Below are 245,872 nucleotides of genomic sequence, written 5' to 3'. Positions count from 1 at the left end.
TTCTAATGAATCTCTAAATGTATCCAAATGCTTCTGAAGCCTCAGGCAACACAGCAGATAGCACCTTCCTTGCTGTCAAGTGAAAGTGATTAGTTTACTTCCAAACACCAAGCTTCCGAGAAATAAAGCAGTGTGCAAAAATGCAAATGCAGCCCCCTTCCTTCTTTAACTTGGCTTTAATAACCTGCTGCACGAATGGCCAGAACTGTAATTGGCTGGGAGAACTTTGAGCTGCTCACCTGGTGGAATATTAATAAAATTGGGAACATTTTCCCAGCCACAAAGGCAGATGTGTCTCAAGAGCGGGATTCATTCAGGAGGGGCCAAGGTCACCATGCCTCTCGGCTTGCCAGCTGCCAGGTAGGGCAGGCACAGCCCATCCTGTGCCTCTCAGTGCCCTGCCCAGCCTTTGCCCTGCCCTGCTGCAGGCTGCTGTGCCTGCCCAGCTCTGGGTTTCCCCTGCTGCTCAGCGGGCACGGCGTGGCAGCGTGGGCAGAGGCTGGGGCTGCCTCCAGCCAGAGCTGCCTGTGGAGGGGAGCCCTGCAGTGGGAGGCCATTTCAGCAGATCCTGCAAACACCTAAAATTGGATATTTGGGGAATTTCTGTGGTGGCTAATAGAATTCTAACTGCAAGCCTCTCCAAGATGGACACATGATGTGACCTGTGACAACCAGCCCCTTCTGGCACATACTGCCTGCTGGCCAACAGCCACAGCACTGGGCAAGCTTATGGGAGGATATGATGAGAAAGGAGAGTTAAGTGAATTATGGAGTAACGTGTCTCATCTCTTCTAATTAATTCATGAGAAAATTGTGTGTGTACCAATAAAAATCCTGCTCCTCATGCTGATTATAGCAATCAAAACAAGACAAGAAATCTCAGTACAAAAACCTTCCTTGGATTTCAGTGAATGTCCTCACTGGTCGGTTATAAGTAATTATGGGACGAGTGAGTCTGACAGGAAGTCTAAAATGAGACAGAGGAAATCCAAGGAAGAGTTTTATTTACTTAGTTAAGGAGAAAGATGTTAATTGCTGCTTACAATTGCAATATAAGTTGGAATAGACTGGTCTGAACTCACCCACCAAATTGCATTTTGCAGAAGGTACCAAACCAGGGCAATAAAAGCATGAGGAGACTTGAAGAAGTTTAAAAATATTTCCAAAGCTGGATATTTATTAAGAATAAAGGCAAGATAACTAAAAAGGTAGACAATTTTTAATGTATTTTTAAAATCACTGCAAGGGATTAAAAAGAAAAGAGTATTTTAAATGGAAATTAAAAGGAAAGAGTGTTTGGTTCCCCATTTGGGGTTAAAGTCAGTGAGGAGTTTTTCCTCCCTTCCTGTGTTCTCTTTCAGACATGGCACCATCCCCTCACCAAGACCCTGTGCAGGTTCACTGTGTTCCCTGGGCTCTGGTCGACTGCAGTGGGGGTTGGCTGCTCAGGCAGAAAGCAGAAAAATTTCCTTATTGTCATTTGTGTAAAAATCTCAGTCTCTACAAAGAGCAGCCGCATCTAATGTCAAATAGAAATTGATAAGTGAAAACTGGCTAGCCATGGGTGGCCACAGTGATTTCTTACTTTGAAGCTCAAAGACCACATGGTTTGCTTTGGTTTTTTCCACCCTCGCACAGGGTTTCTTATCTGTAGCATTGGTTATTGACTGATGTTTTATAGACAGTGTAAGAAAATTCATTAAGGTCTGGAGGTGTTTTCAGAGATTTCAAATAGAGTAAGATTGTAATGTACTTTCAGAAATAGCCATGAAAATTAATAGCAGTTTGGTATTCTCAGGTGGGCTGCGCTAAATGATACATTTCATTGTCCTGTCTGCACCCTCCTCTTCTCTGCATATCAAAGTCCTTTCCAGCAAAATCCCTTTTAGTCATTCATTCTATAAGAAACTTTCAAAAAGTATTAGAAATGAACAAAAATCTATATTTTTTTACCAGGTGGTGAGCATCACAGTTGACTGAAGTGCACCCATGGCCATGCAGTGGATTCTCTTTTCCTTTGGGGAAATGTGTGTCCAGGGAAGGGGAGAGGTAAAAGCACACTGAGCCTCTTGCTCTTATTGCAGCACTTCCATCACAGGCTCCATCAGTGCCCAAATAGCAAAACATGACTCACTGCTGGAAACAGAATATTTTTGTCACACATGAAATGCTTTGCTAGTGAAATCTGGTACAGGCTTCATGTTAAAATAATCGATGTGAAGTTCAGCCTGGTGCATTATGATACTTCAACACTCAAGCACTATGGTTAAGGAGCAGAAAGGAGGAGCACACAGATCTCTCCTCCACTGAGCCTTGAGCACCTGCAGCAGAGGGGGAAGGATCCTGGAGATGGTGGCAAGCTAGGAAGAACAGAGATCTCTTTCACTGCCCAGCTGCAAGGATGGCTTACAGTCTTGGCCAAGTTTTGGAAATAGTACAGGGGTTCACGTGATTTTACATTTTTGTCTCTTGTTGACCATGTTAGGTGTGAGTGCCCTGGGCTGGCACTCAAGGAGAGACTGGCTGCCCCTGCAAACATCCCTGGGAGCTGTGCCCTGCTGGCAGGGCTGTGGCAGCTCCCACAGGAGCTGCAGGCAGCAGGGAACCATGAGGCTCTTCCAGCCCCTTGTAGAAGAAATCATGAGTGGCTGTGCACAAAGCTCAGAGCAATAGGGAGAAAATTCTCAGGTCCTAGAGTTTGATCTCCTTCCATACTGCCTCACTGTGCTGGTAGCTTGTAATCCTCTTGTGAGCTAAAGTTCTCCCATTCTGAAGTCAAACCAAGTCCCCATGTGAAAGCTGCAGTTCCACTTGGGAGTCTCCAGTTGTGTGATGAACAGTCGGTGTAGTCAAGTTTAATCTGTTTCTAATATTCAAACCCCCAAAATTATCTAGGTCTCATGCATGGTATTCTAATCACCCTTATTAAACCAATTAACTTCTGTCAGATCCACAGATTTCGTTAGGATTTTTCTACCTCGTTAATAAAAGGTAACAAATAAAATAACTTGAAATGCTGATCCTTCAAACATGGTGGTACCTTGTTTTTCCTGATGGCTCCTCTCTCAGCACAGCCCAAGGTTGTCTTGCTCTTGCCTGTTTCCACCCATGACAGAAGTGCCTGGTTCAGTGCCTGGTTCCTGTATGGCACCTCTTCACTGAGGTGCAGGTTATTCACACCCAGTGCACCCCACTCACAACAGATCACTCGTCCTACTGAGGAACGGTGGGGGGTGAGGTTGAGGGTTGACAACTTTGGGGTGTATATACCAACCTTCATGTCTTTCTTTTACTTTTGATGTCAAAAATGCTTCCAAATCATAGTTCAGTATTGAGAATGGACTAAACCAGCTATAGTCATTGAGATTGCTTGGGTTTCCCTCTGTATGATGCAGTTCTGGCTCACATATCAGTGTTCTTCATTTGATAGATGTTTGGCAGCAGAAACAAGTGGGTCATTCCCAGTTTCTGTGCATCAAAATCTTTTTCAGGTGGTTTTTCAGGCACTTTCAGTTTTGCATCCTGTTTCTCAGTTTTCTTTTGTGAAACCCCCCCAGCTGGGTTTGTTCACATTCCTACACTTTCTTTCCTGTATGAGTGAACTTTGCATTTTCCATCAGTTTTGTTTTCAGAAACTCCTTCAGTGTTTAACCTGCTGAGGTGACAGAACGAGGCATTTTCCTTAGAAGCTTCTTCTCCTTGTTTGGGGTGCTGTTTTTTAAATATCATTTTTATATTTATGGAGAGATATATTATTGCTTGTCCCACATTCAAGTTCTTCAGTTCAGCTGATACCATTAAACTGTTCCATCAATATCTTAAAGCCTGGCATTAGAAATTGAAAATCTGATTCAAATACCTCAATTGTTTTTTTCCCCTGTCTAATTTAAAATAAATCATATTGTAAGGAAGTGGTTTCAATGTCTTATCAAGACAGGCATCAGTTAAGACAATTTAGCTCCATTCCACAGCAGTTGTTGGCAGATGGAGCAAAACTCTTCCAGGCTCAGTATCAGGTGGGTGCAGACATCCCCACTGTGGGTAGAGAAACCACAGAGCAGAAGGAAAACATTAAATGTTTTGAAACAGTTGTGAGAGACCCTGCAGAATTTATGGCCTTCGGGGGCCTGTGAGAGGTTTATGAGGCTGGAAGGTTTCTGGGGAGCACTTTTGTGTGGGCTTTTGCAGGTGGCTCCCCGAGATCCCACAGCTCTGTTGGCTGGAATTAATGTGCTGCTGGAACTGGTGCTGCTTTGACTCTCTGAATGGCAACTCAGGTTCTCAGGTTTTCTGGGGAATTGGGCAATTCTGCTGCAGAGCAGCAATCCCATTCCCTGGTCCTCTGCATCACCGGAGGACGGGCAGGTCCTTGGCATGCAGGATCAGTATCGCTGAGATCAATACACTGGTTTGGAAAACAACTGTTTGTCAAATGTCTGTGCAAGGCCAGAAGGAAAAAAACCCTTTTATTCTGGTCAGCCTTAACTGAACAAATTTATTTCTCCAGGTGGTTTTATTTTTCAGTGGAGCTACTTGCAGCAGTGCAGAAGGCAGTGAGTGATGTGCTGCAAAAATCTGGTTTCATGTGTGATCTCTTTGACTCTTCATCAGAGGCCTACCGGATGTTTTCTGATGATTAATTGTTACCAGTGTTTAAATACCAACAACATAATTTTAAGTGGTTTATTTAGCATAAGGCACAAAGATTGTAATGAGCCAGAAACCTCTGCAGGAATGGTGGCCATGCAGAGCCTCCTTTCCTGAGATGATCTTTGCAGTCCTTAGGAGCTGGCTAAAGCTCTTGAGCACAGCTGGAAACTGTGTCCATGCCAATATCTTGTGTGCTTTTCATCCATTGCCCACAAAGGCTACATTTGCCCATCTGCCCTGACTCTTCCTGTGGTTCCAGTGGGAAGCCAGCACATGAGCCTGCAGCTCCACATTTGCTGTCCACAGGTCACTGCAGAGTTTCCCCCTGTGTGTGACCTGTGCCAAACAGGAGAAAATGCAGCCACACAGGAACCTGGCTGCTGTCACAAATTAATGACCAGTCAGTTCTTCCCACAGACTGCTAGGTCTCCCCCTCACAGGATTGGAGGCAACACTTCCAGGGAGAGTGAAGCTCCTGGCATCTCCCCCAGCCTATCCTGGCAGGGCCAGGTCCCAGGGCTTTGTCCCAGCCCATGCTGGAGAAGTTGGGATATTCTCACTCTGGTCCTAGAGGATGGAGTTTGCTCTGGTATCCTCAGGCTTGCCTCACTGGCCACCTCTGCCTCTCAGACACATTGGTCTTCTGTCTGTCTTGTCTATATTTAATATGTGTTAGCTTAAACCCCATTTTTAGAGCTTTGGCTGCAAAGGAAAATGATGGAGAGGGAAGCCTCAGCTGATAAATGACAATCCATGGAGGGTTCCCCAAGGCTTCTCAGACAAGAGCATCTCCTAATGCATGTCCCACCTGCAAGATGCATGCTGGTGAGGTGAGCAAACATTTTCTCTGCTTCCAAAAAATCCCTGCTGAGGCAGAGAGTCATGAGGAACTATAGCATTTCACACAATTGGTATAAGGGAAAGGTTATTGCAGAGGGGTGGATGAGGATTTTCTGAAGTGTATTTCAGAAAGAATATTTCTGAATCACAAAAACCTGGCAGCTAAAACTTAAACAAGGAGTTATTTGGTCACTTGTAGCATAATCTGCCCTCCCTATAAAGGTATCCATCCTTGGAGAGGTTGTGCTACCTGTGTTTTAAGCGATATACCCAAATGTGGTTAGTTCTTGGGTTTTGTTCCCCATATAGTGTTAGCAGCTGGAGAGCATGATTTATGATCGTATTTTGGTCTTATTTTTAATTCATTTCCCCTACCTTAAAGTATTTATCAGCTGCTGTAACCTGTTGTTTCAGACAGCTGCTAGACCCTAGCTGATGGAGTTTATTGATTTCTGACTCTGATCTTGCAAATCTTATTTCAAATTCATCACCTGCCAGAGCCGTGCTGGGAGCCTGAGCTGAGGAGCAGCACGTTGTGGACCAGGGACTTCCCCATGGGCTTCCCAGCCCTCCCTAATGCTCGAAGAGGTCCCAGAGCAATCCGAGAGCAAAGCCTGGCTCTGCCCCTGCTGTGGCCGTGGCTGCCCCTGGCACCTCGGGGTGCTGGCACTGGCCCTGCTGTGCCTCACTGCCTGGGGAAGGGCAGCCACGAGGGGCTGTGCACAGCAGATGTCAGGCAGTGTGTTGGTGGCCCAGCTTGATAGGTGGCAAGTCCCCCTTGTCCCAGCCCACCTCCAGCCCTGCTCTCCTCACACACAAATTATGATCCCTTCCTCCCCACTGCAGTGGAAAGCCTGAAAACCTGAACCAGATGCAGGGCTTCACCTGAGTTTACGGACAGCTGGAAGCAATAACTCTGGGAGGTATAAACTGCTCCTTTCATCGTAATAAGATGTTAATGGTGGGAAAGCCCTGCTGCTGCAGGCAGTCCTCTATTAACGCTCCTGCAGCAGCTGGGATAAAGGGAGCTTCTGGATTGGTTTCAGCAATGCCCACACTTGTGCATCCCCCGTGCCCATTGCTCGGGGCCTTTCAAATGTCTCCACAATGTGGTCCCCATCCCAGAGACAGAGGGTGCCTGCTCGTGTCCTCCCACCAGCTCAGGGTCCCAAGGTGTTTGGTGAGGGCTGTGGGCAGCAGCACGCAGGGCTCCTCAGAGGGCACAGCTAAACATGAGTTTGCCATTGCTTTGGGTTGTTTATAACATTTTGATGCTCTTTTCTGCAACATTTTATTTTAAAGGGCTTTGTGATACTCCCATGCAGAGTGCATTGGAAGTGCAGCTTGCTCCAGGTTTATGCATTTCAGTTTAGGTCATTTATAATTTGGGATATTCCCTGGGCATGTGTCCCTCTGATGGAAGACCACATACAAGAGCATCCCTCACAGCCCATCACAGACTGGGATGCTCTGCTCTTCCCCTTGTTTTCCATGCGAAGGAATATTTGGGCCAAACCAAACTTCCCCTTCTTTGATTTAAAGTAACAAATGACCTTAGAAGTCAGGCTGCCATTTCTCAACATGCAGCATGGGATTAAAGGAGCAAATCCAGCCAGTGCCACCCTCTGCAGTGCTCTGTACCTGTTTTTCCATCATGGCAAGTCCACACACACACGACAGGGCTCAGGTAGTGTTGAGGTGAGGAGGAACAGAGTGGTGATGTGTTTTCTGCTGGGCAAGCTCTCCTGCTTTGATGGTGCTGGATTTTCAGCTGAGGGGAACTGTGAAGGATAATTACCATCATGGGTTACCTGAGATTACAGGGTTGCTTTCTAACTAATGACGCTGGGAGAACCAAGCAGTTGTTAATATTTAATCAGACTCCTGGCTTAACAATTGGATAAATGAGCTGTGTAATTACACAATTATAGAAGACATTTCAGGTAGGAACTGCGCTGTTATTAATAGTGAAGGTGAAAGCTGGTGAACATACACTGTTCAATCCCATCAAGCATGTCATTAAAAAAGATCTTCAGCACAAGACTGTAACAACATGTCCTATGAGATAGTAAACAAAGGTTTCAGCTGCTTTTGAGATCAAAATTCCAACTTGCCAAGAGGTTTCAATGTAAGAAAAATATCAGACCAGCTGTTTTGTTGATGTGGCAAGCTGTAATCGGGGGTAACTAGGGAACATCTAAATACGTACACACAGTATATAATGCGTTTATGACTTTGCTTTATGTATCATTTCTCAGCAGTCAGACACTTATTTTCCCTTATTTTAGGTTATTAATTTTAAATCTTATAGGAAACAGAGAGGTACCTTTTAATTCAATGTAGTGCTTACCTGCCCAGTGGAACTGTTCTCTACAATTAAGGGTTGTCATATACCACACACAAGGTGTTGTGTTTAACTGCAAAGTGCTGGTCAGAATGAAAATGCAGATACTGTCTATAATAATTTTATTAGTCTGTTCCTTTAATCCTGTGCTTTATCTCAGTTCCTTAAAACATTTTTTTTTAAGTGATCTGTATTTGAAAAGATTGAAATAGTTGGGGTTATTCAGTGTTCCACTACACTGACTAGTAACTGTAATTCTTTCTGTTAAGTCAATTAGTGGGACACTGGAAAGTTAACATCAGAGCCAAAGAACTCATTGACCAGCACGATTGCAGTAGTGATATGAATCAGAATAATGCAGGAAATTGAATCTTAGAAATGCTTTCCACAATGAGATATTGTGAGGTGTTAATGTGTTTTCCCAAATGTGAGGTGGTAAAAATAAGAAGCAGGTTTGTTGGCAGATGCTAGGGGCAACAGTCTTTTGATTCCCTCCTCTTCCCATCTGAAAAAGATTGCAGTGATTCAGATCTGGATGGGCAGACATTGCTGAATTTCTGTGCCCAGTTCTAACTGTGACTAGATAACACAACCTTTGGAGAGCGTTTAGACCAGGGGAAGAAATGGCCTGTCAAAGGCAGGTTGATGTTTTTCTTCCAGAGACACTGCCATTAAGAAGTGCTGTAATTAGCAGTGGTGTGCGTGCTCCCTGCTCACTGGGAGCTGGTCCCGTGCCAGGGGCTGAGCCACACCACGCGTTGTCAGGTCCTCCCGGCCTGTGCTCACACATCAGTTCCTCTGTAAGAGCAATTTGTTCTCACTGAGCTCATGCTGAGAGAAGAGCAGAACCCTTCAATTATAGTGATGCAGAGCCAACAGAGATAATTGGGAAAATCAGATTTACCTATATGATATGCTGGCATTGAATTATAAAGGAGACATAAAGAAATGCATAAGCAGAATAATTTCTTGAAGAATGTTACCTTGTGATCCAGTTTAGTACAACCTGTTTCTCCATCTTCTTTCTTCTCTGCCTCACCCTGAGTCTGCCAATCCTCGTACTAAAACTGGTCCAACTGAAATAGCTTTTCTCTGTTCTGGCTTTGTCATGCACCTTCTTGTGGATGCACATCTGCAGCTCCCAGCCTCACTTTTGAGTTTTGTACAGCCAAGGACTCTGCCCTCCCTCATCCTTGGCAGACTTGCTTGTATGTGATACCCATGTCCTTGTGCTCCCCACGTCATGCAGTGGGTGAGCAACTGGCTCGTGGGTTGGGCACAAGGGATTGCAGTAATGGGGTGACATCAGACCAGTGATCTGTCCCTAGTGGAGCTCCACGGGGCTCCATCCTTGTACTCTTCAACATCTTCGTGAGTGACTTGGGCACTGGACTGGAAGTTTGCAGATGACACAAAACTGGGAGGAGCTGTTGACTCCCTTTAAGGCAGGGAGGCCCTGCAGAGAGATCTCCACAAATCAGAGGTCTGGGCAGTCACCAGCCACGTGAAGTTCAACAAGGCAAAGTGCTGGACTCTGTTCCTGAGATTGGACAACCCTGGATGGACAGACTGGGCAATGAGAGGCTGGAGAGCCGTGCCACAGAAAGGGACCTGGGGCTCCTGTCCATGGCAAGCTGAACCTGAGCCAGCAGTGCCCTGGCAGCCAGGAGGGCCAACCCTGTCCTGGGGGCATCAGGCACAGCCAGGCAAGGGAAGGGATTGTTCTGCTCTGCTCTGAGCTGGGGCAGCCTCACCTCGAGTGCTGGGGGCAGTTTTGGGTGCCACAGTGTAAGAAGGATATAAAGCTGTGACAAAGCATCCAGAGGAGGGCAAATAAGATGGTGCAGGGCCTTGAGGGGAAGCCATGTGAGCAGCAGCTGAGATCACTTGGTCTGTTCAGCCTGGAAAAGAGAAGACTGAGGTCACAGCAGTTACAACTTCCTCATGAGGGGAAGAGAAGGAACAGACACTGTTCTCTCCTCTCTGGTGACCAGTGACAGGATCCAAGGTAATGGCCTGAAATTGTCACGGGAGGTTTAGGTTGGATATTAAAAAGAAGTCCTTCACCCAGAGGTGGTTGGGCATTGAAGCAGCTCCCCAGGGAAGTGGTCACACACCAGCCTGATAGAGCTCAAGAAGCTTCTGGACAATGCTCTCAGGCACAGGGTGTCATTCTTGGGGCTGTTCTGTGCAAGGCCAGGAGTTGGACTTTGATGATCCTTCTGGGTCTCTTCCAACTCACCTTACTCTGTGATTTTGATTCCTTCTAGTCTTTCATGACGTTGTCATCAAGAATATCTTTGATAAATAGATTTGAAGCTCTTGTTCCTTTTCAAGACATGATTCCTGTGCTTTGCTGTCCCCATAGGATACCTCAGAATTACTGATGAAACACAGCTTAGAAACTGAGGAACTGGGAGCTGTTACATTAGAATATTGCACAGACAAGCTAAAATACATTGAACCTGTTTGTTTGAGAACCTACCTTCCAAGCAGCTCCATCCCATGAATTTTCCAGGCTAGATATTCCCGAAGGAAAGACCACCCATAGGTGAAGTGCTTCACTTGGCTGTGAAGCACTTGAAGCCTTTATCTCCCTGTGTAAGCAGATTCAGGGTATGGAAATAAGCAGCATGCAAGGCTTTCCACTCCCACCCTGCAGCCCATGCTGGGGGTTCTCTGAGGGGCAGGTGCCCATGGGGAAAATCCCTTTGGGATTTTTCAGTGAGGAGCATGGAAACTGCTTGGCTTTGTGCTGGGGAGGGCAGAGAGCTGCCTGCAAGGTCCTGGCTGCTGGAAGCATGGGCTGGGTAATGCATAACTTCCTGTAACAGTGTCCAGTCTCCTCTCAATGGACTACTTAGGGAGATGGTTGCATTATCTATAAAGCTTTTTATTGCATCATATCCTGTTAGTCAAGACATGATCCGTGCCCAGTGCTGCTGCAGCAGTTATGGTAAAGACCTTTGCTGTTGGCTTTGGGGGAAAGTCCAAGACTGACAGGGACATTTCTAGCTAAGGCAAGCAAAAGTAATTTATTAATTAACATTTGTGGCACCTTGAAAGCAAAAAACCTCACTGCATATGTGCCTAAGTATTTTTCTAATGCCACAGTGATTTACATTTAAATTTTTGAAGCCATAATGACCTGGTCTGTCAATTCCTGATCAATTCTATCTATAAAATTAAAAATAAACTAGAAAGACATTGAGTCCTGTCATCTGAAGAAGACTCTTCTCCTGTATGTGAGGTGTTCCCTTTTCTACCTCTTTGAGGTTTGAAGTCCAGAAGACTGCAGAGTCAGTGATCATAAAGTACTTACAGCATGAATACATAAAACATTTACTTAATTAAAATGTTAAAATATGAGCAACGTTTCAAGGATGCTCTTTGAAGGTTTCTGCAGATTTGGCTCATCAGTATTTGTAATTTATACACTGTCTGGCTTTGCATATGGCACTGAGCTACCTCCCCTTGTCCTCAGCTGAAACACTGACCGTGGCAGCCTCTCCATCCTGTGCCTACCCTGGCCAGACAGGGTGCTCTGCAAAGGGGACACACAGGGGCAAGTGCTGCACACAGGGACAAGTGATTCTCAAAGAAAGATGAGTTGCTGTTATTGTGCACCTTGGGAGTAACTTTAGCTTTGTGCCAAACTGGTACCTCCGTTTCTGCGTTCATCATCTGCAAAGGCAGCTTCCATGGAATTTGTAAAATCAGTTTGTTTCTGTCTTTTCCTTTGAAGAAAGTCAATGTCACCCAGACCTCACAGAGCTCGCAGCTGTATGCACATGTTGGCTGCCCTGTTGCATCCCCACTGAGCTAAATGTGTTTGTTTGCATTTAACCCACTTTGAAGGGAGAGAGAGTCTCACAATGTACAATCTCAGTGTGGAGCCAGGGGAATCCTTCCATGGGTTCATCCCACAGCCCCCAGAAGTGGTATTCAGGGCACTTAATAAAAAGTTAGAGACACCAGCTATTCCTCTGTGTGACAACTCCCAAAAGAAAGAAAAAGAGGCTACACAGAATATCGATAAAATTCAGGGCACATCCTAGCTTTTAGTGAAAGCTAAATATCAAAAGTAAATCTGCTAATGTGGGTGATGTAGTCAGTGGAGAGTAACCAAAAGGCTTACTTGAACTTGCTTTGAAGGTTTGAATAAAGAAGGATTTCTTTCCATGCTTCTGGTCAATGGGCATGTGAAGTCAAATGCAGTCACTAGAGTGCAGAGAAGCAGGAGGGCTGGGGAAGCCCAGGCACAGGGAAGATCAGCAACGAGCTTGTATTTTGGCAGGGAGGTGACTGCAAGCCTGAACTCATTTCAGCATAAAGAGACAAGTGAAATAAGGCAGTGTTGGGTTCTGCATGATCCACTAAGCTTTTATCTGTAGATTTTAATTTCTATTTGTAAAAGAATAGATGGATGTTTGTGGTTATGCAACATTTTTCTAATACTCCAACTGTGGAAAACAAACCACATCTGGCACATAAAATAACAATGAAGTTATCTGAAAGCTGTACTGTTTTTAAAAACAGCTACAAGTATGTATTCAAATAACTTGCTGGAAATGAACAGATCCAATTTGTCAGATGATAATTCATAAGCTTAGAAGGAGAGAAAAATTAAGCCAAGAGAAATATTGCACTTCAGAGAGTTTAAATAAAGGAGTTCCTTCCACCAAACTTCTGTGGGCTTGCAAGGCATAAATTACACAAACAGCATTTAAAAACAGGAATGCAAAAATCAAAGAGCAAAATTAAAAGCTCTGTTCATGTTCCAGCCGTGTAACAAGTGTGCAGCAGATGTCGGAGGCCTATGGTTAAGGAATCCTCTGGTCTGGATGCACCATTTCCAGTATGTCCTGCTGGCACGCAGCTGAAGGTAGGCTGTAACAAATGCACTGTCAGCTGTGTAAAGTACACAGCCTGTGAGAGGGGGAAATAGTGCAAATCTGGCAGTGATGCTTTCCCTTGTGTTTCTCTAACAAAGCTGTTATTTCACAGAATGAGGAGGCACCAGTGGCCTGAGGGTGTCACAGTCCCTCTCAGTGGTGCTCTTTCCAGTGAAGCACAAGGTAACTCGCTGCACCTTAGAACGAAGCAGTTCACCTTAACTGCTGCTGACATTTGGGTTCTGAGGATGTATCCTGCTTTCATGGTCCATTATACCCTATCTGGTTGAAAAGACCTGTTCTGCCAAAGGCAGAAAGAAATAATAAAAGTAAAAATAGCATATTGGAATACTTTAGCTGAGGGAAATTGTCAAAAGACTGTGGATTTATTTCTTTGGGTTTTTTTATGTTTAAAGTGATTTGTAACGCTGCAGTCTGATCATGTTCTTAAAATATGTCAGACTTTACTTGTTAAACGGTAGAAAACTACCCTGCCTCCTACACTCACAGCAGCAGGAGAAGCATGTTGTGACGACTATATAAAGCCCTTCCTGCAATTGAGTTGTTCTTAAGTGAAATATTTCTATCTACCAAACAATAATAAAACATCAGTCAATACCATACACAGATCCCAGATGAATGCAAGACTGAATGCACATTAAAGGCTTTGCTGACAGCCCAGACCAGGGGTTTTTCATGCAGGTTTGCAGGCTTAATGTTGTTTAAACAAACTCTCCTTTACATCACCTCCACAGCTGCAATGGACCTCACTGTGGGAGTAAATTACACGCCTACTTAATCTGAGAGGGGTTGGATTAAAGTGAAGTGTCATCCCGGGGGTGGAGGGAGGGGCTGGCTGGGGAGAGGGAGGTGGCATGGGGAGATGCTGCATACAAGCCCCACATGGAATCAAATTAACTAACTGTGCTCTGTGTACATTTTATTCCTCAGAAGAGCTGTGAGTCTGAGCTGAATCCTGCGATGACAAATGCTGTTTGTCAGCACCTTCCTCTTCCTGCTACTGGAAAGATTAGGACAAAGTATGTTCACATTCAAGTTTCCAATATGTTTATTAGAAGAAAAGTATGCATGTTTTGGAGTTGTGCACCGCAAGAGCAAAGCTTAGGAAGGCAGGTGTAAAATGCACTGTTTCATGTTGGCAGCCACAGCTTAATTTCTGTGGCAGAGTGATAAATGACAGAAATTCACAACGTTCTCCCGACTCCCTTGGAAGATGTATTCTATAGAATGAAAATAGAAGCACTGAATTATTAATAATCATCCCATTTACATATGAAAATGGTATGGTGTCACATTAAATACACCATATTAAGAGGTCAATTAGAGACCTATTTTCAGTTAATAGAATTAGTTCTTTTTTTTTTAATTTTACATTTTAAATGCAATATTTCAAGGTGTAGTGGGATAGAAAGTACAGTAATCCAGTAAAAGGCTGTTAATGCCTGGGGAATGGCTGAGAGCAATGCCAGCAGCTGAAATAGTGCAGTGGGCAAGGCCTGAGCAGGCAGTGCCCTTTTCTTCCCACCTACACTGGCTCCCCTGTGCATGGAAGTGAGAAATTCTATTTTTAAAGTGTGTTCTCTATATCTGAATAGACCATAAAATAAGGGAAAATGCTTGAGCCCTGGCTCCCAAACACAACCCTCATTTCACTAAATCTTATGGCACTTCTTTAAATCCTATTTGGTTCAGTGGAAACAGAATATAAAAAAATTCTGAGTGCAATATTGCAACTGGTCAAGGTACAATTCTTGCATTAGTCACTGAACAGTTGTTCAGATGCAGATTTGTGTTGGAATTGGCTCCAAGGGGAAATAGCTCAAAAGAGTTTCTCTACCCTTCACAGGATTTGCTGCTCCTGTGATGCCCCTGGAATGTTAATGCATATGGAAATTGGCCCCCTCTATGTTAGAAGAGAGAAGGTGGCTGCAAAAGGGGAAGCCTCTGGACTGAAAAACAAGTCCATAAATGAGGTACTAGGAGCCTTTTGACATCCAAGGACAGTTCTTGCCCACAGCACCCCAGGACCCTTCCTAACCTCTCCTTCCACAATGCCAAAGCATACAGCTATTGGCAGTTCCACTGGTGACCTGGATTCAGCTGGAGGGGAAAGTGGAAAAAACTAATAGGATGGCTTTCCTACAACTGTCATATTCTTGCCCAGGTGGCATAAATTGCTGCCAAAATATACTATGTTCTTCTTATTGCCTGTTCTCTAGATAAGGTGCAGATTTAAATATTCTGAATGCTGTTTACAGTACATGCAGGCAGGAAGGCAGTTTTGTTCTAGAGTTGCTACCTAGCTAAAGAAATGACACATCCAGTGCACACAAGAGGACACATCACGCTGGCAGAAAAGTCTGGTGATAGTTCAGCTCACACTCATCCCTGTGCACAGACACTGCCACTGCAGGGGCCAGACCCCTCTCCCAACAGCACTGCTGTACCAGTGACGTGTCATGGCTTCAGTTCTGTAGCAGACCAGGCACAAATTCCTCTTGATTCATCTTTGGTTACAGTTCCAGAAAGTTTTCAAAAGTTTCCAAAATAGTTTGGGTCAAGAGTTTCTTTTATTTTGGTGATTTGCTCCCTGCAGAGGTGATTATTGGTGCCAAACAAGGAAAGCCACCATATCCTAAGGACTCCAATGCTTGTGTAATTATAATTTGAAAACTATATTGGCTGTAAGATTAAGAAGGTTGCATTTCCAGTTGGTTGAACTGTGTAACTGGGAAGAACTCTTCTCTCTGCACCTATGGGACTAAAGGGTGGATGTCAGTTTTAATATTAGGAGGAAACTTTTCAGCCAGTACTTTGCCACCACATCACTACCTCCTTCTACTGCAGCAGCCAGATCCTGCACTAGAAAGATGTCAGCAACCAAGCCAGCTATCCCAGCTTGGGAGGATGAGCCACTCACTTTCCTGTAAGCTGGGCCACAAGACCACTCATTTCCTGGCACTTTCTGACTCTTGATCTTGTTCCACAGATTTTGCCTTTACAAACAACAGGGGGAAAGCTGTGGAAAACAGAAAGGAGAAAAAGGTCACACTAGAAATTCTGACACCTCAGCAAATCTCTTGTTTAAAGTGATTAATTCAGCGACCTCTGACCACAAGGCAGACCTTCAATTTGCCAGCAGAGTATAAAAGAGTCAAGATCTGAATGAGTAAAGAGGGAATGAAGGGTGAGTTAATCCAGTAACTGTGAAGGAACACTGGAAATAAAAATACTCAACGTGTATGCTTCTTCACTTTAGTCCTATTGCATGCAGTTTATATCTGGATATGATGGAATATCAAGTACATTTATACTCTTTTTGATCTCTGCTGTTTGATCCAGATCCAGCCAGTGAAGCAGACTGATGCTCTTAATGCTATTAAGTAGCACAGTCTGCATTTTTTTCTGGAATAGAAACTAGGGAAGTGCTTGCAAAACAGTACAGGGTTAAAAGAAAATTAGATACTCCAGTAGATGTTAAAATTTCCATATTTCTTTGCTGAGGTTTTGTGTCCTAAAATATAATATTTTTTTTGTAATGAAAAGAGACAAACTGGTTAGTGACACTGAACACTTTTGCCTGAGTTCCCTGCAAAACTCCCACACAGAATATAATCTTTCATCTATAGTTATAAGTCTGTAAGCTGCTTATACTATTTTTAGTCTAAATTCACCTTTCATTTGGTTAGTATCCAGAAATTCAGACCAAATTTGCACTTGGAAATTTCCTAGTCATTTCCAGTTAACACTATTAAAAAGTGAGAAAGGAGTCTTGAAGTAAATTGTCTCAGCAGTGCACATATTTTTGCAGCTGGATAGTAAGCAGACACCTCAGCATCTCCTTTGTATGATAGCTTCAATTGCACTGTCTTCTCCCAAGTAGAAAGGAAGACTTGTGGGAAACTCATTTTGAAAATGCTACTGTCCAGCACTGCCAATGGCATGAAGATTTTTAATAATTGGTTATGCCAGTAGCATTTTAAAATGAGAGAAAGAGTCCTTGGAGTAAGATAAAGTGCCCAAGCAGCACCTCCTGTAGTCCATTACTTAGCTAAGGTTCAATCACTAAAGGTTCACATATTGCTTGAATGACTTTCCATTTTCATGTGTGGTTTAGGTTCCATTTGACACCAAAATATCAGCCTATTACTGATTATTTGATTTTATTGTAAGAATAAATGAAGAAGTGAAGATGAAATGTGTAATAAAACCCTGTCTTCCCACCATCATAAATGTTTTAAGATTCAGCCAATAACGTATTAGACTTCAATCTTTTCCTCAAATAGAAAAAACACTTCTTAAAGTGTGTATTAACTCTTATTTCTTAAGTGCTGGGATTTTATAGTTCTGAAAAAGGAGTCCTGAGAGAACCATTAACTCTGTTTATGTCTACACAGCAAAACTGCCATTTGAGTTGTCTTTGATTAAATCATTATCTTCTTTTTTTTATGTTTTGTTCTTTCTGGAGACATAAGAAACCATTAGTAGCAGAGATAAAGCTGTTGAGAATCCAAGAGACAATAATGGGAGATTATTTATATTCAGCTGTCCAGTATAAGATTAGAAATATGAATCATTATTTTATAATATTATAATAAAGAATGAGGTAAATTTTTGGCTTTTGACAGCTATGGTGTGATAAAACCAGAATTGTCTACAATTAATATTTATTATTATTTACTGACCATGCTAAAGTGCATACAGTTACAGGAAAATACACAGATAAAACCCTCCAAACAGGAAATTTATGTAACAAAATTAGTTGTGACAAAGCTGATGATGACAAGGAGGATCCCTCCCTTCCCAAGCAAGAGCCTTGCAACTTCATGGAGGGCAAATTTTTTTCACCTTGTGCTAATTAAGCCAATTGGTGATTTAGTGTTTGCTCTGCTACATTATAATGCTACTTCATTAGAGCTGCAAAAACTAATCTGCTTAAACTCAGAAAAAGATGCCAGTATTTGGTATAATATACAACATTCTCCAGATGCAGTAGCAGGAATTACACTGACAACAGCTGCAAATTTGAGTAACAGAAAAATATTGACTTTATCAATCACAACATAGCCTCAGTGGCAGTTAAAATTTATGATGTCAACCTTTTAATATAGACCTGTTAATGAAAATCAAAGATCGAAACAATACTGATTTATTGGGGATGGCTCATGAAGTTTTAATGAGGACATCTTTCTCATTGAATGGCTACTTGGAACAATACTGTTCCAGTATTGCAGGACCTTCAGTAGTTACAGCCCTTGCACATTGCCACTGCTAGAATTTTAAAAGGAAAATTGAAAAACTTAGGTTTTCCTCCAGAAAGGATATGAGACTGCTGATCTTCTAGTATTAGCTTTGTGGTCTTAAAATTATTAGTAAAAATTACAAATAAGAGGCACAGAAAGTCCATTAATGTCTAAAATGTGTGGTGTTTAGAACCAAATTTAACATGGAAAAATGGGGGGAAAATTAATCTAATTAATCTAATGCAGGAGCCTTTACTTGTTTTTTCTGCAATGGTATCACTAATGTCTGTGATTGCATGGGGCTCTGTCCCCCTTCATACTCTTAATGAGGGAACAACAGTCACTGGAGGCCAAAGTATGCAAATGTCCTTTTTCCTTTGAAAACTGTCCACCTCCATGAGCAATGACGACCACTGCCTGCCATGCACTTTTCCCTGGCCATCTCCCAGAGTGGCTCTTTGAGCCCACAGGTGGCTTCTGGCCAGTTCCCACCCCGGCACCTCAGGTACCCTCGGCCACTGCCAAGGACCAAGGACAGCCTACAGGAAGGGTGGGTGACAGCAGGAGGGTATCACACACCCCCAAGCCTTGTGCTTGAAAGATTGTATTTAAGGGAAACTCTGGGCCAAGGACTGAAATCTTTCACCGTCCCTCCCATTCATTATGGGCACAGCAATCATGTGCCAGCAGACCCCGTTATGCTTGGCACACAAAAAGAGATGCATTGTCACAGTCCCTGGTCCCCATCTCAGATCTGAAGTATTTCTTCATGATTCTTCTCCTACCTTTGAAAGGGTTGTGGCCAATCCCACAGCATTTTCTGGGTGTTGGCTGTAACTCTTGGTGAAATGTGACCTTTGTAAGTGGATGTGCCACAGTTAATGGCTCCTTGCAAAACTGGTGCAGCATGCAGGTGTCGGTGCTGTTATCTGCATTTAACAGCTGCAGGGCTCAAAGCTGCAAGGGAAGCTGGAAGGACACGTGGGAACAACATGGAGAAACATGTAGCTGGGATTAAACTTCAGGAATTCCTCCTTTACCAGCCTTATTATTAATTGTTGGATCAAGCACTACTCTCCAACATGGCTTTCACATTCTTCATAAATACAAAAATTTTCCAACTGATCAGCCAGTAATTTGTCCTCTAAGATTTGTGCCCAAGTTAAGACAGCATGACTTGGGGATTGAGGTAGATTGATTCTTCCTTGTCAGCAGTATTTATAAAACTGACTTTGGTTTCAAGGCACACACCTAGTAACAGCAAAGTCAAAGGGTGGTCATAGCTAGGAAAAAAGTGTTTAACATTTCAGTGCTGTAAGTTCTTCTATTTTAGTTATATTATACCTTAGTTTGTTTTTTCAAATTCTTTTTAAGTTAATATAAAAAGGAATTCAAGCTGAAATAGTTACCATCTGTCTGAAACAGGACAGGAAAACATGGTTACTAAGGAATGTTTAAAGTGTGGAGCAAAATACAGTCCTGCTAATGGTAAAATTTCTGTCATTAGCATTAAAGATTAAAGGCTATAATTTACAGGAAAATATATTGCATGGCTTATCACATTTTTAATGAAGGGTTCAGTGTTACAGCAGGCAAGTGCTGAGAAGAAAAATGTACCTCTTGGATTTTATTTGCTCTCTTGGGACACTATCCTATCATGATTGTAGCCCGTAGGATCAGCCAAATGAACACTAGGCAGTAAGTCAGCAGCCCCCAAAAGGTTACCAGAGCTTCTTCCTAATGTTACAGCAATGATTTGAAAAATTATTAACGCATTAACGTTTCACCTTTCAGTGGAGGGTTCAAATCTAGTATGGGTTGGTGGTGATTGAGAATGGTTCCTGTAAGTTTAATGTGTTTTTGGTGGTTTATGCAATGCGAGCGGGTGGTCTCATGCTGTGCCCCAGGGGAGGTGTGTCTGCACAAAGAGAACCCCCAATAACTTGCCTCACTTGGTGTTAATTGGAAACCTCCCTGGCAATTTCAGAGGGACTGCCCTCCCTGTGGGCATAGGCTCTGAACAGGCTGCCTCAGACCATGGCTGCAGCAGAGGCTGCTCTTGGACACTCTTGCTTCATCAGCACGACTCTGAATTTTTAATTAAAGCAGATTTGCCCATCTTTTGCTGACTCTTCCCAGGACCTGCTCTAGCTTTAGCCCCTTCACCCCTTTCCTTCCCCACATTCCCCAGGTCCTCCCAAGGGTGCTTCCTAACTCCTCATTCCCTGGCCATAGGACAGACTAGACTTACATGTGTGTGTCTTACTGGACAGTCTGGGGACTCTGGGGGCAAGGCCTGGCCCTGAGAAATTAGGGTCTGCTCTCTTCACCAAATGTAATTTAGGGTATAGGTGACTTTTGCCCTATAGTAAGTGGCAATGAACCCATTCACCCACTGCCTTTGTGTACTTGATTTCACCTCCAGACCTTTCCCCTTGCACACTCCCCCAAACCGAGATCCACGGTGGGTGTACATGAGGTGAGAAACTGCAAACGAGTGTTTACTATAGGGTAGTAGGCACAGTGTCATGGTTTAGGAATGGTATTCCCTGATTTAGTCCTCTCACTAGAAAGAGCCACTTCCCTTGGCCCCTCCCATGGGAAGCCTAAAAGGCAGAGATCACAGGCTGAGATAAGGAGAATTTACTGGAAACAGTAATAAGATAAGAAAACCAACAATAGTGGACAATGCTGCCATGTTTCTATGACCAGAACCCACCCCCTTATTTTTGAAAGCCAGAGTTCCTTTCCTCTGGCCGTGGCAAGGATGTGAGGTGGTATTGAATAACATTAAGGTTATGGTCCAAATTAGGACAAACCGAATGGCTCAAGAGCATGGAGGTCTGGCCAAGTGATGTGGGCTCAAAAACACAGGGTCCAGTGCACTCCCTAAGGCTCACCATGATGACTAAGACAACCTTAGCACAACCCCAGGTTCCCTGTGTGCCTTCAATCTTGTACCAATGGTAAACATTTGTCACATGCACAAACAGTGCTCTCTGCAAATCCTGCTTTGTTTTCTGTGAAAAATCCTTTACCTGGTCTAAAAATCTGCTTCCTTTCCCCCTCGGTAGTATTTTGCAGCTAGAAAAATTATCAGACTCTGGCTGTGTGTATTTCTTGGGTGAGAGAGAAAGCAATCAGCACTCATGATTTTTTTCTTTCTTGGCTAAATAGTTCTTGTTAAACCAACCTAAGTAAGGTGATTTGCAGTATGGATTTTTCCCATCTAAGTTATTAGAATAAGTTCAGTCAGCACATTCAACTCTAGTCTCTGGTGGTCCATAAATTTAATGCAACACTCAACTCTCCTTTAGTGTTTTTGGTGTATACTTGAGTTTTTCTTGGCACAGAAAGAAGTGGCAGGTGGAGTGATCAGAGACTTTTTTCCCTTCAAAGTGAGATTAGGGGTTTTTTTAGGTTCCTTTGTTCTGTAAAAGCCCTGGTCTAATTCACTACAAGCTATCTACAACTGAGAATGCCATTTCTTTAGTAATTTATAGGTTTGGTTTAAAGCTGTGCACCAATCTCAGTGGAGTTTCTCTATTTATAATATCCAGCAAAGCATTTTTTACCAAAGGGTTTTATGCACAAGAAGGGAAGGGTTTACTGGGATTTCTTTATTTTTGCATTACACTATCAAAGGCAAACAGTTTCTTCTTTCTTTGCCCTAATAACTTATCTCAGCAAGGGAAAGTGGGACGCCCAGGCGAGCTTGAGGCAATGGAAACCCACCGGCATCTGCTCAGGACAACACTGATTGACTTGAGCCAGGGCTAAGCTGGGTAAAAAGTTAAAATCCCCAGAGTGTGTGAGCAAGAGTGCTTGGGAAGGAGAAACAGGAGAAAGAGCATTTGCAATGAGCTGTCTTCTCCAGGAATATACTAAATAGAATTCACCTGGCAAAGGAAATCGGAGAATGCATGCAGCTTTCTTGGCAGGTGCAGAGGCAGCCTGTGACATGATTTAATGGCATTTTAAAAGGCAAGCACTAGAAACAAATGGGAGTGCACTGGGATGAATTAGATGGATTAGGATTCAGTGCGATAACCTAATGACCTCAGGAATAACTAATGACCTACCCTAACAGAAATGTCTGCTGGGTAGGGAACAAGGCAAACCTGCTCACTTTAATGATTTTGCTGGCATGGAAGCCTCTCATTTGGGACATTCAGCAGGAGTGGCTTATAAAAAGTATTGGCTGAAATCCTCAATTTGTGCAAATTGTCTTGGTGACTTTGGCATTGGATATGTGACCCTCTGCCCTGCTGAAGCATCTGCCTCATTCTGGTAACAAGACAGAAATCAATGCAAGCCTAAATGTGAATGATATATTGATGGCTGCTGAGATACTCTGGTTTATAGAAATGCTTTCATAGTACCAGGAACAAGACAGTTCTAATTTATACCCTGAGGTGCTAGGGACTACCCCAAATGTTTTATGTGTGAAGAAGTGACAGCAATGGTTAAAACATCTAAAAGGGTGACTGTGGTGTACAGGCATCAGTCTGGCACCCAGCAAGACTCCCTTCCCCACTAAAAGCAAAGCTTTGATCCTATGACATTTGAAATAAGAAATGAATGACAGTATACCCAAAACTCTCGTTAAAATTAGTACTTTGCCTCAACTTCCTTTCAGTCTGATAATTATTTTCACTGTATCAGTTCAACAGGAAAATTATCATGATCTTAGCTGAAAAAACTAAAAAATCTCCAGGTGAATCAATTCAGAGATTGTGTAAAACATTGCAATTAATTTGTTTAATTGAAGTCCCTATTTCTTAGCAGTGGCAGGCTGATTTAGTGCCTTGAAGTACAGAGACACTCTTCAGAAATGAAGAGAATGTGCTGGTCACTGGAATGGAAATCCCCTTTCTGCAGTCATTTATGAGATGAGAACACTGAGACAAGTGTCCATAAATCTCAGCTGGGCCGCTTGACTTGTCAGCAAGTGAGAGGTACAGAGACAGAGAGGCACCTGAAGGCATCAGTGTGTTAACTGTGCAGTGTGTTCACCCAGCTCTGAGGGGCTGGGGGTGCCCTGTCTGGGGACAACACGCACGCCTGCTCATTCACACTGCGTGGTGCAGGTCTCAATGGATGACATGGCCTAGCTCTCAGCTTTCCATTAGATTAGAGCCACTCTGAGAAGGCTCTGAGAAGCAGTGGACAGCACCACTCCCAAAGGACCATGCACAAATTCCAAATTCAGGTTGGATGGGTTGAGATCAGGTCCTCTCTTACGTTCTTGCCATGTGTATGGTCTGTACCAGCACTGGCTCATACTCCCTTGCACAACTTGTCCTTTCTCATTGCAGAAAGTGATACTGAGCAATGTAGAGCTGTACAGACATGAAGGCCTTGCTGGTGAAACATCACGTGCATGTGTGGGTGTGGGTGTGTGGCCAGCTGACTGCAGAGTGTTACTGTGTGTGGCACATGCAGTTCAACACAGGTGGAAGTTCAGTGTCTGACATTCACAATGGCTACATAAAAATGCTTCCTTTGATCAAACTCAGCTCATGATTTCATCTGTGGCACCTCTGGGGCACTGGCCTGGGTGTGGAAGATGTCTCTGTCCCACCACAAGGCCTTGGATGTTGTGCTCCAACAGCTGTTATCAGCTCCTTTAATTACTAACAGGTATGTTAGAAAGCATCCAAATTGTAATCAGACTGAAATAGAGTTACAACGATATCTGATCTGGGAATTTAGTCCAAAGCTTTCCTTTTCCGTGATGGTTTTCATTTCCTGTAATTTAGAGCTGGAAGCATTTATGGAATATCACATGGTTTTAGTTTACACAGGAAATCAGCTGCAGTTGTGGGAAGATACTGACTTAGAGGTTTTAGGGTTTGTTTTGTTGGTTTTTTAAGAAATGAAGATTGCTTCAGAAGAAAACATTGCAGACTTCTACCTCTGCTGTTTGAAGCCTGTGTTCTGCAAAGCAACTTATGATTATATAGGAACAAGCAGTTTATTTCTGTTACACGATAATCACTTAATGTGAATGGAGCAATAAATGCCTTTCCTTTTTAGAGTGAAGAGATAAACCAAATGCAGGACAAGATGTGGAGGAGGGTGAGGGAAAGGGATGTTAAGCAGCTGAAGCAAGAAAAATCTCTGAAGCAGGAAGTATCAAATAGAATGTGCTTGAAAAGCCCAAGTTGACCAAAACAGATTAAAATGGGAAAAGGTGGTTATGTTTTGTGAGTCACAGCCTGCCCGTTTAATTACTGTCTGTGTGACTCCTGAGGAGGGGATGTGGAATAACACTGCATGATGCTGCACCACCCAGACCATGCCACAAAAGCCTTCTCCACTCCTGGGTGTGAAAAAGTCATTCTCCCAAAGATGCTAGACATGCTTCTCTTTTGGACTGAGGTGCAAGTGCTGAATTTTCAGTGTAGGAAGGGAAAAATCCCTTTTGAACTGCATTCCCACTAGGAACATCACTTCTCAACAAACTACTCCTCTGGAAGTGCCAGCAGAGCAGCTTGGTGTGCTCTGGCTAGAAGGCCAGGACAGGGCAGGCTGACATCCCTCAGGAGGCAGGCTGCAAAATGCCAGTTGGGACGTATCAAAGAGTAAGAAAAGCACCAGGAAGGGGGGTGGAAGCCAGCAAACTGCAATAAAAAAATTCATCTCTTCCCAAAGGCAGCCCTGTCCGCTCCATGGGTCCCTTTGGTGCCAGAGCAGAGGGAGATGGCAGACTGTGAGAAGAAAGAGATGGACTGTGTAAATCAACAGTGACTAATGAACCGTGTTAGAAACACTGTCACAAGCAAAGGGCTGGATTTGCAGGACAGCGAGAGCAGAGCAGTGCTGGCTGCTTGCTTTTAGCACACAGAGGTACATTATGATTTTAAATGGATCCAGAACAGCTGAGGCATTTGTGGACTAAAAGCCAACATAACCATGACCATCTTAATCATCCCCTTGTAAAACGAGCAGCCATATGCATGAAATCAGCCCATACATTTTATGGAATATCTGTTGTATGCTGGACAAGTACTTGGACTGAGGTTTATTTTCTCAGGACTTCAACTCCTGAAATATACACTACGTAACCTTTCTCTTCATAAAACCAGAATTTAGAGAGGGGAGGGGGAATTCCCCTAAGCTGTGCACTGCACGGCTCTGCCTCTCACAAGTCGCCGCACTTGACAAAGTCTAGTGCTATTGTGGATGCTATAAACAAGGATTCCTTTACCATCCTGCATGAACAGTCCTTGTCATGACAAAGAAAGGCATTTAAACAAAGGTGACACGGCTTACAGTATTTGTTAGTGAGACATCAAAACATTTATGTGGACAGTATTTCTTTGCTACGCTTCTCAAAAGGCTGAGGTTAATCAAAAGGAACCTGTTCCTTGTCATCTTATCCCAAGATGTCTGCTCCTTAATCCCCAGAAAGGAATATTGTATTTCCTTACTCGTTGCTTCTTAGCCAAATCAACTTCAGAGCCATTGTTACGCTGTGTTAGGACTGCTCAGGGCAGGAAAGCTCCTCCTTGACCATACCTCTCCTGGGCTCTGGCTTTGCAAGGTTTTGTGCATGTGTTCAGCCATCTGTGCCAGAGTAAATCCTCAGGCCCCAGCAGGACCATCCACGTGCATAGTTTTGCATATACATTGGTCTTTGCAGGACTGTGGTCTGATTGTATTTTATGTTGTGCCATATCCTGTAATGTATTACATTGTCACTGGCTTACATGTCACACCTTTCTTCAGCTCCTGGAGCAAACAGGATTGTTCATGATGGCCAGAGAGCATTGCTTGTGCTCATGGCCTCATTTTGGACTTTTCCACTCATTCCTCTTCAATCTTGTTCTATTCTTATTCATCAGTATTTCTGAAGGCTTCAGGCTCATTTTACTCTTCTCTCTGAGATCTGTATATAAGCACTGGGGAGAATTCCACAGCCCATCATACATTGTCCCAGTTGCTGTGTTTATAGCTGCCATCATCAAGACAGCTCTAGGGGTCTGGACAAGAGGCAGGCCAGGGTGGTGTGTGGGAGGTCACAGCGTGGTGGGCTCTGTCTCTTCTCCCAGGTAAGGAATGACAGGAAGAGAAGAAATGGCCTCAAGTTGTCCCACAGAAGGTTTGCTTTAGATATTAGGACTTTTTTTTTTTCACAGAAAGTGTTGTCACACATTGGAACAGACTGCTTAGAGAAGTAATGCAGCATATGCATGGCAGTGTTCAAATAACATGCAGATATGGCACTTCAGGATGTGGTTCAGTGGTGAGCCTGATGGTGGTGCCAGGTTGATGGTTGGAGGTGATGATCTTACAGGTCTTTTCCAACCTTAATGATTCTATGATTCAGTGCTTCAGATGTCGGCAGAAGAGAAGAGAAGAGAAGAGAAGAGAAGAGAAGAGAAGAGAAGAGAAGAAGAGAAGAGAAGAGAAGAGAAGAGAAGAGAGAGAAGAGAAGAGAAGAGAAGAGAAGAGAAGAGAAGAGAAGAGAAGAGAAGAGAAGAGAAGAGGAAGAGAAGAGAAGAGAAGAGAAGAGAAGAGAAGAGAAGAGAAGAGAAGAGAAGAGAAGAGAAGAGAAGGAGAGAGAGAGAGAGAGAGAGAGAGAAGAAAGAAAGAAAGAAAGAAAGAAAGAAAGAAAGAAAGAAAGAAAGAAAGAAAGAAAGAAAGAAAGAAAGAAAGAAAGAAAGAAAGAAAGAAAGAAAGAAAGAAAGAAAGAAAGAAAAGAAAGAAAGAAAGAAAGAAAGAAGAAAGAAAGAAAGAAAGAAAGAAAGAAAGAAAGAAAGAAAGAAAGAAGAAAGAAAGAAAGAAAGAAAGAAAGAAAGAAAGAAAGAGAAAAAGAATATTTAGGCAGGAAAGTCAGTCAGTCTTCTTTATGGTTTTTGGCTGAAAACCCAGAGAACTCCCCCATACTTCAGTTTTTCTAGTTGTCTTCTGGAGCACATAAAAATCTCTGCTTCTGGCTGTATGGAACCATAGGCTATTTTCCCATGACTGCAAAGGATGAAGTGAAGTAGGTTGGAGTTTTCTGACCACTTTGCTGACCTGCCTGTGAAGTGATATAAAAGCATGCACAGCCCAGAGCTGGGACAAGCAGGATTCTCTCACTGTGTGAAGGAAGGTCAGCCCAGCAAGCATGGTCCTGAGAGAGGAATGAGGCAAAATGCAGTCTACACCATCCCATGAATTGTACTAGAGGGGAATTGAAGTCAGAGGGGAGCTCACACTGCCTGTGTTGGAGAAGATGGGATTCAGAATCAGTTATCTGGAGATTGTTGTTGTCAGAGAAGCTATGAGCAGCTGTCTACATGGGAACAGGATTTGGGGAGCAGGCTGATTTAGGAGAACAGGTGCTGACTTTGGTAAGCAGGAGAGGAATGATTTTGAACTTGTGGATGGTGAAGGCAGGCAGCCAGGAGGGCAAGTAAGCCACTGACAGACCCACCTGTCCCTTCCAGAGAAGAGATCTTTCCTCTTAGGGAGGCCAGCAAGAAAAATCCTGCTGAAATAAAGATTTGCTTTTGGGCAATAAGCAGAAAATCATTTGATCAAGACAGAGAAGAGCCGACCAGAAAATACCATGTAACTTAAATGTTGGGGGATTTCTGAGATGTTGGGGCCTCCAGAACATCCCTCCATGAACTTTTGTGCTGGATATGTGCTTGCAGCAGCAGCTGCCTGCAGCACTGGGTATTCCTTCCCTGCAACAGCCCAGTGAAGGGCCTGGGGACAGAGGCTCCTGCACAAACTGTGTGTGCTGGGGAACAGGATGTGGACCTAGGACAAAGATCAATACTGTGGCTGATCTCAATTTCAGTTTTTCTTCATCTAAGGGAGATTTCCTGGATGTTGCAAATAAAGATAGACTAGTGGGAAGTTTAATCACTACTTCTAAAACGTGAATTAGCTCCAACTTTGGTCCTCTCTTCCCCTCCTCTGGCGATCCTGAAAGCTGGAGCCAGGAGTACAGGCAGGACCTCTGTGCTCTTGCCTCTTCAAATCCTGTCAGAGTGCCTTAACTTAAAATAGTCTGCACGCACACAGTGTCTGTTGGAACATGGGGAATTTGTGCAGATGTATTTACCATCCTGAACTAGATTTTAAACAAATTGACATTTTAATATGCATTTATTCCTGTCGCATTAGAAGAACCTGCTGGTATTATGCCAGAATGTGATATATAATGATGCTGTTTAGCAGCAATTCTGTCATTTGCTGTTGTTGACAGTAAAATAAATTAACATAATAAACATAATTTGTTCAAAAACAGCTAAGTAAAAACAGATGGTTAAAATATTTTGGCAGGACCCGTTAGCCCAGGTTTGCATGTGTGTTTAGACATTAGTTCTGTTTGCAACATATGTTACATATTTTCTTGATCCTATTTAATATGCAAATACACACCCTCTTCCACAGTTGTGTAAACAGGTCCTTTACAGCTTGAGTGATGGGGAGGGTGGGGGGGAATTCGCTTTTTTTCTTTCTTTTCTGTGTCAGGACCAATTCTTAGCTGCGTCAATGGGAGAGGAAAGTAGCCATAGTACTGTAAGAAACAAACAGGACAGAAGGTGGAGCATAACAACATATTTGTGTACTGACACAATGGATCTATTACTGGCTCCTGAGACCTCCTTGTGTAAGATGCTGGGTTGCTGCTCGTGCTCCTGACCCTGCCAGAACGTGCTGTCCCCACTGGGCTCCACAGACTCCTGCTTACCTAATTCTCACTGCACTGACCTGAACCCCAGCAGGATTAATGTCACATCCAGTCCCATCCTTCCCTCCCTCCTGTTTGTGAGGGCAAATGTGAACAAAAAAAAGGGAAAAAAGGGAAAAAAAGGAAAAAAGGAAAAAAGAGAAAAAGAAAAAGAAAAAGAAAAAGAAAAAGAAAAAGAAAAAGAAAAAGAAAAAGAAAAAGAAAAAGAAAAAGAAAAAGAAAAAGAAAAAGAAAAAGAAAAAGAAAAAGAAAAAGGAAAAAAGGAAAAAAGAGAAAAAGAAAAAGAAAAAGAAAAAGAAAAAGAAAAAGAAAAAGAAAAAGAAAAAGAAAAAGAAAAAGAAAAAGAAAAAGAAAAAGAAAGAAAAAGAAAAAGAAAAAGAAAAAAAGAGGAGAAAGCAAGCTGCTCTTTTAAGGAGAACTTGGCATTGGAAGGAAACAAGCTGGGATGAAGTTCATCTTTTTAACTATTTCTAAGCTGTGGCTGGACCGATTTAGGAATGTGAATACTAAGAAATTCTTGTTAAGAATTGCTGTTGTTATTGTTTCTATTTTAACATTTATATTAATGTTAATGTTTACTCCCAAAGGTTACATTTCTGCGACCCATTTTCAAGGTATAAGGACATGGTTTAGTGGTGGTCTTGGCAGTATTGAATTAACAGTTGCACTAAGTGTTCACAGAGGATTTTTGAACCTAAATTATTCTATGATTCTATAGAAATTAAAGTAATCATTGTGTTGCAAGAGAAACCAAGGGCATTATACCTGTAACAAGCTGTATATTTTACATAAATTTTATTTACATGTGCATGTGCACTTAATATGCCTGTAAGATGCACCTTTTAAACCACAGCTCCAGAACAGAATTAGCACGGACACACAGGAAAAGTATGGACCATCAGTGCCTCTCAGCACACAGCTGCTGCTGGAGAGCCTCCAGCCAGAAGGCAAAGGAGAGCTTCAATGCCCTCCTGAGAGAGCCCAGCACGTGCTCATTCCAGACTGAGTTTTGTTAATATGTGGACTAGAGGACAAAAAGGCAGGGCAGGAAGTGCCAGTGGTGTGAGCTCTGTCCTTGAAGCCAGTGGAAATCTGTGCACACTTCAGGGTTTATTGCATATTCACGCCTCAATACTAAGTTGTCTAACTTGTCTCAATACTAAGTTGTAATATTAAGGCCTCAAGTTGTCCATCTCCCCAGTTTCCCTCACCTCACATTTCTAGAGGGAGAATGGCTGTTCATATCCCCTTCTCTGCTCATCGTCTCCAAAGTCTTCTGCACCTCTCTGGAGATCTTCCTCTACCCATCCTCTCCAAACTCCAGCAAATACCAGTGTCTGTTTCTCTCTCCCCACACTGGCATCTATCCCCTCCAGTCCTACATCCCTGCCTGCTGCAGCACTACCCAGTACCCTGGAGGGCAATACTGGGAAGATCTGGGACAGCTTTCTGCCCCTAGAGCACAAGGGCATGAGGGAGAGTGGGAATGATGCCATTACCTCACACACTGTTCATGCTGCACCTTAAAGCAGTGAATTACAGCATCCACATCATAAGTACCCACGGCCTCATCATGCAGGGCAGTCCAGGAAGCATGGGATGCTCTCCAGGGAGGTATGCAGTCCATCATTGCAGAAATATGTGGCACAAGGGAGCATTTCCAGAAGGTCCTCAAAATGTCACCGTCCCTTCCTTGTCTGGCTCTACAGCATATCTAATATAAAATATTATTTGTGAAACTTCCTTTTAATTGCTGTTTAATGGCTCCTAATATATTTTGAATAGGCATCTTCCAGTTCATTTTGACATTTATTAGAAGCCATTAGATATCCATTTAATGGTGATTTTATGACAAATGTCTGACATAGTTAAAAATGTGATGGTTGATAAATTATAATGTCATGTGCTTTTGAGCATCAGGGAATTAGACTGTTTCCAAATGTGGCTGTTTTTGATGTTGTAAATTAAATTTTATTTCTAATTGAATTATGTTTGTGGGCTCTGAAAGTGAAGAGAATCAGAAGCTGAAGAGGTAGTGGGGAAGCAGATTCTGATGACAGAAAACATGGTCAGTCAAACCAGTGCTAGTCCTGGTTCCTTGATTTGGGAGAAGGAAGATGATATTTGGAATAACTCGCTTTTTAGAGGAATGACTTGATCTTTCTTACTAGTGTTCTAGCAAGGACATCCCCCTGCATTAGTGTGCTAATTTGTTTATCACTTTTATTATTGTCTCATAGACCACCACTTATTCTGGACCATCATCCCCTTGTGCCACAGAAAGAACAAGTATTTGTCTTGCCCAGGCAGTTTACAGCAGAGGCAGGCCTAGGTCTGAGGGAACTGACAGAGAATTACCATTAAAAACAGCAAACACTGGTTTTTAGCAGGCTATTCCTTGGCATCATGGCAGAAGAGATTTTCAGACACAACTGACAAGTGTTTACGGGAGGACAAGATGGTAAGTGGTAAAGATCTGTGCAAACTAATGATGGGTGATACAGGCAGCCAGGAGATCACTAAGCCACAAGGTTAAGGCAGATCATGGATGTGGTTACCAAATGAAATCTCTGTCTCAAGTTGCATGGAATTCCCATGTTCATATTAATATGTGCACAAAGCAGTGGAGAAGAACCATAGGTATATCTCAGATTTCAAAGTGAGTACAAAACATGCAGATGTGGGAAGAGATGCTTCCTCACAGACAGCCTCTGGCTTTAAGGAGAGAAAAAATTGCTAAGACCACTGTGCATGCCCTGATGGAAAGGAAGACTTCTTGGAGATGAAGGTACAAGTCAGAGGACATGCCCATTGCCAAGTTCATTACACCCTCCTGCAGTGGCACAGGTACAATGAAGAGCTGTCTAGAAAAAGTTCCTGGGGGCTGACAGATTACATTTCACAGTCTGTGTTTGGGAGGAATGAAGAATGCCCTGAAAAGACACTCATTTGTGGGCCAAACTCCTTGGAGAGCTTAATTTTTGTCCAGCATGATCCTACCAGCTTGAGAGCCTAGTAGGACTGCCAGGCATATCTGAGTGAGCAGAAGTGTTGATAGTATGAAGCATCTGGTTTGGCACCTATGTTTGCCACCTGGGGATGCTGGGTATGGTCCTGGGGAGCTTTGCCCTGTTGAAGGCTGTGGCACATCTTCAGTGGTGCCTCTCTCTGTGTCTGCCAGATGAAGGCAGCTTTTCACAATGCCACCACCACATCATGGTCTGTCTGACAGTTCTGCACAGAGCTTGCCATGGCTTCCATTAGGATGTCAGGCACAGCTTCATTTAATTCCTCATGTGTGGCTGGAGGTGGTGGTCACAACACTTTGCAAGGCAGGCAGGAAGAAGAGCAGGGTGTGACATCCACTGTTCCTAAATCAGGTATGCTGCCTGCTGCTGCACAGGCTCACTGCTCCGAGAGGATGCAGCCCTGCTGCCAGTTGGGCTGAGGGGGCCCATCAAGTCCTTCCCTGCACTGTAAAGGCTCTCATTTTCCAACCCTGGGATGTGAATTCTGCTCAGCTATCTCACAGCACAGTGCACGGTGTACTTGCATTTTAGTGCTTCTTACACTGTCCTGGAGTCAAAAACCAATGTCCTCAGTAAAACTGTGCATCTTCCCAGCTCTAATGTCTGGCCACTAATTGCAAGCATGAACTAGAAGAGCTCTGTGAAGTAATTACACAGGGTCAAAAGCTCTCCTCAATTTTTTCAAATCTTCCCAGGTAGTTTTTCCCTAACACACTGAATAGGATCTAGTTTTCAAATCTTTGAAGTTTTTTAATCCTTTCTGTGAGTAAATGTCATTTAACCATTGCCGTAAGGGCCAGGGTACAAAATACAGGTCATTCTGGAATTACGAAGCCTTGAAAAAAGAGTACTTTGCATTTCTACCACCACGGTGCATGTGAGGGTCTTCAGGTTTGATAAAGCTGAGCTTTGCTCTTCTTGCCTAAGGGCTTATGTCTGCCAGGACCATTGTATGCAGTACTCAGGTGGGACTTCACAGCATATTCATCATGACACATATGAATTTAAAGCTGGACATGAGACAACAATGTGCACTTCCAGGCCAGAAAGCCAAACCTAAGCTGCATTAAAAGAACTGTGGCCAGCAGGTCAGGGGAGGTGATTCTTCCCCTCTGTTCTGCCCTTGTGTACCTGGATATACTGAAGCACATGAAGTGAGGACCTGGATGGATCCAGGTCATCAGCACAAGAAAGATATGGACATCCTCCATGGAGAAGGGCCATAAAGATGGCCAGAGGGCTGGAGTTCTGTCCTGGTTACAGGTAGAGTACAATTAATTTCTCCTCAGTAGCTGTTACAGTCCTATGTTCTGGATTCAGAATGAGAAAGGTGTTGATCACACACTGATGTTTTGGGTTTTGCTAAGTCTTGTTTATCCTAAGGCAAGGACTTTTTTTTGTCCTTGTCTCATGCTCTGCCAGTGAGGAGGTATGCAAAAGAAACTGGGAGGGAGCATAGCTGGGACAGGTGACCCGCTTAATTTCCATCTGGGTTTAAACTATGACAAAGCATCTCTCCTACAAGGAGGAGGAGAAAAAGTTGGAACTTTTCAGCCCGAAGAAGAGAAAGCTTCAGGAAGACCTTATACCAGTTTCTAGTACCTAAAGAGGGTTTCTAAAAAGGAAGGAGAGGGACTTTTTATATGGGCAGATAGTGCCAGGACAAAGGACAAACAAAATTCAGTTTTAAACTGAAAGAGAGCACATTTAGATTAGATGTAAGGAAGAAATTCTTTACTCAGAGGGTGGTGAAGCATTGGAACAGGTTCCCAAAGAGGTCGTGGATGCCCCATCTCTCAGTCCCTGAAAGTGTTCCAGGCCAGGTTGGTGATGCTCTGAGCAACCTGATTTAGTGAGTGGCATCCCTGCCCATGGAAGGGAGTTTGGAACTAGATGATTTTTAAGGTCCCCTGCAACCCAAACAATTCTATGATCCTATATACCCACGATGCTGTCACAAACTATCTGTAAACAAGAGATCTAAGAGCACCTTTGGAATTGCCACTCACAAGTGCTCTGCCTTGCATTTGGACTGACCTGGAGAGTTAGCTCAAGGCAGCTGGCACATGCTAAACTTGCATTTTAAAACATCCTTCCAAGGTTCCCCCCAGCCTGGTAGACAAGCCCTTAAGTGTTAAATGGCTTACTGCAGAACAGAGAGAATGTAGAAGCAGACCCAAGCTGATTCCAAATTCCATCACCAAGCCCTCCTATCCTGTGGCTGGGTGAAACCCAGCCCCGTGCTGCCAGCCCGCTGGTCTGCCCACTGCTCCACAAGGCACAGAGCACCTCACAGTCCTCTACAGGCTCCTGTCCCTCTTCCTTGCCTTGTATGGAGATCCTCTGCACAGGGAACTTGTCTTGATTGTACTTCTCTGGTCTTTTTCTCCTTCTCTCTATCTGACTTCTCAGAGAGAGAGGTGCTGGCCAAAGTTGAACACACCATTCCAGGAGAGGAAATACCATTATACTGGCATCATGAGTGAGAGGGTTCCTAGTGCTGTATTAAAATGAAGCATGAGCCTGGACACATCTGGGTTCTGTTCTCAGTCATGCTCCAGGTTTTCTCTGAAAATTGGCCTACTTACTCAGAGGCTCTATGCCACAGCCTCTCTCCCTGTGAAAATGGCTGCAATATTTTCCCTGCATCTTAAAAATGTTGGGGTTGTGAAAGACTTGGATACTTAAGTGCAGACATAATTAAAAATGCAAGATAGGGTGGATTAACTATACCCCAAACTTCTGGTAAGAAAAGCCAAATATCTTGTTTTATGTTTTTATAAGGAAGAAATATGCATTTGAAGCAGGCTGTATATCAGGCTCTGCTCCCCAGTGCTGATGTGTGGGGGCTGAGGCAGGGCTGGAGCTGGGAAAGCCATGGTGGGGACAGCAGGGACAGGAGCTCCCCCCAGACCTGCACTGGGGTTGCTGCTGTGATTTAGTTAAACATCAGGGTCTGATTTGACAAGCTGCTGAATGCTGGAGCTGCTGAGAGAGCAAGGTGCTGATTCCAGCCCGGCTTTATAACCAGCTCAGCACCAAACACCCTGCTTTGGCGTATGGGGCAGGTTTGTATTTTTGTTATATAGCCATGCACAGCAATCATGCTCTCTCCATGCACAGATAAGTCTGCATGACTGCAACATGCATGCCCTCCTTGGCCTGGGGATGAAGGATGAACCCAGCTGCAGATTTGACATGTTGGGGTTAACCTCTGACTCACTGGCAGCCAATGCAGCTCCAGCCCTGTTTCTTGTTTTGAGTAAAGAGAACAAAAACCCCCAACCCTGTTTGATTTGTTTCTGTAATAGCAGCTGATTTGGACTGAATTTTATGCAAGTTGTCATGATATTATACAGCCCAATCCCCACAAAGCCATTAAAAAAAAAAAAAAAAAAAAGATGAGACCCTTTAAAATATTGTAAAAACACTGTATAAAGCTTAAAAATATAAGAAATACTGTACTGAGCTTCTGCCAGGGATTTTGGTATTTGAGCAAAAATTCAAATCCCATTACAAGATTTGTTACATTATTGAGCAATTAAAAGTATCCTTAGTTAAATAACCAAAAACCTCCCAGTTCTACTGTTTGATAGTGAGTTGTAAAACAAAAATAAAACAAAATATGCCAGTGTAGGAGCAGTGGAGCAGAGTTCCTGCAGAAGAGAAAAGCCTACAAGCAGACTGATGGCAGTGGTGTATTCCTCCCTCATAGAAACATGACTATCCTGTTCTTACACACACCACAAGTGAGTTTCCCTGTCCTCTCTTTTTCTCTACATAGAGAAAAAGAGAAGACAGGGAAAGTCACTTGTGGTGTGTGTAAGAATTGGCTAAGCAGCAAAGCCCTTCTTTTCTCTGGATAATTTTTTCCTAAGTGAGCAAATGCCTGCTATAGAAATGTCAAATATTTTCCAAACAAGGTTCCAGGTTGAGAGCGTTCACTTGCATATCTGAGAAATCACTTAAACTTCAAACTTCACAAACAGATGTCAGTGTTTTGAAGCTGCTTGACATTATTAAAGATGCAGGTGGCCCATTGGCACTGCTGACTTAACTTTGGGCAGCGATGGGCATTGCCTAGAGGTGAAGTATCTCATCATTCTTCCCAAAACTTTGGTCACGCTCAATGAGAAAAACCAGGCTAAGATGAACTACAAATCTCAAAATACATATTTTTAGTAAAAATTACGTGTGAAGTCCGATTAAAAAAATTATAATAATATTGATGTTACTGGTGTGAATGTCATTTTTCATGTGTAACAGGAAACACAGCAGATCTTTCATGTCAATTTACGCCAAACCCAGCCGACTGTGAAACTGTAGAGAAGAAAGGGATTTAAAAATCGCAGTTTGTCTCCAGCCTCCTCTTTTCTTGCTGCTCTCAGATTTCCCCAGGTGTCTTCTCATTTTCATCAGCTTCCAGCAGCCAGGACCTTGATATCTAATACATTTTTAGAGTACATTGCATCCAAATGGCCAGCACTCAATGACCAAAACATGCCTGATCAAGACCGCTTTGCAGGGTCTTGTCTCTAAGCCTGGCCCAATCCTGCAATATGCCCAGCACCCTCAGCTCCCCTCTCACTGGCACTCTGCTGCAGTGGCTCTGAGAATCACAGCACAGTTTGGGTTGGAAGGACCTCTGGAGATCAGCTAGTCCAACCCTCCTGCCATGGGCAGGGACATCTTTCACTAGATCAGGTTGCTCAAAGCCTCAGCCAGCCTGACCTTGTACGCTCCTGGGGACAGGGCATCTACAACTTCCCTGGACAACCTGTTCCACCCTCATCATAAAAATTTCCATCCTGATGTCCAGCCTAAACCTTCCCTCTTACTGTTGCCCCTTGTGCAGTTACTACAGGTCCCACTTCTCCAGTGGCAGCAGCAGCTTTGTTTTTGGCTGCCACTCCACAATACTGGGAAATACAGCATGGCAGAACATAATGTCCAAAGGAGCACTAACTCCCTGCCCCTGGGTCTCTGGAGCACCTACCCATGAGGCTGCACTCCTGCTCCCCCAATCAGTGATGCTCTGACAGAGAGCTGGGGGAGAAGTCTTTACAATTCCTACACCCATAGTTACATTTAAAAACAACTTCTGGTGTCTCTAACACCAGACTTGGTGGGGTGATGGGATTGTTTGGATTTTTTTTGGTTTCCTTGTGTTTTTGGTTTTTTTTAGGGTGAGTCCTTTATGTCCCAGCTACAAATGTCTGTAGGGCAGGAGAAGCTGCAGTGGCAGCATGCCTGTGTCTAGGCAGTATCAGGTGAGGTAGATACCTGCTTGCCCTCTGCTGCCTGCACAGGACATTGCTGCTTGGCCTGCGAGTGAAGGTGGCCCCAGAGAGAGAAATGAGTGGGTGTGTGCTGGGCCAGCTTCACACCAGGTGACAGCTAAAGGGCTGGAACTTTTCTAACTAGGGAGGCACTTTTCTAAGAATTTATTTTGTCAGGCTTTTGGGCCAATGGAACAGGAAGGGATTGTTACAGGAATAATGCCAGGAGAAGCTCTGGAAAGCACAGTCAGATCCCATAGATTTAATGTGAATCTTCTCAAGCTGTGTGAATTTGGCAAGTTGAGTTTCCAAGATCATCTGGCTGAGATGCTGATGAATCAAAGAGAGAAATCTCCATTTCACTTGGGTCCAGGTGGAGCAAGGTAACTTGTTCTGGCAGCCTTTCAGTGTCCCAGAAATCTGCAATGATGTATGCCGAATTGTGTGCCCCTACCCTACGGGTAGCGTTCAGCATCTGCAATAAACTTGTATAGCCTAAACCATGCCCAGAACAAAACAGTGCTTTTCAAAAAAAGCTGGCAAGTTCTTACGATAGCCTTCAGCAGTTGCAGTTCAGCCAGCTGATTTAATAAAGGACTTCAATGTATCTTCTGCTTCCAAAAAACCAGATTTCCCTTTACTGTCCAAAAAACAACAGTCAACTTCAGGAAAAAAAAAAAAAAAGTTTGCAAATATGATTGTTTCTTTTAAGCTGTGTTAGGCTGCTTTTCTGCTCAGCTGGCACTGCTTTGAAATGCACATGTGAGTATTTAACATGCTAATTGAATGTGATGTGTCACACATGCACTGCCCCCTTTTAGCACTTATTTGAGAGCTCTCTAACGAGCCTTTGTCCATGCCTGCACTGGAGCAGCATCACTGCCCACACCAGCCCCAACCTCACATCTGTCTGATGCAGCACAAAAAGAGAAATGAAGTAGAAAAGTTACCACTTTGCTTTTCTTCTGGGAAAACACAGCTCCTTGATAGTATCCTGGAAAAGTAGTTCATGTTTGGGATACACAGAAATGCTGAGCAGCTCTTTTACACATAGTAAAATATTATAATGATTTATTACACGAAAAACCTTTTGATTGTATTTCATGAGCTTCTATCATACTGGTTTATTAGAAGAGAGACAGTCCTCATTAAAGTAATTTCCAGAATTAAACTAGAAATATTATTAGACATATTTGGGGCTATAAAAGTCTCATCTATGGGCAAAGCATGTATTGTTCCAAATGTGAAAGTACAAAAATCCTTTTAAATGTGAGGAAGGTGACAGACCACAATAGTACAGTTTTCCAAACTGTAATTTAGCTCTTACCAAATCTTATTTTCAAGCTGTGCATTATTTCTGTGAGCAGCCTTACATATAAGAAATACCTTTGATAAGGTTTGGAAGCAACCAGGTAAAAGACAACTGAGCTTGTAGTAGCTGCTTACTCAATTCTGCAGTCTGAAAACAAGGGGAGGAAGGGTTTTATCCCAGAGAAGCTGAGTGACAGCTTTCTTGTGCTTGGCTTTCAGATCACCTCAGGCTTCTCTCAGGGGATTTATTTTCCACTTTACTGTGTATTTATTAAATGGTTTGTGTGATACATTATAAAACCTGGAAACACACCAGCAAAATCCATTTTCCTCATGTTTTACCAATCTCCAGCAACACAAAAGCTTTGGCACAGCTCATCAGCAGAGCACAGGTGAGTATCAGACGTTTTCTTCCCAAGTCACAGAAGAAAACTTACTGAAATGTTGTGTGCTTGTGTTAGGCTGGACAGCCTGACAACTCTGCTGAGTGACACTGGAGGAGTTTAACATAATTTAAAGCTACTTTTATCACCAATCTCATCATAAAGAAAATTGTGGGCTTTTTCTATTTCCCTAACTCCCACCAATTTCATTGTCCATTGATGTCAATAGGAATGAGTGTTCTGGGTGTGCAGTCTGACATTTTAATGAGCCAAAATACAGAGTCTGAACAGCACTGAATACCCTGGCCTCTACAGATTACACAGATTTAGAGGAGTGGGAGAGGAAGAGAGAGACAGTGGGAAAAAAAGGCCCTTTTCTGCCTAGCTTTCTACTGACTGGAATGGAGAGAGCAATTGGCAGGTGATAGGATTGCATCCAAGCCCTGATTTTTTTCCTTTAAAATGCCTGTACAAGAGAGAGCCTCCAAAGGGTCTCAATAAACATGAGGTGAAAAATTGTGCCTCACTTCTACTGTGAAGAAAAACTAGCTGTAGAACAGGAGTGACCCTTTCCTGGTCTGATTTTCACTGTAATCACAGGAATTAATTACAGCTTGGTCACCAGATACCTGACCAACAAAGACTTCTAGTAAGGTGTATGTTAATTTCCATGAAGAATGCAGTGCAGGATGAAGTCACCTCTGCACTGCCAGCATGCTGCCAGTGACATAGGTGATAGCTGACTGCAGTTAACGATCCCTTTTTATGTCCTCTGGGCCATCCTCCACAAAACCCACACAAAGCAGGATGTCACACCTCCTTCACTGTACAAGCAAGGAAAGTTCCAGATTATGATGAGCAATGTTCTTCACCACTGCGGAATAAGAGTCTTGTTACCTATTTTTGTACTCAGCTTGGTTCTGGTAGGGATTTTAAGCAACGTGATGAATGTAAGTTTTTCTTTTCTACAGAACAAGTGTCACAACAAAAGACCTGAACATAAAGGCCACTTCTCCTTCGCCAAATTGTCCCAACAGCACATGGCCTTGCTTTCTTTTTCTGTCTGGGGCAGTTTTGTGTACACCAATCAGACTTCTACTCTTCCTTTAGGAAATCACCTTCTATTACTTTGTACCTCTGTCCTTGAATAAAACACATTTTACATTTATCCCATATCATCTAATCTAATCCCACATGAGCCACACATGGTGTTTATAACATTCAAATACTTGCAGAGGGTTATCATATCCTCCTCCTTTAGTCACTATTTGGAAAAGTTGTTTGTGCGAATTCTTTCAGGCTTTCCTCATCCAGCGGTTCCCTCCCACCTTTCATCTGATGCTCTCTGAAAGCCTTCAGCCTGTCTGCATCACCCTGAGCCTGGGGTGTACTGTAATGATGGCAGCAGTCCTGCTGCAGCCCCAGCACACCCCACTCTGCACTAAGATACCTCAGTGGGCAGCCCCAAATCACACGGACCTGTCCTGGCCCACAGTGAAGTAGTATCTGCTAACTGATGTTCCTGCTTTCCAGATTTCTGTGTCCTATTGAGCAGTAGTGTTTCAGACTGTTTTCCCAAATACATCAACTTTGGTTTTCCTAGGCACATCTAATTCAATTATTTCCTGCACATATTTCCAGCCTCTCCAGCTTTCCCCATATTATTGCTACATCCTCCCTCATTTGCTTTTGACTGCTTGGGCCAAATTACAGTAAAAGCAGATATGAGCCAGGATGTGTATCCAGGCTCCCTGCTAGCTATTTTGCAAAGAAATCACCCAGGCCATAAGATCCCACCTCTCACAAGTCACAGTGACAAAACATGAGGTGGCAAATAGCTTTGCTTTTTCTAGCTCACCTGGTCACACGGGCAGGATCAGCAGCAGTCGCCAGCTGACCCATGCAGTCACAGGGGCTTGAAGGTTTCCATTTCCTACAGTGACTTGCAGGGTGCCCTTAGGTCCTCAGGGGAGATCATTGAGTATTATTTCCAAGCAATTATTTGAAGATTGAGACAAAAATGGACGTCTTGATTTTCAGATGCCAAGTGCTTATAGTCTCAATCAGAGGTTTTGGTCACTGTGCTACCTCAGAAATGAAGTACTGGGCATGATCTGACGAAGACTGGAAAGGTTCGCCACCTTTGAATTTCACGTTTGAAATTGCTTTTGTGTAGGTGAATGAATCTTAGCAATTTGGGAATTGTTTGCATGTGCGTGTGCATGTGTGTGTGTGCATTTTAGCTTTGGAAGCAGAGACCAGGCAGAGGAGCATTAGTATTCCCTGAGAGCACAGGGCCTGAAGGAGCGATGACAAGGGTCACTGAAAGTCTGTGGCCTTATTTGGGACTGGGGTGGCCTGTGCTTTAGCCAGGAAGCTGTTGCATATTTTCCCTCTTCAGAGATAGCCTGAATCATCTCACACGTACATAAGCTGCTTTCCAGGAGGTGACCTGCTTTCCTGAATCCAACCATTTAATCAAACCGGGTCTTATTGCTGTTTTAGTTCTTCATGTAAAGATACTCCTGGTTCATGAACACTTTCAGCAGCTGTTCATAGCTTTTATCATTGCACTGCTCAAATTGCTTGGGGCTTTTTCCCACTTAATGACTGAATGTCTGCTGGGGCAAAGTGAGTGCTCCTAACTTCACTATCCTAGCTTTTAGAAAAGAGGCTCCTTAGCAGGAAACTGCTTACATTTCACTAGATCACACATGACTCTGCAAACTAATATTTACTAAGTCAGGCTCAATCCATGCAGCATTCCCAGTACCCAGCTGCCTGATACTGGGCAGGCAGGGTCAGCTCCATGGAGTGGCTGGTGGGATGCGGCCCACAGACCCTTAATACCCTGAAGTGCCTGGTAAGTGATACAGGAGTCACCTGCCCAAGTTCCCCTGCAGGAGCCTGGTTCCCTCCACTCTCCTCCTGCGCCAGCAGACTGACATCAGATGGTCGGGAAGATGACCTGGAAGGTGACAACTCTGTAGCCTGTCAGTTCAGATGCCACCCTCAAATCTCTCCTTAGCTGCAATAATGGTGTCAAGGGGCAAAGGCAAGATAGTGCTGCCTCCACCAGCCCAATCACAGCCAGGTCTGAAGTTACTTGTGCAGAGGACATTAGCAGAGAACCCTGTGCCTTGGGATCCCTCAGGGAGGGTAGGAGGACATCCTGCACAGCTCTAGGCAGGAATCTGAGGGGTCCTGCTGCAATGGCAAGGGCTTAGGGCAGACATCCAGTGCAGAGCCCTGGGTTACTGAGAAAACAAACACCTGTGGATTCCAATGGTGGGATTCCTCTCTCCTCACTCTCTAGTGGAACCATGGGCTCCTTTACAATTAGTGGTGTTAGGGAAAAACCTTTTGGATTAATTCACCTGACAACATGCCTGCTGCCTTTTGGATGAGGTGACTCCAATACTGGAATCCAGCAGCTGAAACAAACAGAATTAGTTCTGCTGACTGTAGATCTGAGCAGAGGTGATTGATTTCCCAGACCTTCCCTTAGCTGCTATGCAGAGCCATGAGATGGATTCAGGTGCAAGATGCTTGCAAGTCCAATGACTGAAAATGGATAAAAGGAAGAGTGGGCAGGCAGGGCACTGCAGTGGGCACAGTGACAGAGCCATTTATAGCCACTCCCATGCCCTCTCTTTGCTTGCCCATTCCTGTCCGTCTCCTCTTGAGAGGGAGGCAGGAGCAAAAGCTGAAGAACTACTGGGACTTCAGCTTAATAAGCATCACAAAAAGTAAGGAAAGGGGACTTTGAATGACGTAACTTTCTTGGCCGTCAAATTGTCTGTGCTTACCCAGCACCAGAATTAGGAAAAACAGCCCAGAGGCATCCCAGTTGGTGGGCTGGGAACCAATGCAGGTCCCCTGATGTCAGTGCAGTACTGTGCCCAAGCTAACAAACCCAAGGCTTATTAGCTCAGGTGCAATGCCAGGTGAATGTGTCAGTACTGCCATCAGACCCACTGCTACGCCTGTGTGACACCAGGCTACTCCTTGTGTTGCTACCAGCTCTGTGCACATGGGCAGCCCTGGGATGCTGCCTGGTTTGGGCTTATAACCACTACCTTGCTTCAGGCCAAACGTGTTGGACCCATCTCCCTCCCCATGAAAAAGTCATAGAAATGATAGTGAGGAAAGTCCCAGCTTGTTTTGGTCACTCATTTGGATCTATGCTTTGGAAGTGAGAAAGGAAACTGCCAACAACCATCTGTCACAAGTAGTTCACCTTCACTCCATTAGTTCCCATGCCTTGGAAAAATGTCCTTTCCTTCCCACTTGATGTTAGAGACTGCCTGACTCCTCCTAGGTATCCAAATGTGTCTCACAGGTTGAAATCTTGTGGTCCCAAAAGCTTTCAAGAGCATGATGCAGGCAGGTAACACATGCTGTCACTGTACAGTGGGGCAAGAAGTCTGCTGTTGGTTAGTCCACTTAGCCCATCCTAACAGTGTTCCCATTGTATGGTAGAAACCCTTGAGCATTCAGCATGTAAAGTGCTTAAAAATAATAGGGTTTTTTGGGAGACAGTGGTGGTGTGAGGATGGGAGAGGCGGTCTCTTTGCGAACTGCTGCAATGTGATCTGGCTGAATATTTCAGCAGCTTAATAAAAGCCCCCCTCCAACTCTTCTGCATCTGAGCACCCAAGTAAGGGTGTATGTATTCAACACAAGCACAGCTTTAAACCCAAGCCCCAAACATGAGCAGGTGCTTCTCTCTCTTTTCATCATCTGAGCATAGCTGATGTCTCCTGCCAGTTTCAAAGGCAAGTGAATACAATGGTGATGGGGATGAAGCAGCTGGGGAGTGGCAGGAAGGGGGCATGGAGGGGGCCTGCTTGGCAAGGTGAATGGTGCCCGCTGGGGTGGCAGGCAGCACTGCCAGCTCTCTGTGTGCGGCTCTGTGAGAAAAGGGGGGAGGGCAGAGGCGACAACAAGTGAACAAGTTCAAAGTGAAGCTACTGAGGCCAGCAAGTCACAGCTGATCTGTGCCAGCTGCAAGCTGCTCCTTCTCTAGTCAGTGTGCCAACTATTTTGCTGGAGTAGGGAAGAACCACTCGAAGTGTGTGGGTTTGTGGTTGGTGGAGCTGGAGGAAGAGCAATGTGGATCTTCCTTACTGACATATAGCCATCACAAATTCCCCAGCACCTGGCATTTGGGCTGTGCCTCTGTGTACAGCCAGCCTGGCTGCCCCAAACAACTGGGTCCTAAGGGAGAAGGAAAGAGCAGCTATGCTCTCCACAATTACTCCAGAGCAAGGAATGCCACAAAACCCTGGGTGTGCCGGGAAGTCACTCCCAGAGCTGCCACATGAAACTGGACTGGCTTGCTTAGACCAGCTACCAGATAATCATCTGTCAGGGAAAATGCTCATCCCCGAAACTTCCCCCACTGAAGTGCTGGTGACAGCCTGAATTCAGTCCTCTTTCCTCTCCTTTGTGCCCTGTGCCATGGTCCCTAAAGGGCCACTACAGTTCTTATGGCCAAAATACAGTTTTGCCTTTTTCATGTGCTTCTGGATGGAGGAATGTGGTTCATGCCAACCACAGCTCTCCTCCCCAGGCTGAGATATGCCTGCATGGGGAGAAGGTTGGGTCAGGGTAGGTCTGACAACCCGGTGGGATGTCAGAGGGGCAAATGCGGCTGCTAAAGGCTTTTAGTGAGGGGCTCGTGCAGCCCTTTCGTTGTGCAGTGCCAGGGCCACACGGCGGCCAAGGTCGGGCTGCGGCACTGCTCTGCCACCCCGCCGGCCTGGGGTCGAGCCAGCCATGACCTGCGGCGGGAGAAGGGCCCACCGGGAAGGCAGCGGCAGCCGGCAGCCCCTGCTTGCGCCGCTGCCGCGAGCCCCTCCACAGGGCAGAGCTGTGACCGAGGCTGGTCACGCCGAGCTGGCCCGGGGCCGTGTGGCGATGGCCGGGGCTGCGGAGGCTGGGCATCCCGAGCTGGCCCGGGGCCGTGTGGCGATGGCCGGGGCTGGTGAGGCTGGTCACCCCGAGCTGGCCCGGGGCCGTGTGGTGATGGCCGGGGCTGGTGAGGCTGGTCACCCCGAGCTAGCCCGGGGCCGTGTGGCGATGGCCGGGGCTGCCGAGCCTGGTCACCCCGAGCTGGCCCGGGGCCGTGTGGCGATGGCCGCGGCTGCCGGGCCCGCCGGGCCCCGCGCGCACAGCGAGGGCAGCCCGGGCCCACGGGCGGCGGCGCGGCGCCCCCTGCCGGCTGCGGGGCCGCATGGCGGCGGCGCCCGGGAGGGAAGGCGGGAAAAGGGAGAAGGGAGAGCTGGGCTGAGGCGACCCGCGGGGCTTAACGACGGCGCAGAAATCGCTTCAAGGGCCTGTAGGGAGGCATGAGGGGAAAGGGCGGCCGGCAGCGCACAGCCCGAGCGATCGGCTTCTCAGCCCTGCAACACGGCCCCGCGCTGCGGCGAGAGGCGCTCGGTCCGCCCCGGGGGCGGCTGCGTTTTCCCGTCCCAGCCCTGCATCGGCGCTTGTAAACACTTGGCCAGCTCCGGGACACCCGGTGAAGTGCCCCGCGTCCAGCTCAGGTTGGGCCGGAGGAGGCGGTGAGCCTGACGGGTGTGCTGTGACGGCAGTCAGGCACAGGCAGCCCAGGCTGAGCAGAGGTGCGAAGCCGTGTGCGCTGCAGCAGCCGCTCGTCCGCCCAGCCAGGCACCTACCTGACTCGTGTGATGCAGAGTGAACACGGGACAAGGACAAGCTCCCGTTAAATTCAAACAAGGCTGGCAGCCTTCAGCCACCTCGTAATATAAAATGAAAGTACTTTTAGTTACTCTGTTCTGGCACTTTTCCAATGGTTTTTCCTCGTGTCTTCCCTCCTAAGAAGGCGCAATCATTATTCCATCCACCAGGACAGTTTCCTATTAGCATAAAATCTCTACCAGCCTTTCCTGGGCTCTGGCTGCTTTCTGATACACGGCTCAGTCCCCTCTTTGGAAGCTGATGCTTTAAAGGTTTTCTAACTTTTCTGAAAGAGTTTGGCTAAAAAAGGGGAGGGATTCAAAAAGAACCAACCTGTAGAGATCCCTCCCATGACAGAGTGGGGAGGCCGCATGCGCATGTACTTCCAGAAGCTCCACTTCCACACTTGGTTGTGTTTGATAAGGATCATCTTGTTCTAGAGATAAAACATGGAAACAAATCTGCTGCTACCAGCCTCTCAGAGACTACTGCCTCTTCTGTGTCATCAGAAATGAGGCAGATGTGGTAAGATCCTCAAAATACAAACCCACATATTCCCCTAGCACTTGGTCTTGTGGTATATGAACATCAACAAGTGAAGTGTGTTGGGGCAGGTGGTATCTTGTTTGTCCAACCAATATGGGTTCTTCATAAACCTCACCTTAGGAAGTCTTTGCATATATTTTAAAGACAAACTGCAGATATTCTACAGTGGCATCTGTCCAAACTGGTACCAAGATCAGTGGTGGTTCCAGAGGATCTCATCTTCACAGGTCATTCATGAAGGGCTCCATCTTATCCCTCTATTGCTCAGACACAGGATTTTCAAAGTTCACTCCTGTTGCTGCCCTGTGTAATTTTGGTTGGACCTTCTATGCTTCATGTCACTTCCAGCCTTCAGTCCTGCATCTGTTACTGCAGAGACTGTCTTGGAAGTCTTTGCTCATCCAGCAGCCATGTCTTGGCAGAATGCATAGCTCTATCAAAAACAAATAGCACTTCAAAAATCAAGTCTGTTTTGCTGGAAATTTTAGCGGTAAAGTAAACCAGAGGCTTGTGGATGAAGTCAAAACCTCAAATTCTTTCTGGTAGTTTTCCTTCTGTGAAATATTCAACCTTCCTTAGGATTTATTGCACTGGTGTGGTGCAGTATGGTTCTGCCTCTGGTTTGCAGCCAAATTTTGAAAATCTTTTCTGAAACACAGAATCACATTTCCCAGATCATTAATAAACCACTTGGAAAGAACTGGGGTGGTGGTGGGGGGGGTGAGGGGAGGTGTAGGGGGAAATACACCCCCTACAACTGTACAGCAAGGTACCAGCAATCATATTCCTCAAATATTAAAGTCAGAATTGTTTAAAAACACCCAGATATTTAAATTGTAGAATTTCAGTGAAATTAGGGTAGCAGTTAGAGTTGGAAAAAGAAAGAGCATTAGAACTAGCAGAGATTTTACTTGGAAATGACTTACATAAATGACTTGAGTTCAAAAACAGCTTTCAAATTGAAATGATAAAATATTGCCTGGGCCCCTGTAGATAAAGCAAGCCAAATCAATTACTTTTCTGTCTATAAGTCATGGCCACTTTATAAAGTACAGAGTGAGCAAACAGAGGCACTAATAATAAAGTGTTACCACTTCAACAACATTATTATATACAGCATCCAATTTTGGGAGTAGGAAGCAGGTGCCTTTCCTCACAGGCAGTTGCCATGACCAAGGGTAGTGATTGTATTGAGGTTATGTGTTTACTGACTGCTTAAAGACAATTAATAGCCACATGTGCAAACAGTTAACAGTTTATACAGCACATTTCTAAATTAAAAGAATTAAACATCAGTGTTCTGCTACGAAGCACAAGTGGCTCAGCAATTGCCACTGTAAAATGAATGTGCACAAGTGGCTCAGCAATTGGCACTGTAGAATGAATGTGCTGGTTAGCATAGCCTGGAACACACAGGCTGCTGAGGGAGATAGGGGAGTGTAAAATTGAAGCTGAGCATGTAGCAGTTAGTAAAATAGCAAATGGGGTCACTACAGATTGCTTTCTCCTGACTTCCCTTGCTCTTTCAGCAGTGCATGCACTCTAAGACTTTTCTCTGGTTCAGTAACTTTGCAATTCCATGGCAGGTCCCTGCAGAGGAGAAAGCAGAACTTTGGGGTGGTTTAGGTAACATTTGCAGCTGTGGTGCAGGCGGCTCCTCAAGGCCCCTTCCAGCTTGCTGGCTTGGTAGAGCCAGAAGTGTAGAAATGCATGACTGCAAGGGTTTGCCAGCATGTGTGTGCAGCACGTGTAGCAGAGCCAAGGACCTCAGGTGCACAGTCAGTACCTTTTACCATGAATCTCTACAACTGACTCTGTCTTCTGTTTGAATAAAGGAGAGTTTTCTTCACGTACCCCAGTTCCTTACTGCAATGAGAGAGCAGAAAATGAACAGGTTTTTTTACATAAATATTGTCTCTTTTAGCAACAGAATGTAAGAAATTTGCCCCTAGTCTGGTTCTTGCTGTAAAAATATATTCTGTGCTAGTCCAAGAGGCTACACTGAGCAGGAGTGATTTACAAAGCTTTGTAAAAGTGGCACTCTGTTGCCAAGAGGGCAACTGTCAATGGATCAGGACTGCATGCAAATGTGTCATGGGGCTGCCCTTATGACTGTGGCTGTAAAAACAGGATGGGGACGTCTTTGCCCTGTAGGTTGTACATCCTTGTGAAGAGAACAGGATTTGACATGAAAATGCAGCCCCTGCTGCTGATCTCATGTGCCTGCTTCCTGGGCACTTAGCCACACGGCACCAATTCTCAAGGAATAAAGGACAGGGAGCACCCAAAGGCAAAGTACCAGCTGCAGAAAACATGATGGTGTGCAGAGGGTATGGTACACCCTCTTTTTCACAATTCCTCTGAAATATGCTGTACTTTAGGAGGAACACAAATAGAGATGATGAGTCACTTAGCTTCAGCTCTAGAGCATGCAGCATTATGGGCTGCTTGGGTTTGCTTCCTCAGTGGCTTTCCAGCTCTTGGAATAGTCCCCACATAACTGGCTCCCAGCCCACACTGCTCTTGGTGACCCCAGAGCAGAGACACATGGAAGGGGATGGCCCTACCCATAAGAAAGGGCTCCCAGGTGAATGGCTGGTGAAATGCTGCCATACAGCTGTGCATTTCCCACATCTACCCCTGAGTCTCACAAACTGGAAAATCCCACATGAAACAATACAGAGCAGATCCTGGGGCTGCTAAACTGAGGTTAAGATGACGTGTGTCACAAAACAAGTGTCTGCATCCCTTTTCTGCTGGGACTGGTTATACTTACTCAGTTATTTGGGCTGTGCCTTTGTCCATGGACAGGTTTTGCACTTGTTCCCCTCCAAGATCAGAAGTCAGCGCCCAGAAAAATATTGATAGCAAGAAGCCAGTACAACACAGCTTAATACGAAGGGGGAAAAAAATTATTAAAATATTTTATTATTATTATAGGACCAGGATTGTTGAATTAAGGTAGGGGAAAACTAACACTGTGACAGCACCATCCCACAGTCACAGCTTTCAACAAAACCATCCACAGAGCCAGTATGAATGAGGAAACTGCACTGGCTCTCTAGGCTGTTCTTTGGGCAGTTTTAGTTACTACCTCACCTCAATAACAGCAGGAGTTACAATTAGTTGTTACTCTCAGATTAGCTGTTCTTCCAGGTGCTCCTCTTACTCCACCTATCAAGGTGCATGAAAACAACACAAATCACCATTAATCTTACCAGGTATATACATATGAGAGCAGAGACCTCTGATTTCAAGCACTGCACCCCAAATCCCTTCATCCCCATCAATTCACCAGTCCAATCTCAGGAGGAAAGTTAAAAGTGTTCATCTACCAGGGGCAGCATCTCAGGCTTGTATGGTTAACCCCATGCTGCTGCTCTGTGAGAAGGAAAGTGTCCTCAGAGCCAGCACTGACTGGCTGAGCACACTCCTTCCCCTGTGCCCAAAAGGGAATTCCCTGCTGTTGGTGACCAGCATCATACTGGGAGCATGTATCAGGTGAACTGGAGCCTCAGTGGAAAGCAGGCACTTTGCGTAATATTATTGAGCTATTTCTTCTCATCTACTACTTGATCCAAGAGGAAAACATTGACTGGGAGCTAGAAGCAGACACTGGTCAAACTGTTCTTCTCCACAGTGCAGCCAAGCAGGGTTGATGATGTGGTGAGCCTGTCCCACCAGCCAAAACCTCTATCCCAGCAGGGCTGTGCAAACACTGGGACTCACCACAGCAACCTGCCACTGCCCCTTTCCACAAAAGCACCACAGGCTTTCAGAGAAGCTCAGAACCAGCTTTCACCAGTTCTGCACATGGGTCCACAACTCCTCCTCAGCTAAGTACCAGTTTGGGAGACTGGTGGGACAGTGGTAGACAGAAGAAAGTTCTCCCAAACAATTAAAGATTAGTTTTGTTTTTTTCTCCTTTTACGGATCTCTCATTTTCTCTCCTCTTCTGGCTGCTGCATACAGGTAGTAGATTTTTCAGACATAATGTTTTATTTGCTGTTTTGGCATACTAATCTATTCATGTTTCCAGCCCATTTCACTGCTAACAAATCCTTATGTGGGCAGGAATAATTGCGTAATCAAAGCACAATATTTTCAAGAGTCAGGATGGGGCAGTTTAAAACCATAAGAAATATAATCATGACTCAATGCCTGAAAGCTATGGGATTGACAGAAAACACAGAATGCCATGTTCAATGTACTACCTTTTTCCTGTGCAGACTCCCTACACCAGAAACTTTGCCTAAACGAAGAGTTCTTGGGTGTCTATTTGAAACAAGCAGAGAACATCAGGTAACCCTGGTAACCAAACTAACCCTGTCCCCCTATCCAGACAAGACATGTTTCAGCTCTATTTCCCATGCAGGACTCTAAAACCAGTTCAAGAATATTTTAGTGGCCCTTTGTAATTTCCAGCCATAAACAGCGTTCCTACGGTGGAGAGGGAAGGTAACAGAAAGTTAAAGCATAATCTACAGGCCTCTCTAAGACCTTACACTGATTTGCTTTCTGTTATTTGGGCTGTGCCTTTGTTCACACGAATTTTGCACTTGTTCACCTCCAAGATCAGAAGTCAGTTCCCAGAAAAATATTGCTAGCAAGAAGCCATGTTGTCAGCTTCACATTTCAGGAAAGCATTTTGATAAGTAACAAGTATATAATGGATAATAAAGTATTTTCTGCAAGACCTTAAAGCTTTCCTAGGCAATGTTATGAGCAAAGCAGGTAGAAAGTTGGGTTCTGTGTCCTGGTTCATGGAACTGGGCTATTAGATACAAAATTATGTAAAATTTACAGGAACTCTGAGATCTGGCAACAGTGAATTGTTTCAGTGCCTGTGGCCCCCTTACTGGTTCTTGTCTTTCAGCTGAGATTCTAAAGGCTTCAGAGGTGGGCGAATGTTGCCCTTCAGCAGCACTTGAAGGACTGACAATGTTTTCAAGAAACAAAAGCAAATGATACTACTCTGCCAGAGGAAAAAACAAGGTCAATCATGCTATGCAAATCAGCTCTCTGTTGCAGAGAAAAATCAAAACAGAGGAACCTGCTACCCTCATGGTACAGACTGAACATGAATAATCAAAACCTAATTCCTGCTTGATTTTATCGCCAGAGAGGGTGAAAGAGGAAAATATATGGGTGCAAAAATACGTAGATGAATACAGCAGTGACTTTGGAAACTTCTCAGTGCTTGAAAAATAAACTTGTGGCTATAAAGTCCTGCATTTTCAAATGAATAGTGTATCCCATGCACAAGGCACCTGAAGACCTCTGAGGAACTGGCATCTAAACAGCTTTTTGCTGGAATCTGTGTAAGAAACATTCTGGCTCTGAATACTGTTTCTAACATTTTCAGGGGTTATTTCATTTCAGTTCCTGACAGAAATGAGTACATGAAAGGAAATACTCCAGTGCTGAAAATTCACCTGTAATATCTCATGTCAAGTGAATAGTACTTGTGTATTTCTAAGTTTTAAATTATCTACTTAAAGGCTTGGTTACAACTTACCAACCCATCTGTTAAAACAAGATTCACTTTAACTGTGGAGCAATACTTACTGCAGATCTTGCAGAAATCCACACCTTGCAATTCAGAAATCCCACTTCAAGTCCCTTGGCCTAGGAGAATGACAATAGCAGCAAAAGGCACCACCCCGAGCCAGGAGCAGCTCTAAATGGCTGCAGGGCAGAAGGAAAGCTATGCAGCCAGGAATGAAAATGTGAAACCCACTAGGATACCAGAGGAGAACCACACAGCTTATTATAGAAATGCCAAATGCTTGAAAAACATTTCAAACCATAAGCAAATACTTACTCAGAGATTTTATTCAATGTCCTAATTAACTGAGTAAAAACAATTTTGTCTTCAGTGCTTACTGAAAGAATGGACACAATGCTCATTTTCAATTCAAATTTTACTCCCAATTGCACAAAGATTGAAAAGATTTTTTCAAATTTTGAAAACCAACATAATAATTTTGGTTTCATATATAAAACATGGAAACCCAAAGAATACAGAGTTGTGTGACTGACATGTTCCAACATTCAGCATTAAAGTTTTGCCCAACTTTATCTCATACATCGATTATTTTCTACATTATCTGCTTCTCAAATTATAACTCTGTACAACACAGACCTCTAAGATTAAAATACTTTGAGAAAATACTATGTTATGGAAGGTTCCAATGCTACAGATTACAGATTAGTACAGATTACAGTACAAATTAATGACAAGGCAGAGCATCGCTAGGAGTTGATTCAGAAGCTTTTCCTTTCGGTTCTTATATCACAAAAGACATGTTTAATGTTTACAACAAGTATTAGAAACTGAGATGTTTTTATTTCTACTGTTATAAAAGTAACATAGGAGACTGTTGTAAGCCATCTTCAAAATGCAGACCAATCTGGTTTTTTTGTATATAAACTGTACACAAAAAACAAGGCACTATACATTTTTGGATAATAAAGTATAAAGGTTGATTCGCATAGTTTCTCAAGAAATCCATGCTATAAATACAAACGCTTTGTTCGGTTTAGCACCTGAAGCAGCACTGAGAACAATTCATTAACTATTGCAAAGAGAAACTCTTCAGAATGCAAAGGAGATACATATTGGTGGTATAGCTAATTCAGTACAAGCAACTGCCATCCAGCTACTTTTCTGTTGTTTTGACATGGAAGTCTTGAAAGTGACTATATATTGCATTGTTAAATACATACTTGTTCTATGTGTTTATATAAATATAAATTCTTTGTAATCCACAAACTAACAAAATAACACTTTACAAAGAGAACTTCTTTAAAAACAAAAATGGCAAGTATTTGATATAGCCAAAGGACACCTGCAGTAGTAGCTCAAGAAACTACTTTAAGTGCATAGGAGAACGGAGCTTAAACACATTACCTTGAGGAGTCAAAATCGAATTCCATTTTCAAAGAGTTCTCTTGGCCTTTTTATTACAATATTACACACCTCCAGATAGGTAGTCACTAATAGCTTCAGATTATTTTAATTTGTTTTGTAAATGTAGGGTATAATTCTTCTAAAGGACACAGAAAGTGAGAGTGGATATCCTTCTAGTGCTCACTTCCATAAACATGGCTTAGAAAAGTCCTTTTGCCTTCTTCAGGTTAACCTGCTTCCAAGATGGCAGTGCATTGTACTCCTGTCTTGTCATCTCTAATGCAACCTGCATTTAAAATGAGAGGATGTCCTATTAGCAAAAACAACCAATAAGTGGCACAACCACCAAACAGACTTTCTTGCATGGTTAGGCACAGATGCACAGAGTAACTGCACCTATTCTCTCCTTACCTCAAAGTCCTCATCTGAAAGGTAAATTTCAAGCTTCAGTGGATCAACTCCCTCAGGCAGAGGCCTAGCTAAGAGATCTGCTAAGGGATACACTGTTTTACACAGCTTGGCCAGCACGTCCTCTACAAGTATTATCTGATTAGAAACGTCAGCATCCTGGAAGGAGGAAACAGAGAACAGAATCACAATGCTGAAACCATCAGCTGTGCCCATGGCCATCTGCAGATGGCATGGGACAACCTGCCCTGCCTGAGCACAGAGCTGTGCGTCCAGGTGTGCACACAGGCCAACAGACCTACAACAATTTCACAGCTAAAACCAGGTCTGCACTTAGCAGAAGGACATCCTGTACTCCCAGAACCTCAGTTTAAGGCTGAAATCTGTGTTTAGTCATGAAGCCAGCATTTTCTACTAAGGATGGCTGCAGACTTATAAAACAGAAAATGTCATTAGTGTTGAGATGCCCCTTGATTGAAAGCTTTTAATGCAGCCACATGTTATTTGGCTGTGACTCTGAATCCCAGGTGAGGAAGTCAGTAACAGAGCCCTAGGAGCCAGCTGATCCTTTGAGAGGTGTTTTGCTCCCCTGCACTTTGAATCTGAGGAGCAGACCAGAACTGCACATTGCTGCATGACTGAAACAGCTGTTCTGTTAAGCTCAAACTCTAGCACATCTCTGAAGAGATGATTCAGGTAACACTCTTCTTCTGTTTTTAACAACAACAAAAAATGAATATGAGCATGAACATGAAAAATAAAACAGCAATGCCTCTGATATTCCCAGTCAGAATTTAGCTGTGGTGTTGGGTTTTTTCCCTGTGCAGACTCCTGAACTGTGCTCTCTGGATCTTCGGGCTTGACAGTGGAAACAGCTAATGTTACTGAAAACACAAGACACAATTACTAGCAATAAGAAACAGATTATGCAATGAAAAGATTTACCATTTCTGTGATCTCTGCGATGTCTTCCCTGTGCTCCCAGCTTGGGAACATATTAGTAAATGTCAGAGGCTCTAAGCCAGCATGAATTAGATAGGATTTTGGGGGCTTCTTTACATTTTTTCCTAAAAACAGTCAAAATACAAAAAAAAAAAAAAAAAAAAAAGGGAGTAATTACAAAAGGTACAATATTTTGCAATCTCACCCACTGTTCAAAGTTACCTCCTAAGAGTATTTAATTTTTTCTTGAAAAGCTGAAGCAGTTTAAGGCAGAAAGAAGAAACTGTCCAGGATTTCTTTTTAATTAAAATATAGGATCTTTTAACATGATTTTCAGTACTCTTACACCTGCCTTTTACTTATCTGACTGCAAAGATTAAAACATACATGCTGAAAATCCCCAACGGCTACTTCTAACCCAATGTCTTTCTTATCTTGCAAACACAGACTTAGAATAGAGTAAGCAGAGTGCGATGGTCTGAAATTAGCCAAATTCAGGTAAACGAACCCTCTTGGTATGCTTAGAAGAACAGTCCTGCCAACAACCAACTAAGCTTAAGCTTGGAGGCTTAAGTGAGAATGTCTAAACTGTTAAGTTGTCATTCTGAGGTGTAACACAATAAGTAAAGCCTTTCCACTGAGAGCGGAGTCAGTAGAGTATCTTGGCAATAGGGAACAACACTGTTACTACATAAATGGTTTGCTAAGAAAGAGTGGAGGATGTATCTTCAAATAATCTGATGTTTATTGATAGCACTGGGGGAGCACCTTTCAGCTCAGGATAGAAGGCATGGACAGGTGTGACACCCTCAGGGCAGCCGGGCACAGCAGTCTGTTACCTTTGCAGTATCGGAGCACTGTCTCCATGGCACATTTCCTGTCTGTAGCCCACCTGATCCGAGCTGATCCTGTGATTTTGTTCTCCACAGGCCACCAGCCTTGCCACAGGTACACTTCATGGTGATTGTCAACAAGGAAGAGTGCTACACAGTCAGAAAATAACAAATCCATCAATAGCCACTTACTAGTTTTTGTAATCCCCTAAACAACCCCAGTCTTATATGTTTGTCAGCATCACAAAAGGATCATTTCATATGTTACTGATCCCTTTTGTTAATCATCTGGCTAAACTTCAGCTGGACTTTGATTCTCTGATATAAACAATGTATTTTTACAGCAAGCTTCTGGGATACATACGTACTTGATTATTTCTCAGCATCTTCATAATGGAAAAATTACTGTTATTGCTTAGTACTGTATAAGCATCACATGCACATTTTCCTGTGATAGATCAAGTTTAAAGTGCGTACAATTACTGAGACACTGCCCAATGCAAGATACAGTTATCTGTCTTCTTGTTACTTAAGTATTTTAAAGCACATACCTGGCTGTGGGGCAGTGTAAAGATCCTCTTGCAAGAATGGCATGGAATTGATGACAGCAGGGTCTCTTGAAGGGTAAACATACTCAGTGGCTGAGAATTCTCCTGATGAACTACTGAGGCTGAACAGGCGGGGTGTGAAATTAAACTTTCCAGGATCTTTAAAGAACAAAAGTTAAAGAAGACTCACAATGAAAAATCTTAGACTTAATTAGACTTAAACTAACAATACACTTTAAAAGTGATTGTACATTTTCTGGGTTTTGAAAAATCAAGAAAGACAACCAGATGTCTTGAGGGACTAGCAACAGCTGTAAAGAAGTCGAGCTGAGTGGCTGGCTGCCATCAGTCTGAATCTGATCCTGGTTAGTTACTATCAGCCATTTCATAAACAGCTGTTTTGCAGCTTAAGTGAGGCAAGCCCATCTCAGAGTTAGCTGACAAATTTTCCACTTGGTAAATCAATTCCCCTGCTACCTTTGTTGGCAGTTTCAAAGCAAAGGCTGGATGGGAATGTGTGCAGAACTGCCTCTTAAATCCCTTCAGAAGAGAAGCAAAATATATTGGTAACGGTGTTAACTATTGCTCTGTGCTGCCTGAAAACATAGGGGCAGCAGAAGTGGGGGAGAACAAAATGAAACACTTGGTTTTCCAGTACTTTCCTCCTAAAACAGTATTACTTAACTCAGTAAGATTTTTGGAAGCATTTCTCTGAAGAAGTCAACTACCAAAAAGTTCTTCAGGAACTTTACATTAAATCTGACAACACCACAGACCAGTAAAGTAAAATGCAAGTGCCAAAGCCAGGAAGGCAGGTCTACCTTGCAACATGCAGTCGTAGGCCTTCCGATCTCTCCTTCCCAGTGCGTCCCAGAATCCCAAGGGCTCTGACCCTTCATCACATTCATGAATCGTCACCTTGCTGCTGCTGTGCAGCCCTGCCTCCAGCGGACACCTACAAAACACAGAGAAAGAGAACTCGGTGTTCCTGCCCCAAACACAGCTAACACAAACCTGCTGGTCACTCGCATTAGTGGACCCCAAAAGTACCCTATAGGCTTGTTGCACGCTTCCTGCCAACACAGGCACTTTGAAAAATTATCAAAAAACAAGACAGGGAATTTCAACAGCTGTTCTTGTAGCATTTGGATCCCATTCCCAGAGTGAAGGCAATGCTCACATGAGGTCTCAGTAGGGATTCTCACTGACTGCGTTTGTAATGGCTGCTGTCCTCCTTGCATGCTTTCCCAAGTTAACTTCCTTATTCACAAAGCTGGATTCTAATCCTCCTATCAAATGTACTTTAATTTGGTATTCAGATGTTTAGCATCTCACTCCAAATGGACAATGACTTTAACTGTAATTAGTACTGTAGGAAGAATGTGGATGCCCCATCCCTGGAAGTGTTCAAGGACAGGTTGGATGGGGCTTTGATCAACCTGGTCTAGTGGAAGGTATCACTGCCCATGGCAGGGAGATTGGAGTTAGATGATCTTTAAGATCTTCCAATTCAAATCATTCTATGAATCTATTAATAAATGTATTTGACCTCCAGTGAAAGCAATTACAGGATATGAGTTTTATCCACTCTACCAAACCACCCAACCTTCACTCCTCTTCCTGACTAAGCATGCACATGCTGCATTTGTACTAGGAGGACAGCTTTATTTATTTCAAATTTTCTTTGAGTAAGACTACTTCAAGTAAATTGGTAGTCTATATAATCATCTCCAAAATATAGCTCAGACACTCACTGCTCTTTTATTTTGTTGGCTGCTGTTCTCCCTACATCCTTGGTGTGAGACTGTGCTTTGCAGCCATGCCACAGGTAGATGAGAGCTTTGTTGATATTGAGGACAATCATGGATGTCCTGGAGCGCAGGCTGCTGCAGTGACACGCTACTTCCAGTAAGTTTCCTTCATTGGGAACTTCTCCTCGCACACAATAAAGCCTCCAATCACCTGGAGCAGACAGGAACAGTGCAGCACTATTATAAAATCACATGAGACTGAAAATTCAAAACCTCTGCTCTGGAACAGCTGTTCTCATACTGGATGAATTTCACCTACTGCATGCCTACTCTGTGACAGAATGAACTAGCTAAGCACCAGGTTTGGCTAACATTACTTCAGAAACCCTGTGCAGAAAAGATGCCTTCTAAAACCTTGCTACAAGAGTGCAAGTACTGAGAGCTGAAGAGCTTAGAGCAGAAGAGTTAAATTCTGTTGTTTCATGTGGTGAAGAAGGGAAACACAGTATTCCTCATATTCAGCTCCTCTTCCCCTCTGCACCTTAGGAACATAAGGTCACAGTCAGGTGAAAACTGGAACATCACTAAGCTACACTTCCATTGAAATTCTTCTACCTCAACTACTGCATTCAAAGAATATATTACAAAAAGCAACGATTGGGTGATAAAAGCTTAGACCTTTCTTTGGAGCAGAACTGCTAATAAAACCACTTTTCTTCACCAGACTGTGTAGGAAAGAACATACTTTAAAACAAATGGGCACTTGGCGTAAGTAAAACCAAACTAAAAAATTATATGTGCATCAATACAATCAAGTCAGCATGCTCTAGGGTGATAAAATCCATTCTCTGCTCAAAGAAGAAAAAGTCTACCTTGAAACAAGCATTGCAAAGCTGTCTCAAGAGTTTCATGGCATTCACTTTTCTACACAGTATGGTAGTTGAGACTGAATACAAAGCCCTCCACAACAGGATTTTGGGGCAGTAACTCTTAACTAACAATAATTTACTTTGTGCATTTTCTTCTTCCTCTTCCCTTCTTCCAGCATGCACAATCATCCCTCCTTGGAAACACTGCAAGAAGCATGGTGGTTCTTTCCCTTGAAGCACTTGTACCTGGAAATTGAAAGTACCACTCTTCATTAAAAAAATAAAGCAAATATACAGACTCAGGAAAATTGGTCTCTATGGATTATTAAAAATCATATAGTTATGGCCACCCACAAAGATGGCTTTTCTTCTACTTTACAACTGCTGAATATTGTTTAAATTACCATATATCATCATGCAATGGGTTCCATATGTGGCCTGCATATTAAAAGAAACCTCTAGCTGGAATCCAACAACTGAGTTGCAGAGGATAATGGAATAGCAAATGAACTTTAATTTAAATTGGTTTTAACTAACCATTTTTTGAATTTTATGAATTTTTACAGAACCTGTCCACCTTTATCGATGTTCATGGAAACCATTATGGAGACAACATAGGAACTGAAGTAGCTTCAAAATATTCTACAAAACTGGTTTCTGTGATAACATGCATGCTCTTTGCTCACTAAACATTGTATTTGGAGTATGAAACTGATATAGCCAACTCCTAAATCAGCTATGTTGCAGAGACTCTCACACTCTTGATCAAGGGCCCTTATATTTCTCCTCTATGAACTCCTGTATTGTTGGTCATTTCTATGTTGCTGTTAAAAAACTAATTAAAGCAGGATCAAGGTACAGAAACTAACTTTAAACCACCCACCTTGTATGCTGGCAACAGTGAAGCCAGCAAAGCCCAAGTCTGCCTAAACACAGAGCAAACTAGCCTGTCCTCTCAGCTTCAAACTGCACTTGCTAGAATTCTGCAAACAATGCAATAAGTATGTAATTACAGAGTAAACAAATTGAAAACTTCCAATGTATTTTTTTGCCTTGGCCTGCAGAAAGTGCTTCTCCTTAGCACTACCAAGAGAGTCCTGCTATGTGAACATGTACTTGAAAGGACAGCATGAATCTGGGTAACTTGTGCTTCACCTTTTCCTGCAGGGAAAGGAGAAAAGACATTCTCCTTCAGTCTTTTTCAGCAATATCCTTAGAAGCAGCATTGGGAATGACAATCCGTAAAGGAGCTTATGTGTCTTTGGCAGTTGGAATAATGTCAAAAGTAATTTTGAGGTCTGACTATTTGTAATGGCAAGAATATGTTAACAGAAAGGGAGGAGGCAAAAAAGATAATTCCTGTTTACTGTTCGTGGCCACCCAGACAGGCAAATCTTACCAGGTCTGCCATCTAGGAAGCTCACCTGTGCTCCTCTCTCTTCATCAAGTTCCACTGTCATGAGTGCTGATGTTCCTTTCTCACTCACTGTGGAGTGCCTTCCTTGCCAAAAGAAATACACACATTTCTCTTTTCCAACAGCCCGTACTTGTTGCTCTCCTTTTTGTCTGCTTCCAACTGTGAAACAGAGAGCACATGCTGAAGAAAGTACTCTGGCTATAGGTTTAAAAAGCACATAGTTTAATCTCATCTGCCAGCTCAGCACTATCCCATCCAGAGCAGGAAAGAAAAAATGTGCAGTTGGAGGAACATTAGGTCTCCAAGCCAGAGCATCCCTGTGCAGAGCTGGCATTGTCTGCTCAGATGGATGTAAGCCCACAGGCAGAGATGCCTGTGTTGACTGGAGAAAGAGATGTAGAAAGACCTGGTACTATCTGGAGAAAAGTAACTGACAGCATTTGAGCCAATTTGCATGTGAAATGGCATGTCCAGTAATGTTACCAGAAGAGTGCATTATGGCTCATTTTCCACATTACACACTGTTCTTTGGCAGCAGGAGAGCAGCTGCTTTTTTTTTTTCCCTTAAGAATTGGTATTTAGTTGTTATGATTAGCAAATAATGTTTACAGCAAGTGAAATTCACAACACACTTATAGAATATTGAACTCTTTCCAGTGAATAGGGAATAAACAGGTAGAATTAAATTGAAGATTTTAAAAAACTCAAGAGTTTAAAAACGGATTTTAAAAAAAAATGTTAACATGTCTGCCTTGATTCCAGCAGTGCTGAGCAGCATCCAACTGAAACACTTAGGAGAACACATCCTGGTTTTTTTAAAGTTAAGAATACTGAAACCGCTACTCACTTCTCAAATTTATGGGTTGCACTCTTATCTGTACATTCAAGCCCATAAAAGTATTGCCTTCTACATAAAAATTGATTCTGTTTTAGACTGATGGAATATGTTTTCATCCATTTGGATTAGAAGTCTGTTTACAGTTCAGTACTAGTGTTACCCACTTCTCCCAAGACTTACAAGTTCTTGTATTTTTCTTGGATTTGCCAGTATCTGATCTCAACAATCCTGACTAAGACCTACCTACATTTTTTGGCTAAAAGCTTGAAGCTGTATAACTTCTGGTGCTTTCAACTGACTTGAATATACTGCCATTTGGAACAATCAGCTTTACACTATTTGTCTTTAACTTACCACAAACCCCCCCATTCTTAGCTTAGTGCTAGAAGCTAGAGTTCCAATTGGCTTATGGAGCTGACTAGTTCTCAGGTTTTACCTGCTGCTCTCAGGCTCTCTGTCAGAACACTGCTGAGCCTCAAATCCAGATCAAAGGGTTTCCAGCAACAGCAGAAGGCACAGCAAGGGCAATGAGCTGGCAAGGGTTCTTCCTGTCATTGTTACTGATTTCCATAACCAGCAAAGGTTTTTCTTGTTGCTAAGCCTACCTCTCTTGAAAGATATTCAGACCACTGCTATTAGTCCAGTCCCCTAGTTATTTTGGTGTTAAGCTGTGGGCCTAATTCTGGCTTTATGAACTGTCCTGTGAACAAGTACACCACCCACATGTGTAGGTAAAAGCAGAGATGGACAGCATTACATTTGGTGTATCAAAAGTAACTACAACTTCTTTATTTTCTACTGCTTTCTTTTAAACTAAATAGGAAACTTTACATTTTAATGATGCAGGAAGGCTAAATTAGCATCCCTAACCTTTCAAACTGTCTCATATCCATGGAAATCTAGGTCTGGATCTCACCACTAACAGCAGGAGTTTCAGCTGCACTTCTGCATGTTTCAGCAGGATAAAATGGAATTGTTCACTAACCTGTAGTGCTCACCATGTACTTCCACTTCACCACGTATGTGTCTCCCTCATGGAACTGCCCTATGCTTTGCTTAGGCAGTCTACTATAATCGAATTCCAGGATGTGCCAGACATCCACAGAGGCTGTGATAATTTCAAACTGCCTCCCATCTTCTCCTTCTACCAGTCCATAACCCCGGCCAATATTCATTCCATCCAACACCGTGCCCACGGTTGTTTGAGGCACTGCTACCATTAGCATGACATCGTATGGTTTAGAGTCAGATCTGGATTCTTCCTGTCAGAAAACACAGAGGAGAGACTTCTTTGAGCACGGCATTTTTTTCTTCTTGCCCCACTGTTCAGTCAAACATTCTGACTCGTGCATATTTCAGTACTTTAGTATCTTGTCCAAGTATGCCCTGTCAAAGCTACCTCAGCAGTACTCATTGACCTGTCTGGTTAATATAAAAAAAATTTGTATAATATATTATTATATTTATATATAATGTATATAAACAACACCTAAAATATAATTATTATAATCTGTATTATAATCTGTAAATAATAATAACACAAAACAACTCTGTGGGTCTGCTGTAGGAGGTGATATAGTGACCCCTAGGTCAAAGCCCACAAGATAAAAAATGTGCTCTTGATCCTTGAGCACAAGCTTCCCTGGCTGCCATCCCAGCTAGGTCATCTAGTTTCAAATACCTAGCATGCTTATTATATGCACCTTCTGGTGAAGGGATTCACTAGAATTCTTCTCATTGAGTTTCTTCAGTTCTGTCCAATCAAGAAATTTTTCTTTGAACAATATCGTCTCATTATGTTCTGTAAGTCTGCCAAATACAGCCCAGTCTGGGCGTCCTTGTCCCTTTCTGTGCAAGGGAACAAAAGATATAGAATCAAATTAAACACCATGAAAAGAGGGCAAGAAAGCTAAATATCTGAGAGACTAAATTTGAGTTACAATACCTGGGTATGAGGGGATTGCATTCTCCTGGGTCCAGAGGATTTATATCACAATTGGAGTAGTCAAAGGTGCCGTTCCACAAGTGTTTTGCCAGCTGGAATGCCACTTTTCTTTGTGCTAAAGTAACTTCTTTTCCATGCCATACATATACCTCACTGCCAAAATCAAACACCAGCACCTAAAATCAAAACCAAACAACAAAAAAAATCAACCTATCATTAGGTTAGGTGATACCCTGATCCTCCAGTTTCCTTGTGCTGAACAGAAACTCCTCAAAATACAAGTTTCTTCAGCGACACTAACAAGTGGCACTGCAGTGCAAGGAAGGACAGGCTAGTGGTCTGCATTGTGATGTCCAGTTTTTGAGGATGACTGGAAGCAAGCCAGAGGAATGCTACTGTGAGGTGAGCGAGGTGTATCTTTAGGTGGCTAAAGTCACTAGCAGATTAGAGAGCTCTTACTACTAAAAGCATGGTTCTGTTGCATGACTGATAACTGTCCAGTTTCAGCAGCTTTCTCTGACATTTAGACCTATGCCTTGTCCTACAGGGAAGGCTGACAGAACACACAATATAGACAAAAAGGCAGTGACTTCAATACTTTCAATAAATGCATCAAGTCTTCATTTTAGAAACCTGCTCTCATTCTGACTTAGATGGGTAAAATGGTTGTTGGAAGAGGAAAAGTTGGCTATGATAGGATTTGCAGTTACTGCAAGTCATTATCAGCTGCCTGTTCCTGCACTTACCACAGGAGCAGTAAGTGGCACGATACCTCTTTTGGTTGTAGCAGGGTACATTTTGGCACCTTTCCCCAGTAGTCATCCTCAGGAATGAGTTTATCCTCGACGAGGCGGTAAATGCAATTGGTTTCTATTATTGCGGCTTCGTACATTTCGTCTTCTTCAGGACTTCCAGCAGCTTAAGGAAGACATTGTCAAAACAGCAAAAAAAATTAACTTCCAACTTTCTTTACTAAAGAGAACTGACTCTACTGTTTTGTTGTGGTAGAGCATCAGATACTGTAACTATAACAGTGCTTACACTGGTAATTTGTCTGTCCACCAAGGAGTTTCCAGAAGTCTTTGGCAGCGTGGGTATGGGTATTTATTCCTTCTTCTATAGTCTGTATATAAGAAGCTCTACAGCCAAGTTCCCTCTTTGTCTGAATTAAAGTTGCAAGTTCTGAAGCCTAAGAGATTAAGAGTTATCTGAACAGCATTGCTTAAATCTTTGGAATACTTGTGCAATATTCTTGCTTAGTGAGAAGGCAAATGAGATATAATATCGCAAATAGCAGAAGAAATGGTTATTATTTATTGCACTAAATAAACAGACGCTAGAAAAAATGTTACAGAAACGCATTCATTCTTTCATTTGCCTTAAAGCAAGACTGATCTCAGTGGACATGGGGATTAAAAGGACATCCTGCAATTCAGACTGGGTTTTTTTTCAGTTTAGTCTGTATCCTGAGGATATCCTTTTTTCTCTTGCAGCTTCACAAACTACGCACTCCTTCACAAACGTCAGCTTTCATTCAGTGCATGACCTAAAATATATTTTCAGGAACCCTGCATATCTCCCTGTCACAGACTATCAGTTACATGCCACTTTTTGAGAGAATTGGCACTAAGGCTCAATTTCATCAGAGACGTACACTGCAACGGTTCTAAAAATAAATAATAGATAAAACCTCATAACAGTACTCACCTTTGCTTTTTCTATGACATTTGCAAACTCTCCTACCCACAAGAAACATAAATGTGGAGTTAACAACAGGAAACAGTCTCCACTGTTCAGTGATGAGGCTCGTGGTTCAACTAATCTTGTTTGAACATGTCTTCTTCCTAAAGAGAAAACAAAGCTAATTATATTTCTTCAACTACTACTATCAAATGCCACGATCTGATTTGTTTTGAATCAAATACAAACAATCCCAGCACATGTAGCAAAATATGTGGAAACAGACTGTTTAAGAATAATTAAAAAACTACTACTGTGGAAAAAGAGTTTACTCACAGGAAACAAAATAAATGTTGTCTCCTATCAACTAATATTTCTATTGTTTCCTGTTCTTGCTTTAACAACTCTGTGTCCTTCTGGAAAGAAACGAATTAAGTAAATGGCAGACAGCAAAATTCCAGAACCTTTTACATTTGCTTAAGTGAAGCAATAGCACAATTTTTGTAGACAGTAAAAAGTTTTAAGAATTTGAGAATTGTAAGAGTTTTGCTTTCCAAAACCTAGCTATTTGCAGAATCAGATATGCTACTATGCATTGTAAAGGGAAGCAAAGCAAGAACACTGTCACGTCATTTCCAAGTTATATTGAGCACTGGAGGAATGGGACAGTTAAAAAATTTCCACAGGGGATGGCCTGAATTTGTGAAATATTCTGTTTTCTCCTTGAGAAACACACACCAGTGGACCAATGCAAACCTATTTGTAAGGTTTATCACTTATTTTTTCAGGTTTTAGACATAAATCCTGATGGTCTAGAACAAGCTAAGCACCTAAATGTGGTAGCAAATCCTATAAGTTCCATTCAGGCTATTACTTCTGGAAAATAAAAGCAGTTCCAGCATACCTTTAATTTGCAGGAGCATTAGCTTCTTGTATGGCACAGCACTGTTGTTAGAGTTTTGCTCTGTTAGATTAACACTCCGCAGGCTAATATTGCTGAAGTTCTCTTTGCTTGCCAGGCCAGCAAGTGCTACTTCTGAGAAATTTGAATTTGTAGACACTTGTACATAAAAAGAAATTCGAGAAAAGACAGACAGACAGACATAAAAATAACAAAATTATAATAAAAAATGGTTGTTGCATTAAGAAAATAATTTCTGCTAATTATTTCCAGTTTTTCTTCTTCTCCATAGCAACAGCAAAGGCAGGTTGAACTCAGATTAACCACTAGCCCAAAAGATTTGTGGGTTTAAGATTACCTAAATTTCTAGATATCATCCAAGAGTACACTGTCAATGTCAGAATTATGCTATTTGGCAGAAATACCAACTTTGCTAGGAACCATCCTACCCAATGTTTTGTGAAGTACTGTGTAGATCTTCAATGCCTTCTAAGCAATTAATAATAAAAGACAGCACAGAGACAAGGCTAATTAACAGTAATTCCCTTAAAATTTGGCTGAGACAGTGTGATGGAACACCCATTTACATTTCAAAGTCTTAGTCATGTTTTACTGTAAACTTACAGCCCAGATTCTTGGCTACTTTTGTTCAACCAAAGACAAGACGCTTTATAAATTTATAACCCAGGGAAATCCTTCTCATGAGATGTCAACAAAGTATTACATATATAGTTAGTGTTTTCATCAATACAATCAATAGTTAAAGATGATCTTTTCTCAAGTGTAATAAGGAAAACTTGTACCCCAAAATGCAAGAGTGGCTTGACAAATCTTTGAATAAATTTTACAATGATGTCTTTGCTGTCTGTCTGGTTGTCAGGAGAAAGCAACTTTACAAGTAAAACACCTTGGATAAGCCCTGCCACAAAGCACTGATCCTTTATGGAAATTAAGCATAAGGAGTCAAGAAGGCTAATTCCACTTTCTGACAGAAAATTAGGACCCAAAATTGAGGCCAGTGTACCTGAACAAAAATTCATCTATTCTTGCCAGCTCTCACCCCAGCATGACAAAGCTGGATCTGCTTTCCTCGATCTCCTGTCCTCACCCTGCACAGCCTGCAGGCATTGTGGCTCTCTCTCTCTGCACAAGGTCACTGTGCTAAAAAGAAATAATTAAATCTATGTACAGGAGGTGACTATAGGTAGCTTTCCCTGAGGAAGTCACACATGACCTTCCCTCCTAGACAGTCTACATTTCACCTTATAGCTAAATTTACTGCCACTCAGAAAATATGTTCCATTCCTTCAGTTCCCTTTATTGCATTGGGATTTTTTTTTATTAAAAAGGCAAGATGCTGTCCTGTACAAATCATCCTGCTAACTTACTTTTTTCTACTTTCATTCGCTTTGACTCCATGAAGGCAACATTCAGTCTTTGTTCAGTATATTCATGAAGGATATCTTGTCTTGCTGCAAGCATTTTCAGGGGGTTTCTTGAGGACTGGACTCTGCGGGTAGGCCTAACTGCACGTTTGTGCTCTGCTACAGAAGATGTCAACCTGAAAAACAAGTAGTGCATATAGTCATCACTGAATTTTTCTAGCCAGAATCATCTAATGACAAGAAATCAGGCTCCTGCCTGCTCAGTTCAGGCAGGAGCAAGATTTCAGAAGAAATGGACATGCCCAATACTAAGATAACTACAAGATGACCTAGCGCTGAGCATTTTGAACACTGCCCTTTGTGCCTGCATTCAAAACAATGGGGAAAAAGTAATTCTTACTTTGGTGCATAAGGATCAAAGATGGCATCAAAGTCCTCATCAAGGTCCAAAGGCACTGAGGAGGAAGGGAATTCCACATGGCGATAAAATTTGGAAAATGTTTCATCATCATCCAGCTTCATCACCTCTTTCACAGATCTTCCTGTAACTGTCAGCACTGTCTCTTGCATCCCAGCAACTGCAGGAAAAAAGCACCTCACCCAGTAAATAATCATACTAGAGTTTCTAATTCTAGAAAAAGTAAACATGGCTTCTTTAGTAGTTGTCTGGGTAATTTTTTTTTCAGTGTGGTGGTGGTGTTTTGGTTTTCGTTGGGGTTGTGTTAGTTTTTTTTATTTGATGGTAGAAAACTGTGTTGATAAAGAATATTAAAACAATATAACTGCTACTCATATGCCATAATCATTATACAAAATGGTAGGGAAATATGGCTAAATGAAAACTTAGACACTATAATGAGTTGCTATAGTATGATGATGTAAGCACTTTAGGGTCTTGTATATTCCATCTTGCTCCAACTGTGTAATTCCTGCCTTTGAAAATATCTAGAATAACAAGGGGAAAAGTCACTACTTCAGACTAGTGAGTGTGGCACAGTCATTATCCTACACTAGTGCCTCCTGTACTGAAATGTGAATACATTTGTTTATGGTATCTGTTACACTACAAATTACATAAAGATTTTTGTCTTACAAATGGAGGACAGACATATGAGATGGAAATACCAGGCAACTCTAGAGAGCTTCATAAACACCCAAGAGGCTGTACAAAGGAGCTGATGAGCTGCTACAGAGAGTCAATTTTCCAAAAAGCAGGAAAGTGAATCAATTGTGCTTGGGAGCAGCTTGGTATTCTATTTTGATTTTAATACGACCAAACTAGATTTAAAGATGTTTCACTGTAAATGGCAATATAGTTCAGACTGGCTATGTGCTCTAAGGAAATTCTGCCCTAAAGAAGGATGTGTACATTGTTTTTAGAGAATTAAGAAAGTTATTTAGGCATATGTGATTTATTCTACTATACATTTGTAATACAATTGAGAAAGACTTTTTTTCTTGAAATTTAGCAAAGATTGAATCACAAAAAATAAAATTATTAATAACTGCAGTCTAAGCAAAGAAATATTCAGTTTCTGCTGCCACATATTTTAACTAAGGGGCACTTTATAATCAATTTATAAAGTCAGAGAGTGGATGAACTGCCACCCTTTGTAACTCTACCAACCTTTGTTATTCAGCCTTCCCAAGAATGACTCCAACTTGTCAAGCTTCATATCTGATTCCAACTGCATATCAGGCCTGGCTTCAATTTCTAAGCAAACCAGAAAGTAAAACCTGTTAACTGGCAGGAAGTAAATAAGCCTGAGCATATTTCAGCCATTTTTATCCCTTACCTTCCAAGGGCTTTGTCACTGGAGTGGTAGACTTCTGCCGGAAAGGGGATGCTACTGGTGTTAGTGCACTTGGAGAAGCCAGGCCTGCACAGGGACACAGAACATAGGAAATGCAGCCATGAGTCAGCCTGTGTTCCCAACTGTGACAACAGAGAAGCTATTTGGAGAAAGCAGACAAACCTGGCTACTTCCTCCAGGCCAGCACACTTCCCCAGCCTCCCCAGCCATGGTATTAGAGTTGGCAGAGGGCCCTGCCTCATTTTAATCAACAGTAGCCTCAGAAACCACCCCATTCACAAGAACAAAGTTTTATTTCCAAGTGTCTCTAAGCAAGCTAACACAAGATATAGGCTTTCTCTGGACTATAGTAATTTTGCTCCTTTTCAAGGTAGCAGCAGCTCATTTGGTCTACATTTTGGGCTCCAGCTGTACCACCAGCTACATTTTAAAAACATGGAAGTGTTTTGAATGAAAAGATATGTTTAGCAGGGAAGTCACCATGACTTTGCTAGGCACTTTCACCTCCACCACCCTCTTACCCCCTTTTTTAAATTTAAGCAGATCTCTATTAATACACATAACAGGATGCATCTGACTTGTAAATGCTGTCCCTGGATTTCACAGTAATTCTTGAGCCCTGCTGGGTTTTTAAGAACACATGGAAATGGAAGTCGAAATGGAAGTTAAGAGTCTCTATTGTATCAAGCACCACCCTCCCCTTTTGTTGTACTCTCCTCCATCCTTTTCAGTAACTATCATAAGGCAATTCATTCTGCACCTAGTGGATAAAATAAGGATAGATTTTTTAGTTTTAGTTTTCATGTGAATCTACACTGCTTTAGTAAGAGAATTGCACTCTGTAGGTGTCGTGGGTTTTATCAGGGAAAAAACATACTGAGGCAAAGAATTGCACCCATTAACTTTTGTTGCCTAGACTTTCAATAAATAGGGAAACAGACCTTTACACTTTTCTCCATTATCTATTTTCCATTTAGCCATAGTTGACTAATTACTGAGCCGTGTAAGTTTAAGCCTTTAGTGATTTTGATCAGACTGAACCAATATTGTGCTGGGAGAACATATACTGAACATGCTTCCACTATCTTTACTCCAAGTCATAGCAATATAATTGTCTTAATTGTTAAACTTGGAAGTTAAACAATTTAAATTTGCAGTTTAACTAGGTAGCTTTTCCACAATTAATTTTTTCCCCCTGTTACCTAAGAGACTCAAAACCAGCAGGTTTTAAGTCAATGGGTAAAGCCTTCCTCAAGACACACTCAAGAGGACACAGCTCTTAAGCAGCTCTACCAGCACATAATCCTCAAGACTACACTAAGAACTGCTTAGGAAAGGATGACCTCCCAATCAGGACTGAATAATTTTCAGCCATAAGAAGCAATTAAAATACAGCATATGTGCCCTTGCATATAACAAAGATGTTATTTCACATTTCTTTCTCATAATCTCTTAAATTAAAAACTCCTAATGATAATTTATTCTTTCAGGATATAAACCAGTACACATCTAACTAAAATCCCACTTGGGCTACTTTATGGATTTCAATGTCATTGCATTACCTTGCTTCTTCAAAAGAATGATCACAGCACTTAAAGAGATCCTATCAAGATAATTTTTTTTCTTATTTCCAAATACCTACTTGCAAAAAAAAAAACCAAAAAAAACCCAAAACCTCAAAGAGCAGGTCTGTGGACAACTAAGCATTTTTTCTTGGTGACCCTACAAAGAGGTTTACTCTTTAAATAATGACCAACAGTCATTTCTAGCAGCAAAACCCCATAAAATGTAAGCAGCAGCTAAAATATGTTACTAACACAGGTAATTCCTAATACCCTTTACCTGTTTGTCTGCTGACAGATTGTGGCTTGGATTAACAAGCAGTTACTCCTGTTGCAGTATTGCCCTTGCCCTACAACAATATTTTTTAATGATTGTAATTTCATTCAAGGCTCCTTGTTGTTGTGTTTAATAACCAAGTCCTTGTAACAACCCAAACCCTAGTTTATTAATTAATATTAATATTAATTAATATTAATATTAATTAATATTAAGCACAAGAAATCAGTTTAGGTGCTTTCTTCTCAAAGCTATCATCTTCCAGGCATGCTGCTTGAACAGCTGCATTCCTACCATGTACAGCCTTCAGAGATTCTTGTTCACTTTAGAAGAGTGATTAGATCTGGAAACAGTGACTGAATTCAAGAGATCGCAAAAAAGTCAACATTGCTCCCTTGTCAATTCTACTCTGTGGTTTTATGCAGAAACAGGGAATCTTCAGCCAAACATAACACTTCACGTTGCTGTCCAAGACAGCACCCATAAAAACAAAACTTGCTTGCTAAATATTCCCAGTGATCCCCAGAGGGAGGGAAATGCCCACAACAGAAACAACTCGATTTCACAACTGTTCTCTAGAGAGTGCAGCTGGGTTTTCAAAAGAATGCCCTGTGGGTTGTATTAGAAGGAAAACCAAAACATATATCCCTGTTGAAGTGATAGAGTTCCACCAGCCAGCCAGAGCCCAGTAATAAGTAGATGGCAGTGCAACAGTGCAAAACAAAATGGATCAATACCACACCCACAAGAAACTAAAGCTAACAGCCTCATGCCATGATATTCAGTTGAAGTTAGACAGTCTTCCTCTTGCTAAATACAGATGCTGTTTCTGCATAGCTTTAGTTTGACTTTATTTAGACTAGACAGATAAGAAGTGTTATTTATATTGGGACCATTTTATCACTGACCTTTTTTTACCATTCGGCCAGCTACAGTGAACTGAGTGGAGTCATTGGCTGCTCCTTTACCCTTGGACTTCCAGGCTTCTTCTCGAGCTGTAATCAGGTGTTTCCTCTCCTCAATGGTCATTTGACTCTCCTGGTTATCTGCCATTCTTTGCTTTTTGGGGGAAAGAAAGGAAGAGATGTTTAAAAAAACACATGCTAAAGACATAGCTAAAGACTGGATGAACATTTCAGCTGCCAGATGCAGAGGGAAGGGAGCTGGGAACAAGCTACTGAAGTCACAGCTTAGTAACCCTGCGATGCTTCGTTGTCTTGCTGCCCCACTACACTGTGAGTACAAGGTTTTGGTCTGTGCTCTTTGACCTTTCTTGAGACTACCAGCCAGGGCAGATGGCACTCCTCTGCACAAAGCAAACTACTCACTCTGTGTATGAAGTCATTTTCCAGGCCTTGTTCTTTTGAATTGTTACACAAGTGAGATCACTACTGACCACGAGCAGATGTTTTCAAGTGTGCAAATCTGCAGGTGGCACAGGGAAAGCAAAGTGTGGTGTAACTTCAGTGGATGATTCCTAATCAGTCTCTTACAGTAACTCAGTTCTCCCAGCAGGATTAACAGCTTCTCCAGAGGCTGCTCACTTTAGTTCTTAGGTCAGCTTGCTCTACTAAATATTTTTCCAAGGACTGTGATCGTCTCTAACACTCCCTCTTTTTTTCCCCCCCTAGGTCACTCTTAGCTTTCATTTCTTGCTTTAGAGGTTGGCAGCCAACAAGGTGGAGTGATTAGAAGGAGAAGGTGCCCTATCTCAGTGCCCTTCTCACGCAGAAGGATTGATGATGGTACTTTCAGTGGGAAAGAAATTGAATTTACATACACTGCTGTAGCTAGGTTCAGACCAAAGGATAATTACTTTCATATACTTATCTTTAAAAACTATCAACATTTCAGATACTTTTAGTGCATGGGACTGTCAACTCTGGAATTACTTCCAAGTTGATGCTATTCATCACTTTTCTTCACAATCTAGCTGCTAGAATTGAAAAAAGAAAAAGAAAATCTCAAGCTTTAATACCGCTCTAGCTCAGAGAAACACGGAAGGGAAATGGGAAAGTATGTACAAGCTTGTGAACATAAACATTTTTCTCATTTCAGACAGAAAGAAGATCTTTTTTATTTTCTTAAAAATCAATCAGACTAAATAAATAAGTCATTTTATATAAAAACTACTGTAACTGTAGGGGATACTCTAATAGAGAGACTTTGTAGCTTTCAGCATTTACCAGGATCAGTAGACATCAGCCAGAAGAATGAAGACAAGCCAAGACATGGTTTGTACAAGGACTAGGACCATGAGAGCCCTCCACTGCTTCCCTCTAGTTCCATTTATTTCTGCAGCCTTCTGCAGTAACAGATGTCCTTCCTCTCAATTTATCAGGAAAGAGAGCTGGACAGCCAGACAATATGACTGCAAGCCATGATAATCAAGATTAAAACCTCTCATTTTTCCCTAGAATTCTGAAATGTTCAATAGAAATAACAACACACAAGTCTACTCAGTATAATTTCCTCATCTGTCAAAGCCTCTGAACGCTTTAAAGAAAAACACTGAAGAAGTCTCTTTCATTTCTTCTACCCATTCCAGTGTCAGCACAGCCATCTCTGGGATGAAAAGTTGGTAGAAAAAAACCACAACAATGTATTAAAGGAGATCTGGGCAGGAAATTAATAAATACCCAAATTATGAAGCCACAAGTAAAATTTAATACACAAAACAATTACTTTTAATTTAGTAAGGATGCTAATGTCCATTACAATATGAGGGAAGTGAGGGAGAAGCAGAAAGAAGTAAAATCATATGGATTTCATTTTGGGTTTTTAAACTTACAAGAGTCTTAATTTTGGATTTTGTCTCCAGCAAATACCTGAAGCTTCAGAGTCTACAGAGCTACTGAAAATTCTGAAGATGCAGACCTAGAAACTATGTGTGTTAATCTCTACACACAAGAATTGCCAGAAAGATTGTCAGTAATTCTTAAGCTGTGTCAAAGGATAAAAGAAAACAGCTGTCGGACAAGAGAAACAAACTTTTTCTTTAATGGAAGATTTCAAGCTGTTCCATTGGGCAAAACATCTTTGGAGTTCCTGACTGGAAAAAAAAAAAAAAAAAGAAAAGAAAAAAAAAGAAGAAGAAAAAAAAAAAAAAAAAAAAAAAAGACTGGGTCCATACTTTACACAATTTAGAGTAATTCCATACCAGATCTCTTCCTAATGCATGAAGACTCCTACCTTAATCTATTTAGGAACAAATGAACTAAAAAATTATAAACGAGGTAGACACCAAATAATTTCCCTTAACATTCCTGCTGAAAAACAGAAGTATATGCCATGATTAAATAAATAATAATTTTCTAGAGCTAGAAAGTTAATGAGCCAATGCAACCGTCAAAAGAAATGTCAGAAAAAATCCACCTGCTAGTTGGAAACAGTTTAGAAAGCTTCCAGAATTGCCACATGGAGCATTTTTGGAGGAATTAACTGGTCAAAGCACATTCTAGTTGGGAGAAAATATGTTACGAAAGCTGAAACTCAAGAAGCTTCTAAATCTAAATTTTATTTCTAAGCTAAAACCCCCAAATTATGATATGAATGAAGAACCTCAAATTTGCAAGTGTAAAAAAGTCAAACCAAAAATTAGTATATCAAGAATAAATAAAAATAACATATAAAAACTTAGGAATAAAACAGCTCCAATGCAATTTTTTTTCATTAAAAAAGTGACTGCTTTCAATAAAATATTCTAATTTATTGTGTACAATAGATGGATGTGTTAATTGATACCTTAGACAAAATAGCTGGAAAAGGAGATGCCCCAAAACACAAGAATGAATTAAAAAAAAAAAGCCTTTGAAAATAGGAAAATAAATAGGATAAAAGCTCAGATGTGGACAATATTTAGAAGTAAAACTAAAGCATGTAGGAACAGGGCACACAAGCTGTGGGTTGTTCTAGACACCCATGGAAAGACTGCTGCAAAGACAATCAATGAAGAATCAAATTACCGGCATGTAATTAATGCCATTCCACATGGCATTATGGAAAACAGGTTTAATCAGAATGGTAGGTTTGATGAGCTCAAGTATGATTAAATATATTAACACAGTTACCTCTGATTTCTTTAATATATTTGAGTTAATCACAGATGACATTCTGAGGCAGGTTTTTTTTGAGCAATGTAAAAATATCAGAGCAGCTTACAGGCTGTAAACTGGTTAACTGACTGAATAATTATTTCTAAACAGGAAAGAGCCATGCAGGGATCTGATTCATCCCAAATTTGATCAAAATGTTTTCATGAACATGGATGTAGTCTCATTCCCTGAAAAGATCCTCAGGATGACACCAACATACAGAAGAATGATGAAGACAAAGATAGATGGCTGGGAAAAAAAAAAGGGTATCAGAAAAGTCTGGTAAACCACGCTTTTAAGAGAAATGTGATTTGAAAAGGAAAAAAAAACCCCAACATAGCCCATTAGGAAGACAGAAAAAGAAGAGAGACAAAAACTCCCATGGAAAGTTCTGAACAATCTGGACGGGAATAACTCATCCATTTCCAGATTCCATGATTCTACCCATGATGCTGACAATTTTCAAAGGCTTCAGGAAGGGGCTGAAATATTAAAAAAAAAATCTACCTCAGATTGTATCAGATAAGTATGTATTTTCACCGAAGAAAGGGTTAAGAGTTTCATTTACACAGCAAGAATAATACCATATGAAAGATTACTTAATATTGCCAAGAATTCTGTAGTCTGACAGTTTAGAATTAAGACTGTGTTTTTCTAAAAGATCCTGGTTTTAGTCTGGGAAGGATTTATAGACTCAACGCAAGAACAGTCAGAAACAGGGATTACTTTTGCCCACTGCCTGGCTAGGTTGGATGATGATATTGGTCTTTTCTAGCACTACAACACATTTCTTGAGGATATGGCAGGTACCCCCTGTTCATGCTAAGGAAGGGGCCACATCTAGGCAATGCTCCATCTTGTACCCTACAGTTTTGCAGTCCAAGCAGCCTCTCCTTTAGGTGACTGAGAAAAAGTCTGTTCACATGCTGGTGTGCTGTTTGGTTTTGCTGGATTTTTGTGTTCATGGTTTTCTGTGTAGAAGATCAAGACTGCCCCTACCTGGAGGAGTCACAACCAAGAATGAACACAAAAAACCATCTGTTTTTCAAAAGAGGGTCCTATTTAAAACCCATGCCATAAATTACATAAAAGAAGGATTCAAGAAGTATCTATTTGTTTTTTATTACAAGTAACTTCTCTAGTTTAAGCTCTTAAGACAAAAAAGCATAAGGAGAATCCAGCAGTTGAACATTCAAGTATGGTAAAAAGTCTCGGCATTGTTTTCCTCTGCAACTTTATATGGGCCTTGTTATAAGAGAACATGGAACGAAATCTCCAATGCAACCATTTGCCTTTCTGTTCAGAACTGGTCTGAGGAACACAGAACACACTCAACTTATGTTTGGTGCAAATAACAAAGTGATTAACTGTGCTAGAAGAAGAAACCCAAACAAGTCTGCATGTACCTTGACACTGTGCTAGAAGGAAGCAGCTTGCTAAGAGAGCAGGGTGTAGCTCACCAGTCAATGGAAAGATGAACACCTTTTCTGCTGTTTTCCTTTTAAGACAGATGGAATGAACAGCTCATGAAAGGACCTCCTGTTATTACTGGAGTGTTATTATTAAGTCAGACTACATTGTTATCTTCCAGACACATAAAGCTGGAGAACTGTATTGCAACAAAATTAATAGGTGATCCAAAGTAAATAAGCTACATTAAATCCAGAGCTTATAGGAAAGAGGCAACATTAACACATTTCAGTTACTAAAAAATTTCAGTCCAAAATTTAATGTTTAATTAAAAAAACTCATAGTAAAAGATCATTTTCAAAAACAGCTATGGAAGTGAATGTGGAAATGGTAAATATCTGTCAGCTAAATGTTTATGATATATCCAGGATGCAATCATCATTCTCAGTCCAGCAGTGAGTATCTACTTGAATTCATTGCCATTACCCATGCTGGTCAGAAAGCTCCCTGCATGCAACACAGACTGTGGGAGTGAAGAACCCAATGGATTCCTTGTAGTACAGGAACCACAAGTGCAAGCTGGGAGGCAAGGAACAAGGAAGTGTAAAACAGCAAAATTTGATTTGCATAGATCTATTGAGACCTTCCAGACAGCTCTTCTTGTTTTCCTGTGGACTTCTGCAGCTTGTTTCTTTGCCTACTTCTGCCTTTGCATTTTTTACCTCTGATCATGTACAGTCTGCTCAGATCAAGGTATCTAGTATTCCACTGCTCAAAGACAACTTTGTTATGTTGCTCTGGCTGTAGAAAGTTTCTGTTTCTCATTATCTATTAATTCTTCAAATTGCCTATGATGGAATTGCAGGGGTACAGACATGGTGTTGAGGAACCCTTCACATGAAGCTTCTCTAACATTTACTGGAAAAGCAGCAGAACTCTATTCCCAAGCAAACACAGTGAACTCTACAGCCACAAGTTGTTTTAGGAACTGAGTGTAATTCATTGATCTAAGTGTAATATTCTGTCTCACTCCTCCCTCCAAAAATTAAATAGAAAGTTTATACAGCATTTCACCTTCCATCTCCAAGGATGACGGTCATCAGAAATCAGAGAGCTTGATTCTTTCAAACTAGTACTACAGACCTTAAAGGAAGAGAGAGAGAAGCAGGAAGATGGGATAGTCAGAGAACAGAAGCAGGATGTGCCAAGGCAAAAATCCTTTACACACGGACTAGGGAAAAGCACTATGGGAAAGTCACCTCTCAAAAAGAGCAGTTTTTTTACAGTCAGTAAATTAGATGATGTTATGTCTTACATTGTATATGCACATTACTTACAGGAAGGTCAAGGTACACAGCATTTTTTTCTAAAATAAATGCTGTGTAGTTACATACTACTCCTTTTATACACCCTTTTTAGCAACTTGCAAGCTTTCAGTATTATAATGAATGCAATAATGTTTCCTTCCTTTACTTTCTCACCTATACAGTCTAAAACAGATACAGAATTTTTAGAAAAGCAACAATAAGAGAAATAGTAGCAGAATGTGTATAAGAAGAGTACACAGGATAGTGGCATAATATTGTTTCTTTACAGCTACATTTACTGAGCTGGATAATCAAGTTAAGAGGATTACTAATTTCATACATTAAAAAATACTGTTAAAATGTGCTTACTTGAAATTGTTGAGCATTTAAATTATGCAGACTTTTGCTCACCTGATTAATAGGTAGAAAAGGATGAAATTTATGGAGAGCAGGTATAACAGGAGAGTAAGTAGAAGCATAAACAGGTTCCTATGACAAGGACAGAAGCAGAGCAAAGAAATTAGAAAAGAACTGGACTATTAGAAATGCAAATGGGGGAGAAATAACTCCTCTTTCCCTTATTTCTTACTAAATCTTTTGATCTTCTAGAAATGTTTTCCATGTTGAAAGCAGAGATAAAAAATGTTGTCATAATACAACAGCATGTTTACCAAAGACATTCCATGCAGGAACTATCCAAGTTAGTAACAATATCACTACACCCCAACACAGAACTCAGCAGCACAGCTGGAAGTTACACTTTTCATATGCTGATAGTTTTTATGTCTCTGTTTTCATGCACCATTAAATTGATGGACCATGTCAACTGCAATATGAGTAATTCTGCTGCAGGTTTAATCAGACCCTGCTAAACAGCAAGTCATCTATTTTCTGGATGAAAGGAAAGAATGCTTGCTGAAATTGGGAGACTTAAAAGCCATCTGGAAGGATTTGCTAAGCCCAGAGTAGTCCGTGAAGGTGAGTTCACCTTTCTAAACACAGCCTACAAATAAACCCTGCCCCAGAGCTGGGCTTACCCAAAGCTGATTAGACATGGCTTTATCATCTTTAATTCTTCTCCCTTTCTGTAGGTTAAAGCAAATATGGAACATGGCACAGAGGATGGACAAATGCAGCTTATTTGAGTGGCTCAAAATGAAGCCTAATAATTAGTTTCAGCTTTGATGAGAATGTGATACAAGCACTTGGTGGATGCCATATATGAAATGGATAAAACTATTATCACAGCAAAAGACTAATATTTTGCCTAAAAGTCACTTTTCAAGGGCTTAGCCTCTCTAAGATTTTTACACACATCATCTCTGAGTAATTCTGAAATGTCTGTTCAGCCCTAGCCTTTAACACCAGTGCTGAGCTGCAATTTAAAAGTAATGTAAGAATTAAGTGTTTCAAATGTCAGTCACTGCTTTAATGCAACACAATGCAGCTGGTAATCACATTAATCAGAGACTCTGTTAAAAAAGGTTCACAATAAAATAGAAATTTTCACTCCAGTAAATCTTTCTATTTTGATATTATGGAAAGATTTTGAAGGTCATAATTTTTCTAGTCATGAAGAAATCCAACAAACTCCAAGTGTTCCATTCAGCCTAAGATGATGAAAACAAAGATACTAAATCCAAAATATTTTTCCCAAAGAAAAGAGATTTTTTTTCCAGTAAGACATTCATCAGTGTACAGTTGTTCCCCTGACGTTAGAGCTATTCTTTGAATTGTCCAAATATGTTTTAACAATATACATAAACATTTTGAGAAGTCTCACAGCTTCCAAAAAATGTTCCTCCTGTGTGCAGCAATCATCGAAACAGATGCTAGACCTCCAAGTAAATCTGAACTTTCCCCTGCATCTGTATCTGCTTGAGCTAATTCCTTAGTCTCTTTTTTGTTTTCCTGTTTGAGGTTGCTCTGTCAGCTTTTCCATGAATTTTATGGAGTTTTTCTACAGTTTAGTCTACATACAAATGAGTATAACACATTTGGATAAGTATCCCACCATGTAGACACCATGCAGAAGCATTTTGACTAGAAGTGATCAAACAGCACTATTTAATGTAGGTATTTTGTTAAGAGTATGAATCTTTCCACTTTTGCAGTTTATATGAAACTCAAAGTACTCTAATAACTTCTAATTTCTGCAGCTATGCTTCAATAATCAAATCTCCAGAACAATTTAGGTAACCTTTTAATAGAGACACACAGGCACACAAAAAAGCCCTAAAAGGTGTGACTAATAGGAGCACCATACTGCAACTAAAAACATCAGGCATTGTTTTAAACCAGCAGGGCATGACAGAAGTTTACACACCCTTGCTGTTGATGCATGACTGCCATGAGTAGAAATTGTCTAACTAGCTCAAAATTCAGCCATCAATACAATTCCTGCATTTTTACAGTAATCCAGCAACAGAAAACACTTAAGATTCTCAAGTACACCAGAGTCTCAAAGTTCTACAAACAGATTTCAATAGCACAGTGCTGCACGGTTCTCAAAGGATAACAGCCACCACACAGATTACTCATGAAAACCAGGATTTCTAGATTTAAGGGCAGCTGACATGGCATCTTGTAAGTAGTGTGGTCACCTTCGTAGAGGTTTACACAATTCTCATGTATCACATCCCAAATCAGTATAGTTCATGGAATTGTGTACCTTACACAGCCAAGTTTTCATCCATGGGCAGACATGAAAATCCTTTGATTTAGGCTCTAAATAGCCAAGAGCTAATATGAACTATCAGAGTGGGTGACCCAGTGTCACAGAAACTTCCCCTGCTAGCACTGTCACTTCAAAGCTTGTATCCCTCAGGCACTTCACGCTCCCTTAGTTGCTTTAAAAGCCTGACTCCTGCTTGCTGAGTGAAGTTGCTGCACATGGCAATGCAGCGGGGAGGAGATGGGTGCTGAGGGGTGAGAAGAGAGAACAAAGGGTTTGACTCTGCCTAAATCTTGGCAGCTGTTCAAAGCTTTTTCTCAACCCCATTGTCTTTAGCTGAAGTACATTTGTTATCTGATCTCAACGGTTGTAATTTTGGAGACTAGCATGTTAAAAATGTGACCACAATTTTGCTTTCCTCCCTGGAACTATTTTGCTTTAGGACATCTTTCAAAACTAGCAGCTGGATTTTTTAACAAATCCACAGGGCAAAACCGAAACAAACCCCATAAACCAAACTGCAAAAATCAGCTTTATTTTTTCTGTCCAGTTAACACGATTGATGACTCACATGTTCAGATTTATGCTCAATAATGACAAACAGTGTCCTTACTTGTAATTCACTGATGGAACAGGGGATTTTACTGTTTGCCTATACTATTTAGTAGAAGCAGCATTTTCACAACTAAATAATTGCATCCAAAGATTAACGTCCCTCACTAGTAAATTTTGTAACACACCTGTCCCCTGTGAAGTACTCCTTCAGAAATTAAAGGCTTTTGAGACAGCCTATTTCATCTGACTAAGAAGGGAAACAAGTCTACAATGGTCCTGCATTTTGAGTCAGGAGACAGTCTATTTCGAAGCAAATCTCCCAGTCATCCTCCTTTCTGCACTTTGGTTCACACTGCAGAATGCACAGACTTTTGCATGAAACCAAGCCCAGAAGTGCACTCAAAGATCCCCATGCAACACAACTGCTGCTAAAGGCAGTCAGGCCACAGGACCAGGCTAAATTTAGTCTGAAACAAATTTTCACTTAACAAAAAAAAGCATGTATAGTACAGTTAGCAGGTCCTCAGTGGTAATTATTCCGACTTACAGATCCACTCTTGCTGGGCAACCTAACCTACTCATGTGTAGACATAATCAAAGTGTGCTAACAATGTGTATCTCCCTTTCCATCCATCTCCCTCTCTCCCTCTCTATTCACTACCTGTTGTAAGACAGATAAAATCTTGGTCGTGCCAGTTCCAGCTATTCACAAACAGCAAAGATCATGCAAGATAACCAAAAACAAATGGCTCAGGAATGTTCCAGTGCCTGCATTACCTCAGTGGCTCTAGGATTCAAATGTACTGATCAAAACCCCAGTGTATGCACAAATATAACACAGTGTTAGGAATGTGACACTTCTACAAACTTACCCATACATAAAACACCTGAAGTAAGTATTGAGGCAATTTTCATGTGGGGGCATGGAAGGGGGAGAGGGAAAAGGGGCAAGAGAAAGGGCTTAAATCATTATATCTGTACATGCTGCAAGAGCCTTACAGGCCCACTTTCTAGTTCATTTTCTCCTGATGTGAAGACACTGTAATCAGTATTACATATCCCAAAACAGTGAAGACATTAAATAATCTGTTACGTGGGGAGAATTGTTTTTTAAACAAGCCTGACAACAAGAGGAGTAGCAGAAGCTAGCAGCTAATATTAGGCATGCCTGCCTAGTTGGATGCAACTTCAAAAAGCAAAAGTATCCCAAGCAAGATGTTTTTCCCAAACAGGGACAGTTACCTTCTTCAACAGCTGCTCAACTTCTTGCATCTGCACACTACGATCAGCAACAGACACTTTTGCATACTCCTGCTTTTTGCTGAGCCTGCTCTTCCAATCTTCTTCACCACTCTTCTTCAGCAATGCCAACCTACAAGGAAAAGCATGCCAACAGGTAGCTTTAAACACTGTACTTCCCATTATCCTCAAAAGATAACCTTATTGTTTCACTAATGCTGCATTCAAGATAATCCAAAATTAGGTTTTCTAGCATTAACTAAGTTATTTACATTTCATACACATATAGAAAGCTCACAAACACCAAGCTTTATACTGTACATGTTGAACGGCAATCATCTGTCAAAACACAGACATCTAGACCTGAGACAGACACTCCAGTTAATTTGTATCATCAGTGGAAATTGCCAATACAGCCAAGAGAGACCAAGGTACAACACAGATTGTCCTAAAGAAGATGTATAAAAAGGTCAGATTAATAACTGCTTTCCCTGCCTCCATTCTGTCACTAAGGCACAGCAAATGAGTAGCTTGGCTATGGATACTTATCCTGTAGATGTCCAAAGTTAAGAACATGTATCCTACCTTTGGTTTTCATTGGACTCATTAAAAAATACTTTAAAAATTATTTTCCTTAAAACCTAAGAAAAAAGAGGTCTGTTCAGCAGGCACACACCATTTAGGTCTCATCAGGCACATCAAAGGACAACTCTGCAGTTACTGCTTTCATTACAACTCCAGGGGCTGAGGTTACTTACCAGGCTCCCTGGGATGACTTTGTATCTCCTTGCTTAGCCCAGGCATTGCTGTGACACAAACCAGCAGCACCACTGCACGAATAACTTGGTGCTAACTACCCTACAGCTGTGAAATCTATCAGCAAGATTCAACTTGTTTAAAGGAGGTCTTATATTTAAAATGTGGATTACGATTGATCTCAGTAAGTGGGATCTTTTCAAAGCACTGTTTCCTAATCTTGAGCAAAATTGTGAATATAGTACAAAGGGCTGACTTGCTGCAGGGGGGACAACATGTAGATTCGCTTTTGTAGAATTATATTTGTCCATACAAACCCTGAGGTGGCTAGTTTTGGGGATAGGGGAAGTCAGTCAGGAATATGAGGTCTATACAGGTATGATGATCTTCAGTTTACCTTCCTCAAAAATAAACATTTATGAGTTTTCTACCCTTCAGAAGTCATTCTTAGTAATCTATAAAATGTGTTTCTGCAGCATTTGTGCAAATAGTTGCATTGATCTAAAAATTGATAATTTTAGTTGAATTAAGTCTCACGACATACCTTTCCCAAAACTATGGCATTTCAGTAAGAATTATACAAAACCCCTAACTCTATTAATAATTGAAAAGGTTCAGTAGTTAAACCTGTTCTGACCACAAGATGTGGAAATTCTTTTTCAGAGATATGATTACTGTTACCCTCACACCAAATCTTGTCTGGAAACTCTGAGGAGAAGGAAAGCGTAGAACCAAAGAGGTCTAGGCAGAAGCCAAGTTTCAGGCAGCTGCTTCCTGCAAAAATCCAGGGGGTACAACCATGCTACTGACCTATTTGGGGATGATCAATTGGGCCTAAGGCAGTGACTTGAGAAAAATTAAGAATGCAGAAAACAGTAAATCTACAGAATACAATGGCAGTAAGAATGTTAGTATTCAAGAAAGCAGTTATTTCCTCTCTTCCTGCCCAGGCAGGCAGTGCTTCACATTGCCTGGTTGCTTCATACCTCACAGCACGGGATGAGTAGGGGTGAGAAGGACTCACAATAAGGAGCTGAGGTCATGGCCACTGTTTGCAGAAAGGACACAAGATTTCACTGCCCAGAACTAATCTTCTGGAGTGCATCCATGCATGTGTGAAACTGTGGAGGAGACCAAGATGGGACTGAATTGCCATCATGCAATGAATTATCTTCAGTAGCTATGCTCTCTCAAGTCAGTTTTGCTTAGAAATGATCTGTGATAATTGAAAGCTGGAAGGCATATTGGTCAGCTTTGATCTAAGCTGGGCTTGTTTTTAAAAATGTTTACAGCTACTCAGCGTAGAAGACAGGGGAAAGAAGCGTGTGGTGTTTTTTGGGGTTTTTTTAAGCTAACATTACTGCAGGGTATTTGCTCTAGACCTTTGACCCAAATAGCCTGCTTGATCAGGGAGAGAAAAATCTATAATTCTAAGAATACTTCCGTGTCTTTGGAGATTTTGTTTTCTTCTGTGCCATAAGGATGGTTTCATACCAGCCCTCCACTCTTCACTGGTATGTGTAATGAAGCAACTGACTCCTACAGAACACACATTTGTCTGTTTTGAGCAATGAAATCTCCACTTAAAAGAAACATGAATGCTCTGTATGCCAATAAAAACTTCACAGCTGTGTAAAACCTAAAGCCATGCATTTCTTTTGAACAATGGAAGTGGCAATAAAGTCAGACTGCCCTGACTCAGCAACAACTGAATGCAGGACACCCTTTTGTATGAATAGAGATGGAAGAACTACTGCACTGGTTCCTAAAAGCAAGCCCACTGGCTCAGCAGTACAGACCAGCTGATTCTTTGGAAAGTCTTAAAAAATAAGGCAAATACTAGGTCTAACCCTCAGATTTGTTTAAGGCTTCCTGCTTACTAGTTTCATTGCATACCTCTATTTTTTCACTTTTTATAAATAATGAATAATCATTCATTAGTCCCTTTCACAGTTTAGACACACTGCTTTTGCCTCCAAAAGTTCCTTTTCCAATATGAAGAAAATAAGCTCTACTCTTTTCTTGAAAGGAAAAAGCTTTCAGTGTGCCTGCCCATCTTTGACAGTTTGTTCTGCATCCTTCTTTCACCTGCTAATGACAGACTATGTGACATCAAGATAGAATGATCCTCATCCCAGAGATGTCAGGGTGGCCTCAAGGCAAAAGCTTTCAGAGCTGAAGGCAAAGTGCTGCATAGTGAATACTGAAGGGAAACAGAAACAAGATCTGAATAGTGGTTTTGCCTAAACAAAGAGAGTTGTATGAGAGGCCTTGGCAAAAATCCTGGCAAAAAATGTCCAAAATGACACATCTGTCTTCTGTGGCAATATTTTAATATCTTAGTTGCTAGTTGTCTCCTTGAGCTGGAATAAACTTGACATAGGCTTGGTTTTCACATGTTCTCCCTTGGCTGCGCTTGACCAGTTCTTATTGGGTAAGTTATAAATACTGGAGGGCAATATGAGATATCTAAGTACAGAAAGGAAGTTGACTGTTAAAAAAGTGCATAAATTCAATATAGGGGGAACCAGACTGCATAAGAAAGTATTGCTCAGGCATCCATACATCAAAAAAGGTTGAAAACTAAGTTTAGGCTAGATTCTTCCTGAGAAGGTGAGAATGATGGTAAGAGGTTCAGCAGAAATTAATCAGATGTAGCTTTTTAAAATAGTGATCATGGCCTACAGTTGACTTCTACAGTGGAGCTGACAGGATGGCCTTTGGTCTCCATAAATGCACAAAGACAGGAGAAGAGAGTATAGGTGTCTTTCCTCCTTAAAATAATAATGTCTTCTATATAATATAAGTAATTCTGAAAATGCCAGCCATACACTTTCTCTGTAAGCATAGTATTAGTTCAGTGAAGCAAGTCTTTGTGGAAAATTACTTTCATCCAGACCAGCATTCATGCATCCTGCCCAAATACTATTGCATGTGTGGAAAAGTTGTTCTTCCATAAGGTGAAAGAATGTCTGACACAGCCAGAAAAATCCACTGGAGGGGAAGATGAAGCTAGTGAACGTAAAAGGAAAAAAAAAATCAAAGTGCAATAGTTAATCTTTAGCAGAAATATTCTTTGATGTTTATGAATACTTGGCATCAACTACAGCCAAGCAAAAGAAACTTACTGGTTGTAGTTTTTTAATTCTGGAACAAGAAGTAGACTACTGTGGTACTTCGGAACACTAAAATATTTTGATACCAGCTCAGTCATTTACAGATGTTTGTGGAATCAGGGTATACAAATTCCTGACAAGACAGCAGGTATTTTGTTTTGTCAGCTCTGGGTCTGAGTAGACAGTCTCGGAGTGCTAAGAGAAGTGGTTCCTGATTGTGTGACTGACAGGCTTCAGTTGCTCAAGAGATCAGCTCAGCTGAGGCATTCAAGTTAGGAGTGAAACAGTTGCTAAAACTTGGATCTTCCCTTCCCTCCGACCTCTTTCTCCCCACCAGGATCAGGGATGATAGATAATTTACCACCTATAAACTAGAAATTATTGGTCTTAAACATCATCTGCCAAGACAATTGACATATTTACAGGAGGGGGATGGGGAGGGGGAGAAAAGCTGCTTTAAACAAAACCACAGTAAACTGAAAGGTAACTATAACCTTCAGAAGGAGCACTAAGACTGCACAGCTGCTGTAGCTGCCCCTGCACTCCCTTATGTAAAGGGGTTGACAGGGAGTGGGGATGCTCTGTAAATGAGAATGACTCACATACCTCCTAGAAACACATGAATTTAAGAAGCAAACTTTGGAATCACGTTTAAAAGAAAAAAAAAAGGTTCAGAATATCTAATATCTCACTCCCCTCAGTAAGTGAGGGAATCCTTTTACATGGTGAAAGTTTAATCAGGCAGCTATTTTCATTTATCGGTTCTGCTTTCACTGCAGAAAACCTGAGGTAAAGATAGGCTAAATAATCGTCATTCCACTCACTGGACTGCTACCAGTTTGGGACTGAGTTTATACTGTCAAAAGATTTAACAAAGTTAGAAAAACTTTTACAAGTACTACAGCAGCTATTGGCACTTCAATCCTGAACTCCCACTCTCTGCACAAGTGCAGGACTTCACATTTTGTTTCAGATCAGAATGATCTTGGGTTGGAAAAAGTATTTCTAGTACTCCTATAAACCTGTCCAACTTTCTATCCTTTTAAACTCCCCACAGTAAGTTCTGAGAAGTCAAAATGGCAACCATGTACTTCTGAAGTAGTGGGGCAGTATCAGAGAGTCTGTGACTCTCTCTACTCAGTTTATTTAAGGGACTCCTGTAGACCAACAAGAAATAGTTATTAAAATAAACCAGAATTGCCTTATACCTGTTGTAACTGAAAGCAGAACGTAAAGAAGTATATTGAGTATATAAGTATAAATATAATTAGAACACGTATATTTTACAACTTTAATTTTCTGAAATATTCATTGATTATTCAGGTGGCTCTTTTAAAATCAGGTTATAATGTTCTCTTGAATCGTAATTCTCATTCACCATCACCTGCTTTATAAGCATGTCAGGCAGATTAGCTGCATGTTTCTGCTGTTAGTAATAATAAAGCCTAAAAATCACTACTTAGCTATTTTAGAAACAGTTTTAAAGCTTCTTTTTATACCATCATAAATATAATGACTGTACTTATAGGGATCATTAAAAAAAGAAAGAGAAATTTAGGTACCTTTCTTTAATTGACATAGTTTTGCTGGAATTATCAAGGACATCCTCAGCTGTTTGTGCTTTGCTCTCTCCCATGGAAAACATCTCACAGGAATTCTTATAAAATTTGCCTTCCAATTGTTCAGAGAGCTCCTGCAGTCTACAGCATGCTGCAGCTGCTGTTTGTGAAACTGTCCTCATGGCTGATGTGCTGGTGAGTTCAGAAGAAGGCTCAGCGTGGTCTGCCCATTCAAGAGACAAGTGCTGAATTAGTTCTGTTCTCAAAGACACGTTACATTACTAACACTGAAGAAGCAAATCTATATTTTAAACATTCACATCACATACTACTCTAACAGGGAGAAACTTCTGGCTGAGCTAGAGCACAAAGATAACTGTGCAGTATTACTTGCAGCAGGGACTAGCCCTTTGTGACTGATGTTCACATCAAGCCACAGAATATCATGTTCAAGACACAGTTCTGAACTTTATATGGATGAGGCACAAACTGCTGCTCCCATCATCACACCAACAGGAAAACTAACAGATAAAAGTGACAGGAAACAAAGAGCAGGGGAAGAGAACCATACAAAATTTAAACAAGAAAATTAATTACTTGGTCAAGGAGTTTAATACTGGAGTAGCACACTAGGACATATAATAGCTTAACAGAGGTATTATTTTCTAGACAGGTGTTGGAGGCTCTTTTGGGTTTGTTTTTTAAAGCAGCAATTAAACCACAGGAAAAAACTGCCTTCATAAAAGATAAATGCACCATTACAGTTATCGTTGAAGAAATATAAGTGACTTTCATTTTTCTTTTTGAAATGTTATAAGCACAACACCCCTGTGATATATGACTGCTCCTATTATATCCCAGTCTCCATCTCCCCTGTAGTCATCAAAGGCTAATTGGATAGAATGGATACTGCTTTAGAGGAATACAGGCAGAACTGTACCTTCCTCTCTATGCCTGTGTGAAGACCATTACATTCAAAATAAATTAACTTCACAAGAGGAACACAAAAATGCTTTTAGTGCTACAGGGTACTGTGATCCTGTCACCCATCACAATAAAGCAGAAAAGTAATACAACATCCTTCTAAATTCAACAGAATAGAAGGACTTACACAATCGCCAAATTCACTGTTTATTTCCAAAGTACTTTATTTTAAGATGGGTAAGTTTATTTTTTAAGTTGAAATTATGGTGTTTATTTAAAGTTGAAATTATGGTGTGCATATAAAAATCTAATTGCTCTGAGAATTTTCTGGTTTGTTGTTCATCACCACATAAAAGAGAAAATAATATTAGTTTTGCAAAATTAATTATCTGAAAATTATCCACTACCAGTTATGTATGCACATATGTAGGTAATTCCTAACTACACATGCACAGTGAGGCAAAAATTACGGGCAGATAATTGACCCAGAGCAGCAAGTTTAGTTTGTTCAGCATTTTGGAGGGCAAGGGCAAGAGCAAAAAAAGAAAGAATAAATCTTAGCTTCAGCATATAATACCAATTCTTTCGAGGTAAATAAATCTGAATAAAACTGAGCCATCTCTACTGAAAATTTGAAAGAATAAAAAAGAAAAAAACTCAATTTGTAAAACTTAATACTTCACAGATATTTCTCTACTTCGAAGCAGTGCTAGAAAAAAGGAAACATAACCAGCCTGGATAAACCTTGAAACACCATTTGCTGGATGAGACCACACCAACAGCAAGTCATTACCACACCTCTTTGCCAAGTCTTGCTTTTCATAACACTTTCCAAATCCATCTTTTCTTCAAAGGACTGGCCCTTTTTGTCTTCCCATTTACCTTGCATGCCAGTATCGATTTCCTTCTGTTCCAGAGGCTGATAAAGTGCTTGTGAACTGAACAGTTCCAAGCTACCCTTCCTCAGGAAGCCGTATGTTGTCTCTTTATGGTGGTCTCCTGTTTTTTCAGGAACAGGATGTGTGGTTTCTTCCTCAAAGGAGCTGTACTTCTTAATTTCATTAGCTTCATGTGCTAGAAACCTCTTTCTTTCTTCCTCTTGTTTCTTTGATGCTCTTCTGCTTTCTAGTGCTTCCATTGAGGGCTGCCCCTGCTCTGGCTTGTGTGTGCGTTTCCCTGACGAGTCCAGGATTTCTGCTGCAGGGTGGAACCTCGTGGCAGCACTCACACTTCCATCAGTGCCTGTCTTCCCGGGCAGGTCCCCGTACAACGGGGCAAGGGCAGAGGCCATTGCTGAAATCGATGTTGCAACTGCAGATGACAGGGGAGCGATCTTTCCACTTTCATTTTGTACCTGCGAAGGGAAAAAACAAAAAACCCAAACCTAAAAAACCCAAACAGGGCTTACAAGCTCTGCTATTATCAATTCCAAAAACCAGCCTAATCACATCAGTTCAACAAAGGTATGTTTTCATGTAAGTATTGTACTCTATCAGCACAGACTAGAACAGGTAAGGAAAGCAACAATGCCCCCGTAATTTGTCTGCAGAGGGTCATTCCCAAGGTAAAAACAACCACATGTGAACAGCAACATCTTTAGTAACAGGGGGTGTGTGGAACATGCAACACGACATCGTGTCAGGGCTCAGGACCTGCAGCAGGGGGGAAGGAATCAGTTCAGGTTCCAGCTGCCAGATGACATGCCATGTGCCCAGGCTGATCAACTCTGCATCTCAGCAGCACCCATTGGCTTTGGCACAGCTCTGCTCTTACACAGCTCTGCAGCTCCCAGCTCTGGTGACCACTCAGGGCCAGGGAGAGACTGTCCCGTGCTATCCTAACCCAGAGCAGACATTCCTGATGCTCCTGACAAACTAAGAAGCATATTAAAAATACTTCCAAATTTATTCTGCCAGCCCCCACAGTGGAACAATTATCTTTTCTAGTCTTCTAACATAATACTTTTGTAAAATTTTCCTAGATGCAGTTAAGATGCATTTTTTTTTCTGAAATGCAGAGTTCTCATTTATTTTCTCCAAAGGAGACAAAAGCTATGAAAGAGAGTGACAAACACGTCTCATACACATCTGGAGAGCATTTTTTTTCATTGTTTTTTTTAAACTGCAGAGCTAGTGAACAGTGTACAAAAGGACAGACAAGATCACACCAGTAGGAGGAAATCAGCTTAGAACCTTAAATGTGCATGCAGATTCTATAAAACATGGACAACAGTCATTCATTAAGCAAACTGGGAAGCAGAGCAAAGACTATGTTAGCTCAAAGATTCCAAGGCAAGATGAAGAAAATAGTTACCAGTTTATTTTTTTTCCATTGCATCTATCAGAATTAGAAATTTAGAGGAGATCAGAAAAGTGAAATCAGTTTTAATTACAAGATATTTATATTTTCAAATATGCATTCTGGGAACCTAACCTCTAGTTATCTATTTTGATATTTCTTCTTTTGCATCTTCCTAGAAAAACCATACCTGCATCTCAAAATCCCTCAACACTCCAATGAACAGTTCACTATGGAAAGTCTTTTTGAAAATACACTCCCATTGAGCTTGCTTCAGAGTCAACTCTGATTTCCTTTGCTAGGTTCAGAAAGATGACACAACATGCTTCCTCTGATTTTCCTTGCTTGAAAAGCGTGTTTGCTCTGTAAGTCTGACAAAGTAACGTGTCTGTCCCTTCTTCCCCATCTGCTTCAGCCCTTTTCCATTCACCATTACTGGCCCCCAAACAAGTTAGTGACACAATCACTAAAGAGGCCATGCTGTGACAGTGATTGGCACATGGAAAGTGAATGGAAAAAGGACTATGTAGGGTTTGGAAATCTTGCTTAAATAAATCTGTCAAGCATTTATTACTACTTCATGTGCAAGCAAACTAGTCATAAAGTACAATTATAATGTATATTTGCACCAATATGTTTAGAGAAATCCGGCTTTCTCACTATCTGTTATTATAAAATATGGAAAATATATAATCATGAATGAAGCATACAGAAAGAAAAGGGTAAGAACTTTCTAACACTCACATTTCTCCAAATACCTAGAAATATGACATGCACAGGAGTTGTGCTTCACTGTTAAAGTCATTTCTTTTAAAGCCGTAATGCAAAGGGACTGCTGTTTCTGCTATTGTGAAGAGATCTAAAAGACCACTTCTGGGCCACTTTATGCTGAGGCTTTACTAAAAAGGCATTCCTTTGCAGTTCCAATTAGATGAAGTATTCCAGAACAGGAAGCCAAATTTCACTGCGCACTCTTTGACTTCCTGAATTTCAAAAGTATTCTGCTTTTAGAGAAAAAAAATACAGATAAAAATCAATGCCTCCTCCCAGAGGAAAATGACAGACTATGTCTTTACTAATAATGGAAATATATTGTGCTTTCAGGAAAGAGCCTGAAAATTGCACATGACAAGGCTCCAAAATACCCTGAAAATACACCTAAAGCAAAATTATGTGTGTCTCAGTTTTTTACCCCTTTGGTTAGGAATTTACTTTTAGACAACATGTAATACTCTAGTGGAAGTGACACACACTGAAAGGTACAACCTGCACTACACAGGAAATCAATATAATCTCGAATTACTTAAAAAAGAAGAAAATCATACCAAAAAATTTGAACACTATAGAGAATGTTGTTCTTCAATGTCAGAAGGCTGCTTCCTGATAAACCTTTTCCTCTGTGTATAGCCCAGAGCAAAGGAAAGACCAGCCTTTATGGTATCTTACACTGAAGCTGTTTTCTCCAATAAAAAGAAATGCAGAAGAGCTATGATGGCACTTACCTGCTCAACTTCTCCAAGAGTGACTGGCTGAGTCTGGTAACGAGCATTCATCCTCCTGTGCCTCATATCTCCCCGATTCCTTGTGGAGATGGCCCTGGATACTGGTTGAGACAGTTTGTTAAACAAAGCCATCTTTTCTGCCAAGCTTAAGGTGGAAGAATCTGGTTCCTCAGACTGATCTTGCCCCATCGCCTCTTTGGCTGCTCTTATCTCCTCTTTAGCTAAAATTTTTTGGTGTGCTGATGCCTGCAAGCTGAAGAAGCAGAACTGGAAATTAGTTTTGAAGAAGCCATTGTGCAGTTTTAAAATCTCAACCTGATAGAAGCAGAAGATCTGCACGTGAAGCACAATAGGCAATGTAATACAGCAGCCTAAGTGGGTATGCAGTGGTTCAACATTGGCACGATGAATTCTAATTCAACAGCTGAAGACTTAAAAAAAGTTACATTTTCATTCATGAATTCATTTGATTTGGACACAACATTTTTCAGAGGGAACTCAAGATTGAAGAGAGATTTTTACAGACAAATCTCTTTATACAGAGTACAGAGTTATGGAGAGAAATTTAAGATGCCTTTAAGGTCCTACAGTGCAATTTATATAAAGTCCAATTTTATTGAAAGTAATTTGTGGACCATAATGATAAAAACATTTAAAAGACAGGCTTAAACTCCAAGTTAGTGCTGCTTTTAAGTAAGAATAAATTACAATGACTTTTCTAATCAGAAGTGGAACAGAATTCAGACTGTCTTTTGTTTTGAATTATCTGGGATAAATCAACAACAAAAATTAGGTTTGAAACATAGTCTAATGATATGAAGATTGACCAATGCTGAAGGCAGACATATTCATTCATAAAAGCTGTAACTGCATTTGTCTCTACAACAATGTATTTTATTCACCTTTTACTATAAAAGATTTATTGTTCAACTTCTTCCACATTTACAGAATTAGTAATGCTCTCTAATTTTTTTTTTTTTTCTGTCATGGTATCCGCTAAAATTCTTTCATTCAGAACAGGCAAACAGTATTCTGCAACTTTACCTATAGGTGGTGCAATTTCTTATATTTCCTTTAATTTTGCAAGCTGAAAAATATATGTAGAGACAGACAAAGGACATGTACTCCTCGTGAAATCAAGCACTCAGCTGTGCTATTTTCATCTCAGGATGACATTACCATACAAAAAAAAATTACAAGAGCAAAGAGGGTTGTGCTATGTTTGCTCACATGCAAATTAATTTCTGTCTTTCAGAAGAATATACTGCTACAACAGGTTAAGTGTGGTTAGAAGGGTCTTGAAAACAGACACTTGACAAAAAAAAAAGCTGCATTGCTTTATCATGCAAACATAAATGAAGTTGACGAATGTTTTAAATATTCTCGAAACAAGTATTGACTTGACACATTGAAATGGCATTCAAGACTTTAAAGATGCATCTGCTATTGAGGAATCTTGTGCTCCATGTAACATGCATGTTTACCCCCCCAGTACCTGGTAGGTTGTACAGTGCTCTTAACTACAGTGGGACTAGGTACTCTTGTCACTACTGTGTGGGTATTCACAGAACGTGAAGCAGGGGTAGTTTCACTTTAAAGAATTGCCAAGGAGGGAAAATTCACAGGGAGAGAGAAGAAAAAAGCATTAAGAAAAGCAATACATTAAGTGTTAACTACAGAAAAGACCAAAACAAAACAAAACAGAAAAAAAACCAAACAGCAATAATTTTTAATTAACTGAGTTGTCTGCTGTGACATTTGCAAAATAATTCAAATACTTTTGAAAGAACTAAAAACCTAGAGGAGCACACAGGCTGTCTCTTATTCTTAACCCATAAAGTAAGCTACCTTTCAGATGACCATTAGGTGAACATCCATTCAATTCTCCGTTGTTTAATTTCCCCCCCAAAATGATTTTCCCTTTTTCAGGAAAATGTCATGATATATGACCAGAGTGCAAGGAAAGCATTTCCAAAAAGTACCTTTGAGATTTCAGAGTGCAAAAAGTTTTCCCCAATACATATACATTCCATGAGAAACTGTGCAGATTTCCCTCAGCACAAACTATCTTTTTCATTTGGGTTACGAAACAATGCTATGATTAATCTCGTTTACCTAATCCACAGGTTCCTAAACTTTCTGCCAAATTACAGTTCATACAAGTTATGCTTTACTAGTCCCTCTACACTTAAAAAGGAATTTCAATAGAGTTTCCCCTGTGGCTCTCAAGGCCCTTAGCAATAAATGTTTTCCTCGCTACAAAGTTATAAGCACCACAGATATGGAGCTTATTCCCAGATTTGAAAGCAGAGCCAGCACATGCACAAGACTTACGTGGCTGCAATGACCACCTCCTCACTGGTAATGGGTTGTGTGTGTGACCTGTCCTGCAAACGCCGCAGCCTTCTCTCCACTGCCGAACTTCTTGTAGGTGGTTTGGGAATATTTTTCATTTCAAATGATTTTTCCATTTCCTAACAGGACATATGTCATGATTAAAACCATGGAAGAAAATTCTGAAACAATACTTTCCTCAGCTTTCTTGCACGCACAGCAGTGAAGTTCCCAAATGCCTATCTCTGAATTAAAAGCAAGATGCAACTGCACAGTATGCACCATGGAGTTTAACTACATACTTCTCTCTGAATGACATTCTTAAAGCAGGCTTTAGAGCAACAGGCCCACTGTGCAGGTAGGGGAATGAAGTAAAAAAAAAACAGTTATATAGCTTGAGCTTGGTTAACTGCATTATACTTCATTCTAATGCACTTTGGGTTCCTTCAGCATCTTGTATTTAATTCAACCTCCTATTTATAAGATGCAATACTCACTCTAAAAAGGAGTCTCTTTGCAGCTACGCTTAGTTTGGCTCGGTCATCCAACTTTTCTTCATCTACACAAAGGGAAAAAAAAAAGGGGACTGAACATAATGAATCATTCTCATATTAACAGTAATGTTATTTTAACATGGACGATTACAAACCAGCAAATAAGCTAGCTGTTTCTCACTTTTAACAAAAAACTTATTGTGAACCCAGCTGTGTAAACTTTACCTGTTTTTACATGTATTGCACCAAATGAGAATTGTTGACATGATTTGCAAACAAAAGACTTGTCTTCAGGACAGTTCAAGTCCTTTCAAGCTATCTAAACAATATTTAATGAATAAGCAAACTTATTGCATCAGTCTATGAAAACACATGGACTAAGAAAATAAAGGCTGCCTTAAGGGTCAATGGAGAGTATTGAACATCTATTTCTACTAGCTGACTATTCTGAGTACCACCTTGCGTCCCCATTTCTCAGAGGCTAAACTGGTATCTTCAGGAGCTGAAATCAGGATCCTCCAGATCCAAGAGCCAGCATCTCAGAGCTGCAAGGAATATCACCTTTCAAATAGCATAAGGTATTAAATCTAAATATAGCTACTCATGAGATTATCTACTTAATTTGTGCCAGACTTGCCAAGGGTGACATGAGGGAAAGAGAAGCAAGATGGCAGACTGAATTCTGTAATTTAATAACCTGCATTTTACAACTTCCTTAGCCAAAAAACAAGCTAGCAACATCAGTTTCGCATTATACTAAAGGGTTTCTTTAAATTACAAATCCTAGATCAGCGATTAAAACTGACCAATGAGTAATTTTTTTCCCAACAACTAGCTTATTTACTGTCTAAATTAGGATAAAACCCAATCCCAACTGTATTGAAAAGTTTCAAGCCATTCTCTGCTTGACTCCTATTTGAAGTTTGGTATCCACAGACAGACTTTAGGACTGGAATGAGTTTGTAATCAAGTCTGTAGTAGACATGGCCCAAGGAAAAGGAGTATTTCAACTATATATCATAGGTAAAGATATTTTTAAGTAGATTTTGTTTGCATTATCAAACAGTTAAAACAAAATAAAACACATCAGATCCCATTTCTTCCTTGGAAAACAGTACAGTAACATACCGTCAGCAGTTGGTATTTCTGCATACAAAATTGACCTAGTGAAAAATTATCAAACAGAAAAAAGTTAGCTGGAAACAAGACATCAAAAATGAAATTCAAATTCAATCTGAAGTAGCAGGACCTCAAAGTCTTAAGAGTGGGACAATTTATCTATTTTTCAAGTTTCAGCTGTGTCCACTTGGGAACATCCTTAAATGAAGCATAAAGGCAAGCAATTGCAGCCAAACTTAAATACAGTAAAGGAAAATGATTTCTAGTTCACTTTTCAGAAAATAAAAGTCTAAGATTTGCTGCCAGCTTTTTCACATAAAATAGGTAGCTTTGGTGGTTTACAAAGAGAGTAAATGATAAAGCAGAGTAGATGAAAAGGAAACCCTTTATATAAAACCAAAAGCATTTAACATTCAAACCAGACAACTATAGTACTTTATGACAATTCGCTGTTCACTGTTTCAAATGGGGGAATTTGCAATAAATTTGTTTCGTTGGGGGTTTCAGTTTCATTTTATAAGAAGCTATAATAAATACTTGATTGTTTTTAAAGACAAACAATAACCTTGCAAAATGTTTATTCTAATACATGAACAAATCTTTTCACAACCTTGTTAATATCCACCTGTGCCAGAATGCTACACAGAGCTATGTACGTGCCTACCTATCTGTCTCCTTTCGCTCTGCTGATGTTATAGGTTGAGTTTTAAATCTCTCAGAAGTCTTTCTATTTTCACCAGGAGTAAAATAGCGCCTCGCCTTTCGTGGCCCTCTTTCACGGTCCCCATTGGCAGACACAGTACTACCTGCTGTTGACATCTCAAACCGAGATTCACTTTCAAATCGCACGACAGAGAGCGCATAGGAAAGAAAATAGGAGAGAGAAGTAAAACATAGATGTAAGCATCTCAGCAGCTCCCCAGAGGTCACTCTGCATGCTCCTCCGGTACCATGCGCAGACGAACACATTCCGGCTACCCCACATCACACCTCGCACTAGCAAGCAGAAGCACAAAAGCGGGATTCAAACCATCTCAGCCTCCAGTACGCACTGGTGAGAGCTAAGCTGTGTGCTTTAAGTGCCGAACAACAACTGCTGTCGAGTGGGTGTAATTTTGCCAAGTACGTGCAAGTTTCACACGAAAATACGAGTGAAATGTCACCTACAGTTCCGTTTTCTTGTTGGCATTAGCAGACTCCAGAAAGACATTACGGAGTTGGGCAACAGAGACTTTTGTGTCAACCATGCCAATCTCACCATTTGGTGGATTTGCTTCCATGCTCTCCTTGCTTTTGAAAGGTTCTAGCTTAGTAGTCACAGTATAATCAGACATGGAGCGAGTCAGGACCTTATGCTTTGTTGCTGACACTTTCCAAACAGGAGCCTTTGCCTTGTCAGGCTGCAATACCGATCCGCTCTGTATGTACATAAGAGCTTCACTCCTTTCTATGTTCTCAGGGGTCTTAAACTGCTGCTCAGGGGCCTGCCTCTTATTGCATTCCAGCTCTCTCTGAACTTCTGAGTTAACTTTCGGCTTGCTTGCAAAGGAGGAACTCCCCACAGGGGTCTCCAATTCCCCTCCGCCAAAGAGGCCTTCATGGTTCTTCCCTTGCTTGCGAATCTCAGATGGCAGAATTGGCCTTCTGCCTTTGGAAGCCTGTTCAGCCTCCAAGGAATCTTCTTCATCAGGTTTTGCTCTGTAACCAGGTGCTTCTTTCTTTTCACTCTCTGATGCAGTGGCTGCTGAGGATTTTGTTCCGGGGCTGACGTTGTCTGGCGGGAGGAGGCTGCCAGCAGGGCTGTCTGCTGGTTCTTCTGCTGCCATCAGCTGAGCTGTGTGAGCAATGCCAGCGGGCTGAATATAGCCATGGATTGGCTGGCGGGTGGAACTGACGGGCTGATTTATAACCCTATCAAAGGCAGACGTTTCTGTCTGAAGAGGCATGTAGTGGGCTGGCACTGGATGGGATTTTCTCTGAGATACTGTGTCTGTGACAAGTTCAGGGCTTCCACGAGCACTTTCCTCTTTCACCATTTTTTCTCTAACTTTTACTCTTTAAGAAAGAAAAAGGATTAAAGCTGTGAACAGCAATACCCAATCTGGAAAGGAACACAGACACCTACTGTGGGTACAGACAGCAACGTTGTAGTAAAATAGTAAACAAGACATGAAAATAAAGCAATCTTATGATGCAACCCCTTCCTCCCCCCAAGTCTTAGCAGTAACACTGCTCAAAAACAGTCAAGCGATTGATGGGCCCTTGGACATGCATGACTTCTGGGAAGGTAACTGTGCAAGCTCTGGGAACATACAGCATGTTCTCATGAGGTCACAAGTGCATTTCCCAAACAGCACATACCCATAGTCTCAAACAAACAGGATGATCAAAACTGCTTTTTATATTATCAGTGTTGGGTTCAGCCTGAAACTGCAAATTCTACTGGCAGTGGTGTATGCAGTCAGATATTTGAAGATGTCTAAACACAGAGAAGCTTACGTCATACCAAGATGTTGTTGCACTGGGGAAAGGGATGAAAAAATATGCTATCTCCACCTAGCCTTTCAGATATTTTGCCAAAGACTGGTTTACTTGTGGTTTTGTGTATCATTTAAGACTTCTGAAATGTCATGTGTAGTGTAACCTGTTTCCGTAAGTGAGAAAAAACATTGAAAGGGCAACTCCTAAACCCGAAAGCGAAACTATGGCATGGCTGTTGCTCTTCAGAGAGCTCGCAGGGAAAAAGGCATTTAGAAACTGAAACAGGCATTCTGCTATAAAATGTTTCATTACATTTTAACATGCAAAACTTGCAAAAACCCCTTGTTCCCAAAAGTTACCTTACTTCAGCGTGTTTTCTAGAAACACATCTGGACTTGTACAACATCCATGCAAAACAGAGTTTTAATTTAACCTTTCTAAACTGAATACAGCAGCACAGTGGGAGGCAAGCACGTGCAGCTACAGGCAGCCCTTGCTTTGGGGCTATTGCTGCAGGTAAAGCTTTCCAGCACTTTTACAGCCTCGCCAAGGCTCAGACAGCTCACAGGGCGAGCGTCTGTGGATAACACACACAGTATTAAAAATTAAAGTCTTGTACTTCTTCCCCTCCCAAATCGGTATGAAAAAAATCATTTTAGTTCTGAGGAGAGAGAGAGACTCAAGCTAGGAAACTAGCTCTCTGTTTGAAAATAAGTAATCCAGCTCAAAGTATGTGCAATTCCAGGCTTGCTACCAACAGACTTTTTTTAGTTTACATCATCAAGAAAAAAGAAAGAAGTAGGATTTAGGGAAAAAAAAAGACAATTTATCTAACAGAATAATTCAGGATATCCAAAGCTATTTGAAACACCAACCTTTCTAATATTTTGGTGCTTCTTACCTCTGAAGATTGATGCACTTGTCAGGGAAAGTTGCTTAAGCACATAAAGTGTGTTAAGTTTGAAGAAGTATTCTTTGAACTACATGTACCAAGCATTCTCCAGAACATCCACACCAATGTTAGTACTGGGTTATAGGTATTACTTTAATCAGGAACATGAAAAAGAGTCTTCCTGCAATGCTTTTCATGGTGGGCTCCCTGTATGTGTTAGCAAACCAGGAGACAGCAGCTGCCTGTAGCTTTGATTAAGATTTTGTTTTACTTTTCCATGTAATTATTTTTTTACTTCTCTTGTACCATCTCCTTTGGAATTCAAGGAGTTACTTGCAGGGAATGCTAAAATGGAATGGTGTATAGTATAAAAATATGCTGGTTTGCAGAGCACAAAAGGAGATAAAATAAGAAGTTATAAACTCTAGTGGAAGCCAGAATGACAGTAGCTGTTGAAGAAGCTTGGGGAATTTGTACTTCTTCATTAAACACCAATTGGTTCTAAGTTAGAATAAAAACAGATGCTTCACAAAAGTTTCAACAGCTTTTTATTCACAAAACCCCCACTTTCTTACTTGCTGCTGTTAAAGGAAAATTAAGGGCAAGTGTTAAATGTAGACAGTAAAAGGCAAGAAAGGGGAGATTTGTAGTCTTATTGTTAGCCACACAGCTATGTTTTATGATACCTGGAGGGCCAGCTGATAAGAGAAGGTGTGTCCCCTTCCGAATCTTTCTGAAGAAACCACTCAGGTTTTGCTTTCCCTGCACTACTACAGAAAACAGAACTTCAGGTAATTTCTGAGATCTCAACACATGCTCCCATTATTTCTCCCAATCTCCCCTCCCCACTGCTTTTTATTTTTGATTACTCAGTTGCAGGGGACTCTTATAGAAAACAAAAGCAATGCACACAAATCTAATTCAAAGGTGATAAAGCTTTGTGATAACTTAAAGGTAAAAAAACCACTATTATATAATCCCACAAAAATACACAAAGTATTCTAAATGGTAAAGATTCTGCAGAAGTAACTTTACCAAGTGCACATTGTCCAAAAACTGAGAAGTGAAAGCAACTACACAACCTTATTTTTGCATTTGCCCTTGCAGGTCAGTTTGTGAAAGAAAAACTTGTTAAAACCATTTGTTTAATTTGTGATTTAAAGTGGTAAAGACTGCTGCAAACAAAACAAAGTAATAATAGGAATTTAATGAAGTGAAAAATTCACATGGCTACATCATATTTCCTAAGGAATTCTCAGGAGCATCTGGAATGCCTCTGTCCTCTTGTAACCCTGTATCACAAAGCCTTAGAAATGCCCACCTGGTTAGCACAAGTCAAACATGCTGTGTTACTGGGTGACTTGGCAAAGGAAAAACTTTAGAAACAAAGTGACCCCTAATTTAATCTTGCCTTGATTTTACTCTGTTTACATTTTGGAGTTGAAAGCATAAAAAGAAAGAACTGCTTGTAAAAGTCCTTCAGCAGTGCAAGAAAGGGTGTTTGCAGACTTCCTACATAAAGTCATTCATATAGCTTCCTAATGTTCACCTTCACCTACAGTCCCCCAGCAACAGTAGAAGACATCAAGTACTTTTAACCTTGCAAGCACAGCCTGTCCTGCCACATTATTGTTTACAAACTCACTCCCCAGAGGTGACAAGCATCCAGGATGCTTTCCATTACTTACAGCTACATCTGAAAAAACTTTTCTATTGAGAGACATTTCCAGAGGAGACATTTGGGATAAAAAACCCAAATTAAGCTCCAGGTCATATACTTTATTTTTTGCTTAGCTACTCATTTATGAAAAATAGTTGAAAAAGGACAAATCAACAACTGTTCTGAAGATAACAGTGTATTTAATGCAAATAAGTTTAAATTTGAGAACTCACCTATCGTTGTCATTGTATCCAAACCTATCTTAGAATGACAAACACCAACTGTTAGAACACCTTCTGCTTTTCCAAAGGTTTTTGAATCCCTAACAGAACTGACCAAATAGGAGGTAAAGCCTTTTTGCAGAAGCTGACTAGAAGCAGCTAGCTGGAATCGCTTTGAAGCACAGGAACTTCCTTCTCTCTTAATGTGTACTTTGGCACATTTTTATTGTGGGCATGGCCCAAACAGCAATTATTTGTACTTGATCATTCATCCTTTGAAGAGTGCAATCAGAAGAACGCAAGCCACGTTTTGAATTTAATCAGCCATTTCAGGAGCCAAATGCAGGCAATGTCAAATGATACCTTCTCAGTGATGGGTAACTGGATTAATTATTAAATCTTCTTAGTATTAAATCTTCTTTAGTGAAGGCACACAAGCTTTCGTATATATTCCAAAGCGAGCTGCATTTATTTTCCAATTTAGACTCAGGAAATTTAAATTCAACAAAATCAATTTTGTAGCCAGTACATAATGTGGAACTGACTTCAGAACAGCAGTCACCTGAAAAACTGGAGTTAGCCATTTTTCTCTTGTGCAAATAGCCTTACAGGAGATCACCACAGAGTAACTCTGAATGGGCTGCATGGACACAATGACTTTTTTACCACTCAAAATCAGGGACAGGAGTTTCAGAGAGGTTATTCTTACATCTCTGAGTATCGTACCAGGGAGTACACACTGGCACTGTAAGTGTCAGGGGTACTAAAGAATGGGTTCTTGGCAACATGGCCTTTAAAATACCCCCTACTACCTACATGCATATCCAAACAAGAGACCAAATCCTACATTTAAGCTCTTGGCTGCTTTAAGTACTACACCACATCTTAGTGAGTACAGATGGTTTCCTTCAAAAGATAGACAGCAATTAGTGGAAATTTGTTTTATGCATATACTGACCCAAGCCTCATCCAGAAAGAAATCTGAAATTAGAGATAATGCAGTAAGCAATTTGTATTATATTATTACTTATTCACAGAATCACAGCATAGTTTGAGTTGGATGGGACCTTTAAAGGTCATTTAGTCCAATCCCTCTGCAATGAGGATCAATCTTCAATGAGATCAGGTTGCAGAGTCCCATCCAACATCACCCTGAATGCTTCCAGGGATGGGGCATCTACCTTCTCTCTGGACAACCTGTGCCAGTGTTTTATCATCTTTCTTGTAAAAAATTTCTTCCTTATATCTCGCATCAATCTACCCCTCTTTTAGTTCAAAACCATTCCCCCTTGTCCTATCAGAAAGGAGGAATGTCACTACTAAAAAGTATGTCCCAATCTTATAATCACCTCCTGCTGCACTGAAAGGCTGAAATCAGATCTCCCTGGAGCCTTCTCCTTTCCAAGCTGAACAACTCCAACTCTCTCAGCCTTTCCTCATAGGAAAGGTGCTCCATCCCTCTGATTATTTTTGTGGGTCTCCTCTGGACTTGCTCCAACACTCTATGTCTTTCCTGTGCTGAGGATTACAGAGCTACAGATATAGCATTCCAGGTGGGATCTCATGAGAGTGGAGTAGAGGGGCAGAATCACCTCTCTCAAACTGCTGACCATGATCTTTTTTATGTGGCCCAGGACACATCTACCTTTCTGGGCTGCAGGTGCACATTGCCAGCTCATATCCAGCCCCTCATCCACCAGTTCCCCAAAGTTCCTCTTGGCAGAGCTGCTCTCAATCCCTTTAACCTCCAGCCAGTCCTGGTACTTCTGGGGCTTGTACAGAAGCCCAAGTACAGGACTTTGCACTTGGCCTTACCAAACCCCTCATGAGACTCTGATAAGCCCATTTCTCAAGCTTGTCCATGTCCCTCTGAGTGATATCGCATCCTTCAGGAGTGTCAATCACACCCCTCGGTTTGGTGTCATCTGCAAAATTGCTGAGGGTGCACTCAACCCCTTGTGTCATTGGGGAAGACATTAAATAACCCTGGTCCCCATACAGACCCTTAAGGGACACCACTTGCCACTGATGTCCATCAGGACACTGAGCTGTTGACCACTATTCCCTGGATGTAACTGTCCAACCAATTCCTCATCTACTAAACAATCTATCCATAGCTCTTCAATTCAGAGAGAAGGATGTTGTGGAGCACTGTGTAGAGGGCCTTGCAGGAGCACAGACAGAGACCTCTGTAGCCTCTCCCTTGTCCACTGATGTAGTCACTCAGCCATAGAAGGCCATTAGATGAGTCAGGCAGGACTTGCCTTGATGAAGCTGTGCTGGCTGTCTTCAATCACCCCCTGTTCCCCATGTACCTTAGCATGGCTTCTGAGAGGATCTGTTCCATGATCTTTGCAGGCACAGAGGTGAGGCTGACAGGGCAGTAGTTTCCAGTATCCTCCTTTCTACCCTTTTTAAAGATGGGTGCAATGTTTCCATTTTTCCAGTCACTTAGGACTGCACCTGACTGCTCAGATATCATGGAGATATATCATCCAATTACCTCAAGACTCTGGGATAAATCTAATTGGGTCCTATAGCCTCAGTTTTGTTCTGTTTCCTCAGGGAGTCAGGAAAATGATTTTTTCTTATAGTGGGAGGGACTTTGCTTCCCCAGTCACCATCCTGCTACTCAGTTATGAGTTATGGAAAGAGAGGTTGCCATTGAGGCAAAAAAGTAGTTGAGCCTTCTCCTCGTCCATTGTTACCAGCTCTGCTTTGACCTTCCATTTCCAGCTAACATACCTGTGGAAGTCCTTGCTATGTTTTGCATCCCTTGCCAGGTTCAGTTCCAGCTTCACCTTGCCCTTCCTAATCTCATCTGTACACAACTGGGCAGTGTCCCTATACTCTTCCCAAAACACTTATTTCTGGTCACTGGCTGCACATTTGCTTTTTTAATAATCCATGCTGGTGTCTTTACTTTTTTTCCTGATTTCTCACAACTGGGAACCAAGAGCTCTTGTGCTCTATGGAAAGCATAAATGGTTGAGTTTATACCAGTTACCTCAGCTTCTGAAAAACAGTCAACACTGTTCAGCATTATGCACACATATTTAAAATTAAGTTCTCATTTATTTAATTTTAGGTTCAATATTTTAACTTAAGTTTGTACAGTTATTATTTTCTATCTGTCCACCTACCAAGAAATAAAAAACTGACACTTGTAGAAAATCATACTTTAACAAAATTCTTAATCATGCATTGTTTGCAGTCAGCATAAGAATTCGACAGTATTTCTCTCCCACACTGAGAAATTTTCATGTAAAATTAGTGAAAACTATTTTTTTTTCCTTTTGGAATAATCTGGTTACTGTATCACCATAGTAAATTTGTCAAGTCTGAAGCAATTCAGCATAGAATTTTAACTCTCCCCTCTGCCCCTTCATGCACATATATGCCTGATCTTATCTGAAAGATTGACTATCACAGTTCAAAAGGGTTTTTACACTTTCACATCAGGAAAAAAAATCAACTCTTATTTCAACTGACCCAAGACATTCTTTATTTTTTAAGTCTGCAAACTGTTTTATTTTGGCAGAAGCCATTTTCAAGACATTCAAATCTTCACTGAGAAACAGTTTGCCTCTACTTGGAAGCTCCCAGCCAACAATTACAAGATATAGAAGAAAGAAAGTTAAAGAATTCTCTATCAGGTTATTAAAAAACAAAACCCAAGGAGATTTAGAACCATGACTCCTTCAATTTCTAGTTTGTGTCCTCCCCACAAAGGGCCTAATTTTAGTGAAAATTCTATAAACATAAAGTGAAACCAAAGACATAGCTAATTAGAGAAATAGCCACTTTCTTGTATCGGATACACATTGTGATACAGTAAATCCAACTAATCCAGACTGAGACATCCAAAGCAACTAAATACATTCTTCAAGGGTAATAAATACATTCTCATTAACACTGTAGACACTGATGCAGAAGCTGATTAAGATAAAGGGATCTACAGCAAAACAAAAAACAGAAGCCATGCTTACCTTTGTCTGCTGTTACTGTGCAAGGGCTGGTCATTCTGCAAGTGGGTCGGTGAGGCTGCCCGCTTCGGTGAGGAGAGGGACGCTCGGGGGCTTTGCTTTGGTGATATTGGCACTTCGTTGTAGCAGGAAGAGTCTCGTCCAGAAAGTGAAAGGGAGACAGAACTGTCCAAGGTTGCTGAAGGGTCAGAAGCCTGTCTAATGGCACTGTCATCTGCTTTTCTAACACTCTTCTCATTTGAGAGGTCATCTTTATCTTCATGGCTGGAGTACTCTTTGGAATCAGAAATCACACTCTTCGATGCCTTCACCTCAGTCCTGGACAAATAGAGGGTGCCATAGTCCTTGTTTTCATCACCTTGCCTTTCACTTTTCCCTCCCTTTCTTTCCACGCTGTCAGGATCTTTCCTTGCCCGTGTGTATCTGGATGAGTAGTCGGAATCCAAATCAGAATCAAGAGATAGTCCATACTTTTCTGCCAGCTGGCGTCGCCTCTCTGCCTTGTACCTAGCTATTCTCTCTGCTTTTGACTCCAGTTCCTGGACATCCATGTTTGCTGTACTGTACGAGTGCTCTGTATTACCTCTTGTTGTTTCTGATCGGTATCTGGATGATCTGGGATGTTTTTCTACAGAAGAATCTGAAGTTTCCTCCTCTTCATTTGATCTTCCTGTGGAAAGTACAACATATATGAGCAAGTCCTTCCCAAAACTCCAAATACCCCACCCACCACTCAAACTGAGTGAACTAAAAGCTTCCCATTTTTTTACAAATCAAAGGGACTGCACAGACACATTATATTTTTTCACTTTTGTCTCCAAAAGCACATACAAACAATTAAGAAATATGTATTAGGAATAATTCTTTAATAAGTAAGAGTTCTCAATTCAAACAGTTATTTTAAAGCAATAAGAACCACCAACATTTTTCAAACTGGAGACTTCAAAGGCAAATTTAAAAAACCCCAAACAACCTGACAGAGCTTTTCTGCAGAACTCTTCTCTAGGCACTGCATAACTGATAGTGCAGCAAACATGAAGCAATTCAGCAGTGCAAGAGGACTGACCTGTGCTACTCACCTAGGTGGGGGCTGTATGGGTCAGTTGCACGCATGTATCTCGGTGTATCTTCCTCTAGTAAACGGTGCGTGACTGATCCTGGGCAGTTTTGTAGAAGCATAGGCTGTGTATCATTTTCAATTCCCTCTAAGCGCCTAGCTATTCTTTCTTTTCTGAAAAATATGTGAAAAATGTGAAAACAGGCATCTTGAAGATTCGAGGGCAGAGTTTCTACGAGGAGGTAACAAAACAAGCCGTGTGTTTTGTTTTACAGGCCAAAGGCTTTTTTCCTTTACCTTTTCATTTCCAAAAAATCTCGGTTCTTTGGTTCAAAGAGTTTTCTTAATTCTGAAACTGAGACAACAAAAGATTATGTAGCTTATAAGACAAGTTTCAGAAACTTGCTAAAATGCTTTAGAATAAAAAGGAACAGTCAAATAAAGTTCAGGGGTTTGAAATAGCTTTTGTCAGGAAATGAGCATTTTCCTCTTGCTTTCCTAATTTATTAAGGTTGTGCTGTTAATAGTGCATTAGGCACACAGATGTGACCATCAGGTACTCCTCCCTTCCATGTACTTCCAGGCTAATCCCAAATCTGCTAGGCCATTCTAGCAGTTTTCCAGATCTAGTATTTACTGGACAAATTGTATTTTGATTAGCTGAAGTTAAGCTTACGTGTTCCAGTAACCCATTTCAAAACCAGGTACTATGGAAAGTCTGCTTACCCTGTCTACTCAAAGGTCAGGGACTGTGTTTAAAGAGAAGCAGTAAGGAAGAGGTCCCCTCTTCCTTACTTTCCTCCACACCCATATATTGATCAAATCCCCAGGATCCCAGTGACTCATCGCTGAAGTGCAAATTACCTGTGCACTGTCATGGTACTCTTGCGTGGTTAATCACCTGCTACTTAGCTAACTTTCCCTTGTAGTTTGGACATGCTTTCCTTCTCTTCCCCCGAGCCCTTTGCTGGAGTTAAGTGCCAGCAGACAGCTGCCACAGTCCACAAAACCGTAGTGTACCAAGGGGAGGCACGATAGATGAAGTAATCCCTATATATACACACATATGTGCATGTGCAAACCACACTGGAGCAGTGAGCACTAGACAAATAAGTGCAGTGTGACTTCTCACCACCAGGAAGAAAAACCGTCCAGGCTGTCCAGGGAAGCAGAGGACTGGGGTGGGGGTGTGCCTAACACACAGGCATGCACATCCACACATCCCTATATTGTGGCCTCAGCAAACGTGGTGCTGGAAGCTGTGTGCGCCTATTCTTGAGCCAATGCACCTCTGGGGTTCTAACCCTGCTAACCCAGGGATCAAAAGTTAAAGTAAGCTAAAGTCTACACCTGCTAAATTAGCACAGATCGCCATCAGAAGCGCCTGATGAGTCAGGAGTGTCTAGCTGACATTGTTCCACTGCAGAGGTAAACCTATCAGGTTTTTTTTCTTGCTAGCAGACCTCATTGCTCTAGGTACTTAGAAGATAAATATTATTGGAACACCACCCTTTTAAAGGTCAGATGCACCTTTTCTGCCTTCCCTCTTCTGCAAGAACTTAAGATGCATGGCTTGGTCAGGGTGCCAGCCCAGCTGACTCACCCGGAAGTTTGCTGCACTCAGTACCAGCGCTCACACCTCAAAGATAGGTAGATACAATGTTGACATTCACTGTCATATCAACCCTACTGAAAACATCACTGTCATATCAGCCTGAAAGTAGGACTAAAGATAAAAAGTGCAGGATCAGCAAGAATGAACACATTCTGATCCTGAACCAAGACCGCAACAAGGATGAGCCCTTGTGCAGTGTTTTCACAGACTTTTCTCTCAATGCATGAGCAGTTTCCACTGCTGCCCTGTCTACTCAAGCCCTGCTAGCAGTGGAACTGTATTAAACAGAGAACTTAGCCATTTGAAACCAGCCTTCATTTCCGATCTACACCAAAGGAAATGATTTCTCATAAAGACTTTGCTCTCGCCTCCCCAAGTCTACTTCTGTTTAACTACATTTCACTAGCTATTAGAGTTTTTCTGTTCCACCTGTTGGCTATGTATACGCAACATTGTCAAAACAAAACTTGTAATTGTCTGTCTTCAGACAAGTCAAAGGCCTCCAGAGCTCAGAGTTAGTGAAATCACATTCCATCCAAATCCTGATCCCTTTTTTTTTCCCTAGTCACCCAGTCACTTATACAGTCAGCAAAACTATCATCAGAGAACAGATCTTTTACACAGCTTTAGTAAAGCTCTGAAGCATATCTACGTTTGTTAGTGAAAGTCTTCTCTTCCCCCACCCCCAGAAAAGGAAACTTAACTATAAGTTGTCCACATACAAGAAATGTGGAGCATCCAAAGAACTCCCAAAGCATTAGTTCAACACTCTCTTGCTACATGCTAGTTGAAGTTCCAGAGATTCTACTACCACTTTGCAGTCCTAAAAAGAGCACTGGTCTCATGAAAAATGTCTTCCAACACCTCTCCAAACAACATGGGACAAAAATAGCATGGGGACTACTCTATGCTGCCTTACACTTTTTCCAAGCTTGAGATCACAGAAGTAATTTCAGCTAGGTTGGCCAACATCTGCAGAATTTTTTTTGTGAAAGCAGTTCCAGCAATATTCTTCTTTAGATAAAGTGGGAAAAAGAAGCACAAAAAAAGAAAAACCAAAAGAAGATAAAATGCAGAAAGTCTTCTAGTGTAGTGGTTTCTTTTTGATGAATAAAATATTTTACTTTAAAACATAAAAAACAATTGGAGATATTTCACTCCCAAGGACACTGGTTGGCCCTTGGCTCTTAGGTGACCACGTTTCTCCTCTTTAGTTTACAATTTGAATAAGTTGGTGCCTGTTCCCATCTGTCCATGGGATGTTTTCCCATGTGATATCATAAACAACACCATGGGACTGCTGAAGAAAATCAATACTTCTACCTAAAAGGTAGCACAAAAATCTGATTCAGCACACAAGAAAAGACTAAGCAGCTTAAAATAATTAATTTCACAGTAAAAGCTCCTTATGTAGATTACTTCATGGCAACACACTTTGTAAGCACCGTTGGTCACTCAAGGGCAAGAGCAAGAACAGACACAGCTCAGAAACAGCTCTGAACTTGAGGCTTTATTTTAGGATGTTGAGCAGGATGCTGTGGCAGGATACACTCTGAGGTAAACTGTCAAGAGGCATCTTAACTTTGGTAACTGTAGTCCTTCAAAACAAAATTTACTTTAGAATGCTATTATTTAGGAAAAACAGTATTGTTCCCCATGTTGTCCCAGAAGGAAAAACAATGAGTACATTTGGAGCACATCCTATGTCTTAAAAACTCCTTAAATTAGGGTGAAATATTTCTTATAGAAATATATATTCATAGAACACTTTCAGAAATGTGCAACAGAATATAAACATGTTTATGCTGAAAACCCTCTTTGACAGCTGCAGAGGGGACATGAATAAAGCTGCAGCCATGTGACAACAGTTTTCTTTTTACAGTACAGATGCTATAAATGCCCAGTTAAGCCTTCTAAAAGTTCATGATAGAGGGGGAGCACGTACATTTGTGAAGATATGGATCAAAAGGTCACCTACCAGAGGATTAATTTCTCAGAGATGGTAAATAACCATTGCAAGAGAGGTACCACACATTTTCATTTTGAGGAAAATTTAACACAACAGCAAAGCCTACCAGCCTCATTCCTACTTCCTCCTCTCTTCAGCTGGAAAGGTGATGGTCTTAAAACTAGGCTGGAGAAACATTTATCTCCTGTTTATGGTAGCAAAGTTATTGACATGCTCAATGCCCAGCTGCAGGCCTCAGTTCAGTCTGTATCAGTTGAAAAGTAAACATATTTCTTCAGTTTCTCAACATGTGCAATTCTGCATCAAAATTAGGCTCTAGAAAGGACAAATAAACTGTATTTTCAAAAAAGCCCTAGACTTCAAGTAGTTCCCACAAATGCAACCAAAAGTTCCCACTGCTGTTTCTTAACACCAAATATGATGCCTTTATTATGAATATTTTTTTGAAAAATAGAAACGTCCTGGAATAGAAATTAGTTCACTGAGAAGCAACTTACAGATAAGGTTTCTCAGGTGAAGGCTCAATTAACTTGCTGGCTACATGACTGTAAGGCTAAGTGTAAGGAATAATGAGGAACTATGGATTATTACTGTCTGGTGGTCTCAGAAGTCTGTATTGTATAAATGTATATCACTCTATTCCATCATTTTGCAGACAATGTTTCTTTCTGAGCATCTGTAATGATTACATTTAAAAGCAAACATGTCACTTAAATAGCACTTAAATGTTATGCTGGAAGAAGTGCCCCTTTCCAGAGAACTCTGCAACAAATGACATAAAAAGAGCAAGCCAGTTCCTTTGCGTTAGGATTAGTGCATTTAGTCTTGTAGCTTGTCTGAAAAGAGTAGATACCTCTAGAACATACACACACAATTTTCACCAAAGTTCTGAGGTCCACAACATCCTTGAATGAAGGAAACACCTTTGTGCCAGTTGCACATAGTTCTTCAGTCAATGTCACCCTCTATGGGCCAAGTACATTGTCATTTTCTCTAAATAATTCAAGAGAATTATTTCTTGCCTCTACATCAACTGTGTCAAATGATAAAGACGGAACTGCTGTTTTCTTCAGATATTATTCAGATTAAGATAGAAGTTTGGAACAAAAAAAACCTGAAAACCCTCCCACACTGAACTCCATATGTACTGCAGGCCCTTTAGCACGCATGACGAAAATTCAAGTGCAGTCAGTTGGTCATGCGAGCACAGCGACTCCACCAACCACCAAAGGGGCCTGGAAAGAGCTATGACTCTCAACAAGTCAGTACTTCTGAACCCAGAATTAATCTAACTGTACAAAGAAACTCTCTGAGGTTTTGAATTTCAACTACTAAACTATTGAAACTAGGTAAACAAAACTGAACTTTATGAAGCAGAGATGTAGGAAGGTCTTATAAAAGAGCATTGTGCTTCATCCCCAGTTTCATCCTTCATGCATACTTCACAGGGAAAACTCATTTACAAAACATCTGTGCCTAAGTGATTTTAAATGTGCCTTGTACTTGCATAGATGAAACTCCACATGCTGTTAAATTACCACTTTTGTTCATAATATGTCTCCCTTACCTACCTTTCGGAAGTACTGCTAAGAGATTAGCATCAATATCCTTTGTGCTGTTTGCAAGTTCTTCTTTATCTTCCAATGAGAACTCCTTCTGAAAACTGAAAGCAACATCTGGTTTACAGAACTGTGGATGTCTCTGCTACAAATCAAATAAACCCAGGACATAACCAATTTACTGCAAGATAGTCTAACAGAGACACCAAAGAAAATATTTTCCCTAAGAATGAGCTAAGAAATAACCCAAAGAAACTCAGAAAGCCAAACCTAACATAATTTGAAACTTGTTTGGAACTGCCTGTGACACATTTTTGCATTAAATTACTGACTGGAGACTACCTTCAAAATGTTCTACCAAGCAATTACATTTTGAAAGAATTTATATTGAATGGTTCTTCATAAATACTAAAACATGTCATCAAATACAGTACTGCATGTGCACTCCACCTAGAAGTCTTCTGCATGACTGCCCTGTTTTTAATACTGCACTGTTCTCTGGATCTTACACAATTTATAATATGCTAGCAGAAGTATCAAATCACTTAATTTTATACCATGTCTTTTCAAAACAGGAAAACTGCCCATGTAGATGAAACAAAATATTGCTTTAAATATCTTCATTAAATATACAAATTTTAACTGTAAAATGTAGGTGTCATAATGGTCTAAAGTAGATCCCAACTGTCTACAGAGACTTTTCGGAGGAAGTGTTCCCCCTTGTAAGCAAGATTTTTTTTAATTCAATCAATAAAAATAGAGAAAAACTTATTGTATTCTGCCATTGACTATCCCAGTTGGGCATAAGAAAACTTACAATGGTCTTAAAACCTTTAATAAACTGTGTAGAGAGGTGTAACAGATATAAATCCTCACAGTGATGCCAGGTTCTTAATTTTGTCACAGTACTAGTGTGCTGTATGATTTAAAGTCATTTTGATAAGAAAAACCTCACAGTCTTACTGTTGAAAAATCCTTCCTTAGGACAGATTTTAAATGTCTGCTTTTTTTTCAAGGGTATGAATTCCGTACTCACTATTTCCAAAGAACAATTCCCACTGAAAGAAAAGAGTTTTAACATATATTGACTAATATTTTTCATAAGTATATCCTTGTTTATAGTTTATAAATAACATTCCTTCTTAGGATATTGAGGGGAGAATAAAACCCTTGAAATGACAATGAAGAAACTGGGCTGTGTCAGCCAGGCACCATGCCACCTGCTGCAAATTGTCTCCAACAACTGCACTTAGAGAAATTATTCCAGGTACTGCCAAGAAAAGCAGTGTTAGCTGCTACAGAAAATAACAGATAGAAGATGGAGAGCTGCAATAAGCTGTCCATTAGAGAGAACTTTGTATCCTTATGGGGCAAACACATGGTAATTGAATTAAACAAAAAACCAAAACACAATGAAAAAAGAGCACACAGCAGCCACAAGCAAAAGGATCCATGTGCCATCTGAGACTGGGCAGAGAATCAGACAGTTAACTGGATGTTCTTCTATGCCTGACCCTACACTGCCAACACCTGTAATTCTTACTAGCCTCACAATATATTATTTTCTTACAGACACAGTTCTGGAGAACTCTGGATGGAGAGATACCCAGTTCCCATCTGAAAGCAGTTTCTACTCCTTTTAGCTGAGGATGAGTTTGAAAAATGCAAATAACACTGGCCTAAGGCTATAAACTAACCCCAAATTTATTCTAACAAATCAACTTAATTACTTAAGACAAAAGTGCTGAAGGGTCCAGCTCATGACTTTTGAATTCCTGGGCTTTTCAGGAGTATCTCCACTTGCTTTCATAATGCCTGTGACAGAGCAGCACCTTAAGTCTCCCTAAACAAGGGGCTTTGTACAGAAAAGCATTCACTCAACTGCAAAATCTTTGTTTAAATGAACTGTGAGTGAACACCCACCACTATGTCTAATTCCTACGTGAATTTCCAAGGGTAAAGTCATGGAATCAGGACTGGTACTAGGCCTGATGGTTCTATAAACAACTGTATTATTGGATTGCTTGTAAACTAGTTACACTCACTCCTGCTCCTCCCTCCAGGGAGTTTTAGCGACTTTGAAGGCAGAGATCCCTTAAATCTGCTTAAATGTCTGTCACTGGGTTTCTATCCATTTGTTCTTGTGCCAGTGTTGTCAGTTACCTTAGCCATTTTTCTTAATAAACCTCATCTACATGGACTCAGAGTTCTCAGGACAGGCTTTCAGTCTCATTGATTATCTGTTACAATGTTCTCTACTTATTCCAGTCTTAAGTAATCTCTTTTGTATATGGTGACTAGAATTGGTTGGTCTTTATTCCAGACTTGGGTTTTAGCAGTATCTTATGAAAATATGTTTTTAATACAGAAAGCATTATTATATGACTAGTTAGCTGAATGCTGGGATCTGCAACACATTTGCCTTTTTTACATATACCCTGTATTGGTTGCTCAATCCTGAATGACAAACTAATATGCAAAGGCTTTGCTTTCATCATTTGCAAGTGACAGAAAAATTTATCAGCCCCCAATGCACAACTGGGCACTTAGTATTATTACATTACATCCTTTTTCTATTACTTCTCAAGGTCATCCAGTTCTTCCTGTACGAGAGCTTCCCAAATCTCCTTTATACAGAGGGTGGCTTGCAGCCTTTGCTCACTTACAGATTTCATTAAAATTCCTTAAATAACCACAAACTTCCTAAGCTTAACCCTCACTGCACTACACAGCATCACTGCTTATCTGCTTTGTAAAAGTCCCTTCACAGTTTCCCTTATGGCCTCATTTTCCATTTCCCTCTGGACAGACTGTCAACTGCTACTGTTTATTTTTTAAAGATTAACAATTTTCATATACTATTTTATCCACAATTTAGGAGTTTTATCTCTTCAGACACTTTTTTTTGCTGTCTCTTGCTAAGCTGCAGGTGAAATTGCTCGTTTTAAATGTTTGCACATGAGAAAACCCAAATGTTTTAATCCAATGCATAATTACATTGCTTTCCCATGCACAGAGGACTCAGACAGCACTTCTCTGAAGATGACAGAGTCAAGCTAAACAATTGAGTATTTATAGACACATACATTAAATTAGTTCTAAAAATGAAAGCAGGCATATTTAGGACATGTCACAGTGTTAAATAAGAACGTTCATTAGGAATCTAATTTGAGTTGGAATGATGTTAAGGCAATTCAAAAAAAAAAAGAAAAAATTAAAAATTACAGGAGGCCACTCATCATGATTTTTAAGTGTTTTAAAAAACAAGTAATTCCCTTAACAAGACTGTCCTTTTTCTCCCAAGAAAAGGGAGTCAGATAGTCAGACTTGGATTGCTGAATATATTGTACCTTCAAACTCATCCAAAACCCTCTTCTAGAAATACCACAACTACATCTAGTCATGCTATAAATTTAGGTGCAGATTCTGAGCAGCAGGACTATGAATTTTTGCACTTAATAGCTAGGCTATGCACATTTATTATTAAAATAATTAGGGAATACAGGGGTTTCTCTAAATAAAAAAAATTAAACTGGAAGTTTGAAAGAATTCTTTCTTGAAGTCCCTGATAAATCTGGATACTGAAAGAGGAACTTAATGTCCTTTCCTTGCTTAAGGTATAGCCTTTGATCATGGTTCATGAAATATAATCAACAGCACGAGGTTCCACAACTTTGTTTCACACAGGATTTGTGTGTGGTCGGCCTCAGGTTCCCAACAAACTCATTATACTCTCTAATATTCAGGAATTCAGACGATTCCTGTTAAAACACAGGCAACAATATTTCACAATCTCAATAATTTTTCTGTAAAAACAATGTGCATTATAGGATTAGCACAGTACTTGACAGTCTCAGTAGTTGTACTGTTCTGGCAACTTCCAAAGTAGAGTGAGAGCTGCAGCTGTACATCAGGGATTCCAGGCTGAAAACTTCATCTGCTGCAGCAGCAGCAGCATATGGTTTCTAAATAGCTGTCCCACTAACCTAGTTGTGCCCAAAAGCAACCAGAAGTTTGATCCAAATGCCACTGGTAACACTGACCTGCCACCCCAATTAAAGCTATGGCAAACACTGAGATTTTATGACTGAAGTACAAAACCCACTTGTACACCTGCCAGCTAGGTGCTCACTGTTCACTTTTCTTCTCTTTACCTCCAGGAGAACTTCTTTCCCTGGACTCTTATGTAAAAGGTCCATTTTACAGCCATTTCCTTCTTTACTACTCTCATTGCTACTTTCCCCTACCTGCTTTCATAGCACAGTGTGTCTTCTACACCCATTCCCTCCATCTCTCTGCAGGACCTAAGAAACAACATGGCAGGAAACCAGGTGTGCGCACTGACTGAAAAGAAGCTTGCAAACATGAGCCTGTGCACCTAAGGCAGGTGGACTCCTGTGCAGCTGAGCCAGTGAAACAGCTGGTTCTGGGGCAAGGGTTGGATCCAACACCTCTCTGTGCCATTGTGAATGAGTCCAGAAAGCACAAACGTGGACACCCAAAGCAGCTGGAGCAAGGATGGGAAGAGAGAGGGAATGTGACCTGCCTTCTTACTCAACTTTTTAATTGTATCCTCTTACTCAGCCTTGTGGAACTGTGCCCTGAGAACACAGACCACAAGGCAGCCACAGCCCTGCATGGAAGCAACACCACCAGTCCATTCATCTCTGCAGTATCCCTCTTCTCTCCCCCCAGACTGCTCCCTGCAAGGATGTATAATTATTTCACCCACTTCAGCCACCTGATTTTACAGACAGGTAAGGGTTCCAGGCTGGTTCACACTGGATGTCTCTACTCTGTCCATACCATGCAAGGAAAAATGGGCACTGCAGTGGCAGGAAGCTCAGTGCACAGTGGGACTTTCCCTTTAGCAATGTCAGCTATAAAATTTAACATTATTTTAGAGGCAGTTGGTTTTTCAATGGTTGATCAGAGCATCTGCTCTAAGCAAAAGCTTGGTCCTGTGAGAGGCCCAATAATCACTTTTCCTGACAAAAGAATAAATGTAGATTCAAGCAATGATGGAAAGATACTGCAACCAGCCATCCTCACTGGGCAAGAAGATCTTGACCTTACCTTAACGCTCTCTTCCTTAGGAGCAATCGTGAAGGCTTAAATCTGATTGAGTTTCCTTTGGCAAAATCTGTGAAATAGAAAAAAAACACACCATTGTGAAGATGCTGTAATAAATGGGGAACTTTTGATTAACTATGTTATGGTTTCCAAGCATAGCCTTTTTCCCCTGCAAAAGGCTGTGCAGAGGCCTTCTCTCTAAGCAAAGGAGCACCAGCTGCCATGTCCAAGATGGTGATAAACCAAAGCTTTGCAAAAATGAATGCAGGCAGTAGACATATCAAAAGCATCAACACTTTATGGAACTGGCATTTTCTATTCCTAATATTTGTGGTGTAGCACTACAGCCTGGGGTGATCAGGGTTATAAAAATGGGCAATGGACATGTTTATGAAGCACTCTGCAAATGAGAAGTGCTGCAAGCATCAAGAGCCTTTTTATTGCCAGGCTGCAGCCTGGCAATACTATAAAAAATGCATATTCACTGCAGAAGCCAAGAGATGTCAAGCTGAGGATCTGTTGCAACAGTATTACACCATCCATGAAAGAAATATTTCTGAAGATTGTCTACTGTTTGGAAGCTCCCTTTTTTTTTTTTTCTGAATAGCTTTACAACATGCATTTCACAGAGGAACAAATGTTTATACTGAGAGCAAAACTGCAGCTTTATGTTCAAAAGTCATGTATTACAAAGCCTCTGGGTTCCCAAAACTGAATGAACCATAACAAGCAATGGGCAATCTGCCCATCCTCTCCTAGATTAAACTTTTTCATTTCTGCCATCAAGTTCAACACCAGAGGGTCTAAATGATGACCAGTGGCAAGGGGGACCAGTGCTCCAAGTACCCTTTCCCTCCATTCACCAAGGATGCAACCAAGAGACCTCAGAGCTGCCAGCCAGGGAGCAGCTCCTGGTCTGGGACTGCTGTGCAAAAACACATGGAGCTACTGACAACTTATTCCCAATGAAAAATTGCCTTCTGCCCCCATCTGTATTAAATCTACTACCCAAGACCCTAAATTAATAAACAGTTGGTCACTGACACAGCAATCATTTTATTTTTCAAAGACAGACCCAGACTTTAGAACACAACCCAATCTTTAGACTGCAGAGATGAGATTTAACTATTTCAGGGAAGACCTAACTGCAAAAAAGTTGTTTTTTTTTTTTTTTTGCTTATGCACAGTATTTTAAGTCTGGGTAGAATGTCTCTTATTTTTGTGGAAAGGGTTTAATGCATCTTATTACAGCTGACAATATGGGTCTTAATTTTGAGAATGTACGTTTTGTCTATGCATTTCAAAACTGCTTATCCTCCTCCATTTCCTTCTGCCACCTCTACAGGTATAAAGATTGAAAAAAAGCTTTAAAAAAGTAACAGAAAAAAAGATGATTTTAACAACTTGATAAAGAAGCTTAAAATGTGCAAAAAGACATTTTTCAGGCATCTGCAACAAGTCAGTGCAGATTTCATGCAGCTTTGCTAATAGCATTATTCAACTTTAATAGGCAACTTTTTCCTGTTTTTGTTAACATTCATTTTCTCTTTCCATTAAATGGAGAATAAAGCACAAAGATTACACAGAAACATCTTGTTAGAACAAAACAGAGTATTGTAAGAAAAACAGTGTGAATGGTACATAAATCATTATATTTTACACTACAGCATTAAAAAGAGTACTCTGAGCCATATGGATCCTCTAAAAAGGCCAGATTTACATTACTTTGAGAGGACTATGCACTAACTTCCAAAGCCCAGTTCAGTATCAGCTTAGCTAATCAGAACCAGGCATATCTTAAATTTATAGCTGTTCTAACAGGATGCACCCCATCCTAGAATTTTTGGCAGTAGAACAGCTGTCCACCATGAAAACCACAAGCAGACCACAGAGAAATTCTGCCTAGCCCAGCCAAAACTGGGGAGGGAATATGAGAACGGAAGAAAGGAGCCAGCACTGCTTCCCTGGGAGCAGGGAGGGAGCAGGGCTAGGAGGGGCACAGCCGCTTTGGCTCTTGCACCCCTTAAACACATTCTATAACATTCATACACACCACATCTATAATGCCTCAAAATCATCTTAAAACTTTGCTGTGTTTCACAGGGGTGAGTCCTGATCTTCACCCACATCCCAAACACAGAAAAACTTAGCAGACAATCAAATTCCATTTACACAGTTCTGATATTTTATGTATTTCCTCCTCTTCAAATTAAACATCATGTGGGGGGGATTAAAATCCAATAAAACTAACTTACCACAATATGGAAGTCTTAAATACAAACACAGGAGGAAAATTAAAACAACTCTGCATCAAAAGACAATAAAGATGCCCACAAAAGAAACATCAGTTTAGCAGAGTCTTATTCAATGGTTAATTTAAAGATTAAAAAATACCCTCACAGTACTCGACAGACAGAAGGAAAATATTTACAACAGCATTTTGGTCTGTTTTTTACTGAAGAATTCTAAACATGTTCATAATCATATTACAGCAATTTAAAATATTTTTATTAAAAATTAAGAGTATCTTTAGTGTAAATCAGACTTGCTCACAAGTTTAACCATTTGTTCAGTCGAGTTCTGCTCTCTTTTAGGTACAAACTACCAGATAAAACCACTGTCCATAATTTAATATGTAGGAAATTTAAAATGCAGAATCTAAAAAGAAGAAGTAGATGCAACCTTGCAGCGTTACTTAGTATATTTAAAGGCCCTAAGTCGGTGGCATGCTAAGCTAATTAAAAGATCCATCTAATCGGATCTTTCAAAAGTGTCCTTTAGGAACTAACAAAATAGCCTAGGTGACTAACTGCATACTGATTGCTAAAGTACCTAATGCAGCTGCAGGAGAGCCAGTCAAACAATATTTACACATGCAGACATATACACGAGAGATTAAACACACACAAACTGCATTTTCTTTTATCTACTTGAAACTCTTACCTTGCTCCTCAGAGAATTTAACATTTCCCAAATAGCTGGAGATCCAAGGATTTCTGAACATGGTTGCACAAACAAAGGATTCGGCAAAGAGAAACTACAATAGCAGCTAATTCTCAAGCAGCCACAGCCCTTAGGCCTGTCTTAGCAATATCGTGTAGAGATTTTTCATAGCACAGGACTGGAGCTGTCAGGCTACCGCGTCCCAGGGAGTACAGTAAATGCATAGCAATAGGCTGCAAGCCGGAGCAGCTCAAGCCAGTAATCAGATTACGAACAGAAATTAGGCACATGAATGCTAAAACAGATTGGGCATTGGTGATTGGGAGATTTATAATATTACCGCTTCAGAGATCCAGCCAAATCACACATTATATTCCTGCAAAACGAATGCAGAACCTCTAAATCCTCATATTAAGAATTTAACCAAACAAACAAACAAAAAAATCCCAACAACAGAAAAAATGCCGAGAAGAGGAATAACTCCTTCATGTCTCTAATCAGGACAAACTGCAGTGCTTATTTAAGAAAAACAGCACCCGGACTGCCAAAAAATGGACTCTGATAATCACAGCATTATGCTTAAATTTTTGCCTAACTATTAGTTGGAACATTTAAAACAGACAAGATTTATGGATAACATATGAGCAAAATTACTGGTGGGGGTAGGGATTCAAGAACAGACACCACAGCTCCAAATATTTTAATTCGAGACAGAAGGTGAAAAATTGCACTCAAGTACTGTCTAGCTACCCTTTTTATTATTATTCTTTTTATTAAACACATTTGATGGATTTTGGATTGAAGAGTTGGAACTCTTTTAGATAATTTTGAAAATCTTTCTTTTTCGGAAATATTTGTTTGCAGTGGTGCAATAATCCTGGCTCAGTCACCCACACTGAACTTCTTGATGGTCTAACACAGACACAAAGAAGCATTATATGTGTGACTGAAACAGGTCCATGCACTTAACCCCATCCAAACAAATAGGGAAGTCTATCAGCTTCCCTCCAACAGACTTCTTCCCTTCCAAAAGATTTCAGCTACTATCAGTTTTACAGGCTGAGAGAGCTGGAAAAGGTTCCAGGGGGACCTTAGAGTAGCTCCCAGTATCTAAAGGTGGCTACAAAAGAGCAGGAAAGGGACTTCACAAGGATCTGTAGATAGGACAAGGGATAATGGCTTTATGCTGAAGAGGGGTAGGTTTGGATATTAGGAAGAAATTCTTCATTGTGAGGGTGGTGAGGCCCTGGAACAGGTTGCCCAGAGATGCTGTGAATTGCCCCATCCCTGGAATTGTTGAAGGCCAGGCTGGATGGTGCTTTGAGCAACCTGGTCTGGTGAAAAGTGTTCCTGGCAGGGGAGTTGGAATGAAATGATCTTTAATTCCCTTCCATTCCAAACCATTCTATGACTCTGAGCAGAAAACTCTCCACAGGCACCGGGGTTGTCAGGACTATGAAAAGGTAGACTAGAAACATAAGGCTGAAGTTCTTGACTGTTTTTGCCTGTTTTTGTGATACCTGGTATAACAGAACCCTGATCTATGCTGGGAACCTCAATGTGCAGAAAAGATATGAGCAATGATGCTGAGAAAGAGACTGCAAAACCACAAGTGAAAAACACTCTGTCAAAAACCTGTTGATGGCTATTGGCTCATCATGAAGTTATATTTAGCCTATGTAGATCATCAAAACACGGTTCTTCATGCTAACAAGTTATTGCAATGGATAGAAGAAAATGCATTCCATCTTGTCTAATGCACCTATTTGTTTTAATCTATAGATTTTTTAAAAACATAAATCATGTTGGAGTCAATCTAATCAAAGCACCTTTTCTTAGCTGATTTTTCAACAGTCCAGAGCTCCCTGGAAAGAGTCACCCAACACAAGGAATATGGCCTTGAAGCCTCTGACTCATCAAGTAATATTCTCTGTTCAGAAATATTTGAGGGTACACACCACATTTCTTTTCTATGCCTGTAATAACCTTGCTACCTCTCATGTCTAATTCCAACCCCTCCCAGCACTACCAACAGAACACAAACCAACACTGCTGTGCACTCCTGACCAGCTGTGAAGGCTTCCATGTACTTGAGCCTAATCTATACAAAAAATGTAATCTGTTGACACAGGTCCAAATCAGCGATTAACCTGAAAATCTGGTGCTTTATGGCCTAGCCATAAGTGCAGGTGTGCTTAAAACACAAAAATAAGATGGGGCAAAACTAACTAAAGAGCTGCTGGTAACAGTTAATGGGGAAATTCTGGACCTGGATATGTGTTGGTAGAGCAATGAGACACCCTGTTCCAAAAGAAACCCCCTTCTTTCTCAACCCTTCTAGTCTGAAGACTGTTTACCTGATCTTGTGAATTGAGGTATTATTACTTGGAGCATTTTTAAGCACCTGTAACTCATCTGGTACACAGTAAGAGAAATTTCTGATAAAACGCAGGTAAATATCATTCATTTGATACATTTTGTGTCTGCAATCTTTAGCAAAGTTGAAGGAGAAGTTAGACTTGACAGCTGAGCTGATGCAATAGCTCAAGGCTGCCAAGACAGACAGTCCTAGCCATCCTTCCTCCTGCTGCAGGACCTCTGCTAGGTCCTGCTCCCCTGGTGACCCAGCCTGATGACTAAACTGATAGGAAATATTCCCTTTTATTTCACAGTGTGTGCTTTTCAGGAGGTGCCAGAACAAAGAAAAAGGCACAGGATCTTGTGATCAGGAAAGGGATCAACTCTTCTGGCTAACAAAGGAGGTGAGCTCTGCTCAAATGTCATCCTTCTGTCTGCCAATGTCCCCGAGAGCAGGGGTATGGCTGTTTTTATGGAGGGAGGGATCAGGCTCCCCCATTTCTCTGCTATACATCATCCTCAACATTTTGTCCTCGGCATCCTCCTGGTGAATGAGGTGCAGAAGGGAAAGCACAGCAAGCTGCAGAAAGACAGGAAAGCTCTGGAGTGCCTTTTACAATTGTGTAATTTTTTCTGCCTACAGTACATGGTAAGAAGGCTGTCTCTACAACTGGTCTGGCTACCACCTGGGAAGAAATATCTGTGATAGGCTTTGGTACAAAAAGGACTCCTTTTCCTACTATAGACAGCTGGCAGATCAAGAATCCAGGGGCTACCTCATGGGACCAAAGAGAGTTATTATAGCGGAAAGTAAAATATTCAATTACAAAAAAAAAAAAAAAATCTCTATCAAGCTCTTCACAAAAGTATGTAGAGTTTAGCTTCAAGATCTCTTCATGGTTGGAAGGTGACACCAGCCATTGCTCTCTGCACAGTACCTGTGATTTAACATTAATGTCACTGCTGTTGATACTGAAACTGTGCTGCTGCGCAGAATCTGAGATCCCAGAGCTCACTCAGTGTCAATGCAAGATGAAGGGTGTGTGCCAACACTGCTTCCAATAGTAAAACTCAGATGTTGGAGCCTTGGGGAATTACAGCAATGCTATGTACTTCACACATATCATTGGGAATATTGAACTGTAGGTAACTACTTCCATTGCTCCTTTCCATCAAAAAGGGATCACTTATTGCAAGAGAAGTCTCTGTACTGGCCCTTAACCAGCTTTGGAAGTGGAGAAAAACAGTAAGGATGCAAAAACAGTAAGTCAACAGAGTCAACCAAGGGTATCAAGAAAAGAAATCTTGGATTTAGTATTTTGCTGCTGGTTTGAAAAGACCAGGTTTAAGAGCAAATCTTTCCCAGAAGAAATTACTCTTCAAATACTTGATGAAGAAAGGAGGAAGAGCAGCTTGTCCTTCAAAAACGATCCAGTCTCCAGTACCTACAAGTGTGCTCAGCCAAACTATGTTATCAAGGCTGTGTTACAAATCGGTAGTAATGTTCATGCCCCCCTCTGCCATCATTAATTCTTGAGCACTAGCAGCTTCCAACACAAGCAAACAAAGAGAGAACAACAGTTCAGCCGTTGGAAAGGGGGGCAGCCCAGCGGGAGGCTAAGTTTGCAGTCATCTGGGCTTAGTGCTCGAGGTTAAGCATGTATACATTTCAAATCTGAGACCACTCATGAAAGACCAGCTGGCAGTTAAATGTTGTTCTAAAGCTTCCCACAGGAAGAGAAGGAAAATATCTTCCTTTCGTCTGGCAAAACTAATAGCTCTAATCAAAGCTGGAGTTAAAATGACTTGCAAAACACTTCCCAACTTGCAGGCCTGCCAGCCCCAAAGCACTGAGGAGTTATGAACCAGGTCCCACCGAAATCAGGCTTTTCTTCCTCTTGAATTTTAATCACTTATGAATTTATATTTAGAAGTGTTAAGAAGTGATAGAGGTAGATACTTTGTTGTGACTTGCAGTTATCATAAAAGCAAAAAAATCAAAGAAGCCTATGACAGCTGTTTGAAAAAAACCTAAAAATAAAATAAAATTTTAAAGAAATCAACAATGCAGAGGAAAGAAAACCCACAGTAACTGCATGAAACTTTCTGCAAATATGCTAGTTAGGTAAACAGGAATCTGAGCAGCACAGAAAACTGAGATGATCTGTATAAATGTAATGATGAAATCATATTTTCATCCACTCTTCATGGGTAAAGATCTAAAGGAGCTCATGAATTTTATTCAACTGCTCTTCTGCCCAAGGTGAGCACCCTTGGAACAGCTCGTCAAAATGAGCTATGCCAAGATCTGAGCTGCTGTGGATGATTGCAGGAATGAAGGTCAGAAGACTGGCTAAAGCAGACTACTCTTTTCCATCGTCCATCTGACCCCCCTCCCAGGCTGCACGCTTCTTGCCTACCCCACACCACCCTATCAGTTATTGGTATGCAGGCATATCGTTCCAGAGGGAAATGGCAAGGCACTCCCTTTTCTTATTTCCCCTTCCTCCCAGTCTCCAGCAATATCTGCCAAGTTATTCAAGAAGTCAGCCCAAAGCTGAAGGACAGGTCAAAAATCTCCCAGAAGATTACTTAAGTAGTACAATCACTTGAAAGCTCAAGTCACGTCCCAGCAGCCCACCTTGCAATCACAATACATATTCTGGGTTGGCAATGCCAGTCAGGTTTGTCATCTCCATCCAAACCCCACGTATTTGGGGAAGTGGTATCTTCTCATTTCTTAAATTGAGACCATTTGTATGAACTTTAAAAATAGGATAAAGTTTCCTGACATGGTGTCATCACTCCAGTAGAAAGCAAATATAGTCCTTTCCAAATAATCATCCTGGCAAAATGATTTATGTTTGGCCAGTGAGTGTGTTTTGGACACGTCTTCAGTTTAACTTCAACACCGCATTGCTTGTGTAGTGTACTTCAAAACAGGTCATATGCAAAGAGATGAAAAAAGCTGATTATTAAGATTTATAAAGGGGACTGAGGTTTGTAGTACAAAATGTGTTGAAAGACTATGGATGGTATTTTTGTACTGGCTATTTAGTAAAGTGCTCTGGGAAAAGGGTGAACAACAGGTGTTTTTGTACCTGCACTAGAAATCCCCTTCCAATCTCCAGATTACTATTTCAGGTTTCACTCTACTCATTAATTTCAGCAATTAATTACTCCTGAAAGGATATTACTCCTTTCAGTTCTGGAACACATTTCAGAATAAGGAACGTGAATCTAATGTCCCCTGACATCCCTACCTCTTATATCATTGTTCACAAAACTGCATGACAAGACTGCAGCACAATTGAAAGCTATCCAAGGTTTTCCTCTTTAGGAGTAGGACCAGAGGAGCTAGAGGAGCTCCTTCAAGGAAGTTCAAAGGCCACACGCCCTTTTCTCCTGTGGTAATCAGATATATCAGTGGGGGGGGTTATCTGAATTCAGTCACACCTATTGTCTCTGTACCCAAAGCAGTAACAGAAGATGTCAGGTGTGAACATGGCCATTCCCGCACTGAGCAAATGGCTGGAAAGAAGGATAAGGCAGGAACTCATCTCCCAGCAGTACAGACAATCTCAATAATTAAACAGCTCAAGGACTTTGAGGAGACATGGCATTTTACCCAGCAAAACAGCACTGGAGAGCGTTTCACTGCACAGCTCTCTGTGCAGCGGCTGCAGCTCAGACTGTGGAGGCACAGGGTTAGTCACAGCTCTGTGGACATCCTTCACTGGGGTCGTGAAGCCTCAGCTTCTTCTTTGCCACTGCAGTGAATGAGAGCTTTGCTGCTGAGACAGACCCAGGCTTAAACTGCTGCAGGGAGACTGTTAAAATTGTGTTCCTCAAAAACAAGCAGCCAAGGTTTCTAGGATGGGTTCCCCCATCTTCTGACACTTCTAGAGCCTGCAGTATGAGGCTGTCTCCTTGCCTGGAGCAGCAAGTGGCCCCCTGTAGTTAGTTGCCACTAAAAGCACTGCCACACTACTGAGTTTTCTCCTGGATGCTCTTGAACACCTCTGCATGCGTGTAAAAGCCCAATAAGGGAGCAGAGAGAGGCACGCATACCCCAAGGAAGAATTTATAACAAAGTTCTTTGGCTCTTAGATAGTCATCTAAGGAAAACACCAATTTTGTTTACCACTGCAATGTGACATTTCACAGGCCACATCCTATGCCTGCATGCTCACCCTGAAGTATAATTTTTCAAGCCTGAGGCAGAAAGCAACCTTGCAGACAAGAAATCCATGACCCAAGCTCCCATCCTGTTTATGGCATGTTGCAATGCTTCCTCAGAAAATTAAATATTTATTAAAAGAAGTAAAGAAAAATGCATGTTTTATTCAAGAAACGATGGTCAAGGTAGGACAGCTCGACTCTAAGTACTGTCACTGCACTATGAAAAAGGCACATGCACAGGCTTAATTTGCAACCAGCCTATCTAAGCAAAAAGTAATGAGGAAAGAAAATCTAACCCAGTGATGCTGCGATTCTGGAGTCTGTTCTCTAGAGAGCAGGTTTAAATTCATGGCAGCTATAGCGTTTTTCTCTTTATTACCCTCATTCACTCCCAAGGCCCCTGCAAAATTCACCAACATTCTTGGTGCTCGGGGGGTACCAGGAAGTTAATCACAAGTCACATCTGAAGAGCTTTCCCAGACCTGCCTGGGAATGTATGCACAGCATCTGCTTGTCTAAATCCACTGAGATTACACTAAAGGAAAAACATAAATACTTTTTTAAAGGCTTCTTCCATGTGAAAGTCAGATTTTATGAGGTGGGTGTGAAGCAACTTAGCTTAGTCCTGGTCTGTACACAGACAGTGGGTGCCAATATTCCCTTTCTGGGAGCGAGATAATTGCTTTAGCCAGTAAAAATCAGTTTTCCAATAAAGGGCATAAAACTGCATAATAAGAAAGGAGAAACAAGTCCCAAAGTCATTAAAAAAAAAAATAAATTAGTTCCTCTTAGTCCAGGTATTTCTCTGAAAGCAGACAGTGCAAGGAGTGAAGACACTTCCCAGCACAGGCCCCCACAAAGTGTTTCAGTATATGGACTGACAGCGTGAACTGGCGTCAAAGGTTATAACCAAGCACATAAAAAACACACCAAGAAGAGAACTACAGCTACTAACATTTACACAAAAGAGTGTCACTTTTTTAAAGCCACCTCCAGCATAATTCTTGCTATTTGCCAGGCAGAGTGCAGTGTCTGTGACAGCTGGGCTCGGGCAGCCGCAGCTCGCTGTCAGCGCCGCGGAACTGGGTCGCATCTCCCGGGGTCTGCGCTGGATCCGTTCTGGGCTGCGCGTCTCTTGCAGCATGTCCCGTCCCCAGACACGGCTCCACGGCTTGCCTAATAAGGCCACGTGCGAGTTGACTGGCTGGCTTATAGGTCACCAGTGTTTACCTTGCGGGCCGGGGCAGCCGGAGCCTCCCGGGCCTGCTCTGCTCGGGCGGCCGCACAGCCGCGGCCCCCCGCGGCACCCGGCAGGCCCGGCCCGGCCACCGCGCACGGCTGAGGGGCACAGCCTTGGTTTCACCACAGACAGCGTGAAACTGCAGCCAGGGCAGGTAGAGTCTGCAGCACAGCGCATTGTAGCACCACCAGACTGGAAAAATAATCAGGTTTCTCACTGCATGAATTGCTGGAAAGTAGGGCAGCGGTGCAGGTACGAACAGCCACCTTCACAGCTCCGAGGCAGCAGACAGGTACCTGTCAAACACCAGAACCAGGGGAACTAGATGAAAGCAAGGCAGAGATACTCATTTGAGCACTACTATTCAATTATTTATTACTCTTGATCAGTTATGGTGAGATTAACTGCAATTCAGACAGATGGCTTCAAAAGTAATGATTTACCCTCCACAAAAATAGCTTTCTGGCCAAATTAAAAAAAAACCCGTCTTCTCTTGTAATTCAGTCTACTTTCTCCTTTACAATCCCTCCTAAGGCAACTCCAAGATGCTGGATTTGGACGCTGCCCTCTTTCCCAGCACAGTCGGAGGACAGCCAAGGGACCGCTCTGTGGCTGGGGCTGGCAGGCAGAGGAGAGTCACGGTCACCTCCCGCCACGGCGCTGCCACCAGACCCGCCAGGAGCCACGCACTGTGGATTTCCCTTCAGATCAGTACACAGACAGTGCACTCCATCCTTCATCAAAAACACCTTGTAAGGTTCATCAAAACCACCTTGTAAGGTCTAAATACCTAACTAATACTATCAGATATAATGATGCATTTATCATCATCTGCTAGAAAACTGTCTTGAGCACAGGGAGTAAAACTAAACTGTGATTATCACCCCACCGCAGCAACCAAACTAACACAGTTATGTCCTGCTCCTGCTATGAACCTGGGGTTCATGCTATTATAATTAAAAGAGATAAATTATATGGCCCATTCACTCTTAAAACAGTAGATGTTAAAAAAACAGCTGATGGTTTGTAAGCATAGCCATTATCATTTTGGGCTGAAGCTGTGCCCAGGTGCACACACAGATCTTGGCTCAGAATTGCTGATTATCTGCTCAAAATCCATCCTCATCCAAAAAATGCTTCACCTGTACAAAGAAATGGGGCACACACATTCAAAAAAGGGCCAGTCAGACATGATTACACAAAGGTAAGTCCTAAAATAAGCCAACTCACTTTGTATCCAATTTGCTTAGATCAGCAGCACAATATGCTCTTATGGATATCAATAATGAATGCTGGAGGAAACTAAACAACACACAAGGAATGAGAACTGCTGTGTGAGCATTAGACTTGTTAAGAGTTTTAGGATGAAGTCAAGACAGCCCTGAACAATGAAAATCAGTCCCATTTCACAGACTTTCAGCCTGGGATGAGAGAAAAGCTATAGGACTTATATTCAAGTCCCTCTGAATACACATAGGCAAATTCAAAGTATCAAGGGAACACTGCTTCTCCTCTTGGTTAAGAAGGAGAATCTCAATAAATTTAGGTACATCCAGAAAGGAACACTCTGATACTCTCACAGGTGACTGCTTATTTGACATCAGTTACTTTAGGATCATTTGTGTAACTGCACACGAGCAAAGGTTTTCAAATGCCTTTATGTGTTCACAGTTTTAATTTTAAATGGGAGAATATTACAGCTGAATTTTTTCCATTTTAACACTCCTATTTTTCCCGTTTTTCATTTTTCATTCATTTCTGTCTTTGCTTACAGACATTATGAATTCTACGACAGGCTTCATGAAAGAATTTTGGAAATTCAGCAGTATCTCCTCCCCTGTGCTAAAGATGAGGGAAAAGGTAAAATTAAATTTTTTTTAATCTGTATTCTGAATATTTTAAATGCAAAGGGGTACCTAAGTGGTAGGGAACTCACCCTCATGAAGAAACCTACCTTTTTCACTGCTCAGGACAAAGCACAGTTACTTGTTCTCAGTTAAACCTGACTGGTGCAGAGCTAGAGAGTAAAGTTCTCATTGGATTTTTCAAGAATAGGCCAGGAAGCAATTTCAGCAAAATCTGTATATGCATATCAAAGGTGATGCTGAAAGAACAGAATAATGGCTCACATAAGACCTCTGTATAAATCAAGGCTGAAGAATATTTTCCACACTCAGTCCCCCAAAAAGGCCACCTCCTTCCAGTAACCTTGCAAGAATCAGCTGCCACTGCAGCTCTCAGTCACACAAGAGGAAACACATCCACCATGTAATCGCCAGTTATGTGCTGCAGGCACACATTCACCGAGAAGACAGATGGGGTTTCAGTGAGGTAATGGGGAGGTGTTCTTCCCCTGGTCTACAGATGGTCAGTTCAAGCTCAAAAGTAAAACATCATGACTTTGTTGAAATGAAGTGAGCAGAGAAAACAGCCTCCAAATGAAAGAACAAGGGCAGTGCTTGGGGAGCCAAGAGGTTTGTAATAGTCCAGGTTCCCAGAGCCACCCTATGAGCATACAGGGAACAGCCCCCGGGGCTGGTGCAGTATTGATGCCCGTGTGATGGCTGGAGAGAAGCACTCAGTCACACCCCAGCTTTTACTGACACACAGAGGAGCTCAGCTGCATTTGCCCTAAAGTTCCTCTTCCCAAAACCAGAACCACCATTCCCAGCTCTATTCTTTCTAGTCTCCCAGCTCTCATCCTCATCAATCCTCCACTTCTGATTTTATTTCTGCTGCCTTCTGTATACTTCCACAATCCTCCCGTACCCCATACTATGGGTAATCCACTACATTTCTACTCTTCAGTGTTTCCAAATGTACTTCCACTTCTCCCCTGGCTCTTCTGCTCCCACTGCAGATTCTCCCATTAGAGACTCAGTCTTCTCTGGCTCTCTTAGCCCACTTCATTTCACCTCCTCCACAAACCTGGCCACCTTTTTGAGAAAGGTTTTGTTTTCCTTCTCCAGGAGATTTCAGTAAAGGTCTGTCCAACCTAGCACATTTTGTTAGTAGAGAACTGATCATGGGTAACTAAGGAGATGTATTAGTGAGAGCTGAACCAACTGCAGTGCACAAAGCTTAACTTCAGCAGCACACTGTGGAGCAGGCCAACAACCAGAAGGTCACAGTGTAAGCATGTTGATACTCTTGGACATTATTTTTCTTGCAGGTAAATTCCCTTCATCAGTCAACTTGCTTGTCCCATGAATAGCATCAAAGGAATGCTGCACTGTTTGAAGAGAGGCACTAAGCATGTGTAATGGAAAGAGACATCCCTTAAAAAAGAGAAAAGACAGGCAGCTTGAACAAATTAAGAGCTGGAAAGAATGAACTCCCTCAATGTCTTAATGGCCATTGGTTATTACAGTAATACACCAACAACCAGTTACAGAAAGGGTGCTGGACTAGATCCTTGCAAGGCAGGGAAAAAATACCTTGCCTTGGAAGGTAGTTGTCTAAAAGTGAGGCAAAACCCCTGCTGAGGAACTGTATAATTATCAAAATCCCAGACACACACAGTACAATATCTCCTAGTACAGTGGGACACAGCCCTGTGCCAGGTGATGCTACAGAATGCTCAGTCCCTAGGGCCCTGTCACGTGTGAAGACAGCCTGAACTCAGCTGCCACAGCAGCACAGACCTCAGGAGGGGCTGCAAACCCCAGCAGGGAAATGGGGCATGTCCTGCAGTAAGACTTCTCTCTGCCACCACACTGCACTTTCTCCAAACCCAGGGCTTTGCAGTTCTCAGGAGAAAAGAGACATTGCAAGCCTTGGGGAATTTTGGGGTACAGGGACCCTAAGAAGCTTCCTTGTTAAATGCTCCATCATCCTCACATGCACCATAAAGGCTGGGCCCATAGTTTGTGATTCCAGCAATGAAAGACAGCTGTTCATGAGCTGCAATACCGTGATAGAGCATGTGCTGGACAGACACACATGAAATTCATGCACCGAGTTTATTGCCAGCACAGTGTCCTGCCCACAGAGTCTACAGAAAGGGATTCTTATGGCATGGAGACAGTCCTTCTTCCTACAGCAGGGAGCCTCTGGGAGCCATTTGGGAACTTCATTTTGGCCCATCAGCACTACTGGCATATGTACTGTTAAGTTCTATATCTACATTCCACACAAAGGATGTTGAAGTCCAAGTAAGATGCTTGTTTTCCTCCTTGTCTTTCGATACCTGGCCTGACTTTTAAGTGTTAATGGAAAAACTGAATAAGATACAGCAGTAGAAGAGTTAAGCAATCCAGCAGCTTCTCTAAATGATTTAATAATTTGTAGTGCAGTTGAGCATACACATAGATTTCTTTGACTTAAAAAAATCAAGTTCATAAATAGTCAAGTAAACAAAAGTAAAAGGCTCAGTGAAGGCTACATTTTAGGACATTTAGACTATCTTGTAAATATTCCGTTCGCCAGTGGCCATAAGTCAAACTGCAGCAGTATTTCAGACTGCCATGGAAAGTATGCCTGCATTAAAACCCAGCACCAGAAACTTTAAATTCCTGACAGCATGTGGCCATGCACGAGATCACTGTGCAAAGCTGCAACATTTTCTTGAGCTTGTTTATTTTTGTTTCCTGAGAAGTTTGAAATCATAATCAGCAGCTTATACCCAAAGTCTAGATGTAAAGTCAGCACAGGCTGGACGAAGTCCAAGAGTTGCATTAGTTCTCAATATGCAGGAAAAGAACAAAATCCTATCCCAGGAGATCTGGAGCACTAGAATGCTATTTAATGAAGGCTGAACAAAACTAGAGGACTGTTCTAATTAGGACACTATATAGGGATTTCCCTTGGATAGCATAATTTCATTTTTATAATCAAATTCTCACTTTCTGCCCTGAAGAGTATGTGTATATGTGTGAAAGTATCCTATTAAACAATTTGGCATATGTAAGTTCTCAACTGGTTACTTTTTTGAGAGCTTTTTTTGGCTAAGTATTATCATTATTTCTTGCAAGTCATTGTGAGTAACAGTGTGAAAGCATCCAGTTTCTAGTATTTCAAGGGTCTGTGGGTGTGTAAAACACACCTGAATAGAAACTGGAAATAGAAATGTTTCATTGGTTGGGATGAGTTTTTTTAGATTTTTTTAAAATCTATTGACTATTAGAAAATTTTATGTCAGAATAGACACACAACTCACCTATCCTGTCTTTTTGTCTTGCAGTCAGGATGCAAAGAACAGCAGAAGTCAAGCAACTTGGTAAGTAATCTCAAAAATTTACTTCCAAAACCAGAAAGGCAGGGAGGAGAAAAAGGAGTAAACTGAGGGATTCCAAGGTGAATTAGTTCTAGGAATGTCAGAAATCTACATTTAGTGTGGACTGCTCTCATGCTTTGTCTCAAAAGTTGTTTCTCTGTGCAAGTCAAACTGTTAGTTGTGTTTCTTTTTCCAAGTGGTGAAGCAAACCACTGAGAGTGTTCCAGGACCACTAAGAAAAATACTGTAATGGGAGCATCCAATAGCAAACACTGTTAAATATTGTAACAAATTTATCCCTTGCTACACAAAAGTAAAATTGACATTGTATTTCTCTTTTCTTATCTACAGGGCTTAACTGCTTCTGTTCATTGACTCCTTTTTCATCTTTAATATCCTCTGTTCTGAGAAAAATAAACAAGTGTGGGCTCTGTACACAACTTTTCAGTTTTTAAATTTGGAGACTACAGAAGACCTTATGTTTACTTTCAGTTACCCTCATGAAGAGATAGGGAAAGAAGATCTCAGAGAAGATTTGGGGTCCAATTGTATTGGAAGAATACACAGTTAACCCATTTTCATCTACTGAAATTGCATCAATTAACTTTTTTCCCCTTCCCATTTTTAATCTCATCAAGTGTTATGCCAGCTAATTCTCTCTCTTTCCAACACAAGTATTATTAATTAATCAGGATGGAGTCCTATAAATACTCATATTTCAACTTTATAGAGCATGCTTGCTGGCTACCTCAACCATAAATAAAAGCTATTTACACAATGTGCAGCCAATATGCAAAGCCCCTATCTGTTAGCATTGAGCCATTACACTCCATTAAGCTCCAGTTAGATTACAGCTTTTCTGTAACTTGTTCCATACCATATATCAGTCTAATACTGCTACTCCTTTTTGGTCAAGTATTAAAAGAATATATTCGTTTTAGCTTCTAATATTACCTTCCCTATGAACTTGCTGCAGAGAGGCCAAACTCAATACCACTGATCACTCGAGACCAGTCTAGAGATGATCTGGTGTCCAGTGTAGGTGTTCAGGATACTTCCTGAGACTCATAAGACAGGTCACTAAAGCATTGGTAATACTGCTGAAGTGGTAGTGGTAGAGGGCATTCACAACTAATTACAGGTAAATTCTTGACCAATCTGAGAGCAAACCACAAAAACCTGAGCTCCAATGCGAGCCATGTGACCAAAGAGTTCTGTGACTCAAGTACCCAATGGAAGGGATATTTTAACATACTTTAATCTTTGAAAGCTTCCATAAAACTACCTTCAGGTAAGCCAAGGCACTGCTATGCCATATCCTATACCATCAAGTCTCTCCCTCAATATATCCCACTTGCTGCATAACTGCTCCCAATACCTGACAACAATTTTTCAAATTGTTGGTTCAGCAGGTTGGAGGAAGCTGTCTTCTGGCAGAGAAAGACAAATGCTAGTACAGCTATACCCTTTCTTGGCAAGTAATTTATCTGAAATAGATTAAGCTTTTCTGTCCCCCTCCACCTACCCAGGGCTTGGGTTAAATTCCAGGGTTACCTGTCCAGCCCCTGCCATACAAACAGGACACAGCTGAGTAAACAGCTCTGCCCTCCTAACATACAGCAGTGGGACTCAGAAAAATGAACAGGCTGATTCCTGGGGCTCCTGACACCACTACAACAGCATCAATCGTTTTGACCATCATAACTGATACTGAAAGTCAGTCTTGCATGATAAAGGCAGATACTATAACTTTAAAATACACACAGAGGTTAATTTAGAGGGCATTTGTACAGACAGCCCATCAAACATAACTAAGAAGTCAGATAAGCAAGCAAAAAGATTGTGACTTCTACTCCAACATATTTAATCTGACATTGCTTTAACTATAAAATTTATCAATTTAGGATACAGCACTACAGAAAAATAATGAAAAGCTTTTTCTAGAGAGTATCAGTAGTTCTCTTCTGCTCTCCACAGTGTACAGTCCAATACATATTGACAGTGAGTGCATCATCAGATCTGTATTAAACCACACTGATAACACAAATTAATTCAAATCTTAAAAACAGCACATTGCCAACTCTGATAGCAGCACAAGTAAAGCAACTGTTAGTCTACAAAGCCTTGAAACCTTTTTTTTTAAACATTTCAACTCTGAATTTGGCTTCTGCTTGAGTAAAATAATAGATGTTTTAAAAGCCCACTAGCATTCAGGGCTTTTTATTAGAACAGATTTGATCAGATTTTAGAAGTAAATACTTTGTCCTTAAAAAAACCCAATAAACAATATAGTTTTAGTTGTTTCTTTTTTTTTCTTTCAGCCATTATCTTTACAAATATGAACTTGGTGTTAAGTAACTTCTAAAGTCAGCAGAGTAGGCTAAGGTTGGCAACCAATAGACAAACAATGTCTGAAACTAAATTTAATCCCACAAAACCAAAACCTCACAAAGAGAGGACAAAGAACTAAAATCTCCTATCCCCAAGATACTAAGAACAGTCAGGTACTGGTTTTACAGCCTCCCCCTGTTTAACAGGCTGTGAAGCCCTTATCTCTTTCTACAGTATAACAATCATCTTCTCACCCTCCCCCCTCCACTGAAGGAATATCATACCAGCAAGCTCCTCTTTGGCAGTTCAATCTATGTCTGATTAAACAGAGCAGTTTTTCATAACTTCTGTTTAACCTTGAAATCTGCTGCTTCTATTTCAGACCTGATGAAGTGCTGGTGTGCCTGCAAGCTTGGCTCATTTTTTCCCCCCATACCAGCTGGTCTAATAAATTACCTCTTCCTAACAACCTCATGTTAGCTATGTCCTTAGATCATACACAGCTAAACACTATTATGCCATTTCAAACCTGTATTAAACCATGATAAAGAGTACTCCTGGCTTAAGAAATAATAAAAAAAACTAAAGTCACTCAAACTACTAACTTGCATTACAGGTAGTCATTCATCTTCCCCACTCCTCACATAGATGAGGAAAGGATCACTTTTAAATGGTTGCCAGGAATGTAAGCATTTTCTGTTTAAGCTCCTCTAAATGTATAACAAAATATATAGACTGGGCATTTAAAAATGTTTGAGGTGAGTCCAGGCCTGATGGTTAGGTTCCCTAACTGCCAGAGAGAATGAGTTTGAAAGACCCAGTTTGTGTGATTTAAATTTTAAAGCAACTTTTAACCGAATTTGAGAAAGGGATGGGGGTGGGGAAAGCGCACTTTTGTTGCAGAAAAATCACCTCTTTTCTATCCATGGGTAAAAAGTCCTTTCTTTAAGATCCGGCAGTCAGAGGCTTAGCTCCCGTTTCAGACATGCCTTTATTTGGAAACAATGTGGGAGCAGGCAAGGCAGGGCTTTTTCAGAGATGCTGCCTGGCCACAGGCAAGCTAACAACAACTTGGCAAAATGAGAGGCAGCTCTGCAATCAATACACCCATAAGCTCCTTGAACAAAAAAACAAGCGTGGAGTTTACGGTTTGAAAAAGCAAACAAACAAAACCCCCCTTTGTAACTGTTTATTAACCATTAAAGGAAAGAGGCAAAGACCAGGGCTCCATACAAATCCTCAGAGCTTGAGGCTCACCCAGCTGCACTCCTTGGACACGCATTGCCTGTGGCACAGTGCTGCCTTCAGGACTGCAGTGTACCTGCTCTGGAGAACAAGCACCAGCTCCACATCAGAGGGCACAGTCGTGCAAGGCACGGGCAGCACTGGCCATGAATGGGACAAGGACAGGAGCTGGCTGAAGTGCTGACAAGGGACTCGATGTAAACTCAAACTGCACACCATCAGTGTACCAAAACGCAGGAATTAGGGGCAGCTCCCACACTGGTGTTGGCTCTGGGCTGTTCCCAGCAATACCTGCAAGATGGCTCCTTGAAATCACATCCCTTCTTCCCACAGACAGGGAGAAGAGACTATTTTTACACAGCTGCTGACCACTTTGACAAAAATAAATGGAAGTAAAACTTGAGGCCAGTCATCTTCCTGATACTCCTGTCTCCCAGGGACCTCAGAAACATTAGAGGCAGAGGAGACAAAGTGAGAAGAGCAAACCCCAAGAATTCGAAGTAATAACCTGACCTCAAGTGAAAGATCAGGATCTGCTTGCATTATCTTTCTCTCACACCAAGAAAAACTCTCAGCTAGAAAAGCTGACATATCTTCAGAAGTCTTTTTTGGTTTTTGTTTTTTTTTTTTTTTTTTTTTTTGAAAAAGAGACTCCATGAAATTCCATTCAGGTTTTCTTTACCTCTCTAGTATTGCCAAGGTCAGATATGGGAACCATACAAAAAGGCATGAAAGTGAAACAGAAAGAAGAGGTATCTATTTAAAGGTACTTTCATCCTCTTCAGAAAAAAACCTTTTTGTTCCAGAAGTTAAAGTTCACACTCTGTACAATCTTCAGCCTGTGGTTTTCCCTACGCTCCTGAAACATTGGCTCAGTGCTGCCAGTATCCACCTCACTGCTGATCCCAGCACTGGTGCTGGGTGGAACACCACCACCAAGCCAGCCTCTCCCTTCCAACCTTTCTAGACTGCAGTGTTCACAGAAACATCTGGCTGCTATGATAGGAACCACTCATATCCACCCTCTGGTGGATGGTTGATATGAGAAAGAAGGGGAAATACTTATTAAAATATTATTTTGCTAAGGAAATGCCTAGCTTTCCAACTAACACGATTTTTCTTTCCAGTGGACAGATTTGTGATGAAGGTTTGGCATCTATTCAATTCCTTCTCTGTGACAAGTAACTTTGCTGTCTCCTGCATGGATGCAATCAGCACAGCTTTAGCTCCTAGCATGTGACATTCAAAAGCCTCTCATCCACACAGTCTTGAACTCCGTTTTCCATGAAATACATCTTGCAGATGTATATTTTTATTTTTCCACCTGATCTCATGTATAGAGGCCACATTGTTAAAGCATCTTCAGTAAGCAGGAAGAAGGTGGGTAGGACACAGTTTCTGTGGCAGAAGTCCCTCTTGTAGGGAAAGGACTCAAGACTGAGCAGTGTGGAAGACCTCATGTTTACTTAATCATGCAAACTGCAGGATTAGGCAAGCGATAAATATGCTTTCCTCTCGGAGCACTCTGAACTCCTCTGTCAGAAGGACAGCCTGTGTTTTATACCCAAAAGCAGACACTGCCTCTTTAGTCACCCTACAAGGGCTGCTGAAAGCTGAGGTTAAGAAATGATTTTCCTTCTCTTAAAACTGCATCACATCTCAGTAGACATTAGTAATTTCCTGTTGCACTCCTAGAACTGATGAGAGCTCACTGCAATATTATTTCTGATAAAATGTATTTCAAAATGTAAGACTTTTTACATATTCATGGTCACAAAGCATCTCTATTAGGCTTACTGACTGCTGAAGAGTTGCTTTTTAAGAAGAAAGATTTCAATTTCAAAGTAACTTGGAATGATTTTCTAAATCATCCTAAATCTTCAGAATCTATTTAACCTATTTTGAGATCCACAGTTGTTTTCAGGCCTTTTACATAGATTTAAGAAATGCTTCATCTATGTTTACAGTGCTTTTTTTAGCTGTTTTGTGACCAAACCAAATTAACTAGTTTGGTTTAGATTTTAATTTTATACAACATCTAAAAAAATCCAATAAATATTTTCTTTCTCTTCCTTCTATGGACTGTGCTATTAAAAGGGTCCTGTGGTACAAATTTTGAGTTGAGAAACACAGTAATGTGTTCTTCCTTTTCACCCTTTCTGTTCAAGAAAGGAAGTATTATTAAAAGTGGAAGAGTAACACTAATTTCAGTAAGATCCCACAATTTAGAACTGTACCCACCTGATTCCCAGGTAGCTATAATCATGTTCAGTAGTTTTGCCCATTGCACTACTACAACACCATAGGAAGAATCACAGAGTATTCTGAATTGCAAAGGATGCACAAGGATCTTGGACTCCAACTCTAAACTCTGAATGGTCCATGCTGGGTATGAACCCACAGCCATGGCTATTAGCACCATGCTCTAACCAAGTGAGCTAATAAACCTGAGGGATTGGCATTGGCATTTCTCCTAGAGTTTTAATCAATGCTGTCAAAAAATGCAATAGCAACGGACTGCTGCCTTGAGTAAGTAAAGTTAGTGAAGTATTAGTACTCCATGTAATAAGGCTCATGAACACTACAGATTAACAATTGGCAACTTTCAAGATAGCCACCACAGCAGGACAGTCCAGCCCTGCAGGGCAATTTATGACTAGTGAATGAGCCAGAAACTGTAATCAATTCAGTGACAAAAATAAGCTCAAAAGACACAGCTCAAACAGCAACTCAACCACTAGAAGCTGATTTATTTCCACAGTAGCTGGATGTAAATACTTCCTCTTCCACTGCACTTCTTGCACTGCTAGACTTTCAGTTGAAGGAATATATTAAGAGATTGAGTACCTACATCCAACACTGTGGCTCCCTCTGATTGTTGTGTTGTGTTAAACCTATTGTGAAAGTATGTTCAGCCTAGTTAGCCAAGAACTTTACCACCTCTATAATTAACTCTAGAATCTGACATCATCATTCCCCCAAGGTTCTCTTAAAATTTTAATAGCCTGGTTTATGAATATTCATTTGCCAGCATTACACTTCTGGGGATTTATGAAAACCCAATGGCATGTCAGTGCTCAGAGGTTCTATTACTTCTGCTTCTTCCTTAGCATATTTATTACAAGTCAGAAAGTGCATCAAGCCTGCAGCTGATCCAACCATCTGTGCCAATTCATAGAGATTAAGTGGCACAGCAGACACTGAGTGCTGCTGCTCAGGGTGCCTATTAATCCCTCCAGTGGACGTGATGCTTCTTCACAGGCCTCATTGGTTCTAGGCTATAAAAACTATTTCTCTCTTATCTCCTCCTGTTTCTCTCCTCCTACATGCCACTGCAATTACAAGCCAAGCACACGACAGTCAGCCCTTCAAAGGCTGCTCCTATGAAAGGGAACAGGGTTTATCAGATGTGTACAGGCAATTATTCCCCACAGTCAGCTTGTTTCAGCAAGTGCTACCAGACAGATGGAACTGGCACACTGCAAGAGCTAAATAAAGTTTGTGGCACTTTGGTCCATTGCCAAGAGGCATAAACATTTCTTCTGTATCAAAAGGTATAATTTGTTCAAGTTTTTTGTGTTTTCCAAATTGTGATAGTGATGAAGTTTTAGGGATGGACAGACATGGGATCCAACCATCCCCAGATGTGAAGCATCTCCAGTTTTAAAAGGAGAGCTCAATAAAAGTTCATAGCGCAGCTAGATCAAAAGCTCTTATGAATCTGAATAGGGCAATAAATACTTAGAGCATAGCTTGTAAGGAATGTGAAATTCAAGACTACATTTAATGCATTAAACCAGGTGTATATTAAAACAGAAGCTTCCTCCTAATAGTCATGCAAACTGTAAAGCAAAACTAGAAAGCCAAATAGTTCACTTCTCCTATATTCCTTAGCTATATTTCTCCTTTGTCAGCAAAGAGGCTGCTCAGCAAAGCTCAGAGCTACTTTTGTCATTTCCTGGCAAAACAAATTTAGTTAGAACTTTCTGAAGTTATTGTCAAGCCTTACCTTACAACAATTTATGCAATTATGTGATTTTCCCTTCAGCATCACTGCTTCAGAACAAACAGGGTAAGAGGTTTGATCTGTCATAAATGAGCATTCCAAGCTTCTAGTTTCTGTTACTGATCCAAATATTTACAGAACAATGAAAAGCTCTCAATTTGGAAGAGCAACTTCCAACAACACTATTTGGAAAATATTTAAATTTGCAATATTTAAAGGCATCTCCAAAAAGAACCTGTAGACTACTCAGTAAGAAAAAAGAGAAGAGAAATGTAAATAAAGAATGACAAGTAATAAAAAGGATATAATCCCTGAAGGGAAAAAGAGGAGAAATTAGAGATCAGCAACTGGAACAGTGAAGAAAAAAGGTCAGAAGTCCTGAAGGATGTAATCATGATCCTATTTTAAAAAGGGAAAGGCTAAAATTGTGACTGATACAATGGCCTACGGGCCAATCCAGAAAGTCTGAAGTACCATAAATAAAATGGCTTTGTAGAACATCAGCACTTGATGCTTCCTCCAGCTCCCAGGTCACAGCTTTGGCCAGAGGTGTTTGGGAAGATTATTGTGAACTCTGCCCAGCGCCTGGGGGAGAGCTCTGCACTACAGGCAGTCCTGGACACTGGGCAGGGTACAGCAAGCACACATCACTGTGGTTGAATTCCACTATTTCTGCTTGGCTTCTGTAGAGAAGCTAGCTTATTTCGACTTGTTTTTTAGCTTCCTAGCCTTCTTTGGGAAGGAAATAATTTATGCTATGACTTCAGAACACAAAGACCTATTGTCAAAGTCACAAGCTGCCTGTTTACCCTAACCAGGAGAGACCCTTTGTGGTGCAGGGGGAAGGGAAACCTTTCACTTCTATGGGATCTCCCTTAGAAACAGAATGGGTTTTTTTAGCTATTATGATTATTTTAAAAAGTAACAGAAGTTTGAAATAATTTACTTCGAAAATTTGAGCCAAAAGCTTGATTGTTGCTTTGCTAAGAGCTCCAAAAGTAGGTGAAAAAAATCCAAACCGAGTATGGCCTGCAAAACTCCACCACCACCAACCCCCTTTATTTATTTATTTTTAGTGGCTTGCCAGTTAAATCTCTAGCCTGCAACAAAATCAGATGTGTGTAGCTGTCAACCCTCAAAGCTAAACAGCTACAAAACTTGGCAGGTGGTTTTAAGAAAGACTTTTAGCTACAAAGAAAAACATGATGGACTGGATAAAGCTGAATGTCCAATTTTTTTTGGCACCCAATTCTCTTGTAGGATAGACAGCCATGTTGGCCAGCTTCAGGGTCCTGAATTGTGTAAATATTTCCAAACATTTTGAGCCTGTCTGCCTTGCTGGACCACCCACAAGTACAGCTTGATAGCCATGGGAACAGTACCACCAGCTACATCAATTATGACTGAACTCTACTGAATACACTTAACCTTCAGTGAACTGACAAAATTACTTCTCTGTGGAGGGAGATCCACATGTCTGCCCAGCAGGAGATGCAGTAAAGCATCCTTTTGCAGGCAGAATGGCCCATCTCAGCTCCATCACCTTTCATGGTTAGGTTTTGCCCACCAGTTCAGCAACATGCAAGGGGCACATTTGTGCTTTGCTCCCTGGGTAACAGTGAAAAGTGCTTAACACAAAAATCTGTGTTTGTGGAAGCAAAACAGACACCAAAAAACTTCATGGTAATTCAACTAATTTTTACATGTCACAAGAGAGAAGCAATTTAGAAGTGTTAATCAGCCTGAAGCTCATTTCAACTCAAACCACTCATTAGACTCAGAAGCTGAGCAGCAGGTTGTGTTTCACAGACTGAGTCAAAGATATGAATAAGGAGTAAAACACCCCCAGGTACCGGATGAGGCATTCTCAGGCTACAGGTCATGTAAGTGAAGTCATGTTGAGAACAAGTCATTTATACCTCCTAGGGTGTAATCCCATGATGAAATACTTAGATTAAATCTTAGACTATTATCCCAGTGTATCAAATCTGTCTGCTCTCAGCAAAGATGTCTGAAGATCCTGTTTAAACCAGCTCATTTATCCAATCAAGACAGGAGAAACAAAAACATGACAGAGCTCCTCTCATGACTCTTGGGGATCCTGCTGTGCAGGGCCAGGAATTGGACTTGATGATCCTTGTAGGCCCTTCCAACTCAGCTTATTCTGATTCTTTAAGTGCTTGCCTTGAAGATATCTTTCCATCTCAATGCCTGGTCCTTATCCTTGATCTCTCTCAACTCCTTCTTCTCCCCAAAGTTTTGCACACGGAGCAAGTGGCCTGCTGTGGAAGGCCACTCATGACACCAGGAAATACAAAAAAGTGAGCCCAGCAATCCTTTATCTGATTTATCTGAAGTATTTGCTGAGAGGATTATGTGTGGAGTCACTTCTTTCCTGACAATTAACTTCCATGGAGTTGTGCTGTCATGGCATTTCACTGTCTGCATTCAACCTCTCACAGGCACTGGAAGTCACTCATAAACTACTCAGTTACTGAGTCCTAGGTTTCAACCAAAAATATTCGTCCATTTAATATTTCACTACCAATGTGCTACTTCTGTGCTGGCTTCAATCAAGCTGTAAAGTACTTGTGATATCAAACATAAGTCTTACATTGCTGCAGTTCAAAATTATGCCCCAATTTTACTTATGCCTATTTTTACCTAAGTCCAAGCAAGCCAGCACAGGCAGTATATGAGCTTTGGTCATTCAAGAAAAGAGTTTACATACATCTCAAATCAAAGGTGCAGAACTAAGTAATTTCAAGTAGAAGACTGTTCAAACTTAAGTCTTCATGACACTCTTACAGAAGCATTACATAGAGGCAAGCAGATTGTGGGCAGTTTTAATACAGCAGTAGACTTGGTCCAAGAATCAATACAGTGTCTTAAAAATAAAAGAAAAGTTTTATTTTGCATAAGAACAGTAGCCCAACACTCACACAACAAATTTTCCTATGTGTCTTACCATCCTTTGCTTAAGTCTCTAAATCAAGCAAACTGAGGCTGTCATGAGCACAGGATGAGAGACCTCACATCACAAACATTTGTATGTTAACATCCCACCTGATGAGGTGAAAGCAAAGCACTGAGGAACCTCACAGAGCTCATACACTCTCCAGTTTTTATCTCTTCTCTTGCCATCTAACCTGAGCCAACAGTGTTCCCTGCTCACCTGTCCTAGACGCTCACTCCCACACTGAGCAAATCTTTTCAGACCCTGAGTCTTCTTCTGCTGCTAATTCAGCACCCACGCTGACACAGCCATGGTGAGCAGGTCTGAGCAACCCACAGGACTCGAGAGCAAGTAGAAAAAACTTCTGACAGAGCAGCTCCCTGATCTGTGTGGCCATGTGTCCAACTGGTGTTCTTGGAGTGGTTCTGGAGCAAACTAGGAACGGAAAGGGAAGTGGGAAGGATTCCTAAATTGGTATTTTAAAGCAAGGTTGCCCTTTCCACTATTCCTATCTGCCAATCCAAACCATCAGCTGCTTATAGTAGTCAGAAGAAGATAATTGGTAACCCTGACATTAAATAAAATAAATAAGGAGATCTCAATTTGAAACTTACTCACCTGAAGCCTGAATCCACTTCAAGACAGCCATAAGCATGAGTCTACAAGCAAATGAACAGTAAGGCCACTCTTTGCCTCTCTTGTTTAAAGCAGGGCAGCTACGAAGAACACAAAGTCTCATGGATGACTTTATGGATGTTTTCCTGCAACTAGTAATTGTTATGAATCCTAGCTAATATGTCTGGAACACATTACTTACTCAGAGAACAAAATGTTGGACAGAAGTGCTGATACTGTGTTTTCTCCTTTGACTTCACACTTACAAATCCTTATAGCCAGCAAATATACATAGTCCAAATATCCAGAAACACTATTAACACCAGAAAATCTAAGTCTCTATGACTCACTCTGAGTAAGTGCCAGGATGGATCATTTTTCTTTGCCCACCTAAACATAGCTCTTACATATAAAGGGTTGTGACTTCATCTAATGACTGAACAGCAAAGGCTTCCAGCCTCTGATCAGAAGAGAAATGCCAAACATTTGCATATACAGGAGCTTTTTTTTAACTTCATAGCTCTTTCAGTCCCTTTCAGAGTTCCTCTGATCTGAACACTCACCTCTTATCTGGCACACTATGCTGTAAATGAGCATGCAGTCATCAAATCTGTCCTTTTGAGCTCTGATGTACTTCAAGACAACCATTTCTTGGCTACTTTTTAAAGGAACTTAACCTACCCAGCTTTTCTACAGCTTCAACATGCCATTCCCACCTCTGCAAGATCTCCATCTGGACGGGTCACTGTTCAGATGCACACAGCAATCAGGAGCCCTGAGGAAGGCTTGGTACAGATTCCTGCAGTCCAACCCTGCTGGCACTGCCTGGCCCTTCACTGCACAGCTCGCAGCTGCTCAGGGCAGCAGCACGTTTGTGTCTGTTTGCCCTTCACAGACACGTGCACACACACACATCACACACACATCACACACACATCACACACACATCACACACACATCACACACACATCACACACACATCACACACACATCACACACACATCACACACACATCACACACACACATCTACCTGATCACCACTCCTCCAAAACCCTCGGCAGAAGGCAAGGGTAGATTTACATCTTATTTCATATTTACCTTTGTCAGCATGTGTGGTCACTTCAGTTAGCCCTTATTGCTCCGAATAAGCAAAAAGACCCTTATCCTTTCTAGAAATGCCAACAAGAGGGGGGAATAAAAAAAAATCAAAGTTGTCCACACATCAAATACAAACAATTTTTGCAAACAGATGTTTCTTCCAAAAGTGTTCTGATTGACTAATGTTTTGGGTACAAAACCACTCTAGTCAGTTGAAGCACAATTCTAGATGATTGCTATATAAGCAGAATTGACCATGAAAAAACTTCTAATGGTTTTGTTCATTCTCAGTACAGCTGGTTCACTGAAAATGCAATGTTGATTTTTTGCAGAGCTACAGTTTCCAATAATTCCACATATAAACTGACAATGCATTTTGACAATGTCCAAACTGCATCTGTCACAATTACATTTGCAGCATACCTTTACATATCTGTGTACTGATAAACAGAGTATTTCAGTATGTAGAGCACTATAACCAAAACATATTCTGTGCTATTTTTTAAAGTTTAGTTTAAGGAATGGAAGTAAAAAAAGAAATGGGAAACTTCAGCCTGAGAATTTGGTATTTAAATCTGTAATGCAGACTTTAAAGACCTGAGTTAATTTTACAGATATGAAATGAAGTTTCCCATTCTAAAACTCAACCTTCATCTATAAACACAAAGTTTCCTTACTTGCCATGCCAACCCTTACTATCCAATCAGAATGAAGGGAGGGGGGCTGAGCTGTGTTTTCAGAGTGTACAACTGTGTACAATTCACACAGCTTTTGCTGAGCTAACTCAGGGATTTAGCATATGGTTTTTGTTTGAAACAGGTTAGGAAAAACTAATTCTAGGGCATGCAGTAAGCTTTATTTGCTTCAGCTTTAAGTTGCTGAGAATTACCAACATTAAAGCCCCGAGTCTGCTTTTCAAATGAATTATATGCTCTTGATGTTTGACTAAAATAAGAAATATATCATTCAAGGTTAGCTTTATTCACTAAGGAAAAGGAGCTGCTTCTCTTCCCAATGAAGAGGCAAAAAAGTGAAATCCAGTGCTGCTGGAGCAATAATTGTGTTGTTCAGCTCCAGTTGCCTGTGTTAAAACATCTGGCAGGGTTTTTTTATTGGAACTGAAGGCAGGCAGGTGTTACAATGACTGACACCAAAGCCAAGTGAACCCAGGTCCCAACTCCCAGACCTAGCTTTTGGTTAGCCTTACCAAAGCCTAGACACTGCTGGAATGCCAACAGCTGCCTGAAATGCTGCTTTCAGTAGGATTTCACCTTGCTTTCAGGGCCAGTTGCCACTTAATGGAAAATGACATTGAAATACTGTCCATTTTTCACTCTAATACAAACAGTTGGGACAATTATTTTCTAAGAGTTGAAGAGTTATTCTAGCTGTCTCTGAAGCTTAACTGGGCTTCTTGTCAGAAAGGGCAAGATTGAAAAAGTCACATGTGAAGCACATATGACTTGCATATTCTCTAGATCATTTGGTGCAACTGTTTTGAAACAGTAATCCACACTCCTTCATCCTTCCACAGAGAGCTGATGGGAGACAGTGCTACCTTTGTTTTATTTAAGGGAATAGACAGTAATTTTGTCTCAATCTAAGGCTAATATAACAGAGCAAGAATGAAATCATGCACATCTTTGCTGACTGCCAAGAGATTTACAGGTATAAGCCATAAGAAGCACATTTGGCAGTCATTAACTTCACAGAAATATTATTTACTTCTCACAGTACTTTGGCACACAATCTCTGGACTAACACCTGAATGCAGTCCCTTTGTAAGAGATACTGGTAACAGCAGGGAATTTTTGCTGTCAAATGGCTCAGTTCTGTCAGGAAATTGCACACTTCCTTCATAATGGTCTGATGGAGGCTCAAGTTGCTTTAGAAATGTATCTGGCCTTAAATATTACAACATATGATGCTTGATGTCCAAGTTCCTTGGGATGATTTTTTGTGTACATGAAGAGATACATGCCTGGAAAGCCATTATTTTTAATCTGGGTTGTTAAAAACTGACTTTACAGATTTTTTTTAAACTCTGAAAACTGGCATCATTAGAGCAGAGATACCATTCCATCAAACTAAATCATCAAAGAGTTAATGCATAATTGCTGTACCCTCTCTACTGAAAGACTCCCTTCAACACACCACCATGTGAATCAGTGACATCAGAAGCATTTTTACCACCAGTTACCCAATGCATTCTTATCTGCTTAAGGCAGACTCCAAGTAGGACATGTTTTGCTCATTAAAAATCACGGCCTTCCAATGTGTCTATTAACTCTAAAGTGTCTAGTTAGGAATATAGCAAAAGCAGGGGTTTACCAAGGTGAGACCATTTTGCACAATAATTCCTTTGCAAGCTCACTGTTCCCCTGCAGTAGTCAAATGGAGGCTTCTCCAACCAGAAAAAGACAGAACCTTTTGCATTCAGCAAGAAAAATACACTGCAGACTGCAAGGCCTCTGCAAAGTGAATAATCTCAGCCACCCTTTTACTGCAAACTATTCCACAGCTTTTGCCTCTTGAAAATTACAGTGAAGTTTCCATCCACAACAGCCAACACACTGGGGAGCAAACATGAACTCAAACAATGGCAATTTAAACTAAACAAGCTTGTGCAATTTTTTCCTCTGCACATTAAATTAAAGGTTTCATAGACACCTGATCTTGTGAGCTTGTTCTTAGAAAGTAAAACAACAATGTTGCATTAAAAACCCTCAAAACCACAAACCACAAATTCCACACATTCTTAATCACCTTTTGCATAAACGAATGTACTAAACTATATACAGCTTTCAAACCACTTCATCAACATAGAGACAAGAGAAACCTCAGCCCATACTGTGTTATGATGTGTAAGACAAACACTTTCCAAACAGAAAACTGGCAAAAGTTTGCAATGACCTGTCTAAATTGGCCACAAATGGCTCAGCCCCACCATCTCTGAGTCTACCTGGACCCACTGTGAAGGAGCAATGTGCACTACAGTTTTCCTTTTCCTCTACTAGAGAGTTCTGGGGAGTTCTGTGTACAGTTATAATGTAATCTTTCTTTGTATAAAAAAGTAAACAAAGATAAAGATAGATTAAAACTGCTTTTGGCCCCCATACCTTTATCCCATATAAAGTATCAAATACAAAGAATTTAGCAAACAAATATGAAGTGCACAGCTATAGTCCTGCCGAATAAAGCTCAGAGAAATCTCAAATCCTCTTTCCTACTGGAAATTTTTGCCAAAAATATCATTTAGCAACGCAGTCAAGACAAAACAACATGGGAAAAGCAGAATTAACTTTTAAACTGAGGTAGGGAAGAAATTTACCTGTTTTAACAAGTTTAAACTTCTGCTGCACAAAGATAAGCTGATATTGTTACTTTTCATCAATCAAAATGTTTCCTGCTTTTCACCCTTAGTGCACTTAAGTCTGAAATTCAAGTTAAGAACTTCTGCACACTGTGGTATCTAACTTCCATATCTGATGTCTCTGTAGTCTGTTTTAAGACTTTAAGACATTGACACTTTCTAGCAGGTTTACAGGAACACAACAGGCATATTAAAATGGTAGAGCAATTTATAGCAACTTGCTTTTTAAAATATAATTATCAAAGGAAAAGAAAATCAGATCATATAAAAAATTATGCTTATTAAAAATACTCATTTTATTGGAAGCAATGCAAAAACATTTAGAAGTCAGTATGACACTGAAGCACACATCTGTTATACAATACAAAAGTTAAGAAGATGTCTGAAGGAGTATATTTATCAAGCAGTTTCTTCCTAAACCTCACTGCTTCTGCAGGTAAAAGGATTAAATCTCCTATAAAACATGCAGATACAGGTGATTATTTAAATATATATCTAACAAAGTCTGTGAGAGAAAGATATATATGGGGAGTTTATTCCACTCTATGGGGGAGTTTATTCCAATACAATATTCCTATCACTAAACTCATAAAGTGGTTTTAAAATAGTAATGCTCCAGACATGTTCTCTCTTCTGGTATTCCCAGGGCTAAATCAAAGGTTTATGTAATTCAGAATAAAAATTCTAGATCCATTTGACAGAGAAATACAGATTTATAATCCAAATAAAATGGAAGATGGCCTTAAATTGCTAGTTCCTGAAAGGGAAATTGAGAAGCAGAAATTTTTTGGCAAGGACACTATTCTTGTGTTTCTGGTGATTAAAATACAGCACCTGGAATATCCTTGAAGCAAGGAAACTTGCCTTCCCATCCCCCTGTCTCTTATGCTCCCCCGCTTTAAGCAGGCTGGAATAAACCCACTGCATTTCAACCTGACAATGCTGGAAATTTTCTCAAACAAATGGCTGAAGGAACTGCAAGCAAAGACATTGCTGCAGGAGAAGAAGGTAAAACAGTGCCAGTAACTTCTACCTGCAGTGTCTTGGTAATGTTTAAAACTAAGAGAATGGAAAAGTGGAGGAAGTTTTCCTCGGAATGCTCCAAGTCTCAAAATAGAGCACAGTTATCCAATGCAACAGTACCCCCATGTATTTATAGAACTTTTTAAACACAAGACAAAATTACCACTGAAAAGTTTTGTTATTATAGAAGTGTTCTTACAGCCATTTGTAGTATTGTGACTAAGGTTAACATAATAAAACTGACAAAGAGAAACACATCACACAAACCAACCAGCAACAGGACTTTCCATTCATAGCAGAATGAACTCATCTTCTAAGCAAAACCACGAGAATAAAAACACAAAATGCCTTAAGGAAGGCTGAAGGACTGGCATGCACAGGCTGGAATAAACCCACTCACATTTCAACCTGACAATGCTGTGAATATTCTCAAACAACTGGCTCGAGCAACTGCGTGCAAGCTCCCCGAGTGAGGTGCTACTTACTTCAGAATCCTGTAAAAAATCCACTTGTCTGCCTTTACACAAAGAGGACACAAAGAAGGCACAGATGCAGCAAAAGGGGTCAAAGTCTTCTCAAAATAGTTACTGATAATGCCTGTAGCTCTCTTTGGTCAAGTACTTCATAATTCTTGTTTTAAAGAAGTTTCTCGCGTCAGCTAAGCTTCTTTTCCCAAGGACCTAACACTCACCCACTTAGAAAACAGAAAAGTGACTTCACAAAAGTTACCAAATATCAACATGCATGGCTGGCAAGTACATGTGCAGTCAAGATGATTCAGATAAGTCAGATAAATTTAGAACAGCGCTTTCCTAAAAGCATGCGTTCACCAAATGCAGTAAATATGCAGGAGCTATATCCAAGTGCTGATTCCAAACATCAGAGGAAAAAATTTATTAGTGAAAATCTCCTTTTAAGAGTTCGCTGCCATCTGAAGTCCTCAACAGTGTTATTCCTTGATCTGCCTTTAGTATTTCCATCCATCACTGGATTTATCCACATAAAAAGCTATAGGCTCTCCAACCTCTGAAGACTAAGCCAAATGCAGTGTGGCAACTTCACATAGGACCAGCCTTTTATGGTTGGAACAGTGGAGCTTTGATACAGCTAATCTACCATAAATAGCTCTTGAAACTCAGAAGGATCAAATCAGCTGTTGCAACAGTCCCAGCCTGTAGCTGCTTCAAATCCAATTATATTGTCAACTCTGTCTTGCAGCTCTCCCTTTTATTCCCTCTGTCCAAAACATTTCAGTCCTCCTCCTGACAGAAATTAGAAGCTGCTAAAGCAAACACAGCAAAATCAAACCCATTAAATAAATTTTGAAACAGATGCACCATTATTCTTACAATTACCTTAAGGAAGACAAGTTTTATTCTCTTAAAAAACAGCTTAAAGTATTTGATCCCCATAAAGAAGTTATCAGCCCTGACTTATAAAGCAAACACATAATTCGAAATAAGTAAACAGTTCCAAGAGCAGCAAGCACAGTTTTAAAAGGTGGTAAAACTAAGCAGATAAACTCAATGGAGCACTATCCATGTCCCAGATTAAGGCATAAGGCACTGAATTACTTGCATATTTTTCTGTACCCTAAATACACTTGAGAAGTACTAGAATACCCTGTTATAAATCCTTGAATTACAATGTTTCCTTTCAGGTAGCTAGAACCATTTTCCCACAAAGAAGCTGAGAACTATAATTTAAGAATTCTCGCAGAATTAAAAGCTTCCAAAATATATGTTTACTAACCATATGAGTTGTTATAACTGAAAATTACCACTAGGACTACAAGAGCATAGTAATTACTGAGAAACCAGTGCAGTGGCATTGAAAAAAAGCAGGTTTGGATCCAACAAAACATTGGTGAGCAGTATTATCTTCATGGTTCACCTCACAGTGCAAAGAAAGAGTGCACAATGCGAGCACATAAGTATATGCAAATAAAAGGTATTTATTCAAACATATATTATTAACATCCCACCAATCTTTTCAAAACATTACATCTGAAAACATCCATTACTCCAGTGCAGCACAGGAACTCTGGTACTTCAAAGGGGAAGAAGTGTCTTGTGGGCAAAATCTGTATCTCTATCTCCCACAAGCACGTAAATTCTGAATGTAAATAGCCAGGGCATCCTCCTAAAACACTGGGCAGAACATCTACATCTAGGCATCCACCCTTCTTATTCAAGCAAGGCTAGAAGAGGATTGCCAATTCCTAGTATGCAAACTGCTTTAAGGGCCTCTAGAAGCTACTCAAATGGAAGGGCCAAAATATTAAAATTATCATCTTCCACTTAATGGAAAATTGTCAGCCACACACCATCTTATTCGTCTTTGTGCTTGTGTTAAATTTTATCATCTCAGTTAAAGGGCCTGGGCTTTAACTGATTTGTAAAGCATGTAACATACCTTGAACACAAAAAGAGTCACTAGTTATCTACAAAAACAATAACACAACAGCCTCAATTAAGTGTACTTGGGTGAAATGAACTGGTTTGCTGTCTCCTGTACACTGTGCATGAAGAACCCAGCTGGGTCACCTTCTGGAAGTCTCAGTAAAATCAAAGAGCTATACAAAGGCACACAGAGTTTTCCTTTTAGGACCTAGCAAATGCCCAACTGAATCAATTCAGATACACGGGAGACAGTGAGCTTTTCATTAGCATGGAGTAAACTCAGCATGTGACAAGCAGATAAAACAGACCATCAAAATCAGCCTGAGTAAGTTTACCACTTTGAATAGAGCTTGTAGAACATGTCACATTATGCTTCTGCATTGTGGTGAAAAAAAAGTAGCTGAACCAACTGCTGACAAAAGTTCAACAGAGCTCTTAAAAATGCAGAAGGCATGCTTGCAGCTGGCACAGAGAAAGAGCAGCCGAGAGCATTCTGCCACAGCACAACCACTGCTGCTTTATGCCCTATCCATAACCATTAAAATCCATGGTCTTTTATTACTGTGGAATTTGAAGGATGCAAGTTATGACATGGAAACACACCCCCTCTCTAGAAGCAAGACAGGGATTGCTTGTTTCTTTTATAGAAACCACTCTACATTCACTCTCCATATCACACAAGAAACTATGTTGAAGATTTCATGTTTGTACCTAATTAAAAAAATAAAAATGCTGCATGTGCTTTTTCATAGAACATAGGCTTCCTTGACTACAAGCACATAAAACAGAGCTGCCTATTATACAAATATAGCAGTTTCTTCCTCTTCCTCCCCAAAACAAAACTTCTGTAAACATAGAGGCAGCCACAGACAATCGATTAGTTAACCACCATCCCTTTACAAGAAGCCTAACATCTAGAATGTATCTTCCAGACACTATCAGCTCTATCATCAAAGACAGTCAAATATCACACACTTCTCAGGCCACAGGTTCTGTCCCAAAGAAGACAGAAGTACAAATTAACAGACACACTTTTGATTCTGAGGTCTTGCTTTGCAGGAGAGGCTATGTGCTTCAAGGAGTAACAGTCAAGAAATAACACCAGGGTAACACACAGTGAAGTGCACACAGCGTGCAAAGTCTGGATTAAGCATTCTCTTATTTAACAATTCAGCTTCCCAGTTTACAGATAGCTTCTTTTCAGCTGGTGGGGGGGAGGGGAAAAAGAGACTTCCCAGAAAAAAAAAAAACCTAGACAAATTTAATAAAAAGCGACTTACCAGCATCCATTGTTAGAATCATGACCCCACTTCTGTGTCCCAGGAAGCAGGAAGCCTTACCCATCCAGTGTATGCGAATGACTCAGAAGGACAGCATGGCTTTGTTTCAGCTTATATCTTCTGGCTCATTCACCCCTCCTCCCTTTCGTGGGATAAAAGTGTTGCCTGTGCCTGGCCATCCCCATTGGCTCAGCTAGGGGAACCTACCCATTTAGCACATTCAAGTTTCTGTGAGAGCCTAAAATGACTCACAGAGGATTTTCTACTTATCTTAAAAACATGCCAAACACCAATAAGGTTTAGAAAAAAAACAAAACCCAAACCCAACACAAACACTTTCTGTCTTTCTGGGAGAAGAAATCCTTCATTCTTTCACTATCAGACACAAATTACAGTGATGCTATTGCCACGGGGATGAACAGTTCCTGCCCTCTGAATTGAGGAAAAGGTGGTAAATCAGAGAGAACAGTCCCACAGTCTTCAGTAATCCCCAGTTCAGCTGCATTGTCTGTCCATGGGAATAAAGCCACATGTTTTGTGTCAAAGCCCATGCCCCCCAACCCAGCTTATCTTTAATGCAAACTGTATATAATCCCAAAATTAAGCATCTCCTGGTTTGCCAGGGAGGATTTCCTCTTCCATTTTATTTTTAAGTAGGCAGAACAGTAAGAGATTATTGTCTTACTGAATACACACACCCAGACTCTACAGATTTAACTCTGCAGCGAGGAAAATTAAGTAATATTTTCCTAATCTCCAGGATTCTCTAGGTGTAATAATTGGTACAATCTAGGCTCTGCCTGAAGAATTTGGAAATCTGTTACAATCTACTTGTGAGCCTCCTCTCTAGTGAGAGAACAGCATTAAAAAAAAAAATCTATCTGGTCAAGAAATATCACAACGCGTTGTTAATTTTGATCAAACCACAGGACAGCCTGAAAAGTGCATCTGGGTGAGCAGCTGTAGGGGGAAAGAATTTGTTTCTTCCTATACTGCAAAATCCTTAATAACTGGCAGTGAGACCCCCAGAGGGAGGTGCTGTGTCCTGGCACCATAAACTGTCAACAGATTTGATATCTGTCCTTAGGGATTCAGCGAGCACAGAGGATGAAACACTGGTGTTCCTTGCCTCTGATAAGAACCACCTTTTCTAAATAAAGCGTGGACATATTAGGCCACTGTCTCACCACATTACTCACCAGCAGATAACCTAAGATTCATAACTCTGCGATACAACCACAAGTGTATTTTGGAAGTGTTGCTTGTGGTTGTTGAAATAAACAGAGTACTCTCTCTCCTGCCTCCTTCTGTTTTTAGAAAAGGTATCAGTTGCAAGTCACAAACACCAAGGTTTGTAGACGCTGCTAATCAAGTCAGAATCCACAATTCAAAGAAATTAGCAAAAGCAGTACAATTGAATCATCACTTCTCAGATTTCTTGACACTCTCTTGCTTTGCAGCGTGGCTTTACAGTAACACACTTGAGTCAATGGTTTGGGGGAAAACAAATTCTAAAGATTGAAAATTTCTGATGTTTTCTCTATGGTGCTGCAATAAAAATTTTGGGAAGAGGCATGAGTAATGCAGATCCCCAAAACAAAAATGAAATCTTTCAGTGAATGGAAATTAGGGACAAATGACCCAGGTGGACAGGCTGCTCCTCAAAAGCCATACTACTGAAAGAAGGGCAGTGTCAGAACTGAACGGATTAGTGTCTTCATCCAAAGTTTACAATTCTCAAATAGTCAGGACACTGACCATAATAAATACCTAAGGACATCTGGCAACAGCCCAGGCCATGTGCAGAAATACATGTTAACTTTTGGGATTGATACCAGGCATAGCTTCTTTCTTACCAATAATTACTAGGCTGAAGAAAAATGCAGCAGTAAGGAAGATGCTTTTGCACTCTTCCTATTCCCCCCTTTTTCAGCTGACACCTTCATTAAAAATTTCCAATGGTCTAAGTAAAATTCATGACAACAAAAATCAGTTTTGAGGATGCCTTTAAGTATTGCAATCCCAAAGCCTGGGAGAGACTGTATGGAGAAAGTGGCATAACACTTGTCCTTACCAACAAGGTAGAAGGCAAAGAGCTGGTAAACCTTTAAGTACACCTGAAGACCTCAGCTATCTGCACAAGACACTAGGCTAATCCAACATTAACTGCCCCATCCTCAGGTAAACTGAGCATGAGTAACACTGCCAGAGAATATCAGGCACAACAATGCCAAACAAACACATTTTAACACATCATGTGCTGTGTAAGAGCAAACCACTTTCGACAGGATGACATTTCCTGTAAGCTTGGCTTTTGCAATAAGTCCAGTGCCATTGTCCTCGAACAGTAAAATGCAGAAGTTCAAACAAACTGTTCTCAAAACAGCAACAAAAAAAAAAACCCCAACTGCTGGGTCAGCAATTGGATTCTGAGGTACTGCATGCGCTATTTTTTAAAACAGTGCAAGCATTAATAATTCAGCTTACAAAGTATTTGGAAAAGCAGCTGAATTGAAACCATAGTAAAGAGAAACAATCTTACTGATATCCTAGAAAATAAAAAGGAAATACATCTATTTGCCTTTATCCTCAGAAGGGAGAGGATGAAGTTTTCAGTTAGGCTAGCAAGAACATTAGCCTGAAGGGGACTGCTGCACAGACATAGGATTTACAAAACTGGGCATCCCCAATGCTCCAATTCTATTCTAGATGGCAGAAATTAAACAGTTCACTGTTCTTCTTAAGCTACATTAGCCAGCAAGAGCTGGCTGAAATTTATGTAATTAAAAATATACCAGTATTAGAATTATCATTATCATTAGGAAACACTGTCTGTTTCCTCAAATATAAGCAAGGCTGCTGAGGTGTCCAGCAAGACAGCACAAGACTTTGCACATGAAGCCTTGGCTTTGTTGACTTTGTGGAAGCTGTGCAATACAGACAGCACATGATAAATGGTATGCTGCTAAATAAATTAAAAAAACACAAATACCTGTCCATAAACTGTTCCTATTGTAATGTTATGAAAAGAGGGTATAAGTGACTCATATGATTGTGAACATTTCCCAGCCTCTAAAGTCAACTGGCCATTCCTCCAGGGAGATGCAACTCCAGCAATGAAGCAGAAAGCTGGTCATGACCTCCAGAAATTACCATTTTTTCCCCATAATTTTTCAGTCTAATAATCTGAAGTCCATGTAATTGATTAATGAATATGTATCATAAGGCAGTGGGAGGTACAGTAAATACTGCACAGTATTCCAAAATGCTGTGGAAAAACATGAACACATTCACCTGAAGACTACATCCAAAAAGCCCACGGCTTAGTTATCTGACAAGGTCCAGCTATGACACATCAAGTGTGTATATTGCATACTGTTAACAAACTCTAGTTCTGTAGATTCTCTACTAAAATAAACCTCTGTTTTGTTGCTGATTTTTTAAAAATACAGCAGAATACTCACTCACATGATTGAATAGCATCATCTTCTGAAGCTTACAACCATTTTATGATGGTATGTACTAAGAAACAAGTTCAGCAAGAAATTGTCTGAAGGCTTGACATGAGTCTTTGTTGAAAGAAGTTAAGTCAATATTACCCTTAAAAAGTTAAATTCCCATGACTGTTCACACAGTTTTCAGTACCTGCATTAGTCTTGCAAGAACACGCTACTTCTGCTCACCTTTGTTCAATTATTCACTGCATGGAAAGTATGCAGCTAATAACTGTGATGTGATGTGCTTGCTCTAACATTTCTTTGCTAACATCGCTCTAACATGCTTTGCTCTTAAGTTGGAGGAGACTTTATTCATATGCTTTAATCCTGAATTGTCAAGATTCAGTTCATGTTTTCCATGATCATGCTCCAAGCTCAAATCTTCAAGAATCGAGGTTAAGTTTTCCTTTTCTACTGCAAGGCCTTACAACTTTTCAGGCTTTCTAGCACATGTAAGAGTAAGCAGTGTTCTCAGTCTCTCACTTTCCTTCTTTTTAAGAAAGATGTAAAACCAGCAGAAGATGATTTCATTCAAACTTCTGCTCTTTACACGGTGTCCTCTCAGACCTGAGGCTATGACAAGCTGCAAGGAAAGCAGCTCTCACCTAATTCCGAAGCAACAACTGAAATGGTGCCTTTCCTACCTCTGAGACAAAACTTAGGCTACATGTGGCAAGAGAAGTAATAGGATGACAGATCTTGCCTGGCAATTATGACCAGAATTAAACATCAGTTCTGTTTTAGGAAGGTTAAAAGATAGATCAACTATATACTTGTTTTGCTGATTCAAAACCACTGAGACATTTCTGATCAGGTCCAAGAAATCTCTCCAGTACGCAAAAATTATACAAGTAACAAAAATGTTACTTTCTCCAGTAACAAAAATTGCACAATTCTCCAAGAGCAAGATTACTCCCACATTTCACAGAAATTTTGCAAGGTTTGCTTTCGTGGGACCAACAGAACTGCTATGCACTTGGACACTCAGAAAGGTCTCTCTTTTTCCTGGTTTGTGTTCACATAGAAATGCTTTTCCATAGTTAAGAATTGAAAAAACAAACTGAATCAAATCTACATTGTAAATATTTAATCAAAAGTCTGCAACATGAAGAGTGTTCAACATGAAAGAAAGCAAAGATCTGTAATTAATTAAAATATTACATTTGAAGGAATTGTAGGTGATCTAGAATGGTTGAAGCTACTCTATTAAACAATATTTGGAAGAAAGAATAGTAGAAAGGCTGGAACAGGAGGTCCATCTTAGCTGCCTGCTGCCTCCCAGTGAATTCTGAGAAGTTTCAGGAACTCTTTATTGCTACTTCCTTATTGAATAAATTTCTTCCCAAGGCAGCATTAGCACCTCCTAGGTATTTAAATACGAATCAGCTTTTCTGAGGGTCCTATGGGCTACTCTGGAATCTTAACTCTAATATCACTGCATTTTATTAAAGTACATATGCACTAGAAGGCACACACAGATTCTTCTTTAAATGTTTGATACAAACACCCCCAGAAAAAAAAAACAAACAAAAAAAACAACCAACAAGCCATAGTTCTTGGTTCAGATCTGCATATATTTCTCAGCAAAGGTTTACCTTAAATCCCAGCCATCCAGGCCTGACCCTCAAGGTACAGCTGCATCACCTTGTCCAAGTGGCTCACAGTCCAAAGGCAGTCCTCCTTCTACAAGAAACAAACACAGCAAAGCATGGGTAAGAACCACAGTGCATCCCAGGCTAAGCAACCATTTCAGAACTAGCAGGCAGATGCACAGGGGGATGAACTGACTGACTGCAAGGGCTGAGGCACCTTGGAGCATATTGCTACCTTGCCCATTCATATAGACAAGAACTGAACTTTCCCTTAGCCACCCCTCAGGAAAGTCCTTATTATTATATATTCAGTCTTTCAATAGGGTCAAGCAGCACTGGAGATAATAACAAAACCAGAAGCATCTACCAAAATACTATTACCATTAAAATCCTTAATTTTAAACATCATTGGTTGCAAATGAAAAATTCATTTCTCTTTCTGGAACCACAGCAACCAGGAGATAGACCCAAGACTTCTAGTGTAGAGCACTTGACCTATCAAGCAGTTCTGCAAACAACACTGCCACATGGCCTGATTTCTGATCCTCACACCTTAAACCACAACTGGTTTTATTTTATTCTTTGGCAAACACAAAACACCTCTGGCTGTGCCTGTAACATTATCTGGAGGGTGATTCAGCCCATGTGGATACTCCTGTTATTCAAGTTAGCTTGTTTTGAACTAGCTGAATTATCCCAGCACCACATTGTCCTAAAAGATGCCAGTCCCCTGAACTCATAAAAACTTAAAATAACCAATTGCTCTGGGCCTCTTACTCTATTCTGTCTCACATGCAGTTGTCTCTTTCCACAGATTGTGAAGAGTTCTCCAGTGCAGACCTGAACTACCTGAAGCAGTTTGTGCTATTGCACAGATTATTGTCTCCCTCCTCTTAGAGCTGGTAAGTGATATAACATTTTTACTCTTGCTCAGCTCAGGCTCAGCTGACCTGCATATGTTTAGGTGCCAACTATATTGCTTTCCATTTCCCAACTGGTTTATTCAACTTTTTTTTTTTTTTAATCTATTAGGAGGTACAAAATGAAGTAATGATATCCTATGTGACTACAGCAACAACTTTCAAGAGCAGTCAGGTCACTGCTCTGCTTCCTGCAGCTGCTGAACATGTCAGATTCTAATAACAGCATCTAGAGAAGAGGTCAAAACAAAAATAATTCATTGAAAAGACAGATAAGACAGAAAATTTGCCTGAGTTGGGGAAATTCTGATTTTGGAAGACAAGCAGACCCCCAAACACAGACTGTCTTAGAATGCATAGGGACAGGTAAGACAGCAAATCAGTCTTGTCCTTAATGCTATGTAACTGTTCACAATTGAACTAAGATAGTTTTTAAAATCTACCCACGTTTATGTCTGTATTTCAGTGAAACTAGCCTAAAATTCCAAGAATATGGTCAACCACATGCTATTGTTTTCACATTTCCAACTTCCATTCCCCTCAAATGAGCACTCCTGAACTTTAGAAGGGTAAATGAGTGGGCACTTCAGCATGGTAGGAAAGGTGAAGAAAAATGATGGACAACAATGGGTAAAGTTGGAAGAAAGATAAACTCGTTTTTCCACCATCACATAATTTTTGGTTCCAAATTCCTTCTTGCTCCTTAACCGTAGGGTTGCCTGATTACTTCTGCTGTTCCTACTTTCCTCCTCATGTATCAGAATTTAAAAAACAAACAAACAAACAAAAAAACCCCAAAAAACCAAAAAAAAAAACAACCAGAAAAGAAAACATTTGAAATCCAGCTATCATTTTGGCTAACTGTTTCAGAGAGTTCCTGGAAGCAACCGTGAGGTAGGAAGAGAGGACATTTGTAATGCACTTAGACCACTGGAACACATTAAACCTGGTACACACTGCCACCGTCCCACTAATATAGTTTATTAATTCCTCCCCTTTTTTGGAAAATCCCTCCTTTTTTTGGCAAATAAAACATTTGTATATTGGAACAAGAGAGGGAATATCAGGGTGATGCAGTTTGAAGGCCTGCAGCTTTGCCTGCAGCTTTGAAGCCCGTCAAAGTCTACTCTTTTAAAAAAGAACCTTGAATAACTGGTGTGAGTTGAAATATCCTGACAGAGTCATTTGGGGCTTTTATATATACATGTATTTGCCTGTGTTCTACAGATTGTATTCTATCTATTCTATAGATCTTCGATAGTGTCAGGAGTTTTATGAGAAGTTTTGGCAAGAACACATGACAAGACAAACATAAGACCTAACAAATACAGAGCATCCAGCAGGAAACATTAAAGATTGAAATCAAAATGTGAGGGCTGGCAATTGAATTCTAATCTTTTCAAGACTGACCTTGGCTGCAACTTTTTGTGCTCTCTCTGCAGTTCATCTGAGAAATGCCTGGCAAGCCACTTGAACAGTGTGTCTGATAACCCCTGCATTTTGAGAGGTTAGAACAAAAGCAGGAAAACACACTCCAAATACTAATTTTTGTGGTTTTGATGGACTCTTTATTACACAACAGACAGCAGTACATCATGTTGGAAAGACAGACATGAAAATATCATTTGGATACTTCATCTTATGAACTAGAAAGAGGGGCTAGTGGGCAATCATCTCTGTGTAGCCACAAAAATCCATAAATTTTGATCCAAGAGAATAATAATGTTTGTTCTTCTAGACAAATATTCTTCTAGGTGCAGATAGCATCAACACTTGGACTGCTTTAACGCTTGACAGCTGAACCAAGAAAGACTGTCACTATGTGCAGCAGACATAAACCTGCTCTGCAAGAATCTGCAGTGATCTATCAGGTGGCTCACTAGGCTGGCTACAGAACACCTACAACCCTTCTTTTCTTCAAGAAAAGCCTCCTAGTTCTTGAGCTCTTATGTGCAGAACAGATTTTGATGAGTTCCACTGAAATAAATTGTGGTTGCACACCTCCAATCAGAAAAGGAAAGCAATTTTAGGACGTTTTATTTGTTGCCTGATGCCTGAAGTCATAAGGACATCAGTTTTGCAAAGCCATCACCTTTTCAGGCTCTTGCCCAAACAAATGAAGCCTAACACCACAGAGATGTCTTGATAAAGCCCCATTCTGCAAAGCCTTGGTACGTTTTCATTTCTTACAGGAAAAAAAAATACAGCCTGGAAAAACTTGGAAAAAAGGTAGAAGAGTGCAATATCTTTGCTGTGAAGTCAGGAATCCTCACAGAGAATTCAGTTAAATCAGAGTCTAGCAGCTCCTTCACACTATCTCAGCTAAGGTGTTATCCTTCTTAATGCTCCAGGGGCACGTAACACAACATACTGGGCAGCAGCCAGGTGCAAAGGAGATTTTCGAACTGCTGGTTTTCCTTTTACTATATCCCCTCCCACTTCTACCTCACCAAAAAGAAAGGCCACGAAGATATTTATTGGTCCAAGTCTCTTGAGCACTCAGAATATCACTTAAGAATAGCAAAATTCCACTCTGTGCCTGCACTTACCCTCTACATTGGTGCATGGCTGTAAACTCTTAAGATCCCACAAGCTGGTTTTTTTTCTGAGGCATTTCAGAAGAACTCTACAGAAGAGTAACAGGATACAGGCACTTTTGTTTGTAGTCAGTTCTCACAGAAAACATTTAAGAGCTCAAATCCACCCTAGCAGGATCTTTCCACCATCTTAAATTGTCATTTGGGATGTAACCTGCCCCAGTCAGCAGGACTCTCTTTCACTGCATTTCCCTCCCATTTCACATCACATAACACTGTGTTACACGTAATACATAACTCACAATGCTGTGTTTCCAACATCTATCTGCCCTACTGCCCCTGCCAATGATGTCTGCAGGAACAAACTGCTTCTGCACATTCCAGATGTTTAAAGAAATTACTTATCTGGACAACTGAAGAAGTCCTGCTGAGGAAAGAATCTCTGCAAGTATTGTGACACAATCATACTTGACTGTGCTTCCCTCAACACCCAGAAGTGAAGCCACCCACCTGGAAGTTACCAGCTCAGTGCTCAGGAAGCTGACACCTACTCTAAAAATAATAGATGCATGTGCAATTCTCCCACCATGCCCTTAAGAGGTAGAGTGCACAAGCTAAGGATGACTCCTGTAAATACCCTGGCATACAGAGATATGAACCAAAAAGTCATGGCATTGCAATGAAAGGTGAATATTTTAGATGCATGCTGGAGCAACTGTGCAAATTCATGCTTACCACGTCAAAATACTCTTATTGATATTTGCCTTATATTTGTTAGGCAAGGAGAATTAAATGTAGGAAGCTCAAAAAAGTCCTTTAGCCAAGAAAGTCACAAGACAGTTTAATGTTAAGTTTTTTCCATAGTAACAGGCTACAGTTTCTCTTAGAATCTGGTTTCAAAGTTGATGAAATAGGATTCTGCAAGAAACTCTATACCACAGCACAGAAGCTCCCATCATACACTGACCTCTAGTGTAATAAAGACTCAAAACATCAGAAGTCTCTTCAAAGACTTCGAAAAATTATCAGTTTTTTTCCCAGCATTCTGAAGAATATTTTCATGCTATAAAACAGAATGAAGTCAGAAGGGCCTCCCAGGATTATTCTCAATTGTTTAAGAAAGCTGGAGCATGGATTAAAGAAGCCTACAGAATTTAAATTGTTCTACGGATGTGAAGTTCCTGCTGTGTTTAGATAAAGTAATTTACATCAAAGCTGCTTTAACTTCTTCGAGCCCAGAGGAATTTAACACCTACACATTCTGAATGTACAGATTTTTTTCCTAACTACAGTTTCACAAAGCTAAATTAAAACAAAAACAAAAACCAAAAAAAAAAAAAAAAACCACCCCAAAAAACCAAAAAAACCCCAAAACAAACAAACAAAACCCAAAACAAAACCACACAAAAAACCAAAACACAACAAAAAACAAACAAACAAACATTTAAAGTAGAAACACTCAGGTTAGGCAAGTCCTGTGTAAGATAAATCACAGTTGGATCACCCCAGATTCTGCACCAGACTCTCCAAGTGCCTGTGGACAGGGAGGGTGACTCAGATGTGCTTCCTGTGGCCAGCACTGAAGACACAAAGTTTGCTGGAAGTGCACTACAGAAATCTGCACTGGTCCTCACTCCCTGAAGACACAGGGCTCCCAGAGGTACGTGGGGGTGGCCTCTGAGCCCAGGCAGACTGGGGTGAGAAAGGGGTTGCTTGGTTTGGATTAGCAGCTTTTAAAGAGGGTAAAACACAACCTACTAACACTAAACAAAAATGCACAAAACATTAAGTTACTTTCAAAAACTATTTCAAACAAAAACAGTTTCTCCACAACCTTTAAGATTAAAGAATCTGCATTTCGTTATGAGCTAACTAGAGTTTTATGTCAAGAATTACTTAATTAGAGCACAGCCAATTGTAAGAGAACAGAACAATTGAAATGGATGCCCAAATTATTTAGGTATATATGCCACTTGTGTACAACTTCTGTCCACTCCCTATGTACCTGCCCCTGGAAAACAAATCCCAGAGATGTTTCCTTTACTTCAGACCACTTCTCACACCTCCTTTAAAAGCAAGGAATCATTCAGAGGCTGTTTCCAAGTGAAGTGATATTTTCAACGTGAGCAAGCTTTCCCAAGACTGGCAAATGTGGCTATGTTGGAACAAGAGCTTTGACATACACTCTAGAGTAGGAGCCCTTATAAACTATCTTTTGAGTAAGATTTTAAAAGCCTCAGAAACAGTAAATTCAAAGAGTTACGCACAGCGTGAAAGCAGTCATCATAATGTATGAAGGAAGTACTCAGAAGTCATCTCAGAGGTAAATGTTTGAAATTAAGTTCAAATCAGCTAGAGGAGGTCCTTTACATTTGCAGTCCCAGGCTTAAGTCTGTGAAGATAATCTAGAAAGTGAGGACCAAAATTTTAATATTGGTTTCTAGCTGTGAGTATCAGCACTCAATAAATCCTTATCTGTAACGACAATATCTAAAAGATAGCTTTAAATGATTTAAACCCACTAATTAATTATGTGTTCAAACTTACACAGTTTCAGACCACTTCTGAAATACATGCAAGTCACTAGGAAGACAACTCTTAGTATCCGCCACTTGCCTTCTGCACAGCAGTGAGCTTTTTACCACACCAACACCTGAGTTCCACCTCAACACAAGTTGTCACCTGCATCCTGACTGGGAATTTTGAATATCCTGTATCCTGCAATCCAAAACTGGCAGCCCCTCTGTCAGACCAAGGTGATAGCACTGAGTAGACAGCTTTAATGAAGTACAGCCCCCTTCATGCAATTTGGCAATCACTCTAGGAGAACAAGGACTTCTAGCTTCTGGCCCAGAATGCCCCAGGTCAAATCTTACTCAGAAGAATTGCTTTTGTTTTCTTTTCTCTATCACAGTTATTTTATAAGCAAGAACTCTCACTGCAGCTCCAGCATGGAGACAAACAGTAGCACTCAGGATTTACAGGGATATTGGTCACCAACTTAGATCACTTCAGGCAGAGTTATGAATAAGATTTATGTTTTAAAATGAGAGCTCCTGCTTGAAGCCACTCAGCCACCTTTGTTTGGAACATGAGGAAGCCAACTCAGCCACCTACTTACCTCACACACAGTTCAAACACCACTCAAACAAGAAACTACATTGAGAAATGTAGTTTGGTTTATCAGAAGTCCCTTTAGAGTTTAGCCTTATGCTCAACTCTAATTAATTTCTATCCAGAAACAGTTTACCACCAACTAGGAAAGCACAATACCCCTCTCCAGCTCCAAGGGAGGAAGAGCTGAGGCACAGAGCACACCCGGCCCCTGAATTTGTGACTGGAAAACTGTGTGAGCAAGCTCCAACAGCTTGCACAACAGATCCTTCCCATTGTACTTGACAGAATGTGTCCTTCCAAGTATTTTTTTCCCTAAATTCTTGTGTTTAATTCAATGCATGTGGTGAGGGGAATGACTTTTAGAACAGTGATGTGCACCAGTACACAGATGTTCCACATTTGTCATGTCACATGAACCTTGTGGCTAACACCCAACCTTTAAACGTCTAAAAAGCCTCCTACATAAAAACCCACATGATGTATTTGTTCCTAGAAGAACACCAGACAATATATTAGATTGCTGGAGACAGGTTTCTCCAATATTATCCTTCTTAAAAAAATACAAAACAAAACAGTAAAAAAAACCCACCAAAACCCAGCAAGCCAAACCAAAAAACCCACCTGCAACAAGCTTTCTTTGATTTCAAGAACTAAAAAAACCTCAAAGAAACAAAACAAAAAACATAACCAGACACAGAAATTAAGTCAAGTGGTAGGTTGACAAGATTTGTCAGAGCTAGGAGAAAGTCCTTCAAATTGAGTTAATTGTGGTGTATTGTGTAAAGAAAATGCACACATGTTGCATACAATCACATCCAGAGTATTTTTTGGCTAGCCCTTTTTCTAAAGAAACTTACAAAAGACAGAAGCGACACAGACAGCTTTATAACCCACACAGAGCTCTAAAATCTTCACTTAAGAAAGTTTATTAGTTTCTTTCCTCCCAAATGAATTCAAACAGAAAAATACAGAATAGAAATTGATGCCAGAATACATGGCCTAAGCCCTCATACCCTTACTTTCAGCACTGCTTTCATAATGCATATAGCTCAAAATGCTGTGCATCCAGAATTCTGTGTGCCCAGGATTGGTGAAATGCTCTATTCTAAATTCTGTATTAGGCCACTGATAAAGTATCAGCTACAGATTGTGTGAATTATCAAGCAACTGTGACCAACAGATTTTTTTTTTTACCAAATTGGCAATATAAAACCATGCAATAATTTGTTTCAGGCACTAACACCTGAGGTATCTTTATTAAAGGGAGTAGTCCTTATACAGAAATGTGCTGTAGTTGACAGATAACTACCTACAAAAAAATCACATTTCCAAGGAAAGTTAGATCAAGTTAATTATGAATCCCTCATGGAATACACCCAGCTTACACCTGCAGATCTACAGTTATGACCAGTTCAGTATGTTTGGATTGTGGCATACACTAGAAAGCATCTATTAATAGAAAACACACACTAGAAAGCAACTATTAATTCATAGATCAGTATTTGCAAACAAACAATAAATTCAAGTAGAATAAACCTAAAGCCACTTCCCGCCAGTTACTGCATTTGACAGAGTTGTGGTGAGCACCCTGTATAACACAGGAGGTTTCAGTTTCTTGCTGACAGAGGCTCCTGTGACCTTGGCAAAGTCACCAGGGTTGGTCTGTGGCTCCATGGCAATCCCAGCCGGCTGCTGGCTGCCAGATTCCCACTCCCTTCCCTGCTCCACAACACGTTTGACCCTGCCCTGACTCATTTCAGACCAGCAACCACAGAAATAATTCACTTGCTCTTGTACATCTCAAACACAGATGACTCAGAGCGGGGTCAGGAGAGCAGCTGGCACACGTGGGTGAGAACACGGCCGCCAGCCCCCATCACCCAGCTCCCATCACTCAAGATAAAGCAAACTCTTCAACTGCACAGGGGTCTGCTGAGCAGAAATAACAAAAGGTTTAAAAAGCACTGAGATTCATATTAACTCACTGGAGCAATTCTTTAGGTTGTTTGTCTAAGGAAGGGGATTTATTTCTACAGAATACCCATTTTGGTGTAAGTCTTTGGCTTGCATCACTCAAATTTCTAAGCTTTATAGGGACTTTGAGTCAGAGACTTAGTGAAGTAAAATAAAGCTTACAGAGGGATCCATGCTGATGCAAAGACTCCAGGACAGGTCTGTTTTGCAGGAAGCTCCAGTACAAGGGACGTAAAAGGGGAAAGGGCACAGAAGGGGCCTTCCCATACAAGATCACCATTTGCTGCTGTTTCTGTCTGTGATTCCTTCTGTAGCTGGGTGTGGTGCATTACACAGATTTATCTGAACAAGTACAAATTCCTGTATCAGAAGTACGTGGATGTTCCCTAGATAAGGTGTCCCCAAAAGATGGAACTCGTTTCTCCTCTCTCAAAAAATGGAGGAGACACAATCCATTTTTAAGCACCCAAAGGAAGCTACAGTTTCCTGTGATCTCCAGAGTGCTGCTGTATCTCTGTGGCTGTTTGGGGCTGCCTGTCTCAAAGACCAGGCAGGACAAGCCATCAGGATGGAGTCCATCAACCCTGTGGCTGAACACCTCAGCTATCTCTCTCCTCCTACACCCATGCTCTGGGGAGCATTTTTTTTTTCTAGTGCAACTCTTGTATTCTTCCTACTGCTTCTGTTGGCACAGCTATCTTAGGGGGAGAATTAGATGGGATAAATGGGATCAGAACAGAGATGTATTAATAGTACCAAAGCAGAACAAAAAAGGTCACAGCAATGCACACTTTATTACTACAATTAGAATACAGCAGAGAGAAAGCATTTAGCAATATATTATCTAGCAGAACAAGTAGCAGAAAGCTCACTGAAGATTTAACGGCTATTTTGAATGGATTACTAAAGTGGCCTCTTGGAAACAGAGCTATATGGGTAAAGAAATTCAGCACATATCTAACAATAAGTTTATTTCTTAAGACATACTTTGAACAGCTTTGCCATGTATCACCTCGCACAGACTTTACACAATTAAGTATTAACATTTACCCCTCTGCAAAACCTTAAGTAGCCTCTGGAGCCTTTAGTCTCCTTGTTTATTTTATAAAATCACATCACAAATAATCCACTCTGATTCATGAGCAAAGCTCTGGAATTTTTCTCACTTAGTAGACTACATAATTATGGTAGAGATTATCTTGGCCTGGGGGGTTTGCATAATTCCTTGCTAACTGTCTCTGCCATTAAAAAGTTTACATTGCTTAACAGTTTATTTATGGACTTAGGTTCTTTTGGTTTAAGATAACTGTCTCAAATTATAACCTAAGCCTTAGATCAGGGCAATTTTGTGGTGGACTTCATTGTAGCCAACAGCAGTCCTGTTAGTCAGTAATACAGCTGTGAATACTGTATGTAGAATACAATAGTCTGAATTCCCTGGAAGCAATGACATAACCATTCAATTTGCCAGTTTTGCATAAACCTGTTCAGAAGATACCTATGCTGCTGGCAGGGTAGTGAACAAACAGTGGGGAGAAAAAGCAAGCAGGATATGCAGATCTTATAAAGGAAAGTTATGTATGTTTATTACAACACAAAGAAGCACTTATGGTAAGATTTTATATTTTCAGAGTGAAATAGTCTGTGCTGAAAAATTCAGTTTTGAAAACAGTAGCAAGTACCATAAGTCTGAACACCAGGAAGGCTGGAAGAGCCACAGTTTGATTTGCATATTTAGCTGTTAGCAGCAAGAAGCTTCCAGCAGAACAAGTGACAGAAGAACATCTTTGCCTCTTGTAACTCCTGGGAAAGCTGATTCCCACAGCATGTTTACTGTGATCCCCACCTGGAGCCTTATCACTGCTGGCAGGCTCAGGCAGCACTCCTCTGCTGCACTGCACAGCTGGGAAGGCATCCCAGCAAGCACAGCCCTCTGTGCTGCACAGGCTTGAGAAACTGCAGAGCAGGGACACCAGCACATCCTGCCCTGCACTGGGGCTGTCCTGCTTTCCCCAGCCCCACGGGAATTCCTAACCCATCTGTCTAGGGCAGATTCTGTTCATTCTGCCAGGCAAGAGCTTTCTCTGAACTAAACACAAGTACATTTTTTTTCTTTTTTCATTAGGTTTTAGACAACCATGTTTCACCTTAAATGAAGAGTGAGATGTTTTTTAAGGCTAGTAATGAGCCACTGAAAAGCTAAACACGGTGTAGAAAGGCAATGCTCTCTCAGCCAGGTAAGCTGCTGTGTTAACACAAAAAGTAACTATTTGCATCACTGTTGAAGTTCTTCTAAGTTCAAATAAATTTCCCTACTTACAGGTGAAAAAAGAGCAGGAAAAAAAATCCCTCACAACACAATACAAACAGATTAAAACTTCAGGGTTTACAGCACATCTAGGAATCAGCTCTTGTCTCAGTATCTTCTGTCTGCCAGTTTAGAGAGTATGTGCAGTAAAACACCCACTTCATGTATCAGCCAGCTGGCAGACCCAAGTGTGCTGTGTTTATGTTATCTCAGTGACTTCTAACCTGCACTTGCACAGCTCTGCTCAGCCAGGCCGTGCTTAGAAACTGGGGCTGTGCTATTTGCACTCCTGCTGAGAGAGTTACCTCTGCCATGGGCCAGTGTGCAAGTAAAGCAGTGGGAGCCTCTGCTGACAGAGTTAGAGCTTCAGTCATGAGTTCAGAGGGCAAATCACATTGCTTGAGCCTTCACAGGCACACTCACTCCTTAATCTGCAGCTTGAATTCCTTCTACATATCAATTAGATATACCATAACTGTGTATTATCCCACAAACTGCATCCCACAAATGCAGTTTTTAAAACGTGCTGCAATTGCTATGTGTTCTAGACAGCACAAGAGTGGGTATCCCAGTAATGAAAGTGCAAGTTTTACCCAGATACACTTGACTGTACATTCAAATAACTTCAGCAAAGTTGACTAAGATACACCTGGCACAGAGAAGATTCCTTTTATACCTTAAGCCAGCTGCCATTAACTCAGTCCCAGTCATCCATCCTAACACAGGCCAACATTGATGTCTAATGAGACTTGCAGTCAATTGCCTGCTCAGCTGTTTATCTGAGCAAGAACAATTACAACTTTCAAACTTTCCCCATAAACCCCCCAGAAATGAAGCACAAGTGTAATTAAATAAATGCCAGTTTTAGCCAAAATGAAATATGATCTTAGATTTAAAGGTTTCATTATTTAATAGCTCTTTAACAACTAAAATGTGACATCAGACATGGTACCATTACAATGCCTCTCTTGGCTCCTTTGGCAGGGGCATCAATTATGCAGAACATCTTCTGAAAGGGCTGTAAAACCAAATTATAATGTTCTTAGTCTTGTTGAGTAGCAACACTCATGAAAGTGATATTTTATTAGTATGTAAACCAATGTCTCCTGCCAACCTAATAGTACTATGGAGCAGATTTCCACACACGCTTATTAGATTGTCTTGCAAGTCCTCAAAATGAATTTTTGAAACATTTCTTCAGACTCAGAGACATTTGCAGGTTCTGACTTCATAACAACAGCATTTTTTTCCTTTAGAACACATTATGCAGATTGCAGTTCTTACCCACCTCTTCAAAAAAACCCATACATTCAATTATTCATTATTACAAGGTAAATTTTTTTGATTTTCTTAGATAACCTCACTTCTCTGACTCATTTTTCTGCCGTGTTATCTCCTTATTGTAATTGAAGTCTATGGCATACCCAGTACATAAGTTTCAGGGTTAATACGAGGCACAAAGGACTAGACAGACATTCCTTCAAGCCAGTCTGTTCTCTTTCTCAAATCAATTTCACATCAGTTTTGATACTTTACTATCTCCCTGAAATATATGAGAAATACTGAAAATCAGATGGATCAATTAATCTCTAGAATGTTTACAAACACAATCTGGAGCACATTTTTAGTAAGGAACGGCTCAGTTTCCACTTAAATTAGTTACTCCAAAGCCATCAGCAGCATGAAGTGTTCATTGCTTTAAAGATGCTGAACTTCTTACATGCCAAGAAGTGATCACAAATGTTTGCTGTAGCACCACTGAGGAGTAGAGTTGTTGCATTCAAGGACAGAGGCAAGAGTTGACAGCAGTGTCACCTCTGAAATTCCAGTTCATCACAAAAACCACTTACAGCTTTGAACTTGGCAGCACTTATCCAAAGAGAGACAGGTGTCCATTTCTCCAGTTCAAGCATTAAGGGGGAAAAAAATCTTTAAATAGGCAGTTCTACATATAATAAGTGTATAGTTTTGAACATCAAGTACTTCAGATTAGTCTGGTCTCAAAAACAAATTAGTCTGCTTTCAAAACTCTCAAAAAGCGTTCTGCTGGAGTTTTTTTTAACTCCCGTTGGGTCTTTACCTACACAGACAAAATTTGTTGAGACAACATCATTCACATAACTCATGTCCTCCTTCCAAACTCACACTACTTCCTCACTCTGGCGGTGGGCAAAAAAAATGGCATATTAAAATGTGTGTGCCTCTTTTTTTTGGCCAGAAAAGAAAGATACTGTCACTATGGCTAAAGGAGAAGATTTGGTGGAGCTCAGGCAAAGGTTGAAGTGCTAAATGAGAATTTAAGCTGTGCAGACTCATAATAAAAAAGAAGTCCCTTAAAATATACCTGCCTTCCAGCAACCCTTTCCCTAAAGCTAATAAGAGGTCACATAATTAGGAATCCTGTTTTCCTCTTCTTTTTTCCACAGGCATTTCTCCTGGTTAGGTTATTATGCATCATCCTAAAATGCACATCACCCAACTCCAAAAGAAAATAAGTTATCCCAGCTGTTGGGACTGCTTGGATCAACTGGATGTGGCTGGTGTCTAGCAATGAAGTCTTTGGAGCGAGTTAAGGAGGAACACACACCAAAGAAACTTCCCAAATACCCAAGAATCGACTAGTGATAGAAAGAAGACCATAAAATCCAAAATAGAAGCAGCTGAATTTCCTACAGAGGCAACAGTCACTGCTAACTACAGTCTCTATAAAGATTCAGAAGTGGAAGGAACATTAAACATTTGGTTTCTCCAGACAAGTCAGAAAGACATGACTGATCATGCATGATCCTTAACCAGTAGGTCATGCACTGATCCATTCAGATCATCTCTTTACAACGTATTCAAGACATCCCCCTGTTTACATTTATCTCCAGGACTTAAGCATCTTGTGACAGCATGACTGAAAACAACTCCCTTATTAACAGAACTAATTTCATTTAAAATAAATTCAATAAGAATTCCTAAAATTTAAAAAAAAAAATTCAAACAAAATAACATGATGAGGGCATTTTGGATTCATGTAGCCCACTGCACTTCCATTCACCTCTGTGAATTTTCAAAAATGCTCTGTTAGTGACCCCAGTGGAGAACAGAGGAACTCTTACAGAACTACAATGGTCTTCTGATCTGCAACACCTCAAAGCCCCTCAAGCTTCCTCAGCAACAACTGAGATTTCTTCACTGAGCCATGGAACAAGACAGAAGACTTGCCTATATATGAGAAAGAAAGCTGCAATTCCAAGATCTTGGAAATGGGTAGTACCACACAAGAAAGAAACAGAAACAAAGCAAAGGCAGTAGATAAAATGAAGCAAGACTCCAAAGACACCCGAAATGCAACAGTGAATCTTGTGAATCAGATGCACACACAAATAAAGCCTTGTTCCAAACAACAGTACTGAATACAGAAGATACTAAGAGGATTTAAAAAAAACAAAATCCAAACCCAAACACAAACCACACATTACACAGGTTGCCATGAACAACCAAATAAAATCTTTGATCTTGTGCTCAAAGATCAAAGTAAGTATATTATTTAAATAGAATGAATTGAACCAATGGTGCAATTAACCCTGGAGAAAATATAAAGTAGTATTTTTCAGAATAATCTGAACAGTTCCAACTAAGTTCCAGAAGCACATTTCAGGATAAGGCTCCTCCATGTCACATCAATCAAGTTACACATGTCAGTGCTGTGAGACATCAAAAATAGCACTTAAACAACAGGGCTACAAGCAGTGCTCAGCTAACAAACCCTGCAGCTCAGCTGAGCAGCGAGAGCAGCTTTGTTAACAATTAACACAGCAACATCTCTGAACAACATGGACTTTGCTATGGAGATATATTAACTTTGAATCTAAACCTCAGATCCGAATTATTCAGTATTTTGGACAATAAGATCACCAGACAAAAATGTAAAAACAAAAATTAAAAAAAAAAATCTAATGAGAATGTTTTTCAGGACACTCCTCAAAAGGAAACCTGTGAAGAGGTTCATTTATACAAGTGAAGTTCAAAGCAGTCAAGCAGTTGCACTCTGCTCACTGCCAGATGGCTCTGAAATTTATTTCATCTACCTGTAATGCAGAACACCCTCTCACATCTGGACCTTAACAGAGTCATGAGTCTTCCCTTCACACACTGGATGTGCACCTACTGCCAGAATGAAGTGAGAAACCAAATTGTTTTGGTTTGCTGGTTTGTTGTTTGAGGTGGTTTTTTTTTCTTTACCCCAAATACTTCAATTCAACCCTCTGTAACAAGGAAAAGGTTTCTTATGATGTCAAAGAATATAGGGCCTTCTTTTGTTTTGGTTAAAAATGTATATATAAATTAGCCTGGAGAATATACTGATAGTGCAGCACAGCCTCCTCTAAAACACTGGAGCAACTCAACACCTGCAGCAAGCAACAGAGGCAGCTCAGGTGTCCTTTCTAAAGGAAGCCCAGCAGTAATCTGGAGATCTTGGTCTGGGAGATGCTGTCTTCAGTCACAGGACCCTTGTGCTGTGAGGAAGGTGTGCAGGGCCAGTGGCTGGCAGTCGGTTCACCAGGCTGTACCTGGGGTGACATGAAGTCAGCAGGCAGAAGCAAGAGTTCTGATAAACTCGGCTGGTACTTTCTAGGAAGCCAGGACACCTGGGACTGACCATCCACCAAGCTGTCCTGTTAAATCTGATTACTTTGTTTCAAGCCAGAGTTTATAAATGACCAGCTTGTACCCTATATTAAAATGGTTTTGAGACATTAAAATATCCTGCAGTTTATGCAAGTTGTCATAATTATTTTGTGCCCAAATATGCATTGGTGGCACTCTTGAGCAGTTACAGAAAAGGCTAGGAATCAGATCATTGCTGGGAATGTTTCCAACCAGACACTTGTATTCTGCTAACTCAAATAAGAAACTTATCTTCCTTGTGCCAAAGTAAATTCCCAGTTGCAAAACTAGTTGAAAAAGCAGGCCTTCACTGGTGATCACAAGCCAAAGCCATCAGGTTCAATAGCATGTATTACTCTCCAGTAAACCTTTAAGTACTCAGTCCGAGTTTAAAAAAGCTTCCCAAAACTTTCTGTGTTGTTTGCATTGACCCATGTACAGTTATTTCAAATCTCCTTACTCCTTAGCTTTTATTCCCCACTCTCTTTAATTCTCTCCACCAGTACAAAGAGACATGCTGTCACCATAACCATTCTAAATGCAAACTGCTGTAACTCAGACTAATTTTAAAAGATGCTGGATGGTCTCATAGTATTTTTACAATCTGATGAACAATAAAGCATCTGCACTTTTAGGTTAGTAAGAGTCATAGATAGTTACAATCCAACAGAGCCAAGAAACTGCAATAGTTTCAGGCCTTTCCCAGCTGCAATCTTCCCTGGGAAGTGCAAAACTTCCTTTAAACAAACAACATGTAAAAACATAGAGCGGTATAGGAGCTACAAACACAAAGGAAAAAAAAAATCCAATTCCAGCATTTTAAGCTTCAGTTAAACACTGTTTCAAGGTTCCTTTTGAAAGCTTTTGTCAAATCAGAACTGAGAGGTGCCATCAGAAAACTCATGTTCATCTACAGATCCATGTTAGGCAAAGTGAACTGTGCCGAGAACATATTTTTTGTCCTGTCTGACACTGTCCCTGCTGCACCACCTCCCACATGCCTTGGAGGTCTGAGACCTTCCTTGGTTCACTAACAGCAGACACAGATCTGCTGATCCAGCAACCAAAACCTGAGATCAAGCAGCTTGCAAAGTTGAAGGGGTGGACTAGAACCACCCCAGAATAATCAGCACATGCATACGGCTGGGAGCAGGAAGGAGAGCGGGAAATGGGAGGAGAGCTGTTAAGAGAAATAAAATTTCATCCCCAAAACGGCATTATTGCAAGGCCACAGACATAAAGGGGTTGTTCTGAAAACTGGGATACAGGTTTCAAAGCTCATTAAAACTGTCTCTAGAACAAAGTTTTCAGAGTAGAGCTTCAGTGGGAGAAGGGGAATCATTTCTCTAGATTAAATGAGTCTGCCCATTCTACAGAAGAGTTCTGAGGCTCCACAAAGTAGCCTCATTATCCTGTGCACAGAATACTTGGTAATACTGTAATAATATTGTACAAAGTACTTCCAATAAAAGTCTGCAAACTGAGCAGCTGTTGGGACACAAACCAGAGTTAAGAGAGCAGCTAACAGTGAGGCTACTGGAAGGGAAAAGTCCCAGATTCCAAGGAAATCGATGTGCAAGCCATGACTTCCAGAAGCAAGGGAGGAAACGGAGGGTGGGACACCAGGAGGATGCTGCTGGGGCTGGGTGTGTGCAGCATTAACACTCTTTGTGAGAAGCACGCATTTATCTTGTGCACATCCTTCCAGTACAGAAAGTTACACCTGACCAGAAAGAAAAGTTAATTTGGCCTAGTTTAGCCAATTCTTAAAACTCTGCCAACATTGTCCAGATGACACAAGACATAGCTACTGGCAAGATGCTGCTCTCAGAAATTACAGACTTTCAATGAGTTGTTTAATTTCTATGTTATTTTTAGGTTGTAGAAAGAGCAAAGGCTACATAGGTAGAGCATAAAGGCAAGAATTGTTCAGGCTTGGGGAAATCAGACTCTAGACACATCATGACAGATGTCCTGCCTTAAATAGCAGCAGTAACGTTCCAGTGCTTGAGAACACAGCTAACACTCCAAAATAGTAGAAACCATAAAACATTGATGAAGATATGATAAACCTGTTTCAAACAAGTAGCCTGTACTGCAGAAAAAAACCCCAAAACAACAAAATCTTTTATAACTGTTAGCTTATGTGATTTGCTACATCCTCACCCATTGTCCTTTCTTCTGTTATTAAAAAAAATAAAAAGAATATGCTGTCTAATTTGAGTTCTACTCTTGATAGTGTATTTGAAAAACAAAGGAAAACTCAGTTAAGAAATGGTTTTACTTCATGTGCAGTTTGATCATAGTTTGCATACCCAATCCAGAATAGGGATTTGTTAAAAAATAAAAAAGAGGAAAATGCTGAAAAAGACTAGCATAAAGAAAAGGAGGGATGCTCAGTGAAGTCACAGAAGTAATTTTCCCAGTCATCTGAAACTTCAGCTCCCAGCCTATAGTACACATCACATCCCAGAAGTGTACAAGTCACACAGCCATTGCACACAGGAGTGCACACAAGCACAGAGTGTGTGTGTGCACTGAGGGACGCTGCTCCGGGAGCTGCCCCAGCACCAAAGGCCATTTCAAGTGCACAAGTTTCAGAAACCCTAACAAAGCAGCTCATCAAACACATTGCTCTATTTAATACAGGGATCATGTTCAGTTGCTGCAACTGTCAGACTTGAGGGGGTAAAAATAATTGAGCAATAAAGATGGTCTCAGGCTTGTAGGCATTTGAGAAGCATCCAAGCCCCAGCAGCATGCACAGGGACTACAAGTGACTGGAAACATTTGAGCAAGTGATCTTCTGTTTATTGAAAGAGTAGCATTTCTGAGAGCAGCTCTCCAGGGACCACATGAAAAAAAAAACCCTAGAACATTCTGAACATTTAATACACAAAACTAATGACTGTTTTACAAGAGTTAGAAGTTTTCCGCAGTAAGAATTTGTGGTTTCCTGTGCGAGGAAGAATGCCAATTCATACCAACATGTTCATGGAAAAAGTTTTTTCAGGGCTTCCTCAAGAAATGAACCTCTGTAATGCCAAGATTACTTGCTTTGTTTCAGAAGTGACTGGCATGATTGTAAGTTCTCATATTGGTCTTTGCATAAGAAACATTTAATGAAGTAACATTTGTTTTACTGGAAGGACACGGTCTTCATTTGTATGTTGTTCTAGGAATGTCACAAGTCATCATAATTTTTGAAGGCAGTAATGGAGGTGCTCCATTTCTTTATTGTATTTGGGAAGATCTTTCAGCTGAAGTTCAGCACAAAACCACTCTCCTTCCCGGTTTCCTTACTTCACACACATATATGGGCCTTTTGGGGTTTTGCTTTTGATGTCAGCAGCTCCTTGATGGCAGGCACCTCCTGGGAATCCAGAAAAAGCATGTTCAACCAAATGTTGCTTTAAAGATTTCTTTTAAAAGGCTGCTAAGATGTAGAAAGGTCCTTAAAAGGTCCTCTAACAGCAGGGCAGATGAAACAAAATCATTGGTAACTTCTTTTTCACAGCTCTTTATCTCTTACTGTAAGGCAGGTTAGGTTCCCAAACCAGGCCATGGAAATTTATATCTCACCTGGAATGTTTCATCTGCCTTCTCCCTGCCCACACAAATCCCTTCAAGTTATCTGTGGCTGTACTATCCCAGCAGGGTACACCACACAGTGCACTTCAGACATGAAGTTTATTACAGAAGTATAAGCTGAGCATTCCCCTCTTAAACCACAAATTTTAAGAACCTGAAATGCATCCCTAGCAGTAGTTAGCTATGTTATAGTTTGCTTTTATTAAAGTAAAGCCCTAGAAAATTGTTTAGCTGGGTTCAGTGCCACTTAAATTCAAAGTTAATTTTATGCAACACAATTTAATTTCAAGCTAAAGGAATTAAACTTGCATTCCATACCAGGAATCCATATAAACAACTCAGTTCCATACACCAGGCTTCTGCTTGCAGTAGGAAGCCACAATTACTTTGTTGCCAACCCACAAAATCAGTACAAAAATAGGCATTTGCATGCAAGTTGTTGAGTCAGGCATGCAACAAATATTATGGAGACAAGACAAACAAGTGCATTTCAGGAAAAACAAATCCCCTGCCTGTCAACTATTGGCACTCTGCAATACAACAGGAAGGAAGAGGACAGGCACGGGGGGAGCATCCAGAAGAGGTTTGATGCAATTCCATGGTCAGGGTGTTTATAAAGTTCTGGAGAGTCTTTACTCTCTGAGCTCTGCAAGGGTCAAGTTTTGTACAAACTCCTTTGAAGTAATATTTGTCACAGCATATACTTTAAACCACAAATGACAGAAGACTCTGACTAAGGCAGTTTAAGCCTAAAGCCAACAGCATGATCTGAACAGGAATACCTCAGCTAAGTAGTTTTGTGGAGTAAGGTGGAGCAGAAGCAGCAGTGCTGGTACTTTTCAGCACTTTACACGTAAATGCTGATTACAGAGGAGAGCACAGCCTCACTCGCAGCACACATACAAGGCAAAGCATCCAGAACTCAAGCAGCTGCAACAGGCAACCCTAACAACAGAGCCTAGCTAAGCCAGATCCTTACTGACACATTACCTAAGTAAATACGGGTTTTTCTTTTTGTAATTTTGTTCATTATTGCAAATTTTGCTTAAGCAACCTTCTTTCAAAGCCTTGAATCTTTCCAGTGATAGAGTCAACTTTGTGTGGTCTCAGGGGAGCTGTGCACATGGCTGATAACCTATACAGAGGGCAGAGACTTCAGCCACACAGCCTGGGAGATAACAGGCACCCAAACTCATCAGTGTGCAGGACAACCCACACTAAGAGCTGCAATGACCACCCTGGAGAGAAATAACTTTAAGTGCCAACATTAAAGATCATAACTCTCATAAACTTGCAGCTTACTGAAGAAGCTCTATCTGCCACTGCTCTATTTCTGTCTTTAAATTGACACATACTATAAATTTTAGTCCCAGAGAGCAGTGGAAGAATCAGTGGAGTGAGCGAGGCACAATGGCACTTACCACTAGCTGAGCAAAGGAAATCATTAACAACAGCAAAAGGAAACAAAGATAGAAGGGATTAATTCAAGCTACATTTTCAGAACAGCAATTTTTCTGCTGTTGGAAATGCTGCTCTCCTGTGCAATCAACAAGGTCTCTTCCTTCATTAAGCCTTAGAGTTTTCAGCTTTCCTGGAGTTGGAAGGTATTACACAGACAGACGTGTCTGTAAATTGGCTGGGAAGCCAATTTAAGTTTAGAGGAAACTTTAAAATAAATATTTTCCCCTGTAGAGGATGGAGCAAATTTAAGCCAAGTTAAAAACACTGGCAGAACCTTTCATTTCAGAGAAAGAAAGAAAAACACCTAACAAAAAGCTTTCTCAAATGCTTTATTTTTATGCCTTCCCAAAACTCCCACCAACTTCATTAAAAACAGTCTTTGGAGGTGGGTGAGAGGGTAATCCCTTCTTTTCCCCCCTCTATTATTTTAAACATGTTTAAGCAATTTAAGACCATTTAAAGTCTTTTCACTTCACTTCCCACCATGTTCTGAAAGAAATATTTATTTCTCCTAAAGCCTTCAATAACTGAACACTATTTATTAATCAGATACTGTCTTCCTCCTCTGTTCAACCAATGACAAACCAACACTTCCTTACTTTCTTACCTCCCCAAATCCACTTCTCCCAATCTCCTCTATGGCCATTCCCTAAACTCATTCCAAAAGCGTTTATGAATTAACCAGCAGCACTTGAAAAAAATAAAATGTTAAGATCCTCTCCCTAACTTTCTCTATGACAGAAGTTCCTTCTCCATTCCCTACCCCTCTCTCCATGCCCTCAGTATCACACTTGGTTGTCTTCCTCTATTTTTGAAGTGTGGTCAATCTGCTGTTCTGAAAGAGAACCCCCATTACCTGTTTTCTAAAGATCTGTTCATACATGTAATTATTAAATCCAGAACATGCACTCATTTCTAAGTTTTCTGAGTTAACTAGATATTTGAATCTAGTATCTATGACTCTGCTCAGCTAGCATAATTATGTACCTAGTATGATCATATCAAACTGTAAGCCTGTATTTCTACTGTGATTTCAGACAAATAATGATTTAGCACTCCAACACTGACTTTGAAAAATTAACATCTAGCCCAATAGTGTTCCAACTTCTTTTAAAACACTAGCATTAGAATGGAAAAGTTCAAATTCTCAGCTATTTGGAGGTTTGACAGATCCTGCAATATGCTACCTTAAATCAAGAGACTTTTTTATGGTTTTGCTTCTGTTTTTACAGGTCAAGGCTCTATTATGAAGTCAGAGTCATCCTAGAATAATTTAGGTAGTGTTGATGTTTAACATGAACATGAAAGCTGTAACCAGCAAGGATAGAGCAGGCCTGGTGAAAGGGGGGAAAAAAGGAATGTATCTTCAGTCACCTGGAAATTTCCTCTTTGAATAATGGGGTATTCAGGCCAGTTACAATGGGTAACTTGCACCCTGGGGCAGAGGCAGGCTTTCCTGCTATCAGGAACAAGAATGCACAAGTAATTCCCCTCCAGTCTCCTGCACCTTGAATCAAACAGCAAAACCATGAAAAAACACATTTACATTTTTCAAATACAAACTGCATTAAATGTGATTTCAAGTGAATACCTGATTTATCCCCTTGTATGGGAGTAAGGAATACTAATTAATGGCACCAGCTCAAGCCTCTGAAAACTTTGCTTTATCACTATCTTTAGCAGTCTCTTGCAGCAACCAAGGATACACTCCTCCTCACCCCAAGTTTTAAACTGACATTACAGAACAGGTTAAGTGGTTAGAACAGTGAGTTTAGTCATGAACAGAATTATATCCCTTTTTTTAAAGGAGCTTGAATTTACTCTGACTTTTAATTTGTGTATCTCCAGGCTGATAGCTATGGATTCAAAGCTGCAGTAAAGAGGAGTTCAGTCACACAAAACATTTTCCAGACATTTCCTATCATTTTCATGGCAGGGGGAGCAGGCTGAAAAAGGCAGGTCTCAGCCTGTGGTTCCTCACCTGGACCGAGCACTTAGTGCAGGTACAGGACATTGCAGAGCCCCTGCTCCTTCCTTGACATCCAGCCTGCCACTGAAACAAAAGTTCCCAGATTCAGAAAACAAAAGGGTTGGCTGACAAGAGAGCACAGGCTGCCTTGTAAAACTGAACATTGTTCACAGAAGTGGTTAAACAAATGAGCTGTTGACATGGCTTTAAGGGACACCTTTTTGTAACCCAGTTCTTTTCGGATTAGTTACTGCTACAGTCTGTGGCTGTGTATACATGTAAACACAATTGTATTTCGTATTTGTTTCAAATCTACAAAACAAAGATTTTTATGCAATATATTCAACTATTGACAAAGAAAACTTCTAACAACTTCAATGTGGTAAGGATAGGCTACTATTAATTTCATTGGAAGCAGGAGAGGGGCTCACAGCACCTAACATTTAACAAGTCAATTTTATCTCCACTAATACTTAACACCAGAGAAACAAATGCAGCTACAGTTGCCTGTATTAAGCAGCTGGCAAGCTCAGAGATGGAAAAGTTGCAGAACAGCTGGGGAATGCGAGACCCTTTTGAACAAGCTGCTATATGATCCAAAATAATGGTACATGTTTACACACAACACAATGGCAGCAACAGCCAAATGCAGGTCTGGTGAATGGACTACAGCTGCTCCTTCCCTCAGAACAAGGCACAGCAAGCAGATAAAAAGGAGTTCATAGTCACAAAATACGGCTTTCTTCTTAAAAGGCAGCAGTCTGAGCTCCAAAATAAGACAGCTGACCCTCCAACTGGACTAAACTGTACAAGATTCTGTATTAGAAGTTACCCTCTAAAACAAGGCTGGACAGAGCTTTCCAAGCTGCTGCTACTTTACCACCAACAGTTTCCAACAATGTGTTACTCAGACCAACAGGTTGCCATCTAACTTACAAAAAAACTTCTCACATGACAGTATTTTCCAGCTAGAGTTAGGAAGACAGCCATTTACAAACTCTTAATATAGACTCTGACCACACAGCAGTCAGCTTTCCACTTCAGAGGAAGACATTGAGTATGCTAGAAAGGAGGGTTTGAATAAACACGGGCTGTTTCACATCTCTTTTTACACTGGTGTTGCACCTCGGTGTAAAATTAAGTTGGCACTCACTGCTCACCTAGACAGAGGGGTGGCCCTTATTTTGTGCCTGTTTCTGCAGTAACTGATAGCATGTTGCAAGGAACTCTCGCTTGTTTCACAATTGCCATCCCAAGAAGACATAATGCTGAATGTTACCCGGTACAAAAATTGCATCACCTTATTTCAAGTGATCTTCCCGGTTTTCAAGCCTCAGAAGCCCAGTATCAGCGGTACCATCTGCCTTGCTCAAGACAAACCATGATGAAATAGTGCTAAGGAACTGGCTACTAATTTATATCATAATCATATCAAGTCCTAATTATGCCAGGCACCAAAACAGAGTCAGTAATGGAATGCTTCCACTCATTGCATCCCAATTAAAACTAGTGTAACTCAAAAGAAATATTTTTTGACTGAGAGAAAGAGACAGCATTGAAAGACCTCCACTCCTGCTTCCCCTGCACGTAGCCATTGATGTTACAACCCCAGACAGGGCTACTCAGAATAGGATGGTTAAAACTGGACAAAGACAGCTGTCATAGCAACAATAACCGACGCAGACACGGTTTTTGACTTCTTTTTGCTTTTACAAAGAAAAATGCCACTAACAGCCAACACAGAAAGATTTTGAAATATGGGTTGTAAGAATACCTCACAACTAATGGGACTCTGCTAATGGCAAGCATATTTCTCAGCACACTTAAGCAACAAAATGCCACATCCATACAACTTAAACTTCAGACTTCAGATAAAGAAGCCTTTCTAGTGAAATTAATTGATGAATTAAGCCATTTTTGTAAGGAAAATCTCCATATTAATAAAGAAGGAAAATAAATTGAGCCTTGAATCATACTCAGAGAAAAGGTGTTACTGGCACCAAAACAGGACTATGCCAGGCATCCTTCCTCAGTCAAAGAAGTGACAGGCACACTACCTTCAAATCCTGCCATCTGTAAAGGTAAGAGCACAGCCTTGCTTTTCCTGCTGCACTGACAGTGCATGGATGCAAGTGCTGCTGTGCTGTGGCATTGGAGAAATGGTTTGTGTCCCCAGGGGCCCTCAGTGAGCTCCAGGGCACCAGGGGCGTTTTCTCCAGGGTTTGGAACCACTTCTACCAGACTTACCCAGTTTTGAGCACATCCCACTACTTTAATGTCTCTAGAATCTTGTTCTCAAAATAAAAAATTAAGAATGGAAGCTTAAAATGTCGCAGGATGTTGAGATGAGTTATGACTCAGCAAAGCTGAGCACAGTTCAGCAAACAGATGTGTTTAACAATTACAGGTAATGCACTGTCAGCCCACCTGAGCAAGTGATCTGGGATTGATCTAGACCATCCATAACATGCACTGAACCTCTCCCAGATTACTCCCTGACCTTATCGTAATGGGTCACTCTTTCAACCAAGCTCACATTAATAACAAAAAAAAAAAACAAACCCAAATTTTAAAACCCACAAAAGAAGCAAAGAACTCTAGTTTTTTATTGACTAGTCTCCACTGAACTAATTACTGCTTAAAAGGAAAAGATACTTATCTTAAAACTCCAGTACTGTACTTAGCAGGTACAGAGAATAAGTGTACTTAGAAGTAATTTTTTGGTTCCACTCTCCTCCTTTGTAGCCAAATCATAGACTGTATCTTATTTTCAATTAAAAGAATGAGAATTTTTGTATGCATGAATGAGAGTATATTTCTGTACTTCTCAGGGTTTTTTTAACATGCATTTTACCACTGGATATAAACTTGGGTATTTCACAAGACAATTACCACTGGTATTCGCCAGAGAGGAACTAAGAAAATAAATATTCTAATAGCTTATTCCCGATTTTACTATTAACTGCCCACAGAGGTTGTTTTAGAAACTGTTGGGAGGTACATATACACCAAAGTGTACTTGCCATAACAAAGATTTCCCTCCATGTAGATCTCCTGACAGCCATGTCCCAACAGGCTCCAGATCGTTCATACACATACCACGTATTGTTCAAAGCAGGCTTGCTTTAAGCAAGATTAAATACCTGTTCAGTTTGAACTGTCCCAGTGCCAGGATAAACTACACTAAACTAGTTCAGATGATTATCCTGCTGGGCACCAATGGCCTTTGAAACTCCCAGAACCCCAGAATCTGCTGCTTCTGGGAATTACGCCAGTAGCTGTGGGATAGCTCTCCACAGAGGACATTACAAATTAAATATTTTAGAAGTGTGCTTGTGTTTATATGGAGCAAGGCTGCAGTTCAGCATATGAGTCAGCATGGTTTGCATCCACTCAGAACCGAGCCGTGCAGTTGGAAACTATAAATTTTCTAGGGAAACAAAGGGCGTGAAATGATTTCCCCAGGGGCATACAGTCAGGCCACACCTAGCAGGAGCTAACACTCACCTGAAGACAGGAATTTTGTTCAGAGCTTTATTGTGAAAAAGCCCATGACTTTCCTCTGGTGACTGCAGAAGTTTCTACACAGGATGGACACTTTGGTCCTGCCTGTATCAGAGAGGTTAGTAATGATACCATGGCCAGATAAACTTACAAGCACACACACCCATGCTAGATACAGCTCTTTAAGCATTACAATTAACACTCAACTACTTTAAAGTGAAAGCTGAAGCATATTTCCTATCAGGATAGCAAATCAAACTTTTAGCTGCATCACTTTGCTAGTAACATCTAACAAAGCCTTCACACAGATAAACAAAGCAGAACTGAAAATGAGCAAAGTACTGTAGTTCACCTCACCATGCCATTACCTATGACTGCATGTATTTAAGGACCAGGCTGAAACCTTTTTATTGCAGCCTCAGGGGGCAGAGAAAAACAGGGTGACATCTCAAGTCTCTCAATGTCCCACCAGGGAAGAACATCTCTTGGCAAGAACCGCTGTCAAGCCTGTGATTCAGGAGCAGGGAACATTACCACTATTCCTTCCCAGGCTCCAGAACAAGCACTTCTATCTCATGAAGGCTCCAAAAGGACCATAAAGAAACCAGAGCTGTTTCTCTGAAAACTCAGGCTGGACCTCTGCCTCTGCTGGTTACACAGAGTCAGCGGGCAGCACATCCTCACCTCGAGCTGCACTTCCAGGCCTAAGGTAAAGATACCTCAGTGCAGAAACACTGCACACAGTTCTGTTGTCATAAACCACATTAGCACGTGAATCAGTCAAGAGTGGTTTCAGTCTTCCGGTGGCTGTTTGTTTTCATTTTGAACACATAAGATTAAGATATTACAGGCTGAGAACATTTTTCAGTATGATACAGTTTGGTTTACTCTTCCAGAAACACATTTGCCCATTATAAAAACAAGCAGACTTGTTCAGAACATATTCCAAACCAGAGGGACTGCTTGCACAGCTAGCAGTAGGTACCAACCAGGACAAGAGTAATGTTTTTCAAAACATGAGATGTTATCTGAGCTAGGATCAGTCTATGATGATACAACTGTCAAAGACACGATATCAAAACTAAATGAGTGATGTTCTCTTCCTATTTTCATTCCCAGGCTTCATGCTGCTGCCCCCTGCCAAGTAATAAACTTGAGTACACTCAGTCTTCGAAAGACCACTTAAGTCTCTCTTAAAAGAGTCTTAATCCATTATTGTGATCCAGCAGGCTTCATGAAGTGTTATGAGTAGAATGGATGCAAAGGTTTAATTAAACAGTCAGCTCTGCAGCACTGGGTATCCACGCTCTATGTAAAACACTACAAGCACTGCACTGATACCTATCAGCATATCCTACTCATTTTTCTCCTATTAATCACAATACCTAATGTTTCCCCCCTTTCTAAACGTCATATTGTTTTCTGAAGTTTGGGCAAGTCGGGGCAAGCTGGAACCCCACTGGTGACCCATTTAAGCCAAGGTGAGTACTCAGTCTCTCCAAACCAGCTCGGGGGCTCTGGCCCGGAGCGGTTCCGTGCACCACTCAACAAGCCCTGTTGCTTGTGTCCGCCTCTCCCGGTATCCTGCTGAGCTGCAACCAGCCAGCATCATAAAGTCCCTCTTTCTTTACATCACACGTGCGCGCTGCTGCCGCCGCCGATGCCTTCGCTTTTCCAGCTGAAAGAAGAGGCAAAACTCCTCCAAACACTTCTCAGCCCCACTGGGAGCGGCCCCTGCGCCGCCCCCCGCTCGCTGCTCCCGGGGCGCCGAGCCGTGCCCGCGGAGCCCCGCGCCGCCGGCGGCCCCGGCTGCAGCCGGCCCGGAGCAGGTGCCCCGCGGCGTGCGGGGAGTCCGGGCGAGCCCGCATCCTCACGGGCTGCCCCACGGAGAGCCCCGAGCTCAGTGACAGCGCGGCCCCGGCGGCAGCCGCGGGCGAGTTTCCGCGGCACCGCCGCCACCAAAGGCGCTGCCCGGGAGCGCGGGGAGCCCGCGGCGCCTCCGCCACGGCGGCAGCGGCCGTGCCCGGGGCAGCGCCGGGCGGGCTCCCCTCCCGCGGGCAGAGCGCGGCCGCCGCCACTCACCTCGCACCCGGCGGCGGGGCAGCCGCTGCTCCGGCGGCCTCGTCCGTCAGTCCGTCCGTGCCTCCGGCCGGTCGGCGGGGCGGAGCGGGGCGGGGGGAGCGGCGCGGCCGCGGGGGGCGGGGGCGGCCCCCTCTGCCGCGGGGCGGGCCCGGGCGGGGCCGGGGCTCGGCGCCCCCCGGAGCGGGCGGGGCGGCCCGGGAGCGGCGGGGGCTGCGGAGCGCCCGGCCCCGCGGGCACCGACCGGGCCGGGCCGAACCGAACCGAACCGAACCGAACCGAACCGAACCGAACCGAACCGACTGGAGAGGAGCGGGAGCGGGCCGGACCCGCTCCTGTTCCCGTTCCCGCTGCCGTTCCCGCTCCCGCCGGCGCCGCTCCGCGCCTTAAAGGAGCCGCGCCCGGCGAGGCGGGGAGCGGCGTTTTGGGTCCCTTTCACCGAGCCCGGCCAATAGAATCTTTAATTGCTCAGAGGAGAGCAGGGCCAACGAGAGAGCTCCAGGGCAGCAAAGGGCTGGGAGGGCTCGGCCGCGTCACTCGGTACGTGTATGGGTAGCTCCTGCATTAGCAGCGCTTCTGGACAGTGTTTCTCTGTGGTGTACATGCAGAGACACACGACTGTTCTCTTTATTGACTTGCACGACCTTTCCAGGCTGTCTCAACCTGACGGAAGAGTTTGCCCCTGCTGGGCTGCAGCAGATGCTGGAGGACCTTGGGGAGAAGGCTGTCCAAAGGAGCTATTCGAGAAATGTCCTGCTCTCTCCCCGCTGCTGGGACCACGTGAGGCAGAGGTTGGAAAGTCATCACCACATTTTTATTTAAGGGGTGAAACTTTTTCCCTCGGATGTACTTATTTAAATCAAGGCATCATTAGGAAATACAAATAAAATGTTACAGACTTCAGCTCTGACGCGGGAAAGGTGTTTGTCCACACAGTAAAAGGGAAACACAGCACTGGAACTGACTGATATTAAATATCCCTGAGGGTAGAATCTTTTTATCCTCCTTTCACTTCAATCTTTTACTTTAATCAAAGATTTTATAAGTGAATTATATGGATAATTCAAGACCTGCTTGATCAAGTCTTACAAAGCAATCTGACCAGCAACACAGAATAATCAAAAATCTAAAAATCATTTGAAGATCATGTTAAACCTGACTACTTAGGTAGAGGACACACAAAACCAAACACAATACATGCTTCTGTTCCATTCAGCTGCAAAGAGCTATCTTCTCTATATCTGTGTGAAGTCTGTGCAGAGAAGCAGGAGAGAATCTTAAGGTGTAGAAATGTGCTGAGATGAGGCAAACCTAAAAAATTTCCAATCAGTACTCAACAAGTACTTTATGAGGCACACTACAAAATCTCTCTGCAGCACTACAGTGGCTTTGTGCCCTAGATGAATTCAGAATGAATATTGAGAGCTTAGCTTGAAATATCACTGGGCTTTATAGCCTTGTACCAGGGAGAATTTTCTTAATTGCAGGATAATGATGTGGTGTGGGCTTATGCCTTTTGCCAAGTGGTTATGAATTACTTTGTGCAGATACATGAAACCCACATCAAATAGAAAGCATAGATGTGTCCTTCCAGTCTGAAGGAGAGAAAGAAGAAAACTACTGTGCAAAGGAGGTCAAACAGAAATCAAGGCAAGGTTAAAAGCCATGGATTAAAAAACTGACCATGAAAATATGGCTTATCCTGCTGCCTTTCAAGACAGCTTATCCTATTGTTCAACACCCCTGTATGAAACTATCAAAGGCTTGTCTTTCCTTATGGGAAAAAAAATTTAATAAATAAATAAATAAATAAAAAGAAAAAAAAAAAAGAGGCAGCACCATCTCACTAGAATTGTCAAGGTTTAGAGATTGAACTCTGATTCTGAAAAGAAAGCCCATTAACACAGGCCTGAGAGAATTATCTGAGGGGAGAAAAAAGTAATTGGAATGCTAAATTTACTTTTCTTGTAAATGGCATGAGGCTGTTCTTGCTTGTTTTTAAATATCAGAATGGTTTCTCGATGGAACTTTTGCAACTGAAAACCTGCAACCCATTTAACCAGAACTCCGTTTTCACCCTAGCTCAGAGCTGATTTGTGTGTCTGGATTTAGCTTTAGGCACGGTCTCTGCCATCTTCTGCCAGAGACTTTTCTCTTGCAAACTTAATCCATGATCCAGATACATGATTATTTCAAATTTACATTTCAAAAAGAGTAAAAGATTGATTTTAATTCCAAGGAAGAAGAGGAAGGCACAATGATGTTGTTGAATCTTTTGTTCCCAGAAGAATCAACAAAAATTAACAGTATTGAAGGACTATAATTTGGGTCAGACCAACCATCTTAATCCATGTCTGCTATTTTCTACTCTTTTTAAATGTGTTAGACATAAGCATGTTTGATTTATGACGAGAGTCAAAAACATCTGTACTTTGGGGCACAAGCAAATACTTATTTGAACAATGGGCTCCCTGGGGAGGGATATAGAAAAGAAATGACATTTTTTTGCAAATCATTCCATGTTTTCCACTCCATAAAGTATTTTGCTTTGTTTTGAAAAGTGCTCTGCAGAAGACACAATGACTCAATCCATTATAAAGGATTCCAGCAACTTTCACCTTTATGTGACTGGTGTGTCTGTGAGCCAGGCTAGCACTGGGGAAATGCTCATACCATTTGCTGGCCTTGAAGTGACCCACGTGAAAAGAATTGGTCATCTCGGTCTCATTGGCAGCACACAAGTATTCACATCTTAAAAACATGTGGAGCTAGTTGGCAGTCTGAGGCCTTGTCTGCACTGAGGATTAGTTCTGATTTCAGGAATTATTTTAGCTTCTGGTAAAAACCCACTGTAGATCAAGTTGTGCAAATTGTGATCTGTGCTGCCTTCTGCATCAATGAATGGCTGATGTGGGGACTAGTTCTAATTGCAGATGAGGTTGAAGGAGAGGAACCATGTTCTGAACAGTTGCATATTCTGGATCAACTCTCATGATGTGCTTCAGTAGTTTATTTGAAGTTTTTCAGGGAAAAAAGTGTCAAAAAATATCAGAAGACAAATATCTGTACCTTTTTCTTTCAAGCCTGCACTGGCTGGAGATTCCGTTCTGTAACCAGATGCTGTGCTGTATGTGCGTTGACATGATTAGAAACAGGCTTGAAAGCAACATTTAAAATCACTAGTAAACTTCTCAGACCTCAGTAAGCCAGGCCTGGGAATGAATGCTGTACCTGCTCCTTTTAAACCCATGATCCTGAATCCAGACATCTCTGCATTTGAGGGAGTTTCTTGCCAAGCCTCGGCGCTGACCTCTGCGGCTGGGCACAGCTGATATGCTGTGACAAAGATGTGCCTGGCTGTAGAGCCCTATGTAATGTAAACTATTAATGTCAACAAAGAGGCCAGAGGAGAGAGACAGAAATAATGTCTGTTCCTGCAAGGTTCGAACATATAGAGAAAGCAGGGGAAAAAAAAAAAAAAAGCAATCCACATCTCAGCTGCTTTTTCCTAAATGAACACATTGAACAATGTAGCAGTCTAGAGTAGAGAAAACCTAGGGTCTTTTAAAATAAGGTGTGAAAAACTCTGTAGCAAGTGTAGAATTTTAGGAAAGAGCCAAAGCCTCTGTCCACCCTCAGAAGAGCAAAATGAGAGAGCTCTGGCAACCATAGCAGCCACCACCGATTTATTTACGAGTTCCTGGAGCTGGTCCAGTGTAATTATGGGCCTGAACTCCAGATCAGATTCACTTGACATTTGAGAAAGTCTGTGGAAAAGCAGCAATAATAAACTGATAATAACCATCCATCTCTTAAGCAACAAAAAATAAAGAGAAGAGAAAGGGCAGGTGGGGAGAGGGGGTGGCACCATAATCCCCAAAAGATCTGTTTGTCAGGAGATACTTTCAGTACAAACTTCGATGTATTTTCCAAAGGAAGCTGTGGAGAATGTTGGAGTAAGTCCTGCCTTATGTCAGTGCTATTGCAATTGTTGCACTGGAAAAAAAAAAAAAAGAAAAAATTAGGGGTGCAAAGGAAGTTGGGATAAGTTAGGACAGCAGTTTCTACAGGTGGAGTACATACTTTGTGGCCCACATGGCATTTATACAAGCATGCTCATCACCTAAATCATCTTACCAAGAAGCTGTTGAGTTAGAAAAAGATGTTTGAAGAAACTGTGCTGTAGCTTATGATTTGTTTTCAATTTCATGCACACTATAGAAATACATTTTTTGTGCTTTGCTGTTGGGTCTCTGATTCTGCTTGTTCATTTCACCTTATTCATGTATAACATGGGTGAGTACCAGGGTTAAAAAAACATTTGTATGCAAAAACATCTGAAGTCTTATATCAGGATTTATATTCCACTTTTCAGTCCTTTCTATTTGAATCACTTCATATTGTTTTCAATTGAGTTTCTGTAAAACTGCTTTAAAACCCCAACCCTCTGGGTATTTTCCAAAAAAAGAGAAGTATTTTTAAAGTAAGTTGGTTAATTCTGCTGAATGAAAAAGGCAGCTTCTCTGAGAAGAAAGAGGGCTGACATTTAGTTTACAGTTGTCTCGAGTATTTTGTTACAGGTGATGGAATTGAATTGCAAGTTATGAGTGAACGTCTAGCAAAGCAAGAGCAGCTAGCTACGTTTATGCTACGTATAAACAGCTTTTCTTTATGTCACTCTCAGAATGTATCACCTACACATGCACAGGTACAAAGGACTCCACATATGTGAAAGGTTTTCCTCAGAGGAAGCACTCCAATTAGCTGCTTTCATCAAACAACAGCAAGCAAATGTCAAAGTTCCCTGGCAATCAATACCAAGTCCAGTAACACTAGACAGTGTCTGATGGAAAAGGAATCCCGGGTGAATGAATGGGGTTACTGGCCCAGAACAGGCTGCCTTCAAGTGACCTCCTTTGCCGTGCCCACTCAACTTCTCAGGAACTTCCTGCTCGCAGCTGGAGTGAGTGGCTGCAGTTCTGAAGGAGAAAGAATATTGAAAAAGGGTCACAGCTGTATTTAGAACAAATGCAGTTCTCAGATACCTAGTGCATGTATGCTTCTTCAGGTTAACGTGGGAGTCACACACTGGAATGGTTTATCCCATTCTCCCCGACACAATGGTGTCATGTATTTCTCCTTAGGAACTATATGTAGAACTGGGTTTGTTTGTTGGCTGGTTGATTTTTTTATTTGGCTTTTTATTTCATTTCTTTATTTGGCATCTATTTAACACATTAGGTTATTGACTTACTTCTCATAGGTCTTGAGGAGATGACAGTCTGAGGCACTGGAATAAGGTCAATAATAGAAGTTTGATATATAAAGTAGGATTTTTTTTCTCACCTACCTTATATCTGGCTTTTACCAGTCATGTCCTTCTATGTTCCTGGAAATTTTGTTGGGGATGAATTTGAGAATGCTGACAATTGTCTGGAACAGTCTCACCAGAATAGCAACTCTGCCTGAGCTGCTGGATATCTGGAAATCCTAGACACATTCATGTGCACTGCAGATCAACCCTACAAAGTCTGCAGTGCTTCCACAGTGTTAAACCTTCTCAGCATATGTTGCCCAGATGGACTGCACAACCCATATGAAACCCACTTACTGTGCAAAGTCAGATTAACTGTATAATTTATGCACTGTACCTCTGATATTTGGACATGCCAGGCTTATGGTGATTTTCTGTTCTTCACATGCTCATGGAATTCTACAGAGTATTTCTTTGATACATATAATTTGACTTTTTATTTACTTGGTTGCATGTCTCCCCACAATGAGACACTATTACCTGGAAAAAAATTATTTTTGCTTGGAATTGGTCATAAAATTCAGCAAGACTGTTATAGCTTGAGGTTGCACTTAAACCACTGAACTCAGTAGAGTGTTGGAGCACAGGGTCATGCTGAATGAAACTTTCAGCTACTGGCAGCATCTGAAAAACATTAAGAAAAATTTGAAAGTCTCTGTACACGTCCTTCAGAAAGTGGCTGGCACTGACATACAGATTTCAGCAAAAGCAGTGGGCCTGTTTGCCACGGAGTTTTCTTCACATTATTTGGTGTTACAGTCCTTGCATAGGGGTCACAGTTATTAAAATACAAAATTCTAGTGCTTCTAGAATAATATGTGGGATTTTGACTGTCATTCCTCAGCTTGGACTTCCAATACCCTCCAGCAGTCTTATAGCAGACATTAAAATGTAAAACAATTCACATGCAAGAGGAACAAAAATAGTAATTCCGTAATGACAAGGAACATCCCCATTAGCAATCTCATTTTGCTGTTCACAAGAATTTAAAGAGTTAATGGCATCAAATATTCATGGTCCATAGTGCTTAAAAGGAACTGGACAGCACTCAGGGGTGCCCCAGTGACTGCACAAAGCTGCGTGTCCTTTGCACAGACACGGTGCAGTCATTTCTCTGACATATGCCTGTGGCACAATGGAGATGATAATCTCTGATGTTAATGGCTCTGAAATATGCAAGGGACCTAAAAGCAATTCCTCAGCCTTCCAGCCTTGGTGAGCTATGTAATTGTGGCATGAGTTTGGAGTCTGTGGTGGCTTTCTGTAATGCCACAGGCAACAAAGAGATGGAGCAAAATCCGTGTGGGTCCCTTCACATGCAGGACTTCATGTAGAAAAAAACCCTGCAGGTTCCTTGTTTTAAATCCTTGCACTTGTGTAACTGAGCTTACCAGATCATTGTTTTGTCCATTGCCCTTCCCACTTCTGTTTGCACAGAGCTGCTGTTCTGCAAGGGTTGCAGTTCTGTTTCCAGCACTTCAAGGGAATATTCAATTTGTAAGAAATGGTGTAAATAAAAATACCAGCATTTTAAGCAGTTCACTCAAAAAGTCTTAACATACATTACCCTTTCTTGAAAGCCTTGTATGAAAGCAAGGTCTTTACTTGCAAACATCTACAACTGCAGCTTTAGCAGCTTCACTGTGCACAGGCTTTGATTGCTTGTATGGGAGAGTGTGAGAGCAGAGCTCCCACTGGGAGTCCTTTTGCTGCAGAACTGCTTGGGTTTAGAGAAAGGATTGTTCTGCACTACTTTTGAGTAACAAAGATTTCATTTTACCTGGTCAAATCATTAAACAAGTTGCATTCAATGGGACAACAGTATTTGAGAATATCAGTTTAATTTTCTTAATTGCTTCAACTGGAAAAATAGAAGGAGGAGAATCAAAAACTAAATGTTTAATAGTGATATTTTTAAGTGAAATGTTTTGACTTTCGATTTGAAAGTGTCAGGTCAATTTTGTAGTTGGTTTAATTTTTAAAAGACCTGCAAAATTGTTAAATAAATGTAAGCATGAAACAAAACACCTTGGAAAAATCACAACTTTGAAAGTTTTTAAATTTTCCCTTTTTTCAAAAATATTTTGTCTCACTGAATTAGAAGCCCATGACCCATTGTCTTCATGGGAGAGCTCTGGCCACTGCTCAGACATCCAGTGATCCTCTACGTGAAGCTGTGTCTTTGTCTCATTAGCTGGAGCAAGGGTCGTGGCTGAAGGAGATGGAAATGTATGGTCCTGAATGATCCATTAGCAATAATAAGTTTTCTGGAGCACTCTTGTGCTTAAACACAGACTTTCCATGAAGTTCCCCAACTGCAAATAGTTAGAAATATGTGAAAAGCACAATCTTTTTATATTAATCCCTCCCGAGTCTTATAGCTGCCAGTGCCATATAAACATAAAGTATGATTAATGTTTACACTCCCAAGGAAAGCCTGTGTTTGTTGCAATATTTCACGAGGATCCTGCAGTTTAATAGTGTATTCATTGTTTGTTTTCCATCTTAAAGTCTTGTGTCAGCAACAGAGATGAGAGCCACAAAAACTCCAGAAACAATGGAGACCCTTCTTATGGGCAATCCACATCAAAAGGTAAAATACTGTAGGAGGGGAAACTGGAGCTTGGAGTGGCTTCTGTCTACAAGAATGAAAATGTTTGCAATCTCACTTGCAGTGTTTGTCTCAGAAAAGCTACATGGGACCCATCCTACTCCAGGCCACATCTCGTCTGTGAAATAAAGATCTCATTTTTGGCTTGCCTGAAGCAACTTTGCAGAGAAACAGAATAAGGTTATTTGAATAGGGAAGCCCTAATTTAAACAAGTAACACTCTGTACAACTCAGAGCTTTTTCAGCAAACTGGATTCATGAAGGAACAAAAAGCTAAACAGAGATGTTTTGTCTCGTAATGAAATGTGCCAACCTCTTATAGGCCTAAATAAAACTTTCAAGGCAGGAATTTTATAGAAAGACAGATTTTATGAAGCAAATTCCTGTTTATTACCAAGTCATATAGAGAGCACTTTGGTGACCTAGCAGTTTGTTGTTGCATGATTGTATTGTGATATTTCAAAAACATAATCAATGTCACTGTGTTGTGAGATGTAAATATTGTCTTCAGTATAAAGTAATTTTGCTAATACTCTTCTATATTCACTGGTTGTCTACAATACAACTCAGGTAGCAAGATTAAATGGAAAACAGTGTGGGCCATCAGCTACAACTCCAGCCACAGAAATGGGTGGAGGTTAGTGTGTCTTTCAGCTGAAACTCAGTCTCTGGTCGTACACAGTTTGTGTGAGAACCACTGCACACATCTCCAAAACAATCCAGAATATTGTCACTGTATTGTAGGCAGTAAGGCAGAAGGTACAAAAACCATTTTAAAAGATTTGCTTCTAAGTTTATTTGCAGGGCAAACAATTTCACACACTTTTACTCCAGCCCTAGAGGTACTGTTGCCAAAGATTTGTGTCTGGTAATAAGCAAAAGCAAAATGTGAAAACGTAATAATCCCTGCAGTAACACTGTGTCAAGGAGTAATTTCCATAATGATGATAATTTTGTAAAGATCAGAAATTATTTAGCCATAAAATATTTGCTCCAAGCCAACAGTTAAAATACCTCAAATCAAGGACAAATTGTTTTCTGCCTTCTATGTAATTTATTTGTTTGTTTGTTTGTTTGTTTATTTATATCCCAGTTGAACACATTTGTGCAGTATTTGAGAACTCTCAAAGACTATAGTAGTAATACTAAGAATAAAATAGTTGTGATAGAAGATTTTAAGTTAAGCTGAAATGATTTGCTGATTTTATGCTGAGCTCAGAAGCTGTGATTGATTGTAGTAAAAGACATTGGTATTTCAAGCTCTGGGATTGCTTCTCATTTTCTTCAGGTATTTGAGGTTCTGTCAAGTGCTGTAATAGCTGGGAGGTGGGTAAAAATAATAAAAAAAAAGTAGTTTAAAGGCTGGAATATACAACATGGTCTGACAACAAGATTCTCTTCATTGATAAACTCCCAGGTCTGGGTAGTGAAGTTGGAGATGAGCACGGGAGTGCCTTGGAACAAGGTTGGGAAAATCCATGGACACCAGTTTCATTAACTCTGAACCCCATCATATTGCTGTGACAGGGTGGAAGAGCCAGAACAGAACCAGCCACACAGGAGGTTTTTAAAACCTCAGTGGGCTTAATGTCATGGGAAGGTCATAAGCACTGAGCTGCCAAACTGCACTCTGAGACCTTTCTCCTGCTGTGAACTAATGGCTACACAAGGTACAAGGCAGTGGAAAATCAGGTTCTAAAGCTACCCCTCATTAACTGCAAAATGTTTGCATTTTAACCAATTAAAATGTCTCAGTGTGTTCAAATAATCTGTAAATCCATGATCTTGAAGGCTGTCCAAAACCAATAAAGAAAGCCAGTACCTGCCACAAAGACGTCACAAGTCAAGGAACTTTAAATGTGCTGCACAGGTCTATATAATGAACACATTTGGGTGGCATTGCTTGTAGATCCACAGATTTGGCCTGGCTGGAGCACACTTAGCTCACTGCTTTGGAAACTGCATCCTCCTATAAAGGGGTGGGATCTTCTTTCTGTGCTGGGTTTCTGTGTCAGGTATCTTTACACCCAGGTCCAGTTCCTTGTATTCTTCTTAATCATTGTCACTAAAGCAGATAACCTTCCCCAATCTGATTTGAGTATAATTATGTTTCATTACTACACAAGTGAGCCATGAAAAAGTCATAAAATGTTATATTTTATGCTAAAAGCAGCAAGAAAAACAATAATACTACTTCTTGACAGTGCTTGCACCTATGAAAGGATGGAGTTTATGGTGTTTCATGTGTGCAGATCACATACAGAGCAAATCAAATCAAATCCAGAAGCATAAGGGGAGAAAATTCAGATAACTTAGGAGGAGAGACTGAATTACCATAATGAGAGTACTTCTGCAAGGCTACCAAGTTATTTTTCCCATTGGAAATAATTCCAATAAATACAGAAAAATGGGAGAAAAGTGTGTAGATAAATATCTCATTGATGGGGACAGTGAGTTAGTAAGTTTGTTCTTCAGATGTCCTCTGTCCTGTCTTCTGCTCCTTTGTGACCATTGGGACCTGAGCGAAAATGAGCAGTTGTGAAAGTTGGTGGAGAACTGAAGTTCTGTTTTCTACTCTTGTAAGGCTTTTTAATGCTGCACAAAAAATCACAAAGTGGCAAAGGAGCAGCCTGCTGCCAACAGCATCTGAGATGTTCTGGTTGGTGCCAAGAAGGCGATTCCAGGGCAAACTTCTTTCCAGTCCCATTGAGACAGACAAGCATCAGGTGGGTGTGCTGCCACCTTACATGTAAATTATGCCAAGAACAAGATGTGGAGAACACTTATATAACATTTATGGTACTTTTTAGTAAAATTTATTTGAAGACAGAAATGAAAGAATATTTTGAAGCAGTTTCCCAATCTATTCCTAGTGCTGAGAAAACATTTTCTAAATGTTGTCCATTTTGAAAATGCTGAATCATCAGTGGGAATATGTCAAGGTGGAAATTTCATATTGGAAATATTCATGCTCAGTAAAAAGAAATTTGGTTAAGGCTTATTGCAAAAGTCTTAGAAAAATATTTTTCTATTTATTCATCTTTCAGAAGAATTTTTATTCCTTAAAAACGCAAACAACCCCCCGCCCAAAATTGCTTTTTGATTGAATTTTAAAAAAGTTATATATTTCCATTAACATGATTTTTTTGAACATATTCTTTTATAGAAATTTATGAATTCTCTGATCTTTTTCCCACTCCAAACCTGGATATGTTTCAAAATGTCAAAATTTCCTGTGAAACAGAAGTTCCAGTTCTGCCATAGTCTTGTCTGTGGAGCCTTTAGACTGGGAAATAGTGGTTAATTGCCTTAATCCAAATAAATCCAAACTTACAGGATAGAAATAAAAGGAAAAAAGGGTTGTGAGAGGAAATAACTTACACAGATTTTTATGATGAGCATGTCCTCAGTAACTCAAGCACACATGCAATAGTCCTGTAACAGAAGTAGTTCTTATAAACAATCTTTCCAACAATAAACCTGTGTCTGCCCTCAGACACTGTTGTGTCAAGGAGACATCACTGGTATGGTGCAAGCCATTTTTCTGATCACTTTTTTCCCTCAGTCTGGAATGAGAAGATGGATTTTGTTTAAATCTCTGGCAAAAATAATCACTCAAAATCACAGAATCTGAATGTAACCATTGGGGGCCTTTTAAAGCTGCCTTGCTTTGCTTAGCTGTGCTATTTCAACTGCTCATTACTGGCATTCTTAAATATTCATCTACAAGCTTGGATATCCATTCTCTCTCTGAACAATTTATTCACATAAAGCCTGAGACTCTTATTTTTCAAGTTAATTTAACAAGTGATTTCTCTCTCTCTCTCTTAAATCTCTTTTCAGAAGACTAAAAGACAGACTAACTAAGGAAGATATCATAAGGCATTCACCTTACTGATCCTGCCTAGGAAGAGTATTGATAATTCAAGCCAAAGTGAGTGACCAAAGCAACCAAATCACTTCTCATTTCAAAAAGTGCCTTGATGAGGTTTTAGGCTGTAAGATGGACAGAGGGGAAGAGATATGTAGGCAGTACTAAATACAGCTGGGTGACTTCTGTTACACCAAAGACCAGAGAGAGAACTGCAAAGATTAGGAGGAAGGTTCTGTACTACTGTTGCTTTTTTTTTTTTTTTTTAAGTCAAAAAGGAACCAAAATAAAGTTCTTTACTTTGTTTCTTCCAAGAATATGTAAATCTGGATACATAAAGAAGTAACATACTATCTACATAAAGCATTTCCATTTCCTGGCTCCACCCATCTGAATTTACTGGATTTTGGCCAAACTGTAACTGCCAAATTTTTCTCTAACAGAAAATCCATCTGAGCAGAATTTAATATTGGCAGAGATTGTTTGGAGACATGTGTGAAAAATTACAGACTCTTTAAGGGAAGAAATCACCCAATTAAAAATGTGCAGAAAATAATCTATCATACATTCCCATCAAATCCCTTTTGATTTCAAGTACCAAAATAATGACTGGATCAGATCCCAGTTGAGTCTAGAGCTGGCTGAACTGTTTGTTATGGATTTACCATTATTTTTGGAAAGGGAAAAAAATGTGAATTGAGCTTTTTAATGTTTTTGTGTTGCTTTTCACCTACTTTCTTTGTGGAATACCTTGCACAAACAATTTTCAGCCTTTTGGCTCTTTGAAACAGCTTCCTTTGAGCATTTCCACACGTTTATCTGTATTGTGTGTTTGTACTCTCAAGTATTGTTTTTCCTCGACTGGATGACTCCTAAATTTAAAATAGAATCATAAATCAGGGGATAAAAATACCAAACTTTAATATATTCTGCTTCTAGAGGATAATTTTTGGAGGAAATGCTAAATAAGGCAACAGATTATTAATACTACAAATTAACAGAACACATTCTTCAGCTTATTAGCAACTCTCTTTGCTACTTAGGAAGATTTTTTTTGTCTGGCTCTGTAAATAGTGACTCAAACCCACACACAATAGCTGTGATACTGGACTTGTAGAGCAAAAGTCAGTGCAGTAGATTTTTTTCTGTTTTGCAGACAAATAGAAAAGCTGCAAAATAATTCTTTGAAGTTCTTTTCCCCTGTTACATTTTGTAATTATCATCAAAACACTTTCTTGCTTAAATAGCACTTTTTTATAAAGAGAAAAAAAAAGTCAAAATAATTTTCTTGTTTCCAAACTTAGTATTTAACTTTCAGCATTCTTGAACAGAAACCTTTGTGTGGCATTTGATCTGCTGTAAGCATCACCATCCTAAACACATACATATCTCTGAGTAAAGTGATTTAACATCCATACACGTCTCTTCCTCCAAAATTTCTATAAGAATGGAGTTAGACAAAATGCTTAACTCAGATTTGGCTACATTCAATTATTTTCCCCAAAAAAACCCCCTCAGCCAATCCTTCCAAACCTGTTTTTTGGAGTAAGTTTGAAATTACTTCACATATTGAGCTCTTAAATTTGTGATTACTTGACAGTTCAACCTGAATTATTCCACATATTTGGTCCAACCCCACTTCTGAAGCATGCCCTAGAGAGAGAAGTGATCATATAGCACTCAATTCTCCGTGTCTGTAAAGATTTGAGTTCTATTATTTCATCGCAAATTATGTCTGCTTTATCATAGCTTCAGGGTGTGTTGCAGTTCCCCTTTGCTCTGCTAACCAAGAAGAATGTGTCTGTTATTCCCCACATTTCTTTGTGAAGCCAGTCACTGTTTCTGGGTGGATGCAGGAAGAGTGTCCACCTCACCAGATTTATCACTGAAGTCTGAACAGAAACAGCCCAATGAGTTTCCAGCCTTGTAGCTTCTGTGATTGATTAACTACAGATCTGTGCATTCCAGAATGGAAAACAAACAAAAACACGTCCTTCAAGAGCATCTTCTCTAACTCGTGTGATACAGAGCTGAGAAATTATTCTAATATATGGTAATGAGAAATTTACAAAGATCTTGCCTTCATTAGGAATCTGCTGGACCTCACAAGCCTCAGGCACAGGCTGTGACACGTGGCAGTCCAGATACAACCAGTAAAGATAAAAGAGCTTTATAATAAGTATATTTTCTGTAGTTTTAAGTCCTATATTGGCAGAACTAATTACTTCTTGAAACAATTAATTTTTTTCCTTGCACAATTTGTGGTACACTTGTCCTTTTGTGTCTGATTTGGTAACTAGTCCCAAAACTTTTCACAGAATCAAAGCCCAATATTGGTTGGCAAGAGCTCCTGGCAGTCATCTGGTCTGATCCCCTGCTTAAAACAGGACTAGCTTCAATATTCAGTCAGGTTGCTCAGGGCCTCATACAGTTGAGATATGAGTATCTGCAAGGATCAAATCTCTGCAAGCTCTTTGGACAACTTGTTCTGGTGTTTGGCTGCCCTCAAGGAATATTTTGCTTATCGGAATTTCCTTCTTGCAGTTTATCTCTGTTGCCTCTTTGACTGATGACCTCAAAGATAAGTATGTCTTATCTTCTGTATTAAACCACCCAATCTTTAGTTAGGACAGAAATTAGATCCCCACTTTCAGCCTTCTTTTCTCCAGGCTGAACAAACTCTGTTGCCTCAGCCTCTGCTTTTAAGTCATGTGCTCCAACCTCCCAACCATTGTAGACCTCTACTAACAGATTTTATATTTTTCACATTTTCTGCAGTCTCGGTGTTGCCACTGTAAAAAATCCCAAGCCCTTGAAATTAAAATACATTTTTATTTGTGTAGATTCCAATGCATTTGCAGTAATCTGATCATCCCCAAAAGGGAACTGCTTGAAAAATGTAACCAGCTTTTCTAGTCATCTGGTCTGTAGAAAAGTGACTTACTCCAACTAGGCAGCCAAATTTAACAAGGACAAGAACCAGATTTAGCAACCATATCAAAAGCAGACATGCTTTCAAAAGACTTAAGACTCCTACCCAATCCAGATACCAGCCCAGGCGTTAGCACAAGCAACTTCCTAACTCCTGGTCTAAAGGTGGATGGAGAATGTGTGTCTATTCTAAAACTGTTTAAAATCTAAAAATAGGAATGAGTGTGTACATAGGGTTAAAAATTCCACATACATTTCTGAAGCCATGCAATAAGAGAAGGGCAATGACAGTTTGACCCAAGTTAGGGTACTGAGCGTTTTTTGCCAGGAACTGCAAAGAGTTAACACAGATATAAAAGACATGAGTGCAATTAAAATACTGATTCCTCTTAGATTTCAGCAGGATGGCACCAAGGCAGACTGGCAGATTTTTCTCCATAGAGGATTCTTAACTGTACATCCAAACCAAACGAGGATATTGGCCGAGCCCAGTCCTGCTTCCATGATCTTATCTAAAATGCTATAGCAGGATCTGGCACCTGTCTTTGTCCATCCCCGCTCTTGTGCAGGAAAACCGCAGATTTGGTGTCAATCAGAAATCAGGCTGGTTAGGAACCCAAGCGAGGAGTGAGCTCTGTCCTGAGGGCTGGGGTCACGGCGTGCTGTCCCCCAGTCCCTGTGCAAACAGGTCAGAGCCCATTTGTGCTCCCTGCCTGGCTGCGAGCACAGGCTGCCAGCGGGCAGGGAGTCAGCTGAGCCCTGGCAGGCCTGCGGTCACTGCTGAGCGCTGGCTGCTTCCCCAAGCGCTTCACCCTCCCTGCAGCACGGAGAAAGTTAACCGTGCTTCCCAGAGAGTCCCGGGCTGGGTGCTCGTTTCTGAGGGATGACCCTGCAGTCTCAGCTTCCTGCTGGTCTGTGTTGTGCTCCTGGGAGGGAGAGCTGAGCAACTTTTCCGACCCCAAACATTTCAGCCGAGTGCTGCGGCTGACCCGGTGCCAGCACTTCCTGTAGGCGGTGTGGTTTTATTTTAACCTTGTAATCAGTGACACCACCAACTGCAACATCAATGCAGGGGAGAGGAGAATCTCTGCCACGTATGGGGATGTTTTTCACATGTAGCAGGATTTGAAGTGTTTATTTAAGGAAGTGGTGTTGATTAGTTGTGTCACGGGACTCCTGCCCATTTGGGGACCAGTGGGAGTCCTTTCCCATCCATTCAGACCAGATGTAACTAAAGGGGCAGTGGGCACAAAGAGGAAGTCAGCTTTGAGCTGGCTTAGTTGTGGCTTAATCTGACTGCATTTCTAGGTTTCCTGGATATACGCCCAGAAAGCAAACCGAATATATCATATAAATTACTAAGAAAAATACTATTATCAAATAATATATTATATAAACTATAATAATATAAATTGATCTTGTATTTTAGAACCAGTATGTGTAGCTACCTGGGCTGCTAATGCCTCGAAATTCTTCCCAGGTGCCCTGTACCTTCTCTCCTGCTCTGGTGAGAGTGCAGCAAGTATAGTTATGGTTAATATCTGCATATGTGCAAGATGTCCATTATGTCCCAAACATTTCATATTTGCATGACCCACACCCAAGAAAAAGACAAAGCAGTGTGACTCCAGCTGGTTAGTTTATTTGGAAAATGAGCCTCAAGGCTTTCATTTCTTTCTTTCTTTCTTTCTTTCTTTCTTTCTTTCTTTCTTTCTTTCTTTCTTTCTTTCTTTCTTTCTTTCTTTCTTTCTTTCTTTCTTTCTTTCTTTCTTTCTTTCTTTCTTTCTTTCTTTCTTTCTTTCTTTCTTTCTTTCTTTCTTTCTTTCTTTCTTTCTTTCTTTCTTTCTTTCTTTCTTTCTTTCTTTCTTTCTTTCTTTCTTTCTTTCTTTCTTTCTTTCTTTCTTTCTTTCTTTCTTTCTTTCTTTCTTTCTTTCTTTCTTTCTTTCTTTCTTTCTTTCTTTCTTTCTTTCTTTCTTTCTTTCTTTCTTTCTTTCTTTCTTTCTTTCTTTCTTTCTTTCTTTCTTTCTTTCTTTCTTTCTTTCTTTCTTTCTTTCTTTCTTTCTTTCTTTCTTTCTTTCTTTCTTTCCTTCTTTCTTTCCTTCTTTCTTTCCTTCTTTCTTTCCTTCTTTCTTTCCTTCTTTCTTTCCTTCTTTCTTTCCTTCTTTCCTTCTTTCCTTCTTTCCTTCTTTCCTTCTTTCCTTCTTCTTTCCTTCTTTCCTTCTTTCCTTGTTTCTTTCCTTCTTTCATCTCTCTTCCTCTTTCTTTCATCTCTCTTCCTCTTTCTCTTTCTCTTTCTCTTTCTCTCTTCTCTTTCTCTTTCTCTTTCTCTTTCTCTTTCTCTTTCTCTTTCTCTTTCTCTTTCTCTTTCTCTTTCTCTTTCTCTTTCCTCTTTCTCTTTCTCTTTCTCTTTCTCTTTCTCTTTCTCTTTCTCTTTCTCTTTCTCTTTCTCTTTCTCTTTCTCTTTCTCTTTCTCTTTCTCTTTCTCTTTCTCTTTCTCTCTTCCTCTTTCTCTTCCTCTCTCTCTTCCTCTCTTTCTCTTCTTTCTTTTCCTCTTTCTCTTTCTCTTTCTTTCTTCTTTCCTTCTCTCCTTTTTTTTTTTCCTCCTGCCTGTTGGCCTTGTCACTCTGCCTGTTTTGTTTTAAAAAGAATTTATGCAGAAGTTCCAAACGATAATTATCTGGGGAATACTTGTGTTCTCTGGAAGCCAGTATCATTAAATACCTGTGGATTTACTTCAAAGGAAAGGAAAGTTTAAATACAGAAACACCGGCAAATTGACTCATTTCTAATTTTCATCTGCCTATTTTAGATTTGTAGCTACAGACAAACATTAATGTAGGACAAACTTTGGCTTAAGGAGACACAATTATTTCTATGAGATGAGGGTCAGAAACAAGCTCTGGAAACCATTTGTCAAAAAAGCCCCTGATAAAACTAGGAAACTATTCATGTGGTTTGTATTCCCACTAAGTCTTGCAAAGCACTATTTATCATGGTGACAGCCACCAAATAAATCCTCCAGTTATAAAGGGACACTGCTAAACAGTTTTGACACTGTGCTGTTGAGTTAGAACATCAAACATTCAGCTGAACCGTCTTCTGGGAAGACACTAGAAATATCTCATTACCACTTAGTGAGGGGCAGCATATGGACTCATGTAAATGAACTCTACTACACAAAAGTGATGTACAGAGCAAAGTAACCAATGATGCTTGCCATCTGTTCAGCATGAAAGGATACCTTGAAATTAAAGGAGATGGGAAAAGGAGTCAGATGTAAAGGATACTTTCCCTGAAGATGGTTTGCAGTGGCTTGTTGTCCCTGGAGAACGATAGAAACATCTTACCCTGGCAATGATCCTGCACACAAACAACAGTTGCAATGTTGCCACCATGTATGCAATTCCTGATATGTTTAAAACATTAAACAGTTGGTCATGGGAAGAAGAGCACCAACAGCACTTAAGCTCAAAACTGGGACTCAGGAGAGCCTGAAAAGGTAACATCAAGTCTTGAGATGGGTGGTTAATGGACTGAGACAATAGATGACTTTGGCCCTCTGGTTCTCTCTAACTTTCTCCTTGTTGAAAAGCTCTGGTCATACTCAGGCTGTCTTGGCTTTTGGGTTAGAGAAAGGCCTGGTTTCTCTGCCCAAAGGCCATGAGATTGCCTGATTTTCCACAAGAATTTTCACCAAAAGAGCCTGTGCCAGCTGCCATAGCACTTTCAGGGCTAGTCTGTTCAGGGCTCTCCAGAGGCAAGCTGCACAGTTCCCTGGTTGATTCTTTTCCCAGGCCAGGAGAGGGGCCAGCACAGATCCCTTCCAATAACTGTGCAGAGAAAGAAAGAATCTGGAAGGGCTGGTACCCAGCATTGTTTTAAGTAATGAACTCTTTGAAGAAAGGGAAGCCATCATTTTCCTGCTTTGTTGCTGTTGGATCAGTGGGCTCAGCTTTTCATCTTGCTCATCTTTTGCCCCTTTGTTTTCCCTCCTCCTACATCTCAGAGTCTTGAGTGCACTAATAGACTGGAATTGACTCCACCTTTCCTCTTATTCCAACAGTCCCTCTTGTCTCTTATTTCAATAATATTTTCCCCATGACATCCCCTGAAACCAGATTTATGTAATATAAGTACAGCAAATGAGTCAGAAAGAAATGGAGCTAACAAGCCATGCATCTATCATCACCCCCTCCCTTGATTTGTCTCTGGTATTATATCCCACAAACTTGACCATTGTTTGCTCTTTCAACTTGCAAGTTATTTAGGCCAGGAACTCTATCTTTGCATGCATTTGGACAGCACACCATTCAGCAGGGACCTAATTTCTGCTTGAGGCATTGCTATTATATTAATTACAGTAACTGAGAGTCTCAGGTGTGCTTTGGCTGGAGTTGAACCAAAAGAAAAAGCAAGCCTCTGGACTGTAAGAAAGGCAGAAGCTTATTCAGCCCTGACAATGGAGTTTCTCACTTTTGCCAAACTTGGAATAGCCATTTGTATTATTTTCCTAAAACAGTACAGCAGATGCCTTGCAGGAAACCCTAGGGGTTCTAGCCCAAGGATTTCCTTAGTGAGTTGGGCACAAAGCTGAGAAATGCCCTTGGGACACCTCCTTACATCCCTCCTGGATACCTGAATGAAAGTCATCTGCTAAGAATTCCCTTACACCACAGCCTACTTGACCCACCTGTAGTTTTGTTCTGTCCATAGCTTCCCCCTCCAGGCTGAGTACCTTGACAAGCCCATTTTGTGTCCAGTTAGCTTCTGCAGAGAGCTTTTAACTCCAAATAGGGGTCCAGTGATTCCTTTCTATTGTCACTACGTATTCAGGTATGACTGGAATTAAGAGCCTTGCCTCCAAGGCAGTTAGACAGCCTGCTATCAGCTCTTAGAGAAATAAATTCTTTCGTCCATACATCTGCATATATTTTGTCAGGAGTGGTGCATCTGTTGCTCTGCTAGGCAGTTATCTCAAGCCTGCACCTTGTAGACTGAGATGTATTAGGTGCCACTCACCTTTGCACACAGGCATCAGTCCCTTGTGCCCATGTGTGTGGCAGAACTGCCTGGGCAGAGAGTGACAGCTCTTTTTCAGTGTCATGACAGGGAAGCACCTTAAGATTTGTTTAAAGTTCACAATCACTGGTTTCCCTTGGTTTCCTATTTCAAGACTGGAGCTGTCTAGCTGTTTTGACACAGCAGAATGTATCAAGGCAGAGAGGTAAGATGATGAGAATGCACAAACAATTAGCAGGTTCATTAACTGACTTTCTGGAACCTGGAAATGGGGCTATGGACTAACCCTGAATTCAGGAGACGTGGCTTATTCCCATCTCTCTGCTACTAATCCAGTTCATGAGCCTGGACAAGAGATTTCACTTCTCTGTTTTACCTTGTACTATGTTTGTTCTGTAGATAAGCAGGCCTGGTTACTCAATCCCCATTGAATTCCTTTTTCAAATATGAAAACACATTCACAGAGAACTTGTAAGGCAGTCTGTAAAGCTTGAATGAAAATGCCATCCCCACACTTACCAGGCTAACTCAGAGGAGAACCATTCGCTAAATGGTTTCACAAAATGACATGGCAAATCATGTCAGACAATAGAAAGATGGAGATTTTAGTTTCTGGATGTGTTCCCAGATTATTGGATCCTTTTCCTAATACTGCTTTTGTAGCTGGCATTGGCCTGAGGAAAATGACAGCTTGAGAACCAGAGGTGGGAGGGAAAAGGGGATCTTGCTGGCACCATGAGCAGGGTCAGCATTCAGCTTGAGTAGGGCCTGCTTTGACCTTGTCTGTCTCTCTTTTGGAAAAGACAGTTGGGTAAAAGGAAGCAGCTTTGTTTAAACTTTAAGGGATTTCTACATGTCTTTTTGACAGATTTTTTTGATATTGAAAATGTTTTCACATTTTCAAGATCACATGGGAAACTTGCCTTAATCACACTGTATTTTCCACATTTGGTTAATGATTCATCCTATTTAGTTTCTTCTTTGACAGTGATTAATGCCAGATATTTCAGAGAAATATGCAAGCAACTTTATAAGTAGATAGTCTAAGGTTAGGCTGCTCAAGACAAGTTTCTTCCTAAAGCCAGGTAGCTGACTAATGGCCTGCTCCAAGAAGGTTTGTTTCCCTACAGTAATATTTCAAAAAAGGTGCAATGATACACCGATTCCGTAGATTGCTTAATCATCCACTGAATTATTTGTTATTCCAAAGTACAAGTTATTAGAAACAGAGCAGGAAGGAATGTTTTGGACTGTCTTGGTTTTTAACCTACTCAGAGGAACCAAAGCAATGGAGATCTGTTTGGAGTGTCCTTAGAAGGAGTAGTAAGAAAGTGTGATTCTTGAAAGTAGTTTCAGTTCCATCCATTTTGGGGGCCATGCCTCTATTCTCTATGTTCTTCCCCCTCAAAAAAAAAAAAAAAAGAAAGTAGTCAGAAGCAGGCTTGGGTAGTTTTTGTAGTTTTCAGATTCTGAGCTCAGTCAAGTACCTGAAATCTAATGCTTATTTGGCATTTACATATACCCCATATTTCACCAGATGAAGAACCAGTAAAACACTCTCTCACATAACTCTTTTCAGCTCTCTGAGTTCTGGCAGTGGCCAGAAAGCCTGAAAAGTGATCTTTTTCATGTGATATTTCTGCTTTTTTGGTCCTTGTCCCAGAAGGAAATAAGAAGCATAATAAACATCTGAAACCTTACTCATGGGAGCATTTCAGGTGTATTTCAGTTACAGTCTGCCTCCAAAGGAGGGTTTTTCTGTAGAAACATCCTTAGCTGATGACACTGACAGCTCATGAAATGGGGTAGCTCTCTGCAGGTAGTTGCTTCCACTGCTTGTGGCTGACTGGAGTGCCTCTCTGATGAAACATTCCATTTTTAACATTTTCACTGTAACTATTGGAGGCTTTGTTCTCATTCATAGTTTACATCTGTCTTAAAACAGACATTAACCATATTTGTGTGCTCTTCCTGTTTACATCTTTCTACCAATATATTTCTGAAGACTTGAAGAAGAAGGAAAATAATGCCCATTCTCATCTTCTCAGTCCTTCTCAAGAATTCGGCAACAGTAATGTCCAACCTTCTGGTGTTAATGTAGCCTTGAAGGGATCATGTATGGGGACACCATGAAGCCAAAAATGCCTACTGGTCAGTAGCAGCAGCATAACTGGTCACGCTTGCCCATGTGTGTGCTCTGGAGAGCACAGCTTGTCTCCAGTGAAGCCTTCTAAAGCCTAGTGCTCAGCTTTGCAAGGCATTTTCTATGCCTTGATGCTGTGGCAATGCCCCTTCTATCTTGTGTAAGTGCACTGTAACCTCACTGCAGTGACCTTCATGTAAGTTATTTCATGGACTACACTTGGAGACATAGTTGTCAAATTATTTAGTTCTCACAAGTTCCTGCAGAGACACACATAGCCCAGGTAGGCTGAAAACTGAGCTAAAAGGATTAGCAAAGGTGGATCATAGCCACCTTTCTGCCCCTGCCCATTAGCCGTGCAGAAGCTGCTGTTAGCCCAGAGGCACACTATCATAGGCATTTAAGGTTCAGCACCTTTGTAAAAAATGAAGAAAATGAACAAATTTTGGGACAACATCAGGATATTTAATAGAATTAGATCAATAACTAGTTCTAAAAGTGAATTTACATTAATTTGTGGTGAAAGTGCACATCTTGAAAAGCTGCATCTGTCCACTCGTGGGAGATCTTCCACTGCTAGATCATTTATTTGTGTGAAGGAGATTTTTCCACATCTGCTAATTTACCAGCCAGATTGGGACTCAAAAGGAGTGGCAAATTACAAGCAAGGTGGCAGGGGTTTTGTTTCTACTCCAAATTCTGGTCAACTGTCTCGAGTTTCTCCTGCATTAAATATTTTGAAGCCTCAGACACCAGCTGGGAGTTAGGCAGAGGAAGAAAGCAGACACACCAAAGTTAATGAGATGCTGAGCTAAGAAGTTGATGTTCCCTGCCTAGGTGAGGGAAAGAGACCAACTCTTGCCATCACCCAGGGATTTTTTAGTGTAGTACAGCCTTTGGGATTTATAATTCAGGCAGCTTGGGATAATGTTGTTCTGTCTTTTGCTGTAACGATCTCCCAGTGTGATAGAGTTACAAAGAGGGCAGTACATAATGTCATTCACATTCATGTTTTCCAGGCCAGTAAAACAGGCTTTCATTTGTTTTAGGAGGAATCTATTCAAACTTTGGCAGAGCAAGTCAATAATTGTGAGTTTCCTTTCTTCCTCCCATTTGAAATCCAGTCTGGATCACGCACAGAGATGATGTGGGGGAGAGTAGAAAAGACCTCCAAGAAGTGAAATGCCTTCCACCATTAAATGCAGCAAAATGATCCCATTTCATGCACTGCCCTCCCAGCAACCCTATTAATGCAGCACTTCACCCTGTAACAGCAAAACAGAGAGGCCATGGCTCACCCTGCTGCCGTCCCAGCTCTTCTCTGAGCTGATTTTTCATCCACCCCATCCAGACAGACGCTCAGGCTGTGGCCCCTGGAGCCATCTGTTGCAAGGCCTGATCCAGATTTCTGTCCCTACTGTGCCTCCTGCTACTGACATCTGCTCCATCTCCAGCATGTTCTGGGTGTCACTGCCACTCAGCCGTGCCTTTCACAAGACTCTGGTTTGTGCTGCACTTGCAGCAGCAGCTCACTGCAGCTCTGCCCCATCAGCAGCCACCAGCTTCTAGCACTGTACAACTGAAATGAGCTGAATCCTAAAGGAATTAGGCAGGCTGCATGTAAAACCTTTACATAAACTTGCCAAGTAACTTCCAGCTGGTAGGTGGTGAATGGAGATGGAGGATACAACCCTGGGAGTGCAGACTCAGGGAAATATGGAAAGTTGTTGTGGAACTTTCAGAGGCAGCGTCTGCTCCCCAGACTCTAAGTGAAGTTTGGCAGTAAAAGAGGTGTGCCAGAATCTTAATCAGCTGCCCCAGAAAGGTGGGCAGTTCCCATGTGCAGAATTCATCATATGAGCCTGGTCTTTAGAGGATTTTGTGAATATACTGGTGAGCTCTGAATAAAAACCTGATCAATTCCTTGAGGATAAACTGTAATTCATTACCTAATCCTTTTCCTCATTTTAGTCACCAAATATTCACATTTTTTCTTAGTGTCAAGTTGAAAAAGTACACTCAGGTAGCATGCACAAAGGCAGGGTAATGGCTGTAACCCATTTCACTCTGAAAGCTGAGCATCGCTCACCAAAAACCTCACCCTCAATACTGCAGAAGAAAAGGTGAAAGAGAGAAAGCCCAGTAACTAACAAAATTGTACTGCACCAATCCTCTCCTAAATTTGATCTCTTGCAGGTTGGATCCTCAATCCATCTCCTTTGTTTATGCCTCAAGTGTAAACCTCTTCAGCTCACGTTGTTCTGCTTCAAGAGCTAATTCCATGTGAGTCACAGTTCTGGAATGCCAATAAATATGGCTATAACCATGCTTTAGTTTGCTGCTGCAAATCATTTTGGCACAAAATTAGGCCTGTTCTTATCTTTGTTTCTGTAACTCTTCTCAAAATAAAAAAGGAGTTACAGGCCTGGCTGTGGCCTTTGGGTGTAGAAACAGGAGAAAAAATTTAAACCAACAGAAATAATTCATACCTTGTTGAACCAATCCACAGAGAGAGATGTGTGTCCTTGTCTCTGAGGCCTCCTGAAGTGGGAAACTCTGTGCCCTCTATGAGGACAACCCTCTATTTCTACTGAACAGAAAAGTATTGCTTTTTGCTAATTGTGAGGCATCAGAAGAGGGAGGCCACCGTGGGACCCCAGTTAGGTAGGGCTGTGTTTCCCAAAATCTGTTCCAATTACATTTTTATGGTTCAAATTGTTGCTCATGAGTTACTTATGGAAATCAAGAGTGAATCTCTAATAATCCTGTTTCCTCCCTCCCATTCTACCTTCCTCCCTTTCTACCTTACTCCCTCTTCACCCACCTCCCCTGCCTTGCTCTACTTCTGTTTCAAGTACAAATATTTTTTGCATTTATTTCTCAATAATAAGTTGTCAAAAAGTTCTTCAACTGAAGTGAAATCCCAATCAGAGCTACGGCAAAACCTTTTCCTAATAGGGTTGTCCGTATCAGCCGGCTAAGCCTGTCCCCGGGGCCTGGAATGCAGTGCAGTAACTGAGGTTTCTGTTTATAAGCTCGTTGAGAGATAATTGTGTTTATCTAATATTTAATCATTTGTATGAAATTTTACAAATAAATCAGTCTGTTGGATATTAGCCCAGTATGATTAATTCCTATCCAAAAGTACAAAGCAGAAAATCACAGGCAGTGTAACATTCAGTCACAATTGGTTCCCTCTGGAGTTCACTTTGGTTTTTATCACCCTGAGAAAAGCAGGGCTCTTTGGGCTGCAGGTTTCCAGGCCTGACTTGAAGGGCATTGCCCCTCGGGACACTGGGGTTCTGTACTGTCCCCTCTGACCGAGGGGCTGCAGCTGGGAGCTCTGAGGAGGGGAGGCAGGAGCCGTCCAGACCACTGCCCCTGCACAAAGCAGATTCTTCACCTACACTGCCTTGCTCTTGAGCAATACCTTCTAATGAATAACCCTTTATCTTAAAATTGCTTCAAAGTGAGTGATGCTGGCTGGGAGCCAACACAGTTTCTCAATTACTGGAAGGTGTTACTTTGTGAGCATCACTACATTTCTTTTTAATGACACTAAGTTCTTGTTACTAACTGAAGTAACATGCAGTGCCAGGGCCAGTTTTTAAGCCTGGATTCGTCAACCTGCATTTTTTCTCCTAGCAAGAGTGAGTAACATTCACAATTGCTTCCCAAAGAAATGCAGGTACACACTGGTGTTGCTTCCCGACGACAGATGAGTGTAGGTCAGCTGCAGGGCAGAGCCATCCCATCAAAGTGAGGAGGAACACAGACTTTTCTTTGTGTGTTTTTTGGGAGAACAGAATTTCTTCATCCATGACTTCTACATGAAGCTGACAGTTTCACCGCAAACTCCTTGATAAGATTTAGGTAAAGTACATAGATTGCTTTTTGTTTACAGCACATGATGCAAGAGTGTGTATTCAGGCCAGGGGAAGATCCCATTAAATCTACTTATACTGGGTTTATGCTTACACAGTACAACGCTTTTACATTGTTCTCTAGGGTACTGTGCTGGGATTGTCATTGATGAGGACAATGCCCTTTAACTTCTTATGTCTGACAGAACCCCATTTCCAGCAACTGAGTGGACCACAAAAGGCAGCTTAAACAAACCTCCAAAACATATTTGAATTTTAAAGAAAATTACTTTTTCATCCTTCTGTCGTGAAAGTTAAAGCAAGTGCAATGCAAAAAGCATTATCTTTTGCAGTGAGCCAGTCTAGTGGGAAAAGCCTTTTATAAATAACTGCAAAGATATAACTAAGTATGACATATATATAAAATTTATTTTTATGGATCTGCATTAACATATGTATATATGGATCTATAGTTATAAGTACTGAGATGGCACTGGAATTTCTGTCCAACATAAGAAAACCATTCTTTTTTGAACATTCCCTGAAAATTTGTCCCCAAAGTGGTACCTTCCTTACAGTATAGCTTGTTACCAACTTTGGCTTCATAAACAGTAACTACTATCTTTGTCATCATTGAAAGCAACTGTCTAAAGGGGTCTAAAATTTACTGACAAGAAAGAATTTAATTACCTTAACTCTTGTGACTTGCAGATCAGTCAGCGCAGTACCCCAGGATAAGATCTGTATCTTGGGATGATAAAAGGGTCTGACTGCAAGGCCAAGCTGTGCCTGAGAGCTCCTTGACTCCAGTGCTTTGCCCGGATGAGCTCAGGATGTTTTGATCCAGAGCTGTGTCCGTGTCCCTGCCCTGCCACCAGCACAGCACTGAGACCCCAGTCCTGGCTCCAGAGGCCCTTCCAGCACTGACCTGCAGCAGCAGCAGCCAGGTGAGGACCAAGAGATTTCTACATTGCTCAAAGTGGAGCTCAAGACAGCTTTTGATTGATCTGTCTCATGTGTGAAATTTCTCCTGGCATATAACCTAAGTGATTCCAGAAATATGATCCTTCAGTATCCTACCACCTGTCGTGTGATGTATGGAGCCACTGGGATCCTGCATTCATCGTCAGGGGAACATTTTCAGGCATCCAGGCTTTTATCTGTACTTGAATTATGCAGATGTTTCAGAATGAGTCCGAATGTAACGGTGAGTGTTTCAGAACACAGCTTTTTGTTTGGTCCTGGAATAACTTGGGCTGCTTCTTGGAGCCTCCTTAAGAAAGAACCTAATATCAGATCAAAGATTGTTACAGCACACAAAGCTCAATGGATCCAGGAACTGCTACCAATTAGCAAGTGAGTTTAAAATAAAGAATGGAGGTGTTTTTCTTAACCTAATTTGAAATTGTTTGGAGTAGTTATCCCAAAGTACATTAATAAAAGTCCCTTAAAGGCTGCTAGGTCTGTAGGGATCCATTTTAAGCCACATTGTTGTTGGATATCTGATGAGGACACGATGATGTGCTGGGGGCAGAATGGAGCTGAACTGATCTAACTGCTCATAGAAAGACCACCTCTGCTGCCTCTGACAGCTGTAATGAGCTTCAGTGGCGACACCCATGGATTTCTTCTGGTTAATGAGGAGAGGGAATGAACCCCTATATAATCAGGCAGCATGAGGTGGGAAGGGAGTCATTGTTCCAGCATGCAGATGTCACAACTAGATCCTTCCCCCATGCCCAAAGCCCTCTGCACTTCTGGATGTTCAAAAGGCAGACTGCAGATTCCATGGTCAGAAGGCCACAAAGACGTTTTTGTACCTGTGGCACTGCTTCCAGTCCTGCCCCCAGCTTTACTGCAGCACAGACATCCAGCCCTCCTCCTGCCTGTGGGGGTGGGCTTGGCCCTTTCTGCCCTTGTGGGGTTGGCTTGTTGTGCTGGCCTTCAGGCCACAGGAGCTGCAGCAAGCTCTGTGTCTCTGGGGATGCTGAGCACGAAGGCAAAGGTGGGGAATTGGGCCAGGAGTGGCTCTGAGGTTGTGCACACAACCAGGACGTGAGCTTGGGTAACGGGGCCTGAGTCCAGGAGAGGGAGAGAGTTAGGGATGCCTTGTGTTTCTGTATTTGTGGGAAATGAATTAGTGTGTGCAAAATTCCATCACACTCACTTAACTTGAGAGAATATCACAAAGATTCAGTTCTGAATGCATCCAGAGCCCTGCTAGCCTTTATTCATGGTAACGTGAAGTTTCATTCCAACCTTTGATGCACTTCCCCATTCCCTCATTATTTAAAGTGTGGTTTTGCTCTAAAGACAGCCTGTATAAAATTGGCATCTGCTTCCTTAACAGATATATTCCATGTGTGAAATCAGAATACTGGTCTAGTGACTTCAATGGCAAGAATTTTTTTTCACGTGCTCCTTTTTTGTGTTGGTGGTAGAGAGGCTGAATTGCACTCTTGAATCTCAGGCAACAGCAGTATTGCACTTCCCTTTTAACCCTAAGCTTTTAGCCAAATGAGGAATAGTGGACTATTTCATTTAAAAGGGAAAGTAACAATGGGGAAAGTCCTTTTGGTACACATCTGTTAATGCTCTAAGGGTGTGCACTGGTCACAAATCACAGGAAAAAACAGACAAAAGGGAATAATCTCTTGTTTTATACTTCTAACCCAGTCAAACATCCTTTCCTTCTTGCAGAGCTTTTTATACTATACTATTGGGATGGGGTTTTTTGAGGGCTTCTTTCACATCTTCTCTGCTAGCTCCCCTTGGCTGCATGGGCTCTTTCTCAAACACACAAGCCTTTGTGAAAGAGAGGCAGTAAAAACTCTCCCCCCTTCTATGCCTCATGTGTACTTTCATCTGGGGCAGTGACACATACTTGTGTTTGATGTGGAGGTTCCTGTAGGTTTAATTATATGGTTTCTTGTGGAATGTAATCATTTCTTCAGCTATCAAGTGGTGGTCTCTGTGTCTGGCCAAAGACAGTATTAAACGTCATTAATTCCTGCTCAGTCAGATTCTGCACTCATTCATCACTCTGCAATCCCACAGAAGACAAAGGGGGTGCCTGGTGTGGAGGGATGGGGCACAATGACTTGCACCACACAGGGGTAATGTGGCATAGCCTGGCCTCAGGATGTTGGGGGCTGGGCATGAGACGCAAGGAGGGGAACCTCAGCTTGACTTTCGCATCTAAAATTAATTCTTTTGCTTAAAAAATCAGAAAATCATGATTGTTTGAGACAGAACTTTGCCAAATAAATCAGAAAAATGGTACTAAATAATTCAATGATCTTCCAGTATTTCACTTGAGAAACCTAACCCAGGTTTTGGGGTGTTTCCCAGGTGGAATTGGAGGAAGCTGGCTGTTTTCTCTGGAAAGGTTTGTTGGGGGGCAGTTTGGTTTAAGGAAAGGTAAACTCTCTAACCAGTGAGCCTTTGTAAAATGCTTGCTTGACATATGGACACCAGGGATGTTCCACATTTGCAAGCTGGTCACGCAAATAGTGAAACATCCTTTTGGGTCTTACATGCAATTAAACAGAAAGCATGCAAATAATACAAGATATTTCCTCTAAGTGAAGACTTGAAGGCCTGGCAGCTGCAAACCTGGGCTCAGCTCCATTCATACTTCCCTGTCTGTTGTAGGAGAGCATCCTATGCAATGCTGGGGCCTCCATGTAGGTCACCTCCTCCTCACAAACCGGGCAGTAAAATAGGTGCCCTCAGCCTGAGCTGCCCTGTGCCCCTCTGAGCCATTAACATCTCCCTTACATGGTGTGGGGCTTAGAGCAGATGGGGCTCTGACTAATACCATCTAGACTAAGTCCCCTCTTACAGTCCCTTCCACTTTATGACAGACTTTATTACTGCAGCTGTGTGCTGGCCTCATGGTTTCAATGATTTTCCTGTAATACTCTCAATCCCTTCCCTGCTCATTGCTCTGACTGATTGGTTCCTTACTCTGACATTAAATTATGTTACATTTTTCTGCAGCAAACTGCATAATACTGTATTACAAGCTGGTATTTACCATCTGCTGGTCCAATCTCACTAACAAGCCAAAGCCTTTCGAATAAAAGGCATTTTAGTTTGTACTGCCTCTAATACCAGTATTCTCTACAGACCTGAAACACATAATTATTTTATGGGGTACTCTACAAATAGTTCCAAGCTGATGCCAGGGCATCCTACAGAACATATCTGTGCTGACATATTTGCAAGATTTGGCCTTTCCAAGTCAGACAGGTAAGACAAGCAGCCATTGCAGCCTTTTTGCTGCCCTCTTACAGTAATTAAAATCTCCATTCACAAGTGCACTTTCCCTCCTTCTCGTGATCTGGTTTTTGATGTTGCTCCCAGTTTGATCAGTTCTACAAACCAATTACCACAGGCTTTCCCCCAGGGGACTGTTAACTGCTGACTGCCTCACAACCACTGGACCATTACGCCTCCAGTATTCTTTAAGGTTCCTAAAAGATACTCAATACCACCTGTCCACCAGTTTGCTACATCTGAACCTGATGGAGTCCTGAGAACCCTAAATGTCCCAAACCCAGAAGTCTCCAACTCTCCCCCCACTTTCCTCTGCAATGCCTGGGAGAGAAATAAGCTTCACAGCCACATTCCTCACATGGAGAAAGGTAATGCCTTTCAGTGTCTGATTGTTCCACTGAGTCTGATTTAGCTTTGTTGTTTTCATTGATTCAAATTTGAAATATAAATTGGCTTAAAAAGATAAACTTCTAGTTCAGGCTTTCGCAATGGCAGTGGAAGGAAAGGAAGGGGTGTGATGATGCTCAGAAATGCTCAAGCATTTGGAAGCATCTTCTTATCCTCAGCTGACATGAGGTTGGTGTGAATTGGGACTTTGGGAGTAAATTAAGAAAGGGTGAAGGCAGCCTCAGGCCAGGAAGGTATTGAGAAGGTCAAAGTAGAGCAGGTACATCAGGCTTTGTCATGAATTCACATGCGAAAAGCCTACAGCACGACACCTCATTTTAAAAGGAGCTAGCAGAAGTCAGCAGCCCAGGGAACCTGTGTCTGAGACTTGGTGCAGATTATTTCTCCATGCTAACAAATGTGCATTTTCTGCCATACATGGGAATGTGTAGCCCTTGAGCCCTGCTCTGCAGCTCCCTTACCAAAAGGGGTGCCTCTCGTTGTAGCTGTGCACAGCAACACAACAACCTCAGGCCTGCATTCTCCTCACCCTGACTGCCACACTGCTCTACACCCCTTGACTGTGCTTGCAGTGTGGAATTTTAAATGGCTTGAAGTGTTATTAAAACAGGACTTGTGAGGAAAGAAACAGCTTCTGCAGACTGAGGAATACAGTGTCAGCAAAAGAAAACTGTCTCTCAGCAGAATAACTGCATGTGTCAAATGATTCTTTATAAATATGTCTGGCCACAAGACAAAGCACTACCACATTCATCTAATACAATTAAACTAACTTAAGGCTTCAGTGTTTACACTGGTTGGCCAAACAATATGAGTTTACACATTAAAATATGAAAATATGCCACTATATGTAATAATAAAAAATATTCAAATATTTTACCATTATAATACCACATTATAAGATGTTGTTATTGTGTGTAATATAATTATAAACATGTAAATAAATGCATGGGCGTGCTTTGAATCATTCTGCATGCTTCTGTTCAAGAATAGGCTCAGCCTTCCCCCTTCAGCTGCACAGAATATGAACAATGATAAGCATGTGATTTTTCTGCTCACTTGAGTCCCACCAGTGACTGTGAGCAACCCAAGGGATAAGGAAATGAGAGAGAAGAGCCTGGATAGAAACTTGGGGGCATGAAGGTGAGAAGGTTTCTAGAGGTTTATGCAGTGCTTTGGAAAGTTTGCAAAGTTGTGGTTTGATATCAATTCCCTTAATCATCTGCAGGCCGGGAAATTACAGGGAAAAATTGGAAACTGCAGTGACACCAAGTGTGATACTGTCTACAGGAATATGCAATCAGCTTTACTGACAGGGGTAATGTGTTCCAGAGGCCTTGGGAAATAGGTTCCTAAGCCTGTCTCCTGTGGAGGTGATGTGTGGAATTGTCATGACTCAAATATCCTCTGACCAAATTCTTTCAGATGTTTCACTCAAGAAGGTGCTGATGTTCAGTATCAAATTTACTTATTAGCAGGTATTTGGCATTGCATGGAATTCTGATATAATAGAGCAACATCCTAAAATCACAAGGCAAACACAATAAAGCAAGTTGGATTGTAATAGGTGATCTCCATTACTGGCTGAGAGCAGCTCAGACCCAATGCTCTCTTCAGGGTCCATTTTATTGGTGTTTAGACTCTGTGTGGGGCTGAACCAGGGATTGTTTTCCCCCATGCTGGTATGGCTGTCTCAGGAAGACAATACAACCTGTTAATCATTTTAGGAAAAGCCATTTTCACAACCAGTTGACCCATTTGACAGATACAGCTGTTTATCTAAAACACAGGCCGCCCTCTGGCCCTCTTTGTGTTACATTCAGCTTCCTGTACCACATCTGCAGTCATTTCCTGTGTGGTTTTCTGAGCTTCATGAGCACATCCTCCTTGCCCATCTCCTTCGAGCCTTCTTCCATGGATGAGTTTTGTTAATTGCCCACAGAATCCCCCTTGCCTCAGAGCAGACAGGGGTTCCATCCACAATGTGAGCAAGTTCATACATAAAGCAATCCTGTTAGCAAAGGACAGAATCCACACTGGTATGTTTTAGAGACAGGATCCCACCATCTAAACATAATTTTTAGCTGTTGTTAATCAAATAGGATAGGCTAAACTCTTGGTCCTGGTGGCAATCAGCAGCACCAGTCCATAACCCAGCCTGACCCTGTGCCCTGGGCACTGCTGTGCCTGCCAAGGCAGCGTGTTCACTCAGCAGTCTCTTCTGTAAACTGTGCAGTGCAGATTGCTGGGCAGCTTGAGTGCCTGCCATCAAAATAATAGTGTCCAGCATTTTTTTAATGGGTGGTCATCTTTCTGGGTTTTGTGAGCCGTTTTCCCCGTCTGGAGACCATACATGGCTAAGATTTATGTATATTTATTTTCAATGGCCTATTCGCTAACCCTACAAGATTGTGCATGACACAGGGCATCCAAAACTCCTTTATCCCAGGATGAGGGAGGAGCAGAGGAAAAGATCGAAGATTAAACAAGTGAGACCAATATTAAGAATTATTTTTTATAGCATTCTTTAGTGTGAATACACTTTTACAACATATTTTTCTCCTAAATGATGTGTTCAGGCAGAGGCCCAATGTTGTAAAAAGACACATAATTGGCACTCAAACAGGCCTGAGTTATTGCTTGGTTGGTGTAATTTTACACCTGTCACTGCCCATATATTTAGAAAGAGTGAAAAAGCCAGAGCTGGGGCTGTTTCCCTGCTGGTTGCCTTCAGGCCGTGCTGACATGCTGGCTGAGTTTACTGCATGCCTGTGCAAAGTGCGGGGCTGCAGAGGCTCTGAGACCCAGGGCTCATCTAAGGCACAGCCTGGACTGCCTCAGCAAGTGACCCCTGCTTTTGCAGGCTGCCTCAGCTTTCCCTGCCACACTGGTGCCAAAGTCCATCTCACTGTGCCCCTCCTTGCCTAGGGCCAGTGGGCAGCTTGCTGAGATAGCCACCTTCCAAGGACACCTTTATTAGACAGTTCTGTGTTGGTTTTGGTTTGGTTTTGGTTTGTTTTCATCCCTGAGATTTGCTGAAAGTACCCAGCTTGTGATCTCAGCTGTTTTTCTTGAGCTTAAAATATGCAAATATAATAGAAATCCAAGAGAGCTGCCAGCCAAGAGTGCCCAGACGTCAGTAGCATTTATCTAGAAGAATAACAGTGCAACCCCAATCCTCCTTAATTCACCTTCTGGTGGCTGGGAACAAAAGGCTGGACTGGACCAGTTAAAAAGCTTGCCATCAGTTTTAGGGTCCAAGTGAATTGCAGCTTGCCCCAGGCTGGTGAGCTCCTCTGCCCAAAGGCAGAAGCCCCCCTGGGGCCAGGGTATTCAGCCATAGTGCTCCAGGAGCTTCTTGCAGGTGTCCCAGCCTGGGGAGGCCAGAGATGGGGGAAGCAAAACAGCTGGAAACTCAGCTCATGGGCCCAGCTGTGCTAATCCCCTCTGCAGAAATGCTTGTCCAGGTACCTCTGGGCCCTGAGCACTGCACCGTAATCCTCCTCCTTCATTTGACCCAGATAGATGATTACTTTTTAATTCTTCTTTTTCTGGTTGGTAAATCAGAAACAAGGCAGTTTTCTGCAGAGCTCCAGCAATGATTTTCCTCAGAATCTTTCACACGGTGGAGCTGACACCAGCAATTGCTGTTGCCAATGCAGCCGAGGGTGGCAGGTTCAGTGCAGGCAGCTCAGCCTTCCTCCCTGCTGGGCTGCTCCCAGCCCATCCAGCCCTCCTGCACTTCCCAGGCAGGTGGTGATCCCTCTCCTTCTTCTGTGATGGAGCTCCAGTTTGCATGGCAGAGAGATTTTGAGCTCCAACACAACCAGTACCACTTTGCAGCTGTTTATTTATCAGATTCATTCAGCTGAAGTTGGCCAAGCAACATTAATAGGTTGGAAAATTTGGGTATCACCCATCTTTAATAGTTTTTCAGTGCTAAAAAAAGGCTGGCCTCTCTGCCTGTAGGGCTGATACACCTCTGAATTCAGCCTATTCAATCAGACACAAACACTTTGTACTTGGTTTAAACATGAGATTTTGTACAGTTACTTACTTTGGATATTTTTTTCTCTCAATTTCTGAGTCATTAATTATATTATTTCACATTTGCCGAGTGAGTTTCTTTTCCTGTTGTGCTGGAAAGAAGAAAATTGTGTCTTGTGAGCTGACATTTGTATTTCTTGCATGTCCAGATGGTAAGACTCCAAGGATACCTGAAATGGCAGGAGCCTTGTGACAGAGTCAGGCTATCAACAGGTTCCCTGAGGCCAGAGGGGAGCAATGTAAGAAACAAGATTACACATAACATATTTTGTCCCTTCTCAGCTTAAACTTTTCAATTTCCTGTGGCCCTAAGTCACATAAGAAAAGGTCTCACCCTCCTCAGCTGAGCATCATTGCCTTAGTGTCATGTTATATTCACACTTGGGACAAATATTGAAGACAGAGACCTGTGTTTTACATTTTTATCTGTGAATTCTAGCCTAGAAATCGGCTAGGGAGGCCTGCAAGCCCAAACTACTCAAAGTCAAGAGGGGGCCTTCAAGAGGGAAAGATTTCCCAGAACAAGCATTCTCATTGTAAAAGGCTAAAATTATTGCTCTCCTGTGATTTGTAGTGCAAAAGCATTCAGTCTTACAGAGCACCTGGAATATTCAGCATTAATTCAGAAACAAAGCTGTGTGTTGTTGATAAAGCCTATCTCTGCAGAATCTGTAGTATTAGGGTACCTGCACATATTTTACACACCAAGAGATTATCCTGAATGTGCTACTAATGTAAATCTATTTGCTGTTGTTGGTATAATTCACAAGCATGAAATGAATGTGGCTACAACAAAGCCCTCTGGCTGCTCCATCAATTACTCCTCATTTTCCAGCTCTGACTTGTATACGCTTATATCTTCCCAGAAAAGATGAATGGTGAGAGATGAAAAAAATTTAATTTATGGTTTCACCTCAAATTAAGTCTTAAGTGGCAAGTATTCAATCTTTAGCATTGCAATGAAGCTACAGATACAGTAAGGTTCTTTACCACACAAGCCTCCTGTGAGAGATCCCCTGCCCATCTTTGCCTCCACCCTGATGTGTCACAGTTCAAGAACGTGCTCCTCTCCTTTCTCCCTGATTCTCAGTTCTGCCCTTGGGGCTCCCCCACCCCCCAAGTCCACAAAACCAGTCCTGGGCAGTGTGTGTCCCCTGGCCTGGGGGAAAGCTGCTGTCTACTAGCAGGGCAAGCCAGCCCTGAGCCCTGCATCCCTCTGTCCATGAGCTTCCTTTCCTGTCCTCCTGCACACTTCACTCCTCAACCCATGGCATGAATGATGGAGTCAGCATGAGTAAAGTATGAGACCAGAGTTGGAGAGACATGGAAGGGATTCCTCCTCTGCTTCTGGTCTACTCTAGACAAGTGGACACTCTCTGGACCTGCAGTTTCTGTTTGGGTGCTCTGTATTCCTTTAAATCTGTCCATTTGGCTCTCAGTTTATGACTGGGCCAAGACTCTGACACGTTCAGGTATAGGTGGGTACTTGGAGCTCTGCTGTCCTTAGCCCTGAGAGCTCTCCTGAATTCCCTGTCTTTGAAAATGAAAACTATTCTCCCTGTTGTCTGACCTCATGGGGTTGCTGGTTAATTTTTATTCTTTCAGGGGCAACTGGGTACTGAAGCAAATACAGCCAAGGCTTCGTTGGAGGATTTCCAAATGGAAGTGACAGACTTGCACTGGGAGGCAGCAAGGCACAGTTCCCATCTGGGGCCTCACCATCTCTGGGACCTCTGCAGCCACTGTTGTGCATGTGTTTGAACTTATTTCTGAAGAGAAGTATGCAGCCTTCCCTTCTGCCACTCCTCCTCCAGGTAACCTCTCAATGTCCAGTGTACCAGACCATGTTGCAGACACCTCTGAAAATGCCCTGCATTTCAGGTCTTCCTTTTTGCCTGTTCTTTTCTGCTGCTACATGAGGAAAATTTTTTCACCCGGTACAGACATATCCTAGTCCTGGTGTGTGTGATTCATTGAGCTGTATATGGTCCTGTCCCTGCAGGAGTAGACCCAGGCTCCCATTCTCTTTCCTCAAAAAAAAGACATGATGAAAGCATACCAGAAAGACCACCAGAACATAACAAGAGATAAGTCCCTGTCATCAAAGCCCTTAGACAGATGTTTGTTATTCTGGAAGCTAGTGCATAGAAAATGCAGCCATGTCCATTGGAGAGGGAAAGGTTAAATGAGGTGTACTGAATACATTTCTGGGAGAGGCCAGGGAAGATTAGGGGGTTTATGCCTTTTTTTTTCGCCCTGGTATTCTCATGCAGCATCTCAGCACAGTTAGTAAATACCTTGTGCTACTGTGGGAGGATTTAACATCCCAGAGCCTGTGTTTGGGACATGCTGCCTGCCCCTGGACAAGGCCATGGCTCAGGCTGGCTGTCCCCAGCAGCACTGGGGATGCCACGGGACTGGGCTCTCCTGCTTAGATCAGCAGGAGCAGTCCAGTGTAGCATGAAAGCCAAAACATGAATCTGGAGGAATGTACACAAAGGAGAAAAGGCAAAACTGTGCATTTCGGGGTGACTCCTGACTGAGGCTCGCTGGAAATGTAATCATGACCCAGGCTCATTTGCCAGCACTGGTAGCTGGGACAAGTGTTTGGTCTCATCTTTTTCTATCACCAAAGGAAGGCATGGAGCTCTGCATGGAATAATATTAAGGGTTGATTGATTGCAGATTAAGAGCCTGAATAAAAGCTTAATGACGTCAATGGAAAGATTCTCATTGGCTTGAGTCAGCCCCAAGATGCTGCTCGACTGATGAAATGGATTTTTTTATTTTTTAAATGCAATCACTACAATGTAAAAGCTCCTGTTGGACAGAAATATCTCATATAAGCAGCATTAAAAAGAGAGCTAGAACAAAAGGATGGATTTAGATGCCCAAGACTGGTATTTCAGCACAGATGTATGTTCACATGATGTTTCATCACAATGTACTTAATTTTGCTTTGGAGAGGGAAAGCTCAGGTGTGCTCAGATCTCTCTCATAAATGAGATGTTCTTTATAAAGTTTTTTCTATGCTTTCAAGGACCTGCCTGTCACTGGGGAGGTCTTTACCAGCCCAGAGTGACCCTTGCAGTCTGTGTGCTCACAGGAGTGTGCCATGCTTGGCACAGCGGCATCGATTGCAGGAAAGACAACAGCCCTGTGCCCTCTTGCTGTAGCATTTGCTACCCATGGGAAACACACACACACACACAGATATTCATATGGCTTTATGTTACAGGTTATTGTCCTCTTTCTTCAAAGCAATGGAATTTTCATGAAGTGTGTATACATCTGGTATTGGATCAATTCAAGATCATGATGAAGACATTATTTATAGCTCCACATTGACATTTGTTTATTGTATAAATGACATCAGCATGCCAGACATTGCTTTAACTCAATATTTCCCACTTTTATTGCATTTGTGATCCTTTATATGGCCACAGAACAAATCATTAAGGAGGATTCCATGAAGAATAACGAGTACCATAATACTTCTAAGCTTCACACACACTCTTTAGCTGGACTCAAATTCTTTTCCTCTGTCAAGCAAAGTTGCAAGAAACAGAAAATAGTGTATGTTGAATGACACATTTGCTTGTAATCTCAGATTTTCCAAATCCCTCTGGTGTATCTGTGTTCCCCTTTTCTTCACTAATGAATTCTGACACTAAAACAGATGTTGCTCTCTAAATTCTCTTACATTCTTTTATTTCCAAGCAACGCTGGCTGCTCCAGATATATTCAATAAGAGGTAAATGCTCAAATATGTGGACACCTTGGTAATGTCTTTCCTCTTCCCCTCCCCTGCTGTTTTCCAGATCATGGTGGATTCAATCCTTCATCATGCAAGAGTGACAATGGAAGTACAGGTTTTTAATACAAAGCAGAGATCAAATTTCTATAATTTTCTACAAATAAAACCTTCTGTTGAGTAATTTGTTAAGGTGGGAAGGAAAATGTAACTTTATTTGTATTTGTATAATTATTTTGTATTTATTCTGTATTTCTGTTATATTTGCAATTTTACTCCCAAAGCATGGAGCTGGACCCGAGCCTGAGCCCAGCCACAGCTGCCAAACTGGGGAAGCAGCTTTGCCCTGCCAGGCTGCCCAGGCCCCTGTGAGCCCTCCAGCAGTGCCTGTGCAGCTGTGGTCCCCAAAACCACCAGGGACCACCCAGAATGGCACTGCCACCCCTCTGGCTGCTGCTGACCCAGCCACTCCCCTCCACATCGATCTGCCATAGCCCAAGATCCAGCCAGCTCACCCCGTTTTGTTGTTGGGGCTGGAGCGTTGTTTCACACAACTTTATAAATTTGCTCGTAAAATATCTCTTTTGAGTAGCTGCAGAAAGCAGCCTTTCTACCAGGGGACTTGCTCTAGCCAATTTTCTTTCTGTGTGCAAAATTTTACAGAAGAGAAAGGTTTATTTGTGCAAAGAAGGAAATGGATTGCATAGGCTCTGAAGTGTTTATATAAGAGACTTCACTAGCCCTGATCTTAGAGTAATTGGCTAAATTAAGTTGCCTCAGATTTCTTTGCTACATGGCATGAAATGCACATGTAATTAAAGCACAAATGTTGTGCAACAAAATAATTTCATGCCTCTGTACAGCAGATCTGGCAGTGGAGTCAGAGGCTGCACAAACTGTGTGAGGGTGGCCCTGTGACTGCCGTTCAGTCTGACCAGATTTCTGAGAAAACACCCGCTTGCCAGATGAGAACCTATTGATCTTTTTTTCTTGAATAACCCCTGTTCTTCTCCCCACTCATCACTTTTCTTTTCATTATATTTCTGCCACTCTTTAATTTTTCAGAACTTCCACATTTTTATAATGTCTTGAAAGCTTAGGGTAACAAGGGTATATTTCAAAAAGTGGGGAAAAGTGCTACTCTGGGGCCACCACTTAGTCTATTATATTTGGCAGCAGATAAGAAACTAAAAACTAAACTACCAAAAAGAGGAAACACTTCAAAAACATTCCACAAATTGCAAAAAGTGTAAAAAAAAATTCACTTCAGACTTTGCAAAATGAAAATATTTTTTATTCCATTCTGGTTAGATTTTTTTCCATTCCAATTTCTTATTGCAGCAACTAAAAGTCACGGGTGCCTAGGCCTGAGCTGTCCCTCCTGGTGAGGCCTGCAAGAGAAAGGTTCACAAGCATCTGTGTGGATTTTGCTGGAGATTTGTCACCCCTGGGAGGACAGACACCGCTGTTTGTGCAGTCCAGTCCTCCCGACCTGAGAAGAGTCGCCTCGTGCTCTGGCAGCAGCAAAGGCCTTTGCTGGGCACTGAAAGAACTTAGAGATAAGAAGTAATTAACAACCTTGAGAAACCTGAGCTAGCCAACTCCGACTTTTTCCTCTGCTTCTAGTGCGAGTTTTCAAAGAAGAAAGACTCTAACCAACATATCTCAAGAAAGCCAACCCAAGACTCCCAAGACTATGGGTAAGGCCTTGGTAGCCACACATGGTGGTTTCCCAGGAAAATGCATGAATTCAGAATGATTCTTGGAGCTGTCCTTCCCTTTACCTCATGTCCAGCACTGACTCCTTGCCCTTTTCCTCTCCTCTGGTTCCCCTGAGCCCTGGCAGTGAACACGACCACCCGCAATGGTGATGGCCTTCCCTTGATCCATCGCTGTGCCATCACTGTGCCAGGGCAGTGCTGGGTGAAAACTCTGCCACCTCGGGCTGGGATCCACCAGTGGCAGCAGGTGAATGCTCTGCAGTGCCTTTGGCAGCCTTGCTTGCATTTTAGTTTGGATGGCAGAGGCTCTCAGCCCTGGTGAGCAGGTCCTGCTCCCGGTGGGGACGGCTCTCCTGTGCCAGCTGGGTCTCCTGTGCCCTTGCCTCTCCAGACCAGCCGTGCTGAGGGTGCAGTGTGTGAGCAGAGGCACGCAGAGGGCTCAGCCTGGCAGGGCTTTGCCCATGTTGTGCAGTGTGTGTGTCACACACAGCACCTTCCCTGGCTGGGTTTCTCCCAAGCTGGTGGAGCTGTCCCTGCTCCAGCTGTCCCCAGGGACCCCCACCTGCCCTGGGACGGGGCGCTGAGAGGCACCACAACCGGGCATTAGCACCTCAGTCCTAAATAGGTGCCAAAGAGAGGATCTCTCCAGGGGTAGTCTGCCTGTCAGCACTGCAAATCCATGCTCCAAAGCCTTCACTTCCCTAAAACAAGTAAGGGTTTTGCCTGAGCAAAGGATTGCCATAAAAATTGAACCAGTGCTGCAGGATCTGTGCTTTTGGAACCTCCTCATTTTGTCTTTGCTGCTGCCTACACATGTTCAGGGGACACCTCCAGAGCCCAGTTTTTGCTGTGTTTGGCTGCTAGCTGCCAGTTTTCCAGGCTAATATAGTATGTGATTTGGCTTAGGGACACATAACATGTAGCTTTACATCAGAAATGGTAGTTTGCCAATTTAAGTTATAATTAACAGACCAGAAAAAAACCCCTAAACAATAGCTTCAAGTAGCCTCAAGCCAGCTTATGGGTAGAATATTAAATAGACTACATTTTTCAGAGTGTATAAAGAAAATTAAGTCTGTGGCTGGGGAGTGGCTCCAGACAACCTGAGGGGAGCTTTGAAAGGCTCATTAGCTTGCGATGCTGAGATCAAAACTTTGCATTCATTGGGATGCTGGAGCCTCAGGAGTAATTCCTGGGCTTTCGCAATTAAGACTCAGCCCAATAACTCCTGTACTCACTTAACTTGAGAAAGAGAGAAGATGGCAGCTGCTGATGTGAGGCTCATCAGTGGCTCATGACAGCCTGTTCTGCCCCCATGATTAATAGGATAGTCATTCACATGAGATACTCTCTGGGGATCCAGGGGATTTGGGTTCTCTTGTCAGCTTTGCTATGGATTCTGTGGAGTCTGGCTTCTCTTGTTTGCAATTCCTTCTCTCTGCCTTGTCTCCTGTGTTATTGAATGTAATGGCTTCAAAGAGGAAAGAAACTCCTCTGGCAAAAGAGGCTGTCAGATCTCAATGCCACTTGGAACTAGGAAACACGAAACACTTGTGATATAATTCAGCAGGCACTGAACTCAGTGTCAATTAGACAAGGAAAAGCAGCATGGGATTCAAAGCAGGACAAGAACAGAATGCAAAATGTAATAAGAAATGATAATAATTTATGTGCCTGTGAAGTCACAGAAACACAGGAAAATAGAGGGGGAAATGCTCCAAAAATCCCTTATCTAGTCTCTGGTTTCTAGAAGTTTCACCCTAAAAGTATTCATAGTTTTTTCTGTATCCTGCTCTCAAAGATGTTCACTCCCTCCATCAACACCATATTTCCATGCCCTGCTTATGAAAATGGCAACACATGATATTCAGTGCCTGGTAAAATGAAGGCATTTGCCCTCCCCCACAAAGTCTATTATTTACCCTAGGGGGAAAAATAACTTCATTTCTGAAAATTCCATGCTGAGTGCTATCTATTTCCTTGCCATTGTTTTTTTTTTCAAATTGAGACTATTAAAATTAATGATTAAAGACAAAGCCTTGCCTCTTTTTCCCTGATATGTAACTAACTAAGTGGTTACCTGGTTGCAGAAAAGACTGACCAAAAAACAAAACAAAACAAAACCCCATCAAAAACACCAGGCAATAAATTTAAGTCTTTTGCCAACAGCTGCAACTTGTTGAACAGTGAAGCAGAGCATTCTCTGGCCTTTTTCTTTCTACCAGTGTTTCTATCAAAGGGATTCCTCTTCCTCTAGATGTCACCTGGCAGCTACTGCTTGATGTGTGCTGTGATTTTCCTCATCCTCTGGCAGGACCTGCATGTCCCCCAGCCCAGGCATTCTGTCAGCTGTGTCAGCTTGTCAGACAGATATGCTACTTCTCTGTGTGAATTCTGGGTCCTGAACCCTGTAGGACACCACCAGCTGCAAAACCACCACGGTCCTGCCCCCTTGTTCCTGGTTTTGCCTCAGCCTTGCCTCTCTTTTCCATACTTTATACTTCATTCACATGATACTCTTTCCACAGTTTTTGTTTTCCTGTAGCTCCCAAAGGCACTGTTATAGCCAGGCTAGTCACCACCCTAATCAGGATGTTCACCCTTTCACTCCTGCCACGACTTTCTTGAGGAAATATCATCTCTCCTTGGCCTCTTGTCTTTCTTCTGTCCCTTGGAACATCTCAAGCATTTTTTCATCATCAGATATCAAACCTCTGTTAGAGAAGTTCTGTGCGGGTCTTGTGGGTGCACTTTTTCGTTCCTATTCCTATAAGAAAAAAACAAAAACCAGACAAATAATTAAAAACTTTAGGTCCTTTCCTTGTCTCCATGAAGGATCCATACAGACTGGGGAAATGTTCAGCCTGAGTCTTAGGGATGAATAAATAAAATAAAAAATAAACATAAATTCAATAAATATAATGGAGCTTTTCAAACCTTCTGGCAGAATTTAATAAATCTGAGTTACTTAGACACATATTTATCACACAACTATTTCTAGCAACAGGGTATATATCAAAGAGTGTAAAATTTGCTTGCATTCTTGTGCAGACATAGTATAAGGTGTGAGAAGAATGTCCTAGTCAACAACTGTGCTTTTATTTCAAAAGCTGGAATATATTATAATATAAATAAAAGAAAAACCAGTAAGTAAAGATATTTCAGAGGAACATAAACAGCTAATCCAAAAGTTAGAGTTTTCATTGCAGAGGACATTTTACTTCTTTGAAGTTTTTTTTTCATTTCAGAATGAATATTGGAAATTAATCCTAATTGTGAAAAAACACAAGATGGTTAAAACACCTTAGAACATCTTATATTAACAAAAATGAGGACTTTGATTGAAATAAGCTTTTGGGAATAGGTTATAGCTCATAATACAAAGAAAAAGACTGATGATGTCCAAATAGAAAAATGTTCAATGTTATGAAAATTATATCTTCATTTTTTGCATTCAGTTGATTTTATTAATTGAAGGCCAAAAGTATCCTCAAGACAATTAACTACAGTCAATGTTTTGCAAGTAAAATTTTTCCATTGGAAGACTTTCAGCCAGGTCTCTGTTTCAGTTCTGTAGAACACATAATTGATTTTTCCATCTCGTTCTCTTCTATTTGATGCATTCATTCAGTCTGGATTAGACTCTCTGTTTATTGTGGGTAACACGTTTTATTAATTTAAAGAACAACTTCTTTTTTCCATTTTGTCTGGTGCAGTTTTGCTGTTCGTGCCCACAACCTGAGTTCCAGACCTTGGTGCTCTCATTCTTGCTCTTGCACTGTGACGAGACCTCTCTGGTGCCTGTAACTGGGAGCCTGCTGGGGGACAGCAGGCACATGGACAGCTGGTGTGGGCTGTGAGAACAGGGATGGTCACTCCTCAGGACACCCTGCCATGGCCAGTGTGGTCTCCAGCCCCCAGCCCCTCTGGATGAAAGGCAGCAAGGTCCATCTGCAAATCCCCAGGTGGAATTTGGCCCTGAGAGCCGAACACCTAAAAGCAGGGGTGTCTACAGATGAGGGTGTCTGCTATCCTACTGTCAGTGGTGATCTGGTCAAGGAAAGGCACTGGAGAGCCTTTGGTGATCACATTTGGACATCTCAAACACCTGTCAACCCAGCTGGTGTATCGGCCTGATCCCTAAGGACCACAGAAGGCCTTGGACACCTAGAACACCTGTGGGCACAAGTGTCCTGATCTGTGATCTGAATCCTATCTCTAGCTGCTTAATTAAGTGGTCATATCCAGGAATTGTGGATCTCTTGTTTTACTGCAGACTTTCCCCTTGCACACAATGCAATGGCCCAAACCCTTCCAAGAACTTAATAACAGGAGTAAACCCCCTTTTCCCATTCCCCTACAGGGCATGCAAACCTAGATCAGAGCTGCAGAGCCACTGTGGTGTGCTGGTTTACCACACTAGTTCCTATAAGGATACAAACTGGAACTGGGGACTGAAGAGCTAAAGCTCAAGGTAAGATACAGGGAAGTCCCAAGCTTTCAATGGTGTATTAAAGATTATATTTTTCAGCCTTCTAAGGTTTAAGAATAATCTTCTTTTCTTATATAATTTCACTGTTTCAGATAGATAGAAAGTAGTAGTACAGCACACAAGGGAATTTGGGTTGCCACAGGCACAGAAGAACCATCAGCCATTAAACAGAGGACACAGCAGTATCTGTGCAGCAAGAGCTGCAAGAGGAATTAATAGTCTGTTTCTTACTTCTTGTCCTCATTGGTTTAACTTTCTCTACCCTTACTGCGCTCTGCACCAGCTGTGTGAGAGAAATGGCAGCATCAAAACATCAAAATTCACATAGGCACAAGTTGTTCATTGGGTATTTTCCACTGGCTCTCCAGAATTTTTAAGGGGCACTAACTGAGCACAGTTTTGATGTTTCTCTAGTCTGAAGATGGACACAGGAAAATTGATGAGCAATCTACAACTGGAACTAGCAACAAGTAAGACAAGGGGAATATTTTCTCCCACTGCCATTCTTGAACTCATGTGTGAACAGTCTGCTCTAACTGTTTGAGAGTTCTTCAAGACAATTCACTGCCAGTTGTATAATTCTTGGCAAAAAGGAGTCTCACTACACATCTGTCTGGCCCAGCTACAGGCCTGATTAGGAAACCTCAGTGAGCATCTCTTCAGCATCTTTCACATCACATGTACCACTCCTACTGCTGACAGCTCCAAAATAACATGGGGTTTCAAGGAGTAGAGCATGTGAGTGTTCTTTTGGATAAAAATTTGGTTCCAGTTGGACGTCAATGTTCCCTCTAATGTTTCCTAATAATGTTAATATTTTTAAAACTAATAAAAACCTCCATGAGGGAAATCTCTAAAGATAATTATTCTTTATTTTTTAGTTGCTGAGGAATTGTGAGAAGCAGGGATCTCAGGACACCCAGTTCAAGCTGTCAGTATGACATTTAACTGAATGTTTGGTTATCTGAACAAGCCTTTTTTCCCCCAACTATCTAAATACCATATAGCTTAAAACTTGCAACTGTCTCAGCTGCTTATTCACCAACAGCATCATTATCATTCTCATGTCATTCAGCTGTAACAATTAATGAGGGACAAATTGTTTTATGCCTTTATCAGAAAGAATGGTTATAGTGCACCCAAAATCTGATGACTGTCACTGTTAGATTTGATTATGTAAAGCCTGACAGAGGAAGAGGCAGGCAAGGCAGCTGACAGCTTTCTTGCACACACAGCTTGCTGAACAATTCCTGCATGAGCTTTGCTTGTTCTCAGCCAGTCCATTTTCCATCCTCTGATGGAAATACCTGAGACCAAAGACATTCTAATTCACTATACACTTTCGACTCTGTTTAACATGTAAACACAGTGTCAGTATGTCTCTTCAAGACATATCAGAAAGGAGTCTGCTCATCAGCTTCTTGCTGTGAATGCAAAACCAGGTAATTAGAAGACCATATCCCCATGGCAGATGGTGCACAAAGGAGATTGGTAGGAAAATCTGCTTTGGTTACTGAAGAAACCAGCCACAGTCATCATCGCAGAAGGAAATCAAGGAATGGGTACACAGTGATGATGGAAACCTGATGTTCCCAAATGCAGTAAATCCAAATGGACTTGCAAACAGCAGGGAATTGTACATTTTTTAAGGCTGCTACACTGCAAGGCATAAAATAAGTGACATATTTCTTTACTGTAGAGGCTCTCATCTTCATTCTTGTGCCAATTTATGCTCATCCTGTTCTTTCAGACACGCTTGGTTTCACTTGGTTAGGCTAACCAGCGGCTTATATTATTATTCAAGGTCTGTAAAATGGCATCTTTACCCATATTCCTAGGATTCATTATTTGGAAGGAAGAATGCTAAATTTTCCTGGTTTAGATAAGGAAATATTTACAAGGGAAAATGAAGCACAGCTTCCATCCTGTCTGAGAAAAAAAGATTGTTCTGCAAACCATGTTTGTACTTTCTGTGTACAGAAGCAGCTTTGCCATCTCAAGATGAGATGGCACACAAGAAAAGCTGTTTTGCTAACAAGAGGTACCACCCAGCACCTTTTGGAACTAAGCAAGCCCTCCACCATGCAGAGGGGACAGGAAAAGGGTATCTGTCTTTTTGACCAGTTCAGCACTGGCTGTGTATCATTGCCCAGTGTGCAAAAAGTGGATGTGTGGGGCCATGCCTACACACTAAGCCTTTCAAGGAGGGGTTGCTCTGCACTATCTGGATGGGGTCCCATGTGCTGCTGAGTGCATGTCTGGGGTGCTTTCCCATTTGTTTGAAAGTTTGTCCAATTCACATCCTCCAAAACCTCTCTCTTATCAGAAAACATGACACATAGAGATTTTTGCTTTGAAAGTCTCATCCTGGTCTACACAAAGTTGTTAATGGTGACAGAGACAGTTCAGGGGTCCCTCACTGTCCATTTACTTGGCACAGCAGAGACACTCAGAGAGCTGAAGGGCACAGTGAAAACCCACTTTTATAACCCATCTGGCAATACTTCCACAACCTCACTGTAGTAATCCTGATGGCATAATTGCCCAGCTTTGTGATGATTGCCTCCAGGTCCATGAAGTCTGGCTCTTTTTATTTCCTCGAGCCCCACAAACCAACTGTGACTGCACAGAATACAAATTAAGGTTATTTTACATTCTCCATCCATGTAAGGGCATTTATCATGAGGCCCCCCTCTTGCAGAAACCAAGGGGATATTGGCACAGACCCCAAAGGCTGGGCAGAGCCAGCTGCCTGCCTCACCAGCACCTTGAGACCCACCCATTCCCCTGTGGCATCAAGCCTTGCCAGCTGAGACCAGGCAGAGTAAGCACTCAGGGGGTGACTGATTAAATATGGGTGATGGAGTATCCAAGGAGGCTGCCAAAACGCCTCATGATTAATCAAAATCTTAAAAAAATTCAGGGAATCTGAGTGCTGCAAAACCTCACTCTGTTTTCCATCTCCTGAGAAGGTAAACACATGAGCCTACTCCACACCAGAAGTTAATCAGCTTGGGAGACCCTGGAGCCAACAATCCTTGTAGCCATTCCCAGAGCAGACCTCTGGCTCTTTTCTAGTGCACTCTCTTCCTAGACCCTCCCAGGGCACATCCCCCAGCTTGGCTCCTTGACCCCTCTCTCCTGGCCATCCCCCACCACCTCCATAAGCTGTGGCTCTGGGGGTCCCCTCTGAGGGCTGCCCTGGGAGCGTGGAAATGCCCCCAGTGCACAGGGGAATAGATGCACAAACACCCAAGAGCAGAGGAGGAGGACTCTTGGAAGCACAGGGGGTTCCTCTTTGGCTACAGAAGGGAGAGCAGTTGAGTTAGGTCAATGAGCAATCCAGTACTTTAAGTGAAACCCAGCTCTTCTCATCTGGAGGTTCCTCCATGCTCTTTCCCTTCTCTCAAGTGAAGAAGCTTGAAGCATTCCTCCCTCTGTCACCTGAAATGCTCCCTGATGACTCCAGCTATCCTGGAACAGGGCAGCTGACTGCTCTGTTATTTATTCCGAGACGCTAAGACCAGAGACCCAGCAGCCAGCATACCTCAAACACAGGCAAAGGGCAGACAGGAGCTGCCCTTAAATTAGGAACATAAAAAGTTGTAATTTTGGACAGGAAGATGAGCTGGTAATACTAGTTTTATTTGTGGTAGGATTGACTGAAAGAGAATGCAAAGTCAGGACGCTTTGCCTGGGGTCTTCTTGCACCCCTGACTGTCCCCCAGAGTACTTCAGGAAGCCTGTGACACTCTGAGCAGTTTGCTAATGACTATCAGTTGCTTCATTTTACATACACCTGACTCGAAATTTGCTGACTCTGCACGTTTGCTTTTTTTCCTGCCCAGCAACGTCAGTCACAGGATGCTGGAAGCAGCTGGGAAAGCAGCAGAAACACCAGCCACCACCCAGGCCAGGATCCTGTGGGGCTCATTTCTGCCCACAGCTGGCTGAAATACTCATGCTGCAGTGCAGGAAGGCATGGAAAACTCCCTGGCACATATGGGCTGTGATTTTTGCTTACACAGACTGAATAAGCAAGCACCAAGACAAAATATGGCATTTTTCTTGAATAATTTAAGTTACATGTCAATGCTTTGAAACTTAAAACAAACATAGGGGGAGGTGATTTTCTGCATGGCAAGAAATGTTGTAAAATCTTTGGGCTTGGGTTTGTGAGTAAATGGCATATGCTTTTCTGTGAGACCACAGACATCGACACATGCCCAAAAGCTGTTCCTCTGTCTGGGCCCAGAAATGTGAGGGGCAGAACTCCATTGCTCTGGCATCACAACCATTTCTTTCTTTTTCTTTTGATCTCCTCTTTGCTCAGTTTCCCATGGCACTTTCTCAGCTACGCTGTTTGTGACTGCACTGCTTGGGGTGCATCTTCTCCCCACAGAAACAGAAAAATGGAATAAAGTGAGAATAATTTTCTGTGAAAGCTTTGCTAATTTGTAGAGGGAGACAGACAGGAAATTTGTATGTTGGTCCTTACTGACACTGCAAATAATGTAAACTCCTTATTTCCTCCACAGCTGGCTGGAAGCTTGGCTCCTTCCACACAATGAAGGGAAATGTAATTTTCTGTTTGTTGTATTGTTGGAAGTTTTAGTTTTTACAGCTGCTATTTGCCTCCCTCTACTTTTTATAACAGGCTCTTTTTTCTCCTCATATGCAGGTTGTGTCCCTAAAAATAAACCTTTGAAGGTTCTGCATTACAGTCCCTGGCTCTCAGATCCAGGCTTGCAGTGGGGCTTACATCTGGAAAGAGCAGATAAATCTTCATTCTGGGGTGCACCTCATGCCCTAGCTCTCCTCCTGTTGCTTTCCAGTGCAGGCAACCCCAAGGGACTCCTATGAAAGATGATTGAAAACAATAACATCAGTAATAGCTGATCTGGATGTGCCTCAAATATTTGCTCTGTGATAGAGATGCTTGTGGTTATCCCATGAATCATCCTTCGGACAAATGTTTTGAATTATCTGTTCCCAAGAACAGGCTCTGGTGAGTGGTTTGGAGCAACTTTCCCAAACACGTGTGCTACCTCGAGCCACACAGATATCTCTGCCACACAGGTATCCCCTGCCCTGCCAGCCTGGCTGGGCTGCAGCACAGACTCTGATACCCCACGGGAAACTTTCAGGTCTTGACAGTCTCCTAGGCCCATTCCTGTGTTTCCTCTTGTTATCAAATCTCTCCATATGAGAAAGTTCCCACACAGTGGAATTTGATCTGACCCTTGTAAGGATCTCACCTTTGTTCCAGTCTGTAGACAAGCAGCCCCAGCTAACAAAGTCCTTAGTGCCTTACAATACTGACCCTGGCTAATAAAACAGGGGAAACTATTTAATCATAATAAGGCGGCTATGTAGACACAAAGGCAAGATTAATAAACTATTGTTGAGCCCAGGCTAGGTCAATAAAGTGGAACTGATTGAAAGCCAGGACAGCAGCCAGGTAATGATTAATCTCTATGTGTGAAACTGAGTTTAAAGACCAGCTGTCACTTGAAACCTGTGCAGATGCATGGGGTGTCTGGGAGGGCACCACAGACTGTTACCTTACACCCTGCATGGAAAGCAGGAAGAGCTGCATTCTTTGTGATTAACCCAGCTTGAACTTTGAAATCTGAGACCCAAATATTTACAAGAAAATTACAACTAAGAAAAAGTTCTGGTGTTCAAAAGGTCCTTTAGTTCTGCAGTGTGGGACAAACTTCCTATGGAGCTTGGGACTTCACTTCCCCATATTAAGAATACAGTTCTTCCCTAAAAGTATTTCCTTTGCATATCTTATATCCAGGGCACATTGGCACTCAAATTTTAGAAGGGAAAAACAAAAAATGGAGAACTAAGAAATACCAAAGCCTAAAAGCCTGAGAGAGTTTTCCTTTATTTCAAAGAAGAGCACAGCTGGCCAGAGAAGTGGCAAATATTTCCAAGCTCAAAAGAACTCTTCTCTTGAAGACTAGTAGTGCTTTTTTACCAAGTCTAATTATTGTAGGAGAAGACACCAGTTTCCAGGAATCACAACTTCACAGCTCTAAATTTCACGTGTGGAGAAAGAAGGTCTTACATTCTGGGGGCTTTAACAGAGCTGTTTTCCCTAGGACTGGCTGGCTGGTAAAACAATCCCCTTTCCTCACCCCAGAGAATCTCCAGGGTCTCCAGAGGACAGGGAGGGTGCGAGATGTGGTGCCCTGTGTGAGTGGATGACCCAAAGGTGCAGCAGTGGGGAAAGACCCAGTGAGGGCACCCACAGGGTGTTCCCACCCTGCACACACAAGTCTCTGACAGAGCAGAGACTTTACCCTTGTGAAAGTGTTTTAACTTAGGGATAAAATATTGTTTTACCCTCTGCCCTGCTGCTCAGCGTAACTCCAGTGTTAGATTTCATAGCTATAACAAACCTCCTAAGCAAAGAGCTTTTAAGCTCTGCTTCCAAATCAGGCTGGATAAGGAGTGAGCAAGCTCAATTTGGTGCAGTGGCCAATTCATTGCCCCTTCCTCTGCCCCTGCTCCCCTGAGCCTTGAGAGAGATAGGACTTAGTGCTTCCTCTTTACAGCTTCCTCTGAACTGAGTGGATATTAGTCCCCACATTTGCATGGATACTTTAATTGCTTAGAGCCAGGACAAAGCCTCTGGAATGCTAAAATCTGTGGGGAGCTCTTCCCTGGAGGAGAACAAATGCAGCTTTGCTGTGACTGCATGAGGTGTTCTCAGCTGTGTCACCCATGTGACGAACAAGGCTCAAAAAGTTGCTTTTGCAAGGTGACAATGGCTGGTCAGGCTCCAGGGTGGGGGTGACTCTCCCCACAATCCCTCCAAAGTGCACAGCTCCGGTGGCAAGCAGAGCTGGCAGGAGAGGAGGAAGGGAGGGAGGTGATGGAAACTTCCCAGGGCAGAATTATTAAAGAGCTTGAACAGTCTCTGGTACATCCAAGCACAAGTAAACTTAGCAATAAGGGCCCTGTTTTGTCTCATGACAGCACCTTCAAAAACATCTCAAACATTTGTTTTCCTTTGTGCAGCCTCACATGCCACCGCCCAGCACCAACAAATACAAGCTCCTCAGCTTTTAAGCACATCCATATGAGGAAATATTGTCACAATGAGCCGCAGCTCAAGCCTGGTGTAAAGCACAGGAATAGCAGATGAGTGAGTGTGTGTGCAGAAAATTGCAAGGAGATGCAAGACAGGAGCAATTGCAATGGCTCCCAGGAGCCCCATGGGGAGAAGACTTTTTCAGATACTGAAAAATTAAGGAGATCTCTTAGGAAGAACTTGTGAAGTTCTTGTAAAAACTGTTTTGTGACTCCTTAGACAGAGATGACCATCAAAAATGAGCAGGTACACTTCTAAATAAGGTACAGTGCATGCTGTTGCTGCTGCAGCAGCCCCTTCCCAAGCTGTTGTCTTGGGTTGAAAAATGTGACCAAAAATGTGTATTCTATTTTCATCTGTTGAAGCCGGTTGGGAGATATTGTTCCTTATCTCTTGTAACTCTAGGGGGGGAAAGAGGGCAGGTGCCCTCTGTTAATGGGACACCTGATAACACCAGATAAGGCAGTGCCTTCTTATCTCTTCCTCCACCCATCCTCCTCCCAGGGATATCGCCTGTGAATGGGCCATTGAAGGCCTCTCACATCAATGATAACATCACCTCATTCCATTGTGAGATGCTCCACCCACTGGGAGGAGCCAAAGCCTTTCCACTGGGATAAAACCTGCAATCCCAAACACCAAGGGAGCCTGTTCTCACTGGATTCCTAGAGGATGACTGGACCCTTTCTTGAGGATCATCTCTACTCCAATGGGGCCACACCTGTCACTCCAGGAGGACTTACTTCAGGCTGCTTCCAATACCCTGACCAACAGGGTGTCAGGTTTGTATTCTGACTCTGTCAGTGGTCCTTTGTACTATTGCATTTATTTATTTTTAATTTTATTTTTACCTTTTTTCTTTGTTTGTTTCTTCTTTCTCTATTAAATTGTATTTCTGACTTGAAGTCTCACTGGTTTTGCTTTCAAACCAGTACAGCTGTGCCCCAGCAGGGTCTGTCTGGTGGGGCAGAAGCTTTGCAGAGCTCACATGAAATGTGGAGACAGCAAGCCTGACCCCTGGATAAATATCTGCTCTGCTTGAGCAGGCCTGACTCTGGAGAACAGGTGCTCAGCATGCTCCAAAGTTCACATCTACTGGAAGAAATCGCCACTACTCATCCCAAGCCACTACTAGTTTTGTACATCCTGGTCTCAATCCCAGGATTCTCAGGTGACTCTAATGCCAAGGACAGCAACACTGGCTGAGAGAAGCAGCTGATGAGCACCTCACATAGACCCAAAGCCATGGATTTCATTGATCTTAAGGGCAGAAGATCAAACTACCTGCAAATTAGGTATTTAGCTAGTTACTTGTCGCTTGAGCTCATAACCATGAATTAGACAAAGACACAGAAATCCTCAGGGAATAGAGCTACGAATTGCTACCAGCAAAAGCTCAGGAATCACCCTTATAACATCCACACACAATTCCTCAATCGAAATCTGTCTGCAGGGTAACCAGGCAATGTCCTCTTCATGGAGGGAAAAGGTGCTTCACCGTAGGCCCAAATTAGGCCCCAGGTGTATTATCAGAGAGAATGGAGAATTCTTTTCATATTTCACATCCTGTCTTCTCAATTCTAACAAGGTTTCCCTCAACCCTGTGTCATGATGTGCATCCCTCCCTAAAACCACAGAGAAAGGAATTGTATTGCCCTCATTCTAACAGAGATGTGTTAGGAAAGAACTTCCATATTCATCTCCAATGGACATCCACAGGACCCTAGTAGGTCCAAGTGCTCCTTGAGGCCCTATTACACTCCAGCCTGATGCTGAGCTCCTGCTAAGGCCCTGTGAGCTGCCACTGGAGTCATGGCCTCAGTCGTTGTCAGAGCCACTGCTCACCAAGACCATGCATCCCTCCCTGAGACAGTCACCAGCACTTATCTCCATTTCCATTTGTAAGGAGCAACTGGTCTGGAGGGAAGGGAGGCTGAACCCTCCATGCTGCCAGCAGGACCATCCACCAGCTGTGAGGGTCACGGTCTCATATCTGCACAGGAGCAGGGGGTTTGTCCTGTGCCTGGCCACCAACAGGCACTTTCCTTGAGACCTCCCCATGACCCGGGCCTCTTGTGGTTGCAGACTTGGCAGCTGGCACAAGCCAGCCCAAACACACAACTTTCCCTAAATATTATGTTTTTCAGGGTGTTGGTTTTAGTTGTTATATTTGGCAGGTTTCTTTCATTGCCTTTAGCAGCAATGACTTACTGATAGGAGGGAAAATTTGAGGACATTAGTGGATTATGCCAGCTCCCATGCTTTGTCTCCTACACACACATGCCACTCTCTTACTACCAAGCCCTGAAATGGGGCTGGGTGGTAAGGACTGGTAGTCAAGGCAGTGTATATCTGTAGTTTCCTCCTTGCAGAGTATTTCCAGGATCAGACTTCCTCTCTGTGGTTTGTTTTGTTTTGATAACATTCACCAAATTCTTGGTAGGATGAGATGTGGGGTAGAGCAAGAGCTTCAGATTTCCCTGATGGGAGATATGTACATGAGTTTTGTCCTTCTTAAAACTGCTGGCTGGCATTTCAAAACATCCTCTTAGATGCCAAAAAGGTAGCTACAGGCTCATCAGAACTTAGATCCTTTGTGCTGTCTGTGTGTAAGGATCTCAATGGACAGATGTGCCTTGCCAGTTTCTGAAAAACTTGATCTTATTTCTATGGCTACTTTTGAATGTTTCACCCACACAAATACATGGTTAGAAGAAAGAGGAAATAGGAGGTGGAGGGAGGTGGGAAGAGGAGACAGAAATTAATTTCTTCTTCTTAACACAATCCCTTGATCTCTGAATATGGGTTGTTACCTCAACATAAGGATTTGGGTTGAAGGTTTACAGGAAAGTCATGTAAAACCCTTTCCCTGTTCTGAGGAAACGATGCATGAGTTGAAATAAAAACATAAATATTCAGCTGGGACATATGATGCTTACCAAGGCCACCCAGTGAGTTGGCTTTTATTCTGGACCAACTCTCTGTTCCCTATTTGTGAAAGTCTTTCATCATGGGATCCTTGGCTCCAAGAGATACCACGACCTACCACTTCTATGCTGATGGCAAATTAAGGCCTCCTGTGCTTCATGTGCTGAGCTGTGCTGCACTCCCCTCACCAGGCCTCCTCCAGAAACAGTCAGGAAGCACCTCAGGGTGGAAAACACAGGGCAGGAAAGTTCTTTGGCAGGTCTGAACACACTGGATGGACTTCCATCTCACTCAGCAAAAGCTGCTGGAAATAACTTCTGGGAAACAAGCCCTTCCCATTTCCACTGTCATTAGGGCAAGTGAAGAAAAATGAAAGAAGTACCCAGGGTCTTCATGACCTGGGGCCTACTGAAGGCGAAGTGAATCCTGATCCCTGGAGCTTTGGAGGTCTTGGTCTAGTTTGCTGAGAGCAGGAGTTCATTGCCACCCTTTGTCTCTCAGTTTGTTCTTCAAACCTTGACTTGCCTTCAAACCTTGACTTGCCTTTTGGGAGCTCCCAGTGTAGCCCAAATTAATGTCATCTGGGTTTTACTCTGAAAATGATTGTCTGTACAAGAGTACTAGTTATTCCTAATTCCTGGTGGTTTGAGACCAGCTGGTGCAGCTCTACAGCAGCATGTGCTGAGTGCCCTTCCAGAACTGTGCATGATCTGCAGTTCAGCTGCAGAGTCGTGGAGCTCCCCAGTTTAGCTGCAGCTGCCTCCCAAACACCACTCGAGGATCCAGGAGCGGCAGGAACACTTCTTGTGCTGCACACAAGGTGCAAGTTACAGGACAATTTCTGTCTCCAGGACCTCACAGTCCATATTGAGATGAGGTTGCAGTGAGAGGTGTCCTGACAGCTGGGGACAGGGAGAAACGAGGCTGGGAAAAAGGAACTTTGCTTTGATGCTGACCTTTTAGCACACTGTACTTTTGTTTAAGGCAAACTTTTCTTTTTTCTGTAATGATGTCCCAGCACATCCCACTTCACTCCTGTTTATCTCTGTCAATATCTGGTGCTTATATTGCATTTCTAGATACATAATTCATCAGCTTCACATATGGTTTTAATAAGCAGTGGGTATCTGCACAGAGTGGTTGCAAAGAGCATCTGACGGATTGCATTGCGGAAGGACGCCTGGAACTGGGGTTGTTTTCCCAGATTAACATGGGCAGGACATATTTGAGACCATTGTTTTTTTCTCCACTCCTTCTCATCACATGCATATTTTCAGGACTCAAAGTCTGGACAAGCAGAACATCACAATGTCAACCAAGGGAAGATGTAATTCTTCTTAAGTAATTTTTAATGAAAAAAAATATTGAGTTTCTCTGAGTGCCATAGTTTCTGGGTGGCTGGTTTTAACTTTAGCAACCCACACTTAAAGGGAAATTTTACAGTCTTAATATATTCCAGATGCTTTCCTAGTCCCAGATGAAAGCTCTGTCGTCGTTTACTGCTAATATTTTTGTCAGCAGTAGAATTTTACTGTAATACCCCATCTTATTTGTAGTCACTATTAGTCATGAGAGAAACTTCCTCTACAAGTAATCCTTGGGTCACTCCTTGAGTGTCCTGTCTCACTCTATTTAATTAAAAACCATTAACTGCTTGTTGTGTCCAGGACCTGTCTATATAATGCATGTATACAATGACTTTTTACCTGATGAAAACCATTTGCTTCTAATAGTTGGACTAAAAAAAATAAAGTTATACTCCACAATAACAATAGCTGGCTTTATAACAGCTCTCTGGTGAAAAGAAAACAAGAGATTTGCTTTGAAAATAAACCTCCATGAACTTGGATCGACAATAAGGGACATGCAGGTTTACTGCAAAAACAAGTAACATATCTCATGCTGTTAATCTTTGATCAGATGGTAGTTTCTCACAAGAATAGTATTTAAATGTGGCAATTTTGATCCTTTGTAGTGACTGATGATCTGATTACAGAGGGAAGGGGATTTGGGGAAACAGTAGAGCAGATTATCAAAACACAAGTCCTCTGGATGGAAATCTGAGGACCTTCATTATTAAATGAGGAGCAGCTAGAGTTAAAAAAAGTCACTACATGATGTGTGCCACATGATATTGAATTTGTACGCAAGTTGGAAGCTGTTCTGCTATTTTTTTCTCAGCACTGTCTCTGAAGATTACCCTGGATTTTGAAAAATCAGGTCTTTTTTTTTGAAAAAACAGGTTTCTCCTGCTCTCAGCTCACTTCCTTCCCTGAAGGCTGAGAGCAGCCATGGAGATGCATGCTTTTCCAAGGCTGTGGCCAGCTCCTGGGCCAGCAACTCAGCACCAGCAGCAGAGTTCTGCTCTTTGGAAAGGGAGTCTCGTGCAGTCTGTTGGCAGTTCAGGGTGCAAACAAAGCATTTTTTTAACAGAAGTTTCTTTTTAAGTTTACAAACATGGGGACAGCAAGAGTCAAAGTGCAAGCTAAAACTTTATTAGAGGATAGTTATTATCCAGAGACAGCAACTCAGATGACACTGGTAATGAGATAAAGATTTGTCATGTTCCTCTGTCCTGTAGCTACAGCTGAGGTTGTATCTTCATGAAGTGGTGAGCAAAAAATCACTTTCAGTGCAGCTGACATCTCCCCTATGTGAAGCTCTCCACAAGAACACAATGGAAAAAAGGGAAGAGGGTGATATTCTGCTATATAGCTATATATATAGCTATAGTGGATGTAATGAGCCTGCATATCATAGAGGCTTGAAGAGGTCACCACTCATCTGGCTGTCACTGAGACACCAATGCACTGCTTCTGAATTTCTTTTGTGCAGTGGTACTGAGCACTGCTGGCAGTGTCAGTGATCACATCTAACCAGGGACAGTGCAGCTGCATCTGCAGGTGTTCAGCAGCTGAATGAATTTCACAGACTTATATTGGAAGGAAACAGACCTCATTAAGTGGACTATACCTTATATATCTCCTCCTTTCACTTTGGCATCATTACCATCATCCATGGGTTGTTATCACAGGAGCACAAAATCTTCTGCAGTGCCTGCACTGAGAGATGAATGATGACTGACAACACCAAACAGGTATGGCAGCACTTTATGAAGCTCTGCTCTTTTTCGGCACTTGTGGTAAAAATGGTCATTGGGAAACTGCATCTCTAGCTACACTGAAATTGCACGTCAGTGTTATTACTGACTTAAAATCCAGCAGACTACTGAGCTATCCTCTGAGAATGAACAGATGACATCAGGATATTATGCACTACACCATCTTTGTACCCTTTATAGCTTGAGTTGCTATGATATTTTTGAAGGGAGAAACCTTCCAGGTAGTTGAAACCTGTATGATAATCTGTCTTTTCTTTGTTACTTTCTACAAGCCCCATGTCTGTAAGCCATAGGCTGATAGCCACTAAGTGCTTGGCACTGCAGTTGTCACACATTGTGAGCTGCACTGCATTAGGAACGAGCCAGGACAAATATCAGATTTTACTGGATGCAGTTCAACTAATGGGCTGAATTGCACACAATCTGATGGTTAGCATCACCTCATGGTACATGCATGGACCATTACTCAGCAACCCCATATACCATATCTCTTTTGTGGTCTCAATTCCCTCTTATTCCCTCATATTTCTCTTTTTGAACTTTATTCTTTCTACCATGTCTGTCAGCCCAGGCCTGCAGACCACCACCCTCTGGAACACCCCTGAGCCCCTCCTTTTCTTCTTGTGTTCCCCATATACAGGCTGGGGTGACAGTGTCTTTCAGCAAGTAAATAACTTTTGTAGCTTCTGTGGATATTCCCATTTGGCAACACAGTGCTTGATACCACAGCCTGTATTTTTGGAAATAGGGCACAAATGTGGAACCACTCTTTGTTCAATGGGATAGTCAGAGGCTCTGTATTTCCATTAGAGATGATTCATTTCCTTCTTAAGTACACATTGCTACTGCCCTTTAATATAATTCAGATTTTTTGAAGATGTTACTTATAGACAACTTTATTCTCAGTTTTTTGTTGTTTTTTTTTTTTTAAACTCATAAAACTCTGTCTGTAGAGCTCTGCTGCAGCCTGTTTAGACAAAGAAAATGTTATTTCCATTCCTGCATATGAAGAGAGAAAGGGCATAAAAACCTCAAAAGTATTTTAATAAATGGAAGAATATGACTGAAAATAAAGTTTAGACCAGTCCCTAGTACAAGTTGCCTTAAACATGGACAAGCTGTCTGGTAATTTGCTTTCAATCTTTTGTCAGTAATTTTTCCATGAAAGTGGTTGAAATTATTAATGAAATTTTGTTTACTGCAATAAAAATGTGAAGTCAGGTATTTAAAAACTAATATATACATGGAATGATACTGCTTTACACCTTTTCTGTCTTGCCATTGTACTTCTAAAGTATGATTTGAATATGAAAGAATTTGCTATTTTTGTTCTCTCTTCCTTCTACAAGTTGTGTGAAACCTGTGAGTTCACTAAGAGCTCTCCAAGAGCCTCTCCTGTAATGTTTACTGTAAGTCAAATAACAATTGTTACTACTCTCAATTATCTACACAAAAGGGTTTCTTCTCTTCTGCTTTCAGCAGTGCAAAGTTCTTTTGTCTGTCTTTGAGGGCATGTCTCTTGACAGGACAAGAATGTTACCCCAGCACCCAGTGTCATGAAAGCAATTTACTGAGAGGTAACTTGAGTAACCCAAAGTGCTCAGAGCGAGTTTTAGCTGTGCAGCTTTCTCTCCTCTACACAGCCTGCGTGAGTGGCATCACAGGCCCAAGTGCCTGGTCCAGGCTGCCATTTGGCTTTGGTGTTTTGGGACACCAGAATGTCCCCCCGTTGCACTCAGTGAAAAGATAACCCCTTGCACACAGGATTCACTAAACCTTTGCAAGAAAATCTCCCATCAAATGCAGGAGTCAACTATTTGCACTTTATGTACTCAGACAGAAATTTTCTTTTATGGATGTCATTCTTCTACCTGGCTCCCCTCTAAAAACAAAGGTCTGCAATATTATTGCATTGTAACTAGCAAAGCCTCAACCCCCAGTGATTCTCATTTCAGGTGTGAAAAACGTGATTAAAAATGGAGAGCCTCATTATGTGTTTTATTTGCTCTGCAATTAAAGTCTGTAAGGGGGCTATGATTTTCTCCCAGTTGAATTCTAACACAGAAAATGCAGCTTTATCAGCAGTTGAGCAGCCTGGTGTCGCCATGTGAAGCCCAGCCAATTCTTCCTTTCTTTCTCATGACCCATGAACGACATAAATGTTTTCTGGTATAAATATCTGGTGTCCCCCTGCACAGATAGTCATGAACTGCTCTGCCAGCAAGTGATCTGGCCTGGGTAACTGCTGAACACCCACTGGGGCTTTTCCCCCAGGGCAGGCACTGACCTGGGTCTTAGTCCTTTGAGCAGCCCCCAGATTTCATGTGACAGGGAGAAAGAGCCTCCTTGGGACCCTCATCCTGTTCCAGCCTGAGCTGGAACCTTTCCACAAGTGGAAAGGTGCTGGCTGCAGAAGAGGAAAGGAGTCTGACAGGCAGAGTGCAACCACACCAGGGTAATTTCCTTTGAAAAGCAGGCTTGTCAAAAAGTGTACAGGCCTTCTTTTTCTAGATGGATTTCTTTCTGCAGCTGACAGAAGCCTAAAGAAAAACTTCATCCCTCTTGGATTCTCTTATTTTACCATATGGCCATATATGTGACTTACATTCATCTTATTATGTATTGGCCTAAGTCGTGGGTTGAACTGGGAGCTCAGGATACAAGTGTGGAATTGTGCTGTGCCAGGAGAGCAGCTGTGAAGGTGTCTCTGTGGAGCAATGGGCTCCCTCCTCAGGGGCAGCAGCCTGTAAGCACCCCAGGGTGGGGCTGTGCCCAGGGGCAGCCAGCCATCCTGCTCATGGAGATGTGAGAAATGCTGCTGCTCCAAGAAAAAACCAAGGGTGGTTACCACAAATGCCAGGGTAA

The 245,872-nt window shown here is 41.5% G+C and overlaps 1 protein-coding gene and 1 long non-coding RNA gene across 13 annotated transcripts; both read right to left on the bottom strand.

Moving 5' to 3' along the window:
• Positions 1–46,953: 46,953 nt before the first annotated feature.
• LOC134563203 (uncharacterized) lies at positions 46,954–50,208 on the bottom strand. Its single transcript, XR_010083340.1, has 3 exons — positions 49,045–50,208; positions 48,722–48,834; positions 46,954–47,811 (listed from the first exon to the last, which is right to left on the bottom strand). It is a non-coding gene; the product is annotated as an uncharacterized LOC134563203 (long non-coding RNA).
• A 1,643-nt stretch (positions 50,209–51,851) lies between these two features.
• Positions 51,852–185,468, bottom strand: SVIL (supervillin). Of its 12 annotated transcripts, XM_063414572.1 has the most exons (40): positions 185,399–185,468; positions 157,283–157,370; positions 115,926–115,992; positions 110,862–110,953; positions 106,004–106,061; positions 105,729–105,880; positions 104,653–105,319; positions 99,469–99,552; positions 96,577–97,464; positions 96,074–96,244; positions 95,419–95,453; positions 94,294–94,355; positions 93,797–93,936; positions 92,958–93,053; positions 91,463–91,715; positions 89,976–89,999; positions 88,545–89,016; positions 86,742–86,961; positions 81,311–81,440; positions 70,937–71,087; positions 68,172–68,255; positions 68,003–68,089; positions 66,776–66,953; positions 66,379–66,551; positions 64,994–65,149; positions 64,117–64,253; positions 63,451–63,598; positions 63,182–63,327; positions 62,410–62,585; positions 62,168–62,312; positions 61,450–61,726; positions 59,634–59,785; positions 58,350–58,455; positions 57,344–57,551; positions 56,411–56,544; positions 55,593–55,748; positions 55,048–55,191; positions 54,212–54,333; positions 53,270–53,425; positions 51,852–53,144 (listed from the first exon to the last, which is right to left on the bottom strand). In XM_063414572.1, the coding sequence occupies exons 5-40, from the start codon at positions 106,009–106,011 to the stop codon at positions 53,058–53,060; spliced, it is 6,525 nt and encodes a 2,174-aa protein (XP_063270642.1). In that variant the 5' UTR covers positions 106,012–106,061; positions 110,862–110,953; positions 115,926–115,992; positions 157,283–157,370; positions 185,399–185,468; the 3' UTR covers positions 51,852–53,057. The 12 variants fall into 12 exon arrangements, with proteins under 12 accessions (XP_063270642.1, XP_063270653.1, XP_063270601.1 ...); XM_063414583.1 differs by lacking the exon at positions 110,862–110,953; XM_063414531.1 differs by lacking the exons at positions 157,283–157,370; positions 185,399–185,468 and adding an exon at positions 152,191–152,274.
• Positions 185,469–245,872: the final 60,404 nt, after the last annotated feature.

Source organism: Prinia subflava, chromosome 1, assembly GCF_021018805.1.
Source record: "Prinia subflava isolate CZ2003 ecotype Zambia chromosome 1, Cam_Psub_1.2, whole genome shotgun sequence".
NCBI lineage: Eukaryota > Metazoa > Chordata > Aves > Passeriformes > Cisticolidae > Prinia > Prinia subflava.
Note: the sequence above shows the minus strand (reverse complement) of the source record. Positions and strands in the feature narration are given on the sequence as shown.

Excerpts from the sequence above, each read along its gene's own strand:
- SVIL (XM_063414531.1), bottom strand. The coding sequence starts at position 152,254 with ATGGGTAAGGCTTCCTGCTTCCTGGGACACAGAAGTGGGGTCATGATT. Across the intron at positions 110,954-115,925 it reads CTAAGGAAGAGAGCGTTAAG|TTTTCAGAAGGAGTTCTCAT; the intron begins GTAAGGTCAAGA and ends TGTTGCTTTCAG. Across the intron at positions 55,192-55,592 it reads TTACACTGCCCCACAGCCAG|CACTCTTCCTTGTTGACAAT; the intron begins GTATGTGCTTTA and ends CTGACTGTGTAG.